General features: G+C 41.5%; 3 protein-coding genes across 5 annotated transcripts; 2 read left to right on the top strand and 1 right to left on the bottom strand.

Annotated features, from left to right (window-relative positions):
• Window positions 1-49,896: 49,896 nt before the first annotated feature.
• Window positions 49,897-203,841, bottom strand: KIF16B (kinesin family member 16B). 3 transcript variants are annotated; one of them, XM_086745326.1, is made up of 27 exons: window positions 203,690-203,841; window positions 183,858-183,927; window positions 182,721-182,834; window positions 176,286-176,402; window positions 171,797-171,894; window positions 171,195-171,304; window positions 170,422-170,564; window positions 168,870-169,038; window positions 168,540-168,671; window positions 165,698-165,873; window positions 163,658-163,723; window positions 158,650-158,709; window positions 129,865-129,984; window positions 129,274-129,325; window positions 126,773-126,910; window positions 120,898-120,980; window positions 120,614-120,702; window positions 112,683-112,715; window positions 112,272-112,325; window positions 109,347-110,702; window positions 106,236-106,394; window positions 105,318-105,423; window positions 104,726-104,776; window positions 97,404-97,526; window positions 92,485-92,574; window positions 71,090-71,173; window positions 49,897-50,863 (listed from the first exon to the last, which is right to left on the bottom strand). In XM_086745326.1, exons 1-27 carry the CDS (start codon window positions 203,734-203,736, stop codon window positions 50,705-50,707), a joined length of 3,999 nt encoding a protein of 1,332 aa, XP_086601452.1. In that variant the 5' UTR covers window positions 203,737-203,841; the 3' UTR covers window positions 49,897-50,704. The 3 variants fall into 3 exon arrangements, with proteins under 3 accessions (XP_086601452.1, XP_086601454.1, XP_086601455.1); XM_086745328.1 differs by lacking the exon at window positions 112,683-112,715 and having other exon boundaries at window positions 106,236-106,406; XM_086745329.1 differs by lacking the exon at window positions 112,683-112,715.
• A 33,619-nt stretch (window positions 203,842-237,460) lies between these two features.
• SNRPB2 (small nuclear ribonucleoprotein polypeptide B2) lies at window positions 237,461-245,542 on the top strand. Its single transcript, XM_086745268.1, has 7 exons — window positions 237,461-237,534; window positions 237,820-237,907; window positions 239,745-239,917; window positions 241,642-241,782; window positions 242,929-242,982; window positions 244,552-244,640; window positions 245,165-245,542. Exons 2-7 carry the CDS (start codon window positions 237,844-237,846, stop codon window positions 245,322-245,324), a joined length of 681 nt encoding a protein of 226 aa, XP_086601394.1. The 5' UTR covers window positions 237,461-237,534; window positions 237,820-237,843; the 3' UTR covers window positions 245,325-245,542.
• A 3,040-nt stretch (window positions 245,543-248,582) lies between these two features.
• OTOR (otoraplin) lies at window positions 248,583-253,024 on the top strand. Its single transcript, XM_010120959.2, has 4 exons — window positions 248,583-248,700; window positions 249,157-249,296; window positions 249,863-249,973; window positions 252,942-253,024. The coding sequence occupies exons 1-4, from the start codon at window positions 248,583-248,585 to the stop codon at window positions 252,963-252,965; spliced, it is 393 nt and encodes a 130-aa protein (XP_010119261.1). The 3' UTR covers window positions 252,966-253,024.
• The last annotated feature ends 35,334 nt before the right edge of the window (window positions 253,025-288,358 follow it).

The raw sequence follows: 288,358 nt of genomic DNA, 5'->3' as shown, positions 1-288,358 counted from the left end.
GCAGCGGGTCCGCCCTAGGCCTGGCCAAGTCCACTGGACAAAGGGGAGCGACTTCTAGCAGTTTCCTACAGAAGCTACCACCTTAGGCCCCCCCTCACTAACAAAACCAGAACAGAGAGGAACGGCTGCAGATGCCAAGGTCAGTGAAGAAGGAGGGGGAGGAGTAATGCGGCTCCTGGTCAAGATTCCCCTGCAGCCTGTGGTGACGACCATGGTGGAGCAGGTTGTCCCCCTGCAGCCCATGGAGGTCCACAGAGGAGCAGAAATCCACTTGGAGCCCGTGAACGACCCCGTACCGGGGGAGGTGGATGCCTGAAGGCATCTGTGGCCTGTGGAGGGCCCGCTGGGACAGCCATTCCGGAAAGACTACACTCCGTGGAAGAGATGACCCACGCCAGAGCAGTTTCACGAAGGACTGTGGCGTATGGGTGGGACCCCACAACAGAGCAGGGGAGGAATGTGAGGAGTTCTTCCCCCGACCATGAAGCAGCGGCGTAAAACAATGTATGATGAACTGACCGCGACCCCCCATTCCCTTTTCCCCTCTGTGCCGCTCGGGGCGGGGGGAAGGTAGTAGAGATAATGTTAAGCTTGGGAAGAGGGAGGGGTGGAGGGAGGTTATCTTGTTCTCTGTTTCATTATCCTACTGTTTGTAGTAATAAATGAATAGTTTTCCCCAAGTCGAGTCTGTTTTGCCCGTAACGGTAACTTTAAGGATTTCTCCCTGTCCTTATCTTAAACCTCGAGCCGTTTTTCTTATATTATCTCTCCCTATTCTCTCAGAGGGTGGGGGGAGTGAGAGAGAGACTGTGTAGTCTGGTCCCGATCGGGGCTGAACTACGACAACAGACCACTCAGTGGATAAGGAATTGGTTGGATGGCCACACTCAGAGAGGGGTGGTCAATGGCTCACTGTCCAAGTGGAGACTGGTGATGAGTGACGTTCCTCAGGGATCCGTGTTGAGTCCAGCCCTGTTCAATATCTTTGTCAGCGACATGGACAGTGGGATAGAGTGTACCCTCAGCAAGTTCGCCAATGACACCAAGCTTTGTGGTGCTGTAGACACGCTGGAGGGGAGGAATGCCATCCAGCGGGACCCTGACAGGCTGGAGAGGTGGGCCTGTGCAAACCTCATGAAGTTCAACCAGGCCAAGTGCAAGGTCCTGCACATGGGTCGGGGCAATCCCAGGCACAAATATAGGCTGGGCAGAGAATAGATCAAGACCAGCTCTGAGGAGAAAGTCTTGGGAGTGCTGGTAGATGGGAAGCTCAACATGAGCCGGCAATGCACCCTTGTCAACCACATTCTGGGCTGCATCAAGGGGAGCGTGGCCAGCAGATTGAGGGAGGTGATTCTGCCTCTCTACTCTGCTCTGGTGAGACCCCACCTGGAGTACTGTGTCCAGTTCTGGAGCCCTCAACATAAGAAGGACATGGACCAGTTGGAGCGGGTCCAGAGGAGGGCCATGAAGATTATAAGAAGGCTGGAGCACCTATCCTATGAGGACAGGCTGAGGGAGTTGGGGCTGTTCAGCCTGGAGAAGAGGAGGCTCTGGGGAGGCCTTATAATGGTCTTCCAGTACCTAAAGGGGGCCTACAGGAAAGACAGGGAGAGACTCTTCAGCAGGATCTGTTGTGACAGGACAAGGGGTAATGGTTTTAAATAGAGGGAGGTAGATTTAGATTAGATATTAGGAAAAAAAATTTTACAATGAGGGTGGTAGAACAGTGGAAAAGGTTGCCCAGAGAGGTGGTGGATGCCCCATCCCTGGAAACATTCAAGGCCAGGTTGGATGAGGATCTGAGCAACCTGACCTGGTTGGAAATATCCCTGCTCCTTGCAGGGGTGTTGGACTAGATGACCTTTGAAGGTCCCTTCCAACCCAAACCATTTTATGATTCTATGATTCTATGATCATGGCTTCAGGAAAAGGCATATATGGAACCATTCAGGAATTTGCATTGTGTGGATACAAAAGCAAAATTATATAGCTGAAGGAGGAGACAGCTTCTAGGAAACCCTTGCTTTCCTCGTGAAACTCATTCGTGAAACTCTACATGATTACCCAAGCCCTTAAACAGAAAAACAGACTGTCAAGCACCACGATGCTTGGCTTTAGCTGGGCACCAGGAGCTCACCATCAGCAGGGCAGCCTTCCCTTGCCAAGTATCATACCCTAGCAGTAAATTATTTTTGCCTTCTAGGACATCACTATGGCCTGGTCATCTGAAGCACTGTGAAAGAGTTTGATCTGATATCTTATGAGGACAGTAGCCTTGCCACTATTAGTTCAGTGCCACAGCTACTCCAACATCTGGCTTTCTTGATATGAGCTTGAGTTCATGAACAGATGACCCAGAAATGGTAAGTGCTAAATGCAATGCACATTTAGTAGATGTCCTGGTTTCAGCTGGGATGTCAGTAGCTGAAATGTTTTGTATTTCATATGTGAAGAATGTTGATAAACACACTGATGTTGTGACATCAAAGACACTGTCTGCCTTTCCAGATCTCGCTAATGTGCAGGTGCAGGAAGCTGGGAGGGATATAGCCAGAACAGTTGTCCCAAACTGGCCAAAGAGATATCATGCTCAGTATATAAGTGGGGGTTGCCTGGGGAGGTATCTCTCTCACACTCGTTTGTATGCTGCTCAGCTTTGTTTTCGTGATCCCTGCTCAGGATGGGCTATATCAGTCATTGGGATGTCAGGTGGTGAAAAATTGTGCATTGTTCATTTTGTATATTTTAGTATCCCTACATTTTGTTATTATTGTCATTTTCCTTTGCTATTCTAGTAAACGGCCTTCATCTCAACCCACAAGTTTTCCTTTCTTATCAATTCTCTCCCCCATCTCACAGGGGAGAGGGAGAGTGAGCAAGCAACTGTGTGGTGACTAGTGCTAAACCACAACAGTAGATGAGACCTACTATATTATAGCTTTATTACATCAAATCCATAGCTTCACGAGCAGAATGGCTGCCATTTAAGAAAAATACTACTTTTCTTAGCCAAAAATACCTCTTCTCTCCAAACTCTCAATCAGATCACAACCATGACATCTTGACTCAAACTATGAACCCCTAATCAACACCTCTATGCACTTTCTAGCCAAGGGTACAACCTGATTATACACTCATTCATGCATCAATCTTCTCCTTTTGTTATACTTGTTGCTTTGAGGTCCTCTGGGTGAAGGCCAGGGTCAGATGAGGTCTGTGTTGAGTTTTGAACACGATCCATACATTCTGATTTCCCAGAAGAGGCGCTCACCCAGCAGACCTGCTACTGGAGACACCTTTCTGCAGTTCAACAAGATGATGCCATCCCTCCCACCCTGGATTTGGGTCTAGAGAGGGTGAATTCCTTGGGCACCATGGAAGCTGTGGACCAGCTTTCTTCAAAGATTAAATTCAAGACCCTGCACTGCAGTAGGAGCAGCGCTGAGCACGGGCCCCTCACCTGATGTATTTTCAGACCATCTCTGCTCCTTCAGCTGCTCACAAACATGGCATGAACCAACCACAGTGGGCTTTGGGCAGAAGTCTAAGGAAAATGTCCCTGTAAGGGTAATGCAGTAGTGGAGAGCCTGGAGCTGTGTCCATACCCAATATCCCCTCAAGAGACACAGAGACACTACTGTGTGCTGCAGGTGCAGCTGCTCCTGCGGGCACATAACTCTTAGTGAGCAGGAATGAATCAACTGCCTCTGAGGTTTCACTTCATTTTGCTGTTGAACAGCCAACCCCACCAGATCCTGGTAATCAGATTTTTTACTAGCTCTTCCATACATTCCTTTTTTCTTCTCTCTCAGGTTTGTTAAACACCAGACAGTTGCCACTTATCCATGTGCATCTTGCTGGTGCATGCTGTGACATCTGTTTAATGTGATGCCGAGGAAGGATGGGGAGTGAAACAAGCCAAACAATGTATAATTGGTTATTAGTTTTTGAGGAACTAAAGGCTCTTTCTGGCATTTCAATGACAGAAGGAGAAAGCTCTGTTCTTCTTCAGTGGGACTTATAAATATGGATTTGAGGAAAACTTGAGCAACAAGAGGTGAGGAGAAGTGAACGGGCTGGGTCTGACCTCAGGGCAGGCACTTGTTCGCCTTCCTGGGTTTATTAAATCTGTAAATAAATGTACATAACCAGGGCAAGGCTTTTTCTTCTTGTGTTTGCTTTTTAAAACTATGAGTAGACAAACCAAATTATCCTCCCGACTCCTTAGAAAGAGATTTGCACATTAAAATCTCTTATCTCTGCAGCAAAATTTGGTTGTAGCTCTTCCACTAACATCTCTGGGCAAAGCTGGGTGCAGCCCTTGGGCACCAAGTAACAGATGAAGATTTGACAATGCCATGTCCATCCACAGAGGGATACTGAGTGGCAGGGAGTGCAGAAACCTCCTGTCCCCTGAGGCAAAAGAGCAGGCAGGCACACAGATTAACTTAAAGAAATTAATAGTTAGCTCGCTGAAAGACCTAAAGGCAGCGCTTATTACACACAGGGAGAAGCCCATGCTGGGGAACGTTAATTAAACTAAGCAGCTTGCAGAATAATGTTGCAAAAAACTGGATAAAAAATGTGCAATAGCAACGAGTTATTACCATAAACCCCCCACCTGACATTTCACCAGGGACGTCCTCCTTTCCCCACCATTGCAGAAGGCCAAGCTCCTAATCCCCCTAAACAGACGATTTAGGATGCTGAAGAGATCCCATGCCAGCTGAGGGATGAGCAAGAGGGTTGCCAGAAGGGATCCCTGCTCAGGTCTGGGAGAGGAAGCACAGCATGGCCAAGCGGCTAGCTTTCTTCTCATTACTCCAGCACTGGCTGACAGCCAGGGCTCTCGGCGCTGTCTTGCCCCTGCCTGGGAGCAAGGAGCCAGAATCACTCCATCTTGCATTTTGATACTTGCAGAAATGGATGTATATTTCTTAGACCACCTCCTTTCAAACAGCACAGCTCAGCTCTCTCCAGATTGTATAATTTTGTCCCTGGGTTTTTCTGGGCAACATTAAGGGCTGGAGCACCTCTCCTATGAGGACAGGCTGAGAGTCGGGGCTGTTCAGTCTGGAGAACAGACTATAAGGGGAGACCTTATAGTGGCCTTCCAGTACCTGAAGGGGGCCTACAAAAAACCCGGGGAGGGAATTTTGACAAGGGCATGTAGTGATAGGAAAGGGATAATGCCTTTAAACCAGAAGAGGGTAGATTTAGATTTAGACATATGGAAGAAATTCTTCAATGTAAGTGTGGTGAGGCAATGGAAGAGGTTACCCAGAGAAGTTGTGGATGCCCCATCCCTGGAAGTGTTCCAGGGCAGGTTGGATGGGGCTTTGAGCGACCTGCTCTAATGGAAAGTGTCCCTGCCCAGGGCAGGGGGGTTGAAACTAGATGATCTTTAAGGTCCCTTCCAACACAAACCATGATTCTATTATTTGCTTGGCATCAGCATTTCTGCTGCCCTTTCTTTGCTGGCACTCTGAAGATGAGTACTCTTGCTCTGATCCAGTTTGGAGCCCCAGTTTGAAAAATGTAGGCGCAGCTTTGTTGTTATTTCATTATGTTATATCGTTACCGCTGAAAAACAGATCTTTATTTGGAAGCTGCCTCCTCCAGTTATCTAAGGGGGAAGGGAAAACTTCACAAATCTTACAAATAAAACCTCACTATCTAAAATAAACACAGACATTCACATGTGATTCCTCTTTAGTACATGGTAGCTATAATTTAGCAGTGAACTCAGTGCTTTACACTACAGCACACTGCAGCTCCTGAGTGAGCCTGTGGATTACACAATTCCTCATGGGTAGGACTGGACACATGAATGTTTGAGACAAGCCTAAAAAAAAAAAAACGATGAGTGGATCAATGCAAGTGAATATCTGACATAGTCACAAAGCATCACCCACCCCTGTTCATGGTGCTCTGCCTGCTGAGGAGGGGGATGGAGGCAGAAATGTCTGGAGAGAGGATTTGAGGAGAGGGTTCAAAACTCATTTCTGGGTTGTTTTCACTGGTCATGATGGTCACAGGTGGGTAAGTTCAAACACAGCTGGTTCAGAGTCATCATGCAAATAGAGCCACTTTCCCCAGCTCTGCCCCACAGCAGGCAGCAGGATTGACACATCATGCTTTTTGGGGTTGAATTGCTCCATTGCACCAGTAAGCAGATAGTGAAACTCTGGCAGCAGTGTTTCCTGGCCCATGAAAGCACTCATGAAAGAGATGCCAAACATCAAAACCATCTCCTCTATTAGGCACTGCTGCACCAGGTCTAGAGGCAGAGAGCCCGAAGGACACAGGTCACGCTGCTGAAACTCCTTGGTGTTGGGCGTTATGATGTGCACGGTGAGGTTTCTTCCACTGGCACGAAGACCTACACGGCAATACATGTCGGAGGTTGCTTTGACTGCAATGAGGCACGTGGGGATGCCAGGAGACAATGCTGGGCGCCTGCCCTAGTGCTGCTCGCCTCTGCGTGGTCTGTGCTCTGAATGTTGCCAATGCATGGGAACTTTTAAATAATCAATGTTTGAGAGAGGGAAAATTACTAGCTTTTAGCTTGCGGACTGATATCAACACTATCAAAGAAGCTTAAATGCATGCTCCCTTTTCTGAGGAATTACCACCCTTTGGCTCATATTGATCCACCTGTAGCGAATTATGCTCAGCTATTGACAGATAAGACTGAAAATATGAAACAGCCCCCTCAAAGTGCTGGTACCATACAAAGCCTTTATTGAATAGCAATCTAAACATTCAGGCTGCTCCTCTCAGATAACCTAATCTTTTCCTGCATTAACACCTCCACACAGAAAGGAATTGATTATGTTTATCATTCCATATAGATTGGGTACTGCGTTTTTGGAAGCTTAGCCTTGTTCCTTCATTATTGGGTGATCAATAAATCCTTTCAGTAGAATCATTTCACGGTTACGTAATGAAAAACTTCATACGAGTTTGGCTTGTTCTTTTTGGAGGGGTTGGATTTTGTTTGTTTGTTTGTTTTATGACCATGAATTAATTACATAAAGTAGTCCTGAAACAGAAATCAAATCTACCCTTTCACAAACCAGGCATTCTTTTTTGCTGCTTATAAGGAAAAAAAAAAAAGAAAAGTAGCAATAACAAAACACGTCAGCCGTAAATATCTCCTGTTTTCATTTTCCCTGAATTAACTGTTACTCTTCCCGTATTAATAAGCTACAGAAGAATTGTCATAGCAACAGAAGCAGCTTATTGAGGAAACTACAAGCAAAATGTAACCTTGACCGTGCAGAGGTGGCTGCAGCAGTGGCCTATGCAGGTGGGACCGGAGCAATGGTCCAGACAGGCTCCATGAAAGGCTGTGCACACTGGCAGCCCAAGAAAAAAGGTGTCAGCAAGCTAATTACACGAGTGTTTGGGGCAGTGGATGCTGCTCCTTGTTATCCTGGGACTTCCTACTTTGCTCTCCTTTTCTTCAGAGAGATCTGTCACTGTCACTGCCTCTTATTCTATGCCCCTGCAAAGCTTCTCCAGCATTGAGCTGCAAAAAAAAAGGTCAAGAAGACAGTAAATTTAAGCAAGAACCTTCAATAACACATCTCATGTGGCAGTAAAAACACGGACTCCATGGATAGTGTTCCAGAGACCTTTATTGTTAGTCAGCATTAGTCTTTTATAGTCTATCTAAGTTTCACGCAAAGTGCACACACTTAATAATTTAATTTGATTGGTAGCAATATACTGTTCATGTAGCAATATACTGTTCATGGTTGGACTATTTTTCATACCTTGTGGAAATACTGTCCAGTGATATCACTGATTGGATTCTCCCATATTGATTGAAGGTACAGAAAATGCGACTCGTGGAGCATCCTCAGCATGTAAAGGCATAGTGAAAAAAACCAATCTTTTAAATGAGTAATGATAATATTCCAATCTCGAGGTATCATTGAAGGAGATGGTAACCCCTGTTGCAAAGGTCCCATATCCTTACTTACCGAATTTACTGCCCTTAAGTCCTGTAAGGGTTGCCATGTACCTGATTTTTTCTGTATTACAAATACAGGTATATTCCAGAGACTGTCTGTTGGCTGTATGTGTCCAAGCTGTAATTACTCATCAACTAATTCATTCAAATGTTGCAGCTTTTCTCTTGCTAAAGACCACTGGTCGACTCAGACGGGAGTATCTGTTAACCATGTCAGCTTTTGGGTAAGCTGCCCCTGCCCCGCCGGATGGGGGCGGTGCCTGACTGCGGCAGCGGCCCCGGGCAAATAAGAGGGAAAAAAACAAAACAAAACAAAACACCAAACCAAAATCTGAGGTTTAAGACAAGAACAGGGACGGATCCCTAAAGCCACCACTATAGGCAAAACAGACCTGACCTGGGGAAAACCACTCAACCATCACTATAACCAAAGCAGGATAATGAGAAAGGGAACAAAATAACCTCCCCCACCCCTCCCTCTGCCCGGGCTTAACACCATCTCCACCTCCTTCCCCCGCCTCCTGAGGGGGACAGGGTAGGGGGGGTGGGAAGAAGGAATGGGGGCCACGGTCAGCCAATGACATGTTGCCTTACACTGCAGTTTACTAAGAGGAAACCTACAATAACAACAAAATATAAGAACATTAATATATACAAAATGAACAATGTACAGTTTCTCACTACCCGATGTCCAAATGACCGATACTCTGTCTGCCTTTGGCCCGGCTTCCTGCACCTGCACGTTAACGACACTTGGAAGGCCAGACAGTGTCCTTGGTCTCATTAACAACAACTCTGATCATCAGAGCTCTTATCAACATTCTTCATATACAAAACCCAAAGCTACTGAGAGGAAAATTAACTCCACCCCTCCTAAAACCAAGACAGTATTCACCCCTTATTTCATACCATTTACTTCATGCCTGTCCGTTTCCACTTCCATCTTATAACTTAACGCTGCGCCTTGCACGCAACAATATCAACCTGGATGTATCACTTGTACTAACGGGGTCAGCCTGTGACACCGCACACACCAGAACACTAAACTACAGTACAAATAGAAATCAGCTGGAATAAGCTTACATCCACAGCAGCAACACCGAACAGTAACAAAAATATGATACCATTGACATAAAGGACACACAAACACACACAAAAACGGTATGACTCCGTCGGCACAAAGGACACACACAAACACGCCACCTCTATAACGAGGAAGCTCCAAAGACTGAAGGCTCCTTTTCTGGATCTATGGGACCTGGATCAAAGGGATTTTCCGACTCGCTGTTAGTCTTTGTTTCCACGGACTGAGGAGCGGACGGGGTAATGGGTGCTGTCGGATCCCCCTTCTGCGTGTGATTCTTTAAGGCTTCAAACATTGCATGCCATGCCGGTAATAACTTTTGAACAGCAGGGTCACCCCGCGTTACACAGTCCCATAGTCTAATACCTATGGTCTCCCTGGTGCCCACTGTATATGTATTAGAGATGTTAGCATCTGATACGTGAACGGACACCCAAATCAACAAGCTTTTCAGGTCAGTGTTATTAATAGCACAGTTCTGTTCCTCTAACACTTTTGTTAGAATCATTAAAACTGATTTATGTTCCTTTGAAGCAGTGCTTCTCATTGTTCCTAGCAGCAGACACAGCTGCATCTCATTGTACTTTAACCCACAACTCCCGAGGATTTTGACAAAAATTCTAACAATAAATTTATCTTCAGCTGACATTGAAGACCCCATCTCCCCTGGCTGCTAACCTGTCCGTTGCACAGATTTAGGTCTCAGGGACCATGGCTCTTTTCTCCCCTGCTTTATTCTTGGTCTCGGGGACCGTGGCTCTTGTCTCCGCCGCTTTATTCTTGGTCTGGGGGACCGTGGCTCTATTACCCGCTGCTTTATTCTTGGTCTCGGGGACCACGGCTCTATTACCTGTCACTTTATTCTTGGTCTCTGAGACTGCGGCTCTATTACCCATCACTTTATTCTTGGTCTCGGGGACGACGGCTCTATTACCCATTGCTTTATTCTTGGTCTTGGGGACCGCGTCTCTATCCTCCGCCGCTTTATTTTTGGTCTCGGGAACCGCAGCTCTTACCTCTGCCGCTTGCAGCTCTTGTCTTTGCTGCTTTTTCATCCAGCCAGGGGCTGCCACCAGTCGCTCTCTTTCCGCAAGTTAAGGTCCCTGTTTGGGCACCATATGTGGCAGTAAAAACACGGACTCTGTGGATGGTGTTCCAGAGACCTTTATTGTTAGTCAGCATTAGTCTTTTATAGTCTATCTAAGTTTCACGCAAAGTGCACACACTTAATAATTTAATTTGATTGGTAGCAATATACTGTTCACACGCCTTATGCTTCATTTGGATTGGTTATAGTTTTTTGGTTGTCTTTACTATTTTTGCCTTTGGTATTTCCTTATCTTGTTCTAGTTGCTGTTTTTTGTTATTGAGCAAGTGGTGTTCAAGGACATAGCCTAAATTCGTCAATGTCAAGCAGCTGTGCTGCACTCTCTGCCTCCACAATCTCATTTTAAAAAATCATTGGAGAGGAAGTTTCCAGATGCCCCAGAGAATTTGCCATATTTCCCCAAGGTCAGCATGAGACAAGCTGTTTTTTTTTTTTCTTTTAAGCCGAAATATGTCGGAACATGGTATGGGCTTATCTAGTTTTCAGAATGGTGTTCTCAGCTTATGAAAAACCTTTGTATGTGAGGGAAAATTGCACCTTAAGTTTGGATAAAAATTCAGCATTCCCCAGTGAAAATGTATTTGAAAACAAATTACTGGGTGTTTTTATGGCATGTTTTTTCACAAATATTTTCTGCTGAAGAAAAGTCTACCCAGTTCTATATGGGTTGCTTTTACATTGGGTCCAAAGAGTACTGCCAATCCCAAATGCACACAAAAACCCATGAGTCAGACATTGAAGCCATCATAAGATGAGGTAAAAGAGGGTTAAAAAATAATAATAATAGTAAAAAGGCAACAGGCACCAGGACTGCCACGTGGTTTCTGACTTTTAGGATTTCAGTCATGTTTCCAAAATTTTCTCTGCAAGCATGAAGGGTGCAGACCTGGAAGGTGCAGGAGATGTGGGCCATTCTTTTTTGGTGGCCAGATGTACATGATGGCCAGGCTTTTGTGGGGCAAGCTAGCAACTGTTTTCTAGCAGTTTGAAGACATTTCTCTACCACGCTTCTTTCAGTCGATAACCTCTATTAGAAGGGCTGTAAAATTTGGGATGTTTTCCAGACCAGTTTTTCACATAAGTGAGATGCTCAGTGACGGTAACATCGAATCCATGCCCTCTGCCTGCAGCAAGGCCACCAGCAGCACCGAGGCTGCCCTTTAAATGCTTGCTGAAGAGGGGCCAGCTCAGGTGCTGTGAAGAGAAGCCATTTATTTTTCCAAAGCTTTTCTCAATTTCAGATAAGCCAAGGGACTATCTGCAGGCCTGCAGAAAGTAGCCTGCAGAAAGCATCCTATTTGGAACGACACTTCAGCTGGCGATCCGTGTTCCTGCTCAGTGTTCATTTACAAGGTGAGATCCAGTGGGGGCAGAATACCCTCAGCTCCCATTTCACCCGGTTTGGCTGCTTTAGGTTTCCATTTGGTGGCAGGTAAAAGGTGTACTTTGTAAAAGTTTCCATTGGCTCTTGCAGTACGACTGCTCAGCGCTACACTCATGCGCACGTCTCGGCATCTTGCTAATTGTTTGCTTGCTCCCAGCTTATTTAAGATTTAAAAACCACCTTGCCTCTCCTCAGAGCCTGGAAACAGAGGACCTCATTTGGCTTTTCAAGTGTATCTGAGAGTGCTTTCAGGCTTTGTCTTCTGAAAAAAAAGGCTGTGAACAACTGGATGCACAAAGCTGTTGTTGCCAGCAACGTGCCCATTCATCATAAGATGACAGTGGTTGCATGCAGATGAACATCAAGGTGTACAACAGCTATGTGAAAGGATGACTAGCAGATGAACACATGCAGCCATAATAATTACATCACACTAAAGAAAATGTCAGGGAGACTCGATGAAGTGTTAAAGAAAATGTTTTTTCCAGTCTTTACTGCACTAAAACAAAACAAAACAAAAAACAACAAAAAAAAGAACATGTGTCCCAGGAGTCATCCATGCAATAAAAACTTTGCAGTTCTCTTGGAGAGCCTTAGAGAACGGCTCTGGAAAGGACTCCAGGTCCCCAAGCTTCTCAACAGGTGGTGGCAGAGTGCTCTAAATCCTACTAATGGGAAACCTGAGGCACTCGTGCGCCAAGTCAGTAACTGATATTAATATTATATGTGCACTATTTGGAAACACCACAATGGAGCTTGAATTGAAGGCTGGGAAAAAGTTGTGTTTTCCATAACGCCTTCCATGGCAGGCCACGCACAGTGGCAGGCTGTGCTTGCGATAACATGACTGCAGCCAGTCATGTTTTCCAGGGAGGGTGAAACCGCCATGTGATGCTCTTGGGCAACTAGATTTGCAAATATATAATATATAGAATAGAAAATAACAGAACAGAATATTTTCAGTCAGAAGTGACCTACAATGATCATCTAGTCCAACTGCCTGACCACAAGTTAAAGTATGTTATTAAGGGCACTGTCCAAATGCTTCAAACACTGACAGGCTTGGGGCATCAACTCCCTCTCTAGGAAGCCTGTTACAGTGTCTGACCACTCTCTCAGTAAAAAATGCTTCCTCATGTCCAGTCTCAACCTCTCCAGTTTATGCCTACCACTCCGTGGCACTCAGGATCCCTCTTTGCTAATGAAAGGAGTACTCACGTATGCCTGGAGGTGTCTTCAACATCTTCCAGACACCAACATGCAAAAGAGAAGCTTCACCAGGAAGAGAGGACCTGAATCTGGAGATAAATAAAGGTATATCTGAAACACAGCAACAATCCTGAAGAAGCAACTGAATTCCACGATATAAATGGAAGTGAGGAGCCCACAGTCAGGGTTCCTCTCTGCAGTATACCATGGGGCCATGGAGTGAAATGGGTATTGTGGGACACCTCAGGGCCACAGGGGAGATCCCAAGTAATAGCGCAAGCTGGGCTTGGATTGTTTTCCTAGTTTTCTTCCGTACAGGTTTTCCAAATACATAATCAAATGCCCAACACTTTACTTAAAGCAAATAAACTTAATGAACTTCTGTAATTATAAGAGCTGCTTGCAGAGGGATCTGAGACACTCTAGGAGCATCTGCCCCTGACCTAGATGGGGACATCCCTCAAGCACCTGGCCAACAGGGATTTTCAGCAGAGCATGATTTCTTAATTTTTTTAAAATGGTTTACATATCTTCCAGCAAGCCATGCTGCAAGTGAAAGAGCCAGTGATGAGAAGTGCCATGTCAGTGGAGAAAAATCTCCTTTGGCATAGAGAAGCAGGGCCTTAATTTTGCAGGTAGTCAAGGGAGAGAAACACGGACCTCAGAGGAACAGGCTGTCATCTTTAGGTGAAATGCCTAAATTAGGCTTTCCCTCTACACATCTTCAAAACACCAAGGTGTCTCTCCAACAGCCACTTCAAATAGCAAGTTAGATGCCTAAATTAGACGCAGCTCATGGTATTTCTCCCCATCAACTCCAGTACGTTTATCAACCTCCACTTTTCTACTGTTCATGATATAACTACTGCTAAATAATTAACTACATAGTTATGGGATAAGCTAAATAGATACACATATAAAATACAAGTATTTTACAATATATACTAAAATACAAGTGTTATGCAATGGATTATTATATAGGTACTAACAACATGCTGGGCACAAACTAAAACTATATGGTGGGTTTCTGTGCAGTTCTGCAAGATACATTGAATCCTGCACTGATCATTGAATTGCCCATCAGTACAGGGCGGTTTGGTGCTTTTTGCCCCGAACAGGGTAATCATTTGGCTAATTTGCTTGTTACAGCTGATTAACTGTGGCGTATAATACCAACAAACCATTAGCCTTATGTAAAGCACTTACAAATGCACTCATCCAGTAATTTGTGACCACTTTGTTGGAGAAAACTCCACCATGTCCACACTATGAGCACTTCTAAGATGCATATTTAAAACTCATAAATATTTGAGTGCTGAATTTTTCTCCTTCCTAAACTTGATTGCTCTAATATTCATGGTAAGTGAACTCCAAAAGACTGGAAACAAATTTATTTTTACTTTTAGGCAAAGACAGAATTTCAGCTGTATTCACCTAACTCTCTAAGAAAAGGTCCTTCTCCCTCAAGCCTTGTTCACGGGAAGTGTGCCGTCCGAGGGGTTCCTCTCAAGGAATACTATCCTTTAAACCCTTGCCTCTGCAATCCACTCTAAGGCTGTGTATGTGTACAATAAGGAAAATAATTAATAGTGACCTAATATGTGCAATTGTTTCTGCAAAGTAGATTACAAGTACTGAATTCATTTAAAAAAAATAATAAAATAGAGGAACTGGTTATACTGCTGCAATATTTGTCCAGAAACCCTCGGTCACAAACAAGCCTGACCCCATAATAGCCCAAAGTATTTCTTAGTGCATGGGAAACTCAAGCATTGACTGAGCAAGGGTTATAGCTCTTGTTACCATTGATGTAAACTTGTCAAAGGGGAAGGGCTAAATCAAATTATTAAACAAGTCAACAAGCTGAAAATTTACCTTTTCCCCTAACACTTCTGGCAATGGCTAAATGAACTACTAAATCAAACATATCATAGCAAATTACCAAAGTATGTTACAGTAAAAATGAAGTTTAACCACACATGGCAATTGCCAAGATTTTTAATCAATTCTTTGCGGCCTGCATCCTTAAATGTTTAACAATGGAGGCATAATATAAAAAAAGATTAGCTCAGAACACAAAACAAAATTCCCTAGTGAAGTTAGCAACATGAAAGGATTTTTTTTTTCCCCCCTTCAGGACTATCTGTACAATGCTACTGCATTTTCACACTAATTTCAAATTGAGTTTCAGTACTGCTTAAATTAAACCACCAAAACAAAACATAACTGCAAATGAACAAGTCACTCGCATTCCCCTACATCTTCAAAGGTATGAAATGGAAAACAGGAAAATTACTAGGAGACAATCAAATTATGGGCTCCCCTTTCACACCACTTGGGCTCTTCTTTGGAAGAAAAACAACATATTGTGAAGTTCCTAAAACTGCCACAGCTGTTTGAAAGTTTTACATACTTTTTTATATCTCAATTGAATATATAATTTCTTTAAGATGTAGTATGTTTTTTTTCCAGAAAAATATTGACTTTTCTGAACCATTGGGGTTCTTCAGTAAAACAAAAGGGTTTTCTGGTGCAAGTTTGGCCCATCTGGAGCCATCAAACACCAAGGTAGACTTGAAGGGCGCAGAGGCCAGATAACTTACCAGTTTTTAAAAGCTGTATTCAGTACACTTAAGGTCCTTGGTCTTACTATATGCTGCTATATAGCAGAAGATGTTAAAGGTGTCTCCAGCAATTAATAGAGTTACAGTGGTGGGAGTAAAATTAAAGTGCTAAAACAACTGCAGAGAAATTAGAGAGGTATAGGGCTGGGGGCAGAGGTATTTGTGACAAATTGGACAAAGGAGAGAAATGATGAGAGGAAACATATTTGCAAGGATGGAAATGTAGAGATGACTGTCATGACTACTGCTGAATGTCTAAAGACAAAGGCATCCCTCATAAGTGAGAAAGGGCTGCCAGGGCACACCTTCTGCCCCTGCTAAACTTTACAATCCCCCTGAAAAGTAAAAATTATTAAATTGTCTATATGATCAAAAGCTGCTATGCAAAACAAAAACACAGGATAAAAATTGGTTGTTAGCTTACATTATGTAGCTCCTTTAAGATCATGATAACATCAACATTTGTCATGTCACTAACATTTGTCACTTGCTTGTTCCTCCCTGGATTCATTCTGGCAGATTTGTGTTCATTTCCATGCACTTGTGGCTCTGTGCTGATGACAGAGGTGAGCCAAAGACCTGCCTTGTGTCCAGGGAGCAGAGGGTAGGATATTTGGGGGGGCTGCCGCTCTGGTGTAAGCTCACACTACAGCCCCAGGCCAGTGCCAGAGGTAGTGTTAGCTCCTCTGCAGATGAGCATTGCCCATGTAGTGTCAGGTATTCAAGCTGTGCATCTCAGACACTGTGATAGGCCCTGGTGTGTCCCCAGACCGCTGAGGTCCCTATGAGGACCTTGTGCGCACACTGGCTGAGGTATGAATATTGCATATTCGGCTTTACAATCAGAACCAGCGATTTTCTGGTGGTAAGGCAACCCTGCCAACACACGAGCCTGCCTATTGCGTTTCTCCCTCAGCCTTTTCTTTTTATGGCTTATTTAAACAATTCCACATAATTATTCCACAGGAAACACAGTTGCAGTTGTACTTTTGAGAGGAAGGAGAGACAGAAGTGTCATTACCACTGAGATGAGGGATTTCCAACGGCAGAGCAGCCCTCAGGCAATAGGGACACCTTGTTAGCAGCTTTCATCAAAGAATAAAACTCATTTTTGACTCCTGTCAGTGATCCTATGCCAATGGATATGGATCTGAAATGCTTTTATTTACTCATTATAAAGAACACATATGTCTGCAATGACCCTAAAATAATCACCTGCCCCAAAGGATATGGCCTTCAAGAATGCTGCCTGAGAGATGAGGCCCAGCTGCTGTACACGGGCATCACACCCCTGTTTTCGGGAGACAAGTCTACTTTCAGCTCTCTTAGCATGCCCAAAGACTACCAAGGATGCTCTATTAGCTTAAGGAGTAGACACAAAGGGATTTGTTCCAGTGATGCATCTAGGTAAATTCACGGCCATAACTCTCATTTTACAAAGGTGCTAATGAACTCTGAAACAAGCTAAAAAACCTGTTCCTGTAGCTATAAACAACAAATGAAGTGCCAATTATTGCTCCAGTTTTCCATGCAAACACAGCCACCTTGTGGGGTTTCAGTGAAGCTATGCTAATTTTTCTTTTTACATTGTTTTTTTTTCAGGACTCAAGTGACAACAACTCCAAAGACGACTCCTGGCACACTTGCAAATATTTGGTTTTTTTCCTGCAAATATCTCCTGGTTGCCCTGTTTGGTGGAGGCAACTGTTCTTTGCCTGAAAAAGGCTTGCAGGAGAGATGGGAGCTCAGATGCAGACGTGCACATGGGTCCTCTCTTCTAGGCTCCACTGGGATGTCCCATGATGGGGACACCTGAAGTCCTTGGAGGTGAGGACTCAAACAGGGCTTTCCCAAAGGAACACTCGATGGTGAGGTTACTCCCAGGCTAATGGGCACCTGTTTACAGGCTCACACCTCCAAACGCATTTGCTTTGGAAGCCCCCATACCCAGGGGGCTGTCTGTCCTCTTTGTGCACTCAAAAGCTGCACAGTGCCCAGGGCCTCACCTGCAGCCCCTAAGGGACCCCATGTCATGCTGAGCCTGGGCACAAGCCACCCACGACGGACCCACCTGCACATGAGGACCAAGGGAGCAGCCACGTGGGATGGGTTTGCAGAAGCTGCTATTCCTGCAAGAAACCAATAACAGCCTTTACTGCCAAGAGTGAAATGAAATCATTGCTCGAGATACACAGGAGATGAGACTGTGGGATCACCCCAAGGCCAATAAACCTCCACAGACATGCAGCTGCATGCCATCCCTCTCCTACACACAGCCTCGAAGCAAGGCCTGGGGCAGAGTTTGAGAGTGGCATTTCAGAGTCAAAAATCATTCCCCCTCTCCAGCCAAATGCTGGCAGAGATTAGAGAAGCAAGAGAGATGTTGCTTTGCTGCAAATGGAAACTACTAATAGCTGTGCGCTCTTTGAGGTTCATGAGGGGCAGATGAAGTGCATCAGAAAAAAAAAAAAAAGAAAAAAAAGGTAGTCCACATTGCTTAACTCCCTGCCATTCCCACAATAAATATGAAATAATTCATATTCCAGTCATACATGCATAAAGATGTAAATTGTAGCTTGTTATTTGGCATTTCAGCCTGCTGTACAAGCACCTGTGAATTTGAATTAGAGAATCTCCATGAATTGCCAGGCAGGAATTGAGGAGAAAAACCTGAATATCTGGTTTTAACTCATAGAAAGGAAAAAATATATTGTCACACTTTGTACAATGCTACTTTCTCCTCATAAAAGGCAAACATTTTCAATCACCCTAAATACTAAGTCTCAACCAGAGGGATGCACATAAGAGTATTGGGTGTATGCACACACATCTTGTCCTGGTGCTCATACCAGGGAAAAAAAGTTTATTCCGTTCTCAGATATCAAACTGGATTCATCCTTGTTAATGGAAGAGGGATCAATTAACCTTTGAATAAATTAAAGATTTGAGGCGTAACTTAGGGTATGGCTGTGAGAAGTAGCACTGCATCAGACAAGTGGCTTCCATGTCACCCAGAGATACCTGCAACTATCACTGCTGCATACACTGGGCAGAAATCTCGAGCTCCCATTTTCCCCTGAAAGTGCTCGAGTACCTTAAAATTATAATCTGCATCGCTCCAGCTAACAAGTATTGGATAATAGAGAAGGATTCTGGTAGCAAAGCCAAGCGCTGTGTGATGTGATGAGGGCAGAATCGGGGTTACCTGCATGTGCCCCCCTTTCCCGAGGGGCTGGATGGAGTAGCTCTGGGAAGAGAAGAAAATAGGACCAGCACATAAGACTGAGACAGCAAGGGAAAGCAGTACTTCTATAGGGCAAGCCTAGTCCTAGGTTTATCTAGTAATTGCGCTTCTCTTTTATTCTAGCTGTTCAGCCTTTCATTCATATTGAGAAAAGATTTCTGTCAAACAGTTTGCAGAATTTTTTTTCTCTCTTTTTGATAAATGAGTTCAAAGAAAACTTAATCTTTTAAAAGACGGTTAATTCCCTAATTAAGCATTCATCTCCCTCTCTCATCAGTAACACCGAAAACAAATCAAGACAAATTACCCATACACAGATGCCTGGCAATGGCAGCTTTTCTTCCTAAATCTCCTGGACAAACCCAGTTAACTGCAGCATGAACTATGAGAGATAACACCTGAGCTCCCTCCTGACTTGCAGCAGGGAGCAGAGATGTCTGTTCTCTTTGCAAAGTTTTCCATCTGCTCCCTTTGATCACAGAGAGAAGACAGAGAGAAATATGTAGTGGAGATGAACTGTAACTTACATCCTTGCACGAGGTTTCACTTCCAAATTAGGGGAAAAAAGGAGGGAAAAAAAAAGGGCCGCACACCAGAGGTAGAGTTTGGAGCAGTGAGCAGATGCACTGATGAGGTGCATGGATGCGGGTCAGCCTGAGTGCTCAGTGGTTTGGTGCTGGAAGAGGGAAGAGCTTGGGTGGTTTGAGTTTTGCCTTGCCTCAGTTTCAGTTTATATTGGGTAGGGGTTGCTCTTGCCTTGTGTACCAGACTGGGAGAATAAATGAGGCTGAATCCCTGCATAAGATATCAGCATTGTTGTAGGTCACAGGCTACCTAAGAAATCCAACACTTGTTTAATTTTGCTGCATAGTTGATTTGATTGAGACGTTTCATACAGCCAGAAATAAGTCATTTGCTTTTAAGGCTTCAAGAAACATCATGAAAAATATTCATCAGAACTGGGAGCCTGATGTTTTCATTTAAAGGCTCCCATCGAATGTCTCCCAGCTGGCCATTCCCAGGTCATTACTCAATGAAGGTGAAGGGAGAAGCTGCTGCCCAGACACAACCAGGGTTTGGGGTTTCTCCAGCAAGGCAAGCGCTTAGCCCCACGGAGGCTCTTTCTGCTCCTCCTAGCCCTCAAGTGGTCCCTCCAATACCTTACAGTGCCCAGAGAAGGCTGGGCACCCCAAATGCCCCAGCCTCACTTGCCACATCAGGGCAACGTGCTTGCCTTGCTGTCACAAAGCTGAGTGCAGTGCATGGGGAGAAGGTCCTGGATTGCCAAGGAAACATGCTTTCATCACCCTGTATAGCCTTCCCAGCAATACTTTTATATCCCAAGCCATGTTTTTATTTAGCACCAAGAAAGAACTCCCCTCCAAGTGACCTTTCCCCACTGCAGAAGCCAAAGTTCAGCCAAAGGGTCACGAGATATAGATACACAACAGAGGAAACAACACAAAGCAGCATGTTTGAGCAACACGATAGTTGGTGAATACTTCCTAATTATGCCGACAAAAGAGACAAAAAGCACATACCAGCTGACACTTGGCTTCATCTCCACTGTGCTAACTGGCTGCAATTAATGAGACAGCGGCACTGAAGCTAGAAAGAATTCAAGCCAGAAAGAAACCTCACTGATTAATTAAAATTTAAGCGAGACCTAGAAGAAAATATCCCTCCACTCCTTCCACTCTGGAGCCAGCCTTGGAAAAGCTTGCTAGGAGAGGGGCAGAAGAAATCTAAAAGGAAATTAAGCCCCAAAATTCAGAGTGATGCCAGAGAATCTGCAGGTTGTCCATCAACCTCATATAAATAACAAAATCCAGTGGCAGGTGGTCAGTGACGGCCTGAAAATGAATAACACATCTGCGTTGTTACCATCATAGAAGACAACTTGCATAGATTTATGCTCTGCTAATGTTCGTAAGGTGTTGCAAAGTAGTGAGGATGATCTACGTGCTGGAGCAAGGTGGGACCTGTGCCAAGAGTAGGAAGGATCAATAAGGGAGAAATGGCACACAGCCAGTGTAGCTTCCCTGCTTCAGCAAAACCTTATCCTGCAAGAAGCAAACCCTTGGTCTGGAGCGGGGATACAGAGCAGGAAGAGTAGCCTTAGCTCAGCTCTGGTCCTTATCAGGTCCTTTAGTGAATGAAATGCAAAAAGAACCACAAACCAGAAAGGAATATGACATAAATGAGATTGGACTGCCACACAAAGTGTCGCCAAGAAAATATTAGGGCCTAATCCAAGGCTCAACAGTCAGTGGTCATCTTTTCACTATTTCTAACAGCTTTTGGATCTGATCACTGTATAAGACATCTTTTCCATTTCTTGCCAACATAGAAAGCTATAAAAAAGCCAAGAGAAATCCATTAGTTTTAAACAACAATAGGGCAATAATGCTTACTGACTTTCACAGCTGTTGTGGAGAGCAGTAGTATTTTCAGTGCATGAAAAAGACACAAATCTTGTTTTAACTTTAACAAAGTACTATTAGTAAAAATACTTGGACATGAGAAATAACTTGTATTTGTATTACTCTAACCTCTTTCAGCTCAAATATTAAGGTCCCAACCTCCTTAGCATGTCAGATTCATACAGGAGTCATATATATATATATGTATATATATGTATCAAATATGCATATTACAAAAGAAACTAAAATCCTAATCAACTTGTCAAAGCTTTTTTGTATTAAAAGACAATGGCTTGATTTCCTCCTCAATTTGCACTAGTACAAATGCAGTTACTAATCACCCACTCACTGAGTGAGCCCTGATTGCATATTCAGTGTATATCTCATTGCCTGTCCTGGAATACTCATGTCATACAAATTTAGGTGCATGTGTGTGCACCTGGGGGCAGGAAGGCATCCAGATGGGAGCAGAACTAAACAATGGTTTCATCTCCTCTTTCACAGTGTTGGCAGTGCCACACAGCCTCACAGCTCTATGCTCTGTCCCTGTCAGCCTTGGGAAGATGAAGCAGAGCAGTTTGGGGTGCAGCAGGAACACAAGTAGGGTAACCACCTATCACTGGGTCACTTCAGCTCATGCAGTGATTGCCACACACAAAGAGGCTCTGCAAGGGGGATATAAGCTGTGTGCACTGGTTGATGTACACCTCAGATAGGTAAAACTAAAGTGTCACTAAGGTAAGCATTAACACACCTATTGCACTCAGTAAGATGCCCTGCAAACTTTTTACAGTGGGAGATCTCCAGGCGGGCAGCCGATCTGAGGCATGGCACTACTGACTCCCTTGACCTACAGCCTACAGTGCAAGAGCTGTGGTCACCACAGAAATGATGGACCAGTATCTTTTTTCCTCATACTTGGGCCGGAAAAAAGCAAATTCTGACAATAGCATTCATTTTCTCATTACTCAAAATTAATCCCCTTTATGGTCTGACTATGCAGTCCACTTTCACCCAGCTTATCCCACCTATTTTATTATCAGAATTAGTATCAAGATTTACACAATCTGTAGAAGACTTTCTGCCATAAACTTAATTTGCCTTCTGTGTCACTCATGGGAAATCAAGGACTGAGATCATCAATGAAGTTCACAGGAGTTCCTGAATCAATAAAAGTCTTGAGAGGACAGAGTTTCTGTGTCAGGATGCACTTAGGTGTTAATTCAGGCAAATACATTATTTTCTTCAACCATGCTAACCCACACACTCGGTGATAATAGCCTTCATGTCAGATTGGTTTGACCCATCACGACTGCTCCAGTATTTGGAGAATGATAGATTCCAGTCTTGGCTTCTTGCCACATCAAATAAAATGAAAAAGCAATTTATGCAGCCTCTTGCAGGAAAATGACAGTGCTCAAAGGAAAGGTGCTCAAGATATAATTTTATTTAGATGTGATGAGTTTCAGACATCTCTCCTGGGTAAGTCAGTCAATGAAGTTTCCATCTCATCTATTAGAAGGGTTAGACTATTTTAAACCTTTTTTTTTTTAACTCTTAAGAGCAAGCCAGGAGATAAGGTCAAAGATATTAAAAAAGATGGTTAAAACAATGTAACACTTAAAGAAATTGTGAGGTACCATCAGCCTAGGGTACATTCAGAGGGAATCTGTACCAGAGACCAACTGAGATTTCTGAAGGGAGCTGGAGATGGGCTCCTTCACTATCCCCAGGATCTGCTCCCCTTTTGCTGACTCTCTACTGGACTCCACTTCATGCTTTCGTAGCCTTCACTAGCTTGGTGCAGCCCTGTCTTACATAACTATGGGATCTGAAAGCAGATATGCACAGTTGGCATGTCAGGAACAAGCCAGAGTTGTACAAGAAAGTATCTGAAGCCGTATTCATATACAATGCAAAGATATTGCTGTCAGCTGCAGGCTTTTATATACCAAAGCACTTCTGGTAGGCACATGGACAGTGGCCAACTCTGTGAACAGGAGAAAAGACACAAAATGCATAGGGCAAAACAACAACAGACACCATTAACATATCTTTCTTCAGAGTTAGGGCAGTAGAATATACATAAAATACATTTTGTTTGTATTTAGGTCTCCATCTACTATTCCTGCTTCCTCCTGCTGGCCCCTCCAACATGAATGCTGCCATTCCTCAGTGTGAAGTTCAGGTACATAGCTGTATGCTTACAGGGACCAGTGCCTTAACATGAGGGAGAAAAAAGCATCCCAGCAAAGCCCACTTGTGATTACTGCTGCCAGAGGAGGCCAATGTAAAATGTTTGCCCAGCTAATAAATCTTTCCCTGCAACAAAATGCCTTGAGAGAGCAGAAGCAGAACAGCAGTTTGACCCTGTCAAGTTTCTCTGTGGCAGTAGGACACAGTAAAATATGAGATGCTACCTCATTCTTTACCTCTCCTTCACCCACAGGGGACTCTGCAGCTTCCCTGTACCTTGGGATGTCAAGCCGAAGATAAGGTCTGCCTGAGCAGAATGAATAATTAACAATAAGTGCTTAGTGCAAACATTTCCGTGCAGCTCTTGCATTGGGCATTAATCAGTCAGCTCCCTGATCTCTAATTGCCATAATGGCTGGGGTTTTCCCTCTTTGTACAAATACAAGGCTGATGTCACTCTGGTCCCTGCTTATTGTGTTTTTACAGCTGGAATCAAAAGAAACCCAACCTGCCCAGTGCAGATGAACTCAAGAGGAGAAAAGTATGCAGCAAGGTTAGCTACTGTCAGCTTATGTGTGAAGGAGAGAAAGAAGAAAGCTTGCAGGGGGAAAAAGAGGGATGTTATCCAACAAGATTCAGGAAAAAGAGAGTAACAGGAGGAACACAAAATGAGAAACCACTTCTTCGAGTAGGAGGAAAATGGTAACATCACCAAAGTACCAGGAGTGCCTAGGAAAGCAGCCTCCCTGTAGCTAAAAAATGCCATTTTGAAAAAGTCACTTGGAGGATCAGAAAAACAGGCAGGGTACATAAAGCCTCTGCTGCAAAAGCATACTTGGGAAATCTGAGCATATGCTACGCAGTGATAAACATCCCTCAGCATGCAGCGAATTAACTGAGGAGCAAACTGTGCCCAGACGCTTAATTAACCAAACTCTGAACAAGCCACTTAAGGTGGAAAATAAAGCAGCCTAAATACAGCAGTAACCAACAGAGCATCTTGCTACAAGAGGGAGGTCACCAGACGTCACGGGTCACTGCTAGGCTGGGGCAGGAGGCTCTCTGCCACAGGACACGTGTAGGGTCACTCTTCACCGTGGGTTGGAAGGTAGCAGGACGGGCAGGTGAAAAGGAGAAGGTGCTTGGGTGGTTTCTGCCCTGGATGCTGCACTGACAAAGAGTAGAAAAGCTTGCACCTCGTTTTGAAAGCAAGTGATAAAGGCTTTCCAATGCTGTGCGTAATCAGAGCCCAAACTAGAGCTAGGTAAGTCTAGAGACTGCTGACCAGTGTCGCTTCAAGATGAGACACAGGTCAATAGGTAAAGGTCTGAAAGCACTTTCCTACGCCTCTGCTGGCACAAACGTGCTTTTCACCTCATCTCACTTGGTCTCCAGCAACTTCTAGGTCTTCCAGTTGTATCTTTAAGATAGCCTTTGCATTTTCAGCCACTGGCAAGGGCTGAAGGTTGAGCAGTTTCTCAGGCTGGTGCATGCCACACTGGGAAACTCAAACATAGTAAACAAACAGGACTTGAAGACTCTTAACAAACAAAAACTTGTATTCCCTGTTTGAATTTCAGGGCCATTATCTGACTGAATCAAATTGTGATGCAGTTTGGCTAAGTAATTAATTTCTTCACACACACACAAAATAAGAAAGAAAACACGGCTGATATCCTGGGTTTCAGGAGACTTGAGGTATTTGCCTGTTCTCCACATCATTGGTTGGTGTTCAATGCTTCAGCCATGAGCTAGGCTACCTCCACGCTCTGGGAAAGTGTTACATTCTCATATACACAATTTTTCCTATTTATATTCTCAGGAACAATCTAAAATTCTAAGAAGCTGATTTGCCGAGTGTCCAGAGGGACAACAAGCGCCTGCCTAGAGGTTTGCAGCATTCCTCAAAGACTGTGGTAATTTCCCATGAGATAGTAACTAAACAAATTTGGCCTTTCATCTACATCCTCTGCAGTTAAATTGCCTTCAACGTATAAACTTGGGAAAGCAGCCTGTAGTCTTATCTTCCTTGTTTTTCCACAGCAGGCTCAGCTACACAGCAGAACAAAGCCCTCTTTCAGAAGTATCTGTCTTAAACCAAGAACTTGGTTCAAAGCCTCCATATTTCTGCAAGAGAGAAGATTTTGACCATGTTGGCTTTGGAGTTAGGTCAACTTCCTGGAAGATTCATCTTCAGCTTCCAGGCTTACCTGCACTTAATGCTGCAATCACTTTAAGGTGTAACAAGGACAAGATTTGGGTCAAACCCTTAAGCTCCTAACTGAAAGTCATTTAGGACCTCATAATAAACTCCTGGAGAGAATCTCTAATTTTAAAAGAATTTTAAAGAAAAACCTCATAGGCTAATTAAGCCTCCCCTCCTGAGCTCTCTGACTTCTAATTTTTATCAGTCCCCATGCTGGATTCCTCACTATTTGTGTTAATGGTCTGCTCGCAGAAGTGTGGTTAATTCTCTTGACACTAATTCTAAAGCATTGTTTTTGAGTTAAATGTGCATACTACAATAATAATATGATGAAATAAATTTTTAAAAACAAAGCAATCTAAAAAAAAGCCTAGCTGATACAACAGGACAGGAGAAAATATAAAAATCTGTAATGGTTTCTGATCTTGGCAGTGTGAATGCTGCTGTAGTGATTCACAGTCCTGCTGTATGGAGCAAGGACACAGTTACATTTCTGGAGGTGAGCAATGCTCATAGCACACCCATGAAAAATCCTGGCTCTTGATCATAGTACAAAGAAGGGATTCAGAGCATCTCAATAAACCTAAGTCAGGTTTCCAACCAAATCATTAGGAAATATTAAATGGAACGCATTTGCCTTTCTCTGCATGCCTCTCAGCACCAAGGCTAGAGTGATGAGGTGGACACTGACCACTGTGCTTTGGTTCTGGCAGGACGGCAAAACCTTTTACCACCATTGTTCATAGCACTGATCTGGCATTCACACTGCCTGCACAGACAGATCCCTTCTCCTGTTCTTGCCTCAAAATCATTTGCATGGGCTTTTCAAGCACCAGCTTCACTTAGTTTGCACGTCCTCCTAATTGTGCTTTTCGGTGAAAGGCTTGGCTGCTCTGTCAATCATGTCTTCATTCATGTGGTCCCAGCAAGGGAAATATGCTGCATTTTAATAGGTTCAGGTAAATCTTCTAAAGTCTGAGGATTTTATCAGCTTCTGTGCTTCCTCTGCTCACTGATCTCATCCTTTCATCTCATCCCATTCATTCACTGGGAGGAGAACTGCAGCCTTCAAAACTCTCCTGCTCCCATCTTTCCCACAGCTCTGCCCCTCGCTCTACTGTTTTCTCTATCATCTGATTTAGTTAGTGGTATTGTTCACGTTGGATTTGCGGGCAAATCACAGCTTAATCTCAGCAGACAAACGCAGGTTTGCCCAGCTCCCGTCATCTCTGCCTTGCACTTTTATCCAGGAGAAGGTGCAGAGAGGTGGTAATCAGAGTTCTCTCCCAAGCTGATTTTGCAGACTGAATTTGCTTTAATTATCCTCGCACATGAATTAAGTATCACCCCTACCCCCAAGCACATTCTGGGCTCTGTTTGCCAGGTGGGTGTGGGGAGCAAGGGCAGCCATGACTCACAGTCAGCTGCAAAGGGAACCGCCTCGCGCTCCTGCAAAACCTTTGTACGCAACTGTCTTTTGCATGAATGCACAGTTACCAACGGGTTGGCACTTACATGGTGGAGCACACATACAGGCACACACTTGAACCAAGCCCTGGCAGCATAAGTAATGTATTCACACATACAAGCTTGTTGTGCTTTGTTTATTAAATGCATGTTCTCATAAATCAGGTTGTTATTTTCATATACTCTGAGGTGGGTTGACTCTAAGCATAATCCTAAACCTGACAAATATACTTCATACTTCTCAAACACATGCTCAAAGCATCGCTGCATAAATCCCCCGGCAGCTCCCCAGTGCGTATTTCCCTCATCCTCTCCCCAATGCCTTTATCTGGGACACTTGAGGGATGGGTGGAGGCAACAGCGTTTGCTCAGCAGAAGTAACATCCATAAGGAAGTAAGACATGCATGGCAAATCAGAGGCTTTACCAATATAGAGATGGATCATAGCATTAGACAGGAAGAACTAGAAAACCTCGAGGGGCTGGGAAAAATTGAAGTGGAATTAAGTTCATTCAATATTGCAGAGAGAGGTCACTCATTTGGGCATTACTGAAACATTTACTCTGCTAGGGGTGCACAAGGCGAGTGCATGTTGGGGGGTGGTAATGCAAAGCAAAAGAAGACAAGATTTTGTTAAAGCTGAACCACCATCAGCTCATGCCTATGGAAGAGGGAAATTTCCTTCTCAATGGTAGTACAAAAAAAATATTTACAGTGAAGCCAGAGATGCCAGTATCAGCGTACAAGAAATTGATGTTTACCATATAGTAGTGAGATTTCTGGGGTGTACTGCTTAGCTCTTACTGCTGCTGTGAACTTGTCTGCCTTATAAATTATGTCTCAGTGGAAAATTATGCTTGTTATTTCTGAGCAAGTGAGGAAAGGAGAGCTACATGGTGAGATGCTAAGAGAGTCTCTCTAGGGGTTCAGCTGCGAAGTTGAGTTTGCTCACTTCAAAGCCATCCTGAGCCAGCTGACACACAGTGACCACCCCAACCTGCCCTAACAGATGCGAACATGGAAGCTCTCTTTAGAGTTTACACAGAAAAAGACAGGAAAAAAAAAAGGAAAAAAGAAAAAAAGGAGAGGGTTGTGCAATTTGATTTAGTCCAGCCCAATCAAGACAAGAGGTGAGTTCTGGGGGCTTCCAGCCAAAATGCTTTGAGGTACAGAGAAAGCACTGCTAATCCATACCAACACATCTGCCAAAAGAAGGCAGAGCCTTTTATCAACACCAACTGCTTTTGCAGTCACTGGTCCTTTGAATGTCCTTTGACTGCAGAGCCTCCCCCTCACCTCCATGCACAGGGAAAGCTCACGGCCAAGATAAAGACAACCCTGTGTCCTACATCACCATCTGCCATCTACTGCCAGAATGTCCCCAAATTGCTCTTGCAAATAACATTTTATTCTTATATATATTTACCTTGAAGCAGCACAGCATTACTCAAACAAAGACCATTTTTTAAATTTAGCAGAAGAAATGTGAGCACTCTGTTTTCCTACCAAGGAGGGTATATTCGCAAAGACCAGTGAGCTAATTCATCTGGGGAATACATGGAGCTGCTCTGCTTTGCTGCAGAAACATGGCTTCCTGGGGGATTTCCTTGCTAGGTATTCTTAATATCACCTATCTGGTGTCAGTTCTTTTCTGTACACATGCCCTTCTCCAGATTAACTTGCGGGCAGGTGAAGTCCCCAGCCAGATAATTTTATGGTGAAATCACTGGATGTTGCAGGCTTCTATAGATCCCAGTGAGAGCAACACGTGTGTACAGCCCATCACTCACAGAACAGTGAGACAGAACTAAGAAAAATCACCACAGAAAAATGAGACCGAATTAGTCGAAATGCACAGTAACAATCTATCACAAGCATATATCACAAGGGACAGAGTTTCACATGTGAAAGGGCTTTTCAATCCACATCTGAAAGGTAGTATATAAATGCTACAGGTTATTTAAGTCGACCTTTCAAATAGTATAAATTGGTGAGTCAGCCCCAATATTAATCGTGAGATAAATGTTAGGTTAACTTGAGTTCTTTTGTTGGGTTTTGGAGCCTGCAGGGTCACATTTGTTATCATTTTTCTTTAGTAATGAGGAGTAAAGAAAAAAATGAAATGCTTTTTTGATGAAAGCTGATATTCACACAGAACTGAAGAACTCCCCACGCTGGGGTGTTTTGTAACCCCTAACACCATGAGACACACAGCAGGAGCTCACAACACCGAAACAGCTACAAGGCTGCATCTCCACTCACAGGGAGAGCCTTGGACTGCTTCTTCCAGAAATGCTCTTCTGCAAGATCTCACATCGTTCCCTTTGCATGCTCACTAGTCAACATTAGGTTGCGTGGCATACCATGATAACTAAATACAGTGATTTTTTTTTTTTTTCTCCCCAGAAAGCAACTTTTTAACAAGAGCATAATAAATTATTTACAAGACAGAACAAAGCAAATTCATTATTAGAGACAGACTCAAACATATAGAAAAAGAAATCTTTGAGCGTAACCAATGTTGGTGCAAATTATCCTTCTCTCCAGTCATTTAACTACTCTAGGATTAGGAGTGCATAAACGATGGTCTGAACTTTTATTAATGAAAATGAGGAGCAGTGGAACACCTGGAGGCCTTCTGCAGCTAAGCCCTTTATGTCCGCACCCAGGCTTAGGAAAAATGTGCCCTCAAACACCTTTGGATTGTGACAGATCTACTAGTGAGCCTGGTCTAATCATAAAGCAACTTTGAAATACTAGACTTTTTTTTTTAAAAAAAGTCCTGCAGGAAACTGGCTTTGGGCATATTTGAGTGATAAGGGTGAATGTGTTTTGATGAGAAACAGCACTTTGCAGTTGCTCCCAACTGGATAATGAATGATTAAAAGAACAAATTTGTTAAGCCAAGTAAAATACATAGGTGTGCCCACAGCACCCTTCATCGGAGCACACTGGCTTTGAAATACTATTTCAAACTGGAGGAAGCATCTTCATGCAAAGAAGTGCTATATACCAGATCTGCACAGCACCTGACTGCTGACACTGGTCAAAAAGCCCATGTCAGCTTGCAGCCAAAAAGCTGCACTGCCTTGACAACCTCAATACGAGATGGATGGCATGCATCAGATACATAGGCCCAGGTTAGGAGCTCGATCGTGTTTGGTTAGGTAAAAGGCACCTAAAGACTCATCTCAGCCTTGTGGGTGACACATGGGAAGTATCACGACGTCTAGTACATAAACACTTGCCTACTGGAAGAAAAGCAAGTGTTTAGCCCAAGCCCTTCTCCTGTCCCTCAACACCAAGGCATGCTTATCCAGGCAGTGCTGCAGAGCAGCAAATCGGCAAGCTCTCTGGTCCCTGATTTAATTGCTCTGTTAATTCTCATTTCCCTTGCAAGGCTGTCACCAATATGGTAATTGCTGTTGCATCCTTTTTTCAGGCAGTGCATCATGCACACAGCTCCGTGCCTGCATGATGGCAGTGCTGGGAAGGCTTCTGGGCTTCTCTTTCCACTCCACACAGGCAGGGCAAAACCATAGCTCAATCCCCTTGGGCCAGTCAAGGAAGGGATTTTAACTTGGGAAAACCTCCCTGAGTTACACAGCCCCTGATGGAGCAATCTATGCAGTACCCTGAACAGATATTAATCACACAGACCGACACTGCTCTGACATATGAGCTTTTCCTTTTTAAAATCAAGAGGATTGCAGGAAAAAAAAAAATAAAGAAAAAAAAACCCCTAAACTGAGGATAGAAATGGTAAATAATGTCTGCTGAGCCCCTCTGAGCTGTGTGGATGACAGCTAAGAGATTTCTGAGTCATCTGCAGGAACACCACCTGAGAGAAAAGCACAGGAAGGAACCTAAAGCAAAGATGTTTAGCCCAAGAGGAATTAGCTACACGTACTCCAATCTGAAAAGCATCCTTTTAGAAAGGATACTGATGGCTAAATCCTGTATTTTCAATTTGACACCCCAACTTCCACGTGAGAGCGCATCCAGAAAAACACCACACTGAACTTATAGCAATGGAGGAACTGCACAAGCCCACAACATCCATTTTTTAGCTATGGACATTAATGTGCAACTGCGCACAGCAGCAGGGGAGGTATAAAGAGATGGCATAATACTTGTTTGCAGAACTTTTATTGCTAATTGACATTTCTGCAGAGGTCCCCAGTCACAGGCAGCACTGGTTGGCCAGGCCATGGAAAGCAGTCCAACACTGCATCCTGCACAGTACCCAAATGGGGGCCGTATTTCTGACAGAGACTCCAGCAAAGAAGTAATGGGTATAAACATACCTAAATGTGCTATATCTCAGCAAAAGCACTTGCAGCCAATCGTTGTTCAAACAATATGATTATCTTACAAACTGCATATTTCCTTTAACTTCCACATTTGCTGTGAGATAAGCTAAATCCCTCAGGGACCATCAAAGCACTTCATTTAAGAAATATCAACATATACAAAAGAAAGCTTTCCTTTCAGCCAGCAAGAATGGTTGCCCATGAAGGGGTTTTTCTTGTTTGGTTATTCTCTGTGTTTAGCTCATCCATCTAGGGAAGTAACAAGGTGTGAAGACAAACGTTGCAGTTGCAGAGGAACATTGTAAATGATTTTCCTTTCAACTGCTTGCTCAGCTTTACCTTTGCTAGAAAGGATTACCTGTTGCTGACAAAAGGTGTCATCTCCACTCAGATTAATTGCACTCAGATTAATTACTGGCATTGACTAAGGCTGACTATGTGTAACATTATTTCAACACATTAAGTCTAACAAGCTTTAGGTAGAGCTTGCTTTAATGGGACAGCACATGGTTCTACCAGTTAGATACAGAACTGCTGACCCAGTTATTGACAACCAAATAATCCTTTTAGTGTGACTCAAACCATGATGGTCTGATTTTCAAGTCTTTTCTCTCCCATTACTTCTTCTCCCTTTAGGTCTGCTTTTCCTCCCTTCCATCATGATACATCACGGCATGTTGCCCCGAGCTTTATTAGGTAACTCGTGACAGCCCATTTCCCAGTTAAGAGCCCTGCAGAAGCAACACTCTGCTCTGCTGAAATTGCAGCCCCTAAAATACACTGCTTTCAGGACTGTATTTCCCCACAGTGAGTGCCTCAGACTGTATAAAACATCATAGTGCTGCTGATTTTGACTGAGCCCCAGCAGCAGGCAAGAGTTGAGGATCTGAGCCAGCCTCAACAGTCCTGTTGAAGCTTTTGCCAACGCAATACAACAACTGTATCCAGCTACCACAGGGTCCAAGCAAATTTGTGTATGCTGTTCTGGCTCAGCCAACACACATAAGCCCATCCTCCATGAGCTGGCGCCACACCAGGAAGAAGGCAACCACAATTTGGTCTCTGAGGTTTCCTAACGCTGGAGTTGGGGTTAGCACTGACTGCAGCATTAGTAAATTTATACTTAGTTCAGCACCTAAATAATTAGCTATGAAAGAAGATGACAAGTGGAGATGATAAGAAATCTAAGAGAACCTGTACCTTAAACATTTCACTCTCCCTGTAGCCAAACTCAACACTGCAGCAATGTTGCAAGAGTTCATTTGCCACCAGCTCAAGGGAGCGTGTTCAGTCAAAGCCCTGCAGGAGATACTCCCTTCCCAGCAATGTTCAACTCAGAGATCAGAGGAACAGTGATTAGGAATCTGCTTTCCTCACCTCCAGCTGCACTCTTTGAGAGGCAGAGCACCACTGAGCCTGGCCAGAGCTCTTTACAGGCTAAACCAGCAGTCCTAAGCCTAAGAGTAATGCTCACAAAGGGGTTTAAAAGGTCTTTTTCCAATAGAGCTGAGCTTAGTGCTTGGTAGACAAAAACAAGAGCTGAGTTCACAGCAAGCATAAGAGTATCCTGCAAATAGGGAGCTTGTAAACTTAAATGATTTCTAATATAGCCACAGGGCAAGACACGGGGATTAGACCAAACAGCTTGGCATTTTCTCGCCTCATCTCTTTCTGTCTTAACAACTCATTAACTTGCAGTGCCAAAAGTACAGCTAGCCTTTGTCAGACACCCTGCGGGGACCCTGCGTCTGGTGGCATCCAGGCCAGCCTCCCCATCGGGATCTGAGCATCACAGGGCGGCGTGGCTGCTCTGCAGAGCCACAGACTCTAAACACAACCAGGGGGGACTCACACTCATTATACCCACTCAGATACACAGCTCATCCTCTCCAGGCACCAGTCCTGGAGACTAGTTAATAAATCAAAGAGTCAAGCCTGCCATCTTCAGGCAGGGCTTACTAAGGCAAGCTCTCTTACAGATGATCCTCCGAATATACCGTGTGTGATGAATAGTCTGGGTCATCTCACAAGTACGACCCACCATAACCCTCCAGAAGACATCTGTGGGGCTGAAGAAAGCTGCTAAGATTTGCTCTGCACCCTCCATGATCCCACACAAGCTTGAATCCCACACCACTCCCTTGGACTGCCACCAGGAGCCCAAAAAAAACCCCAAACCCCACACCTAACCCAGCATAACTCAGCTACTTCACGATGTCAATGTATCCCTGTTATGAAGGGTTTTGTCAATATGCTGGTAAGCTGCAAGAAGGTTAAATTTGTTGAGTTCATACATATTTAAATACCGTGACCTGCATTATCAAGCTCAGGCTCAAAATATTTGTAATGGCACAATTAGCCTCAGGCACATTATCTCACTAGTATCAGAAACTGTATGTATTTATTTATAAATGACACAGAGGGGAATTAAATGTTGCCATTGCTGCTGTCAGGGAAACAATCTACCTCTAAATTTTTAATATTTTAATTTAAAATGTTGTCTTCTAAGCAGGGATAGTCATTAAAATTGTATGAAGAAAAGGAAAAAAAAAAAACCTGGTGTATCTACCTATGGTGGAATTGATGTACACTGTAATTACACCAGGTTATGGAAGGAAAAAATGTAGCTTTCATGTGAGACCATGGTTATGAGTGCTTCTGCACATTACGTATGGTTACTGTTGCTTAAGAAAGAGAAAATAATTTATTCTGCATGTGTAAATCCTCGGCAAAAATTGCAGATTGGAATATATAATTTACCTTGTGTACAGCAATTTTAATGTAAATACTAGGATCATCACCATAAAAATGGTTGCTTAGTAGAGACTGATTTATAATTATATAAATGGTAATTTGTGTAGTCAAATTTAATAACTAATATCCTAATTTAGTGCTTTTACAGAATTGGTGGTACTGGGAACACACTCTCCTTGAGCAAATATCTTCTAAAGCCTCCACAGTAAAGATCTGCCAGGAAAATTGCTGCAATATCTAGTCAAGGCATTTATGTAGAAGAAAAACCAGGGGATGGTAAGAGGAAAAGAGCATATTTTGAATAACATAAGGCAAGACTACCAGTCTCCAGCCTTACAGACCTTAGAATTTCTTGTAATCAGTGTTTCACCAAGAAACAAACAATGCATGTAAATCTTTTTTTCAGTCCGCTCCTCCAAAAACCTGAATGTCCAAAGATTTACTATTCTCTGCAAATTCAAACTCACTCCTCCATTCCCTATCCTCCCCTGCCCATCTCCCTATTACATCACATTCACATTTTGCTTTTTAAATGCCTGTGTTATTTGCGTGGCCAGAAAATGACGCTGCATTCTGTTTGTACTCAAGTGGTGCAAGGAATGAGCCAAATTGCTGTACAGAGCTGGGAGCAGGGGCAGGCAGCACTTGTTGCTGGGATGCCTGCACTGTTGGGGTCCTCTTCGCTGTCTGGCCACAGGTCTCATTCCCACCCCACGTATCGCGGGGAAGGAGCATTTGGTGATTGAATCAGATGGAAAGCTCAATTTTTTGCTCCATAGCCTATTCACATTACCTGAGCTAATAGCTGGCAAGGAGGGGCTCTCTGGGGTAATCCCACGTGTCTGCAGAAATCCTGGCTTTGATTTCTCAAACATGAAATCCATCTGTCAGTACGTCCAGCTCTGGGAGCAGGGGCAGCAGGATGCCTTGGAGCCCTCCTCTGCTCTTGTGTCCTGGCATGGCCCTCTGGAGTGTTCACATGCCCTCACTGAGAGCAGCGGCTGTGCTTGTCCCAGTGGTCCCATGTACATGTGGTCACGCAGCTGGACTGGCTGTTGGGATGGAAATGTGCCTGGAGCTGGGAGATTTGCAGGACAGCTCGGCCAAACCCAAGAGCCCTCCCACAGACAGCCACTCTAGTCCAGTTTGCACAGTCTGCTCCAGCCCCTGCAGTGCCATAGGTATCACATGCACCATTCCACCACAGCTGCACGGAGATTAGAAATCCAGAGGAATTTTTTATAATTAACAGTTGGTTTTGCCTGGAGGTCTGTTAACATAGGACACATCTCTCTTGAATTACTGCTGGTTTCTTCTCCCAGGCCCTTTATTTGTTTTCCTTTACAGCTGTGAAGTTGTCTGGTTTTCTCTCAAGTCTATTCCCAAATAACACGTGCTCTTGGATATTTTTGTGGCGGGGTTAGTAAATCACAATGCTAGCTGTGATTCTGTAGATTAAAGCTGAGGACATTAAATAGCAGCTAATGGGTTAACCTGTCGGAGTGGGGGACGGACCCGGAGTAACGACGCGATCTCAATATGAGTATGATCGTTCTCCTTTATTTCACGTGGTTACATGTCTTATATAGAAGATAACTGAGAGCACGCGCTCCTAGCTAAAATATGATTCGTTAAGTCTCTATGTTCACGTGCACGGCTCTCTCCACCTGCACCCTGCTTCATGTTCAGCCCCCAGTCACATATGCCAGCTGTTTTCCTTCTTCTCAAGGTTGCTTCGTTTACTTTCTCACAGAAAGCTTCATTACTTTCTCACAGGTGGCTTCAGTACTTTCTCACAGGTGGCTTCAGTACTTTCTCACAAGCAGCTTCAGTGATGTCCTTGAGGCCTGCTGCTCACAAACATAACAATTCCATTCGGTCTGGATTGTTCACTAAGTGCCCCTGGTACTCCAGGTATCCAACAAATCCCCCTTTTTGTTTTGAACAATCCAGACCCAGTTTCATCATAAGTTCCATAGCTTTCACAAAGCATTTTAAAATATACCCCAAAATCATCAGTGTCAACAGCAAACCCATCAATAATACCAACCCATAAACTATCAAATCTTTTAGCCAGCCTGTGACCCCCAAGGATTTCAACCAGTCTGTTAACCTGCTTTCCACTTGTATTGCATGCATGTTGCATCATAACTCTGCCAACTGATAGCGTATCGACTTAGAGTGATCAGAAACATTCATGCAACACATACCTTCAAAATCTTCACATCCATGTCCATGCGCTAATAACAAAAAATCAATGGCTGCTAGATTCTGCAAAAATATCATGACGCATGCTATCCATGTCTTCTAATAATCCTGATAACATGCTAGAGGTTAAATTCATTTGCTTTTGTGCCCAACAAGCTAATTTATTTAAGTTAGCTAAAGCTTTTGCAGTTGCTGCCCAAGGAACAAATAAAGATAATGCTATATGCTCAGCTGTACCCAACAGGGTTAAATTGCCGTCACAGTTGGGAGCTAATACTTTTAGTGATCTCCTTGCTCGAGTACGATTTCGCAATACTTTCATAGATGGAGCAAACATTATCAATTTTCCAAAATAACACGGTCCTCCTATAGCCCTTTTTGGTACTCCTGACCTTATTTTACTACAATATCAACTAGGTTCATGGTTGCTTGGGTTTTGTTTTTTGGTTGTTGTTTTTTTTTTTTTTTTTTTTAGCCAGATTGTCTGTATTGAGTTGTTAATCATTTTTTGCAAGCATGGTATGTTAATGATTATGCCTAGTATCACAATTCTGATTTTAACCAAGGACAGCAACCACCCAATTATGCCACACACAAGCTTAGTTAATAAAATTACTGATCACACATTATACATATTCATTATTACGAAGCAAGGCTAAGTTTCACTACCTTCTAGTAATTTTCTACTATAACATTCTTCTACTATTATAGATATAACAACTCCAGTAACTTTCTTATCTATAAGAGCAATTACTAGTTTTCTGCAGGCCTCTGTTGAAACAAGCCATAAATTCTGCTAACAATGTTTTGTATCTTAAAGCTTCCCTTCTCATTCCATGGCTTTCTTCCTGAGAGCATGATTGCATTCCTCCCCCAAGGTCGGTGTGCTTTCACTGACACCGTACTGGCTCAGCAAAATACCACATCTCCCCCTTCTTTGTTTATGAGAAGAGGCTTGTTTCAACGCTTTATCTGTTAAAGTCTGCACACATTTTAAGACACAGAATATAGATCAAAATACATATATAAAAGGAATGAATAAGCATCCTACAACTATTAGTAACAAGCTTATATCAAGTCACCAAAAGATTTCGGAATATATCAAAACCATCACTTTGTTGCTGTTTTTGTACTCCTTTTTGCAAGTTTTGAATACTTTTGTGAATGGATTCCGAATGATCAGACAGATTCATGCAGCAAAGCCCATCAAAATCCTGACAATCATGATTTTGTGCTAATAATAAAAAAAAAATCTATTGCTGATCTATTCTGTTACTAACCCAACTATGCGAAAGACACCGCAGAGCAAGAGGATGGTTATCAGCCGGGTCAGAGCAGAGAAGGGAGACAGGCGCAGCACCTTCAGGGCATCCCCTGTTGTAAATAAAGTGTGCTCTGGGTCCGTCCTCTCCCCTTCGCTCTGAGCCACCCCTGTTTATACCCTCAGCAGATTCAGTGAATGAGTATTGACTAGGTGTTGCTGCATGCGTGGCCAGCGCATACAACAAGGCCTGACCAGACGTTGCTGCATGTGTGGCCAGCACATGCAACAAAGCCTGTCAAAATATGTGCTCTGCAGGCTAACAGCGGTTCTGTTTTGTAAAGTAGCATAGTATATAGAATCTACATCAGTTAACAGCGTTAATAGTGCTGATGCAGTTGTATTTATTTGCTTAGCAAGCCAACAGTCCAATTTATTTAGCGTAGTTAACGCCTAGGCACTTGCCACACCAGGTGTAAAGACTGAAGCAGCAATAATTTTACTTAGTTTCCAAATCTCTGTATTGTCTTGGCAATCAGATTCAATGCTATGTATGCTTCATTTAGGTCTTTTATGCTGTCTGGATTTTGATATGTGCTCGCATGATTACGTCAAGCTGTGTCGTTGCAATGTATAGATCTTAAAGCATTTACAATCATTACCCCTCTAGAAACATTAGCTCTTGAATAGTTAAAAATAGACAGAAGTCCATCTTTACTGATCCCAAAAAGTTCCATCTTTTGTAGTTTTAGCACTCAGCACTCGTGGCTGCTGCTGTTTTACACAGAGTTGCTGTCCTACCGGTATCTGGCAGGTCAATCAAACATGTTCTGAAATACCCGCAGACGATACAGGCAGGGATCCACTTGTTTACTGCTCCTGTAAAGACATAAGTGTATCCCTTCCCCCATGTTATAAGAGGGAACGGTCCTTCCACTTATACAAAGCTCGACTCAGACAGGAGTATCTGTTAACCATGTCAGGGGCGGGGGGGTGGGGGCGCCTGGCGGCGGCTGTGGCCCCGGGCATATAGGAGGAAAGAAAACGAAAACCCGAGGTTTAAGACAAGAATAGGGAGGGATCCTTAAAGCCACTGCTACAAGCAAAACAGACCATCACTAAAACCAAAGCAGGACAATGAAAAAAGGAACAAGACAACCTCCCCCCACCCCTCCCTCTTCCCGGGCTTAACACCATCTCCACCTCCCTCCCCTGCCCCCTGAGCGGGACAGGGATGGGGGGCAGGAAGAGGGAATGGGGGTTACAGACAGTTAATCATGCACTGCTTTATTGATATCAACGGTTTAACGGCTGCACCTACAGCAGCAACCATGACCGGAGCCTTTTCTTGTTCTAACATTCGCTTGACAGCTTCCAGCAGTTGCCCTGTACTAGATCCTTTTGGCAGCACACTAAGGGCTCTTTTAGTTTTTTGGGTTTGTTTTTTTGGTTTGTTTTTTTTTTTTTTTATCATTAGCATTATTAAAGGCAAGCATACCTAAGAACTTTTCTTTCATGTCATCATCCAAATCAGGGTGAGCCATAATTGCAGTGTGCAACCGATCAATAAATTTCCCACATGGTTCTGTGGGACCTTGCCTTACTGACGTAAAGGCAGGTCTGGACTTTTCATTGTACACCCTAGCAAGCGCTCTATAAGCCAAATCTTGGCCCAGTTGTAACACTTCGGTAGCAAATTGCGCTTGCCAATCAGATCGTGTGTAGGGTCCCGCTCCCATCAGCATTTGAGTTTGCACCCCAAATAATGGATCACCCTGTTGTCAAGGAGTTGCAGTCTGCCAGTCTGCTGAAAAAACTGCAGCTGCTGCGACGGTAGCAAAAGCATCGGGACAATCGTTCTAATATCATAAGGAGTTAACAACTGTGACAAAAAAATATGCTGCAACACAGATTGAGTATATGATGATTTTAGCCCATACTGAGTAACTGCACTTTTAGCTTCCTTCAATATTTTCCAGTCTAATGCTTGCCACACACTTCTCCCAGTATTATCGGTCACAACTGGAAATGCCATGGGCAAAGGCTCTCCTTCTATCAAAGCACCTCGAATCACCTCTTTCCACTGCACTATCGGATTCAAAACCCCGGCCCCTCCCGCCAGCGTCCCTTGCAAAGGTGCAAAAAGACTGATCTCACCCGATGTTCCATTTGGAACGAATAGGTTGGACGCTGGCAGGTCTCGATGTGGCACAGGCGAAGGAGTTTACAAGTTTCCCAGCGACGCTTCTAGGCGAACCTCTAGGGCTTCTAGCCTTTTTAGTGTCTCTTGCAGCTGTGCATCCTTCAAGCCGGATGAATGTTCATTCCCCTCTTCCTCATGCCGTGGTGGCAGGGAAGAAGGTGGTAATGGGGGATAAACCAGAGCTGTTGGTGCCGGCGAAAAGGCTCGTGACTCTGAGACTGCACTGGCGCAGTGTGGCGGGGTGCCTGGCAGTGGTACATCTGATGGTGGTGAAAGGCTTTCGGCAGTTTTTCCTTCTGGTGCTTGTATATCTATAGTTATAGGGGCTGTGGCTGCATTTCCTGGAGTCCTTGCTGGGACTCGAACCCCCCCACCCTCAGCACGAGCCGGGGCGGCGGCAGGGCTCGTTAAACCCGAGAACAGCATGCTAGCAGCGGAGGTGGACCCTTTGGCTGGAGTTAAGGCCGCAAGAGCAGATGTGGCAACTGAACACTCGGCTTTCATGCTTATAAATGTTTCGTTAATTAGCCTCCACACGGTGGAGAGTTTCCTCACCTCCTTTGATACTTTAGTTATTTCATCCCACAGCTCTTTTCCTATCTTTTCCCATGTCGGGAGTTCAAAAGCATCATCAACTGTGGAGATTAATTCCCTTTTCTTTGCCCACTGCAGCAAAGCTTCTAGGACGGCCGAGTCATAACTCAGTCCTCTCAAAGAGAGCATATGTTGGAGGAGCTTAACCACTGCTGACTCCTCTTTGGTCAGTGTGGACCCCATCTCCTCCCCGGCCGCTCGCCATTCCACAACCGAAAATATCAGATGGCTATTGGAAAAATGACCCCAAGTCTGTCCCAGTTTAATCAGACGGACTATCTGTTTCACCGGTGCTTCTATCCCTCTCTTAGAGAGGATCCCGGCGAGTAACTTTGCAGCTGCTTCCAGCTCCATCGCTGCTTCTGAGAGGTGGGGAGCGACCCCACACCGGTGTATGCCCCGCTTTCGCTCAGGACATCACGTCCCTCAGCCGTTGTTTCCCCACTCCCCTCCTCTTGCTGCTTACCGCAGGCTCGGAGAAATCGGTCTCGCTGCTCCTTAGTCGAGCCGAACCATCCTCTGCTACCAGATGTCGGAGTGGGGGACGGACCCGGAGTAACGACGCGATCTCAATATGAGTATGATCGTTCTCCTTTATTTCACGTAGTTACATGTCTTATATAGAAGATAACTGAGAGCACGCGCTCCTAGCTAAAATATGATTCGTTAAGTCTCTATGTTCGCGCGCACGGCTCTCTCCACCTGCACCCTGCTTCATGTTCAGCCCCCAGTCACATATGCCAGCTGTTTTCCTTCTTCTCAAGGTTGCTTCGTTTACTTTCTCACAGGAAGCTTCATTACTTTCTCACAGGTGGCTTCAGTACTTTCTCACAGGCAGGTTCAGTACTTTCTCACAAGCAGCTTCAGTGATGTCCTTGAGGCCTGCTGCTCACAAACATAACAATTCCATTCGGTCTGGATTGTTCACTAAGTGCCCCTGGTACTCCAGGTATCCAACATTAACCCTTTGGTCTCAATAGGTTCCTAGCTTCAGTGATTTTCATTTGATAGAGTTGGAAAATCCTTGACATTTCACACCAAGGGGTTAATTTGGAAAGAGTTTAGTTTCAGTTACAAGCTTAGGCTTAATAATAAGGGAATGAAAAAATTAGGTTACCTGGAGACCAACCAGAGTGTAAAATTGTCCTTGAAGGTGCATTCCTATGTGAAGGTGAAAACAGGGGGGTTGAACATCATAAAGCTGGAGGAACAGAGGAAATACAAAACCAAATGGATACTTCAGCTTTCTTTTTTTTCCCCCTCACATCTCTGGCAATATCTAAGGGGACGGTAAACAAATTACACCAAGGGAGTGAAAATGCATTTAATCTCCAAAACAACTGCAACTAAAACATTATTTACTTTAAAAAGGGCTTGGGCAAAGGAACCAGAGGAACTAAACGTCATTGGAAATCCACAGAGAAACCACAGAGCAGCTCCTTCGACACCATTTGTGGGAAGTTGTAGGAAGTAATCAGTGCTGAGCTTCATCAGGCAGGTTAAACTGGGGAAGGGGTGTTAGACTTGGCTCTTCAGGTGCCCAAGTGGCACCAGCACCTTTCTTGGACCTTTTCTGCCTCTACCCTCCTGCCACTGATAGTTTCTTGCATTTGAATGGGCACCTACCACAGTAAGGAAAAAGTTTCCACCTGAACAGGCTGAAGTACAAACAAATCACAGGCTCACCAAACAAATTAGTTATTGTATCTTCAGGGAGAGATATATTGACAACAAAATTTTCAGCAGAGACTCTGGAGTGCCTCTGGAAAGCCTCAGGAAAACCACAGCCCAACCCCTCCTACCTAGACAATAAATCACCCAACCCAAGAAGGTCCTGTTCTCACTGATTTGCCGTTACATCATCTAGGCAGTCTCACTTACCAGCCTAGTCAAATTCTTGCTGGAAAGGTATTACAACAGCCTGTGTAATGGTTTTGCATGTCTTTTGTCCTGCAAGGTGCAGGACACCAGATGGGTATTAATAAAGCAGCCAAAACTTGCCCTGTAAAATCTAACCCTGCATGTAAAAGCCAGACTACTCAGTATTACTTTCAAATGCCAAACTTAATTTAGTTCACACAGAATAAAATACATTGTTGCCAATACATCCTACCAGAGTGTCAGTTAGGATAGGAAAGCTTGCAGCATTTCTCACTGACACACTAAAACCGTGCTCCACCACTACAAGAGAACGGGGGAAGTTAAATCCTCTTGCATATGAGATGAGCTGTGCGGAATGTAAATGTAAAGCTCATTTGCTTTACATTTGAGCAATCCTGGTTCTACTCAGTAGATAATGCTATGCAAATGTTATTGTTATCACAGATTTCTTAATCTGTGATATATGTTTTTGGAACAAGCACTTGGCTTTGGTTTGTTTTTTTTTAATTTTCTTGCAATTTTTTTTTTTGCATACTTCCATCCTCCATTTGCCTTTCCTAACAACACCCAGAGAAAGCCAAAGTCTGGCATATAATTAAGATGTTAAGAGGTAACTTCATCTGGACACACAAACCTGAGCACCTGCTTATGAAATCAGGTGCCAGAATCAATACGCTCAGGCAGCTTGGAAGCTTGTCCAAGAGTCTGATTTCACACACTGTTGAGCAACCTTTTTGTGTCAGAGCACAGAAGGTGTCTGCTGTACCTCCTGGAAGCACTGCTTCCCAGACTGGCAATTCCTTTTATCCACACTGCGCTAATGAACACTCTCAAGCTCAAAACTGGACAGATTTGAGTACAGGACAAACTGAGATATGTATCTAATTGCTCACACAGTCTTAAGCTAAACTTGCAGAGAGCTGTATTGCTCCTACCTTGCCTAGCACTCTTCCCCTGTTGCTCAGCTGCTAAAATGATGAGAATTAGAGATGGTTATGGACAGAAATGTGCCATGGCTTGTTTTTTTCAGGAGCAGTATATTACCTTGTCTCCTGTTGAACTCGATGATTTGATACACAGATGGTTTCAGTTTCAGAATAAAAGACAATCGAGATGCAGAAGTCCTGAAAACACACTGAATTTCCCAGGTCACACTATAATATTTTTTCCATCCCCTTCTCATTTTTTAGATACTAATTTCTGATGTAATTCCCAATATAAAAAAAGCCAAAACATTTATTTTTGCAGAATGTGTCTAAAATCTGGTTTTAATCTGTGCTCTTCAATCTGTATCTTAAAGGAAAGAAAGAAACAGATTACAACAGAGGCAATCTCTGTCTCAAGACAACATTAAAACAGGTTAACATAAAGAAAATACATTGTTGGGCAAGGATGGTGACAAAAGGCAGAGTCCTACAAAGATCTCCCAATCTAAACAAGGAGGTATCATTAAATAGAAGGCTCTCTCTCCTCGAACACATTGTTTGAAGAAAGGCTCATGTCAAATGTTAATTACAATTGAAAAGACTATAGGAATGATTATGAAAAAGTACAATAATGCCGCAAAAAGCTGTAGCATGCGAGACCTTTGAAGACTCAGAAGTTCAAAATATGTAAAAAGATCAAAAACTCATGTTCCATTTTGCTAGATCAGAAGATGATGAGATAACTGTTTTCAAATAACAAAGGGTTTTATTTTTCTTCAACTCTTCCCAGCATATTCTCTAAACTGTCTGTAAAACAAAAAAAAAAACAGAAATAATTGAAAACTTACGATGAATGAGACCAAGCCATTCTGACAAAACTGTTATGAGCAGATAGAAGAAGCTATCAAAAGAAACTGAGACGATTTTGAAAAAGTCTGTAGACTTTTTTCTTAGACATATTTCTTTTTTTAAGACCAAATTCTTAAAAACAGCAACAAAAATACTGCCGGAACTCTCTGTGAGAGGGGAGCTGACCCTTCAGGGGTCAGCATGACAATGGAGGAAAATGTCAGTGTTTATAAAGAAAATAAAATTATACAGAAGAAAATAGAAACAGGGCTTCCCATGCTGCTACTAGCATTTTTTTGCTGAGACACAGGTCTAAAGCCTCTAGTCCAAAATCTTGCCTCCATTTTATCAAACATTAATGTCATCCCTTAATAAGGCTTGCCCATACACCTGGTCCTTTAAAAACTATTTAAAAACTCAATCTCAAGAAGACAAAAGAACAATATCTTTTGTGATCTGGTATTCTTGTCCAGTTGGACAAGTTCTTTTACTATTTAACTGCAGCAGACAGGATGGTATCATGGAAGTTTACATATTTCCTACAAAAAAATAACAAAAAAAAAACCCCAAAACATATTCAGGTCACTGCTCACTTTCCCTATTAGTTTTTGTTTTCGTTTCTTTTCAGATCAAGTTTGTGATCATTGTTTTGACAAAAGTGCATCCACAATAGCATTCTGGTCTGCAACCAATTATAACAAAACACTCTCTTAAAATAAGAAAAGAACAATTTTTAAAAAATTGGCAGGATCCAGTATAGCAAAAATTCACATCATAGCTCTGCCAAGAAAATATATTTGAACTTCAATCCTTTAACTGGATCTCAAGGCCTATGCAACTCCATAGATCTTAATTGCTCATGAAGACTACCTTGCAAAGGAGTATCTTAAATTTCCTATTTGTTGTAGTTCAGCCCCGATCGGGACCGGATTACGCAGTCTCTCTCTCTCACTCCCCCCACCCTCCAAGAGAATAGGGGGAGATGATGTAAGAAAAACAGCTTGAGGTTTGAGATAAGGACAGGGAGAAATACTTAAAGTTACCGTCACGGGCAAAACAGCCTTAACTTGGGGAAAACTATTCAATTTATTTCTAAAACTAGCAGGAGAATGAGACAGGGAACAAGATAACTTCCCCCCACCCCACCCTCTTCCCGGCCTTAACATTATCTCTACTACCTTTCCCCACCCCAAGCGGCACAAGGGGGAAAGAGGGAATGGGGGTTGCGGTCAGTTCATCACGTGTTGTTTTATGCTGCTATTTTGTTGCTGGGGGAAGAACTCCTCACATTCCTCCTCTGCTCCACTGTGGGGTCCCTCCCACAGGCCACAGTCCTTCCTGAAACTTCTCCAGCATGGGTCATCTCTTCCACGGTGTCCAGTCTCTCCAGAACAGCTGCCCCAGCAGGCCCTCCATGGGCCACAGCCTCCTTCAGGCCTCCACCTGCTCCGGCGTGTGGTCCTCCACGGGCTGCAGGTGGATCTCTGCCCCTCCGTGGACCTCCATGGGCTGCAGGGGGACAACCTGCTCCACCATGGTCATCACCACAGGCTGCAGGGGAATCTTGGTCAGGAGCCGCGTTACTCCTCCCCCTCCTTCTTCACTGACCTTGGCATCTGCAGCTGTTCCTCACAAGAAAAATTCTTCACAACAGGCTGGCAGACGCCTCTCAGGATCTTTTTACATCTCATTCACATGTCATCTCCTCTCCACTTCTTGCAGTTGGGCTGGGCTGAGTCGGGCCCAGACGGCTGCCTGGCAGGAGGCCAGAGGGTGAGGCCTGCAAGGCCCACAAGGCTCGCGCCTCCCCCTCTCTGCCCCCGCTCAGCTCCTTCACATTTTCTCTACTTTTTTTTTTGTTTGTTTGTTTTCCTCTTCTTAAATACGTTATCACAGAGGCGTTATCAGGGAACATTCTGCTATCAGTTGGCTCGGCCTTGGCCAGCAGCAGGTCTGCCCTAGGCCCGGCCGAGTTCACTGAACAAAGGGGAGCAACTTCTAGCAGTTTCCTATAGAAGCTGCCACCTTAGCCCCGCCCTCCCCCTCCCCTCCCCCCAAACAGAACCAGAACACTATTATGGAAAGAAAAAGAATTTTTGCTCTTCAGCTTATCAAACCTCCCTCTCTCGCCCCCAGGGTCTAATAAAACACTGAGAAAACAAATCCAGGAGTGGACATAAGAATCTTGCTAAGTTAAAAATAATTAATTTCTTCCAATTTCAGAGCTTCAGTGAACCAGCAGCATATAAAATGTCAAGCTTTATCACAGTCTAGTACAAATGTATTTCTTATTCTCATATACAGAGTCAGTTTCACGGGCAGCCCAGAAGGCCAACAGCATTCAGGGCTGCATCAAAAGGAGTGTAGCCAGCAGGTCGAGGGACATTCTCCCTCTTTACTCCACTCTTGTGAGCCCCCACCTGCAGCACTGTGTCCAGTTGTGGAGCCTCCAACATAAGAAGGACATGGACCAGTTGGAGTGAGTCCAGAGGAGGACCACGAAGATGATCAGAGGGCTGGAGCACCTCCCCTGTGAGGACAGGCTGAGAGAGTTGGGGCTGTTCAGCCTCCACAAGGCTCCGTGCAGATCTTATAGCAGCCTTTCAGTACCTAAAGGGGGCCTACAAATAAACTAGGGTGGGACTTCTGACAAGGGCATGTAGGGGTAATGGCTTTAAACTGAAAGAGTAGATTTAGATTAGACATAAGGAAGAAATTTTTTACAGTGAGGTTAGTGAAATACTAGAACAGGTTGCCCAGAGTAGTTGTGGATGATCCATCCCTGGAAGTGTTCAAGACCAGGTTGGATGGGGCTTTGAGCACCCTGGTCTAGTGGAAGGTATGGGGTCGGAACTAGATGATTTTTAAGGTCCCTCCCAATCCAAACCATTCTATGATTACATGATATGATTCTATGACAGTAAATAGGAAATTCTGCATAGTTTTTAAAGGATCACTGATTAAACTGGAAAGACTGAATCTGATTGTCTGGAGCAACACATTTAGTGTCCCACTTTTTAAATTTATGTATTTCAGTTCCTCATTTTATCTGCAACAACTGCAAAAACTTGAAGTAGCCAGTCAAGCTGTACATAGATTATTTTCTTCCCTCACATTTTTAGGACAATTCTGAAGACCCTAATATCACCTCCAACAGTGGCAGTTCAGCATTGGTTTTAGGACTGACCCTGTGGGCTCTCTAAGAAAGGGTTGCTTGTGGAGCAAGGGGACTGCCATGAGGTATTTAGCAGCAGGGCTTTGGGGGCTGCTCTATCTCTTTCTTATGAAAAGTAGCATATTCAGAGGAAAAGCACTTCCAGTTAAAGGAGTGAGGAGTCAAGACCAACAAGAAGGCTTTGCTCAGAGGTTCTTTGCATCTTGACCAAGCTATCATGCAGAAAAATAGCCCAGCACAATCTCCTGTATGGCTTTTGGCCTTTTCTGTGCATTCCTATTGATGAAAAATTGCTGTAGGGTCAGCAAGGATACAAGGCAAGTGGTTTGGTGACTAAAATGGAGTCACAACTTCAGTCACATGAGTAGGAAATGGCCCCAGTTCAGTAACGCACTTAAATACTCACTTCACTTGAAATATAAATAGTCCTAATACAGAAGTTAAGGTTTCACTTAAGTACTTTGCTGATACAAAGTCCACAGGGCCAATTACAGACGCACTTTGAAAAAAAAAAAACAAAAACCAAAAACTCTATGAGCCCTGGAGATTATTTTCACTGTGCTTTTGAAAATGTCAATGTTTTAAAAGTAAAATTCATGGAGAATTTTAGAGCCTGAGGATATCTTTACAAAAATGCCATTTGAAAGTCTTGAAAATAGCTAATAATTTCTACATGCTTCTCAGCTTCTATTGAAAATGTCTTATGAAGTCTAGGTTTAAAGACTGTAGGTTATAAAGAGCCAAAATATTTTTACTGATGAAATTATTAAAAGATGTGTCTTAGTCTAGCCTAAGCTTGCAGTCATTGATTAAACTCTGGATACCACTGAAGGATACATAAGAATGTGGGAAAAGCTAGTAGCCTGGGGTTGTGGTCCTAAATGCATGCTTACACTTGCATTTCTGCAGCTTTTAACTCGAAGACGTTTTAAATGGACCGATTAATCGGCCTTTAGTTTGTTATATGCAATGTACACATTTAATGCTTCAGGCCAGATAAACCAGCCAACATAAATAAGCCACCTTATTGGCAGGTTTATACCACTAGACCATCTGGCCCTCCCTGGATTAATTTGTACCGTAGACAGGAACTGAGTACAAGTCTTCTTTTAAATTCATGTGAAAAATACGAATATTCATATTTTTGACTCGACTTAACTCTCTGTCTAGTTGTGTTTTTCATAAACAGATTCTCCAAATCCAAAGTGACACGAAGCATAGGACTTACCTCCAGGAGTCCTGCATGGTCAACCCTTTTCGCAGACTAGCATTTGCCATGCAGCACAACGGAGTTTCACTCATTAGGCTCTGTGCTGCTTGCCATGGGAAAGCACTTGGCACTACTGGGTTTTTTTTAGGTAGGCAATCTGCAGAAACTAGCCCTGTGCAGCAGATAAAGCAGCTTGCCATTTCTTGGCCTGCCAGGCTCTTTCATAGAATTAGCACACAGGAAATAATGCTCTACAATTATGTAAAATTTGTTTTTTAAAAATCTTAAGCATTAATTCTCTATCATATTGGATTGAAATGAGGCAGGAGGGGGTGTAGGGCAAGGAAGCAGAAACAGAAAAGACTTTCTGGTTTTAAAGTGAGATTTAGGGTCAAAGTTCCCTTTCACAGGCCACTGTGAAAACCAGCAACACTACGCCCAATTTCTGCCTCTGAAGCATTCATATGGGTCACAAGGCTAAATACAGCCAAGTGAAGTTACCAATCTTCCATTAATGTGTATAGCAACTTTAAACTCCAGTTACTCAGCTCACCGTAGGAACCCAGCAAGCATCCATCCTCCACCTTCTGATTCAAGAAGCACAAGCAAAGCCAAACAGGGGAGTGAAGAAGTGAGGGAGGACACAGCCTCCTGGCCAGGGGGATGATACATGCACAGAAAGACCCTGAGAGAGATCAGAGAGGTGCAATAGGCACAGGGCATGGTACAGATCACAAGGTCGGGTCACTGTCAGTGATGAAGCGCAGGTGAAGTTAGTGCTGCAGTGCAGAAGTGCACGAAGGAGACTGGAAACAACTGCAAAACCAGTTTGGGAATCAATAGGTTTGATTGGAATGCCTAATTGAAGTTATTACGATGCTTAACTCATAGAGTCAGATACAGTCAAGACATATTCAAAGACATTAAAGTCTACCCTACTGATAATAGGGCTCCAGTGGCGTAGAAGTATTGCCCTAACTTTTGTTTCCACCGAAATGAATAAAAATAATAAAAATACTCTCAATATTTAAGTGATCTATTCTAATAATATTTTTTTTAAATTAGAAATGCTTATTGTAGCAGACTAGGTTTAGTAATGGAACCCAATTATCTTTATATATCATATTAAACATAAAACATTACTGTTCATATAATTTAGGTCATGAAATAAAAATGTCACCAGTGTTGTTACTTCAGGTTTTAATAATCATTTTCCACAACATGAAATAGTTTGATTACCAAGACCTACTGGTAGTTAGTGATGGCAACTCACAAATAATGCTTCACACTCCTAACAAATGGCACACAAAACTTACCTTTCATTATGTGTTTTAATAACTGTAAGTTGTTTGATTTTTATTTTTATACAGCCAATTAAATATTAACATATACATGTACTCAATTCCAGTCACAGTGTGTATATATTTTTGGATCCACAGCAATATAAAGTGACTTCTGTGTGTATATACATGTGCAAATCTGAATGAGTCCTGAGTAATTTTAAAGCACTATTAGTTAAATTCTGTAAATTTTAACTGATGCAAATAAAACTCAGGTTTTACAGTGTTATCCTATTGTGAAGAAGCTATTAAAAAAAAAATAAATATAGCACTTTGCATTAGCTTTATGCATAGCTATGAACTCTGTACAGTACACAGAATCCACTTACAGTCTGGGTAATTAGAAAATCTGAAAAGATGCTGACTGTATTCTTCGGTAACTATTGCTGCCTCTGCTTCTTAATTAATGGTGAGTGATTTGTTCTGCTTCAAAACAACCAAGTGTGGAAGACTTATACAGGGTTTAAATTACATTCTTTCTGCTGCACATATTTTTTGTAAACATTCAAGTTACCCAGGCCCTTTAATTCTTCTGAGGAAAACTATACAATTATACAGTCAAATAGTTAAAATATGTCTCTAGGAGGGAAAAAACTCAAAATAATAGCGGAGTATGAGCATTACCTTAAACGCCACAGTATGCTGTAAGAAAACAAAAGATGAAGTGTTCTTTAAGGAACAGCTTGGACAGAAACTAAAAGGCTGCTCAGAAACTCTCTGTCAGCATGACACACGGCCACGGTAAACAGGAGGTGCTCTCACACCACCAGAACAAATTGTCTGAGCAAATGGAAAGGAAGCACTCCCGCTAAGGAGCGGATCCAAAGACATCACGAGAGTCAGAACCTTTATACAGTATTAACAGAGCAACTTACACAAAAATGTCTGTATAACCCATGCCAGGAAAATGCAGGCACTAATATAAAAACTGGCAAAGGCCAAAGGCTAGTGTTGAGGCATAGCTGGAGTAATTTTTTCCTTTGTCCCATTTCTCTTGCATCGCAAAAGTGAAGGCACCACTCTGACTGTGCTCCTTTGGCAGAACAGTCCTGGTCCAAAAGTTAGCTGGTCCCGTGGCTGCTATAGTCAAAAACACCTTTCCTGAAGAAGGGAGAGAACTCACAGATGGTGTGTTTCGACAGAGTTAGTCCCACTTTGTCAACGTGCAGTGGAGATGATGGAGACTCCAGCATTGCTGAGAAAAAGCTCCTGAGGTATTTCTGTGGAATGAAATGCAAAATGTCATAAGGTTTACTTGATGAAATTGATGATGACCACTTTGAAGAATTAAATGAACAGTGGTTTAAAAAAAAAAAAAAAAAAAAGAAAGAAACAAGATCTCCACGGACTGTGAAAAGTCTTTTTAATAACCATCAGAATTTAAATCCATCCATAAAATGGATCTACTGAAATGGTTGTATTAAGCTCAGGAAAAGCAGACAAGTATTTTCCACTTTCTTCCCCTGCCAAGCTTAGTGACTCTTTTATTCTGTGCTTGTGTGATGCTTTCTGGTTTATTCTCTAGTCATGTAATGCTTTCTGCTAATCATGACCTGCTAACACTGTCATCTAGCAATACCAAACACTATAGCAGGTGCAAATCTCAAATCCATTCTGTAGGAATTTCACTATATATGGACACAAAAAGGCCTTCCAAAATCTTTCCATCATCAAGCCTCCACAATCTTTGCATCAAAAAGGATTTGTTTTGATCAAGGCCATCTGCACAAAGATTGCGTAACTTCCACATTATTTCAGAACCTACCAGGCATCTTTTCACAGAGCTGCCCTCTAAATTTCACGGTTTTTTTAAGTCTTACATGTAAGAAACATTCTCCTTCCCAAAAGTTAATATTCACCTACCACTGTGCGACTTGCATCCATTTGTACCTACAGAAATTGTGACAGATGTACATTAACACAAAGTTAGTTTTCACAAGCCTGATGGGGTTTCCTTCACATATGGGCTGAATTAGTACAATAATTTAGCGTGATTTAATAGCGCATATTTATAACTTTTGGATGAAACACAGTAGGTAAAACGTTGATCAGACAGGTGCTAAAAAATTGCTCATTGTCACCCAAATAGTCGTAAAGCAAATTTCATACGGAGCACAGGGATAAACTCCTTTGCTCTGCTACAGACTGACCACACAAAAAGATAACTCAAGAAATTATTCACTGATCTTGGATGCAATGGGAAATATATCTGCAAGACAGAACAGCACAATCATGAAGACTATAAGGTTTAGTTATTTGAATGCAAAAGCACTGGGGTCATGGAAGTGGTTCCATGTTTGGGAAGCTGTCCTTATTATTCTCACTCTCCTCAAGGAGAATTCCTCCATACTGTAACAACCTTTTATCTACTTAAGTGCCTTGGAAAGCAGCTGTATTAATATCACAGAAAGTAGGATAACAAAAAAAAACAACAACAAAAAAAAAATCAGCTGGCACATAAGCTATTCTCTTGACAGGACTGGGGGACTTTCTTTTTTATTCAGATCTCCCACAGGTTGTATTAATGTTCATGAAAAAAAATTTCATTACAAAAATGCCTTCAAGATGAATTCCAACTGACTAAGAGGTAATTTAAAGTGAGCAACAGATGTCATATCAACATTTGTCATAATGAGTTCACAAAGTAGGGCCCTTTAAAAAAAGTCCCAATCCAGTAATGCCTGAAGGATGAATGTGGTAGAAAATAAAATGTAGAACATGGCATCCCGTTAGATTTTTAGCACTGTGCTAAAAAGTTACTGCAGTAATTCCAGTTTACAGCTACTGAAGGCTCAAAGGTACTGAAATTTCTCACCAGAGATATTATAAGACCTATTATGTTCACCTTGGTAGGTATGGCCAGATAATTGACTGTCATGCCTTTCCTGTTGAGCCACTATTCATTGCTTTGGAATAATAGCTCTAATGGCAGAGTAAAAAAAAAAAAAAAATCCCTCTGCTAGAAGTATATACTTATTTGACAAAGAAACACGAGGAAAAGCAGGTATAATTATTTTCCCAGATCTCTGCACAGGAGTCACTCGGTAAGTATCATAGGTTCTCTGAATGTGAAAGAAAAAGATCCTTGAAAAAGATCCTTGGGAAAATGGCAACAAGCAGAACCTACCAGATTATGATAGAATTCATTTTGTATTAAGGTTTCCAGCCATATGGCTTGGCATTATGTGCCTTCAAACAACCACCTCTGAGCAAATTAGCTCTCTTATAAATCCCATATCTGCATTTGTCCTTGTTTGCAATGCTGATGCGTTAGTGTAGGACAGAGCTGCTGTGCTCTTGACACAAAGAAGCTGTTACCTCAGTGAAATTAAGGCAGCTCTGCCCAGATATGCTGGCTAAGAGTTAAGTCTCATAGTGAGGGAAACAGCAATATGCATATGCCTCGATTAAAGAGCTGTGGCTAGGCAGTAAGGGGTAAGGTTGCTCTGTCCTGTTAGCTGCAATGCAGATGACGAAGTGGAAGAAAGTGGTAGGAGAAAAGGAAGAATGCTCCTTATCTGTATGTAGAAAGATGCTTCCCAAATTCAGATGGGACAGGGAGAGGATGAGGGTCACAACAAGCTGGGAGAGGGGAAGGAGCACATCAACAGCAAGTACCAGAGATGACAGAAAGAAAACTTTCTTAGAGATCCAAAATGAACTTGGCATGGGGTTTGTCGCAACCCAGGAAGCCACTGCAAGCTGCTGGAGTGGGAGCAAAGCTAGATGAAAGGATCTTCTCTGTCAGGACTCGGTGAGCAGGGGGAGAGTTATTTTCAAAGCTTTTATATTATATCCACTTCCAGCAGCAGATATGTTTTTTCTCTATTAGAGAATAATGACATTTGTGCTGAATTAAAACTAGATGGGAAGCACTCTTGATATCTTTTGATGTGCTCCCTTGAAAAAAAAAAATAATTCTTAGCAGGCACTGGCAAGCTCAGGGTGCCTTCATAGAAACATGTCCAAATTTTATACATATTCGTACTGTGACTTCCTACCAGCATTTCAACAATAGTCTCTAAAGCATTGTCCCTAGCATGCAAACTCTACAGTATAGCAATTCTACTTTTGCTAGGTTTTTGCTTGGAAAGAAAAAAAAAATAGATAACTGCTACAAATATTCCAAAAGGCTTGTTTTTATCACACGTTTTCTTTTGTTAGCCTTTCAAAACTCTAGCCATTTGTTCTGGATTATTTAGTTCGATAATCAGTGTTCTTCCAAATGCACTTAGGAGTTTCCTTTCACTGATAGTGTTCAGCCTGCTACGTTGCTAGTTTGCTGGAAAATATTCTAATTATAAATTCATAAACACCTCAATTTGAGGGCACAGGACCCTGGCACTATAATAGGGATGTAAAATCGGTAACTTGCACATCAATTGTGTTGGTTGCTCGGTCTAAATACACATTCAGGAACACTAGTTTAGAGAATAGAAATACTCTTTGCATGTACAAAAGACTTAAAGATAGAAAGCTAGGTTTAAAAAAAAAAAATCTAAAATAGGAAAAGCAGTGGTTTTGCCCTCTTGGCACACTTTACGGTCTTCGTGGCCTTTAACTTAAAATTTATGACAGCTGTATCTGCAAGTTTTAACTCTGCATTCCAAGTATTTGCAAATGAAACAAGACTGGAGAAAGTGGTGTGAGACTCAAAGGTTTTTCTTTACTTACTAGTCTGAGTAGCTTTCCCTCCCTTTTAATTATGTGAATAGCAAAATGGCAACCATTTTAAAAGCTTAGTAAAAATAATTTTAATATGGTTCACCTTCTTAGCAGTAGGCCAGCATTCATCTTGTGCTCAATCCATCAGCACAGCAAAGTCATTCTAATGATTTTTGCACTACTTCATGATATGGAGACCTCATAATTTTAGACATTTTAATATAAATCCATAACTTAATTTAAAGTTATTAAAGTTATTACAATCAAAAAGCTTTCTGGAATGTGAAAGGGTTCTTATCATCCTTTCAATTGTGGCATACTAAAAGAGGAACTCAGTTCAATGACATTGTTCTCATAATCTATTACAAACAGTGACAGCCCCAGAGACTAATAGCAGAGCTTAGCAAGAACTAGATTTTTTTCATTAAATTTTGGTGTGTTTAAAAACTCATCAACCCTGGTACTTCCAGAAAGTGAAGAAACTTTGAGCTTTCTCTCTCCTACTGCTGTTTCTAGCAATTACATCAAAAAGGTCAGTGGTTTAAATTCTTTAAATATAACACTTTACAATTAGCATTATAAATATCACGTGCTAATATTTGACAGAGCTGAAAGCACCACAGACTTTGATAAGATAAACCTTATGAGGTTTTGGGGCTTTTTGAAACAATAGGTTATTTTCCTTGAAAAAATACCACCCTTTTAACACCTACACATCAATGCAACAGTCAAAAGCTTTACCATAAAGTCGCAGAAGGTCATTGGTGTCAGAGGCAGGACTAATTAACTTGCTCATCTAACTTCTAGTATTGGCTCCTCTCTCCATTTAATATAAATGCTAGTTTCTCCCAGCACCAATCACATAATTATTCTGTTGACTAGTGTTAAGTGCTGCAAGCTTTAAATCAAAACTTCATTTAATTTATTCATAGAGTAAAGCATACGCAGGTAGCAACAGCTGTTTTCTGTAGGATAGGAATCTGATTACAAAAAAAAAAAAAAGACAGATTGAAGCATATTCCCTGACTTGGAAAAACCACATCATGCTGCCATAAGGTATTTGCAAAGTGAGATCTTCCTGAGGAAGACTTTAGCCCAAAACAAGCAGACAGGATCATGCTTTGCTTCCAATCTGTGATCACAAAAATAAGGATCTGCTTAGAAGACAATGCATGCAAAGGGGGCCTGCTGTAATGCAGAAATGGGAGTGCATCTCCTGCCTTTGCCTCCTGGAAAGAAAATGTCAGGCATACACAAAGGAAAATGAGCATTTGGAGATCCTTTCCCAAATTAACCAACTTATTTTTGGACCTTTTCACTGGTATCTTGAAGAGAAAAAAAAAAATACTTCCAGCATGGTTTTTAAAATACAAAACACTGCAGAAATTCCAGCTACCATCACTAACTACAGTCTCTAGTGAAAAAAAAAAAAAAAGCTCAGCTTAAATGGCACTGACAGGCAATGGTGTCCCACAGAGACTTCAGGCTGGGAAAGTGCCCTATCTGGGAGGATGCTATATACAGAATCTGAAGAGAAAATATTGTACCTCTTCCCAACAAAAATAGGATTCAAACTTCTCATTGGATCTGCTTCTTCCTTGTGTTTTTTTTTTAAATAGTGGCAAAAGTCAGAGGGAAATAACATGCTGTATGGGGAGGTAAGCTGGGGTTGTAGCCTGTGATACAGGCAGAAGACATGAACCCTTAGGAAAGGGCTGCAAACTAAGCCAGCTCTGCCTCATCGAGGACACACATCACATCTCAAACATCATACAGGACTGGATTGTCTGAGTCAGGTGTGGAGGATAAGAAAAGCCATTAGCCACAACATAGCAAGTTTCATTATGAATTGAGTTCCAAGGGATCAGGTTTTAAAACAGAGGGAGGTAGATTTAGATTAGATATTAGGAAAATTTTTTTTACACTGAGGGCTGTAGAACACTGGAACAGGTTGCCCAGAGAGGTGGTGGATGCCCCATCCCTGGAAATGTTCAAGGCCAGGCTGGATGAAGCTCTGAGCAACCTGATCCAGTTGGGGATGTCCCTGCTCCTTGCAGGGGGGTTGGACTAGATGACCTTTGAAGGTCCCTTCCAACCCTAACCATTCTATGATTCTAAGTTCTCTTGTGCCAAATATCGCAGCATTACACAGTAACGGGTATTCAAGCTGTCCAAACCAAGAGGTTTTGTCCAGGCAGTGGTCCCAGCAGACACCTCTTGTGGTCTTGTGGTCTGCAAGGATAGCTCAGCCCTCCATGTCATAATTTGGTTCACCACAGTTTAGCTTCTTCCCTGTGCCTGCCACTAAAACCATCTCCCCTTCCCTTGGGGACCACCTGGGGCTAAACTGGCTAATTATGAGTGAGTAATTGCCAGCTTAATGCTCTGATAGCTCTCTAAAAGTAGTTTCAGATCCATTTCTTGATTTATTAAATTCAAGCAGGCAGGGAAAGAACTGGCAGATAACAAGAATATAAAATACGAGGTGGCATTGTTCTAGAGTATGACTAATATCTTCACTTCCAGTCCATTCAAGATTAGGATCAACTCTTTGCTCACCAGATATAACTAGCTCAGAAACATTTTGGTCTTCTGTGGGGTGTTCTTTTTCTTTTTTTCTTTTTTTTTTTTTTTTAATAAAGAAAACATGAGGCTTCAATTCCTCAACACCTCAACATATATTGCAAGATACCATAAAGCAGTTCTGTGTAAAATATGTGAGCAGGACAGCCTGTGATATTCAATATATCAAGTGATATTTCAGGCCCTTCAGGAAGTACCTAGTGTCACCTCTGGATTCATACACATTTATCTCCTGCACACACCCTTAAGTTATTATGCACGGCTATTATTTCATAGTCAGGAGAAAAAGACTTACCACCTGGGAGACTACCTGGTGCCTGAAGGATCTTATTTCTGTGAAAAATTCGGAGAGAAAGCTTCTAAAATTATGACATGATCACCTGGGCTGATATCTTTTGCAGGGAGATCCTGCAGTATTAGACACTGTCAAAGTTGTGCAAAGTTTCCTTGAGGAGTCAGAGGTAACAAATGCCTCCAGAACATATCTATCCCATAGGTACCAGAGACCTTGCTCTAATTGCACACGACTTGTATAGAGCGATTTTTCAAGAGGCTAAAGACAGACTCACACGTGTTTGAAAATGACAAGTCATCATCACCTTAGTCATAATATTAAAGGGGGTGCATTATTTGCTTCAGACTGGCAGTCATTAATTAGGCTCAGGGCTCGATTAACTGGCTTCACATTACACAAGCCAAGAATAAAGGTTTGACTCATTTTAATCAAACCCTTTCTGTTCACTTTGATTAGGTCTAATCAGAAGCAAGGCTATTTACAGATAATGCCTAGCAGTCACTGAAAAAAAAAAAAAGTTAAAAAGCCCGAGAACTTCCCAATCACTATCACCCTACAAGACATGCAGTCTTGTGTTTGTATGTCTTACACCTCTACATACAACTCCTCCCCATGCACCAAAGATTTCCATCCAAAACAAATTCTACATACAGATTCTATATGTATTCTGTACATAGCCATGCACAATGCACCTCACCAGCTCTCCCGAAGCACACCTGTGTTAAACTTCCAGCTGTCTTACTGACAGACTTTGCCTGCACAAATGTCCTCTTACCATGAAGGAAAGCATTGCAGGAACCAGTACTGCTAGGGGTGCAGCAGCCAGACACAGATTCGGGATGAGCAGAGCATTTGCTGCTGTGCCATAGGCTGGTGACATTTAGGATTTCTTAGCATGAGAATGAGAAATTAGGTTAGGTTGTTTGGTGTTTTTTTTAATTGATACATGCATGGAAACTCTTAACTTCTTAGACAAAACTTGTTTGCTAAGGAGCTGAAGAGGAAGAGATTAAATTGAAAGCTCCTACCAAAAATGTAATATAGCTCTTTCAGTAATGAACAGATTTACCTACATTATGATACATGCATGGAAACTCTTAACTTCTTAGACAAAACTTGTTTGCTAAGGAGCTGAAGAGGAAGAGATTAAATTGAAAGCTCCTACCAAAAATGTAATATAGCTCTTTCAGTAATGAACAGATTTACCTACATAGTTCCTAAATATTAACATGGCTGTAAATGCTGGATCTATAAAACCAGAATTGCACTTTGATAGCAAATAATTTAACCTTTGCTTTTGCTGGAGCTACAAAACTGAACTATGGAGACTTGTGTTCTTAGCACTGCAGCAGTCTGTGTTGGTGGTGGACTTAACCCAAAGCAGCAACAATGCCATACACACCACTCCTTTGGACATGTTTACAGGTACCTAAATGACTTTAGCGCTAAGCAGGTAAGAATCAAGCTCTTTAAGCAGCTGAATTACATTAAAAAAAAACCCCAGAACTTGCATTTTCAGTCCCTGGAGACACTCTCCCTATATTTTTATGCACAGCGTAATGCAGATTCCTTGAATCAGGGTTAGTTTTCTCCACAGCTATACAGGTGAAAGCAGATTTTACCACTACATCTCCAGAAGTGTTTGAGTGCCACTAAAATTTAATTTTACCCAGCGTGGTACTGGAATTTATTTGAATTCATACACCTTTTTGAATTTTCGTAATGTACAAGCATTCTGAGAGATGCCAGTTATGATTCAAGGTGAAATTACTCTCCTAGGTTTTCAAAATCCAAACTATTCATTAAAGCTATTTAGAGCATTTTTCTGTGCAAGTCTAATGGCATGAGCACATTATGTTGAATTACTATTAAGCCGCAACAATTGACTTAACTTCTTAAGTCACTCTACATCCCAAATTATAATATTATTCTGCCTGAAATTCGTTTAAAATCTACAGGACTTAATACTTCTTACAATGCCTGCATGATAAAAGCTTATAGTCGTCGGCTTTAAGTTGCTCTAATGAAAACGGAATCGTAGGCTGGCAGGGGAAAAAAAAAAAAAAAAAAGGCAGCAAGGGCTCAACAGGTGCTCTATCAGTGTGAGTCTTCTTCTGGATGTGAATGGCCATATTAAAAAAAATCAAAACAGACCTGACTAGTGAAGAAAACCAATCTTTTCTTTGGAGCACAAGTCAAAACAAGTCCTGTCAAAATCTATTCAGAAAGAACAACAAGATTCAGTTTTCCACACATCCCTGGACCAGCAGTGACAGCATGTCATCTGCTGGAGTGGCCTTGGCAAACAGCTACCAGCGCACTAGACATACATCACCCTTGACTTCCTGTGGTGAAATCAGATGCTGGAGGATGACTGATATGCTTGCTTTGAAAAGAGATAGCACCAAGTTCAACGCAGCCTCCTTGGTCAAGCGCGCTCTTTGTTCATCTGCTCATATCTGAATGTGGAGAGCTATTGTTGGCGACAGATAAAGGTACACAACTTCAAAACTTGATTTGTAGAGGATGTTGAGAAATTTATTCTGAACTGACAACAAAACACATTATGATGTGGAGCTAAACTAGAGTTCAAACAACATGCTGTCACATATTCTGAACTTACTAAACTATAATAAACATACCTCCTTATTTTCTGATACTCTGAAATCTCTAAGAAGGAAAGAAAAAACATCTCTGAATTGCACATCCTATTTAATTCTTTGGTTGTAATGGATATAAATATTTTATCACAAAAGATCCAGGTTTTGAGGTAGAGATCTGAAATTATATATGTAAAGAAACACCAAAATTATTGTAAAGGAGTATGTATATTATGTACAGTTACCTCTAGCAAACTCTGCAAAACAGGGTTTCAGACCTGATCTTGAACAAGGCACTGAGTTTGAGCAATTGAGACCAAGGGGCTGCTTACGCTCACTGTTCCTTTTGCACCCAGTAGCCTGTTGTAACGGAGCTTCATCCAGAAAATAACACCAGGCTTTCACTCCTTTTGAACTACCATCTTTCTCTTCTATTGCTATTGTAATAATAATGTCTTGCATTTGCTGTGGGCCTGGCTGAGAGTCTACAGTATTTAATCAAAGTAACATTTTATTGGTATAGGATCAACTGCTGACATACACAAAGTCCTAATTTCAACTTACTTTTATCTAGTGACTGTAATCAATAATTAAAATTAATTTTATTTATTCACTTTTTGAAACCAACATGCCTCGCACAAGAAGCAGCACCACCCAAATAAAGATGAAATGCTTCACTGCTGAGAGCTGCTACAACTCCTTTTTGACAGCTGCTGCTTCAAAGAAGAAAAGCCAGGTGTCTTGGGCAGCCCCGATGATGCACTGAAGGCTGGGAACCTGATGTGTGAAATTGCTCTCAGGTAGATAACTGCAAAATTTTACTGTTTTCAGGCAAGGCAAGACTTTAGTGTTGTTCCTGAAAATCAGTTACTTTTGTTTTTAAAATTTCTAAACAGTTACTGAAAGTCATGAAGGGCACTTGGTGCAAACTAACTGTACCTAATCTATAAAATTATCCTTTACATGGATTTTATGTAATTGATATTCACAATATGGCCCAACCATATATGCTCTTTTCTTGTCTTTGTGGATGCATCTATGCTCTTTCCTCCCATGCTCCCATTGCATCCCTATTCTTCTAGTGGGAAATTAATACCATCACTCCAAGATGTTGCACTCAGTAGTTCAGACTATGGATATGAAACAATATTCTCTAGGATTATCAAACACTGACATTTTCAGCAGTTTGATTTTGCACTAGCAGTCATATGTGGTGTGCATTCATGTCTGTAACAAGAGGAAAAGCTTCCTTTGATCTTTCAATGATTTTCAAATGTATTCTGAATGCTTTCTGAAGTCCATCTCACTGAGATGCTTCTAAGAACAGTATTTACAACAACACTGTCAGAGGCAAACATTCAATCTGCAAGAGCCAGGCTGGTGAGCAGCTGGCTTTAAAGCTTTTCTTAAAAAGCATTGATGTTAGGGATGTTGTTGTAAGATGATACTGGAGTCTAATAATTTCCTTTTAATAATTTCGAACTGACACATAATCAGTAGCTTTGAAAGGTCTTTGTGACTGGCATCAGAGTCAGGAAATATAAAATAGAAATGGTAACTCTTACCCCACTTGACAGGTTTTTTGCAATAGAATCATCGATTCACCTGTGACTAGCATGAAGTAGGTTGTCTCAGTTGAACAGATTAAGAGATAGGGCTGTGAAACAAAGGCCTGTGGGATGTATTCATGAAGTCCATACTGAATATTCAAATAATGAATCATCTAAAATCTCATTAAAATGTTTCTGCCCTGATAAAGGAAAACTTCAGAAAATTAGGTCTTAGACTCAAATATTCTGTTTGTCCAAATTTGTTGACAAATATTTTGAGATATTTTTTTCCTCTCAGATAGTTCTTTTGCTGATTGTCATCAAGGTGTTAATTCTGAAACAAATAATACATTTAAATAACAAGAATGAATTCAAGTTCAAGGAAAGGTGCTATTTCCATTATTTCATGTTTTCCTTAAGAACCAGATTCTTGGAGCTATGCAAAACCAGCAGAATCTCACTTCTAAAGGGGAAAGTTGGAGTGGCTAGCTTTAGAGCCCTATAGGAAAAAAAAAAACAACCTAGAAATTATCACATCCAAAGGAACTCAAGTAAGAATACAAACTAGAAAAAAAAAACCCAAAGCATTTGGCTTCTAAGTTAAAGAATCTTATTTTGGAAGTTTAATTTTGACTGTAGGTAACAGCAATATTTCAGTCAGTTCAGTGTCTACGATGACATCCAGTTCTGCAGACTTGAGAGCATAATTGAATTATGCAGTTCATACAAGATTTATTTCTGCCTCTTGCATTAACACCTGTCATTGAAAACCTCATCAGATGACATCAGGAAGTGAGGAGGTTACGGACTATTGTATTATTAATGTTAAATAAATTGAGCGTGTCTATCTTTTAAAGAGGTTCAAATTACCAGGAAGAGACAGGCTGAGGCTTAGGGGAGTTTCTGTTTTCCTTTAAGCAACTATCTGTTGGGATTTTGTCAGCATAACAATTTTTTCTTTTCCTAAGCACACTGGTGACAGCATGAGAAGAAAAGAAAGCCTAGTGGGTCCATGGCTACAAGGCTTCTGACTAAGGAGTTAAGAAGTATGACTCAATCCGCTATGTCAGCTTATACAGTTACTTCTGCCTGCTTTTTCTGGCTGCACAATGGGAAAATGGGGCTAATAATAATCTTCATTACTACAATAAAGCATGAGTCTAAGAGAAGAATAAAAATAAGGAAGGTATGACATGATAAAAAAAAATGCAGTATCCAAAGAAGCTGGGATTTCAGGAAAACTTCCTTTGACTGGCATCCACAGATCTAGCAACTCACCAAGGAATAAAAGAAATATTGCAGTTAAAACAGGAACATATACATTCACTGAATCACGTATCTCTCATGTCATGTGTTTCCTCTACAAAGTTTTTCTTAAAAAATGAAAAAAGGCATATACATCATCTGATCTTGTTTAAAAAAAGGATCCTATACTCTTATGTACTGATTTCTAATTGCATTAAAGTATAGGTACACACTAATTTCTATTCATTAACTTTAATCAAAAGAATCCTTGGTTGTTTCATTTAAGGTGGATTTAATCAAGTAAGGTTGGCTCTGAAATGAAATTACAGTCTTTAGACTGCAGAACAATTAATTTAGAGTTTTTCCCTGCAATAGGTCCCTGATGAAATAGTAAATTAATAGAATGTGTTGTGTTTTTTTTTAGTGAGGGGGGGCCTAAGGTGGCAGCTTCTGTAGGAAACTGCTAGAAGTTGCTCCCCTTTGTTCAGTGGACTTGGCCGGGCCTAGGGCAGACCCGCTGCTGGCCAAGTCCGAGCCAACTGGTAGCAGAATGTTCCGTGATATTATATTCCTTATATTATCTCCCCCTATTCTCTCAGAGGGTGGGGGGAGTGAGAGAGAGACTGCGAAGTCTGGTCCCGATCGCGGCTGAACTACGACAGAATGCAATAGGACATTTTGGATCGGTAATTTTAAATACAATTTAGATATTTTCTCTTAAGATGTATAAGCAAAACCATTGTGCACAAGCTTGCATGTTATTTTTCCAAACCTCTATGGAAATGTAAGATATTGCTCTAAAGATTTTATACTATACCAACAAACATCAAAGCAAAAATGTTTACATTGCAACTATGTATCACATTAGAGAGCAAAGACTTCTCAGGTTCACTTCACACAAAAATAGTACACATAATGTATATCCTAACAAGAAGGTATTGTGAAGCTTTTGGTTATTAAGCATTTGTACCAGCTAGGATAAATAAAATAACTTAATGTTTTCTATAAGCTTTGCATTTATTGTGATTTTAATCACAGAATCATAGAATGGTTAGAGTTGGAAGGGACCTTCAAAGGTCATCTAGTCCAACCCCCCTGCAAGGAGCAGGGACATCCCCAACTAGATCAGGTTGCTCAGAGCCTCATCCAGCCTGGCCTTGAACGTTTCCAGGGATGGGGCATCCACCACCTTTCTGGGCAACCTGTGCCAGTGTTCTATAACTTGCATCGTAAAAAATTTTTTTCCTAATTTCCAATCTAAATCTACCCCCCTCTACTTTAAAACCATTACCCCTCGTCCTATCACAAGAAGCCCTACTGAACAGCCTCTCCCCATCTTTCCTGTAGGCCCCCGTGAGGTACTGGAAGACCGCTATCAGGTCTCCCCGGAGCCTCCTCTTCTCCAGGCTGAACAGCCCCAACTCTCTCAGCCTGTCCTCATAAGAGAGGTGCTCCAGCCCTTTTATCACCTTTGTGGCCCTCCTCTGGGCCCTCTCCAACTGGTCCATGTCCTTCTTGTGTTGGGGGCTCCAGAACTGGACACAGTACTCCAGGTGGGGTCTCACCAGGGCAGAGTAGAGGGGGAGAATCACCTCCCTCGATCTGCTGGCCATGCTTCTTTTGATGCAGCCCAGGATGCGGTTGGCCTTCTGGGCCGCGAGGGCGCATTGCCTGCTCATGTTAAGCTTCTCGTCCACCAGCACTCCCAAGTCCTTCTCCTCAGGGCTGCTCTCAATCCATTCCCCGCCCAGCCTGTATTTGTGCCTGGGATTGCCACGACCCAGGTGCAGGACCTTGCACTTGGCCTGGCTGAACTTCATGAAGCTGGCACGGGCCCACCTCTCCAGCCTGTCCAGGTCCCTCTGGATGGCATCCCTCCCTTCCAGCGTGTCGACGGCATCACACAGCTTGGTGTCATTGGCGAACCTGCTGAGGGTGCACTCTATCCCACTGTCCATGTCGCCGACAAAGATGTTGAACAGGGCCGGGCCCAATACTGACCCCTGAGGGACGCCACTCGTGACTGGTCTCCACATGGACATTGAGCCGTTGACCACCACTCTCTGAGTGCAGCCATCCAGCCAACTCCTTATCCACCGAGTGGTCCATCCATCAAACCCATGCCTCTCTAGTTTAGAGAGAAGGATGTCATGCGGGACAGTGTCAAAAGCTTTGCACAAGTCCAGGTAGATGATGTCAGTTGCTCGTCCCTTGTCTACTGATGCCGTCACCCCGTCAGAGAAGGTCACCAAATTGGTCAGGCACGATCTGCCCTTGGTGAAGCCATGTTGGCTGTCACCAACCACCTCCTTGCTCTCCATGTGCCTTAGCATGGTTTCCAGGAGAATCTGCTCCATGACCTTGCCAGGCACAGAGGTGAGGCTGAACGGCCTGTAGTTACCCGGGTCTTCCTTATTCCCCTTTTTAAAAATTGGGGTTATGTTTCCTCCTTCCAGTCATCAGGGACTTCACCAGACTGCCACGACTTCTCAAATACGATAGCCAGTGGCTTGGCAACTTCATCCGCCAGTTCCCTCAGGACCCACGGATGGATCTCATCAGGTCCCATGGACTTGTGCACCTTCAGGTTCCTCAGATGATCCCGAACCTGCTCTTCGAGTACAATGGGCGGTTCTTCATCCTCGCAGTCCCTGCTTGCATCTTCTACAGCTTGGGTGATGGGACAAGAGCTCTTGTCAGTGAAGACTGAGGCAAAAAAGTCATTGAGTACCTCAGCCTTCTCCATGTCCTGGGTAACCATGACACCAGTTCCCTTCCGGAGGGGGCCTACATTTTCCCTGGACTTTCTTTTGTCCCCTACGTACCTATAAAAGCTCTTCTTGTTGCATTTTATATCCCTGGCCAGATTCAGTTCTGCCAGGGCTTTGGCCTTCCTTACCTTATCCCTGGCCACTCGCACAGCCTCTTTGTAGACCTCCCAGGCTACCTGTCTCCGTTTCCACCCTCTATAGGCCTCCTTTTTTACTTTCAGTTGGTCCAGGAGCTCCTTGCTCATCCACACAGGCCTCCTGGCCTTTTTGCCCGACTTGTTCTTCATCGGGATGCACCTCTGCTGAGCTTGGAGAAGGTGCTCCTTGAATATAGACCAACTTTCCTGGGCCCCTCTTCCCTCCAGGGCCGCCTCCCATGGCACTTGGCCCATCAGGTCCCTGAAGAGGCCGAAGTTTGCCTTCCTGAAGTCTAGGGCAGAGAGCTTGCCATGTAGTTTCCTTGCTGCCCCGTGGATCTTGAACTCCACCATGTCATGGTCGCGGCAGTCAAGGCTGTCCTTGAGTTTCACATCCCCCACCAGCCCCTCCCTGTTGGTGAGCACAAGGTCAAGCATGGCACCCCTCCTTGTCGGCTCCTCTATTGCCTGCAGGAAGAAGTTGTCGTCCATGCATTCCAGGAACCTCTTGGACTGCCTGTGCCCTGTGTTGTCTCTCCAACAGATGTCAGGGTGGTTGAAGTCCCCCATGAGGACCAGGGCCTGTGACCGTGAGGCTGCTCCTGTCTGCCTAGAGAGCGCTTCGTCTGTTCTGTCTTCCTGGCCAGGCGGCCTGTAACAGACACCCACCGTAACGTCCCCTGTCCGTCCCCATCCTCTAACCTTGACCCATAAGCTCTCTGTCAGCTCCTCCTCCATCCCCAGGCAGAGCTCCACACACTCCAGCCGGTTGCTGACATAGAGAGCGACACCCCCTCCTCGTCTCCCCTTCCTGTCCTTTCTAAAAAGCCTATACCCCTCCATGTTGACGCTCCAGTCGTATGTGTCATCCCACCACGTCTCCGTGATGCCAACGAGGTCGTAGCCCTGCTCGTGTGCACGCATCTCCAGTTCTTCCTGTTTATTCCCCATGCTGCGTGCATTGGTATACAGACACTTCAGCTGGGCCCCCGACAACGCCGACTTGCTGGCTGGAGTGACAGGGGTGCTATTGGCTTGCAGTTTAGGTTCATTTGCACTTATCTGTGATCCTTCCTTAGCTTCTGGACCCTTGATGCTGGCACTGGCACCATGCTGACAGCAGTGGGCTGAACTGTGCTCCCCCTCCCCCAGCAACACTAGTTTAAAGCCCTCCGGACGAGCCTGGCAAGTCTTCGTCCAAGCACACTCTTCCCCTTCTTGGTTAGGTGCATGCCATCCGCCCCTAGCAGCCCGGGCTTCTAAAAACACGCCCCGTGATCTAGACACCCAAAGCCCTGGCTGTAGCACCACTCCCTGAGCCACGAGTTGACTTGCCAGACACGTCTGGCCCTTTCAGGTTCCTGCCCTTTGACCAGGAGGATTGATGAGAATACCATCTGCGCCCCAGAGCCTTTGACTGTTGAACCCAGAGCCCTGAAATCCCTTTTGATGTTTCTCAAACTGCTGCCATCTGTGTCGCTGGCCCCCACATGAAACACCAGCAGTGGATAATAGTCTGTGGGCCGTATGAGGCTAGGTAGTCTCTCGGTGACATCCCTGATACGAGCCCCCGGGAGACAGCATACCTCCCGAGAGACCGCATTGGGGCGGCAGATGGGTGCCTCCGTAACTGTCAAGAGGGAGTCACCCACTAAACCACATTAAACCACAGTCTCCATAATTTGGGGCTCTCTGGAATCTTTTACTTCAAGTAATTTTATCTCCCTTATGATGAAATGTGCCCACTTCTAATCTCAAGCTGAAATAAGGTAACTCTACATGACAATCTTAAAGTAAACGCTACAGTCAGCCTTTCTGATTCTACTTGCCTTGGAAGGGTACCACAAACTCCCCTGCTGTCCTCAGCACTTCTCCTACAAAAACCTCAAACTCTTCCTACACTGTCCCACAGAGGATGTTTTGGACAAATCTTTTTATCATTAGGCACAAGGAAAATTTCCTTGACTAAAGCCAAAGTGAGTCAAATAAAATAACAGTTTAGATATCTGCACTAGAACCAGCTCTCTGTTGTACATTTAGTTAACTGGAAGAGTAGTTTTGCTCCTACAATGATTCCCAGTTCATCTGTTTGATTTTCCCCGATTGAACTGAAAGCTGCAATTTAGTTTTGATGTAAAGAAAATAGCCTGCAAGGCCATTTCAGTAACCAGCTGGTAATTCCAGCAAATACTCGAGTCAGGCTGTTTGACTGAAACAACAGCTTAAGTGATCTTATCCCTCACACAGGTGTACATTGGGGTTTGAATGTTAATTTGTTATGTGCACACTTAAAAAAAAAAACAACAAACTCCTCTAAATTAAAAAAAGAAACTGCTGTTGCTTAGAGATAACCTGTTGAAAGCACTGGACTATGCAAAGCTGTACTATCCCGCTTTAACCCAGAAAGCTCAGGAAAAATTACATGAAGTCATAGCCTATTCAAGATGTATAAATATGTAATGTAAAAACTCGAAGAGCAGAGTAATTTCTTCGTCATCCACCACTGGGATGACAGCTGTACTAATGATCTTAAAAACCAGAATATTTGTTCAGAACACTTATCAGACTGATATTTGTCAGGCTGTCATCTATTTTTACTCAAAGTCAGCTCAGACATTGGATAAGAATATATATTTGTGTTGGCCTGGAAGTTGTGCTTTGCTTTTTCTAAAATTGCCATATTAGCTCATTAGCTAACCATGCAGAACAATCAAATAAGCGTTTATACCATACTACAGCTATAACAACACATCACCTCTGAGTCTTAAAAGAGATTGCAAAGGGTTTTCAGTAAATCAAGGTACAGGATCAGGTATGAAAGCCAACTGAATGCAAGCCATGTTTCTGATTGTTACCAAATTCTAATGTCCTCACCTTTTACCTGATCAAATTTCCACATGAGAAATGTAATATGGTCAAAAGGCCAAGAAATGACATCCCTTACAGAGGCAATCCATGCATTTACTACTTTCTAGTTAGTCCACTGAAGCATGCTCAAGGTTCATACTAGATTGAAAGCCACGAGGCAGTAACAGCCAGTATTTTAAATAGAAGTGGTGCCTGTATCACCTTCCACTATTGCACTTTCTCTGCCTGCCAAATACTTCCCAGTATAACTCAATATGTGCTTTGAGCCTTCAAAGCATTATGTGACTTTGGAAACCATCACTACTTAGGTGGCTTCCCCTACTCAAGGAGGCTGTAGCTACATTAACGGAAACTCTCCAGCCATTGGCAAAGCCAGAGCAAACCGTTGCAAAATATATAATGAAAAGAAAATACCACGATTAGAGATCCAGACTTAAAGGGGTGTAAGGGTCGGTCAGAAAACCAGTATTGTCTCAACCTTGTCATCGAGGACTTCCGGGTGGACTATGGACTTGATCTGGCCTAAAAGTTAGGCTCACAACTTGACATGAGTTGCTGCAAGCAGCTTGCCTGAGATGCAGTTGTTTTTCTTCTCCCGGGAACAGAACGGAACTGTTATGGACAAGGCAGACTCTGGCCTAACAACAAAATGTGCAACATCCTTGAAACGGCAGACAGAGTGGTGTGGAGGTGCCATGGCTCATCCCTGTTGTCAAAACTGGCAGAGATAACCATGCAGCTGCTATCGAGGAGGATGAATCACAACTGCTGTCTCAAAAACAACGGTGAGAAAGTGCCCTTTAACGGAACTTTGCTAATTATAATGTACAAAAACCACACTTCTATCCTAAGGGCCGAGAACAGGCCGAGATCCCCGAAGTAAGGAGGAGCAAGGTTTGCCACTTGGCATAAAAGGTCGACCGCTGACAACGAGACCCCTGAAGAGCTCTCCCCACCAAGGATCGACATCGACATCGATCGTGAGGACCAGCGGGATGCTGCCTGGATCTGGGACCATAGGGACGCCTTGGACCCGTGGTGGTAGCTACTATTTTCTTTTTTCCCTTCCCTATCTTTACTTTTCCTTTTCACTCCCTTTCACCTATTGCATGCCGCTTTATGGGCAAAATAATAAAGTTTGTGCTGTTTGATTGAAACCAACCCCTTTGGCGTGTTCACCGTAATTTTGCACTTCGAGATCGCATTAAAAGAACCATCACGAGTCCTAAGTGGGCCGTTACACGGGGTTTTGACCAGCTTGTTGCATCAAATTCCTCATGGCAAGGATAGTAACATTTGCTTGGCTCCTTGTCCTCTTTATCTAACTTTCCCTTAAACACAGGGGATCTTTAGTTTCTCCAAAACTGAGTCATTTGTCAGGATTATTGAGTGGCAGGACCAAGCGCACTATTTGGCACATGGCAAAACATATTCATGTGAACAGTGGTCATATATTATTATTATTAGTTTTGCAAAATATATAGGTAACAAGTTTTAATGACTTAATTTTGTTAAAATAGAAACAATTTAACTTTCAGCTAAAAACTGGCTATATAGAGAGCTGTAAGTACTATATGACCATGATCAGAGCATCACTATGCACAGCAGTTTTAACATTTAGAAACATTACAATAAAACATGTTAGTAAATCAATGAAAGGTCAGAAAGATTAAGGAATTAAATTTGTTACTGGTATAAAATATGCAAATTGAGTACTAGACTGGAATGTGGCTATGCCTTTATGCCCTCTATAGAGGACATGAAATAAAACAGATTACATTTTGTGCCAGATATAAGACAGTCTCACATCAAAAGTCAGTGGGAAGATGTTTTGTCTGTAGATCAAAGAAAAAAGTGAAGTACATAGAAAAAAATTAAAAATATACAAGAAAATATTCCAGTTGGAAACAATCTACTTTTATATTAATTTCTCTAAAGTTCTACTTAATGGTGCTTTAGCTCTACAAAGAATATAATTCTTAATGACTTGCACGATCAGGTAATCCCCATGTGGCTACAATAGAGTTGTGGGGTGTATGGTTTAGTCTTTTTCACACCTCTTCTTTCCCAAAACCCCACCTCCTGCCCCTGAGCTGCAATAAGACATGCATTAACACAGAAATATAAAGACCTAATGTGTGATAGTAGTCAAAATTATGCCATCGACACAACACTGCAGAAAATACAAAGAAACCCAGACCCTCAAACTCAGCAATCTTGTCCACAATAAAATTAATTTTTAAAACTAACTGAAATTTAAAAATATATTCAGAAAGATGAGTTATAAAATAAAGCTCAAAGTTGCCTAAATATTCCTTTCCTTCTGTTATGAGATATTTGGATATAGTAACTATGATAAAATAATAAATCTTCAGCTAACAAATTGCATTTAAAGTAGCAATATTTTTTTCAGTCTTGTCTTGCAGAGACCATCTGTCTACAGTGAACACTTACCTCACCCACAACCTTTCCCCCTTAAATAAACATATCTCCTATGAATATCTCTAAAGAGATCCTTTTTTTCCTAGACCAAGATTAATTTTTTTTTTAAGGCATGTTTCATTACTTTGCAATCTACTGCTGCCATCTCCTGTGTTAAATGAGGCAGCAAGTAACTTTATACTTACAAGCAGGCTATTTAACTTTGACCATATGGGAACGGTTTCTGCTGGTCAAGCAGAGAGTACTCCACCTAAATACACCACAGAAGCCTGTTTAGAAGTTTGCATTACCTCTAAGTGACTCCGTCGCTCTGCAATCACTCGCTCATCCTTGTTTCCAAAGAGCTTCTTTGGAGGGAATTCTAAAGTGGCAAGCTGGAAGACATTAAAGGATGAATCAGCATCAGAAGTAATAAGCTCAAATGAGAAAATTCTCTTTAAACTATGAAGCACCTGGGAAGAAGAAAATGCCAAATATTCATGAGCTACACTACATGCTATTAGCAAATATCACATTACAGATTTCTACCAACATTACTATGATCTGCTCTGCAGTGTTGCTAAGATAACAACGTATTTTGTCATAAATGAGCAACAGAATACAAATTTAGGAATCAGACTGCCATCATTTGCCCACATAAAGATTACAAAGTTGCAAACATTCTGATGTGATAGCACCAAGTAAGAATTAAGAAAGATCTGTTCAGGAATTCTGTGTATCTTAAAAGACAGCATTCACTCTCTTAAAAACTGTGGTCTCCAACTGTACTGTCATGTAATTTGTCTTATGCTGTATCGTAAATGTAAGATCATTGGATCTAAGAATTATCATTGAAGTGGAAGATGGCATTGCTGGACTCCAGCTGACACCTGAGCTGGACTTGAGGGACCTTTCATTGTGCCTTGAACTATGACATCTTCCTTCACAGCAGGGGCAGGCTAAAAACATGGACATATGCTGTGATGGCAGCTAAGATGATGGGAAGTAGGGTTTCCTGAGCTGCAATTCAACTGTAACTCAATCACATTCAAATGTGTGTCCATGCTGGAAGCCAATAGCTTTAATTTCTGAAGAGAATCCACATAAGCAGGCAAAATCCCATTTATCACACTGAAAATGAAAAGAAGGCAGCAGCAGAATTCCTAAAAATGACTGTTCACATCTGTTCTTTTAGGAGTTCTTCCACAGAACATAGTGTTCAAAGCTATCTTCTCATTTATTTTTCATCCTGTAGGAACTGTAGCAAGCCATACTGGTAAGAGAGAGAGCAAGGAAACTGACTTCCTTTCTTGTACACCAACAAATAAAATACTTGAACAAATTCCAGCCAGCTGTATCTGGAAAACATACAAAAGATTCAAGAGTTGGTAACTAGTTCTCCTGATTCCAGCTGGGATGAAGCTGATTTTCTCCTCAGAAAATGAACTTGGTCTGCTAAGCCACCACTGCTGGGAACCATGCACAAAAAAGCAAGTCCTCTCCACATAATTTGTGTTTGCACTTGAAGGCACATGAAAAAGAATTTCTTCCTAGCTCTCTCTGTATGATACAGAAATACGCAACCTCCTCACATTGGTACTGTTGGAGCTGTTTTGCAGGTGAAAGCCCAGTGTAAAAACGCCTCCTGCATGAATTCCCTTGGCTATTTGATGATATTGAAGTAATAAACAAGATGCATCATTTTCTAGTATATCAGCACATAGAGGACTGTAGAGAATTTATGCCTGGGTACAAGGAGCAGAAATATACCGATTTAAATTAGGAGCTTCATTATTAACATTGAATGTAAGCATCTTTACAGAGGAATTCTGCAACGCAAGTAAGTTATTCCCATTCTCTGGTTCAAGTCCAACTTGGATAATTTTAAAGAAATGCCTAGACATCTTCATATGAGCAACATATGGGGTGATAGGGGGCACCAGAGGAGACAGAAGAGATGTCTGCTCTGCATCAGTCTTGCCAGCACACCCCAATTATATTACTTAAATTTCTCCAATCATAATCTTCTCAGTGTGCCTGCTTCTTCCCATTGGCAGGACAAGCAGTACACAACCAGAGCAGCCATAATTACGTCCTTGGGACTTATTTTCATTGCATTATTCACTCCTTAACCTATACAGGATTATAAATGCTAATATCTTCAAGGATTTCAAAATCCCATCCATGCAGAAATTATGTTTTATTAAACAGGACTTCATCATGCAACTGCCAGAAAAAAGCAAGGTAAAACAACTGGCACCACAATCCCGTCCTGGCCCTAGGGAAATTGTTTTTATCTTTATTTGCTAATAAATACTTTCATTATGGAATTTTAAAAGTGTCTGTTAAGAAACAATTTGCACAAATAGAAAAAAACTACTGCTACAATGTCCTTGGATATACTCTGCATAGTCAAAGCAAGGTATTACAGCTAAAATCATGTAAGATTACTTTATCTAAATTAAGTTTGATTTTAACAGGCATTTGGGGACTGATTTCACAAAACTTAAGATTGGCAAGTTATTTTTCCAAAATGTTAGCTTTCTGGATGCATTTTAGGAGAAAACCAGTTGCACTTTCTAAAGCCAGTAAGTTTTGCTAAACTCATTCAAACCAAAGTAGCTACTCACATAGTTTTAACATTTCTTAACTCCCAAATCACTACAATGCACAAATCTTTGAAACCAAGCCAACAAAAGTCCATTATTACAGTCATAAATTTAATATGAAAGAGAAAGGCCTCAGTCAGTAAACTTGGCTCCAAAATGTTCAGTGTCACAACAAGTACCTAAATGAAAATAATGATTTAATTGCTGGTCAAGACCTGAATCTAAATACTTTGGACTTCGAGAACTACAAATAACAAAAACCTCCATCCAGATCAGAATGCCAATGGGTGGAACCATACTTGTCACATGTATCCATATCACTTATGTTTGTAATATACATATATGTATAGAGAATATACCTATCCATGCATCCATGTACTTGGAACAATTTTGCTTCTTGCAGATGATATATTATGAAGCACTGATAAGGTACTGCAGTCACCATCTCTACAGGACTGGAACAAGGCGGTGCACAACCTTGGGCCTGCTGGAACATTTGTGTTCCACTCTTTGCTGTTATCCTTCCCAAGGATCTTCTGGCTCCTCTTTTAGACAAATAATTGGCAGATGTCCATCTCACAAATAAAAAATGGAGACCATTTCTGTCACACAACAGATGACCACCCAACTATATGACAGAAAAACCTCTAGCCATTAATTTATCATCACTTCAGCAAATCTTGGAAATCCTGAATTATTCCAACATATTCTACCTCACTACATGCCAAGAGTCTAATCCCCATCAAAACGAAAAAGAGACATTCAAAACTCTCCAGGCTTGAGTTTCAGGCTGTCCAAACACTTATGCAGACATGACAGCACCAGTTTCCAACCAGTCTGAAAATTACCTTTGCAACATAAGAACTAGAATGATTCATGCAGCAACGTGAATTATGCAGTCCTCTATGTGACCGTGTAATTTCACTGTAATAGGAACGTGGTCCATTGTAGTATATTTATATAAAAATACAATATTAGTATATTTACCAGAGATAATGTGCTTATATATATATACACCATTGATCTCTGTCACACTGACTGACAAAGTTACTCCGTTAGCATAGAGAAAAATACATTGGTGCAAGAGTTCCACAAATATGCAGAGTGATGATAAAATGTTCTCATCTCATCATCATTTTGGTTTATTAAAAAATAAAAGAAAAAAAGCCCAGCAATACAAATATTCTCAAGTAATGATAAATGTTATGATAATTGTCTATAAAGACCCTCTGTCCTGAGGTATCATTTGATATACAGACTCTGAACGTAACTGTGTGCAATTCAGAAATGCAACAACTCAAGAGAATTTTGAGTTTTATTTAAGATCTCTTACTAATTTAAGCCAAACTGCAGTAGCAAATATTTCAATAAATTAAAATTTTGTTATTAGTAGTGCTACAATGCCTTTAAGAAACTGCACAGTAACTTCAGATGAGATTACCACTGCTACAGGTGGTAGCAGATTACCACTGCTACAGGTACACAGCACAGTATGTGTCTGAGCCACATTTGTTCTATCACTTAGATACATAAGAAATCTGCAGCTGTAGATTTTGCATGAACATGTTTGCCTTGGCTCAAACACTGTAAGAGAATTGCACACTATCCAGATTCAGGAGTATAACTTATTCTTTTAGAATTAAATGGCCATGTACACTCTGGCTCCAATTAATTCTTCAAGGGTCACATTTTGACTACGAGAGGAATGTTTTTGCAGCAATACAAAGCATAACAGTTCTCTACAGGTAGCAAGGTAAATTAGTCTACTTTCCTGAAATTTCTGAAGCATGCCACTCTGCTCCCTGTCCCCCTTGCTGCAGTGGCAATAAAAGCATTTGGCAGTCATCTTTTTTGGTAGGGATGTTTTGTCACTTTCTAGGGTTGCTGATGAGGTGGTATGTTTTCTGTCAGGGGAAATTAAGAGGCATATTCCCCAGCCTGACAGGAAGAGTGAGCTGGAACGGTCTCCTGAAAAGCTTCTGCATGTAGTGTGCAAGATTTCTAATTTTTATTTTGGCTGCAGAAGCACTTCCCTACTATACATAATTATAGCATCACTGTAATATACATTTCATTATATACATACAAGTGTGCACGTGCATGCACACACATACCATGGGCATACCAGGGACTACTCTTAGACCTAAAATGTAAAGCCAGGTAGTATTTTAAAATAGTACAGAGGCACCTCAAGACTGCATATCAGCACTCCTAACGTCTTTTAGACATTAAACTTTTTACAGTTAATGATGTTTATCCTATCTGCCAATTGTTGCTAGGCAGTAGCAGTCTTAAAGAGAGGCAAACAGTCATTTGCAATTTACTCTCTAATTTCTTTATAATAAATAAAGGCTGTGTTTTATTTCTGGGTCTTGTATTAACTTGGGGGCATGTTATTTGCCTGTGTCTCAGGAATCTTATATGTAAAAAATTATACTTATCTACCACATTTGTGGTATTTGTGAGATTAGTATGATCAAGTTTAGACAGTACTAGGTCTAGTCCTCAAGTGGAAGGGGCTTCATAGCTAGCAAGTGTTTTTCTAGTAAATGTTAAACAGCTTAATGGATTTCTATACTTCTGTCACATTTCAGCCAGGAGACGAGTTTTAACAAGGTTATTGGCAGGTGTTTTACTTTGGTAAGAGCAGATGGCAGAACAGCCAGTGACCCTTTTTTCAGTCACCTGTTTTAGATTAATTTACTTCTGGAAATAGCATATACCTAACAATATATATATGGAAGCACACTCTTTTAAAGTGAAATCATAACGTCTTCATAGCCTTCAACTACTGAGCCCCAGGAAGAGATGTAAATTTGGAGACTGGCCTTCTGGAAACCAAGAGAGTGTAAATGAAGGCTCCAATACCACAAAAGGCTCTGCCTCTCATTTCAGGATCTTTAGAAAACAAAGCCATCAGCATTTGAAGGCTATCCTTTGATTTCTATTATGTTCAGCTGGAGACTTCACTGACTTTAGTTGAAGTTTGCTAGGGACCTGCTGGATTTAATTCAGTTCAGGGGTTTTATGGTACAGTGGAACACAACATGTTAATAAAGTCCTGTACAGTACTTTGCAGATGATATTTCAATATATAGTGGACCAAAGTAAAATACCACATAATACAGTCATATAGACGTGTCACTTCTGAAGCGTGAAATTCTTCAAAGTGGTATACTCCCTAAACATTTTAAAAGTGGCATTTTCCAACATCAAGCCAAAACCTACAGGATTTGAAACATCTCATTATTTCTGGTGGGTAACATCTATGTTTTAGTGCCTACAACATCGTAAAAGATTTTTTTTTAAGAAGAAAAACAGGCAGACATTGATGGAGGCTGAGTTATCTTTAATCTTTCATCCCGAATTCTCTTTGTACTTCCATGTTTTGATATATTTAAATAGGGGGGGGAAGGGAAAAAAATGAAAATTAAGGAAATGCTAACTATTAAATTAAAAAGGTCAGTCTTCTTTAACTCTCATGTTACTTTTACAACTCTGAATTTTCTCATTTTTCAAAGGGTATGTCTGACTTTTTCATCCTTTGTACCAGAAATCTCTCTCACAGATGAGAAAAAATCAAAGAGAAGAATGTGGCACGGTTTTGCAGCCAGTGTGGCTGCACCTGACTTGATTTTGCAGTGAGTAATGAAAGAAAAAACTGTCCTACTTTTAGTTTTTGAAGTTTAAACAAAGTAACTTAGCCTCAGCTTCTCAAGATGTACTAAGACTCTCAGACTCTAAAGAAATTGGAAAAAGCTGTATTCTTAACTAGGAATTTGCACTAAATATTTTGGAATTTCATAATAATGTAAAAAAAAAAAGCCTAACTTCTATATTTTTACTAGTATTTTGTCTGAAATACACCACCTATTCTACACAATTTCCTTAGGCAAAGGAAAAAAGTTAACACTTAATGAACAGATTCAAGGCTACTCTATAAATTCTGCAATGTTTGAAGTTCAAATGATGTTTTCCCAAACATGAGTGAATAAAACTCCAAACTTATTTTCCTTCAAAAAAAAAACCAAACAACTTTGTCCTCCATCTTCCATTATGTAAACCCTATAGTGCTTCCCTGATGCCCTTAGAGGACAGAAAGATTAAAGACAGTATTTTCCATTATCAACTAATCAAGGAGAGGGGATATCCAGGGGATTATTTTCTTGATATTCAGTTTGTCACCTACTTTTCCTCTTCCTTTTCTAATATTCTTTCTTTACTTCTAGTTCCATTTCTTCCAACGTATTCTCCCCTACTTTCCAGTTTCTCATCTTCTCTCTATTTTACTGCTATACTTTTTTCCTCCCCTCATGACCTACCTGATCTTTTTCTTACTCCACTTGCCATATAAAATTTCCTGTTCCCACACCATCCTCCCTACTATCTGCCAGAAAGGGAGAGCAATTTGATCTTCTCAGAGGCAGTATATCCAAGCAACTAAGGATCAGCCAGCGCTCTGAAGTGGACCCACATCAACCTTCTAATGTAGTAAACTCCTTGGAGAAGACCAAACAGCTTTTAAATGACAACAAAAGCCACAATGTATTATAACAAACAAACAAGGAAACAAAACTGCAAAAAGGTTGTACACAACCTTCCTCCTACACACAGGGTCCCTGCAGAGAAGTTGGGACAGAAGGTCCCCAATACCAGGCTAACACGGTCAGTCCTTCACTAGTAGCTTTGAGGGAAGTGGACTCTGCTCCAGTCCTTCTGCTCCCCAGGTCTTTGCAGTGTTTCTGAAACCTGAGGAGTGGCTCATCCCTGCTGTCTCTCAGCTCCTCCAACAGAGCTGCAGGCTTCCAGCTTTCTGTTGTTGTCTCTCCTTGCTGCTACAGGCTGCAGTGCCTGGATCTCCCTCCCTCCTCGAGGCAGTCTGCTCAGAGAAATCCTAAATAAATCAATCAGCAAATATCTATCTCCTTTCTGACAAATACGGGACAGATCATATTGCAGAGTGATGTACTGGAGTTTTGCTTTTTGTGGTTTTTGGTTTTGTTTGTTGTTTTTTTTCTGGTCTCTCCTAACTACAATTTATGCCACAAGGTGGTGTCCCGTCCCTTTACAGAACAGCCTTTTCTCAAAGAAGCAGCTGTTTTGCCCTACACACCTAAGAATAGTCTTTTCTTCCAAAGGTTTACCTGCCCACAGAACTGGCTTAACCTTCACATTTCTGGCTGGCAGGAGCAAATCTTGGTTTGCATGTTGCTTTTTCCCTGGCCCCTAGTGCAGGCAGCCCCGTGACCCAAGTCTAGTTTATCCCCTCCAGAATATATCCCATTGTACTGGAGACCCTGCTAGGGTTAACCTGTCAGGCAAGAAATTCTGCAGCTTCCCCATTGTACTCAGACAGGCTACAATTCCTTGCCTTTTTCCTACTTATCTCTCTGGAGCATCACCCATATATATACCTATTTAGGTACCTCCTCTACATCACTCCCCTGCAATTCTGGCACTAAGACATGCCAATAAGCACAAGCATGTGCACAAGCATCTCCTCCCATAAACATACTCAGTTCCATTGTGAGATCCCTCAAAGTCTGGATGCTGTGACTAACCTCCATAGATAATTTTCTCTGGATTCACCAATACATAAGCATCTTCTCAAGATGCACAAGTTCTCACAGCTCTGCTGTCTGGGTAACTCTGAGCTTTTAAGATGTTCCTGGCATGCTTGCCAGTTACCTTCCTGAAAAACAGGCCTAAATGTTTCTCCTAAGAACATTTCAACTTCACCTGTCACTGAAGAGGGATAAGAACACGAAAAAGAAATTCACCTCTTGTGAATCCCCCTGAAACCTTCCTCTGCAAAATTACCAAGTAGAACTGGACACCGAAGAAGTCTCTCTTTTATTTCATTAACTGAGTCTCACTGTCTCTGAATCATGCCCATTTGCCTATCAAACAATCATCTGTAATTATAAAAAAGATTTGAGAATTCTTATATCCAAGTTTCTCCTTTAAAGAAGCAGGCTGACCTTGACTGAACATGCATTTTTGGAGCTATGGTGCGCTGCGGAGGCTGCTGTTTATCGCATTATTTTAACTCCATTTAGTTTGCCTTCTGCTATTGAGAAAAATCAAATTAACTGCAGCCAAAGAAGTTACCTTGCATTACAGGGGTGTTTTTCTTTTCCTTAAAGCAATTTCCAGACTAGTTAAAATGATGACATACAGAAATTGAGCCATAAATGATGGTGGATATAATATTTGACAAATTACTTCATCGTTTTGTTCATTATAAGCAGTAAGATAGTGTTTAAATACAGAATACCTAGAAAAATGAGTGATAGGATGTATCAAAGTTCATGCAAACCTTTCACAGTTCTATAAAATTATGTAGCTTTGGGATTTCATTCTCTTTTATGAAAACCAGAAACTAATATAGCTAGGCATCTTTCTAAACATAAACCGCTACCAACATAGCTCAGGATTATCAACCAAGGAAAGAGAGACAAAAATAGGAAATAGCAAAGAAAATATATTAAGTTCTCTATGCAGGCTGTAGAAAGGTAGAATAAGATGGTGTAGAAACAGCACATACCAACCCAAAGGATATAATTATCTCACATGTAAAACAGTCAAAAAGAAATAAAAAATAATTAAATATCATTTGTAGATATGTTTGGAAAATAAGCATGAAAAAATTGCATGTCCTTGCAACCTTGTTTGTAAAACCTTCTTTGTCTATCCCTTGCCCCAAGATACAAGTCTCTGGGGCAAAAAATTCCAGTACTGCATGACAGACCATGGTCTAAGACAAGAGTAAGTGTTGACCTAGACTGTTTATGGACAAGTTTAACACATACTCTCTACGCTTTTAACTCATGATTTTGCAAATTAAATATTAACTTTTATAATGCAATATCATGTCATAGTGCTTGGTTATTTCTTTTTAAAAAATGGCAACAACTGCTGGGTTTGCAAGGTTATGTCTTCAAAACTCAACACATTGATCAATCTTCATCAACATGTAGCTCAAATCCCACTTATCAAAAAGAAGGGAAAAAAAAGATTTTTTTTTTCTGGTGCTCTATATAGGGTTTATTTTCCTTTCAAAGGTGATTTGGAATTTCATTCATTATCTTCACAATCAGATTTCTAGCAAGGTTAAGGAAGTGTCCCTACAATAGTACAAGGTGGGCCACGCAGCATATACCATCTTCTCTGTGCCTGTGTACAGCCTTGCTCCACTCCACACCACATTCCTGCCAATGCCACGCTGGCCATCGAGTCACTTGTGCTACACATCAAGTTGTCACAATATGATTTGACTTAAGCAACAGAAATAGGTTCCAAGAGGAGAATTCACCATAGCAGTTTTAACAGCTCTTCCCAAAAAGATTTGCTTGTTGCATATAAGCTCATCTCAGTGACATCTGGCAGCATTTATAAAACATCCCAATCTCATGTGGCCAACTGATGCCATAAATTTCAGTCAACCTTGCCTTTGAGAAATGCTAATAAAGAAAACTCATCAAAGAGCAGCAATAATTTCTACTGCTGACTAGATGTATGCCTTTCTGACTACTGAAAATTAATGGTAGATCTCCGGGTCTTAAAGAACAGCTGTCACAGAGAAATACACCTACAAACAAATGTGCTGTATGCCTCTAAGTTTGATTTGTTACAGATATAAAGCAGCAACTCTCACAACAAACAGATTACAAGGAGAAGTTAGCTTGCCTTCTGCGTCATTTAATACAACAAAAGCAGAGAAAACACAGTGCAAATACGCATTGAGGAAGCTTAAAAGGAACTTAGTCCCTGCTCCAACAGTAAGTGTGATTTACAGTCACATAGGTTATACATAAATTTTAACTTATATCTAGTCTTACAGACAGTATAGAACTAGCTGCTTTATCACAGGATTAAAAAGTAGCTATAAACCTCATACAAATTGGGATCACCCCCCCAACTACCAAATGACAGATAACTAACTAAATGCAATAGGTATGATAGAAAAGAATAGATTCAATTCAGAAGAAACTAGCCAAACAGAACGGTAGCTTTGATTCCTTTCATCATTCACAGCATCATAACCATTTATAGAGAGCTATTAATTAATTCAGTGTTTTAATACAGGTTCCCAATGTTTTGCACCCATCAAAAGTGTGCTTTTTCATCTCGCTGGCACTCACATCACTGACATGCCTACAATGGATTTTTTGTTTCAGACATTGCCAGACAGTTCACACTCTGCCTGTTACTTCTGGCTTTGGTTCTGAAATACGCCCTGCAGTAAACTGGACAATATCCTCTACTTTCAGTCTTCTCCTCTTGACATTTTCCATTCTACACCTGCAGCGCAATATTTTTCTTGTGAGCCACTGCTTCTTTACGTTTATTTTCATATTAAACCACAAGAGATTGTATTTTATTGATTTTTGTCATGTAGGGATGTCTAATAAATTTTACTGCTTGAGCTTTCTTGCTTTGGGCTCTGTAGTGGGATAGACAATTCTTTCTAGTAAGATGGAGCCTTCTGGATGTCTGTGTTGCAGAGATAGATGGTAAAAGACCCTTCCAGATTTTTTTTTAATGTATTTACATTACAGGAGTCAAGAAAATATCCTAAGAGTCTTACAGGAAGATCTCATTGTGAATACAAAACCAAATGCTTTCAGAACCTTATTCAGAAACTATACTATCAGCTGCACAGGTCTAAGAATTTTTTTTCTTCCTTTCTTCTAAAGTCAACCTGCTTTAATGAAGAAACAGAATATTACTTTCACTACATCAAATCTGAAACCTCATTAACAGGAACATGATAAACTAACATTTCTAAAAGACCCTTAGATAAAGAGTGTCTCTTGTAGATTATAACAATAATACCCACAAGGGGTGGGGTGGGGAGGGTGTTGAGTTTTTTTAAGTAAATTCACCATTTAACTGATCTAACTTATACTTAAAAAGGGGATACTTAAAATAGAACACTGCAGCTACAATTAGCGTCTCTTTATGTTTCACTAATAATTGGCCCCTCTTGAATGGACCCTGGACCTGACTTGTCACCTCACCTTGAGGGCTGATCCCTGACTGTCAACAGGAGCAGTTACTATTGCTGTCCTGGCCCAGCTCAGGTTCTGCTGGACTATGACCTGGCCACTGAGGTCCCTGCTGCATTCTGTGCTGCAGCCACCCTCAGCTCCCAGCTTGTCTCCCCTTGTGGAAGGACCCTGATCCTGCTGCTCCCTGGCAGCTGTGTAGGATCCTCCAGCAGGAAGTTCAGGGCAGGAGATTCACCATGGATGCTTTGAAATGGCACATGAAGGCACTGATAGTGAACAGAAATGGGGCTACAGAGACAAAGAGCTGTGCTTCAATTTCACCTTTACACTCCAACAACTGTTGTCAAATACAGAGGCAGAAAACTGTTTTTCAGGAGCTTTTCTTTCTTGCAGACTACATCAACCTTATCTGACTGGGGTCTCCATCAGTTAACAGTCATCTGTATCTCAATCTTGTTTAAATTAGAAGTCACTAATTTGCTTAATACAGCAATGCCAAAACAAACAGCTAAATATTCTCACTGTGCTGCAAAATCTGCAACCTGTATTTTCCTGTTCATTCTTCCAGTGGTTCCAAATTAACAGAGAGAGGACAACCGTGCTCAAAAGCTGCCACATGAAGCTCAAAAGAAACTTAGTATAATCCTTCAAATTAGGCAGTGAATGAAGTTTATCATAATAGCTTCACATCTGCAGTTGTGTCAGTAATACCATCTATATGTGTAAGGAAAAAATATAATGGTTGGAACTAAGCAGTAAGCAGTTTTTGCTACTATCTACACTATTTGTTCAAAATTAATCTAGGTATTTTCACAAAAATTAAAGATACAGCTAGGTCATGGTATCCTAAGTCAACCAAAACTAAAGGATTCTACTGTAAAAGTCTACTTAATGTAGCAGCATATCCTAAACCAACACAGTAAGAACAAGTTGTTCTTCACAAAACCCTTAGAAGATAGCAAGACTGTCAATAACAACCGATGATTAATGGAGCCCAAGTCTTAAAGTCCTCCTAAGCAAGGCAATAATTAAAAAAAGCAAGAAACACCAAAAAACTCCAGTGCTCTCCTCTGCCTTTCACTAAGCAGGAAGAACATAGAGACATAGGGTTGTAGCCTAAGGCATTCCCCAAGCCTACAGACAGTCAGGAGCAGCTAAGAAACAGCTGAATCTCAGTGAGCACCCAAACCTCAAGTTACGTTGTCCAGGATTTTTTCTTCTCAGAGGCATTCCACTCACAGATAGCTGTTATCCATCTGAAACTGTTTTACTGATAAAAACACATTAGTATCTTTATATCATCCAAATTCATTAGATAATTGAGCAGAGCCTTGAAAATCCAATTATCAAATAATCAAAGTAATTATTCTGTCACATGGTTCGTGAATTATGAGATGAAGAACTCACTCCACACCAAATGCTTCTTTTTTTTCAATTTCTACATTACTACTGTATAAGACTTTCACACAGCACAATCAATGAAACCTGGCATTTCACGTCATCCTGCTGGTTAATCTTGTCTCATGCTGAATTTATCAGAAGCCCTATAAAGCTACTGGTATTTTCCTAGAGAATTGTTTGGAAACTCATAGCTTTCATTAGCTACTCAGGACAGACTGAAAAAAAAAAAAACCAAAAAAAACCAAAAACAGATCTCATCCTTGACCAAAACACAAGAGGCAGGAAATGGAAGCAGGAGGGATAGAAACTGTATTTCTCCAGAATTGCCCATACCAAGCCAAGAAAACTTTGCCACAAAAATCTAGCCCACAAAACAACAGTAACCAGAAATTAATCCCAAAGTTGGGACTTCACAAGGGTCTAAAACATTCAGATTCAGTTTCACAACAAGAAATTCACACACTGAATTCATTTTCCCACTAGAAATAGAGTGGGAATTGACCATTATGCTGCAAGAAAATACACTGTGGTTTGCTGTGTCTCAGATGTTCCAGTCCCGGTTAGCAACGATGAATTCAGAGGGACCACATGGAATAAATACATGTCCCCGTAATCAAACTTGTGCTGAACTACATGATACAGCTAGCCACAATGGTTTTCACACGTTACTAAGGGATGAAGCTCTCGTGTTTGTATACATTTGTAGATTGATGTACTGAGATAAGTCCTAAAATTTGTTTTTAAAATATCAGCTGATAAAAGTCTCATGGTGCAGAAAGAAAGGTCAGATGAAGCATTTAGGGATCTACTCCTTAAATCACTTTGAACTTAATATAATTAGGAATGGGAGCTGGAAACATTCCTGTCTATGTACTTCCCAGATGCTATAGGTGACAGGAATATGAAAGTTAAAAGCTAAAATTATCTATATTATAATTACTGTAATTTGTACTGAATAAAGGTGAAGGCTATAATCACGCTTGTAAAATAGTATTATAACATTTACACACAGATAGGGATTATAAAAAATTACTTTCCTTCAATATTTATGGAAAGATACATAACTAAGGCTAGAAACTAAAATTAAGGTCTGCCATTAGTTTAGAATCTGTATTTCAAAAACTATTTTCTACATGCTTTCCTATATACTTATAATTCTGCTAGAGGTATTATTTTAATACACATCATGGCATTTGCTATTTATACGCACATCCATGTTGTAAACAATTTTTATTCAAATCTGTGCTCAACTATACAGTTTACTGAAAAAAAAAATCTTTTAGACTGTTTATAGAATCATAGAATAGTTAGGGTTGGAAAGGACCTTTAAAAGTCATCTAGTCCAACCCCCTGCAAGGAGCAGGGACATCTCCAACCAGGTAAGGTTGCTCAGAGCCCCAGCCAACCTGGCCTTGAATGTTTCCAGGGATGGGGCATCCACCACCTCTCTGGGCAACCTGTGCCAGTGTTCTACCACACTCATTGTAAAAAATTTCTTCCTTATGTTTAGTCTAAATCTACTCTCTTTTAGTTTAAAACCATTACCCCTCATTCTTTCAGCCTGGCTGAAGAGTTTCTCCCTGTCTTTCCTGTAGGCTCCCTTTAGGTACTGGAAGGCCACTATAAGGTCTCCCCAGAGCCTTCTCTTCTCCAGGCTGAACAGCCCCAACTCTCTCAGCCTGTCCTCATAAGAGAGGTGCTCCAGCCCTCTGATCATCTTTGTGGCCCTCCCCTGGACTCACTCTGACTGGTCCATGTCCTTCTTATGTTGAGGGCTCCAGAGCTGGACACAGTACTCCAGGGGGGGTCTCCCCAGGGCAGAGTACAGGGGCAGAATCACCTCCCTCGACCTGCTGGCCACGCTTCTTTTGATGCAGCCCAGAACTTCTGGGCCGCAAGCGCACACTGTCGGCTCATGTTGAGCTTCCCGTCCACTCACACACCCAAGTCCTTCTCCTCAGGGCTGCTCTCAATCCATTCTCTGCCCAGCCTACATTTGTGCCTGGAATTGCCACGACCCATGTGCAGGACCTTGCACTTGGCCTAGTTGAACTTCATGAGGTTCACACAGGCCAGCCTCTCCAGCCTGTCAAGGTCCCTTTCCCTCCAGCGTGTCGACGGCACCACACAGCTTGGTATCATTGATGAACTTCCTGAGGGTGCACTCTATCCCACTGTCCATGTCGCTGACAAACATGTTAAACAGGGCCGGGCCCAATACTGACCCCTGAGGAATGTCACTCGTCACCGGTCCCCACCTGGACATTAAGCCTTTGACCACCCCTCTCTGAGTGTGGCCATCCAGCCAACTCCTTATCCACTGAGTGGCCTGTCCATCAAACCCATGCCTCTCCAGTTTAGAGAGAAGGATGTCATGCAAGACAGTGTCAAATGACTTGCTTCTAAACATTGATCGGAACAATCATTGAACTAGTAAATGGATGGGGACTTCAGTCACCTCAGGATCAAGGCTTTGGCATAAGCACTGAAGGTTTCAGAACAAACTCGTCTTAGAAGTTTTTAGTTCCAGTTCCAGTTATTTACTGTTATAGTGCTTTACACTACCTACAACTGAACACTAGAAGCATCCAAATGTCCAGAAGTTTGCATTCAATGTGAGCATACTACCTAAATCTTATATATTAATGAAATATACAGTTACTGATGTCAGTAAATGAGAAAATCCAGCAGTAAAAGTACCAGAGCTTCAAGCTGGCCAGCTCTGAGGCAATAAGCTTTCGATTTCTGCTGCCAAAGCAGCTCCTAAGCTCCAGGAGCTTACTAGTTACATGGCAAATGACTTGCCAGCCCTGCAACCCAAGTACCTTAAAGTTATTGCTTCTTCATCTTTTTCTCTTGCAAAGTAATCCCAGGAGATTAACACAAATTTTACATTTAATGAAACGCTACAGTTGCACAGTTAAACCAGAATCGGAGCAGTCAGACAGCAAGATCCCATCCGAATTGCTGCCTTAAATGTTCTGCATGAGTCTCCTGTGTCACGGCTCTGTTCCTGGTTTAATTTCTCTATTTGTATTCTTCCTTAGGAGGGAGAACTCTGCATCTCTAATAAGACTTTAAAAAATAATTTAATAATTACATAAAGACATAGGAATAACATAATTACCCTTGAGACTAACAGAGGGGAAGAATAAAAATCCCCAAACTCCCACAAACCATGTCTTGAAAGTTAGTAAAAAGTTGCATTTCTCTGTCAGTGATCCTGGACAGTGATCCTAGACAGAATCTCTTCCAGAATCCAAGGATGCTGTCCTAAAAATAATGGCTTCATCTCAAATTCATCCCCTCACCGTTATCTGTGCCAGCATTTTCATGTTGAAGATTTCTTCCAGGTATTACTTATCAAAAGCACCAGATGTACAGACTACTTATAAAGAAAAGATCCTTCCCTGGATCCAAAAGAGGAGCATGGAGGCAAAAGGAAAGGACAGCGAGATCTGTCAGTGGTAGTTAAATGAACAGTTCTTGTCTCTTCATCCATCATCACAGGGCAGAATTAGCCCTAAATAGTCAGTGGGTCTAGACAAGAATCTAAAAAGAAGGATTACAAAACTGGTGTCTGTTACATTTTAATAGCAAACATATACATAAAGTTGGGTGATCATGGGCAGCACGGCTGGATGAAATGGGAACTAGCTTCATTGAGATACATTTGCTCTGAGGTGCAAAATGCTTACAGTTAAAAATGGGTAGACTACTTTGAGTTTTGAAAGATCTGATTTATTAAGAAATATTTTTAAAATAAGCTTGCTGCAAGCATTTTGAATGCAATATATATTTTCAAAAACTTTCACACACTATTTCTGAAAAACTTGAGAAATATTTTCTGCTCTTTGAGTTTCATGCAATTCTTACAGGTATGCAACACAAAGAGCAGTCTGTTAACTGCTCCCATTGACAAAATCCTAAAATTCACTCAAACAGAATGATATTCTGTCAAACAAAGATCCCTGATATAGCAGAGGATATTATCTTCAGAAATAAATGGAAGGAATATATAACACTTACTGATACTACTGATGAGATCCTTTCCTTTCTAATACTACACACAAAAAAAAAAAAAAAAAAGGAAACCAGACAGCATTTTTTTCCTAACAGTTACAAAATACAATCTTTACTGTCCAATACTTAATGTACCTGAAAAACCCTGTCATCCAAGGAACAGTCTCTAATCCTAACCTCTGAGATTCGTGATATGGATAAGTTGCTGCAATATATTGTGCACACACTTTTCCCTGGTGGGAATAGCATATTGGGGTAGAAGCAGATCATCTGGTAACTTTGTCTTGAAGATTTAAGTTTTCATATATGTTCTTAATATGGATATTATGCATCCATTCAGTCATGTAAGACAACAAAAATCAGATCAGCAGAACAGGTTACAACCTGTTACAACCTAAAATTCTTTAATAATTATAAACAGTCCTTTCGTGCTTTAGACTGCAAAAGACACAAATATGTATTTATATACAGAACCCATATATCAAATACAAATACACAAATTATTACATTCTGTTAAATAGAAGTCAATAGCTTTAGCATTTCTGCACAAGTCTTGCCTATACAAATATGTCTTTATCTTTATTAATTAATCTATAAGTATACCTTTTAGCTTCTCTTTGGTAGCTCTCTATGGATTTACTAATATTTTAAGTCAAGAATCACTATTAGTAATAAAAATGCCTCAATAGTAGGTGCTTCCTTTAACATTTAATAGATATTTTTATGTACAAAGAAAGAGGTTTCAAGAAGACTGATTGAACCAACTCCATAAGCAGAGCCTACGGTGAAAGCCCCACAAAATGTGGCCTAGATATCTGGATGTAAGTAGGAATTAAGGACATCCACGTGGATGAGGGACTTTATAAAGTTTGGATTCAGGCAGGGAAAGACAAATAGACAACTGTTCCTCTGCTCTCCTTTGAAAGAGGTAGGAAGTGGTAAGAAGAGGAGAGCAGTGGCCATCACAATAGTGCATCACTCAGATTTGCTGAACTAACGGAGATGCAAGAGCAAATTTTCCCTCACAGCAAGACAGTGATCAGGAAAGGAAGGCTATTCAGCAGAAACCAGCACCCTAGTAATATTTCAAAATCATGAACTGATAGGAAAAGATTAAGAAGGAAGAAAAAAAAGGAGAATCCTACTCCGAAAGTTCTCACTTCTCTATTAAAGAGTCCATTTGCTTCTGTTTCTGACTGCTGACAAACAAAAAGTATATTCATTACAGAGACTACTGCAACTAAAGTCAAGTATGGTCTTAATTAAAATTAAAAAAAAAAAAAGAGAGTCATTAACAATCTGAAGCTGGGCAAATGACAACGATGCAGACCTAAAAAAAAATAGCACTGTTAAAATGCTGGAACTTATCTGCCTCAGGCACAGTCTCATCCTGGTGCAGCTTCTTTTCAGTCTTTCAAATTTTGCGTGTGACACATTTCAATTAGATATCTAGTTGTTGGCAGACACTTAATTACATTAGAAGAAATGTGCAGGTATATAAAATATATGGCATATTGTAAAACTGGAAGACATTAGACAGTTTCTGCTTCTGAAAAGACACTTCTTTTAAAAAATCTTCCTAATAAATCCATTTGCCAATACATTCCTTTGGGAATTCAGCAGCAGCAACACAAAATGCAAGATCAGCAAATTATTAAAATACTGATGTAGTTACTCAGAGCTGAGCAACTAATGAGCTATAAAGTTCACTTCTAAAAGCAGGACTCTCATACATTAAACACATTCACAGTATTTTCGCTGTTCATTATAAATATTAATTTAGAGTTGGAAGGTGGACTACACAAAATAAAATTCAACTCTGATGGATTCTGGTAATATTGCTTTTAAGAATTAAGTTTCTTTGGAATAGTATACAGTAAGTAAGGACACAATTATCCTGGTTTCGGCAGGGAAGGAGTTAATTTTCTTCTCAGTAGCCAGTGTGTCTTGGATTTCTTATGTGAAGAATTTTGATAAAACGCACTGGTGATATGAATTGTTGTTAATGAGACCAAGGACACTGCCTAGCTTTCCAAGTTTCACTAATGTACAGATTCAGGAAGCTGGGTGAAAGACAGACAGAATAATTGACCCAAACTGGCCAAAGAGAGTATTCCATGCCATAAATGTCATGCTCAGTATATAAGTGGAGGTTGCCCATGAGAGGGGGCATCCGTTGCATCCATATTCCAACTTCTTCTCTCTCTTGCTTACTGGCATTAATATCCTTATATATCCTGTAGTTTTCCGTTGCTATTCTAGTAAACTGTCTTTATCTCGATCCATGAGTTTTCCTTTCTTCCCAATTTCTCTCCCCTATCCCACTGGGGACGGTGAGCAAGAAACTGTGTGGTGACTTGGGCACAACCACAACAACAACTTTGACAAGTTTGGTATTAAAATGCATGTTAGCATCATGGTGAATCCCAAACCAGGTCAATGACAGATGAGCAGAAGCAGACAGATTATTTTCAATTTACCAAACTGAACTCCTACTCACGTTGCAAAACTAATCCAAAATTACCCTAAGTTAAAGGTATTTTAAATGAAGGTAAAAATATGGGAAGCCATCGATCATTCACATATGTGACACTGATAATGGAATTCATTCAAAGAAAACAAACACCAAATCTTTACTAGAGTGCATAATATTATGCATTTCATCCATCACAATGTGCTCTTCCCCTCTGATAAACAAGGACATGGTAGTCGGTAGAAATGCTGATGAGTAGAAGAAATCAACTGCATATTAGCTAGGTTTCTTCTGCCCACAAACATGCCATTTTGTTGTAGTACCTTAAGTTTCAAAGTAGGATTGGACACAATACAACAGATTGTACTATGTAAAATAGAGAAGACAACATCAGTGCTGCAAGGGTTTCCAAAACAGGTACTTAGGTGACAGTACCTATCTGAAAGCAGTAGATGACATGATTAAATGCTTATCTCGCTTCTCCTGAACTTTAGTGTGCTTTGTACTTAGCAAAGATAGACATACGTGAATCTCACTGATAATTTATTGAAGGTTGTTGTGAAGTGGAGGCTTGATAAAGGCTAGAAGATATTACTAGAGCTATAGATCTATTGTTTTAGAAAGTAACATGATGAAATATTTATTTCAAGTATACTAGAAGCCAAAACACATTACAATAACTTTCGCTAAAATATGGTACTCTTTGGAGAAGCATATTGGTAAACTTTTAAGTTTGGTATTTGCCCCAGCTTACCAAAATTGTTGAGAAGGGAACAGATAACTTAATAAAACATACTATAATGTGTTTCCTATGTGGAAATTAGGAATTTAATAATCTGCATAGTTAAATCAATAATTCCTTAATGTACTAGAAGTTAAGCTCAGTAAGCTTACCTAGGACATAGATATATGGCAACATAGAAGTGCCAATAAGAAACAAACTGGCACATTAAACTAGAGAATATATTGACCTTGCCAGTATGACCACAAAGAGAGGGAAGAAGCTAAAAAGAAAAACAATCAATTTCCTACATAAAATTTCTATGAAGTCAGTAGTGTAGAGAATGGAAAATCTATATAAGACACGCAGGAAAAATGTTACTGTAATTAATAGTTCATTATTAATAACAACTTCAGCTGTTGGAAGACTCCAAGATGAAGAAAACTATGTATCTTTGATCTAGGCTGGGATTTTTTCCTCAGTTGTATGATCTTGGATGCTAGACTTTATTTTGATCTAGTAATACAACTCTCATATTCTCATGGTTCATCAAAATAAAAAACCAAAAACAAACAAACAAAACCAAAAAACACCAAAAAAACAACAACAACAAAAAAAATGGAAACCAAACAGAAACCCACTCCATCCTGTAACACCAAAAAAGTCTGAATCTGTACTGTGAATCACAAATACTTGCTTCAAAACAGTGACATTAATACACTGCAGCATATGGGACATTTTAATAAAGTGGCTTTAAGAACACCAGATTCCTCCTGCATCTGATGACTACATACAGGAAAGAAGTTGATCGCCCTCTGACATAAATAGAAAAGCCAAGTTCAATTTTTCCTCAATGTACTGTCAGGACTGATAACAGACCTTGAAAAAGACAACTCAAACATGTTTTCCTAAAAAGGGGAAGATCAGTCTGCAGAGATTCAGGTGGTGCTTTTCTATTTCAACTGGACAACTGACTAGCTGTTTTTTTCAAGAGTTAAATGCAATTAAGATATTCCTGTGGACAGACTATAATTCTAACATCCAAGAGGAAATGGCACTTCATTTGAATAAAAAATACGATACTGATGTTCATTCACAAGTAATACTTCTAAAAGCATTTGTGGAAAGAGAACATTTCAGTTTTCCATTCAAAACTAATTTTTACCTTTAAAAATTTTCTGACAATCTGAAAAGATGACCTTTTTTTTTTCTTTTGTCTCTCTCTTTTTTTTTTTTTTTTTTTTTGAGCTTTTCCTTAGATACTTGGTGCATGGTAGTTTCAATTTCTGGGTCTCATACTATTTTGGAATGGGAATGATCTTAAGTTCCAGAATCTCCACAAAACACGGATCTACGCATTTTACTCTTTAAAACTCAATGTCTTTCCATTTTTTCCACAAAAAAAAAACCCCTTCAAGTCTCTACTTCCATTCTTTTCTGCAAAACAAGTTTTACCAAAACTTACCTCTGGGTACTTCAGTTTTAAAGTTTTATGCATTTCCCGAAAACGACTGTAGCGCCTGAAGACTGTCCACGTCTCATCCAGGACTGTTATCTGTATCAGACCATATGAAAAGAAGAAACAGAAGTAAAACCACACAACGAATAAGACTAAAAACCATGCAGTATACAAGGATATAGGATTAAACCAGGCAATTCTTAGTTCTCTTAAACTCATAAGCTTGTATAGGTTTACTTAATTTTTCTTTCATTACAGTGACAGAATTGTATTTAATAAGGAAGACAGATTGTAAAGCAAAAAAACTAAATGCATTTATTCCTTATTTCAGAGTGGTTTGACAAGGCTGTAAACACATTAAAATATCCCCAGTCACTCCTTAGTGCAGCTCTGTAGCTCACGGCATTACAATCAGTGGGTGTTCCATTAATGAATGAATAACACCCAACACAAGCATAGTGTAGCCTCTCCACACATCCAAAGAAATGTATATATTCTCATATACACACACTGTGTTGGTTTTGTTTAGTGAGGGGGAGCTACAGTGGCAGCTTCTGTAAGAGGCTGCTAGAAGTTTTCCCTTTGATCAGTGGACTTGGCTGGGCCTAGAGCGGACCCGCTGCTGGCCAAGGCTGAGCCAATTGGTGGCGCCAATGTTCCCTGATAACGCCTCTGTGATAACGTATTTAAGAAGGGGGGGGGTGTGGAATTAAAAAGAAGATATGAAGAAGTTGAAGCAGGGGGCAGAGAGGGGGAGGCATGAGCCTTGTGGGCCTTGCAGCTCTCACCCTCTGGCCTCCTGCCAGGTGGCCCACTGGGCCCAACTCAGCCAGGTCCAGCTGCAAGAAGTGGAGAGGAGATGAGATGTGAAAAGAACCTGAGAGGCGTCTGCCTGAGCCAATTGTGAAGAATTTCCTGTGAGAGGAACAGCTGCAGATGCCAAGGTCAGGGAAGAAGGAGGGGGAGGAGTAATGCTGCTCCTGACCAAGATTCCCCTGCAGCCTGTGGTGAGGACCATGGTGGAGCAGGTTGTCCCCCTGCAGTCCATGGATGTCCATGGAGGAGCAGAGATCCACCTCTAGCCTGTGGAGGACCCCACACTGGGGCAAGTGGAGGCCTGAAGGAGGCTGTGGCTTGTGGAGGGCCTGCTGGGGCAGCCGTTCTGGAGGGACTGCACCCTGTGGAAGAGATGACCCACGCCGGAGCAGTTTCACAAAGGACTGTAGCCAGTGGGAGGGACTCCACGCTGGAGCAGGGGAGGAATGTAAGGAGTTCTTCCCCTCTTTCCAGAGGATCCCTCGCAGGGCCGCGCTTGATTCCAGGTTCTGCTTCCATCACCTGCTCTCAGGAGACCCTGTGTGCCTTGACGTGAGCTGGAGTTTCCCCTTCCCTGCTGCCTCACTGCTCCTTCTGCCATCCATAGGTATTGTCTGCAACCACAGGCACCGTGTGTAACAAATGCCAATGGTCTTATCTTTCCACATGCTATTTCTAGTACAGCCTTCTCTGAATATTCTGCATATCACAACAACATGAAAGGAAGAGGAGAATACAAGAACAGTTTTCTGGCTCTAACATAAATGTATTTAGACCTAATTAAGTTATTACTGTTCCATCATATCTTTAAAGACATTTAAAACTGTCACTCAAATTGAAGTTTTTGGGAAATTTATCTATTCATACTGAATACTTAATAGCAGACCAGTACAAACAGCTCTGTGACATCTCTTGCTGCAAAAGGAGAAGATGGTATCTTAAGTCTAATAAAGTATGGTTTTGTTTCTATTTTGAACTCTCTCCAATAGGTTCTCAATGGAGTCACTCCACATCCTAAAGTAGGATCAGTATCCAGTGGAAGACCCTGAGCAGACACAGTATCTTGGCTGGCCCATTCCCAAATGCTATATGTGTGAAGATGGACAAGATGCTGAACCTGCACTAAAAGAAAATATTTTTGGACGATATTAGGGTTGAAAGACTTATGAACAGACCGTGATGCTGCCAAGAAAAGTGAAACTCTCTCTCTCTCGGCATATAAAGAAAATAACCTTTACTATTGCATGTCACAAGAAGAAATTTATATATTTCTATATATAGAAATCTGTTTTACTTGTTCCTCTATTCAGCAATATGCCAGGATTTCACTACAACCATAATGTCTAGAAAAGTCTGCTGAAGAAAATACTTCTGAGACATCTAGGATTCAAAAGTTTACAATTCAACTCAATCATTCCTTGGCCCTTTGTCAGATTTTGAAGTGCTGTTACATGCAAATAGGTGAGCTACTCATTTTCCCAAGAGCAAGAGTAACTTTGGTGAAGAAAGCTTATTTGGGAGCTGGCAAAGGAAATGAGATTAAAAATGCCCTGGCCCTTATCCAAGACTGACATATATTTTGGTATGAGATCACCTGAAAATAAACTTGAACAAAGGAAAGTAAGGTGGACATAAGGAATTATTTAAACAACTGACATTGTATCCTGATCCATCAAAAAGGGATGAAATAAACAGGTACACATTCTCTTCTCCCTGCCCTGTCTTCCTACTTTCCTGATTTTTAAGGCAAAAAAATCACTATATCATGTATTCTGATTTCCCATTGAATAAATTAACAGCAGATGAAGATTAATACAGATCAAATTGAAGATTAATACAGATCCAGTGGTGACACGCTGGAGGGGAGGGATGCCATCCAGAGGGACCTCGACAGGCTGGAGAGGTGGGCCCAGGCAAACCTCACGCAGTTCAACCAGGCCAAGTGCAAGGTCCTCCATGTGGGTCGGGGCAATCCCAGGCACAAATACAGGCTGGGCAGAGAATGGATCAAGACGAGCCCTGAGAAGAAAGTCTTGGGAGTGATGGTAGATGAGAAGCTCAACATGAGCAGGCAATGCGCCCTTGCGGCCCACAAGGCCAGCTGCATCCTGGGCTGCATCAAGAGGAGTACGGCCAGCAGGTCGAGGGAAGTGATTCTCCCCCTCTACTCTGCCTGGCAAGACCCCACCTGGAGTACTGTGTCCAGTTCTGGAGCCCCCAACACAAGAAGGACATGGACCAGTTGGAGAAGGTCCAGAGGAGGGCCATGAAAATAAGAAGGCTGGAGAACCTCTCCTATGAGGACAGGCTGAGAGAGTTGGGGCTGTTCAGTCTGGAGAAGAGGAGGCTCCGGGGAGACCTTATAGTGGTCTTCCAGTACCTAAAGGGGGGCCTACAGGAAAGATGGGGAGAGGCTGTTTAGTAGGGCCTGTTGCGACAGGACTAGGAGTAATGGTTTTAAAATAGAGGGAGGTAGATTTAGATTGGATATTAGGAAAAAATTTTTACAATGAGTGTGGTAGAACACTGGCACAGGTTGCCCAGAGAGCTGGTGGATGCCCCATCCCTGGAAACGTTCAAGGCCAGGTTGGATGTGGTTCTGAGCAACCTGATCTAGTTGGGGATGTCCCGGCTCCTTGCAGGGGAGTTGGACTAGAAGACCTTTGAAGGTCCCTTCCAACCCTAACCATTCTATGAAATTAGCACTAGGAGCTCTGCACAGGAAAAGTTTAAAATATAAAAGTTAGTGGAAGGTCTGTAGATTGTAACTTGGAGCAAAATCCTGACTACAGCAAAAGCAGCCCACTGTGACATACAGAGACCTGGAGGCAAAGGAACAAGCATAAACAGTTGATCGATTCGTGTAAGGGAATGAATGTAAGAAACACCCCAAAGACAGCCAAACTAAGGTCCATAGGAGCTTCAATGAAAATATTTAGTGCTCTAAGTCAGTTGACATCAATGGAATACAACTATTGAAGTGAGAACCCATTTCCTACTCCACGTCATCCACTTCTTTGCTTTCAACTTCATCAAAGTAGCTATTTAAGCAGCAGTTTCTTTTAGAGGCAGCCTAGAAATGGCACAGTAGAGAGAGAAAAGATGGTACTGACAAGTATGACAGAAGAGAACAGCCATTCAATATACACCACTCTTAGCCAGAGCATCACTCATTCCATGCCATTACTGAGGTCAGGTTGCAAGCCTTGCTTCTCACAGAAACAAAATACAAGCAACAGAACTGCTGGAGCCTAGTTTCATATGCATTGGTATCTCTCCTTGATACCATTCTCCTCCCATTCTTTCCTAGTTACAAATCCCACCCCTTTCCAATTTTTTTCTTCTATTACATTTCCTTCCAGGTGAGTCCACATCTTCCTGCACATACTCTTTAACTGTCCCTTCATCCTAAGATATTTCAGCTGTTTACATGGGTTTTAGGGATGAAGGGAGAATATTTGGAAAAGAAATCCACCAGCTTACTAAAAAGAGAAAGTATCTTTTTACCCTATTTACCTTCACTAACTATTACCCAGTTTAGTAAATCCTGTGTGCTGAAAGTAGCTGGCAGCTGGAAGAGTCCTTGGGGAAGTTTTATATGCACTTACTCTTTTCTCAGCATCTCTTTGGCTCTGGGCTTTTGCTTGCCCCAGGAAATTCAAAAGGCAAAAGTAAGTATTCCATGCACAAATCGTGCAGTATCTTTCAAGATGAAAATTTAATTAGCTCAAACAGAGCTGAGATTGCCCATCTTTCTTAGTAAAAGCCTCTGCAACAGAGAATGTGAGCAGAGTTCAAAAATGGTCCTGCATACTATGAGGGCAGGTCACTCCTCCAACTTACACCAGCTAACAAAGCATCTGGCAGCACATTCTGGAATCTGAAGATATTCAGGTGCATTTCAAGTTGCTATTTCCATCTTTGCTAACTGTGATGCTGTCTCGGTGAAAACTGATGACTGGACAGAGCAAACTATGAACTATTTGATTTTTTTATAAAAGGCATTTTTTCTATTATTATTGCTACTATGATGCTACTGTTGTACAAATGCAAGCAATATGCGTACAGAGAACCCAAACATTAAGGAGAAGCAACTGAAAAGCACATACCTTTATTTCAAACTCGTAGTGTTCATCCTTTCCCTGCCCACACAGGACATAGCGTGGAATACTAATTTTAATTGGGTCCTTTAGGTCATCTGGATTTGCTCCCAGAGAACGACAGACCATCCGCTTTCATGTGCATACCAAATAGGGAGAACAAAGGAAAACCAAAATCACTACATAAGGAAAAAAAAAAAAAAACTTCACTAAAAATGAGAAAATATTCTTGGCCAGAAGAGCAGGGAAAGAGAGCATTGAGGAGGCAGAAATTATTTCAAAAATTAAGGAATTACTTGAAAACAAAGTGGACCTCCTTTTATAAGCAAGCTATGGCATTTTGTTATGCATGAAAAAAAAATGTAGATGAAGTGTCTTCAAAAATACTGCTTATTCCTTGAAAATACATTTTCAGCTTAGATACTAAAAACAAGGGAAAGTAGAAAACTTTGTATTAACCTTCTTTGAAAAAAATAAATATATTAATCAAGCCCTCACACCCAGCTATATTTTTTATATGTCTTTATATAACAAACCTGTTTACAGTATTATGCAAAGCCGCAGGGGTTCAAGGCAATTCAGAAATTGCCTAGATCTTAGACTTTTAAATTCAAACTCATTTTATAATTAAATATGGTAGAGATAACACAGGAATCCACTGTCAAAACAATTTCCTACTATTTTATTTAAATTGTATTTAATTAACAGAAAACTCAACTATAATACATTTTCATGGTCTTGACAAAAAGTCTAAAAAGGTATTTGTAATGAAGACGCATTCTTCTGACCAACTGCCAGATGGAATCTGTAATTATGGAATTATGTAAAAAAAAAAATTTGCAGCTGAAAAGATTAATGCTTTGCAGTGAGTGTGTACAAAAGTAGTACAAGCATTTACAATGAATAAGTACAGAAATTGCCTTTTAGGAAGTCCTTGGCTTTCTCAATTGTTTGCATTTGGTCTGAAAAGCTCAATGTACTTGTACTTAAAAAATAACAGCACCACAAAAAATGTAAGTCAGTGATAACAAAAAAGATTGAAAAACTATCACTTTAAAGCTATTACCATGTTATATATTTGTATTTAGTGATGCTATCCATCACTTACTGTATTCTCAACATTCATTTGCAATCCCTTAGCATGAGACATGTTGCTTGATCAAAACTCTTCAGTCTTGACCAACACTACTTCAACATGTGAATATGGCTCATGCTTCTGTTCACAGACACTTGGTCTCTCTGTAGCAACTCTGGGTGACTCCCAGCACATGTGATACTGTGTAGGAGCTGGAGAAAAGTTTGAAACTCATTCATAGACATCTCACCAAATGTTTGTTACAGACAGCTTTTTGGCATCCTCACCAGGCTGTTATTTAATTACTAGACAATTATAAATGCCAAAGTAATTTCCTTTAACATTAGCATTAAGAGTAGTGAAAAAGAAAACACAAAGAAAGTAAATTTTAGTTCCAATTAACTGACTTTATCTAAAAGGTGTTTTCCACAAACTTCTTTTATTAGTCAAAATACAAAAAAAAAAGTTTGCATTGGAATGTAAAAATATTTTTAGTCACTTTTGTTTACTTAACAAATATTTTGTCTTTTCCATCCTGCCCTTCTTTCGCTTCTCCCCAGGTTACTGGCTTTTCAACTAAAACTCATTTCTGGAGCATAGAAATGTAAGCAACCCTTTCCTTGGGGGAAAGAGGAGTTCATTGCCTTGACAACAATATAATCTGTTTTAAAACAACAATAAAACTATAAAGTCACTCTTAAAGCCACCTCTGTCAATATGTAATTTATTGGCAGTAATTTTCAGGGAACTATTACAAACAGCTAATAGAGAAGAAAACAATCTCAAACACAAAGTACTGTGAAAAACACACCCTAATACATTAAATAATGCTTTGATAGTCATAAACATTGATTATTATATTATGTTTCATTTACAGTAGAACAAAAGATACTGCCGTGAAGTCATTTTTTTCATAAAAGTGGAGAATATACATCGAGTTAGATTTGAGAACAAACACAAAAGAGGAAAACCATGTTATCTGGAACACAACATGCACAAACATTTAACTTGGAATTATTTGCAGAAAGTGCTGTCATTTAACAGCCCTGATTAATAGAGTCCTCCCAGATAATGCCACTCGAAGTTAACTTTCAGCAAGGCTCAGAAGAAATACCTTACTGGTGTCAATGAGGGAGCCACTCTTGAACTGGACTGACATGAGGTTACACTCTGTTACGCCATGTTCTGTGAGATTCTTGTGTATACTTTATTCGGAAAAAAAAAAAAACCATACCTCAAAAAAAATTATACATTTTGCTTATCTCTGGACCTCCTTGAGGTAGTAGAAAGTTTTGTTATGATAAAAAAAACCCCCTTAATTCTCTATCCAAACCAGCATTCATTCTTTCAGAAACAACTTCCCCATCCAGTGCAAGTTATTTCTTTTTAAATCCCATGTGAATTACATTTCCTGTCTTAACGTATGGTAAGAACAAATGGGAAATGTGCTTATAAGAAAGACTGAAGTCTAACTCCATCTAACAGAAGATTGCAGCTCTACTAGCAATATGCTTACAGAATTTAGAATTTCAGATTAAATACCACTGTTTTTTCTGCCAAGGACCATCTTCCTCAAACAAGGCAGACGGCACATTCAAGCAACAGGATGCAAAGGTATTAAGCTCCATTTACAAGGGAAGAAATGAAAGATGGGAGACAACAGCTTATTTATTATTTGAACATCTGACAGGAGTAACAGGTAAAGAATAACCTTCTATGAAGCTAAAGGGAAGCCTCAACTAATGGAAATCTTTTACTTATGTTCAATAGTTCCATTTGTTCTTGCAATATAAAAGAGACTGTTAGAGATGCAATCTCACAGCATCAATAATCCTGTTAGTAAGCAAGCAGAAAAGGAAAGTCTGGCCAGGCACATTACATGGAGAGAACTCTAGAATTAAACTTACTCCATCCTTCAGGCAGGATCCCTAGTTGCTAACTATCCATTAAACAGCATAAGGAACATGTACACAGATCACAAAGCACAAAATGTTTGTCTTACCACAGGTATAGTAGCATGACCAAAGGTCAAAACACTATTTAAAGCACAACCAACATCTGTTTACATTCTTTAACCAGGTTCATTTTCACATCACATTCTCTTTAAATGCTCACATCAAGGGAATATAAAGACTTACTGTACTGCAGGGGAGTACAAGTTAACTACTTTGACAAAATAAACAGGAATGACTTAAAGCCATACATTGCTTCCCTTGCAAGAAAACAAGGGGAGGGAGAAATCTAAAAAGAGTATTGGATGCTCTTTGCATTTTTTTGTTCTGTTTCACTGCCTCCACCTAGCCTTCACCTTCTTAGCTCTAGGCAAAGAAGTTAAACCCAGGAGAAGAGAGATATGGTAAATCCATCAGTTCCAGTATGTCAGCCGACACAACTTAGAATAAACCAAATATAACCCCTTTTGCTCGTGTGGTGAACTTTAATGTATGAGTGCAATAATCCTTAATGCAAAACTCCAAAGCAGAACAGAATTGTCAATGCTATTCTTCTCAAAATTGTAAGTATAAAAGCTATAAATATCCTTAATATTAAAAGCATACAGTGAATGTACCATAGGAACCTAAATACACCTTACAGTTCGGACAAAAAAAATATTGCAGACATTTTGAAATATTGTCATCAAGGGCATAAAACAGATGAGAAGCATGTAAAACAAAGATACTGACAGATTAAGGAAAAGGCAATCAACAAAGACTGGAGAAGACATTAATGAAGACGGATAGGAGGAGGAGGCAGCTGGAAACAACAGCCAAAATGGAAATCAGAAGACACAGCTGTAACTATTGTTTTGATCTACCTACCACATAAGATAGAACCATTTGATTTCCTAACTGTCCCAAGTAGATGTATGTAGAGCATATTAGAGACTCACAAAAAGTAAGCACTCAAGTAATAACAATTTTTGCCAAGATACATCTACAAGCCCTACAGTATTCCCTTAGAGGCAGAAAGGACTCTTCTGCTTACTGATATCAGGTAAAAAAAAAAAAGAAAAAAAAAAGAAAAAAAAAAGATTTATTAATATTCATTAGCCTCTTATTTTGAATGTATCATCTAAAGGTATTTGGATTTCAGAACCTAGTCAGATGCATAATTAGCCAAATGGCTTCTTCACTTGAACTGAATGTTAATTTCCAGATTTCCGAAGGCATATGCAAACTGCTTTGAAGAATCGATGGGATGACCATCAGCTGAGTATTTATTTCTTTTTCACAGTATTTAGAAAAACCGACTCCTGAATCAGATCCAACCTTACTCCTTCTAGAAAATACAAGCTCAATTTTTGTGAAATTCTCTTTGTCTGGCAAAACTACACATCGGATATCGTTCAAACTGTATAACTGAAGGCTGTCAAATTGTGGTTGCTGGCATGAAGCCTTCAAAAAGTTAGTTGTAGAATAAAAGATTTTATTTTCCCTTAAGAGAGCTATATGTGTAGTTGTAAGAACAAGAGCTCTATACACAGTCTGCTTAACAAAGTCTACTTTCACTGAAGTATACAGCAACACATGAATGTCACCTAATGAAGGTTTAATATTTCCCATATTTTCATGGAGTAAGTAAACCAGATCAGCTAATTCAGTTCTAAATTTACAGGACAATCGTACTCCACTTGAAAAAATTAAGTCATTTACTTCTGATGTCCAGTCAAGTGAAATCTGCATCAAATCATCTTTCAAGAGCTGGTGATTTAAATAAACAGTATTATCCATTGTAGAAATCAAAACACTCATTATGTCATGGCAAATTCTTTGAGTGAAGTGTTTGTTATAGGTAAATATTGTGAGTAAACCATCTTCAGCAGAACACAGAAGACTAATATTCTGTCCAGCAAAGCCAACTTGAATCTCCTTTATTGTGACGGTGGGAACTTCATGAAACATTGCCAAGGAACTCTGGCAGATGTCTTGTTCAACTGATGAAACAACAACATATAGAATAGAGTTGAACAAAAGCAAGCAAGCAGGTTCTGGACCAGGTATTTTGCAATTGCCAACAGCAAGCCAATATATACCTTTCAACTTCTCCATTCTAATACAAATTTGAGGTAAGGCACTGGTCAAAAATTCCATCACTTTTTCCAGAGAATAGACCTGAAGTTTCAAAAAGACATCAGGAAAATGTACAAATTTCTGTCTTAACACAAGACTGGTTTCCAGCTCTTCGTTTTTACAGCAGCATCCAAATCCTTCAGAGGGCTTTCTCACACAGACATCAGAGAATTCTGTGCTTGTGCACATTGTGATAGCCTCTTGAAGAGGGGACTCAGGCTGAACAACATTTTCAGTATGAGCTTTGGCTTCATCAGTAGAGCAGGACATGTCTTGATTCATATCTGACTCAAAGAATATATTTACTTGCAAGTTTCGTATAAATGGCAGATTTTTTATTAATGATACCACTTGTGCGCATCTCTCGCTTCTGTCACATAAACTTCCCAACTCCTTAATTTGTTTAGAAACCACCATACTGTTGAGCAACTGACTACTGGTATCTTTGTAAAGGCAGGAAAGCTTACTGAAAAGATAACGCAAACCATAGACGTGCTCTGAGCTCACAGAAAAACATGAAGCTATTGACTTAAAAGAAATAAAATCTGAGGGTTTTTGAGTTGGAAGCTGAGAATTACTAGACTGGTCTTCGATCGTTGAGTGCACTGTCTTAAGTTGGCTGTTTTCTTTACAAGTTATTATTTCAGAATGCACATTAGACTGAGAAAAGAGAAGGCATGATATGCTGTTAAAGCCAGCCTGCTCATTAGCACCCATTAAGGATCCTCCAGGAGACAGCTGTTTCAAGTGGGAACAATCAGATTCAGTTCTTGAGCTGTCACAATTCAGAGAAGTAATTATTTTATCCTCAAAATTATTGAAATTTTCAACCTTGCAAAGTGAATAAGCCATATTATTTAAGTCATGACTCTGTAAAGAAGTAGATAAAACATTCTCATAAGAAACATTCTTACTCTTTAAAGTATTAATATTTTTAGAGACAATTAAACCACTTTCAGTGTCACAATGTGCAAAGCTCTTCTGGTCAAAATTCCTTCTTTCATTCTCAAATGCCTTCTCTGATGTAAAATGGGAGGAGATTCTTGCAGAACTGGAAAATAAATCCCACATTTCTGTATATTCCTTCTGTCTTTTATGGTTTCTTACTCCCGTGTTTTTTCCACACAACTCAGAAGCACAATTGACATCTTTAGACATAAATGGAAAGCCATAATGTGGCTGCCACTGTTGACTTTTCTGTTAAAAATTTCAGAAGAAGAAAACAGAAGTGTCTTTATAAAACCTTCTGATTTGAACATTTCTTAAACTGAGGATTGATTTTGATTAGGTTTGTACAATCATTCAAAATTGGTACAATTATTGTATAATCTCTCAAAATTAGAGAGAGAAAATCCAACAGAAGTGATCAAGGTCTGATTCAGGAATGGTTGATCTTCCCAGCCCACCACTGCTTTTCCTTGTACAGTATCCATTTCACTAGATTTATACTTGCTTTACTCAAAACCCACAAGAAAGTCAAAGGGTGATGCAGAAATTTATAAGCCCTTTATTATTTTTCCACACATTTACAAAAAGGTAATTCTATACTATACAAGACAGTGAAGTCCAACATAGTTTAAAAATAACAGTATAAAAGTAAAAAAATGTCCAAATTAGAGGTGTTGCAGCCCTCCCACTATTAAGGTTTAAATCCATAAAAGTATTTAGGATTTACTCATCAAGACAAGTAATTAACAACAGTTCATGCAAAAGTCAGGCAATCAAATGGGGAGGAGTCTCAAACTCAGTTTAAAAATATCTGTATGAATCCTTCATGACATAAGCAAATTTGCCTGATGCCGCTTGCTGGTATTACAGACAGCCTTACAGAGTTCACTGTGAGTCAAAAATGTGAAGTGGTATTCTGAATCCAGACAATCTCTCTTCACTAAATGCCTTTATCCTCTAAAAATCAGAAAGGGATACTGTTCCAAATTAAAAATCATGTCCAAACAAGGAAGAAACATCCACAATAACATCACACCTTTCAAATAAAGAAAAAGTTATGCCCAATCTGAAAAAAAATCACTTTAATTCCAGCTGGCAAAATACATTGCTGTCCCTATTAGTCATTAATCTTGCTGTGAATTCAAAATTCTAATTATGCAGCTAAACATTAAAAAAATTAATTACAGGGCATGCGATAATTCAAGACAACCATTTCATTCTGACAAATTATGACCTACCTCATACTTCAGTTTGCGTTGAACAGTGCTATTATTAAGCCTCTCATTATCCTAAGAACAAAAAAGGTACAAGTGATTATTAAAAAGAGTGCCTTTCCTGTGTGAGTTAATTTAAAAGTATTTGTAGGAAGAGACATTCTTTTTAATAGGTAAAAATAACTATTTTCTTACTGATGTTTTTTAAGCACTGGCTTAGAAGTCAATCAACTGAGTCTTTGGATGAATTAGATCACCTGTTTTTAAAATGAGCACTTGTTTGCATGTATAAAGAATTACCATTCTTCTGGATGGACTTTTATCAATATATTCTACAGACATAAAATGAAGATTTTTATTTCATCTGCAAGCTTCCTATTGCCATTTACACTTCCCCGCAAAAAAAAAAAAAAAAAAAAAAAAAAAACCAACATAAAACAGCCACTGGGAAAAAAAAGATGAGCAAAATCTAAAACTGATAATTCTGATTTACTATTTACTTTTTTGGTAAATTAAGTAAACTTAGGAAAACATGAAAATTACTGAACAACAGAACTACATGAGTGGTTACATATGGTGCACTGAAGGTCAGGATTTCCTACCCATCTCTGCTCACCTTTAAACTTTCTGCAGACCAGGACAGGCTAACATCATTATCCTCAGCTTTATTATGAAAATTCTGGAGCCTTCTCTGCACTTCTTGTTCAATAAAGGCATTTATCCTTCAAGACACAGAAAAGTTTTAAACAAGTATACTCTTAGATAAAAATCAAGGCAGGCAAAAGGGCTCTTCGAAACACCTAGGAACTACAACTACTGCACAACTCTTAATTGTCAGGCTTAATGTTAGACCAGTTTTATCCCTTCTTAAGGAACATGGACTTTTGAGCAAGTGTTCATTTAACAAGCAAAGGTTAATGATTTGTTATCACATTTAGACAATTTAATGGGCCACGGGTTAAGGCACTGCTATGCAATACCATATGCAGAGTACACAGCACTACATACAAGTGGCACTGAGGGCAAGAGAGATGAATAAGAAATAGAAGGCTGGGGTTGCATCTTTAGTTACTTAATGGATTGCTTTTATCACTTTTGCAAAATCTGCAACTTGAGCTAACAAAGGTTTGGTCTTCAAACAGAAGGAATGTTCCAAGAGTTGATACTAACAACTGCATGTGTAAGTACAAAAAAGAACAGAGAGTAAATAGATTTTAAGTGACACCAGGCAGTTGCCCTACTAAAAAAGTTACTATAAAAAGCGACACCATGTAGACAAGTGACTGTAAACATAAAACCAATTTAAATTCATTTAAGTCCACAGCGTCACAAAACTGCACAGGAGCAAAATATTAGCCTGTTGGTTTTTCAAAGTGAAATACAGCAAATTAATTTTATTTCCAGACTAGTCTTTAGTACAATTACACTATTTAATTACAATCCAACCCTGGTAGAACAATCTTTCAATACATTTCTTTTCTAATGCTATTGTTTGCATTCATATAAAAATACTGCATAAATGCAGGTTACCTACCTATCATCAACTACTGGAGTAGCGGGTGGGTGTGTCTTTATTGAGCTGGTAGGGGAAATGGTATGGGAGAGTCTCTCTTCTAATGTTCCATGATTTCCTTTCTGACCACCATCACCTTCATATATTTTTTGCTTCAGCTGCTGAATTTCCTGGTCCAGGCTATAAAGAGATCTTAAAATGTAATTTGCTTTGTTTTAGAGTTGATTCTCACAGTTCTTATGGGAAAAACTGTACTTACAGTGGTATACATATGTGTAAGATTGTAGTATATTAATATTTATGAAGATATAAAAATCGTGATTGTTCTTTAAGCACATTTAGATAGGAAAATAGAAACAGATCAAAATCACATTACAGCCGCAGTATTAAGTTACATAAGACAACTTCAATAACTTCCAAAGCAAAAGGTATCTAACTCTGTACATTAAATGTTAATTCATAAGAATTAACCTATTAGGATCACTTGAATAAGTCTTCCTCATTTTGGAACTCTATCAATGACCTCAGTTATTAGCTTCCAGTCTGAAGTAAATTAATAAATGGGGAGAAAAAAAAATTAAAAACTCAAAATATAGCAGTAATCCAAAAAAACAAAGACAACCTAAACCAATGATGTGGCAAAACATATCTATAAGAAAAATCTTTAAATTGTGTACTATATGTATAAATCTTAATTTTCCAGTTTTTCCTTATATATATTTTTAAAAAATTTGCTTACAAAATAACTATATAGTATTTATTTTAAATATACCTATATATAAAGTGTATATATATACCTATATATAAAGTATATATTTTAAATATATCATCTTTTGAAATAGAAACCTCCTCTTTCTTTAACAAATAAATTTCATACTAGCCAGATTTATGCACAAAATAGAATATGTAAAATTTGATACTGTATTTTTGCCTAAAAATGCCTGAGACGTCTATTATAAAATAAGAAGCACTTCTTGCAATATTTATCACTTAGTCAAATTAAACTATAACAAAGTAATCTACAGAACACACTTCTCACTTGTAATGTAGCTGAGATTAGATTAGTAACAAAGTAATAATCTTCCCCATTTCCATTTATTTTGTCTCTAAAGGTAATTGTTTTTCTAGAGGTTACTTGAAAATTAAAGAATAAAAGAAAATAAGTTTCTGTAAAAACAGGGAAAATCATGCAAACTTGGGATTCTACCACTTATACTACAATTGCATATCTCCAAATTGAAGTACAATGCTACAACTACTTTATTCCATCCTGGAGGTTAAAACAAAAAATTGAAGAGGTGACGAATTTCGAGGCTTAGGCTGGAGGAAAGCCAGCTGAATTGTTACTTCATTTTTAGAATAATTTTTGCAGCACTGCCAGAAGCCATCTGTTTCTTTTGATTAGCAGCAAAACAATCTCACACCCTATGGGAAACTGGACGGGAGATGGCTGATGGATATAGGAGAGTGTTTGCATCAACAGAAAACAAATTTAACCACAAAAATCAGAATTACATTAAAGGAACACAGCTTATTCCTTGATTTGTAAATATCTACTATTAAAAGATACCACTCCCTATAGCTATAAACTTATCCAGCCGTGTGATGGATCCACCAGGAAGTACACTAAACCGCACCTTGCCACTTGAGAGCGATACATCCCATGATTTTAAGGTTATTCATGTTCATTCTACTGCCACAAAACTCTGGCAGTAAAGACAAAATGCGTACGCATTATTCCTGTGTAAGTTAACTTCAAATTATTGTTTTGGTGGTCATCCCTGTAGGCGAATCAATATTATGTTAGCTCAAATTCTAACTGGAAAAAAAAAAAAAACATTTTATCCAGTTACAATGGTCTTATGCTTATAGAGCATTTCAAACAAATATTGCATTTAAACATTTTCAAAGAGTTAACATTGATCTGAACCAGAGCACATCATAATATAATGGTATCTAGATAAACAATAAGAAACGTAAACAGTTCATATGCTTACCATAGTGCTCAAGACATTGAGTACTGTGAAGTGTAAACTCAAACACAAGAGCAATATGTAGCCTGAAATATTTAACATACTATCACATATCTTAAGATTTTCTTCTGTCTCAACATTCATAAAAACATTCTGAACTGAATTTTTCATGCCCCCGGGTGATTCACTGAAATACTTCCAATTCTTTTTTAGTTTGCACAAGAGGACTTTAAAGTAAACAATAAAAAAAAAACAAGAAGAAAAGAGACCTTTCCACTTCCTTGGTATCTTTTCCAAACCTTATTCTTCTAGCTGACAACATATTTTTTCACTTATCACACAACTCAGCAATCTCTTGAGGGCTAACTCAGCTGCCTATTTTTGTGGAATCTCCAGTTGTTTATAGCTGACTTCAGTCAAGCGAGATGCTTAGTGGAGAAAATGAAATTTTATGTTCAAGACAATAATGAAAAATAATGGAAATATTCACAACAAAATGATAAATAAGTATTGAAAATGCTTAACTAAAATCTACACAATGTGGCTCTAAACATTGAAAAAGTGACCTTTATATGTGGTATAGAAAGGAACTATTCTCTTCTGATAATGGTTTAAAAGGAAAAGGATACAGAAGAGCTCTTCAATTTGGCCATAGGCAAGTTTCTTTTTTCAGTTGTTTTTTCTAACCAAGCATCTATTAGAAGCTTATGAAATAAAAGTCAGGTAATTAGTGGAATAATAAAAATCAAATGACAAATACTACCTCAAGAAAAAACACTTCATCGTTTCACCAATAATCACAGGTTTTAAAGCTCTAGTATTACCAATCAGACAACACAATTAAAAATGGCAATTCTGCCCTTTGCCATACTGCATGGACTAAATGCATTAATCCCAGTGGATTTTTGCTCAGGCCAAAAATAACAGATTTCTTCCTCTTCTTCCACATAGAAAGATCATTCCTTACCTGAATCACTTTTCTCTGAGTCTCCCATACTTAGGCTAAATGTTATGCTACCAGAGATCATGCTTCTGTACCTAAAAGGGTTTGTCATCACTCAAATACTGGGGCACAGGACAAGCTGCTCTCTCAACATCTAAGATATAAAATTAGTTATTTTTTGTGTATAGGTTCTAATAAATGGAAACCAACACTTACCGTTCTCGGTCTTGTTCAAGGGCTTTCTGCTCAGCTTCTAGACTGGCCTGCAGACCTGCCTGTTCGCTGCAGCTGTTGTTTAAAGTGGCAAGCTTCTGTTTCTGCTCTTCAATTTCAAAGTCTATTGTTGAACGGCGTTGCAAAGCAGAGTGTCTCCTTTCTAACTTAGCGACAGCTTGCTCCAGTGCCTCTCTCTGCTGTTTTTCTCTTGATTCAAGGATTTCTTTTTCCTTTTTCCGAACCTTTTCTTCCTGACGAGCTACATTGGTTGTGAATTCAAAGGTTTCTTGAAGCTGCTGCAGCTGATTTGTGCTAGCTCTATAGTGGGCAAGCTGCTCTTCTTTTTCTTCTATTTCTTTCTCTATTTGATAAAGAGTATTATCTAACCCTAATAAGCCCCTATCAAGGACTTCCAAAGCTCTTTTTTTTTCTTCCAGCAGAGCTGGCAAATGATTACTCTTCAGGTACTCAAGCTGGCGTACTTTAGATTGGAGCCGGTACTCTGCTGGCTTTATCTTATCAACTTCTTCAGCCTTGAGTAGGGTATCCACAAAGTTTTCATCATCTCTCTTGAAATTTATATGTTCTTCATATGCAAATTTTAAGTGTTCCAGAGCTCTTTTTTCATCTGCTATTTCCTTCTCTAGGTGATCCATCTGTTGAACTAAATCTTTTTCCAAAATAGTCAACTGTTCCAGCTGTTTCCTTTTAAAGTCTATAAAATCACACTGTGCTTTTTCTAACTCTTCATGGTTTTCATCACCTTCAGATCGGGCTTCTTTGACTTTCAAAAGAGATTCTCTAATATCTTCGAGATCTCTTTTTTCTTCTTCAACTCTTTGTACATCTCCTCTCTTCAGGAGCTCTATCATGACCTGCTTCTCTCGAAGCTGTTTTTCTAGATGAGCCACCAGCATCACCTGATCCCTTTCTTGTTCTTCAAGTCTCTTTTTTTCTGATTCCAGCTTAATATACTGTTCATCCTTTTCCTTTTTAAGTTTTTCTAGTTCACGGAAAATCTGCATTTTCTCTGCTTTTTCATTATGATTAAGTTCTTGTAGTCGCTGCAACTCCTCTTTGACTCGGGCAAAAATTTCTTCCTGCTGCTTTTTCTTTTGAAGTTCTATCTCCTGTTGTTCCCGTAATCTCTCTTCTTCAAATTTTTCCTTCTCAGCCAGCAAATCCTTTAATCTGCTCTCAATGTGAACACTTCTCCGTTTCAGACTCTCTTCCTGTTTTCGAATTTGCAGCTGTACAATTTCTGTCTCTTTACGTTGTGACTCTACCTCTTGCTGCATTCTTACAAGTTCTGCTTTGTCAGATCTTTGTTTTTCTTCCATCTCTTCTATTTGTTTCCTACAGTAAAACATTTACATGCAATATTTCAAACTTTTTTTCCAAAAGACAACATATGCCTTAGAAGATAAAAAAAGTTTGGACAAGGATTTTTCAATATATATAATGGCTTCTTTTTTAATGGTTTTTTTTTGCCACAGGTTAAGATCTTATATTGCTTGGAAGTGACTCAATGCATGAGATAAATGGTAAAGAGATTCATATAGTGTATTTCAACAAAAAAAGTTGTGGATATATGAAGTTATAGGAAGATATGTTATATAGCACTTAAGTTAGTAGAAACTTAGGTCTGTCAAATCCAATAAAAATATTGATAGAACACATCTATGCACACAGTGAAGAGTAAATATATATATATTTTATATAGACATACATTCTGATATCCACAAACTGGTATAAAATGACTTGATTAGAAATTTGCCACACCAAATTTAAGCCAACACATGAATTAAAACAATGTCTTCTCTTCAGGTGAAATCAACGGAATGATTGATAAACAGGATTATAAGATTAGGAACAGATGTATTTGAGAGAGAAATTACTTTAAGACAAATTACATCCTGCACAATCTCTCTTTCAAAGGTTCTAGTGCACTCCAAATGAGGACAGACTGAGACTTGAAGGTCACCATTATCCCCATAATACAACTGCCTGAGTATATGTAGAGACAACCTGCAAGTTGGTTAGTTATTTTGCAAGAAGTTAAAGTCGGATAAACTAAAGCACAAGCAAAGCAACTTCAACGTAATCTGAAGTCAAATCCTGTCAAAATAACAAAGAGGATAAATATCAGTGAATCTGTTGCATTATTTTCTTAATAACATCTTCTAATGCTTCAGAGTTTCAAGGTTTTTCTGAGTTTACTTAATTTAGTCCAACAATATAAAAAACTCTTTCAAAATGTAGCAAGCCATCTAAAGCTGAGATGGCAGAAAGTGTCTTTCAGCTTATAAATCTAATCAATGCTGTGATGTGCCTTAAGGTAAGAGCTATCATTTCTAAAAATCTTAGCAAGTATGATGATCTAGAACAGTCAGCTCAGTTTGCCAGCTGACAATACTTTATTTTGTACTTCAAACTGATTTCAAAATGATGTTCGAATAAATATGAACAGTAAGCCCATACCAGTACTAGAGTTTCGTCTAAGAGAAGCAGAGTTTATAAAGTGAGTTTTTCCAACTGAGATTCAAAGACTACTACACCATAAGAGATATGAATAAAGAATGTAATTTGGCATTTTTAAAAATAATTCCATGAAAATTAACAGTGAGGGTCATATATTACATTTGTACAATCTACCGTCCTCATATCTTTGTGTTTGGTATTTCCTTTGCTAAAGATCACATTTAGCTACAATTCAGTTTGCCTATCTGTTACTAATCAATAAGAATGAACAGTTCAAGAAAATAAGCAAAATCTTCACAGAAGACAAAATAAAATGAGGTTACTTATATCAGGATCCTCTGCTTGCTGATTAACACCATGATTCCAAACTAATGATTTAAATGAGTCTACAATGTGTGTATATATATACACACACACATATGTAAAGATCACAGAGGATGTTACCTTTTACTCTCTAATTTTTCAAGTTCCTCTCGTTGTTGTCTCTCAAATTCTAGCCTGGTTTGAAAAAAAAAAAAAAAAAACAAAACCACAGTTAAAAGGTTATTATTTCCTGAATATCATAAAAAATAGGAAGATATAATGCAATTCAGTGTCTACTTAGAAGATTATAAAAATGGTACAAATCAAAAGTTTTATAAACTACTTTCTACTATAACAGAAAATATCCCCTTCATTAGGGTTACAAATTAGATATCATGCTGTCTGACATGAGTACAAACAGAAAAGTAAATGTATTTCTGGTGAAAAAAATCCAAACTATCTAAAAGGTAAACAAGACAGATAAATGATCAGCATAGCCTCTACAAGTTAACTACATGCGGCAATCAATACAAATAAATTGAATTTCTCTACCTTAGACAGATCGGTCCTTTTACAGGGAAAAGACTGCCATGGGAGGCAGGGGGAAACAGAGCGATCAATAAAGAAAGGAATTGATAGAAAAAAATACATTAGCGGTACAGAATATTTTAAAGTCAATAACAGTTTGTTTTATTAGAGGTTAAATAGGTTAGATTCACAGAACATTCATCACATTACTATTCCAAAGTAAAATTTAAATATTTGTTCTTTCTAAACAAGTTTTTCAAATGCCAATGATAGTTAATCGATGCTCATCATCCTATGGTTTATTAACTTGACCACTTCTGAGAAGGGAAAGAGCTAAGAATCTAAGGTACAGTATGCTCGTAGTTGTTCCTCCTTTTCCTGCTAAGAAGAAAATCCATATTACTATGATGTAACCTGTGGGGTTGAAAAAAAATCAAATTCCTGGAAACATTCAAGTACAGAAGAGAATTCAAACTCATTTATCTAAAATATTTTGAGATTTTAAATTACTTAGTTTGATAAGGTATAATTATTGGAGAGTATTTTATGTCATTTTTACTATCAGCTCTTATTACAGTTGTACAGAACTTATTTTAACTTCCTTTGAAAGACTTATGATTTTTAAGGAAGTTTTTCAAAATAAATATTCCTTCTATTTTGTTAAAGCATAAAGAACCTATATATGGCCTGAAATACTCAAACAAATAGACAAATATCCAGTTATTTCAGACCTGCTACAGCTTAAGGAGTTTGCAGGTTAGTGAGGTAGTTCATAAACACTGAAAAAAATGCAAGACTGCACCACAAAATTAACTTCAAGTATGTGACGAACTGCAGTTTAAGATGTCACGACCACAATTACATAGACAGGTTTTTTGAACAATAAGGTATACATAATATTTTTTTTTTCTAAAATCATACCAATGTCTATGACAGAAAGGAATTGCCCTTGGAAATGTGTAACAAAAAACACCAATAATCTAATGTTTATAAAGTAGTTTAAATGAACTGATTCCTATATACTCAAGAAGCATCTTTCTAACCACTGTAATACTGAAGAAAGACTAGTTTAACAAATTCCACTTTTCCCTATTCCTCACAAATTCATTTTAAAAAATACTTTTTACAATGCCTAAGAGATTAGTAAATGTTGATTTTTATACACAGCTTCAGCAATCTGGAACTGTCATGTAAATGTCTTACTAAGAGCTCCTTCACATTTGCACTGAGACTGTCTAGGATGGGCACTATCTCAACATTACAGCACCAGAAGAGATGACAAAAATTTAGTATTTTAATTTTATCATAATTTCTGTAGCAGCAATGCAAAATATGAAGTTATGCAAAGAGAAAAAAAAGCAATGTTAAGGGACCTTCAGAAAGCAAAAGCTTAATTTAATGGTTATCATGTGTGCTTTTTCTCCCCTCCCCCCATTTTTTTGTTTGGTTTTTTTTTTGTTTTTTTTTTTTTTAAGCTATACCTCAATAGCCCTCGCTTTGGCTGTGGTCTGCCTCTGGAATTCATAGTTGTTAGCTATCACTTCTTACATAGGTCTTGGCTGACAAATGTCACTATATTCATGATTACTTCAGTCCAAAATAATATAGATCATGTGAAATATAGCTCTAGTCTGTGGAAATGCAGATGTCCATTGGGTGCTGTTAGATGTTGGCCATCTTTGCTTAGATAGCTGGCAAAGAAGATTAACAGGTATTCCCATGCTTGATTAAACCATAATGAAGTAAAATGTTTCAGATCAGCTAACATAATTTGCAAAACACAGAGCAAAAAAATCTTTTGCTATTTTGACTGTCCTATAAAACACAAAATTGGCAAATATATTTTACATATGCATAAAAACAGTAACTAGCTTTTGACTGAGCTCTGATACAAGGAAAATGAGCCATCATAGCAATCAGACTGATATAAAAATAGGTGAGGGGTGAAAACTCTGATTTTTCTCTTTGAAGAAGTGTCTCAAATATCTTCAATACTGGTGTCACGACAATCAGTTTTACCTTACACTGAAGTGAAGCTGGCTGTGCTTAAAAGGTTTTTCAGGAAGGAGAAACTAACTATGCAGAAGTGGTTCTTTCTTCAGTGAAAATGGCTGTTTCCCAAAGCCAAACATGGATCACCATCAACACCCCAACAAATAGCTTCTAAATGCTACATTTAGCTGGTTTTAAATCGCACATTTAATGCATTTTAGACAAATAAATACTCCTATGAAGTGAAGGGCTAATGCAGCCTGGTGTTTTGCTGCTATGTAGATTCTGTGGTGCCTAAGAGGGTCTGAGCTCCACTGAAGGCTCTCCTGCCTTGGGGTTATTCACAGTACCTCTATTTTCCATCAAAGGCACTCACACTGCAGCTTCTGTTTTTGCTGGGGTAATAATGATGCCTGTCTTCCTCAGCTGCCTATTTTCTCAATATATTTAGGAATTTACCACTTCTGAGATCATTCCTCAGCAGTATTTGCTTCAAACTGATTATGAGTTCAAAGTTATTTCAAGACAGGAGAGAAGATGAGAAGGCAATACAGGCTGTCAATGGTTGCAGAAACCTTGTTTCTTTAAGAAGCTAGTCAAAAAAAAAAAAAAAAAATCTCAGGTTCACCAAAAAAAATCACTTGCTATAATACATCACTGCCAGTTTTACAAAGCACAGATGCAAGACTGATGTTTTCCGGCTTAGTCTATCTGTAATAAAAATCTTTTTCACATAACCTCTACTCTCTTTATTAATGTGAGCACTACTGTGAATAGAAAAAAAAATTAGCTGGAAATTAAAAAGTAAGAAACATACAGATACTAACAACTAGAATCTACTCTCTCTTCTTTTGTAGATCTACCACAAAGAAACTGAATCTGATCAGTGTTGAATGAAATAGTCACCATTTTCCTGGAATACGTGGCATATCTAGTGATGACAGCAGTGTACATAAGCTGTAGAGAAAGGAAGTCAGTTCTACTAGCACAGTACCACAATAGCTTAATTTACACAGCACAAAAGTGCTATCTGGTACTACATCTGTTAGGAAAGACTGAGTATTAGCAGGACTACAAAGACATTACAATGCCACTCCGTAGCCCAATTTATGAGATTCATTTTACAAAAACAAAAAAAACCTCATGCTAAATCCATGACAAGACCAAGGTTTCTCATAAGTGGTTTTAGAGTTACAGTACAATATAACTTACAAAAAGTCCCCAAATGAAATCTTCAGTACCAGTCTCTGTGCAAAATTCTATTTTATCCAAAGCTCATTATCTGAAGCAGTGTTTCATGACACAAGATTAAAGACAAAGACTAGGATAAAGTAGAACAAAGTATTTTGCATGGTAAGCCAAAATTTTATGCAACTGTCTCCAACATGTGTGTTGTGGTTTTGTTTAGTGAGGGGGAGACCTAAGGTGGTAGCTTCTGTAAGGAAACTGCTAGAAGTTGCTCCCCTTTGTTCAGTGGACTTGTCCAGGCCTAGGGTGGACCTGCTGCTGGCCAAGGCCGAGCCGATTGGCAGCAGAATGTTCCATGATAACACCTCTGCGATAACGTAGTTAAGAAAGGGAAAACAGAAAAAAAAAAGAGAGAAGAGAAGATGTGAAGAAGCTGAGCGGGGGCAGAGGTGCATAGAGGGAGGCGTAGGCCTCATAGGCCTTGCAGGCCTCACCCTCTGGCCTCTCGCCAGGTGGCCGACTAGGCCCAGCTCGGCCCGGCCTGGCTGTAAGAAGTGGAGAGGAGATGAGATGGATGATGTGAAGAGATTCTGAGAGGCATCTGCCAGCCTGTTGAGAAGAACTTGTCTTGTGAGAGGAACAGCTGCAGATGCCAAGGTCAGTGAAGAAGGAGGGGGAGGAGTAATGCGGCTCCTGGCCAAGATTCCCCTGCAGCCTGTGGTGACGACCATGGTGGAGCAGGTTGTCCCCCTGCAGCCCATGGAGGTCCACGGAGGAGCAGAGATCCACTTGGAGCCCGTGAAGGACCCCACACCGGGGGAGGTGGATGCCTGACGGCAGCTGTGGCCCCAGGAGGGCCCACTGGGACAGCCGTTCTGGAGGGACTGCACTCCGTGGAAGAGATGACCCACGCTGGAGCAGTTTCAGGAAGGACTGTAGCGTATGGGTGGGACCCCCACAATGAAGCAGGAGAGGAATGTGAGGAGTTCTTCCCCCAACCATGAAGCAGTGGCATAAAACAACGCGTGATGAACTGACCGCAACCCCCATTCCCTCTTCCCCCCTGTGCTGCTCGGAGGGGAAGGTAGTAGAGATAATGTTAAGCTTGGGAAGAGGGAGGTTATCTTGTTCTCTGTCTCATTATCCTGCTGTTTGTAGTAATAAATGAATAGTTTTCCCCAAGTCGAGTCTGTTTTGCCCATAATGGTAACTTTAAGGATTTTCTCCCTGTCCTTATCTCAAACCTCGAGCCGTTTTTCCTTATATTATCTCTCCCTATTCTCTCAGAGGGTGGGGGGAGTGAGAGAGAGACTGTGTAGTCTGGTCCTGATCGGGGCTGAACTACGGCAATATGAGAAATCAACAGCCGAACAAAAACCACATACATAACAAAAGGCACACACAAAGACAATCCATCTGAAAATACAATTAAAGATAGCACTGATTTTCACATGGGAAAGATACAGGTACAGTAAGCAAGAGTCATCATTCGTCTGCCTTCACAACTGAAGGTAATAGCCCACAGGCTCTTCTGCCATTGATTGCTAAAGATACTAGATCTTACAAGGCGTTTATTGCAGCCTACGGAAATCGCAAATTTAGCTGTCAGCCTTGAGGTTATCAGTACCAAAACCGGAAGAAAAGGTGGTCTTGAAAGTGCTAAATTAACAATAGGTAGTATGCTAGTCAGCTATAGAAGTCACACAAAAAAAACTCAGAAGGCCAGCTACTGAAACTAGATCTACACTGATGGTGGGTAGTATACCATTACGTTATGAGAAATTGATCTATTGTAATAGAGGGTCAATACCAAAAGATCACATCCTACATTGTTCCTGATGAAAAACAAAAAGAAAAAAAAATCCAAACCAAATTTAGAGTAGGATATTCTTTTCCATCTGCACTTTTGCAGGAAGCAAGATGCTTGCCCCCCCGCTAGTGCCTTCAGTACAATTACCCAGCTATCAGATTTATTGAATGTTTTACCCAGGCTGAACACAGTCACTACTCAGAATAATAACCACTGCAGCACTGTACTTGCTAAGCAGCATTCCCAGCTGGAAGTATAGAGCTCAAGCATTCTGCAAGTTGTCCAACTCTTTAAGAATATGATGTCATTGGCTTTGAATTATTACTAGGTCCTAAATGCTTGGGCTCTGCTTTATTCAAAATGTATTCTTTTCTTTAACTTGCATTTACCCTAGCCATCTGTTCCCTTTAAAGTAATACTTTCTGCATAATTACCTCTGTGGGACAAGCTCACCACATGATCAGAAAAACCCCAGCGCTGTCACAAAGCAGGAGACAGAAAGAAAAGTGTTTGTATCAACATAAATAAATTTAAAATTGTCATGGAATCTCAGTCTAAGCTGAAAAGCTGCTGTTGCCAAATTGCTGTCCGTATGCATCAATTATGGAAGATGCTTTCTTCTACTGATTTGTAAGACCAGGAATCAGTTAAACTACAGTGCCAACTTCAGAGTCTACCTTCTCTTTGCAGCAGTCATAAAAGCAGTAAAAAATCATATTTGAGGGGGTATGGGGGTTTGCGATTTGTTTTTTGGGTTTTTTTTAAATCGCTGATCTATTAGGACAACACTTACCTCTGCACTGCGTGGGCAATGTGTATTGTTAGATATGGCACCTATTTTTAAAACAGGTAGGTGTAAGAGTTTAAATTACAAATACGCAACCATGAGCTTTCCTCGCTTAGAAAAACATATATACATAACAGTGACTATAGAATAGGTTTTATTGCTCAAAAACAAGCAACAGTCAGGCAGACCTGCACTATCCCGGTAATCCAAGCCTTAAGCATAGTCCTTTCTTGTGTTTACAAATTAAGCAGGACAAAATATCCATTCCTGCAAGCCAGTTCACAAAGATTAATTGAATGCAGACTAGCAGGAGAATATCAATAATTAACCCTCTGCTCATAGCTTATATTCTAATAAAACACAAGCATGAAAGCTTTCAGGAATATGGAGAGTATTTCACCTAATCTTACCCTTAATTTCAACAGCAATAGCGCTCTCATAATCACACCGAAGGAAGGAAAATAAAAGTTACAAGAAGTGTTAGATGTGAAAAATGGCAGTGTTTCTAAAAATTGTTGCATACATTGATAACTTAATTATATTATTCATACCGTCTGATTTCCAGGAAAGCAATGCAAGATGTTTGAAGAACTGACAAGGAAAAAAAGCTATATTCCACAAAATACATTAGGGGAAAAAGAATTTGCTGCAATCCATCATAGAGATGATAAGTAACACGCAAGCCTTTTTTTTTTTTTTTTTAATAAGGGTCACAGGAAAAAAAAAATCTCTCTCTAAGACACAATTTGCCATTATCTGAAGACAGTATGAACTCCTTGGGCAGGGAATCATTCTTAAGCCTACCTTCAACTGGGCCTTGCCCATGCCATTGTATTTTGCTGCAAATCTGAAAGACTGCAAGTGAGGCAATGTTGAAATAATCTCTCCTATTCTATGCTGACTGCAAAGTCAAGGTCAGTACTGTGCAGTATAATGCAATTATTCATAACAGTATTGTTACAGAATAACATTATTAGTTGGGGAAAGGCCCATGACAGCTGATCAATAACCAGAGGTAACAAAGAACACCCAGGCACCCTCCCCAGCCCACTGAAAATATAATACTAACAACTGTCACTAGAAGTTTTTAGATCAAACTATCTGAAAAGCTATAGAAAAACATACATATACTTTTTTGACCTTCTATTTAATCTCTGAAAAAAAAGATGTAATTTATGAGCAACCAGCGCACTATCTTGAGATCTCTGTAGGTAGCTCAATAGCAAAAGAGAAACAGTCACATTTGAAGCAATGTTACTACACATATTCACTGTATTTAAGACATTGTTTAACTTGCAGTTATTATTACCTGTTCAATTTTCCGAAGTTCTAATGGATAAAGAGCAACCCCACAGTAAAACTCAGGTATAAAGCTGCACTATCTGAAAGCCTGTAATTCAATTTACAGTCCATTTTTCAAAAGCACACAGGTGGTTAAAGTGCCTCATCTAACACTTAATTCAAAACATAGGCACTAGCTATCGGGGAAAAAAATAGAACAAAACACTATGAATTCTCTGTAAGTCACTTTAAGAACATTAAAAATAGCTTCTCTACAATAAGCAGTCTATGTCATTGTAACTGTCTGATAAAACTGTTTTCCACATCCTAACTTAGCCACCTACTAGGAGGTATATAGGTGAGAACATGGAGACATTAATTTCCTAGCTTTTTAATGCTTGTATTGATATTATATGAACTCAAAAAACCTTAATTTTCAGTTTACAATGCATTTTTTCTCAGGAAAAATAGTTAACCTGTAATTCTCAAGAAAGCATGAACGTCATTATTATGTCATTATGCTGAACTGCCTTCATTTATAAATGCAAATGCTGTCCCCCAGACTTCAGGTACTACAACTTTCTTTGTGTTAGATCTATCAGTGTGGTTATTTGCTGGTGCAATTACTCTTCTTGCATTTACATAAAAAAATCCCAGGTAAAAGCACGTGTTAAGCAAGATGGAAAGTTCATCAGTGTCCCTTCATTCCATTTTATAGCATATACTAGTTCAAAATACATTTCTCAAAAGTTCTGGCTTCATTCAGAAGCTTGTTATTTAACAAGCATGTACTATGAATCTGAAAACAAAATATTTTATATTACCGCCATTTGGAACATTCAAACCACTAAAATGAAGAACTGTTGCAATTTTAATATACTTTTAGAATATACTCACCCTGGATTATAAAGCATAACCGCTGACAAGTTCTCACAAGATTTTGAAAGGTCTGTCATAGACAAGCTGAAGGAAGATAGCAGTCCACTCTAACAACAGACCATAAAATAAATGTATTAGACAAAAAAACAATGTGCTTACAAACTCTTGTTTCACTTGATGAAATAACTAATGTCTGTGAAGCAAATAAAAAAAAAAACATTCTACAACAACCGAGGTATGTCTATATTAACAAGAAAATTGTGAAAAGGTTTACATTTCCCCAAACACTGATTTAATATCACCTTTCTTTTTTCCCTTAGCTTAGCAGCTTCCTTTGGGTGGTTAAAGCGAAACATATTGGTTCTTCCAAGTAATATAACAGCACCTGATGAGAAAAAACACACACCATTCACTTACAACATACTGTACCTGAAAATACCAAGTAATTTTTCAGACATAGAATATGTAAGCAAAGACTTCCATTAATCAAGAACAAAATGAAAATGCATTTTGATAATTCAAGTGTATAAGGATGCACAGTCACAGCTACATTAACTGATGCATACAGTTTATTCCTTCCTCTTCCTAATTAAAAAAAAAAAAGTCACACATGTTCACACACACAAAGGTCAAACTTGTCATGTAGTTCAGTTAAAGAATATATAGGTAGAGGAAGCAGTGGAAGCAGCTGCCTCAATCTGATCTACACACTCTTCAACAGCGCTACTTTGGAAGCCACCAGTAGGTACTGATATAATAGGAACATCCATAAGAACAAACTTGTCCATCCACTACTGATTGCAGTCAGGTTTGAATCCACCTATGCTGAAAGCTCCAGATTTCCATCATTTGTACTCTCAGTTATCTTTTTCTTCTCTCTACAGAACAACACTGAAGTTTATTGTCACTCAAAACGAGACTATTAGACTTTTATACCCAATAGCTATTTTCTGAAGGAAGAAACTTGAATAATTCATATTGCTCAATGCACATCCATTATTGTATTTAATCAGTTAAGGTAGAGGTCACAAATAATGAGATGCACCAAGATGAATACTTTCCTACTAAGAAGTAGTATATTGTCAGTGATGTCTCACTACTGTCATAACATGGAAGTCTTCCAAGTTAACCACCACAGAATCAAGCATTTATCTGTCTGTTGGTATGAGGCATTTTTAAAAAATAAGAAAAAGGACTCCATTACACTCACAGTATGAAAAAACTGCACTTAGACTGTCCACTGCAAACAAATTCTTACCTTCTGAGAATGACATGCCATCCTTAATAAGGAATGCTCCTCTTAAAATTTGCTTAATTAGGAATATCAACCCATATAAGGTCATCCAGTCTTGGCAAATAAACGGCAGAAAGAACTATACTCACGACACCACTTCTTCCTGTCTACACAACACCTCAATTTTGGACCATATAAATCGTTTACCTCAATCTAATCTTAAAAAGAGCTACCTTTCATAAATCTGTACTTAAGTTTGATTGCAAAGTCATTTTGATATCACCTCTAATTTATATGATGACCTTTCCTTTGAGAAGTGTGCTGGGCATATTTTTAATGTAAGTATATTAAAAGGGATCCCTGACAGCCATGACTGCTGTAATGAAAGGGCTAAAACTGTTTTCTCTCTATCACTGCTTCATATGCTTACAGTTGTACCAAACATTTATCTGTTCCACTCATGCTGGCTACCTGGAGGGGGACAGCGAGGACTTCTATGAAATTCCTTCAGTTACTTTCAAATGAATATAAAAATAATGCATTGTAAACATTTTTGACCACTTTACTAGGTGGAAGCACCTTAAATAAATTATTTAAAATTTCAGAATGAATATAGTTACAGATGTATCTTCCTAACTTCATGAATTTAAAAGAGAAAAGGAGACAGAGCCTTAACAGCAAGCACATGACAGTCAAACCCAGACCACAGATCATATGAACAACTCTAGGTTTCTCTTCCCTGAATCCTACGATCATTTTTGTATTGTTCTATTATTAAGGAGAAACTCTACAGTCTTAATCCACATTTAAGAGAACCTAGATAAGCATCAACATCAAAGCCTCTTTAGGCTTTAAGTCTGGACAAAATCATGCAGTCAAATATTTCCTAAGTACTAGGTTTGATTGTCTGCTATTGTACAATGCAGCTCTCCATCAGAATGCAAGTATACAAAGTGCAGCATAAATGTTGTCATGGAAATGTAACAGGATTTGCTATGGGGTTTGCTTTCAATTTATTTACTACAAGCAACAATTCTTATTCTCCCTAAACATTACATGGCAAAGAAAAAAACTTTTGTCAAATATATTGACAGTACTAAGAACAACAACACAAAAACTAAGCAAAAATGTCTTTATCATTTGTGAAGCTCTGATCTTGCAATTTACCAGTTGACTCCAACATAAAAGTGACCAGAAAGCATAGGGGAAAAAAAAAAAAAAAAAATATATATATAAAACATCTATATATATGTGTGTGTGTATATTTATCACTTATATAACACATAACATACAAAAACATGTATCACGTGATATACGAGATAACATAAAACATATGATATAACACATACATAACAACATATATGATATAACACAACATACATATACATAACATATATGATATAACACAAAAGTGTTCTGGCATGTGGGTTTTCCTAGTTTCTTCCACAGTGAATATAAATTTATTCTCTGAAAAGGCCTTCTGCTCTCTGTAGTGCTTCTTTTATACCCTGATCATTGATCAGCCCTACAGACTCTCTGATGAGCTTCTTGATGTGTTTGAAGAAGAGTTTAGTGCTGTTTTAGAACCTTTTAGCAGCTTGTTTGGGTTTTGGTTTTTTTTATCATTTATTTTTATATGTTATCAGCCAGGATTTATGAGTTTTTCTATTTTCTTGGTTGCCCAGAGAGATGGTGGATGCCCCATCCCTGGAAATGTTCAAAGCCAGGTTGGATGAGGCTCTGAGCAACCTGATCTGGTTGGAGATGTCCCTGCTCCTTGCAGGGGGGTTGGACTAGATGACCTTTGAAGGACCCTTCCAACCCTAACCATTCTATGATTCTATATATATAGGAAGAACATCTGTTGAACGTCATCAAGCATCTCTGATCTACACAGAGCAATCTTTTGGAACTATGGAAACAAATGTATTGATAATTAAGATCTTACCAACTTCTAAAAGTTATTTTTTATTAATGAACTATGAAAAAAACTGCAGTGGGAGGTTATGTTAACTACAGAAGGGTTGGCACTTTGGCCTAAAAACTGGAAAACATGGTTCAAGTTGAAGATAAATTTAGAATCATAGAATCATTTAGTTTGGAAAAGACCTTTAAGATCATCAAGTCCAACCGTAAACCTAGCACTGCCAAGTCCACCACTAAAACATGTCCCTAAGCACCACATCAACACATCTTTTAAATACCTCCAGGGATGGTGACTCCACCACTTTCCTGGGCAGCCTGTTCCAATGCTTGACAAGCCTTTTGGTGAATAATTTTTTCCTAGTATCCAATCTAAGTCTCCTCTGATGCAACTTGAGGTCATTTCCTCTCGTCGTATCACTTGCTACTTGCGAGAAGAGATCGACTCACCTCGCAACAGCCTCCTTTCAGGTAGTTGCCGAGAGTGGTAAGGTCTCCCCTCAGCCTCCTTTTCTCCAGACTAAACAACCCCAGTTCCCTCAGCCGCTCCTCTTAAGACTTGTGCTCCAGACCCCTCACGAGCTTTGTTGCACTTCTCTGGACATGCTCTAGCAACTCAATGTCTTTCTGGTACTGAGGGGCCCAAAACTGAACACAGTATTCGAGGTGAGGCCTCATTTGTGCAGAGTACAAAGGGACAACAACTTCCCTACTCCCGCTGGCCACACTGTTCCTGATACAAGCCACCTGGGCACACTGCTGTCTCATATTCGGCCAGCTGTTCACCAATACTCCCAGGTCCTTTTCCAACCGGGCAGCTTTCCAGTCACTCTTCCCCAAGCCTGTAGTGTGGCATGGGGTTGTTGTTACCAAGTGCAAGATCAAGCACTAAGCTTTGCTGAATCTCATACAATTGGCCTCGGATCATCAATTCAGCCTGTCCGGATCCCTCTGTAGAGCGTTTCTATCCTCAAGAAGATCAACGCTCCTGTCCAACTTGGTGTTATCCGCAAACTTACTGAGGGTGCACTCAATCTCCTCATCCAGATCACTGATAAAGATATTAAACAGAACTGGCCCCAATACTGAGCCCTCAGGAATACAACTTAAGACAGTTGCCAACTGGATTTAACTCCATTCACCACAACTCTTTGGGAGTTTAAGGTAAAGGACAAATTCTAATTCTCAATACTAATTCAATTGCCTATAGAAACCCTAACATATGTTCTCAAGAAGGAAAAAATATTGTAGTAAGTTACATGTACACAAAAAGGCCACATTAGCCAGAATTCAAAAATGCTGGAAGTAATCTGTAGAAGGAAGTAGTAATTAATATGCCTCTTTTTTTAAACTCCCTGACAGTCTAAAAACTTAACGTATTTTCAAATGAACAGTTATTAACGATGAACGGAAACATTTAAATATAACATCAATTAATCAGTGTTACCTAAACTGGATATTTAAGAAGGCTGGCATTTCATGCTGTGAGACTAAATGCTAACACAGATAGGATACACAGATTGTGCACGAGTCGTTAAGTGACTTATTTCATCAGCTTTGCTCACCTGATGTCATAGTGGCTGTCTTTCTGTCACACACTGTCTGGTTACACAGGCGACAAGTCAGCTTATATAGCTTTTTTTCCCCACAATTTAGTAACTCAAAGCAACCCTTTCCCCTTTCTTGTTAGTTGCAAATTTATTTAGACAGACAGAAATTTCGGAGAAAAAAAGAGTCATGTTTCCACTGTTCACAGTACAAAAACCAAGTTTTTACATACACCTGGAAGAAGGAAATAGCATCCAAACTCCTACTTTCTTCTGAGGCACACCAAATCTTTACTGCCTTTGAAACGTAGCAGGATAAAGATGAGTCATTGCAACTGCAATTCTTATTGTTCACAGTGGGTTTTGCCATAAATGTCAATGCTTCTATTGCTCACAATTTATCAATGGGATTTACCCAAATATAAGACAAAGGGGCCTGGGCTTTTTTTTTTCCCTTCCAATATCTGTAAGAGAAACAAGTGCATACGTCTCATTTTGCATGAAGAAACAGACGCTTTACAAAATCAATGTCGCCTCTCTTCACCAAAACTCTTTATTTTCTGAAAGCAGACTTTTGAAGCACTTGTTTGAGTTCAGAAAAAGATGCAAGACTCTCCTTGTTCAACATTGCATTCTTCCTTTGTCAGAATAAGCTTACTCTAAAAGCTTCTTTCCAGGAATCTAAAGTGACAGTGCTTTTCACCAGCTGAGCTGTGTCACAACCTCACTCCTAAACAGGTCCTTCAGCTCACTGATAATAGGAAGATATTCTGGGTGCTCCTGGAAAACAAAACAACCTGAATCTCTGCTGCAGCACTCACCAACTTACTTGCTAGCCAGTCCTTTCCAGGCCAACACAATACATCTTTGTTCCCAGCTGTCCCAGCTGCATTTTCATTTCCAAATTTTAAAGCTTTTATACTAAAATGATAATTCTCTAAACTTCCTCCTTAAGTTTCACCCTCCCCCTTTGGTCATTTCCCTACAGCTGCAGTGAACAGATACTCCAGTTGAATCTCCTGCTGTACAAGAGTATTTGGCAATAGTGTTAAGTCCTGGCCTGAAGCTCGGGGACAGGGGAGTATTTTAGTCCTACAGAGACCAATGTTCTTTTTCTTAATATCACAGCAATCTAAGCAATCTGGCATGGAGTTCACTTTATGTATAGACTTTGAACTAAATCAAATAGTAACTATCAATTCATACTCAAGATTATGAAGTGGCTTAAATTAGAAAAGAATTCTCTTTCTTTTCACCACATGGTAATTCTTAGACAGAACAGAACCTCCATGGCTCTCCTGATTGTTTTTGGAAGAAATTGAATTAGAAATTAATTAATTAAACAATAGAATTAATTAAACAATTAGAATTAATTAAACAATAACATCTTTATACACACACACATTTTTTCAGTGCTGTTGCAAGAAAGAAATAAATGCGCTGCATCAAAAAAGACAGTACGGTCAGTAATACCTTGGTTTAGGTGTGTGGCCTCTGTAATCTGAATACCATTCACAGAACACTGCGCTCCATTCAGTGGTATTAGGTTCACAGTACCGTTGAGATTTTCAAAGATGCAATGCTCACTTTCCAAATCAAGGCCATGAAGAACTGCACACAAAAAAATAAAATAACATAATTAGTCTCTTAACAACTAGGAAGATTAAAATGCTGATATTAATTTTTTTTAAGGACACATTACATTACATATTTGGGAGTATCTTTTCTCTTTATTCTGGACAATGGTTTTTTCCTTCCTTCATTACATCCTGCATGCCTTAAATGTTGATCCTGTTTATTGTTTTATGGTAGTGAAAAGAGAAGTGTGCTAAGTCGTTTGGGCTTCTTTTGGTGTAATGTTTTTACTAATCTTAGAATCATAGAGTCATAGAATGGTTAGGGTTGGAAGGGACCTTCAAAGGTCTTGCAGTCCAACCCCCCTGCAAGGAGCAGGGACATCCCCAACTAGATCAGGTTGCTCAGGGCCTCATCCAGCCTGGCCTTGAACGTTTCCAGGGATGGGGCCTCCACCACCTTTCTGGGCAACCTGTGCCAGTGTTCTGTAACTCACATCATAAAAAATTTTTTCCTAATTTCCAATCTAAATCTACCCCCCTCTATTTTAAAACCATTACCCCTCGTCCTATCGCAACAGGCCCTACTGAACAGCCTCTCCCCATCTTTGTTGTAGGCCCCCGTGAGGTACTGGAAGACCGCTATCAGGTCTCCCCGGAGCCTCCTCTTCTCCAGGCTGAACAGCCCCAACTCTCTCAGCCTGTCCTCATAAAAGAGGTGCTCCAGCCCTTTTATCATCTTCGTGGCCCTCCTCTGGACCCTCTCCAGCTGGTCCATGTCCTTCTTGTGTTGGGAGCTCCAGAACTGGACACGGTACTCCAGGTGGGGTCTCACCAGGGCAGAGTAGAGGGGCAGAATCACCTCCCTCGACCTGCTGGCCACGCTTCTCTTCATGCAGCCCAGGATGTGGTTGGCCTTCTAGGCCGCAAGGGCGCATTGCCTGCTCATGTTAAGCTTCTCATCCACCAGCACTCCCAAGTCCTTCTCCTCAGGGCTGCTCTCAATCCATTCTCCGCCCAGCCTGTATTTGTGCCTGGGATTGCCATGACCCAGGTGCAGGACCTTGCACTTGGCCTGGTTGAACTTCATGAGGTTGGCACGGGCCCACCTCTCCAGCCTGTCAAGGTCCCTCTGGATGGCATCCCTCCCTTCCAGCGTGTCAACGGCACCACACAGCTTGGTGTCATTGGCAAACTTGCTGAGGGTGCACTCTATCCCACTGTCCATGTCGCCGACAAAGATGTTGAACAGGGCCGGGCCCAGCACGGACCCCTGAGGGACACCACTCATGACCGGTCTCCACATGGACATTGAGCCGTTGACCACCACTCTCTGAGTGCGGCCATCCAGCCAACTCCTTATCCACCGAGTGGTCCGTCCATCAAACGGACCAATCTGGTGCTAACACACAGAAGCAAATGCTTCTTTCCTCCTAAGAGCAAGCAGGAAAGTAAAATTTACATATTTGTAGAGACAAGGAGGTTTTGACCACTTTCTGTGAAATAACAAAAGTTTCTTGACCTTAAAGTAAGCATGCTTAAATCTGAAAAGACAGGATATAATCTGTTATTGTAGACTAAAAAGGATGGCTGAAATAAGGTTCTTATGTTCCATTATATTCAGACCTTTTATCAATCAGTTATGCTACTTTCTGTCTCTTCTTCATCTAATTATGATTATCTCTACCTGTATCGTTTAACACTGCAAAACAACGCAAGTTCACTAGTTTCATGAAATTTCTATTAAAATTTTAATCTAGGCATCCTTTGACCTATAAAAATATGCCAAACTAAGTTATTTGACTCTCAGTCTCTCACTTGAGAATTAAAGGATGCAGTTTATTTAATGAAACAGCCTTCAAGGAACATAAGTGACAGGGCAGTCCAGGTCTGGTTAGTTACTTTGATAAGAAGTGAATAAGAAAATCAGTCCAAGAAGTCTATCTAAGTTGTTGGTAACAACTTCCAGAATTTTCTTCAACTCAAATCTGAAGTCCAAAGACTGCTTTAGGTATGACAATATAACAATAGTGTCATTATACAAACATTAAGAGAATGACTGCGCAGTAATTGTGACAGGTGCTGTACTAAAAAGGATGGTATTTTTACAGGGTGCTATTTCAAGAGAAACAAGAAATAAATTAGTAACAAGTACATGAATATGAATAAATTTTAAGCCCACAAGCTATTCTAGAAGTCATGCTCTTTGAAGCAAATCCCATAATTCATGATCACATAATTCAGCTCTTAAATCTTCTAAAATCTAAAATAGGCAAGAACATAAAGACAACAAATTGAAAAAGGGGAAAAAATTATGAAGCTTTGTCCATATATTGAGATGTCAGAAGAAGGAAAAAGAACTGAAGAAAGAATGTAAAAAAAAAAAGCCATTTTCCATACCAATATCCTGTTCTGTCACAGCATCTTCTCTACCAACATATGTTTGGCCTTCCTAATTAAGAGAGAAACACACGTTATTTTCAGTTGAAATTTCCCTTCCTCCACCACAAAGATATGTTATCCTTCCACTTTCTCAGAGTAACCTGAACAAAATATATGTTTAAACATACATGAAAAAAATCAGGTAGCATTTTTTAGAATGCTTTCACAGTTATTATTATACAATATTATTAGCAAATACATATTTCAACTATCCTATGTAGAACCAGCTTTTTAGTTTTGAGTCAATTAAGCTAGATTTGGTTTTCAAGTCAAGCTTTTCAGTGAGATGAATGAAAAACCAATATAGATAAGTAGGAATATTAAACATCTATCTCTGGTCAACCAGTTGACCCTCAGGGATAACTCTAATCAGTCAATTAACAGATATTTTAATTGAATCAGTTGCAACCTCATAAAAGCATTTCTTACTATAGTGGAGAAATGTGATGAGCACTATATATAGATAGCACATTAATACTACAATTTGTCTACTGAAAAAAAAAAATCACAAGGCATATAAAGGCTATGGAATCACAGCTGTGTGTTTACCTTCAAGTGGTACAAGATGATACCAGTACTGAGTAGATCATCATCAATGCCAATGAGATGAGGCAGTTCAGAATCTAACACAACACCTATCCCTTCTTTCCTCAGAGCCAAAGTTTGTTCCTGTAAAGGAGAAAAGTCTTTTTATTAGGATATGCAAGAAATATCACTCTTTCTAAACCATGTTTAAATGTAACTTATTCTCTGTAATACTACCAAAAAAGCAGGTTCTATTTTTTTTTTTTCCACATTTTCAATGCAACTGCTGTATTTCCATTGAGCATTCCAAGTTTGCTGTTCAGGAAATCTGTGAAGGTGTTATTTGAAAGAAACCAGACACACAGCTGAATTTTACCAGATAAAGAAGATCAATCAAGAGCATAACAAAACAATGTTGTCTAAAAGTAAGCTATGTACCACCTTGCATAATGGCAAAGAGAATTTAAAACTCCTCATAATTCAGTATGGCTAAGGAATAGAAAACTCGAAACTCTTTGGCAATCCATTAAATAAATGAAACTTTGTAGAATAAAAACCCCAGACATCTGAAAACTCAATAAGCCTAAGCAGTTAAAACATCATCCGGTGTAAGGGAAGCACTAACGGTAAATAAATGTAGGAAATATCTGCAGCATATAATTTCAGTTCTTCAAAATTCCTTTGGGCCACATTGTACAGCCACCTGTAGGATGAAGCATCCTTCAGCACAATCACAAGTGGGAGACTTCACCCTTGGAAAAAATACTATGTGATGTAGTACTGATCAGACAGTCTATGCAACAAATAAGATATTAATTATAGCTTTGAAATAAGTTTTAGTATTTATAAAGTTTATTTTTAAGTTTAAACAAAATCCTATTGGCTTCTAGGTCTGGAAGATAATGGCAAGAGAGACTGTGAATGTGTACACACACTGCCTTTCAAAATGGACACGTTTTTCTGTGTAAAACAGCTAAGCCCCTATGAGTCAAGGAAGACTGACAACGCAGGAAGGGGAGGCAATGTCAGCAAATATAACTTCTGGGTATTATAAGGCACACACTTTTCTTCTGGTGCTAGTAAACACAGAAAATAGGTTTTCTGACAGCAGCGTGATTACTCCTTTTCCCAGTCGTCAGTATGCCTTCTCCAGAGCCAACCAACACAACATACTGTTTATAAGAAAAAACAGAGTTGTTACATGTACTTTTCCAAGTAACAGCAACTTGACAAATCTGACAGAAGAAAACAGATGCAATATCTCATTGCCCTGCACAGTACAAAACACCGTCAATATTGATACTGTTTAAAAAATTCTAAAAATGGATACACCTGGGCAAGATGAGATGATGACACAACACACACAAAGATGATGACGCTCCAAAACACAACTGGGAAATCCCACTCTGGTCATGGATGAATTAAAAAGTTCTCCAGCATTCAGGAAGAAAGAAAAAAGCTGTGATTCATGTTTCCCTGCAGCTCTCTGATGTTCAAAATGCACCCAGCTATTTCTTGATATTATAAAAGTGTCACCTCATAAAACTGAAAAATACAGCTTAAATCATCATTTGACTTAAAAAGTAACTTCAGTCAAAAATACCTATCATATACTAAATATTTATTGAGTGGCATCTACTGTTACACATAATTTATAATGTTCCCATATGATGAGGTTGAAGACTTAAAACACTGAGGACTGGTAGCCATTTACACAACTGCTGGCACCTTCAATGGAACTGATAAAATATTAAGAGTTGAACATTTTTTCCCCAGCATAACAAAGCATTTGCCAACATACCTGAGTGAGGGAAAGACAGACATCCCAGGATCCAAAGAAATTATCGCTGGGTGAGAAAAATATCTCACAAATAATTTAGAAAAAAAAGAATAAACTATTCTTAGTTTTATAGTCTTTAAATATTTAACGCATTTTTACTATATTCAAAAATAAAGCATGTGTAATTGTGATTAATTAAATAGATGTGTTGCTTATTTATTCAGATCTAAAATTAAAGAACACAAATGAATTGAATTTCTAAACTCTTATTTTGTAAATGACTATCATTCACACACAGAATGCATCCTGTTGATGGAAGCATTATAATAAATGCAGCAGACAGTAGCTGTGATTAACTATAATTTATTTTTATTTAATACTTGCTGTAAATTAGCTTTTATATTCTGATACAATTTAATAAAAATCCTGAGTCTTAATCAAGTATCTGGAGTAACCGCTAAACTTTAATCGATTTGCTTAAAATTTAATTCCAGATTCAAAAGCTTCTGCAAGGAAGCCTCCAAATGCCGAACTGTGCCCTTTTGCCCCAAACCAAAATCACAGAAACCTGATCAACAATAGATTTTTATTATACTGTTCTCCCACATTGAGAGAAAGAGAAGAAAAAGGCCAGAAAGTAGTAGCCAAATTGTCCCTCTTTCATCCTCAATGGCACAAGAAGGATGTTTCTAAAGGAGGACAGGCCTCTCTTGAAATAAATTGAAGGTCTGTAAGCTATTATAGAGCAGAAAAATTATTAGGTTTCAGCCATGATTTTATTCACTTTCATATGTGCAACACAATTTTAAGAAGCAGTGAATCCGTAACTCAAATGCAAGAGCAGGAAAGGTCACTGTACCTATTAAAAACACTAATTCAGAAAACGTATGAAAGCTTCAAGGTACTGTTTAAGAAAGCAGAATGTACTGCATGTATCTTAACTTTAATTGTCCTTAAATGGAAAAATGCACACACACTCCCTCAGTATTTAAGATGCATTCATAAGCTGTGGAAAATAAAGCAAGTCAAGTATTATCCACAAAGGTACACTCCAGTTAATACAAATGGCTCCTGTGTGAGGCGGGTGGGAGAATTAAAAAAAAAAAAAAGGTTTTCTTCTTCAGGAGCCATTAGATCTAATGGGCTTAGCTGAAGAGTAGAAACTCAGAAAATAATTGTGAGTCAGTCCATAAGAAAATACCTTCTTGAGTCAAAGTTAAAATAAGGGAATTATATTGTATACTTAAATGATGGTCTCTTTGAATTCAGCTCTGACTGAGCAGTCATTAATGAGTAAACTCATTAATACCTCTATGAGACATATAAGAGCTACTGTGAGACTTCATTCCTTCTGCACTGATGTATTAATAGCTGCTGACCACTGTTTTTGAAAAGTCGTGGCGGTCTGGTGAGGTCCTTGATGACTGGAAGAGAGGGAACATAACCCCCATTTTTAAAAATGGGAACAAGGAGGACCCAGGCAACTACAAGCCGGTCAGCCTCACCTCTGTGCCTGGCAAGATCATGGAGCAGATTCTCCTGGAAACCATGCTAAGGCACATGGAGAGCAAGGAGGTGGTTGGTGACAGCCAACATGACTTCACAAACAGCAGATCATGCCTGACCAATTTGGTGGCTTTCTATGATGGGGTTACAGCATCAGTGGACAAGGGACGAAAAACTGACATCATCTACCTGGACTTAAGCAAGGCATTTGACACTGTCCCGCACGACATCCCTCTCTCTAAACTAGAGAGACGTGGGTTTGATGGACGGACCACTCGGTGGATAAGGAATTGGCTGGATGACCGCACTCAGAGATGGGTGGTCAACAGCTCAATGTCCATGTGGAGACCAGTGACAAGTAGGGTCGCTCAGGGGTCTGTGCTGGGCCTGGCCCTGTTTAACATCTTTGTGAGGACAGTGGGATAGAGTGCACCCTCAGGAAGTTCACCGACGACATCAAGCTGAGTGGTGCCGTCAACATGCTGGAAGGGAGGGATGCCATCCAGAGGGACCTGGACAGGCTGGAGAGGTGGGCCCGTGCCAACCTCATGCAGTTCAACTAGGCCAAGTGCAAGGTCCTGCATGTGGGTCAGGACAATCCCAGGCACAAATACAGGCTGGGCGGGGAATGGATTGAGAGCAGCCCTGAGGAAAGCGACTTGGGAGTGATGGTGGACGAGAAGCTCAACATGAGCAGGCAATGCACCCTTGCGGCCCAGAAGGCCAACCGCATCCTGGGCTGCATCAAGAGGAGCATGGCCAGCAGGTCAAGGGAGGTGATTCTGCCTCTCTATTCTGCCCTGGTGAGACCCCACCTGGAGTACCGTGTCCAGTTCTGGAGCCCCCCAACATAAGAAGGACATGGACCAGTTGGAGAGGGTCCAGAGGAGGGCCACAAAGATGATCAGAGGGCTGGAGCACCTCTCTTATGAAGACAGGCTGAGAGAGTTGGGGCTGTTCAGCCTGGAGAAGAGAAGATTCTGGGGAGACCTGATAGCGGTCTTCCAGTACCTCAAGGGGGCCTACAGGAAAGATGGGGAGAGACTGTTCAGTAGGGCCTGTTGCAAGAGTACTAGGGGGTAACACTTTTAAAATAGAGGGAGGCAGATTCAGATTAGATATTAGGAAAAAATTTTTTACAATGAGGGTGGTAGAACACTGGAACAGGTTGCCCAGAGAGGTGGTAGATGCCCCATACATGGAAATGTTCAAGGCCAGGTTGGATGAGGCTCTGAGCAACCTGATCCAGTTGGGGATGTCCCTGCTTCTTGCAGGGCGGTTGGACTAGATGACCTTTGAATGTCCCTTCCAACCGTAACCATTCTGTGATTCTGTGATTAATTTTCCTGTATTAACCGATATGGGGACATCTCCAAACTTGCAGCTAAGATATGTTCTGGTAGTTCAGGAACAAGAGCTTTGTGTAAAGTACTTAGTTGAGCTGTAGAGTTAATCTTCACCATATACAACTGCTCGTGATAAAGGACACCTCTAAGATTGTCGTAGTTCAGCCCCGATCAGACCAGACTACGCAGTCTCTTTCTCACTCCCCCCACCCTCTGAGAGAATAGGGAGAGATGATATAGGGAAAAATGGCTCAAGGTTTGCGATAAGGACGGGGATAAATCCTTAAAGTTACTGTCACGGGCAAAACATACTCGACTTGGGGAAAACTATTAAATTTACTTCTAAAACTAGCAGTAGAATGAGACAGGGAACAAGATAACCTCCCCCCACCCTTCCCTCTTCCCGGGCTTAACATTATCTCTGCTACCTCCCCCACGCCGAGCGGCACAGGGGGGAAGAGGGAATGGGGGTTGCAGTCAGTTCATCACATGTGTTTCACACCACTGCTTCATCATCGGGGGAAGAACTCCTCACATTCCTCCCCTGCTCCTTCGTAGGGTCACACCCACGCACCACAGTCCTTTGTGAAAGTGCTCCAGCGTGGGTCATCTCTTCCACGGGGTGCAGTCTCTCCAGAACAGCTGCCCCAGCAGGCCCTCCATGGGCCACAGCCTCCTTCAGGCCTCCAACTGCTCCGGTGTGGGGTCCTTCACGGGCTGCAGGTGAATCTCTGCCCCTCCATGGACCTCCATGGGCTGCAGGGGGACAACCTGCTCCACCATGGTCATCACCACAGGCTGTAGGGGAATCTTGGCCAGGAGCAACATTACTCCTCCCCCTCCTTCTTCACTGACCTTGGTGTCTGCAGCCGTTTTTCACAACAGGCTGGCAACGCCTCACAGGATCCTTTTTACATCTTATTCAATTCAACTGCTCATCTCCTCTCCACTTCTTGCAGCTAGGCCAGGCTGAGTTGGGCCCAGTCGGCTGCCTGGCAGGAGGCCAGAGGGTGAGGCCTGCAAGGCCCACAAGGCTCGCACCTCCCCCTCTCTGCCCCGACTCAGCTCCTTCACATCTTCTTCCTCTTTTTTTCCTGTTTTCCCCTTCTTAAATACATTATCGCAGAGGCATTATCACGGGACATTCTGCTACCAGTTGGCTCAGCCTTGGCCAGCAGCAGGTCCGCCCTAGGCCCGGCCAAGTCCACTGAACAAAGGGGAGCAACTTCTAGCAGTTTCCTACAGAAGCTACCAGCTTAGCCCCCACCCCTCCCCCCACTAAACAAAACCAGAACACATAGGATTTCTTTAAATGTATTCCTTTAAATGCACACACAAAAATGGAATCAAACAGGTCTACTTTCTTAACCAATAGCATATTGAATTAAATTGAAAAAGAAAATAAGATCATAAGACATTTCTAACATTCCTTAACCAATCTGCCAGTAGTGTGAAACATACACTGGTCCAGCATGTATTAAAGAGGACACCTAATTAGTACACTGCCCTTTTAATCAACAGAACCTCTTGGAAGAGTTCAATTTCTGTTACACATTCCAATGCAAAACCTCAATTCTTTTATTTAAATATTGAACAGTTAGCTGCTGGCACAGCCCTGAGAATGCACTGTGCACACACTTTCAGTAAAACATAACATTATACCAGCCAAGTAAATTGTCCAGATGTCTATATTTAAATTATGTAAAAACACGTAATACCAAGTTAAAGAAATTAAGGGTAAAAATGTGCAACTGCAAAAGTCTTTGCATTAATATTTAACCAGACAATACCAGAGCAGATTCTTATGCTGACAGGTACTTTTGGTGCATTTTATTTCGTTGAAAATATGCTATTATATCCTGAGTTCACAAAAATGTCTGAAGATACTTGGTGGCCCAGCACTAACATTAAGCTCTCTATAAAATATATAGATGTAAACTGTACACAAGGGAAATTCTTAATTCTTATTTGGTTTTCCTCCAGTTATGCATTCAGTACACTTTGCATTCCCTTTAAATCACTGGAAACAAATGTTTCATACCTACAGAAAAAAATATTCCGTGCTGCTTGCTTAGAATTCAGAGACATTTGAAAATGCTGATTTCCAAACCCAGTAGATTCATGGCATTAAAGATGCTATACAAACAGAGAGAGTAAGAAATACCGATGAAGCAGCCTCAGCTGGTCCCTCCATAATCAAGGTGGGTGAAAAACCCAGGACTTCACTCACTGAAGACAGAAATGTATATATTCTCTATCCCAGAATGGCAAAAGATAAGTGACTTAAAAATATAGTTCTATCACAGAGGTTTTGGACAAATCCAGGAAACTGAGGGTTATACTACTGAATTACAACAAAAAAGATATGCCTTTACCAGGCCAAGACAGTTCATGTATGTTTGCTTTAAGAGGGCTAACGTTGCTTGTTTCCAGAGTGAGTGCAAGAATTTCCAGACAAGCAGTGCTCATTTGCTGTTTCTTATACGAGGAAGTAGAAAAGAAAATTACTCAGGAGTTCAAAACCAAAAAGCAACCCCTTGTTAAACTAAAGGACACTGAGAACATCAATAATTCACATAGATGCAAGAAATGAACTGGAGAAATGGTGAGAAAAGGAAAGAAGGTACTCCTGTACAAAGGCACAGGGTATCCATCACATGTGGTTCCATAACTTTAAGAACTGCAGACAGAGAAAGCATGGGAAGTTTTCTAAGGAAGGATTGCTATCTGCTTGCCCTGTTTTACGTTCCAAAATCAAGTCCTGTTGAATAAACTCTTCTTCACCTACAGGGGTATTTAATCTGAGCCAGTATAATTTTTTGTTAAATGGCACAAAGGACAAGAATTTTTAAGCTGTTTTTTTAAGTGTGATTTACAATCTTCTAGTGTCTTAATGTATATTATCAGTAAACACACCTTAGAAATTTGTGTTATCAATACAAATTCTGAATCTCTTTTGACTCCTGCTGATTTTTTTACTCTAAAAAAATTCCCCAAGCAATGAGTTTTTTAACTACTATGCATAAGAATTACATAAGAAAACACTTCTTATTCACATTTGCTGCTTTTTTGATACAATGAAGTGGTTTTATCCTGTCTTCTGAAGGAGTAAGAAAGACCTTACTTTAAACTCAAATATCTAGTAAGAAAAAAAATATATATATAAATAAATAAATAGATAGATAGATAGATAGATAGATTCATTATGCAGTGTTTTCTGCTTTTGGTGAGCTACCTTCCAAGAGATCTGTCTGGAGAAGGGGCAAACATGGAAACAGCACTTCGGACGGGAAACAGCTCCTTTACTGGCCAATTCCCCAACTTTTCAATTTGTGAAACCTTCCATAATTCCTTACATTTTTGAGAAAAGAAGAGGAAAAACTCTTCGGTGGGTTATAGTTATCATCTGTCTTTACCTAGCCCTTTCTTTTTCTTAGCTTCTATAAGGTCAAGCCCAACAACACTATACACGTTGCTTTTTCATTCAGATCATAGCCCTTTTAATAACGTGGCTTTCTGATTCTTTGCATAAACAAAGCACAGTAATGCTACCAGTGTTATCTACATACATAGCTTTATATTTTAATAACAATATGCACTGCATGCCTTATTAGGAAAAATTCATGACATTTAATCTGCATTACGTAGTAAAAACCTGTGTAGATCCACTCACAATCCTAACAACTAAAGAAACTAAACTCCAATTTACTAGCACAAACAATGTTTCACTTAAACATTCACTTAACCTGTAAATCCTTTGTACACTTAGCTACAGGTTGTCATTGCATTATAAAGCCAAACAAGTTAAATTATAGATCATTGAGGTTTTATAGAATAAAACTCAGGAACAGTTTAGCTGAATAAATTACTAAAACATCCATCAAACAATTGGAGTACACTAGCTAAATTATTCTGCAATTTTCCATATTAATATATTGCTTTGACATCATAACTAAATTATCCTACAATTAGGAACTCAGATCAACAAAATATTATCTTATTATTGTATGCATCATCTTTGCATTCCACAAAAGTCTAAGTTATCTTTAGAGTTACAAAGTTTGCCAGATGTTACTGGGATATGTGATGCTTTTATCACCCTCCATACATTCATGCATTTATCTATGTTAATTAAAAACTCTTGAGAAATATGAAAGCTTTAAGTGCAAATGAAAAAATACTGTTTATCATCACGTTTCCCCCTTGCTTCTTTTTCTTTTTAACAGGAGAGTATTTTGCCTACTTAGATAAAGACAGACGATCCTCCAGCATGCAATTCCCTTCTTCTGTAAGGTTTGAAAATGTTGTTTGCAAATACATTGAATTCCATATAGCATTGGTAAACAATAACTGCCCTTCATGAAAATGCCTAACTTTGGCCTTAGACTTCAATTTACATGCAATTATGCATGACTCATAATCCCTAAGGCCTCAAGTCTGATACAAAACTCATGAAGCATTTCTATTGTGTGTTCTATGGTGTCTGAACAAATGATTGCAGAACACCAACCTGTTATCAAGTCAAAAGTCTATCTAAGAGGTCTGACAAAAGCCAGTCTTCAACTACGCAACAGGATCACTACCCTTGTACAAAACAGCTGTAGATCATGGCCCAATTCCATCACTACATTATTTCTTTTCCCTTCCAAATACAAGCTTTCTAACTGTTGTTTTCCACTCAAAGCTTATTCCCATTATTTGGATGAGGTAGTTGTAATGTTTGGAGATGTTTTTAAAGGATTAAAAATAGTAAGATTTAAGTGGAATACACTGCAGATAGACTTCTGTTTCTATTTACAGAAATTATCTGAATAATTCTAGATTTAATTCTTCTGAAACAGAAGTGTTACATAAACAGAGAGACGACTACTCTGAATTTTCACTGCACTGCATGCTAATTATTACATTTAAAAGCAAGACACAGTCAACTACTGAAGTTGTACTCACTATATTGAGATGAGCCTACTAAAAATTTAGTAAAGTTGCCAGTAAGTCCTACAAAACAAAAGAAAGTCTACCTGATTAGTTCTGTAATTGAAGCAAAATTTCAGGAATTTTACCTCTGCTTAAAACATCAGCAACGTTTCTCCTGCTTGAGGGGAAAGAACTGAAAGTGACATCCTATGTTACAACTACAGTTCCCAAATACCATAATAAATAATTTTATAATGGATGAGAACCTGAGTGTAATTTATATAATGCAAATTGTTTTCAAATATTTGGTCTGTACTTACTAATAGTCAGTTCATACTCATGGATTGTGTATCACTATTGATATTCAGATGAAATCATTATTTTCCTTCTCCGGCATTTATTCATTGATGTAGTTGCTGACAGCAGTCATATTCACTCTCCTTACTGTGGTTATACCAGGCCAAACTCCAAGCATCGCCTTTCATACAACCAGGCTCACCATACTCTGGTGTTTAACGCATCCTCTCTCAAGGTCATCTTACTTGACCTTGATGAAATACATGCCATGTTCTCAGTGTACATGCTATTTTGCTAGCACCATGTACAACAACACCCCTATTTTCCATTCACTGCACAAAAAATATCTATTTGATCATTCCAAGATTTCATTTGATGCAGGCGTACTATCTCATGACAGTAAAGTCTCATGCCGTCCTCCCCTTCCATGGTGTTTAAAGTTATTAGTCCCAGTGCTTTTGCACCGAAAACCATTTACCGTCAATCACCCTTCTACTGTTCTAATCCTTAGTCACCTCACCCTCTGTGAGATGCTCTGCTAGACAACAGCTTTAATATCAGCAAACTTCACCAGTTAACACACCTAAAGAAATTGTTAAACATGATCAAACCTAAAAAGGAGCTCCAACAGCACCTCAAAAAACAAAAATAAAAACCCAAAAAAAACCCACCAAAAAAATCCAAAACAACAACAAAAAAACCCACAAAAACAAACAGACAAAAAAACACAAAACCCCAAAAACCCACCCCACCACCAGCAAGGAGGCTGCACAACAAGCTCTCCGCTCTGGACTGCAGGAGGGCAGACTTCAGCCTCTTCAGGGACCTGATGGGCAAAGTGCCATGGGAGGCGGCCCTGGAGGGAAGAGGGGCCCAGGAAAGCTGGTCCATATTCAAGGAGCACCTCCTCCAAGCTCAGCAGAGGTGCATCCCAATGAAAAGCAAGTCAGGCAAAAATGCCAGGAGGTCCGCATGGATAAGCAAGGGGCTCCTGGACCAACTGAAAGTAAAGAAGGAAGCCTACAGAGCGTGGAAGCAGAGACAGGTAGCCTGGGAGGATTACAGAGAGGCTGTGCGAGTGGCCAGGGATCAGAAGAGGAATGCTAAAGCCCTGATGGAACTGAATCTGGCCCAGGATGTCAAGGGCAACAAGAAAAGCTTCTATAGGTACGTCGGGGACAAAAGGAAGTCCAAGGAGAATGTAGGCCCCCTCCGGAAGGAAACGGGTGACCTGGTTACCTGGGACATGGAGAAGGCTGAGGTGCTTAAAAACTTTTTTGCCTCAGTCTTCACCGATAAGGGCTCTTGTTGCACCACCCAAGCTGTGGAAGGCAATTCCATTGTAGCAGAAGAGCAAGTTCAGGAACATCTGAGGAACCTGAAGGTGCACAAGTCCATGGGACCTGATGAGATGCATCCACAGGTCCTGAGGGAACTGGCGGATGAAGTTGCCAAGCTGCTGGCAATCGTATTTGAGAAATCGAGGTGGTCTGGTGAGGTCCTCGATGACCGGAAGAGGGGTAACATAACCCCCATTTTTTAAAAAGGGGAACTACAGGCTGGTCAGCCACAGCTCTGTACCTGGCAAGGTCATGGAACAGATTCTCCTGGAAACCATGCTAAGGCACATGGAGAGCAAGGAGGTGGTTGGTGACAGCCAACATGACTTCACAAACAGCAGATCATGCCTGACCAAATTGGTGGCCTTCTATGATGGGGTTACAGCATTGGTGGACAAGGGACGAGCAACTGATGCCATCTACCTGGACTTGTGCAAAGCTTTTGACACTGTCCCGCACGACATCCTTCTCTCTAAACTGGAGAGGCATGGGTTTGATGGACGGACCACTCGGTGGATAAGGAATTGGCTGGATGACTGCAGAGAGTGGTGGTCAACAGCTCAATGTCCAAGTGGAGACCGGTGATGAGTGGCGTCCCGCAGGGGTCCATATTGGACCTGGCCCTGTTTAACATCTTTATCGGCGACACAGACAGTGCGATAGAGTGTGCCCTCAGCACATGTGCCAACGACACCAAGTTGTGTGGTGCTGTCAACACGCTGGAGGGGAGGGATGCCATCCAGAGGGACCTTGACAGGCTGGAGAGGTGGGCCCGTGCCAACCTCATGAAGTTCAACCAGGCCAAGTGCAAGGTCCTACATGTGGGTCGTGGCAATCCCAGGCACAAATACAGGCTGGGCGGAGAATGGATCAAGATCAGCTCTGAGGAGAAGGACTTGGGTGTGCTGGTGGATGAAAAGCTCAACATGAGCCGACAATGTGTGCTTGCAGCCCGGAAAGCCAACTACATCCTGGGCTGCATCAAGAGGAGCATGGCCAGCAGGTTGAGGGAGGTGATTCTGCTCCTCTACTCTGCCTTGGTGAGACCCCACCTGGAGTATTGCATCCAGTTCTGGAGCCCCCAACATAAGAAGGACGTAGACCAGTTGGAGGGAGTCCAGAGGAGGGCCACAAAGATGGTAAGAGGGCTGGAGCACCTCTGCTATGAGGCCAGGTTGAGAGAGTTCAGACTATTTAAACTGGAGAAGAGAAGGCTCTGTGGAGACCTTATAGTGGCCTTCCAGTACCTAAAGGGCGCCTACAGGAAAGACAGGGAGAAACTCTTCAGCAGGGTGTGTTGCTTAAGAGACGTGATGGTTTCAAAATAGAAGGAGATAGATTCAGATTGGATATTAGGAAAAAAAATTTTACAGTGAGGGTTGTGGAACACTGGCACAGGTTGTCCAGAGAGATGGTAGATGCCCCATCCCCGGAAACATTCAAGGCCAGGTTGGATGAGGCTCTGAGCAATCTGATCTACTTGGAGATGTCCCTGCTACTTGCAGGGCGGTTGGACGAGATGACCTTTGAATGTCCCTTCCAACTCTAACCATTCTATGATTCTATCCTAAAATCTCCTTTGCCTTTCTGCCATGCTCCCTATATATGACCCTAACTCTGAAACCAATCAAGGTCCATCAGACCACAGACTCCTTCCTTCCATACCTCAGAACTCTGAGTTGGATTTTTCAGCCATATCTCCATCAACTAAAAGTAGATAAAGAAATAATGAGAGACCACAATGTGATTAAAGACTGTGTAAGCAGAGGTAAATGGCAGGGAGATTTCTGTAATTCAGCTGGGCATTCAGCTACATTTCAGCTGCCCAAAAGTATAACTTAATATTTGCCACATTATCAGTTGCATTTTTCAGCAGAAAAAGCTTTCCTTGCAAACATTAAGCACTCAGTATATGTAAGCAAAAAAGACAAATTGATCTGTGCTTTCCCATAGGGGCTAATTAACTATTCAAATGAACATCAGAAAACTGAAACTATATGCTCCTTTTCTTTAACATAGATAATTCTTGGTTATGTAATAGTCTTTCTGTAAGTTTATTCCATCTGTAAATAAGATCTATTGTTTTTCCCAAAATTCAGAGTATCTCTGCAGAGCAATTGCCATTTCAATATTCCAAATTCTGGTTTTCTAGAGTTTGTACCAAAAAGCCGTCACCATAGCAGATGCAGAAACTCAAATGACAGGTGGATCCCACTGGGAGACAAAAACACAAAACAAAACCACAACCAACAAACAACAACCCAAAACTACATAACTAACATGTCATTCCTTCAGGCAAAACATAATCCACAATTAGGTATCCTGATTTTTTTAAAAAGCTTCTGGACAATCTATCTTGCTCCTTAGAGCAATCAAGCTTCCCATGATGACTACTGTACGGGATTTTTAATTGTTTCCCTTGACTAGAAATTCTTCTTCAAAATAAACATCCCCACATTCAACTGCAAGACCAGAAGAGATCAGTCATTGCTTTTTCCGAAGATTCAGATACGGTATTTTCTTTGTCATGTCATGCTGCTGCCTTCTTGGCCTGCCATCACCTTGTCAAAGCATGGCTCACCATGCCACTATCCAATCGAAATTAGAAGTCTGATACTGCAGCTTGAGCTCAGGAATGGAAATGAAGGAGGATGGTAAATGAAGCTTCTAAGAGGAGGTAATAAATCAATTTCACTCCTTATGGCATCAGACTGCTTCTTCACATAATTAAGGTCTGAGCACCTTTGGACTGCTACAAAATATAAGAAGTTGAAACATTATTCTTCATGTTTTGAAATATAACCTATCTCCAGACTTTTTTCGTTATGCTGTGTGAACAGTGACAAAATGAGAACATAAGGAAAATGAAAAGGAGTTGAAAACAAAAATAAACCTCCAATCTTTGACAATCAAAGATTTAGAGAAGTGCTTATGCAGAAATTTGCCATACAGAAAATCCAAAAATTGAATGAAACACATTTAGAACAAATCCTTCCGCAACAGTTTGCCCAGATGCTGCAAACCAGACTTTAAATTAAATGTAAATATTTAACAAAAAGCTCTACAGAAGTTGACATTTTGAAGATTAATAAGTCCTTAACTGGTCTGTTGTGGATTAGTCATTCTTAATTATGTCTTCTGGATTTACCTAAGGGTAAAAACTCCAGATGTAGAAATGGTGATAGTCATGAATGAACTATTACCAGGTCAGAAACTGTCCAAAATCACAAATCTTTTGCTGAAAAAGCTCCTGCAAAACAATGAGACTTCTTTCACAGAGAAGGAAGTTGTGCTGGGGAAAAGAAAAAAAATTAACTACCCCATACCAACCCTGTGGTTTTAATGTATTCATACAGCCAGATCCAACTGAAAACAAATGGGAATTAGGCACTTAAAATACTTTCAAGCACTGACTGATGTTTCAATACCTACAATAGGTACAATCGGAAACACTAGCACATAACCCTCCAACAAATAAAACTGAACCTGCACTCTCTTTAACAAGACTCTATTAGATGAGTCAATTGCTGCTGACAAGATTTTTTATTTGCTTCTGGGAAGACTGGACTGGAAAGAGAAGGATATTAAGTTATATTAGATTGTCAGGGCTGGGTGTTCTCTATACTATGTGTCTCAATAACATATTTAGAAGAGAAAAAATATAAGTGTACCAAAAAAAAATATTCTGCATAATAATGCAATCTTGCTATGGACCAACTGGAAAAACCTACAACAGTGTCAGAAAAATTATTTGGAAACAACAGAGATATGTTCACAGAGCTTTTCATGTTTGCGTTGATGGGTTAAACTATCCAGACTACATGCTGAAGAGACGGAACAGACCCACTCCTTATTTTTGAACGCTGCATTGCCTCCTGGAAAACAGGCAGACATTTCATCAACAGTTTTCCTGACAACTAGCATCTACATAGTCATTCTGCCACTATTACAAAATACTGGAAATGTATGCCAGGAAATACTAGAAATGCCATTAGTAAAGTTATTGATACAATGATTTAAAATGTAAAAAGATTTTTCAAAGCATAATATTACTCAAGGAACTAAAAGAGACAAGGAACTTCCACTGCAAAACATGACAAAATGTTTACTGTCAACATGACCATATGGATGAGAGGAACAAGAAGTAGGAGAAGAGAAAGAGGAAAAAAAAAAAAAGGGTTTCAAAAGATTGTGAAATCTGGTTTGGGCTTACTAGTAATAATTACTTAAAAGATGAAGGGACAAGCACAGCCGAGTATTTAGCTTATTAGGTTTTGAGGGGGAATTGGTTACATGGACACCCTTCTTGCTGTGCAGGCTGGCTGCCTTACAAAAGACTTATCACAAAGATATCAGCCAAAACAGAACGTTGAGCAGCAGCTGAAAGAAATTTGACTGTGTCTAATTGTGACTGACAAGACAGTTCCAGGGTAAAAAAACAAAATTCTGTTCCAAGAAAACAACTTCAAAATATTTGAGATTTCCATTGAAGTGACAGTCTACACATTAACTAGGAAAAGTTTTTTTGTTCCATATTTCCATCAGTGGATGTCTGTTAAACAGGGTTTTTTTTTGTATTCTATAAAGCTGTATATACAATATCAAATTTCTCACCTGTGTTTTACTATGTTCAGCTTGACACATATATGATTTCAGGAATAACAAAATCAGTTTTGAATCACCTGCCACAGAAGTAGTAGGTGCTATTCAAGAGGTAAGGGGAAGAGAAGAGGAAATACGGAACACACTATCAGTGACAAGGTGTACACTTTAGAGTCTTTGGACATGCCAAAGCTACATTCTGTACTGTCCTAGGACTTTGATAAAATGCTTTTGAAAATTAAAGAATATGCCCTTCCTTTATAAGCAATAAATTAATTGTTTATCAATTATTAATTATTTATTATCATAGAATCATTAGGATTGGAAGGGACCTTTAAAGATCATCTAGTCCAGCCCTGGACACCATCTATTATAATCATCTATTATGAAAAGTGATATTGATTCCCTTATGCATATGTACATTAAATAAGGAAAAAATTCCTACTATGTCTTCTCCTTCTAGTCAATGGGACAAAGAAATAACAGCATCTCTCTGGTTGTCAGAGTCAGTTTCAATACAATTAAAACTAAAAGTTTAGCACAGTTAAGACACTTGAGTCTTCCAAGAGGAAGAAACTTCTACCACCCAAAGGCACAAAGAAAACCTCAACTGAGAAGAAACTTCCCAATCAGAATTTTCACTATCTCCTAGAGCTTTAGACCACCCTCATCAATCAAGAAAAGCCATTAAACAGTCTGCAACCACCAAGATCAGAAAACAATGGTTTTGTTGTGAACGGCTTACTGTGAAAGTGCAGGTGCTGTGGCAGCAGCCCACACAGGCATCAATAGCTCTCTGAAATGAATGTAAATTAAAAAGGCAGATTTAGAATGCAGAACTGCTCAGATGAGGAACTGCTAAGATAGTGAAGCTAAAATGATGGAAAACTAATGATGCTATTCCTTTAAAGAATAACGGAATTACAGGTGCAGTTCTTAGTCTCATAAGGTCAGCTCACCTTTTCAATTTTTTATTGTTTTGCTTTTTCTCTCAAAACCAATTGCCACATACTCACTGCTGACATGCAGCTGTCTATTAATAGACAGAAACTCTATTATTGCAGTGGTACTCCAAAGCACCTCTGTAGTTAACATGGTGCAAGTATTTCCACTAAAAGTTTTGGTAGATTCAAAGTAATTTTTCAGGAAATTTGGCCTTCAATCCTGGAATTACAAAGACAAACTTAACAATTTGCAGTACATGCTCCTTGACACTTTAGATCCTGTACTGACAGAACCACTACTGACATCTGAGAAAAATTCCCTGAAGAGAACTGCAGGATTTGGCTAATTGTAAGTAGAGGTGCCTGTTTGGCAGCTGAAGCTTCCTGGACTCTAGTTGTAAAATCCTGTTTTCCAGTGTCTTATAAAAAGTAAGCCATCAAAGCTGCCATTTTCCATGCTGGAGCATCTGCTGCAGGCTGTCTTCTGCCCCCACCAGCTTGGGTTTAGGGGAAAACTATTCTTCTCTTTCAAAAAATGAGGCACACAGAGCATTTTGCCATGTCTCAGGTGGGGCAGGTTTCACCTCTTCACAGCTTCCTATGTGTGACCACACTGAGCATACATTAGTCTCAAAGGAAAAACGAGTCTACATATTTCAGTGCTGACACTCAGGGCAGAGAACAATACTTTCACTGCCATTAGTGATCCTTCCCACCAGGAGGTACTATACCTTCCAGCTAAGAGACAGCAACTCTGCCCTCAATATTCTTCATGCTGGAATCTAAAAGTGGAAAAGGGCCTGAGTGGAAGACAAGGAAATAGGCTATTTTATTTCATCCTCTCCTCCCATATGCATTACAATACAGTCTTTAATTACATGATCATATATTTTCTACAGGACCTGTGAATAATTCATTCCATAGACCGTACTCTGGGAATGAATCAAGAGAATGCTATGAACTAGACTATTATCTACAGGACTCCTACCTCATTTGTTGCTAAAGCTGGATGATGAATGATCATGGAATTGTAGAGGAAAAAAAAACTAGTTTCATAGCTAATACATTTAATTTTTTAAAAACTATTTTGTTTTTCGTCTGTTTCTTGGGGGATGTGAGAATTAAGAAGTGTTTCACTTATCTGGAATTCTGTTTTGTTTATTATTTACTTAGAAATTCATCTCTGCTTCTGTAGAGATGAATCTAAAGTAACAGATTACTTTAAATCTATTAGACCCTTCCTCAGGGCCAAAATGTAAACCTCACTATTGAAAGAAATTGACGAAAGGAGTAGGACTATGCATACTAGTAAGCAACAACTACCAAGGAGAAAAAACAGTGCAATAGCGAAGTCTTTTGCAGAGAATGATACATAGGCTTAGTTGCTGTCACGTTCTTGTCCCTCACAGCCCAGTTACTGAGGTATAGAGTGGCTGAACCTGAAGAAACACATGGCAGTCAAACTGGACCTGCCCTCTCGTTTTTTTCAGGAATATAGCCTGATTGCAACAGCAGCAGATTTGTGCTGCCATCTGTGTTCAAGACATCTCTTAGTGGATTTCATTAAAAATATCACCCCTGTAGTTGGGAAGAACAAAGAACAAGCGCATCACTCCAGCAGCACTTCTACCGCAGTATGGCTGTATGCATCAAGGCTCAGTTGCCAATTAAGGCATTGTCAAGTGTACTACTGTACCAGGTACTCAAAGCTATCAGAATCACATAGTAATAAACTCCTAAATATACTGCTAAAAACGTCAGCAGAATAAAATGGTTCTAGTATTTCATATCCAGTACACATTGCCATCAGAACAGTTCCTTTGTGAGAACATCAATATAAATATACGTTTTTCATCTAAAACACTGATGCTGGAATGCTTCTTTACCTTTCCATAACCAAGTCCAATGAGGAATTTACATTGTCTTTTCTCCTCACTACATGTCTGCTGATCCTTTAGAAGAAACAGCTTTCAGTGTATATATTTCTTCTTCTTCTTCATACAGGCTACATCAGGAGCTTCCACTGCTTTCAATTTAGCTCCCCTTCCTGCCACAAGAAAATTGATAGACAAGCAGACCAAATGCCCAGGAGGAATCGTTGAACAAGTGCCATCTGAGCTGCAGAAAGGATTTCAAAAGCAACTCACTGTCTGACTCTCTCTCACTTGAAAACCACCTACAAGCCCTAGGGATGGATTAGAGCCAAGCATAGCCTGGATAATCCACAAGTCCATGGCCCCAGTTGTAAGGAGGATGGCCGTGAAATATTTGGGAGTATGGTTATTCCTAAAAACTGAAGGGTCTCTTTTGGAATGCACAGCCTGGATCAACCAAACTATTGACCTTGACAGGCTGGAGAGGTGGGCCCATGCCAACCTCATGAAGTTCAACCAGGCCAAGTGCAAGGTCCTGCACCTGGGTCATGGCAATCCCAGGCACAAATACAGGCTGGGCGGGGAATGGATTGAGAGCAGCCCTAAGGAGAAGGACTTGGGTGTGCTGGTGGATGAAAAGCTCAACATGAGCCGGCAATGCGCCCTTGCGGCCCACAAGGCCAACCGCATCCTGGGCTGCATCAAGAGGAGCGTGGCCAGCAGGTCAAGGGAGGTGATTCTGCCCCTCTACTCTGCCCTGGTGAGACCCCACCTGGAGTACTGTGTCCAGTTCTGGAGCCCCCAACACAGGAAGGACACGGACCAGTTGGAGAAGGTCCAGAGGAGGGCCACGAAGATGATAAAAGGGCTGGAGCACCTCTTTTACGAGGACAGGCTGAGAGAGTTGGGGCTGTTCAGCCTGGAGAAGAGGAGGCTCCGGCGAGACCTTATAGCGGTCTTCCAGTACCTGAAGGGGGCCTACAAGAAAGATGGGGAAAGGCTGTTCAGTAGGGCCTGTTGTGATAGGACGAGGGGTAATGGTTTTAAAATAGAGGGGGGTAGATTTAGATTGGAAATTAGGAAAAAATTTTTTACGATGCGAGTTACAGAACACTGGCACAGGTTGCCCAGAAAGGTGGTGGAGGCCCCATCCCTGGAAACGTTCAAGGCCAGGCTGGATGAGTCTCTGAGCAACCTGATCTAGTTGGGGATGTCCCTGCTCCTTGCAGGGGGGTTGGACTAGATGACCTTTGAAGGTCCCTTCCAACCCTAACCATTCTATGATTCTACGATTCTATGATTCAACCCTGCCTTAATTCATGGCTGGTGAGCTCAGAAAACGGCAGCCCCCAACCATGCTTCTCTGATGGTCCAGATGGTTTCAAGTGGGAAAATGGTTTAAAACTGAAATATAAAATAACCAGTACTATTAGGCATCTCTTGATTGCGGCTTTCCAGTAGAAACCGAAAGTTAAAAGTGATCAGACCACCGCAGAGGCATTGCAAGCAGCTAAAGAGGCTGCAACAGAGAAAGGAGGTTTCTCAATAAGATGAACACAGGTGGCAGAGACAGACTTGAAATCAAACATCTATTTCTTTTGAAATCTACTTTTGACTCTTGCACTCTGCTTTCCCCAGGTGGCTGGGACCCTTTCAATAGTGTTTCTGTTCGGAAAAAAGCTACAGTCGATCAGTAACACCAGTTCCCAATTTAGTACTTTTTCTTGCTCTGACAACAGCAAGCCAATGCTGAGAGTGGACAAAGCACAGAAAGAAATCATTGGTGAGTGAAGAGCAATGAGAGCTGCTCTCCTGAAAAAAAAAGCAATGTGTATCTCAGAACAACCATATAACCCCTTAAAAAGTTTCTGTTTGTTTGCTTTCATAGAAAATTCTCTCCACCGTATTTTCTTTCTTCTCAGTCTACATTGACCTAGGCATACTTACCAGACTGAAGCAAGGGGGTTAAGGTAATAATCATCATTTAATAATAATATCTATTCCGTAATACAGTATGAAAAAAACATCTATTTAAGGTAAACCAAATCATATTTGGATGATCTCTGCCCAATAGCTGGCCAATAGCATAAAGATCCTTGGATTTAAATATATTCATTTTATCTTAATGACAAAAAAAAAAAAAAAAAAAAGCGGGGGAGGAGGGCAGGGGAGGCCAATCTAATGTTGTGTTTTCATGTCCCTGATTCTGAACCAACCCCCAAAGAACAAAAAGTCCATCTGTAAAGGCTTTGGAGGAAGGAAGCTGCATGACATTTAGTAGTGGCAATTTATCCCAACTTTAAAGCTTGTGACCAGAATAGACGATTTTATGGACTACAGCTGCTGCCAGTAACTGCTACACTTGGGAAATAAATAAATAATGCACAAGGCCAGGTATAAGAAAACAAATGCTAATAAAACTGAGAGCTAAACTAGATATTACTTGCCATCATTCAGGAGGCAGGAGTTATGGGTAAATACTGTACAAGGATTGAGAATTGTAAACATTCCCCTGTTGTCAGACAACTTTCTCAAAAAAAAAAAAAAAAGTGAAAAAAGCAATAAACTTATTAAATTTTAATGTACTGAAATTCAACTATAAATCTACTGAAGTGATTAATGAAGAGAAAAATGTTAAAAGAAACAGTTACAAATAGAAGCTGCATATCATTGTCACTGTCTTGTCAACTGCAAGATCCATTAAAAGAGAAAGTAAATAGCAGAAGGGGCCTGGTGAAACATCTGTATGTCCAAGAGCCTGTTTGCTTTCTCAGCTATATTATCTGGTCAAATAAAAGATACAACCTCTCCCAGAAACTGTTCTTTTATTTCCCTGAAATATCAGAGCTACAACAAAGCGAAGAAAATAAATGTGTTTTAAACATTTTAGCTAAAGTAATTTGTCTAACATTCTAGATACAGTCATTTGAAGAAGAGAGTTGAAAAATGTACTGACAAGTAATTGCAATAATTTTGAATGCATATAATCACTTTACAGCCCATCTCACCTGTGAATTGTTGTTCAGAAGCATTTCTGTCAAAATAGTTACTCAGTTTCTTCAGGACTTGCTTCTAAACCAATGTTTTGGCATACTCAAACTTATTTTAGTAGATCCAAACAGCAATGAAAGTCAAGATAGTGCAAATCATTTTGCCTTAAAATATCTAAATTAAATCTGAATTAAGCATGCAGAAGAACCTGGTTTCTGTATCTACAGTGACATCTAGTGCAAGAAACCAAAACCACATTTAAATAGGCTTCTAGGGAAAGAGACGCTATTATCATTTATTGTGTGATTTCTGATTGAGATGAACAAGAATAATTAACATCAGCCTTTTAAAACTTTTAGTATCTTGTCTTCTGCACAACATTCACAAGTCAGATGAAGGGAATCCTACTAAGCATGATATGTTAACAAGAGACTATTTAATGCAAATGTGCATTTTTCCTTTCCATACATATTCAGTTTGATGTATGTACGTATATTACAGAATTGCTGGAGGGCAAACAATTGTTGAGAAAGCAAACATTCCTAGGAACAAAGCTGTTGTTCTAATTAGTCTATCAACTTTTCTAAAAGAAAACAAATTAAGCACTAACATCTGACTTAAATTCTTTCTGCCAGCTCCAGAAATATACAATCCTATTTTAATTTTGCAGTGATTTTTAAATATCTTGCTTAAGAATTCCAGCAGAAGACATAGCTTGTAGAAAGGAAACAAAAACTGGAAGCACACAATGAGTGTTGTCTAATACATGATGACAAATAGAAGAAGTTACAAAATAACAAATAAAATTTGTTCAAATTAAAGTACAGATTTAAGTCTGTTAAGTTAAAAGTATACAGTTACGCTTCAAACACAGTCAACAGACATTCTATCAAAAATGCAACACCAACATGTCTAACTAGCAACGATTTTACAAAAATGGTTCACTTACTAAAATGTGGAAAAAAAATATCTTAGAAACAAGTGTTATTCCTGTCAAAACATACAAATAAACACATATGCCAAACCTGGAAATGAACAGTTTAAATGCAGTATCACACATACATAGTTTTGTATATAAATGTACACCGTTCCTGTAACTCACTTTTTTTCATTCAACCTGTAAATACAACCATTTTAGGACCTGTGTTCCAAAGGCATGCATCCAGAAATCTTAAAACGTGACATGTACTTTTTAAAGCAGGATTAAAGGCTATATTGGTACCTTTTGTAAAAACTTCATAATATGCAATTTTCCAATACACAATTTACGTAATGGTAAAATTATTACGTTGGTACAAGTAATTACAAATATCAAGATGTATTTTTTGTTCATGAGATAATTTTATATAATTTATACATTTCTAATTTTTTTAAAAAAGCTATTCATTAGTGATCCAGGACAACTACACTATGCATTAGGTTTCTAATGTCGTAGTAATCTTACTATGGAATAGCCACAAAACCCACAAGATATTGTTGGTTACTGAAGGCATTGAATGGGGAACTGTCACGAGTACTGGTTTTTGAACAAGAAGCACATGCCATGGTTAATGGACTATGATCATTGCTAGTAACACAATAAGTACTTTTAAGAAGTTCTACAGTTTGCTCCTCAGAAGTCCAAGAGCCTGCACTACTTCTCCACTCTACAGCCACCAAAAAGCAGATTTAGTAGATACAAGAAGTTTATGTGAAAGTAGCAGGTGTTAATTGAGAGCACTTTTCACCTGAGGATTGAGGTTGTTAAAACAAAGACATGAAAGAATGAAGAAAAAATGCTCATCGAAGGGCAAGGTACTGAAGTAGAACACAAAACAAGTGAGAACAGGAAAAGGAGACAAGGCAATCGAGGTTAACAGGAAGTAACAAAAAGGCATAAAACAGGAAAATTGTGATATATGCTCAGCCTTAAGGGCAGAAGAATTGAGATAAAGGTGTTTAAATACCATTCAGCAACTATGGTTTAAAAATTATCTAAAAATGCAAATAAACACAGAGTAATGCAGCATTTATATAGAACACAACAAACTGCTCTTGACAGAGTTCGCTATGAAATAGAAGCCAGCATGGAAAGGAAACTATTAAAATCAAAATCTATTAGCTTCTGCCACCCTAATCAGCACCTTATAAAAAGCAACATAATTACTTTGAGTTTTGGTTTCCTAGTGTCTTTGCTGGGTATAGTCAAGACTCCTAAAGAAAGAAAATTCCCCTGTTTAGATAAGCATGCCTACCAAAATAATCTTTTGGTATTAGTCTGTATTTATTCATCATGACAAGTTAAGAGTATTTCATGAATGATTGAAAAAAAAAAGTTAGTGCTTGAAGATAGACATAGTTTAATTCCCTGGGTAGGAATAATTGTTGTGAAGCCATAAAAATGTACTATTAACCAGTACTCAACCAAAGGGCACAAAAAAAAAAAAAAGAAAAAGATCAAATAAACAGTATTCAATAACATATTTACACAACATGTGTTAAAAGTGCTGCAGTAGAATTCATATTATTGACGAAAGTGAGGCCATGTCACTAAATCCAACAGGACAAAGCCAGTTAAAGCAGCTACTAGTTAAACTACCGATCACGAGAATTAGACACACATACACAAAAAGACTCTGTCCTTCCTGTGTGAACACAGATCTCTACATCTTTTAACATCAGTAGTGCTCTGCCACACAAAGCTAATGACATGATTAGAATCAAGAGGATAACAAAATAAAAGGTAATTCCAAATCTACTTAAAGCTAAAAAAAAAAAAAAAAAAAAAAAGAGCATCTAAATATCTTAACGCTAGGTACAAACGACAAATCTAAAGTGCAAAAGCTAAAAGTCTACACAAACAGCAAAGGGGAGAAGAAATTTAAAACAAAGTTAGGAAGAACAAACAGCAAAGATTTATATAAAGTACACATTTTTAAAAGATGAATATAAAAGCTGCTAAAAGTCAAAGAAATTAGAACATGCACAAAAGATGACAAAAATAAGATGCCAGTAAAAGAAAAAAAAGATCTCTAGGAGAACAACACCACATGCAGCCAAATATAGCAGCCACATCAAAAGAAGTTTCATATCAATTAAAGTCTCAAAGAAAGAAAAAAATCAAGTCTCAGATAGGTTACCCTAACACCTCAGAAAGCATCCAAAGAAATCTCTGATCCCAAGATAGATCTTTAACAGAACAATACAAAAAGGACTAAACTAAGGAAAAGGGCAAACGGGTTTTTTTCCCCTCTTCCTCCTCCTATTTTGGGGATGTGTACGGAAGAACATTAACAGAGGGAAAAAAAAAATCCATAGAAAGATTCAATGAGAGTGAGATGAAAGTAAAATCCTAGCATTAAGTAAGTGCTGAGGTTGCAAGACACTTGAAGATAGAGAAGCAATGTAAAGCAGTGCTGTAAAGTTCAATTCTTTTGACAGCTGGTGACATTTGAGGAAATAACCCAAAACTCATACACTTCGAATCAAACACTATCGCTTTGGTTTTCAATGCAGTATTTTACCCAATGCCAAAGCATCATTCCACATATTTATTAAGTTTATTAAGCACTAAAATATCCTCCTTTTAATTAAAAAGAGGGACAAGGGACAGATTGTAGTAATAAGTTAGTAAGGTTAGTGTGTCATAGTGAGGAGGCCAAGGATGAAAAACATCACCACTGGAAGCTTGTCACTTCAGACAGATTAACAACGTCAAGAAGCTGCCACAGTACGCAATAAAGAATACTTCACATGGAGACAGCACAAATTTAAGACTCCAATATGGGCAGTGTCCTAATCTTTGCATAATGAAAACAGGGGGATCTGGGCTTTGGGTGTGAGGTGACAACAATTCAGACTCCAGAGAAACCCAGACAGTCACCCTGCAAAAGGGCTTCTTCCAGATGCATGAAAGAGAGAGCACTATCAATACTACCATCATCAGTCCAAGATATGTCCAATCTGACAACAGCATATATGAAGGATTATACAAGATGTTCACACCTGGTAAGGACATTCAGCCATACAGACTCTGCACCAAATCCAGAACCGACAACATTTAAAGATAGGAATGTCCAACATACTCAGTCAACAAACTCAGGTGCACACTGTGATGGAAAACCATAACTTCAGGTGAACTACATAGGGATAAACGTCAAACGGGATAAAAGCAACAAGCAGAAATGAGGAAGAATACCGGGATGTACATGTCAGCTGCACACATGGCATTGTGTCAACTGAAATAATTGACATTTAAGCTGCCAAATACTTTTTATCAAAAACCTGCCTTCACACAGGATTCTCTCTTCCTCGGTATTTTCTAGCTGGATAGTATCTTCCATTCTCTGTGAATTATTTTCAAAGTAACATTTAGATGTTGCTGGTCTAATTTAAAACAAGGTTCAAAATAACTGGCAAGGGTGAACAAGTCTGAGGATCTTTTTCCCTGCAAAACAGTATGCATCACTTCTTTGTCAAACCTGATGAAAGCACTGTATTCAGTAAAAGCCAGGTAATTTTTTCAGTAACATCTGTGGATCTAGTAGAAGACATCAGCATGCCCTATGAACTTTGCTTCCTGTATTTTACACAGCTTGTGCAAAATCCTTTCAATTATTTTAGATTTAAATATTAACAGATTTTGACATCAGTCTGTGAGAACAATTCAAAACCATATGAACTCTGATATTCAGCACCTAGTATGAAAATGCGTAACTACATATAGTAGAGTAGGAAATCCCATTCAGCTACTGCTAAGTGCATTTGCAGGCATAAATGAATAGGTAATAGGTAGCTGTTTAGATGAATTTTCAAAATCAACTGCCAGATTAGAGCAAAAGGTGTTAGGAACTGAAAAGTAAAAGGCTTTTAATTCTCCAAGTCCAATGCAGCATAGGAACTGAAAGGCAGCAACTATCTCAGAAGTGCAAGCCCAGAGGGAGGCAAAGGGAGGCAGGTTTTAAACATAAATACTAATGTGAAGTTCTAAGTACCTTGATGAAGAATGTTCTGAAAGTTACTGGATTATGGCATGGAAAAAGCTGCAGTTGTGACTGCAGTAAGGTGAACATACAAAGACAGTCTCATTTCTGAAAGGGTGCTAAGACATTTCAGTTGTACAAATGCACAACAGGTATAGGAGTCCATTACAAGAAACACATATTACCACAAAGTAGTTTAAAATCTGCTTTCCAGCAACTCAGCCTAGCAAACTTCTAAAAAGCCCTTTTCCACTCATATGTTGGCAGTGATTTCAGGAATCATTAAACAAGAAGTGAATAAAAATATGGATAGCTTCAGTAAAATGGTGTAAAATCAAACAGTATAACCAACAAATCTTTTGCAGATTTTCAGTTTTTTGGGACCAAGAAGGTTTTATCAACTGCCTTTAACCCAAAAGTGAAATACAAGCTATGCTCATGTATTCAAATATCAGCATATAAAAGTCCAGAATATAGAAGTTGTATGAATGAAACTAACAAAAGCTCAACATCAGAAAGCTTACAGCTTTTGTGTGTAAGTCCTTTATACTCAGCTATTTAATAAACACAGCTCTCTTGTTTATATTAATTGTTCAGATAACACCTCCTACAATTCTCTAATTTCAGTGCAAGAATCAGTGTATTAACAACATAAAGGCTTTTAAAACTTCCCATCATGTTCACTTTCACAATTGACCAAAATTCACAAATTCTCCACGTGACAACAAACTCCCCAATCCAGACATGAGTAAAGAGAGGATTAATAAAGTTCTATGTACATATAGACACTTCAAAGGAACAAAATAACACAGAAATAATGTAAACTTGAACCCAAAATATCTCTGAGGAATATACAAATGGTAATTCTCAGTTCAGTATCTGGACAGACATTAAACAGTTCGTTCTGTCATGCCATCTGCTAAGCAGTTACCAACCCTGCTCTGTTCTCTATATCATTTTTGTTTTGTCTTTATTTTTAAGCATGGAGTCATTCAACTTATCTGGAAGTCAGATAAAAGACATAGGGGTGAACTTAAAAAAAAAATAAAAAAAGTGATACCCGCAAAAAAAAATCAACTACAAAAATCAAGTTTCAGATTAGTGATAAGGAGAATTTCAAAATTAGTTCTAAATGCTTGCTTGAACTGCACTGCAAACAAGTTTATGTTCAGATACACAGCAAGAAATGAAAGTTTAAGTTTTATTTTCAATTTTTTATTTAACAGAACAGTTTTTAAATTTGGCAAAAAAAATTGTTAGTCTAGATTATGGAAAAGAAACTGTGAGAATTATTACTCTGTGTGTATGTGCACACACATGCGTGCGTGTATGGAATCATAAAGTATCCCATTAAAATAGTTCACCTCAGACACCTTAATCACAAGACAAATGCCAACACAAAATTTTACCAGTAAAACTGGACAGCAGGAAAGCAAAGGTGCATGTGGAGAACATCAAAGTCTCAGTCTAAATCATGCAAAAAACACAACATGGAAATCATCAAGTTGCCCTCTTGGATCTGTACTAAACCTACAAAATGCCACAAGAGCACTGTGTGGATTTATCTGCTCCAGAAGTAGTGTGGAGTCATATAAAGACTGCAACACAGGACAGCTTATGTGAATCAGCTGCAAAAATCTCTGTGCTTGGTACTCCAGAGCATGCCTAGTTCAGATCCATCTGTTTGGTTTGATGAACACCTACTGGAGGAGCTTCAACTGCAGAAATACCATTGAAAGTTGTATTTCAAATTTACAAGCCATTTCTTCTGAATCAGAAGGCCCATGCAAAAAATCTGTATCCACTATAGACCACTTTCACTTGAGATACTCAATGTAACATAAAAGGTGATTATTTACAGGTCTTAGATACAACACAAACACCAAGGGGATGAGGGATCCACTTGTCCTTGCCCCAGGTTTCCTTTGTTTGCAACTCAATAAAAACATCCAGTATTTTAAAGACTTGTAAGAGATAAGCTATTTTCCAGTAAGGTCACTTTGGTGAAGAAAAGAAAGAGCTGTGCTCATTTTTATTAATAATTATTTAAAATTTATTCAAAAATACCAGCATGCCTGAATATTTACTCTTAAAAATTCTCAAAAACTAATTACTTGGAATAAGTCAGACTGAGAAAATTTTGTGTTATTAAAAAAAGCCAAAGAAGGTGACTTAGAATAGGAACTTTTTTTTTTAAGGGAAAATCCTAAGGCTAGTTTAAATGCCAAGGTGAAAATTTGTTAATTTTCCTTACTTTCAGGATATCTTGAGTTTCATTCCACTTGTTAGTCCACTCTTTGGTCAGTTCTTGTACCTATAAAAGAAAACAAATATCAGAAAAAAAACCCACATATTCTAAAGTCCTTGATAATGTATTTTCAGAGAAGTACTAAATATTTGTGCAATTCTTCACGAAGCTTAATACTTAAACATGTAGAAGAGCACTGTTTCTCCTGCAATAAGTGGCCATACCTAAAATTTCTCTGTCTCAAAAAGGGAAATGGCAGAATTTTTATTTATAGTGTAAAATGAAACAAGGGACAGTGATAGCCATGTCAAATAATGGTAGGCATCTTCAAATAAATTGAATTCCATAAAGTGCTTAATTCAGTCCTACGAAGTCTACTGACACAGATTCATTCCTTAACTGTAACAAGACAACAGCTCCTTTCCTACCATGCAAGACAGGCATGTTCAGGTTAAAATACCCTCCAGAAATTGCAGAGGATGGCATGCAGAGGAAGAAGCAAACAGGCAACCTTGAGGAGAAAATCAGAGCAAAGTTTGCTGCAACTCAGAAATCACACACTTGGCTGAAATCAGCACAGAAGTGAGACGCTGCTTGCAAAGGCATTACACACAGAGACAGAGCTGTGTATGAACACTTAGGTTTTGTCCTGCCTTTCCTACTCATCTAGTTGTCCATCTCCTAAGTTAACTTTTACAGCTTCCATATCATAGAATCATAGAATGGTTAGGGTTGGAAGGGACCTTCAAAGGTCATCTAGTCCAACCCCCCTGCAAGGAGCAGGGACATCCCCAACTAGATCAGGTTGCTCAGGGCCTCATCCAGCCTGGCCTTGAACGTTTCCAGGGATGGGGCATCCACCACCACTCTGGGCAACCTGTGCCAGTGTTCTATAACTCGCATTCTAAAAAATTTTTTCCTAATTTCCAATCTAAATCTACCCCCCTCTATTTTAAAACCATTACTCCTTGTCCTATCGCAACAGGCCCTACTGAACAGCCTTTCCCCATCTTTCTTGTAGGCCCCCTTCAGGTACTGGAAGACCGCTATCAGGTCTCCCCGGAGCCTCCTCTTCTCCAGGCTGAACAGCCCCAACTCTCTCAGCCTGTCCTCATAAGAGAGGTGCTCCAGCCCTTTTATCATCTTCGTGGGCCTCCTCTGGACCTTCTCCAACTGGTCCGTGTCCTTCTTGTGTTGGGGGCTCCAGAACTGGACACAGTACTCCAGGTGGGGTCTCATCAGGGCAGAGCAGAGGGGCAGAATCACCTCCCTTGACCTGCTGGCCACACTTCTCTTGATGCAGCCCAGGATGCGGTTGGCCTTGTGGGCCGCAAGGGCATATTGCCGGCTCATGTTAAGCTTCTCATCCACAAGCACTCCCAAGTGCTTCACCTTAGGGCTGCTCTCAATCCATTCCCCGCCCAGCCTGTATTTGTGCCTGGGATTGCCATGACCCAGGTGCAGGACCTTGCACTTGGCCTGGTTGAACTTCATGAGGTTGGCACGGGCCCACCTCTCCAGCCTGTCAAGGTCCCTCTGGACGGCATCCCTCCCTTCCAGCGTGTCGACGGAACCACACAACTTGGTGTCGTCGGCGAACTTGCTGAGGGTGCACTCTATCCCACTGTCCATATCGCCATATCAGTAAAGGGTCTTTTCATTTGAGTCTTTCAGACTTTTTAGAAAGCAGTGCACAGAGTGTGCTTCAGGCAGATCCACCTCTAAGCTCTGGTTGACTTGGAATCATAATCATATTAAATATTTTAATTAATTTATTTATTTATATGTGCACACAAGCATACAAACACACACACTCTCTTTTATTTTTGACACCACCAGATTTCTGTGCAGGGATTAAACACAGGCCTTTAAAAACATACACAATATTTTATTATTTGAATTCACTTCATCTGCAGAAACCTGGGAAAAAACCAAGCCATTTCTCTTCATTACTTTACATATAAAAACACTGTAGAAAACAAAAGGTGTTCCTTTAACACAGTTCCACCAAACACCTCCACATTTGCCACTTGCAGACTACCCTCCTAGCTGTCTTTGCAGATCAGCTGCAAATTAATTAATGAGAACTAAAGAAACTTCTCTCATCTCTACCTGTATCTCAGTATTTCAATAAGAAAAGTAAGTACACTTTTCAATGCATCATTATCATTCCTAGTGCTGTTAACGGGAATGTTAAAACAAAGATATAATTGAGAATATTAAAGAAAAATATTAAGAAGGTCTATCGTAAGTCTGTTCATAGCAGAACAACTTTTATTCTTTAGAAATAATTTTTAAATTGTTGTTCTACCAGGACAAATCAACTCATTAAAGAAAGCCACAATATATATGTCAGATAATTTAAATATGGCAATAAAGTCTTTAGATCTGTATAAACAAATTAATTATTGCACTCATTCAATTATAAAAAAGATATAGCAACTGCAATATCTCAGTAAGTTTGCAGATGACACCAAGTTGGGTGGCGGTGTTGATCTGCCTGAGGGTAGGGAGGCCCTTCAGAGGGATCTGGATAGGCTGGATCGCTGGGCTGAGCTGAATGGCATGAGGTTCAACAAGGCCAAGTGTCGGGTCCTGCACTTTGGCCACAATAACCCCATGCAGCGCTATAGGCTCGGAGCTGAGTGGCTGGAGGACTGTGAAGAGGAAAGGGACCTGGGGGTGTTGGTTGATGCTCAGCTGAACATGAGCCGACAGTGTGCCCAGGTGGCCAAGAGGGCCAACGGCATCCTGGCCTGCATTAGAAATAGTGTGGCCAGCAGGAGCAGGGAGGTAATCATCCCCCTGTATTCGGCACTGGTGAGGCCGCACCTTGAGTATTGTGTTCAGTTTTGGGCCCCTCACTACAAGAAAGACATTGAAGCCCTGGAACGTGTCCAGAGAAGGGCAACAAAGCTGGTGAGGGGTCTGGAGCACAAGTCTTATGAGGAGCGGCTCAGAGAGTTGGGATTGTTTAGTCTGGAGAAGAGGAGGCTCAGGGGAGACCTCATTGCACTCTATAGCTTCCTGAAGGCAGGTTGTGATGAACAGGGGTTTGGCCTCTTCTTCCAGGCAACAAGCAGGACCCGAGGAAATGGCCACAAGTTGTACCAGAGGAGGTTTAGATTGGACTTGAGGAAAAACTTTTTCTCTCAAAGAGTGGTCAGGCACTGGAACGGCCTGCCCAGGGAGGTGGTGGAGTCTCCGTCCCTGGCAGTGTTCAAGAGGCGGCTTGATGAGAAGCTACAGGATATGGTTTAGTAGCTGTGGCAGCAATGGTAGTGGGAAGACGGTTGGACTAGATGATCTTATAGGTCCCATCCAACCATGTGATTCTATGATTCTATGATTCTATGATCTACTGAAAATTTTCAGTAATTACATCTATTGTAGTTATCATGAATAGTAATCACATAACCTTTTAATGAGGTTGACGAAAGATAATAAAATATGCTCAATGTACTCCCCACACAGAGGGTCCAACAATCCTGAGCAGGACAAGCAGTGATTACTATCAGAGCATGAATAACATACTCTAATTAGCATATTGTCAGTAGTTTATATTACTCACCTACTCTTAGATAAAGGCTTTACATTTGTGCACAAAAATAAAAGCATACTACACATACTAACAATACTATCATTCATTTCTGATTCAGCTAAGAACTTTTCAAAACCTAGTAGGAATATGAAGAAAAATGCTTTTAAACTCAAGGCTTACACTGTGGTTATGCAGATCCTACTTTAATTAATCGAATACAACACAGTAACGATTCCTGCATATACTACAGAGTTATAAAATGCATTCCTAGCAGAAACGTCGCTTATGGAGAAGCCTAGATTCTACTTTGCAGCTATGGTTCATACTAATACATTTATTTAATCCATTTTTGTCATGAAGTTTATTTTTCAAGTATAATTTAATTGAAAAGTATTTCAACATGTCTTTAAAAATGGTATTACCAACAGGAATCCTGAAAAGCGCAGATACCGTACCAATTAATTAAGTCAAAACAGAATTCCCAAAGCAATGCATTAATTCGCTATTTGTAAAGGTTTAAGCAGCACTAGTGTAAACCATACAATTCAAACCAGCTAAGAAGGTCCTATTTTTTAAAGGCATCATATCTACATTCAATTGGCATCTTGTCGACAATATTCAGTAATAAGTATTTGCTGGCATGTAGCTGAATGATTCCAAATACTTTCCTCTCTCCTCTTCCAAAGTCTGAGTAATACCTTTTTTTCCAAAACAGTTCACAGTAGCTTTAAAAACAGACAAGTATATAGAAAAGAATTAAAATAGAATAATAGAATAAAGAATGAAAGATTGCAATTTAGAGAAATGAGACTACCATTCTATTTTGGACTCTCCGAGTATATCTAAACTGTCTGGGAATTCTTCCCAGGCTCTACACTGGGCTGGATTATTAGAACAACTTGTTGTGAGGCACACTATGAAGTACACCCAGATCTTAGACCCTAAAAAGGCAGCTAAATAGGCACTGAAAATATTTGTACATACCAGATTTTAAAACGGTCATTTTCTGAAAACCTACCCCACAACACAAGTTATTGATTACTTGAAAATACAAAAGAGATTACGATTTTCCCCATAAATCTTTCACTGTATTTTCTACACAGTGAATGTTTGTTACTGTGATTACTGATTACACTGATTTAGTGGCTTTTCCCTATTATTCTATCTACAAACATAGTTTCTTAGCAAGGCTAGCTGGCCTGGGAACAAATATTTTCATTAAATAGAACTGCCATAGAAATATCAAAGATATACTTTGTTCTTAGTTACAATGCTATCTTGCATTAGTAAGATAATAAAGTTACAAGCTCAAATGTACGAGTTAAAAAAAAAAAAAAGCACCAAGACAATGCTGTTTGGTGGGAGAAAATTTAGCTGTGTATCAAAACAAAAGTCCTGAAAATTACCAACACACTTGCATCCAAACCCTCTGCTCTCCTTTTTAAAAAAAAAATTTATGAAATTATAACTCACCCTTGCTTCATTCTGTTGAAGCTTTTCTTCCATACTTAAAGCTGTTGGAGAATCCAAGAGTGCAATCTAAAATTGTAAAAAGTAAACATCGTCAAGTTAAAAAATAGGATGAAAAAAAGGAAAAATTTCTAGTGGAATCAAATGATAGAAATGCAATTGTTCAACTTTGATTATTTAGATTAAGTATGTTAAACTCCAATATACATCATTTTACCTTGAAATACTGTAAACAGAATAATCAAAATCAGGTCAAAGCAGATATTTCAAATACAAATAACCAGTTTGAGACTATTTTCATTCACTATGTATACATGTGGTCACACACACACGCAGACACTGAAACTGTACACAAGTTTTTAACGGGTAATACCCAATACATGTATCTTTATATTTCTATTAAACATCAAAATGCATTTTGCATCAATAGTTAACCATTTTGCTCTAATGTATACATATATTGGTTATCTTTAATAAATACACATTGAGGTAACTGGCCTTAGAAAATTAAAACTAGTCTACAACACCCAAACACACAAATAATACTCATTGTTATGTGACCTTCTACACTGAATCCAGCACTATATTTTGGTAATCAGTATCTTCAATGATCTTAATGATCTACAGAAGCATTTGCAATACAGTATTCTGGGAATATAAAGGAAAACCACAAAAGAAATTACACAGAGATTTATATTCTACTGTGCATATATAATACCATCTGCTGTTTTACCAGTCATCACAAATTCAGTTAACTGAAGTAAGTTCTCTGTTGTCTCCTACACAGCCATCTATCACATCCTGCAACTGAATTAGATTTATTTTGTAATATCCGCTGTTTTACAGCTTGGAACTAGGTCAAAGCTTTAGATCTTCAAAGAGGTCCAAGTTACATCTACTTTGCTAACCCTAAATCAAACCATACTTTGAAAATAAATTAATTTTCCCCTCCTAGAGAATATGGGAGAAATACAAGTATAATAGAGTGATTCAGCCTCATAAGGAGTTTTCTAATTGTTTGAAGCAGAGAGCTCTGCTTTGTTGCAATCATCTACAATACCTACTACTGCTTCCAACTGTGGCCCCATCTCCTTTTTCAGCAAATGTTTTATAGCATGAAATCCAGCTGAAGTACTAGCCTTCCATTAAAAAAATCTGTGCTGAACCAACATTTCATATTGCACAGCCCATCTAAAATAAAAATAGATAGTTCTAGAAATAAATCTGCAGTATCATTTCAGATATTCCAAAATCATATTTGCCCAAGCATAAAATCTAGCAGTCCTGAGTGACATTATTTAGAAGAGATGACTGGTCTGAGCCAATTGCTTATTGTTAGCTGGGTTTCACCATCGTGGAAATAGAGGAGAAATTAAGCCTAAATGAACTTGTGCAGTAAATGCTTATAGTGGCTAATACCTACAGAAGAACAATAAATAAAATTGTGAAGAAGGGAAGTATAGTGTGATACATGTTTTCTTACACCACCACAGAAAATACTTTAACACATTCAGCATGTTACATGCTTTCTAGTGAACTGTACAGTCAAACACAAATAAAATGTATTGTTCAAACCCATTTATACTCCTGAATTTTTCTATTAATGCATATATATATTTATATTTATGCATATTCATATATTTTTATATTTATGCATATATTTATACTTTACGTTTTCTACTTCTTTTAAGATACTAGATGAAGTACCTCTTCAGTCTGTCAGGCTAGACCCAGGAAATGTGTTACTGCTCAGTATCCTTATGCTGTGGTGACTACCTGTTCCACAGCACACTGCAATCAAGCTCTGATTCTATTAAGAGAGAGCTAAAAGCTTTGAGATGACAATTTTTCCACCCTTATGCCAAAAGAGGCAATCTACTGGCCATATGGAAACTGATTCAATCAGGAAAATAATATTCATTCATAGCCTCATAGAGCTTGTTTACTCAAATCAATATAATGAAAGATAATTATCTCGTTACATTCTAGAAATATATGTTATAACTCAAGGAAAATTACATACAAATTTCAAGTAAAGCTAACCTGATTCCCTTGAGCAAGTAAGGCTTTTAATCGGGCTATTTCAGCTCTCAGCTCACGGATCAGTTTGACGTTAGGATCCTCATTAATAGTAGGCTTATTGATGATGTTTTTGGCTCTATTTGCATAGCGAAGTGTACTTAAAGTTTCTCCATAATTGACATCAGCAGGTGAAATAGCTAAGGAGATGAAATCAGAAACAGTTTATCCAGCACCATATGTTTCATTTAGTAGAGTTAGCTTATATTTTAAGAGTCAGATAAACTTGATGTGGATGAAGAGACAGAAATATATGACTAACCAGCATGGCTACAAGTTGTTCCAGTTCTTCACCTAGCTCCACTGCTTTCACGTCACTATAACTTTGTTTAAGTAAACACTGTATTAGAATAGTGTATAAGAATAACCAAGTCCAACAATCAAGCGTTTTAAAGAAATCTTGCTGTTAATCTACTTAACATTTACATTTCTCTGGTAAGCATAAACATCCTATATGAATACTTTACTGGCTTTCTTGAAAAGCTTTTTCAAGAACAGTGGGAAAAACAGTGAGTATTTTTTCAGTATTGATGTAATCACTGAATGGAAAAGTCATTTCAGGTGAAAACACAGTAGGTTCAGTCCAAGTTTTGAAGGGAAATTAAACAGCATTCAAACAAAAAGCAGACATGAAAAACAAAACAAGAGAAGAGCTTCTATAATTTACAAACGTAGTTGTTCTGCTGAGCTCCAGGTATTTGGCAGCAGACAGACCTGTTACTTATCTGATGATTCAAGAGAAACCAGTATTATTTTACAAGCAACTTAACCAGGAAAAACAATGGAGTTTGAATGAAAGTGCTAATGCTATTCTTCACTTAAATTTTTTAACAATATACAAGATGTTCCAAATTCAAAACATAATTACTGCATCTAAGTAGATGAGAAAAAACACAGAAGATAACACTATACAGAAATAATAAGGGACCAGAAATCTTAATAATCAAACTGAACAAGAGACTCAGAGAATCAGACAGTGAAAACATCTGAAAAAATAATCAATAACCAAAATATTCTGCCCTTCCTCATTCTCTCAATAGTAAAATATATTCTTTTTGTGGTAGAGACTGCCTGAATTAGGGGAAATGCACTTGGCAACAGACTACACTTCCCCCAGCTCAGACTATCACTTCTGACTTTACCTACTGTCTCCTCTCCTCTACTCAAGTATTCTCTTTCTGGAAGGATGTTACAATATGTTATAGAAATGTGACAAATCAGAATTGGATACATTTTTATACCAGACTTTCCTACAGTTTGAAGTTATCTTCTTGCTTTTTTTGTATTTAGTTACAGAAAAGCCAGGCGAAATGTATCCATAGAGCTTGTCAGGCTCTGTTAGACAATTCAGCCACCTTACCTGTAGAGTTACTGTTGCAGAAAAGATCAACCATCAGGGCTCTGCCTAGCAGAAGCATTGTTAATAGACAAGGAAGTAGCTGAAAAAGCAGCTGGGCACTGTAATCATTAGTACAGGCACTGAAAACTCACTGCATTTTTAAAACTTCTCTTTCCAATCTTTTGGTATTTAAAAAAAAAACAAAACAAAACAAAAACAACAACCAAAAAAAAAACCCAGCCACCAAAAACCAAGTTACTCAACTACGTAACTGAAAGAAAGCACTGAGAGAAAGGATGCCAGCACAGTGTTACTTAAACAAAAGAGTGAGAGAAATTTCAGAGCTTCTCTTCTCTTTACACCTTACATCTCCAACATCCAAAATCCTCCCCTCTCCACTAAACATCCTCCTGGCTTTACCTGGATTTTTTGGGAAGGGAAATCCCCATTTCAATTTGTTGAACAACCTGCAATATATATGCCATAGGTAGGTTTTTAAACAGAGTGATTCTTACAGAGCTTCCTATAAGTAAAAACAAAACTCGAAGAAAGGAGACAAGATAAAAAGGAAACTGAATCATAAATAATTAAATTTAGACAAAAGTTAAAATGCTGTGTGCCTTCAAAAAGTAGGTTAAATAAAAATGACAGCCTTACCCACTGACTGTCAAAAGAGACCAGGTTGTTTCTGCTACTAATGCAACAAAAAACACTACAGTTTTGCAAAAGCAAACCTATTCACGCATCAGTATTGATTAGATGTACAAAGCTGGATTTTTTTTTTTTTTACGGGGGATCAAAGTCTGCAGCCTGGGGAGGAGAGGCGTAAAGAGAGAAAAGTACAAGACTTTATCGAGGTCCAGGTTTGAGCACTTACCATGAGCAACAGAGCTGTCTGGAATGCAAATGAACCTCAAGAATAACCAGGAACTATTACTTGAAGTTTAACTGGTGAGATCAGATAATCATTACATTGTGCATGTGTCAAAGAAACACAGCAGTGAGGTAGACGTCAGAGTAAACACAAGCAATTAGGCACATACATTTGGATGATCTTTACTTATGCAAACAAACGTCGAACAACTGTATGTACACAATCTGGATGCCTTGTTACACTTCTAACCAAATACTCAGCCAGTAATATATGCAATCAAACAGATAATCTGCAGATGAAAATTAAGCTTTCAAATTCAGGAGGTATACCTGCTATTGTTCATTATGTTAATAAACAACTAGACTGTTCCCATATACACAATGAGACCCTATATAGTACTGCTGCTGGAAGAGATGTTTTGCAGAATATAGGTAAAGGCAGAGTCTTACTAGAAAACTCAGAAAGAAAATAAATCATAAATACAGGTAAACAATCTTCTGCCTTAACAAAGCATATGGAATCTACATATTTACAGCCACCTCTATTAAGTATGAACTGTTCAGGATGCATAAAACTAATTTAAAAACACTTACTGGCAATCATTATAGTTTTAGAGTTTCCTCCTAGGCTATCTTTTAATAGCCAAGTCAACACAGAGTCTCTGTAAGGCACAAATACTTGTTTCTTCTTTGAAAGAGGATGTGTTGCATCCTGAGATAAATCAGCTGTGATGCGGAAGTAGAGGGGAGAAAAAAAAAAAAAAGCAATTACGCATTTTCATTCATTTTCAAAAACGGTATGTGTTAGGCCACTATTTGTGTAAATAAAATAAACAGAAGTGGAATTAAATAAACAGAAAGGAATTTAATGACTTAAAAAAAAAAAACCAAACAAACAGATAAGCATGAAAACCGGAGGCTTACCTAAGGCAGAAATTACATTTCCCAGAGTAACTAGAGATTTGTTAATATTCCCTCCTTCCTTTAATCTAACCCCTGTGGCACCAGTGGCATCTGCTCTCTCACTTCCAGCAAGATCTACCAAATGAATCTTGCTAACAGTTTCACAAGGCATTTCAGAATCAAATTTAGCCTAGAGAAAAAAATAACAAAAAAAAAACAAAAAAAAAAAACACCACAGCACAACAAAGAAGAGCATGTGAATCCAAGTTAGTGGCCTTTTTCATGTCATGATTGAACTTGTTTACAATAGCAGAGCTTCAGAAGACAGGTGTATTAGAGGTGCATTTGAACATTAATTGCAGTATAACTTCCATACAAATACCTACTTCTTTAAATAGTAATATTTGCAACTTTCTAGCCACTTACGCAGATGTACTGACGACTATCAATTGGTATTTACAGTGAACATGTGCTGCATCCATTTTATTAAGCTTTCAACATTTAAATTATATTTATATTTAGCTTTCAACAAGTTATAGCACACACAGACAAGTTCAAGTAAGTAGCAACTGCAATTTTATTCTTCAATTTTAACTGAGGCTTCCTCTCAATTTTTATCTTAATTCACATAAATCAACTCAGATTGCCCTGTTTCAAACTTCCTTCTACTTTTACAGCACAACAAAATCTTTTGCTGCCTGCCTCTCCATCCTCTTCTGAAAGCTTTGCAATGAAAAATTCATCATCGGTGAACAGCTGGTGCATGGCATTTTGTGTGTGTGTGTGTGTGTGCGTGTGTGTGTGTGTGTGTGTTTTGAGGAGAAGACATATAAAGTCCTGACAGGAGAGTAAACCACCTCTATGCTACCTTCTCTTCATCTAGCAGGTTATCGGTGGACTGTCTAAAGAGCCTCCCCAAAACTACGATGAAGAGCAGGATTCATTAGAGCATTCTAATGAAGAGTACTCCTTCATTAGAAAAGGAGTTTACTACATATAAACAAAAGATCACTATGCTCTGAGAAAAGGTTTTAAATGTCTCCACTATTCCATCAGTAAATCAAGGAATACAAGTAGATTTCCAATAAAAACCAGAGGAAAAGTCAGCAAGAAAACACTCAGAAAGCTTTCTACACTCTACAGTGTGGGCCACAGAGTCAGTTTTTTTCATAAACCTTGGATAACATCAGAGTGTAAAAGGTAGTCCATGTTCAGCTCTGGTTGAATTCTCACACAACATGCTCCTCACTCACTTCTCCTGTCACAGCAGCATCATGAAACACATTGGCACTAGTCATTGTTATTCAGCCTGAACTCCCAATAATCATCTCCTCGAAATCTATTAAGCATAATTTTAAGTAATCACATTGCACTGTAAATTTTAAAGATTTAATCACTGATAAACATTTATAATTCTCAAAACAGTATTTTCACACTTTTAACTTTCCCTGTCATAAGACAACAACAGAGTCATTATCTACCCATACTTGCTTATTTGACAACCTTGTTTTTAATTGTCATATGAATTATTGAATGTAAACAGATATCAAGACAAGGGAGTTTGTTTTGTTACCTGAGTGAAGTTGATTGTGAAAATGGCGTGCGACCTGCTACTGACATCATTCATTCCAGTTGCAGCCGTCGTTCTATTTATATTTCCTGCATCCATAAGTTCCTCTACATCACTATAATTTTGCACTAAATGTTTAGACAAATCTAAAGAAAAGCAGAGTGTTACAGTACACTCCTCCATACACTTGATTTTCTTTACAAAATAATTCAAATTACTGTCACTACTGCAAAGTATTGCTGCAATTAGTGTTTATTGTCATACTCATTTATCACTGAAGGAAAGGAATGAGGCCTCATGCAAACAATGGAGAATTTACACATTCACAGTAAACTAAGAAAAAAGAAAATGCACTCTTACTAAAGTATTTAGTGCAATAACATAAGCATAATCCCTTAAGAGACACGAATCTTCCCTGGTAGAGGATAGATTAAGACAATTAGATCTTAATAGGTTCTTTCCGTCTAAACAATAAAAAACTATAAATTACAGTCAACAAATTCTTGAAACCAATGGCGTCTCATAACATTACTTAAAAATGTGTTATAAATTTACAGATAAAACCTGTGTACATATAATAATGTTTGAATTGTGAAAGTGAGTGAGGATACAAAATGAGAAGCTATTTTCCTTTAATGCGTTTATGTCAAAGGAAAGCACTGTATTTATCATCATTTATATGTTAAAAGATAAAAATACCCTTTGCAATTACACATGACATTTTAGAATACATAAAGGTAATAAAATATCCAGTGCAAAACACAAAGTGTTTTTACCCTCAACATACGGCCCTTCTTTTGGATGTTCACGTATTCTTAAATTATTAGTTTTTGATGACTTCCGTCTGAGAAGATCTCTCACACGTTCATTATAAATTTCCAGATAACTGAAAAAAAAGATTAGAAAACCAATGACTGATTCAAGTGTCTTCAAAAAAAAGAAAGCTGTGCTAATACTGTGTTTGAAAAGCAAGATGCCTAGAGAAGCAAATAGGTTCAAAGTTGGCTTAATATAGTAATGACTAGAGCATACCATAACAAAAAAAGCAAGAAGCAAGTAGAAAGGAAGTACATATTAGCAAGATCAAGATCTCCTAATGTCAGTCTGAAATAAAGAGTAAAAATAAGGAAGACGCTACCCAGTGGCAAAGGCATTCTCACTATCATTTAAATAAAGCAAAATGCTCAGCTGTTGGATTGAAGTTAGAAATACTGTTCATTTTGACTACGACTGCCAACAAAAATCAATTATAGGACTGAGGCCAAGCATGGAAAGTAATTTGAAAACCACACATTTTTCTCAGAGATAAAGTGAAACAGTGTGGCTGTAACTGAAACAAGTTAGATTATCAGCAAACTATTAACACACCAAGACCTACCTGACTTCCGTTCGAAAGGATGCCTCATTCCGCTTTGTTTTTTCACTTATTTTGCTAAATAATCCTTCACAAATTCGAGGTATTAAACCTGCATCACCCTGCAAAAACAACGATACTTATTTCCAAGGCTATATAAGCATCCACAATGTATTTTGAAAAATAAAACGCAAGATGACTAGTTGAGAGTTCCAACATCCAGAAAAAGGGGAAAAAAATCAAAACTTTTCAGCAAATACTCTCTTGCCCTTTATTTAACTGTAGTCACCTTGCCACTGTAATCCTTGCGTGTGTGTTGGAAGATATATACTAGCTCAAATTCTTTGCAATTGGAATATATTTTGCCTCTCTCATTTAGTTCGAATAACCCCAACTGCTTAAGGTAGAAACGGGCTTCTCAGAGCAACATATGAACTGCGTTATCTCAATGCTATCTTTTCTAATTTCTATTTCATCTAACTATGGAGTTGGCAACATCTACAGAGAACAGGACAAGAGCCATATACATGCATCCATGAGCCATTCACATTCAAACCCCCAATCCCCAGCTCACAATCCTTTCTAATTCTAATTCTGTGCACTGCTGAGGCAAGAAATATTCTTGCTTAGAGTTAGGGGTCTTGTAATCAAGCAGGATGCAACTTAGGACAAACCAGAGCGAATATCCAATGTAAGCATAGCCCAGGCATCTCAGGCACCCAAGTGAGTTTTTCTGGTGGGATTCTACAGAAATCTGCCAGCAGGAAAACACAAAGACAGAGGACTACGCTGCACCAGACTCCGGCAGGGCAAGTGCTCCACAGGCAAAGATTTCTCTTCTGCTTGGACCCCCACATAAAATCTGACCCTTTTTGCCAAAGCCCACTCTAGTCTGCCTCTGTGCTGGTTCCCTCTGTCCTGATTCTTGAGCTTCCTGCGGTATTCTCTGCCCCAGCAATCTTCTTCCAGGTGCCAACTCTGAGCTTCTCTTCCTATTTCCTTTGCCCAAATATAATTCCCAATTCATCATCCCATCTCATTTTTTAATCATATTCTATCCCTCCATTTTGCACTTTTCCAGCTTCTTCTTCCTCCTCTTAATCAGAGCCTCTCTGTCCTTCTCAAACTAGTCTTCATTCATTGAAATAATAATCTATTGTCTACTTCTATCATACCTAGCTCTTCACCTGATTGCTCCTTGGTTAAAAAAAAAAAAAGTAAATAACCCCTAGATATGTATCAAATAACTGGAGATAAAGAGTTTTCAGGGTTCAGTGTTGGAATTTCCCCCACACTTTTTTTTTTTAAAAGAAAAAAACTACACCCCGATACATCAGAAGGAAAAAGTAAGACTTTTCTTTCATCTCATGCTTGGAAACACCTGAACAGTTTTAACTAAAGCTTAAGGAAAAAAACATGAAAGATCTATCACAAAGTTTTTGCCACATCATTAGTGTCTGACATAACTTAGCAACTGCAAAGAGAGTCTTCATATAGGAAATATTATCTCTAATTGAGTAACTCCAACCATAGCAACATAGCGACGAGAAAGGAAGAACACACAGCTCCCAGTATACTTCATCTGTAAAATATACATCTTACAGAATGTACACTCTTTATTAAAAACTGTATTCAAACATTTTCTTCCTTTTCACTCCCTACAGCTCTATGGCAGGATCAACTACATCTTTGACAAGTTTTTTCTGGGTTACAGAATTTCCAGTCATGGAAATCTACAAAACCTAAATAGGTAGTTCACTTCAGACCTGAATTTTCTCATTAAAAGCCTGTTTTCCTTCTATGCTATCTAACCAGCAAACTACTTATTGCAATTCAAATGCACTGTTTCTTACTCATCTACTTTGGACATGGGGGACAAATCATTTCCTTCCTTCCTGCAGCAGCTTCACATCTTGGAAAACTTTTGTTCCTTTCTTTGCATACACAAGTTTGACTTTCCTGATAGATCATTTCAGTATCTCTGCTCAAGATTTATTCTAACTGATCCACACATTTCTTGAAATGATTGCTGCACACAGTACTGCAAAAGCAGCCTTCCAGAGCCAAGAACAGCAGATATTGAAAGCAAAATGAGAATAGAGTTCATACTTTTTAAGGAGGAGTAGGGAAAAATTTTATTTCCAATTCAAGTTTTTTTTACAGCACTGTAGTCTCTCTGACAGAGCCATCAATTTTAAAGCATTTAACTTGGCAGTGGTGTATATTTTATACATGCTCTGTACAAAGCCAGATTAAAGTATTTATATAATATGGCAAGAAGATTAGACCTTTATTATTGAATAGTGTCAAACAAACTTCAGCACCTATTCATTTGCAAAATGTCTTGATGATCACGGTCATTACATATAGTAAGGCTGTCTCAAAAATGTCACTTTTATAAATTTCTGAAATAGAAATCCACATCTAGGTCATAAGATCTTTTTTGCTTACAAAAGTCTATTCTGCTTACCATATTGAGGTGAAATACAAAGCTACTTATTCTGTGACACCTGAAAGAAAAAGATTTACTAATCTACTGATTTACTCTCCTAAGCTAAAGGAGGTGCAAAGTGACCAGTCTTACTACATTTCAAAAGAGTGATCTATCTAAGGAAGGACAAGTGGCAACATTCTCCTTTTCAGTTCAGCTGAGAGAAGACAGGATGCATTTTTTCCCCAAGGATTAAAGAATGAAACCTGTAGAGGTTGCCTGGCAAACAGGCTTCACCAGTCGGCCCCTTTAAACTGCTCCACTCCCAACAGTTTGGTTGGGTTTTTTCTGTCTTTGGACAGTCATGGAGACAACTGCAAGAAACTACTCCTTTACTCACGAACTGCCAAATACTCCTATCACACCTTCCTCTTCCAGGGTCTACTGTTGAGCAGTTAAGGAGTTAATCCTTAAAATTACAGTTACTATATCAAGTCACAACGGTTTGCTGAAACTTACATTTAGCTACTCTCATCCCCAGCTTCTACTACTCACTTGAGCCTTCTCTAAAATAGGTCCTTGACCTCTGTTTAATCTTCTGACCCTTCAAAAGAGGCCTGAAAAACAAATCTCTTCAGAAAGAGCTGATTATTCATGTTGCTGTAGTTCAGCCCCGATCGGGACCAGACTACGCAGTCTCTTTCTCACTCCCCCTACCCTCCGAGAGAACAGGGAGAGATAAAATAAGAAAAACAGCTCAAGGTTTGAGATGAGGACAGGGAGAAATCCTTAAAGTTACCGTCACGGGCAAAACAGACTCGACTTGGGGAAAAACACTCATTTATTTCTAAAACTAGCAGGAGAATGAGACAGGGAACAAGATAACCTCCCTCCACTCCTCACTCTTCTCGGGCTTAACATTATCTCTACTACCTCCCCTCCCGAGCGGCAGGGGTGGGGGAAGGGAATGGGGGTCACGGTCAGTTCATCACGCGTTGTTTTACGCCGCTGTATCATCGTCGGGGGAAGAACTCCTGGCATTCCTCCTCTGCTCCTGCGTGGGGTGCCTCCCACGGGCCACAGTCCTTCGTGGAACTGCTCCGGCATGGGTCATCTCTTCCACCGGGTGCAGTCCCTCTAGAACAGCTGCCCCAGCGGGCCCTCCACGGGCTACAGCCTCCTTCAGGCCTCCACCTGCCCTGGCATGGGGTCCTCCACAGGCTGCAGGTGAATCTTTGCCCCTCCGTGGACCTCCATGGGCTGCAGGGGGACAACCTGCTCCACCATGGTCGTCACCACGAGCTGCAGAGGAATCTTGGCCAGAAGCCGCGTTACTCCTCCCCCTCCTTCTTCACTGACCTTGGTGTCTGCAGCTGTTTCTCACAACAGGCTGGCAGACTTCTCTCAGGATCCTTTTTACATCTTGTTCACTTCTCATCTCCTCTCCACTTCTTGCAGCCAGGCTGGGCCGAGTTGGGCCCAGTCGGCTGCCCGGCAGAAAGCCAGAGGGTGAGGCCTGCAAGGCCCACAAGGCCCGCGCCTCCCCCTCTCTGCCCCTTGCTCAGCTGCTTCACATCTTCTCTCCTTTTTTTTTTTCCTGTTTTCCCCTACTTAAATACGTTATCACAGAGGCGTTATCATGGGACATTCTGCTACCAATTGGCTCGGCCTTGGCCAGCAGCGGGTCCGCCCTAGGCCTGGCCGAGTCCACTGGACAAAGGGGAGCGACTTCTAGCAGTTTCCTACAGAAGCTACCACCTTAGGCCCCCGCCTCACTAACAAAACCAGAACAGTCTCCAGTTGGGCACAGGAAATCAGCAGTAACATTTGAAGTTTTGGGGTTTTTTTACTGAACAATTATTGCTTTTTGTCCAACTTAAGAGTATCACTGAAAGAAACTTCTTTCAACTGTAAAGCAGCTTCTAAAACCTCTGATTACTACTAGAAGGTATAATACATGGGGAGTCAGTAGCATACAGACAGGATCAGCAATAATAACTCCATTAAAACATGCTCTTGCAATGGCATAATCTCAAAGCATTGCTACAGAACAAAAACACACATTTGCAAAATAAAACATACCACATTTCCCATCATGGTGTAGGACTTCCCAGATCCAGTCTGTCCATATGCAAAAACACAAGCATTATAACCTTCAAAAGCAGATTTAAGTACATCTGTGCCAAGATCTTTGAAAACCTGAAAACAAAGAAAGTTCTTTTAAGACAACAGAAGCTTGGGGGAAAAAAAAAACTGGCATCAGTCATCAGTCCAGCATGGCAAATATTAAACAATAAACTACCACAACATAACATATTGGCATCAACTGATATTTACTGTAGGACAGGAAATTAGTACTTCAAATAAAATACTAAATTTTACTACCGTATTAAGTTTACAGCACTGCAATAGCGTATTTTCTAGTTCTTTTTGTGTCAGAGATCTAATTGACATGCAGAAGTACAAAACAAAAAAACTGCTCCCTTCTTTCTATACCTCGAGTTTCTTTCAGTTTATCTCAGATACTTCATTTATTCTTCCTTATTGTTAGTATCTACTGACTTTTTGTATCTTTCCCAACTCTCCATGTTTTGCAAATATCGAGCCCCTTCACAAAAGTAAATGTTTCAGTGACCCTGTCAGTTCCTTAGTTTGTGTTTTTGGAGGGTTTTGTTTGGTTGGTTTTGTTTTTTTGCTTTAACCAAGTGTAATAAAATGAACCATTATTTTCTTCGTATTTCCTCCCTAAGTGGCTTTTACATACAGATAGTTTTTAGGCTGGCAAACATGGAAACATTCTCTGTATGGTAAGTGATCCTCTTGCATCAGCTAGCCCCTTCTCATTTGCCCTCAACATTTACAAACTGGTAACAATCCCTCCTTCCACATTCTATAATATGGGAGTCTGTTCTCACCTAATAACTTCAGCTCTCACCAGATGCCTTCAGCACCTTCCTCTGTGTCGTGGTTTTGTTAGTGAGGGGGGGCCTAAGGTGGTAGCTTCTGTAGGAAACTGCTAGAAGTCGCTCCCCTTTGTTCAGTGGACTCGGCCGGGCCTAGGGCGGACCTGCTGCTGGCCAAGGCCGAGCCAATTGGTAGCAGAATGTCCCATGATAACGCCTCTGCGATAACGTATTTAAGAATGGGAAAACAGAAAAAAAAAAAAGAGAGAAGAGAAGATATGAAGAAGCTGAGCGGGGGCAGAGGTGCAGAGGGGGAGGCGCAGGCCTCATGGGCCTTGCAGGCCTCACCCTCTGGCCTCTCGCCAGGCAGCCAACTGGGCCCAACTCGGTCCAACCCGACTGCAAGAAGTGGAAAGGAGATGAGAAGTTAATAAGATGTAAAAAAAGATCCTGAGAGACATCTACCAGCCTGTTGTGAGGAACGGCTGCAGACGCCAAGGTCAGTGAAGAAGGAGGGGGAGGAGTAATATGGCTCCTGGCCAAGATTCCCCTGCAGCCTGTGGTGACGACCATGGTGGAGCAGGTTGTCCCCCTGCAGCCCATGGAGGTCCACGGAGGAGCAGAGATCCACTTGGAGCCTGTGAAGGACCCCGTACCGGGGGAGGTGGATGCCTGAAGGCAGCTGTGGCCCGTGGAGGGCCCGCTGGGGCAGCTGTTCTAGAGGGACTGCACCCGTGGAAGAGATGACCACGCCGGAGCAGTTCCACAAAGGACTGTGGCCCATGGGAGGGACCCCACGCTGGAGCAGGGGAGGAATGTGAGGAGTTCTTCCCCCGACCATGAAGCAGCGGCGTGAAACAACGTATGATGAACTGACTGCAACCCCCATTCCCTCTTCCCCCCTGTGCCGCTCGGGAGGGGAAGGTAGTAGAGATAATGTTAAGCTTGGGAAGAGGGAGGGGTGGATGGAGGTTATCTTGTTCTCTGTCTCATTATCCTGCTATTTGTAGTAATAAATGAATAGTTTTCCCCAAGAGGAGTCTGTTTTGCCCGTGACGGTAACTTTAAGGATTTCTCCCTGTCCTTATCTCAAACCTCGAGCCGTTTTTCTTATATTTTCTCTCCCTGTTCTCTCGGAGGGTGGGGGGAGTGAGAGAGAGACTGCGTAGTCTGGTCCTGATCGGGGCTGAACTACAACACTCTGCAATACTGGTTCCAGCATCCTTCCCATGATTCCTGCCTTTTCATTATCATTATCCCTCATTTCCATCCATACCTCCACCAGCCCACTGGGCAAGGACTAACACTCAGTGCAGCATTTCTCTCAATGAAAATATTCATCTGTGTCTCCCAATCCAGACATGATTTTCAAAAATCTCATAGATGCTTGGCTACTAGTCTGCAGTATATGGGTTTAAATTAACCAAGGTGTACAAGTCATTATTAATAACAAATGGCACATGCGCATTATAATCATGCCACTTCTCCCTTGAAGGAGTACTAGGTAATTTCTTTAATCATTAATGCTCAGTTGTAAGTACACCTTTGGAATACTTAACTTGACCTTCCCTTCAGCAAAGGAGTTACAATGCTATAATCAAAGAGGAGGAGTATAAAGATCAGCCAAAGCACAATTTCCCTTTCACTTGTAATTTGAAAAGTAGCATCTTAGTTGAATTCTCCCTCCCGAGTAATTGCTTCTTTATTTTTTCCTGTTTTTTTACCTTTCTCTACATCCAAGTTTTTACCTCACCATCTGGACCACGTCTTTATGCACTACTGTTTCAACTGCATTTTCCCTTTTAATAATTTGTATATACCTTGCAAAGTGATTTGAGGTAGTACTTAGGATAGTTACAGTCAGTATTGTCTGAATACAGAGACTTAGCACATAGGTTTTTAAAAAAGACATTGTTAGGATGGGACTTTGTCAGAATCAAATGGCTGGGACACTGGTTTGTCACAAAAGTGCAGTAAACATCAAAATTCTATTTGTTGCTCTTCCAGGAATACAAACTAAGTAGCTTGACAGTAAACTGCCACTCCCACTCTAATTTTTGAATACTAAAGCATATTTTGCATCTACAAGGCATATTAAAGGGGCACATTGAAGACAGACTTCAATTTATTATCTTTTTGCCTTTCAAATGGAAAAATATAACAATCATGAACAAAGTACACTAGGCAACCACATTACCAACAATGAAGATCAATTTTATTCCATAACAAGACATATGTGAATGAAAGATGGCCTTCTTCTATGCCAGTGGTGCAGTAAACTGGAAATTCTGCAGCAGCTTGATAAGAGCTTAACTACAAAGTCTTCCAACTAAAGACTAAATTAATAACACAAGTAAAACAATAGCTTGTGCAGCATTTGTTTAGAAATTGTACTCCCACAGTTTGAAACCATCTTTTGCTTTCAGTGCGCTGCACACACTGTAATTAAAACAACACTTGGCACGGGGACAACAATATTTTTGCAGCTAAGCAAAAGAAGTTAGCATTCTTGCTAGTAAGGACGAAGGAGGCAGTCTGGGGTTGTGGGACTCACTGTCAGAGCAGAATATTGAACATGGACATCTAAGCCATGTTTAGGATTTATTGTTAGCGTCCTGTTACTGCAAACCATAAAGCTCACAGCTTTAAAAAAAATCATTGCTCAAGGCTGTTCAGCAATCCCTATATAGACATTTAACTTTTTTTTTTCCCCTATAAGCTCCTGACATGGGCAAGTTATATTGATTTTGCCTTAACCTGACCCGCTCTGAAACAGAGGTAAAATGGCACTAATAAGGGAAAACTTAAAATAAAGAAAACTTAATTTATCACTTATTTATAGAACTTGGACACCAATATAGGACATCACTTGGTTATCCATTTATATTAAATCAAGTTTCCTTTGCAAGTGTTTCATCAAGAATTAACTTTATTATTTCACAGCACATTCAGATTCCGAAAAAAACCTGCATTGTAACAGCAAGAGTCTAACAACACAACAGACTCTCTTCCTTGGATTGTTCTAACAAGGTCTTGTTGTTGGAGATTAAAATAAGTTTACTTATAGAATGTTAGAATTAATTGTGTGGTTGCTTAGAGGTAAGTGTGGGTGACTTGTAGCTCACTCATAGCTTAGCATGAGTAGGCCTTATTTAAAACTGAGCATAAGTGAACTTTAAGCGAACTCCATTTGTTAGCCCAGATAGCTATGTAGAGGAGGTAACAAAGGAGAATGGGACATTCTAATCTACAAGATAAGGGGGACCAAATAACTTAAAGGAAAATAAAACTTCCAAGCAGATAGCAGATAATGAACAAGTCGTTGGTAACTTTTACCTAGAGGTAAAAGGGCCCTAGAGGCCGGTTTAAGCCAGAAAATAAAGAAACTAATGACCAGCTGCAAACTTTGAAGATAAGGAGATGGCCTACCTAGAGACAAGGAGGGGACTCAATGAGGAGCAAGAAAACCCCAGCCCTGAAATACCATTGGACTAACTTATGTGTGGACAGTGCATGAAGGCAACATGGAGTGTGAAAACTTGGATTGTGAAGGGTGTGATTGTCCAGGGGTTTCTTTGTTCAGGGTTCCTCATGGGAGGGACTCAGCTTGAGCTGTAATAAATCCACTCTGTGACAGAAGCTAGGGTCCAAACTCTTCATCACAGTCAGGGCTAAGTCTGGATCCAACTGCATGTACACTCCTTCCTGGAAGGAGTTCAGAAAGCAAGGGAGTCCAGTTTGAATCCCGCAACTCAATGCAAGGGTCCTCCTGAACTCTCCTTAACCACTTGTCTAACATAGCTTTCCAGTAGTATCTAAAGTCAGGTATAGAAACAGCTACCTAAAGGATCCAAGAACTAAATATCCATAAACCTAAGCCACAATTAGTGCTTAAGAAGAATTTCTGTAACTACTTTTATAGAACATTTTGCAGACTTTTCCAAATATGCACTGATACATCATTAATACTGTTTTATGGAGATATACTGATCTCTATCAGGAAGAACTGAGAATACGGTAATCAGTTATCACTGAGAATTACATGTATTTTCACAAAACTAAGTAATATTAAACAGAGACCCTAACCAATTTGTATGAGCAAACTTAAGGCAAATATTTGTTGGGTCTGCAGAACCACAAGCAAAATTTCAAGCTTCAGCTAGAACTGGAGCAGAAAATACCCAATTAAAGCTGCTTTAATTAAAATAAATAAATAACTCTCTCCATGCTCAACTTAAAGCATTTACTGAAGTTCTAGTAAAGCCACATGGCCTGAACCACCTGTTTAAAAACATCCACTAGAAACCAGTGTTCCAGTCACTGCGCTCAAATACAGTAGTTCTTGAATTTGCGACAGTTGTAATTAGGGTATTTCTACTTCAATGTCCACAGAAATGTATCCCTGATATTTCAGAGAAGATAATACTTCAGAGATATTTCAGCAAAAACTGTGTTACTTACAAGAATATTCTCAAGAAACAACAATCCAGGAAGTTTAAGACTATACATGATCAAATGTTTGGATTAAACGCTAATAACTCAGTGAAATAAAGAAAGAAGCTTTCAGGGAAAAAAAAAAAAAAAAAAAAAAAAAAAAAAAAAAAAAAAAAAGAGGACTTACCACTTAGACTGATGATTAAATAGAAATTTCAAGTATAAATTCCCTATCAAACAATTACAGTCATTATATAAGATGGCAAAGCTTGTCCTTCTCACAGATATTTAAAATTGGCTTCAACTTACTGTTTCTTACTATCAGTTTTAATTCTGAGGCTTTTTAGGATTAATCATACCAGTATCCCTGATTTGAGGGGTTACAGAACAGATGAGGTACATATGAAAAAGGTATGTATCCAACTGGCTTACAGGATGTTTGGCAAACCCTTGCACTGTTTTAAGAGGAAATAACTCTCACTTTGAGCTTACAGCATCCCAAGTTCCACAAAACCAAAAGAGAAGATAGTAATCACAAAACACTTGAATTTTACTTAATAAATTGATTTGGGAATGTGAAATAGGAAAAAGGTTAAATGTTCACACGAAATGCGAGGTCAGGGAGGGTCTATTTGTTCATCTAAATAATGAGATAATAGCTAAATAATAGCTCTGAGTCTGATTTTCTGTTCTGAGTGTGCAGGAAGAAAGGCAATTTTGTCCTTCCTAAGCTGAATACTCAAGAGAGGAGAAAGAAGAATCTTCTTCAATGTGTACCAAGACTTTTAGACAAAAAAAAAAAAAGTCACTTCAACCAGATAAGAAGAATGTTTCTGTCTAAGTGAATTAAAGATACATGCTTGTTTCTTAAAAGTTTTTTTTTCTCAAAAAACCTTTTCGAAAACAAATTTAGTGCTCAGAAGTTTTCTAACTTGATCTTACAAGACAAATCAGACAAGAGAACTAGAAAGGCATTTAGTCTGCTGTATTAGAACACACAGCACTTAACAATGTTAGATAATTTTTAAAAAATAAAACAAAATTCAAAATCTCAGGTACCTAGGGAATTTCTAAATTACACAAGAAGCACTTTCAATGGAAAGCAGCTTGAAAGCATGCTTTCAAGCCAAAGAAACAGGAAAGGAAAAAAAAATCAATTATTAACATTCAGAAATCCTACCATTTCTTGACAAACAAAGCTGGGGCTTTTACTCTCTGCTGAGAAATAGGAAAAATCATAGGTAAATGTCTTAGTTCTTTCTCGTCCTGTGTCTCCAGTACCACCCTCTGGTACCTATTAAAAAAAACAAACAAACAAACAAACAAACTGGTACAATACATTCCAATGAAGTAATTTAAAACATTTTACTATAAGTAATCAGAATTCAAATTTAACAAAAGGCTATACACATTTAGAAATTTACAACAGGTTATCCTACTATTACAACAACAGTAGAAAAAATTAGCAAGAGATATACCCTTCAGCAAGAAGGACAGTCATGTTACAAGACAGCATGGCAGGAATTATTTGGATTTTAGCTTACTGCTCCTGACACCACACTACATTTTTGTCACAATACTTACATTCAGTTAAATCATTCCTGTATATGAAATTCAGATTACAAGGGATCATCCTACACACATGATTAATAGAGGTCAGAGAGACCTTTGCATTGTGAACAGCATTTCAATGTAGAGTCATAATTATAATGGTGTTACATACCTGCTGCTTAGGGCTAGCATCATGCTCAAGACACAACAGCTAGCACTATACTTCAGCAACATTCACTGCTATCTGAAGATAAAGAAAGAAACTACACTAAAGAAACTACACACTGAAATTCCTTTTTCATATATTTGTCATTGGAAATGAGCTTGCAAAAAATCTGTTTGCTGTGCATGATTTCTCTTGCTGAGAGAAATGTTAAAATATACCATCAAGATATTGGGCAAGTGATGGGTACTTTGGGTTTAGCTCATTTTCATGGGAATTCCAGAAGACTACTTCTACAAATGAAGCAAGGATTTAATAGCTACCAGGTACATACCTCTCTTCTATCATTGGCTTTCATCTTCCAGCTAAGTAATGAGTGATAAACCCAGAAAAACCTATGAGATACAGCCTATAGAGTGGTTTTCAGAAAACTGTGGTGCAGCGAGAGAACAGCTCAACCTGTTTCTCCAACAGGTTACTTCAACACGGTATGTTAAAAACTAAGGGCTCTTCTCCACAGTGCAGTGAGCACCACTGTTTTGTCCAGTCATATTTTGGCAGCTATTCAGACAGGACTTCCTTTTTAAAATTGCGTTTACTCACCTTTAAGTTTGTGATTGTTGTTTTATTTTTTTCCATTGAAATAATAAACTTTGCATTAAGGTCTTTCTCCCTGAAAGAAAAAAAGAGACTTGAGCATGTTAAATAAAACATATCATAATAATCCAGAGCCATATTCCCACTTAATAGGTTGCTTGCCACAGTCAATTATCAATCGAACTAATTTTTATTTCATTTTTAATTGCTGTGATCAATGTTTATTTATTGCTATGGGATATAGCTGAAATCATAGAATCATAGAATGGTTAGAGTTGGAATGGACCTTCAAAGGTCATCTAGTCCAACCCCCCTGCAAGGAGCAGGGACATACCCAACTAGATCAGGTTGCTCAGGGCCTCATCCAGCCTGGCCTTGAACATTTCCAGGGACGGGGCATCTACCACCACTCTGGGCAACCTGTTCCAGTGTTCTATAACTCGCATTCTAAAAAATTTTTTCCTAATATCCAATCTAAATCTACCTCCCTCTATTTTAAAACCATTACCCCTCGTCCTATCACAACAGGCCCTACTGAACAGCCTTTCCCCATCTTTCTTGTAGGCCCCCTTGAGGTACTGGAAGACCGCTATAAGGTCTCGCCGGAGCCTCCTCTTCTCCAAGCTGAACAGCCCCAACTCTCTCAGCCTGTCCTCATAGGAAAGGTGCTCCAGCCCAAATCCCTTCAACTAGAAATAGAGCAGTACCCTGGGGAAACCTGCTGCAGTAGTTTAATTCTGCAAGTCAATTAAGTGGTTTAGTCTTAATTTGAAGTATTCTAATCCAAAGCCCAGTGAAGTCAATTATGTGGCTCTAAGGACGTGCGAAACAGAGTGTTACAAGATAAACCCCAGCCTCTTACCACTGTCCTAGTAGCAGCAGTCCCTATTTACCGATATGGCATAGGTAACAGGGACTAAATATTTAAAACATAAGGTCTCAGTATCTTAAAACTCTCTTCAAAACGAGGCACCCAACATATTTTTTGAGCTGTGATGCATCATGGCAGCACAGGAGAGAGGCTCTGATACTAAGGGAGTGTTACACAGGTTTGTTGTTTCCCAGAGCACAACAATTCCGGGAAGAAAAAACGTCCAGTTCTGCAGCAGTGCACCCACACCTATTTCACATCAGTTTTTTCTTTTCAAAACTATCATAAAAAAAAAAGTTAGCTTCATGTCTAAAACAAGCATGTATCAACCTGCTTGCTAGAGATGGGATTTCATTATAGTTAGTCACAAGAGTAACACAGGCTGCTCTTGAATGACAACCTTGAGCAGAACATCTCCTGTGTTACTAAAAATATGCACATGAAATAAAGAGCAAGAAAAGGAAGACTGCTATATACACCACACAAAACTTCCCTCCCCAAATGCTAACAGACATGCCTGCTCCAAAACCATCTGCTAAGTCATCTGACAAACTGGTGTGCCCAACTGGTGCAAAGGAAAGTAGAGGGCTTTAAAGTAACAAAGCGCTGCTTTACCATATTGCAGAGAATCTCAGTGATTACCAGATACCCGCTTGCACCAACCAAAACTGAAAGAGAGAACGTCTTCCTACTAACAGGAAACCCAATTTCAAGATTCTGCTGTGACCTTTTCTTCCTCATGGTGCACTGCACCTCCCAACTCTATGTTCCTCAGCTGGCTGTGCAGCTACCATCTACTCACATTCAGTTTTCCAGCAGAAACTCTAAAGACAAGAAAAATCCATTTTAAAATCTACATTAATGAATAAAGATTAGGCAAATCAAAGAATCATAGAATGGTTAGACTTCGAAGGGACCTTCAAAGGTCATCTAGTCCAACCCCCCTGCAAGGAGCATGGACATCCCCAACTAGATCAGGTTGCTCAGAGACTCATCCAGCCTGGCCTTGAATGTTTCCAGGGATGGGACACCAACCACCTCTCTGGGCAACCTGTGCCAGTGTTCTATAACTTGCATTGTAAAAAATTTTTTCCTAATATCCAATCTAAATCTACCTCCCTCTATTTTAAAACCATTACCCCTCGTCCTATCGCAACAGGCCCTACTGAACAGCCTTTCCCCATCTTTCCTGTAGACCCCTGTGAGGTACTGGAAGACCTCTATAAGGTCTCCCCAGAACCTCCTCTTCTCCAGGCTGAACAGCCCCAACTCTCTCAGCCTGGCCTCATAAGAGAGGTGCTCCAGCCCTTTTATCATCTTCGTGGCCCTCCTCTGGACCTTCTCTAACTGGTCCATGTCCTTCCTGTGTTGGGGGCTCCAGAACTGGACACAGTACTCCAGGTGGGGTCTCACCAGGGCAGAGTAGAGGGGGAGAATCACCTCCCTTGACCTGCTGGCCACACTCCTCTTGATGCAGCCCAGGATGCGGTTGGCCTTCTGGGCCGCAAGGGCGCATTGCCTGCTCATGTTAAGCTTCTCGTCCACCAGCACTCTCAAGTCCTTCTCCTCAGGGCTGCTCTCAATCCATTCCCCGCCCAGCCTGTATTTGTGCCTGGGATTGCCATGACCCAGGTGCAGGACCTTGCACTTGGCCTGGTTGAACTTCATGAGGTTGGCACGAGCCCACCTCTCCAGCCTGTCAAGGTCCCTCTGGATAGCTTCCCTCCCTTCCAGCGTGTCGATGGCACCACACAGCTTGGTGTCATCGGCGAACTTGCTGAGGGTGCACTCTATCCCACTGTCCATGTCACCAACAAAGATGTTGAACAGGGCCTGGCACAACACAGACCCCCGAGGGACACCACTCGTGACTGGTCTCCACTTGGACATTGAGCCATTAGCCACCACTCTCTGAGTGTGGCCATCCAGCCAACTCCTTATCCACCAAGTCGTCTGTCCATCAAACCCATGTCTCTCTAGTTTAGAGAGAAGGATGTCATGCGGGACAGTGTCAAAAGCTTTGCACAAGTCCAGGTAGATGCTCGTCCCTTGTTCACCAATGCTGTCACCCCATCAGAGAAGGCCACCAAATTGGTCAGGCACGATCTGCCCTTGGTGAAGCCATGTTGGCTTGTCACCAACCACCTCCTTGCTCTCCATGTGCCTTTGCATGGTTTCCAGGAGAATCTGCTCCATGACCTTGCCAGGCACAGAGGTGAGGCTGAACGGCCTGTAGTTGCCCGGGTCCTCCTTCCTCCCCTTTTTAAAAATGGGGATTATGTTCCCTCTCTTCCAGTCATCGGGGACCTCACCACACCGCCACGCTTTCTCAAATACGATGGCCAGTGGCTTGGCAACTTCATCCGCCAGTTCCCTCAGGACCCACGGATGGATCTCATCAGGTCCCATGGACTTGTGCACCTTCAGGTTCCTCAGATGATCCCGAACCTGCTCTTCGAGTACAGTGCGCGGTTCTTCATCCTCGTAGTCCCTGCTTGCACCTTCCACAGCTTGGGTAGTGAGACAAGAGCCCTTATCAGTGAAGACTGAGGGAAAAAAAGTCATTGAGTACCTCAGCCTTCTCCATGTCCCAGGTAACCAGAACAACTGTTTCCTTCTGGAGGGGGCCTACATTCTCCTTGGACTTTCTTTTGTCCCCTACATACCTACAGAAGCTTTTCTTGTTGCTTTTTATATCCCTGGCCAGATTCAGTTCTGTCAGGGCTTTAGCCTTCCTCACCTGATCCCTGGCCACTCGCACAGCCTCTTTGTAGACCTCCCAGGCTACCTGTCTCCGCTTCCACCCTCTATAGGCTTTCCTCTTCATTTTCACTTGGTCCAGGAGCTCCTTGCTCATCCACACAGGCCTCCTGGCCTTTTTGCCTGACTTGTTCTTCATCAAGATGCGCCTCTCCTGAGCTTGGAGGAGGTGCTCCTTGAATGTGGACCAAATTTCCCGAGCCCCTCTTCCCTCCAGGGCCGCCTCCCATGGCACTTTGCCCATCAGGTCCCTGAAGAGGCTGAAGTCTGCCCTCTTGAAGTCTAGGGCAGAGAGCTTGCCATGTAGTTTCCTTGCTGCCTCGTGGATCTTGAACTCCACCATGTCATGGTCGCTGCAGCCAAGGCTGTCCTTTAGTTTCACACCCCTCACCAGTCCCTCCCTGTTGGTGAGCACAAGGTCAAGCATGGCACCCCTCCTTGTCGGCTCCTCTATCTCCTGCAGGAGGAAGTAATCGTCCACACATTCCAGGAACCTCCTGGACTGCCTGTGCCCTGCCGTGTTGTCTCTCCAACAGATGTCAGGGTGGTTGAAGTCCCCCATGAGGACCAGGGCTTGTGACCGTGAGGCTGCTCCTATCTGCCTATAGAGCGCCTCATCCACTTTGTTCTCCTGGCCAGGTGGCCTGTAACAGACCCCCATCATAATGTCCCCTGTCCCTCCCTGTCCTCTAATCCTGACCCATAAGCTCTCTGTCAGCTCCTCCTCCATCCCCAGGCAGAGCTCCACACACTCCAGCCGGTTGCTGACATAGAGAGCGACACCCCCTCCTCGTCTTCCCTTCCTGTCCTTCCTAAAAAGCCTATACCCCTCCATGTTGACACTCCAGTCATACGAGTCGTCCCACCATGTCTCCGTGATGCCAACAAGGTCATAGCCCTGCTTGTGTGCATGCATCTCCAGCTCTTCCTGCTTATTTCCCCCTCTCTGTGCATTGGTATACAGACACTTCAGCTGGGCCCCGAGCAAAGCAGACTTGCTGGCTGGAGCAACAGGGGTTCTATTGGACCACAGTTTAAGTTCATTTGCACATACCTGCGATCCTTCCTCGGCTTCTGGACACTCGGTGCTGGCACTGGCGCCATGCTGACAGCAGTGGGCTGAACTGTGCTCCCCCTGCCCCAGCAACACTAGTTTAAAGCCCTCTGGACAAGTCCGGCAAGTCTTCGTCCAAGCACACTCTTCCCCTTCTTGGTTAGGTGCATGCCATCCGCCCCTAGCAGCCCGGGCTTCTCAAAGCACACCTCATGGTCTAGATACCCAAAGCCCTGGCTGTAGCACCACTCCCTGAGCCACGAGTTAACCTGCCAGGTATGTCTGGCCCTTTCAGGTCCCTGCCCTTCGACCAGGAGGATTGATGAGAATACCACCTGTGCCCCAGAATCTTTGACTGTTGAACCCAGGGCTCTGAAATCCCTTCTGATGTTTCTCAGGCTGCTGCCGGCTGTGTCACTGGCCCCCACATGAAACACCAGTAGCGGATAATAGTCTGTGGGCCATATGAGGCTAGGTATTCTCTCGGCGACATCCCTGATACGAGCCCCCGGGAGACAGCTTACCTCCCGAGAGAGCGCATCGGGTCAGCAGATGGGTGCCTCCGTACCTCTCAGGAGGGAGTCACCCACTACTACCACTTGTCTCTTTTTCTTTCGCTAGTTATCACGCGAGCCGGTCAGGCTCCCTTGCACAGCTCCCTTGCATGGGCTCCCTTGCACATAAAAGTGCCTGTTTAAATATCAACACATTAAGTTATTTTCTAAGCTAATAGAATATATAATTGCAATAATTACAGCATTAATTATACAACTGAATTTAGATCTACTATAGAAAAACATTAGAGGCACGCCTTAAGAGATGCCTCTTAGACATTTCTGTATCATTATGAGTAGCTTCTACTAGGTCTGTACTTAAAAGACTGAAATACTAAAATACAGCTATGGATAATAAACAGTGAAATAAAGAAGTTTCCAAAGGTATTTTCAGTAGGAAATAGATTTTAGAATCACAGTAATGCAGCCTGTGGATGGCTACCATTCATCCTGCTCCCTCAATACTCTCTACCTGTCTGTAACCATTTGCTCAGCAAAGGTGTAATAAGTAATGTGGCCCAACTAAATTATCTATCTCACTATTAAAATTTGTTTCAAATATAATTTGTAACCTACTTCCAGTAGGAATTTTGGAAGGACTCTAGACAGAAAGAAGTTTAGGCCAGAATTATTGCTTTTTTTGTCTGGATTTCTTAATGTTTGAGGTGTACAAGGGTAAATAATAAAATATGTTGGTGCTTTCCTTCCCAGACCTTAGCCAGCTCCCCATATTACAAAATCTAAAATGATTTAATAATGGAAAACTGATACAAAATGTTTAAAGTCTAACACCCATAAATGAACTACATAAAATTCTGAGAAGCCTACAGTCACTAATTTTTGTGATAACATTGGTAATAATATTACTGAACATCATTAAAGAATGAGGATTTCAAAGTGAAAAAAAAAGGCCTTATAAAGCACTAGCTAATAAAAAAAAAATCATAAATAGAATTTTGCATTTTTGTAGAGGAAGGGATAGGGAGAAGACAACCTGAAACAGGAATATTATGATCAGAATCAATAAGCCAACCAGAGGGAACGGAAAAGAATTAACGGGAATCAAATGCTAAAGCTTCATTTTAACATGAGACAGCCAAGAATAATTTATTGTACACACAAAGAGTTTGACAGGATCCCCTAAAAGACAATTGCTTGTTTGATGCCAGTTACTTCCACTCATTTAATGCAGTTCAGCTAGAACTGAGTCCCTTTCAAGAAGTTTTGATTGCAAGTTCCACCTTAAGTAAAGCTTCAGGCTGTAAACAGTTGTACTGCAGTGCTGGGTACCCTTCTGAGAACCTTCAGGGCTAGGAGAACCCTACTGCAACCAGCTGCTTCTCTACTATCCATAGGAACCACCAGCCCTAGGTCAGCCCAGAGACAAACCCCAGCCACTACCTAAAAACTCTGCCCTCACAAATTCCACTCCCCTCATCACAAAGTAATGTAAAAGAGCCAGCTACAAAAACTAGTTTACAATTAGCACTTTGATGATTTAAGAAAGCTTGTCCCACCCCAAGCTCAACCTGTTCACATAGCTGTGTTTAGGGCCAGCCTCCAAGCTGTTCTCACTGATGTTTCATACACCACGAGGAGTTCCAGGATCACAAGAGAAGGGAACTTACAACCCATGATCCTGTGGCCCCTAACCAAAGCAATCAAGCAGGCAAGTTTCTTGGCACAGACACCAGGAAATAATCAGCCCAATGCTGTTATTAACCCTCTACTATTGCTAAATTCAGTTAGTCATCTAGCATGTAATTGCAAGAGGAGAGGGGAAAGAAAAAAAAAAAAAAAAAGGAAAAAAAATCTGAAAAACTACTTCAAATAATACTGGCACTTCAATATAAACAATATCAATATTAGTACCAAGATACACTTAAAAGAACTAGTGTACTTGTCTTGTAATTGGATAACTTGATAAATGGCTTACTTGGACAAAGTTTTAATAATTTCTCTTCATCACAAGGAGCATGTGGGTTATGAAGAACTGCTCCAAACTGAAGATGATTCAGCAGCTATATCAAAACACGGCAGCTTCATGAAAAAAACTCCAATGTAGATATCTTTATGTCAAGTTTCTTTCCTTCCCTTATATTCCCTGCTTATTTTCAGAGCAGAGCAGTTTTTGCACCTCCCTGGGCATCTAGTCAAAATCCTACTACAGACAGACAGATGTTAGCAGTATCTCCAGATTTCAAGGCAACTTTCAATGACCCAGGTTCATTATGTCACTTACCCCGTCCTCCACAAGACTTTCTGAAGATCCTCCCAAAGATAGAAGGGAAAAGTGCATGGAAAAGCATTGTTACCTCAAATATAAATCAACAAGGGAAGCTTTAGAAAAATTCTACTACAAACCTGCAAAATATCCTCAATGTTTTTCCAAGTTCATCTTTAAGTTCCTTCCATTAAGGTCCTTCAATGGAAGGTTCAGTTATTTAAACAGTGGCTTTTTATTAATCCATTCTGACATGTGAGCATTTATTATAGCTTCTCTCATTACAAAATAATAATATTATGTTTTCCATTGACACTATGGGAATCAGTTGTGACTACCATAACACCTGTCGGACATGACTCCAAGAAAAAAATAGAAAAAAACCAGATACATTTCATCTTGGGGGGTGGAAGGGGAAAACCAAAAAGGACAGGACAGAAAGTACAATCAGTTTTCCCAAATAAGTGTTTCAAAAGACCACTTCAGTAAACCTCCAAGGCTGCACAAACAAGGACATCAGCACTACCTGACACCTCTATGTCAAAACAGAAAGAGGGTCTGTAAAATCTACTCTTGAAAATTCACTTAACTGTAGACATCTAAAGGAATATCTATTGGAAAAGGATTATACTGAAGAGTAGATATGTTATTTTGGTTTTCAACTACTCAGAAACATAGCCTGAGCACTTGTAAAAGCAACTTAACCACACTCAATGGTTTTTCTTTTCAGCAAAGTGCTGGCTACTTCTTATGTTCACATTTTAGGCACAAGGTTATGGATTTCCTGTTTTATCACTCAGCTTGTTCACTACCTAGGTATATTTCTGGGTTCACAAAGTGAAAGCATGAGAGTTGCTTAACGACCAGGAGAATTCAAGGCAGATTTAACTGAAAAACAAGTACAAAGTGTGTCACAGAAAGAACTTGGCTTTTTCTCGTAACTTGGTAACATATTAACTGTACATTTACCCTGATGTCCCATTGAATTACACAGACCAAGAGCACTTTCCTTTGTCTGAGTAACTCTTAAAATGGGAGCATTCAATTCAACCATATTAAAAAGTCAAACACAAGAAATTCTTTGTTATTGTCTGTAACTATAGCAAAAGTAAAGTTAGTGCAATCTGAAATATCACACAATTTCTCTTTCCTATCCAGAGGTTTTTGTTTGGTTTTGTGGTTTTGTTTTTATAACTTCTTCTTCCATGCTTATTGAATAATTTTGTAGAAAGTACTTTTTTTCTGTTTAATGCGATTCCATATCTAGGTGCAGTTAAAAACAAATCTTGTGGTCTGTATATAAAACATCTTCATTACCCTTTGGGTTAAAGTATTTTTTTTCCATCAATAACATCAATAACAAGTAGTTTCAATATAATGTTGGATGAGACCTAAAACCAGAACAAATCAACAATCTGATTTAATCACAAGATACAAGATTTTGGGAATCCACTGTGACTTGAGTCACCAATGATTACACTGTATAAAAATCACAATTGCCTCCATAGCAGGGCAATAGCCCAGCATATCCTGAGCACAAAGCGACCCCATGCTGTTGACTGATATAGCTACAAGCCCATAAATAAATGACTGAAGCCATCTTTACACTAATACAGTCTAAAAGTTAACAACTACGCATTGCACATCAAGTCTCATTACTGCAACCAGATGTCCTTCAGACTCTATTTGAGGGGAGGTTCCTAGGCAGCGCCTCTGATAGCTGGTAAGGGCTGCAGCCTTCCCCTCATTCAGAAGCGCTCTGCAGACTCTTTTACAGCCACCCATTTTCTCTGAACAACACATCTTCATTATCTTTGAGACCTCTACCAAGCTGACAAATTGGCTGATATCAGCCAACAGATTCAAAAGCTGCTAAATGGGACTGGACTGGCTGACAGACAGGCTGCGCCATGTCTCAGGTTTTACATCAAGAAGTCAGACAAGGAAACAGCAGAAAAAAGTGCTGGGGATTGAAGTTAAAAGAAACAGCTTTCTATGGAGACGATTGCGATTGTGTCTCAGTAAGGGAAAGAAACTGTGCATATACTTGGTACTTTAAAAGGGAGTTTGGCTATAAAGCACATTTTGTGTAAGCATAAGGTTTTCTGTGATCAACATAACCTTAATAATTTGCTAGTGCAGACACTCAGGTTCCCTTTTGTGATACCAGTTTTGTAAAAGCATTGGCAAACTTTGCAAATAGTTAAATTGGAGAGTTCTGCTACTCCCAGAACTAACTTCACAGTACAGCTGAAACCAGAATAATAAACCCAGGAACAGAGAACGCTGAAACAGGAGAAATCTTGTACATATCATGAAATAGAAATATTCCTTTAACTTATATACTGGTATACACATATCACCTCTTGTATGAAGGACAACGTAGATTAAATGCCTTTACTCATAAGAATAAATCTTCCCAACAATACCGAAGGCAGTAGTTTAACCTACAGCAGTAAGGCTCTCCTGTAAAAAGGAATGTACAGGTGTCCTTGTGCTGTCTTCTGTCAAATGATATCTAGGTTTTATTCAAGGAAACTATGCACACTCATAGTAACGCATACAGACTGATCAGTACATTAAATCAAGTACTTGACCTGCTTTTTAAATTTGTGTTTTTAATAGCATTAAAGGCAGACCTCACCTCCCAGAAACTCAGATCAGGTCTAGTGGGCAGTCACATAAGCAAATTTCTAAATCATCATCAACAGCTAGCTTTAAAAAAAAAAAAAAAAAAAAAAAGTTACTCTATCCACATGTGCCATGGGCAACAATTACATAATAACCTGAATAATATTTAAGCTTCAATCAGCAGACTACCTCAATAGCGACTTTTGTGCTTTGCTTGCATCAATGGAGTGTCAGACCAAGTTCAGTAATGGTTTTACTAGTAGAAACTAGTTCTGCATAAATAAGTTTTAAGACATCCACACCTGAAAGCCCTCTTACACATTTCTGATGTCAAGCTTTAAGACAATGTCGCAAGTGCTCATCTTTGGCAGAGGCAACATGAAATATAACCTCAGACACAAACTGATTTGAATGGCATCCAGGAATTTTTTTGTAACTATTATGACTCCAGGAAGTTTCTCTAGGACTCTTGGATTTTAGTCCAAACAATATTTAGCTTTTAATATCTTATTTCTTCTGATTTGTTCTTTTACTCCAAGTCATAAAGACAGTACTGACTTAACATCTTGTGTATGGTAAAGCACAACTCAAAGAAATTACATTGTTTCCCTGCAGTGCCCTTATCTTTTGGGCCAGGAGGTCCTCAGATTAGAAACTCAGAAAAAAAAAAATTGTACCTGACCTCACAGATCTATTAGCCCCTCAAGTAACACATAAGGCTGTTCTTCTGTCACTCTTTTCCTCAACTGAGAGGCATCCAAGCAATCTGAATTGAACAACAAATTACTTAAGTTATTAAGTACAAATACCTTTCAAATGTGCAAGCATACTGAAAAACGACAGATGTACTCCAGGTTCTGTATCTCTGTTGCTTTGTATTTACAATATAAACTCTTTGGAAAAGAATCTTCATAAAGCCAATATTTGAAATGTCTGAGTCTTCAATAACAAGAACTTCAGCCAATTAAGATGCCAAATACCATGTACGCCCTGCTTCTATTCGATAACTCTGAAAAACCCTCTCTCAATAAATAACTCTGGCTTTGTATTCATAGCTACTGCAAATAAAGGACTTCAGTCTTCAATTCAGTCAGCTGTTCTTACCAACAATACCTGCCTTTCACTCAGACTTCTGAAAGCCTTCAAGTCCAAGAGCTCAGTAAGGTTAAAACAGATGAATGCTAATCCCACTTATTTCAAAACTGGTCTCAATTTCAAATAAAAAAAAAAGTCTGAGAAACCAACAGAGTCACCTTTCTCTCATTTCCTTTCATCAGGAAAGCTACAATACAGAGACTCATTATGTTTTTCTCTGCTGGTCTCAGGGAGCTCTCAACAAAAAGCAGAGTTTGAAAGTATTTTATTGTTCATCATTTCAGTGATATAACGTGTAGATTCTAAAACTGGGTGTTTTTAAGATCATAAAGTTTTGGGGATTAAAAACTGTAAACGAGGCCAGTTTAAATACATTTACCCAACACGAGCCCACATGGCCGCTGTGCTCCGACCCAGCTAGCACTGGAAGGTCTTTGTTTGTCAAAGCTAGGGAGGGGGACAGATGAAACAAGGTAGCAATTGTAACAAATCTCATAAGCTTGAAAAACTTTTGAAGCATTTGCATTAAAGCACCAAAAAGGACAGAAAAATAAGCACACGTAAACAGAGGCTATATGTAGGCTTCCCAAACTCCCAAGTGTACAAGCTTAACTGTTAGTCCAAGCCATTAACTTTTCAGTTAATGGGAACCCAGTATTTTGCTGAAACTCTTTAGAGCTCCTTCCGCAGCAGTCAAGTCTGCTCTAGTTTTGCTGCTCACCAACAGAAGGATAAAACCCTGCACTTGGGACTCTCCTTCCCTGATAAATCTTGTTTGTCACAAGAAAATGGCAAGATCCCGTTGTTAAGAGTACACAGGACAGAGAATAAACTGGCTATGCATAAAGTCAAGCAAAAACCACCGCAGAGGAAGCTGGAGGCAGAACAGCAAGCACAGGGGCTACTTAAAAGTCACCCAGGTCTAGTCACACCTTCATATTCAAGAAAGATCATTTCCTGTAATGACTTTCTTCAAAGGAATCAGCTCTTCCCAACTGCCTGGGCTTTCATTCCCCTCAGGAGACTCTTCCACAGCCTGTACTATCTCATCAGCAGTAATGTCTAATATATACTTTAAGCTGATCCATTATTAGCTGCATTCCATTACTCCCAAGATATTATGAAGGAGCCATAAGTAAATATTAATTACCCTTTTCAACATTTAAGCCCTGCAAATATTTCTAGATTTGCATCTCCTAATCTATGTCAGTAGCTATAACACATGGAGGACACATTTGGCTTGATATTTTTTGAATCTATGATTCCTGTCATTTTTGTTGATCTTTTCTAACATACTTCAGCTAGTGAGGTTCCAGAAACAAGACTTTAAGAGACAGTGACCGAGGGGCTTGCTGGGGGAAGAACTGACTACAGCTTCAGTGTTTGGCTCTTCAATATATTTGCAAGCAAGAACTGCACTGTGATTGTACGACACTCCTAAACTCAAATTGATTTGTTCTAAGCAGAAAAACTTCAAAGATTAACCACAAAGAGCATAGAAAGAAGAGGAAAACAAGCCACTGATGTTCAAAGACCATGTACTTTAGCACAGGTGAGAAACTCTAGAGAAACAAATGACCAGAGAGTGCTGCCGTTCTCTATTGTTTGTACCCCTAAGTTTCAGCTTGCTTCAGCACTGCTGACATTTGCCATTGTGGAAAAGCCTATGGAAAGTCCAACAAGTTTTTCTAGACTATCCTGATTTGTGGCATCCAAATTCCCAACCAACTATCATTCTTAGAGTTGGCTTCTCTATTTGGCTTTAACTTCTCACTTTAGCAAAGGCCATACTCCCATTAGACCCCGCTCCTTAACACAGCTGTCCAATACTGCATTTTACCACCCCTTAGGAAACATACGGCCAGATTATTTGAAATTTAAATTTTTCAGGAGAGTGACTGTTCTGCTTTAAATCTGCAATGTTCTCCTTAAACTACTGAGTAAAATAACCTTGGTTTCCCCCCACCTTGTGGCTGCTGCTTCTTCCATTCCTACATAACCAGGCCTGAACTATTTATCTACAACTTATTGTCCTTATGCCAAAAAGAAACCCTTAAATCTTAAAAACCAACCATCTCCTATGCTACTATATTGATTATAAGACTTCCATCACCTCTTACTTATTCTTGCTACTGACAACCAAGACTTTTCTGTAAGCCCACTATGCTCTTCTTTATTTTTTTTTTCCTAGTTCTTACATGTTTGAGTCAACACTCTGCTGTGGACAAGCTGTAATTTCCATTTGATTTGCTTCAACAGCAAGTTTTCCAGCCTTTCCTCAATTTTCAAATGGCCTGCTTGCAGCCTTATAACACAGCTTTCTACATCCCTTTCTCAAACATACGATCCTCAGAGATTCCATTTAAAGGAGCCTCACAATACGCAGCACCTATGTTTCCCAACAAACACTGCTAGCTCAATTGGATATTCATTACAAAACTACAGATGGCAGTAACAACAGCCAAAAACTGCCATCACTGAGACTTTTATCACCTTTGAGGGTATTTTTATATAATTACAAACGTTTACATCACAATTTATTGTTAGTATCTGTGCCCGAAGAACACACGTTCAACGCATGTAACAAGTGGAGCCCTCCCTAGCACTAGTTAGATACCATCAAAACCAGGGACTAACAGCCTCTTCAGAATAGGCCTACCTATGTGTCCTACCCACCTCTCCTTTCCTCTCTCTCAAAGTCCTACACCTTAAACAACCAGGTAACATGGCTATACAACAATCATTTCACCTATAGGGAAACACAGATCATATTCTACACTTCTTTCTCACAACTGAATGAGTACCAGATTTTTGTGCTTTTTCACGATTGGCAGCCTCACTGTGCTGAGCTGCCAAGGCTAAATGAACGAAGCAGCCCGCTGCTCTTAACCTCACTTGAGAACCTGGCCATACTCACTGGGTATCATCAAGCCATTGCCAACCATAACGCATCCATTAAGCACACCTTCACTCAGGTCAGTTAAAAAGTAGTGATTATTAAGGAGAGACGACGATTTGTACATTCTCATGCTGATGCTCACCCCTCTTGTCCTCCCCGTATTAAGGGACCTGTCCTGAGGAGGTAAGCATGACCATGTGGAAGAACAAAAACTGTTACTACTGTTTGCTTCTCTTGAAGAAGTGAGAGATAATAAATAGAAAATAAAACTGTTTCTTCACCTACCTTACAAAACCAAACATACTTTTAATTTCAGACTTCAAGTTCTCTTAGTATCAACTTCACATGATCCAAGAACTCAGATCAGAGCCTACATCTTTATATGCTGGTCCAACGCTAACAACAAAAGTAGTACGCTGCTGCTGAAGGTAATTTTATATATATATATATACACACACACACACACATACAGATGCACAGGTTACTTTCAGGGAGAGAAGTCTACCTACTCCGAACACTTTCCCAAATGAAAAATCTGACGGAGGTCATTAAGTGGGTTCAAGGTTTTGGACACAAAATACAGTAAGGTGAAAAAGCCACATTCGTAACAGTAAGTTTATCTTGCCAACTCAACATCAAAGTAGATCTTTATTGAATTTGGACTCACCCACAAATAAAGACAGAAGCAAGAGAGAAGCACACTCACCTAGGCACACTAGAGCTTAACCTATCCTTACAGGTCTTTCAACTTATTTTTATAGTAGAGAAATAGTAGAGGATTGTAAATCAAATCACAAGCACTATTATTAAAATGGAAGTTCAAAGACCACATAAGAAATAACAAACTCAGCTTGCTGATAAATGGCTTATCCTGACTGGTACTGTAATTTAAAAAGGGACAGCATTGCAACACTTGGACATACTTAAGCCTCAGTTATGCTTCTGCTATCACTCTGGATCCTCTCAAGAGCAACAACCAACAACAAGTGCTCAGAAACAGATGCAGCAAAAATTTCACCATGCACTTCAAGGACAAATATAATATTTAACTACGGGAGTTCTTGCTTGTAATCACTCCATCTTTTCTCACTCTACCTATGTTATGTTGATGTTATACATATTTTGTCAAAACGCTCCATCTTTATAAATTCATGAAAGTGAAAACCATACACTGTAACCTATATTTTAGACACAGCAGTTCATCACAAAACACCAATTCATTCCCCTCTTCCCTGCACTGGAAATTATATAATATATTCTCCATGTATTTATTTTCCTTCTCTTCTCAATTCTAAAAAACATAGATAGTTAATTATAACTGTCGTACTCCCAGTAAGCTCCTATCTACCTGTAGGTAGGTAAACATTCAGAATCAAGATTAAGATTTCAGCTGGCTCTTCCCTGTTTACTTGTTTGTCTCTTTTTGCTGCTACAAAAAAAACAACTCTAGTCAGATATTCCTTGTAAAATGAAACAAGACTTACAAGCATAACTGAGAGGTGTACTAATGTAAAACCAAGAGGGCCAGCCTTACATCTAATGAATAATTGCGCAGAATGTATCTCTGGATTAAAGTATCAACTGGGCATAGCTTTTAATCCAAACAAATCTCAGAGTCACACAAAAGCCTTCTTTAAGCCATGAAACATATTTTCTCTATCTCCCCACTATTAAACATAAAAGCTGTTAATCTTCATGCAGTAATTGCAAATGAGTGCATAATCACATAGAGCACACTACAGGCACTAACTGGCATTTCTGCCACCCCCATCAGTCACTTCTGTTTGGAGAGCAAATCTAAGGAGTGTGTGCATGCAGGGTTAAAAATTGATCATTTAAAAATTAAATTAAATTTCTATTTCATCATATTAGAAATAAGAACAAAGCTGTGGGAAAGCCTACACAGCTCATTTAAACAGACATTTTAAAACACTGAGACCACTGGATAAGCACAGGGAAGAAGAACTTACAGTAGTGCAAAGCCACATTCTGATGTCAGCTGCATCTTCTGCAGGTAAAGACAGTATATGACCCTTGTTTGGTTTGTTCAACCACTTAAATACAATAATTAGTTTATATAAACGAAATAAAGATATTAAAATGGTTAAAAATCAGAAAAGCTTGTTTTCTTCCATTGCTTCATTACTTAAATGCCAAACTGAGCTATCAGGCATAGAATTGAGAAGCACAAGAATTAGTGACAGTATCTGAAAGAATCAAGTTGATATTTCCTTTATTCAATATCAAGACATTTTTTCTTATTTAGCATACTTTAGATGGTTTTATTTAACTGACCAAAAAAGTATAAAAGTGGTTTCCCTGAATATTAACTTAATTCCAGTTTTCATGCAGAGAAAATGTGACATAAAATCAAAGTAAGAAAAGATTACTCCCTCATTCTTCTTTTAAGACTCCAAACAGACATAAAGCAAAGTATATATTTAAACGTGCAGATGCCATACATAATACAAAACAGACAGTCAGAATTAGGTTAGGCTTAACAGGATCCCAGATATCTCACTATGCAGAAGACAGTGACTAGTAACCAGTAACCCAAAGTTAGTTCAGTAAGTGAACAGAAAAGTGCCTTGAAGCCTATTACACTTCTCTATAATCCCATACATTTGCCCTTTCTGAGAAACAACAGGATCTTGATGAGAAACTGCATTTTGTGGGACCAAATACAGGATTCTCCAGTTAAGTCCTCCAAATATAAGACAATAAATGAATGCTTCTAGTGACTATTTTGGAAAATGAACCTTAGAAATAATGGTGACCAAAACCATTAACTTGCCAGAGCAAAATACATCAACTACTCAAACTCACCTCCCTGCAGATTTCTACTCACTGAAAAAAAAACCTAGTCTTCTGCCAGCTGGCAGGTTCTTAGCCACTTTACAGAAACATTAAAATACAAGCACAGACTGAAAGGCTGTCATTACAATTCAGTACTGAATGAGGGAAAGCAAAGGATAGATGGAGACTCACCAAGTAACTGAACTTTTTAAGAACACCCTCACAACTGGTTTCAAAGCAGTAACTGTAAAGCCATTAGACATCATTTTTATTACATTATCCAGAGTTATAGCCAAAAACCTCTAGTGTAACCTCTGTGTAACAGAATTTGAGATGTTACCTACTTCAAGAAGAATAGTAAAGGACTTTGACAAGGTCCCTGAAATGAACAAATTCCTTCCAGGTCAAGCCAGAGAATGAGAAGACTAAAAATAAATCACAGCAGAAGGAAAAAAAAAGACTGAAGTTTGCCATCTAAGCAATGGAACATCATGTAATCCTTAAACAATAACCCCCTCCCTATCACATGATGCATTCCAAGATCCATGTTCATGATTTATTACACAATTAGCAGTGCTATGACACCACACAGTGCAACCGCTCCATAATGCGCGAATCTTCACAACAGCCATTCATTAACTCTGTCTTCTCTAATTAAAAATGACTCATGAAATAAAACTGCATTATATGATTTAGCTTTGAACAAACCAAAGTAAATCTAGAGGCACACACAAAATTAAGTTTAACTCTATATGGTATCATGTTAAAGATTTTGAAGATAAGTGCCACAGAATGAACACTTGATTGGGAAAGTTCCTTTGAACTGGCAGAAAGGCCCTTCATCCCCAAAACACTGCAGCAACCCATAAAGGGGAAGGGAGTACAGCTGAGAGAAGACACATACAGGGGAAACAAATACAAGCAAAATATGATTAGTACTCCTGGCTTATGGTTTGCCATGCCTTCACTATAGCAATAAGAAAAGCCATTGAATCCTCTAAGGCTTAGGATCTCAGTTTTACAGCACACAAGTCCAGCAGTGACTGAAGAAAAGGAGCACCACCAACCCCAGCACTGCTCCCAGGCAGCAGTACTGGGTGCCACAGGGAACAGGAGCCATGCCTCTGAAAAATCAAGACTTAGAAGCAACATCCCATGACACTGACTCCAGCTTCTTGATAATGTTTTATAAACTTCAAGCACCATCCCATAAATAGCAAGGTTTTAACTGCTTGAACTGGATGGCTCTTCACAGTTTTCTTATTTCCATAGTCAGACCCTAGTTTTCAAAATAAGTGTCTATCCACAGCCTACTCATTGCCACTCAGTACACAGTGTCAAAGACGATGTTGATCACACTAGGCCTCTGCCTGCCCTGCTCTCAGGCTCTTTCTTTTCCATCATACTACAATTTTCACCATTTTCTAGTATGCTCTGATCCAGCCCCATACAAGTTACCTTCCCATGTGCATTCTAGACACAAGGTCCAGCGTCATTGTCTGTAATATTCTTTTGCCACCACACTTGCAAACTTTTATGCACACTTTTTCAGTTGGTGTTTCCACTGCCTACCATAATTACCAGCCCTTTTCCCTTCTGCCATATGATTTCCTTTTCCCTCTTTTGTCTCTTAGCAGATCACGATTCTAGTCCACAAACAAGACATCTCTGTGCTACTAAAACACTACAAATCACAAGTCTTATCAAGACTTTAAAGACCTATGCTACCTGTTGTCAGAGATTCTCAAAGGAAAAGTGAAGTGTATATATAGAATTATTTTTAAAATTTCTAAGAACCATATGGTTAAACATGTAGGATGTAGTACATAGTGGGGGGAAGCAGGAGGGTGTGACAAGATTATTCACTAACCCTGACCTCTAACCACTCAGCTCCATCAAACTGCCTAAACTAAATTACCTGAAACCTGCAATATTTTCCCCTTCCAACCTGCATCAACTTTATTTTCACAGGGTTTGTTTTTCCTTCACTGAAAATGACAAGATATTGACTGACTTTCAGAACTCAGCAAATTATTTTTTCTAAATATCTGAATCAGATCAAGTGAGAGGAAGGCTGGGAGCCTGATTGGCTGCCTATGCTTTTAAAACCTTTCTTTTTAACTAGCTACATCATTTCAGAACAAGGGAAGAAGTAAGAGCACTGTCAGTAGAATCTGATAATTTTCTACATATGGATCTTAAATTATATCATTAAAAATTAACTCCAACGTGCATATTACTAACTTAGTTCACCAAAGAAAACAGTGTTTATTTTCTTGACACATGTCAAGAAGTGAGTGATAAACTTTTCTCGATATAGTAAATGGGGCAGACTGCCGATTGCCTCTTTTATTCTTTGAACTTAAGTAGCCAACTAATATGTTTTACAATAATGGCTCCTCCACAAAAGCTGATGTTACAAATTAACTAGGCAAGAATCTCTCAAGTAGGTAGAACAGGTTGCAGTTTGTAGATGAAACAAAGAAGTAGCTTTCTTTCACATTTTAGAAGCCTGGTTGTACACCCTTGGTAAGCCCTTGCCTTTCAATAGTTTCCCATCTTCACCAAAATAACCTTTTTCTCATTATAAAAGGATCAGACAAACCTTACGCTTAACAGTAGGACAGAGTGAACTTCCCAGGACAGGCCCCACACCTTCCAGCACAAGGGGGAAACTCCCTCCCAGCTGGCTGGGAAGGAGGGCCGCACCTGCCGGGCAGAGCCGCTCAGCCGGGCGCCACGCAACCCCTGAAACAGAGGTCCCCCACAGCCCCCACCGCAGGAACGGCTGTCACCGCCCGCACAGGCGGGACACGAAGTTTCACGCACCCTCTGCGTCAGCTCCGCGACTGGCGGCGGCTCAGGGGCTGCATCGCCGCGCCCGGGGCCGCACTGCCCCTCAGGAGCGAGGCGCGGGAAAGGCCGGAGCGACCCTGCCGCCGGACCGCACTCACCTGCGGTTCATGGGCCGCACTCGCACGGCCACCTTCACCGAAGCCATGGCTCATCGCCGCTGGGGCCTGGGCCTGGGCCTGGGCCTGCTCCAGCCGCCGTCGGCTTGACTCAGCCCCGCCCAACCTGACCCTCGCCGCCGACCCGCGCCCCGCCCGCCCGCCGGGGCCGAGCGCAGGCCGCCCTGCAGGCCTAGGCCACGTCGCTATGGCAACCCCCGCGGCACCCTTCCCCAGCGGGCGGCTATGGGGGCAGTGCAGGGACAAACAACGTCGCAAGGCGTTGCTCCTCCGGCCGCGGCGCGGCGAGGAGGGGGAAGAAGAGAAGAAGGGCAGGGGGAGGAGGTGTACGGGGACAGCGACAGTTACCGTGGGTGGGTGTCTGTGGGTTTCACAGGGCCGTTCCACGCGGTATGTATATATATTTTTATATTTATAGGGAGGTGTGTGTATATGCCTATATATACATATATACAATATATATACATACACCCCTCTATAAATACATATCACCTCATTATATATAGGGAGAAACAGAGAGACAGTTGTAGATAGAGGTGTCTATCTACCTATATATATACACCATACATACTCTCCATATATATCTCTCCCTACATACACACTTCTACATATATATACACCTATATATACCTATATATGGGGGGACAGAGATAGATATATAGATATATAGATATATGTATTTCCATACATATCTACATGTATCTACATATATCCATATATAATGGCTTTAAACTGGAAGAGGGTAGATTTATAGAATCAGAATCATAGAATCATTAGGGTTGGAAGGGACCTTTCAAGGTGATCCAGTCCAACCCCCCTGCAAGAAGCAGGGACATCTCCAACGAGATCAGGTTGCTCAGAGCTTCATCCAACCTGACCTTGAATGTTCCCAGGGATGGGGCATCCACCACCTCTCTGGAACCTTACAGTGAAGGTTCCACCACCTTCACTGTAAAAAAATATTTCCTTACGTCCAGCCTGAATCTACCCATCTTTATTTTAAAATCATTACTCTTCATCCTATCGCAACAGGCCCTGCTGAAGAGTTTCTCCCTGTCTTTCTTTTAGGCCCCCTTTAGGTACTAGAAGATCACTATAAGGTCTTCCCGGAGCCTCCTCTTCTCCAGGCTGAACAGCCCCAACTCTCTCAGCCTGTCCTCACAGGAGAGGTGGTCCAGCCCTCTGGTCATCTTTGCGGCCCTCCTCTGGACCCGCTCCAAGTGGTCCACGTCCTTCTTATTTAGATTAGACATAAGGAAGAAGTGATGAGGCACCAGCACAAGTTGCCCAGAGAAGTTGTTGATGCCCTACCCCTGGAAACATTCAAGACCAGGTTGGATGGGGCTCTGAGTGACCAGGTCTAGTGGAAGGTGTCTCTGCAGGGAGGCTGGAACTAGATGACCTTCAAGGTCCCTTCCAACTCAAACCATTCCATGAGTCTACTGCTTATAACAGGGTCTACAGCAGCTCTCCCAATAGGTGTCAGCACTGACTCCATCTTTTGCATGTAACAAGAAAATGCTGATTGTGGTCAGTTTGGAGAAAAGCAGAAGAAAAAAGAAGTGTAAATTCAAATGTACATTAAGGTGTGGTGTATGATGGAGAGCCATGCCTTCATCTGTGTTTGCAGAAACTCAGTCTGGGTGTCTATATGGCACGCCCAAGATGTTGCGAGGCCAGACAGCATGGGTGAGCCTCTGTCCCAGGAGGGGACCCGTCCCGTCCCAGGATGCAGTCCTCCCATCCTGCACCAGGAGCTGGAAACCTCGCACCAAACCTACACCAAAGCTGGCAGCAGAGCTCCCACAGGAAACGCTGCCATCTCCACTGCCTTCAGAGAAACAGCTGGAGCCTGGACAAGCCTGAGGCCATGCTTAAGTAATGAAAAACCCTAACAAGGTCTCAGAAATGGCCACAGTGCTGGTGCCACGGCATGGGATAACCACTCCACCGGCACCAGCTGGGCATGTCCTCCACTGGGGAGCAACCAGCCACAGCAGGGCATCTGGCTTGTGAGAAGTAAATGTGAAGAAGACAACATAAAAAAAAAAAAAACCAGGATAAGTAATATTATTGTAAATAATAAATATTTTTAGGTTTTTTTGAGTTTTCAGTGCCTGGAAACCACATCCAGGATGGAGACACTACTTAAAATGCTATACAAACACAGTTGCGTTCAAGTCATTAGGACGTTACCAGCTCGACAAGTCAAAAAAACAGTTGCCAAAACACAGCAGAAGGTCTCAGACCTTTTCAGACCTCATCCTTAGCAGTGACTCCTACTAACAATGGATTGTCTCCAAAAAGGGAAAGGAATGAGGAAGGGGGACTGACAGTAAAAACATCAGCTGATGAGTGATGATAGCATCAGTGGCAACTGAGATCATGTAGATGAATGAAGTGACCCAGGCAAAGGAGAAGAGCGAAGAAGGGAAAGTAAGAGACAGAAGGATGCCACATTTGCACCCCAAAGGTGTAGGGAAGCACTAGGAGGAGTGTCAGAGGAACACAGCAAGCCAGGACAGAAGACTGCTGACTGCTGGAGGATGACTGACTGCTGGAGGCAGTCAAAGGAGATGGGGTGGAAGCCCACCAGACATGGAAACACAGCTGAGAACCAAGGCAAAAAGAGATGCCATAGGGTGGAGAAAGGAAAGGATCAAGAAAGAATCCACAAAAGTTATGTCCCCAGCAGTGCATCAGATCAACTGAGAGAGGAGGTGATGTCTGAAGAGAGAGATCAGGTCCATGGAGTGGCTCTATAGCAAAAGAGAAACTATTATGGGTTTGATTTGCTCAAGGAAGAGAAGAGGAGGGATGAGAACAAGAGGGGCTCTGGGGCAAAGGGTTAGAAAATCATTGGTGCAGCAGCTTAAAAAAGAAGAAGGGACAAAGAAATATAGGGCTGGTAATAGGAAAGAAGGAGGAAGGAACAATATACAGACAGAGAGAGAGAAGAGCACATTGCTGGAGATTCAGAAGCCTTTCAACAGCCAGACAGGACCTCTGGACTGAGAGTTAGAAATCAAAAACTATACTGAAGGTTTGGAAATGGAAAAGAAAGTAGTGGATTCATAAGAAGGCTTTTTCCTGAAATTTTCAGTGATGTGAGAGGACAAGCAAAGGGGAAAGAGTGCAAGGAGGGAGATAGAGTTTGTGATGCTAAGACAAACCCCAAGGGTAAGAGAAAAGAGCTGGGAGAAGTTTCTGCAAAAACTATCATGGACTGGAGGTCACAGGAAAGTGGGATAAATTAGTCCGTTCAGTAAAACTAAGCAGGACTTGGTTAAATATTGCTCAAGTTAGACACACTCAGCATCAGCACTATTTGCCTGGCTTTAACACAGATCCATAGGCAGCAGAGGTGCCTTTGACCCATTTCTGCCTCCAGGTACCTCTCTATTCTGCCCTTTGGTTCAGCAATGAGTTAATATTTTGCTTGAAATTCTTATCGGTTCAGCCACATCAATTTATCACACACCACATGTAAGATCTCCTGCAATTTCAGTAAGGAACAAGCAAGTTTTACAAGAGGAGGATCCAGGAGGAAGGTTGCTTTCTTAGGGCTGAGTCCTGTAATTAAGTTGCTCAGCAGATGTTTGAAGAATTGAGGCTGTAGGGAAGTCACTCTGTTCTCAGCCCAACTTCTACAAGATTTGTCAGAAAGGGATATTTTTGAGACTTCCATACATAGGTCACAGGTTGTAGATATCAATCTAAAAAAAGCAAATATAAAGGTCTGTAAATATACATACCCACACCAAGCGCCTCAACCCCCTTTCCTTAAAAAATCTGCTGGAAACTACAGCTGTCAGTTTCTAAACACTAAATATTTTAAATTCAGAAACACCCAGCAAAGTTTGTAAACCCAAATCCAAACCAAACCCAAAGAACATGCATCCCCAAATACTCCTCTACTCTTTTGGTATAAGTGTCTAATAAACACACAATCCAGATACGGTTAACGAAGCATTTCCAAGGTTTTTCCTTGCTTTATGACAAAGAGCCTCCCTGCTACACTTCACTCAGAGCTGGGAAACCCAGTTCCACCTGCAGTAGAAATAACACTCGAACTCAGAAGTGGCATCTCTGGACTTTCTGTGAGTCTCTGGCTTGCTGGTAAGCAGATAAGTGGTGCTGCACCTGACTCACTCCTGACCACCGTCTGCTGCACTTCCTTCTTGCTCCTAATTAATCTCTTGCAATGGACCTGCTCGGTCAGAAATGCCTTCAGGCACATAGCCTTGTTTCCTGGACTTGCAAAACAGGTCCCAAGCCCCGGAGATGACAGGCTGGACCTTACTAACAATGAGGGGTGCAGTGTCTTTCATTCAGGTCCTTTTAATACACACTTCCCTGTAAGGATGACTGGTTGCCATTCTTTGTGTTCATACCCAAACAGCTTGTCAGGGCAGGAATCAGTGACTCGGCCAATGGTTACATCTTACCTGCTATCATCCTCTTTTCCCATCGCGGTTTTGAAATATGAGACATGGACGAGGACCTCTACCTGAGCGTGCTGAGATACTCTTCCAGTTGGCAGACAACGGAGGGGACAGATGAACGGGCATCTCCCCATCCCATGGAACTTGCTGTCGGGCCAGAGCTCGCCATCAGCCCTGGTTCAGTTTGCTAATTAGCAAATCAGTTTTTGCTAATTTGATGCAGAAAGCTCAACACTTGCTGCTGCAGAGATTAAGGGGGTCCTCCATGGCCAATATTTGGGAGAAGGTATTATCTTGTCATGGATCAATCAATCAGGAAAGTTATCCTTCTCTTCACTCCTGGGAATCCTTTGGGGAAAATGCTTGCTGATGTGCCATGCAGAGTCAGATGTCATTTCTGCTGTCTCCACCAAGACGTGTTGTGAACTCCTTTATCTCAGACACGAGAATTGTCCTCCTCGCAGGGCTGCTCCAATTTCCAATCTGTCAAAATCACAAAGAATAAATAGCATTGCTCATTCCCAGGCCTCTGCAGCACACAAACATGGTCCTTTAAATCCATATACACAATTTGCTTTCCTGAGCTCATTCCCAGGCCAAGTTTCGGGTCTATATTCATACCCACTTTGCACAAAATGCAGCTGTACATCTCCAGTTTGAACTCACACTTGTATTCAGATGGAGGAGCTTGCTGTTGATAACTTCTCAAAGAGGATGAGTGCCTCTCCACTATCCCCAGTGAGTGGCAAGGCTTCACTATAGATTCCCAATGGAAGGTCCAGAGATGCCTGAGGGCTGAAAAATGAAAGATTTCACTCTATTAAGAATTAAACGAAGTGCTGTGTGAATCCACACTAAACAAGGAGAATTATCCCTTTTCCAGCAGGTCTTAGCATGCAGTTTCAAGTAAATAAGCATCAAGCTGTCAGCTTGAAGATCTCCCTGGGAGCTGTGTGGTTTTAATGAGCTACCACCAGTGCCAGGCTTCAGTGTTTCCCCCTTTACCTTTTTCTTTTTAATGAAATGCCATGGACATGTAGCCAGTCCCCCTGCCAGGGTGCTGCCAGTGGTTCAGGGTGGGAGTAATGAATTTTGGCCAGCCCAGGAGGGTCACCTGGAGCTGGCACTGCCAGCACCATCCTCAGCAGTGGCTTCAGGAAAGCAGCAGCAGTAATTGCAGAAGACATGGCAAGACTCAGTGCCTCTGGCAGTAGTGGCAGTGATCACTGCTGTGCCAGGCTGTGTGCCAGCACTGTGCTTGCCGCAATCTGGGAAATTAGCTTAAACTAAATGTCAGCAGGACCATTTTCATCTGCATCCAGCCCTCTTGTCAACCTTCACAGTTATAATGGTGATAATATAAACAAGAATGTGACCATTCCTCCGGCGCTTGGCCGATGAACGTTGGCAGCTGGATGTTGTAGTTGATGAACGCTGCCCATCTTTCGAGGCACATCCCTTCCCGGCAAGCCCTGTGCCCATCACAAATGTTTGGAAGCTGCATCACAAGAGGTTTGTATAGGAGATGGTGGAGGTGGAGCCAGTTTATAGTGCAGACAGCAGATGTGCTGGGATTCTCCAAATTCCTGGTCAGAGGATATAGGGAGATGGCTAGCTGGGTTGCAGGGTGTCCTGACTGGCATCCACTTACACAGATCTTCATCTGAGCCACGAGGGTGAAAAGCGTTTATAGCAATAGCAGCTCTCACATTGGGAAGGGGAAGCAGATACAGCTCCTTGCCCCACCGCAGAGGGACCTGAGAAGCTGTCGCGGTGCAGCTGTGGCAAGATGAGGAAACACCAAAGTCCACACTAAAAGCTTCCTGTCATTTGCTGGACCACACAAAAGAAGCAACAGTTTGTAAATAGCCCTTGAGTTTGATCATCTGGGGGCATTAATCAAGCAAAGATTCAAATCACTGGGTACACATGATCATTTTCAAGTTGTTGTGTCAGGCTTGATCCAGAACTGAACCAGAACAGCTTTACCCAAAGCTTAGTTAGAACTGAACCACATAGTCACCAGCCTGACTCTCTGCTGCTTTGATTTACTGCTAAGTGCTTAATTAATTCTTCTGCAACCTGATTTTCTTTTTTTCTGTGCTTTCCACCTCTACTCAGTTTCAAAGCATTTTAAACATACTTCATGTGGGAATAAGCAAATAAGGTCTGTAACAACAGAGAAACAAATGCACTGCTTATATTTGCTTATATTATATAGGAGATGACTTTCTCCTTTGACACACGATTGTCACCTTGAACTTTATCCATGAAAACACAGCCACTTAATTTCTATTTTAAAATATAAATGGGAGATGGCTTTGCACAGTAGAAGTTTGGCCTACACAGAAACTTTTCTCATTACGAAGAGCACTCATGAGTTTCACAGAGTATGCTCTAGCATTTTAAACATGTTGTTGGCTTCTTAGGTTGGTTTTGTCCCTCCTCCTGCTTCACTTTCAGTTAAGGAGCCTGACAAGGAAAAGTATGGTACAGAGAAGTGGAAATGAAGAATAAGTGGCTGTAGTTGATATTTAATTTCTGCACAGTTGTAAAGAGAAATGAGATCATCTATTGTTCAACTTATTATTTTTCACAACCATCCAAAAATGTAGCAATTTGTTGTTTCTTTATTAAATATAATAGGGAGATGTTCTGATATTTTTTCCTTATCGAGTTCTTATTATTTACAATTCACGGACAATGGCAGCCTCTGAGATCGCTCATTTGCTCTGTTTTTTTGGTGTATATTCAATTAACACAGAGGCGATCTGTTATGTCCAAAAGGTAATATGACAGGGCTTGATAAGCAAGCAAGCAAGCTGCTTGCTAATAATGTTTAATGAATTAGTGCAGTGCCGTGTTTGGAGATGTTCTCTCAACAGCACCCTGGGATTTACACAACACATCAGCATGTCACTACTTGGGATCAAGAATAGCCATATAGTTTGAGGCTCTGTCAGGGCCAAGTTCTTGGGTATGTGTCATAGTTTAGCCCCACTCACGACCAAGCTACAAAGTCTCTCTCTCACTCCCCCCGCCCTCTGAGGGAACAGGCAGAGATAATTTAAGAAACAAAAGCCTCAAGATTTGAGATAAGAACAGGGAGAGATCCTTAAAGTTACCGTTATGGGCAAACAGACTCGACTTGAGGAAAACTATTTCTTTATTATTAAAACCAAAGCAGGATAACGAGAAAGAGAACAAAGTAACTTCCCCCCACCCTTCCCTCTTCCCAGGCTTAACTTTATGTTCAATTATCTCTACCTCCTTCCCCTCTCCAAGCGGCACAGGGGGGAAGAGGGAATGGAGGTTACAGTCAGCTCATCACACGTTGCTTTATGCCGCTCCTTCCTCCTCCAGGGAAGAACTCCTCGCATTCCTCCTCTGCTCCAGCATGCGGTCCTTCCCACAGGCTGCAGTCCTTCATGAACTGCTCTAGTACGGGTTGTTTTCCCATGGGATGCAGTCCCTCTGGAACAGCTGCCCCAGCGCAGGTCCTCCACGGGCCACAGCCTCCTTCAGGATCCCAGCATGGGGTCCTCCACGGGCCGCAGGTGGATCTCTGCTCCTCCATGGACCTCCATGGGCTGCAGGGGGACAGCCTGCTCCACCATGGTCCTCACCACAGGCTGCAGGGGAATCTTGGCCAGGAGCCACATTACTCCTCCCCCTCCTTCTTCACTGACCTTGGCGTCTGCAGCCATTCCTCCCACAAGAAATTCTTCACAATCAGCTCAGGCAGATGCCTCTCAGGTTCTCTTTGCATCTCATCTCCTCTCCACTTCTTGCAGCCGGGCTGGGACGAGTTGGGCCTAGTCGGCCACCTGGCAGGAGGCCAGAGGGTGAGAGCTGCAAGGCCCACAAGGCTTGCGTCTCCCCCTCTCTGCCCCCACTTCAGCTTCTTCACATCTTCTTCCTTTCTTTTTTTTTACTGTCTTCCCCCTTCTTAAATATGTTATCGCAGAGGCATTATCAGGGAACATTCTGCTACCAATTGGCTTGGCCTCGGCCAGCAGCGGGTCCGCTCTGGGCCCAGCTGAGTCCACTGAACAAAGCAGAACAACAACTAGCAGCTTCTTACAGAAGCTGCCACCGTAGCCCCCCATCATTAAAGAAAACCAGCATGGTATGCCAGTAGTATGTAGTTTTATCCACGAGGCCAATGAAATTCCTTGTGTACAGCACTGCCATTTACTCCAGGATTTTTAAAACACAGGCAGTTCCCCCTTACTCCTTACTCCTGGACCCCTTTTATCACCTTTATTGGCATTAAAGATGAAGGAGGTTTAGGGCTTCCAGAGAAGTCTCTTTTTCAGACTTTCCAGTGAGACACAAGATTGAGCACCTACCTGTTGCCATATCTCATCCCCAGCCATGCCATACCTTAACAAGTGTCCTGGTTTTGGCAGGGATGGAGTTAATTTTTCCTCTCAGTAGCTGGTATGTTTTGGATTTTGTGTGTGAAGAATGTTCATAAACACCCTGATGATACCAGTTGTTGTGAATGAGACCAAGGACACCGTCCTGCTTTCCAAGTCTCGCTAATTTGCAGATGCAGGAGGCTGGGAGAAAGACAGACAGCATAATTGATCCAAACTGGCCAAAGAGAGTCTTCCATGCCATAAATGTCATGCTCAGTATATAAGTGGGGGCAGGCGAGGGTGGGTATCTGCCTTCCTGGCATCCATCCTTCCTGCTTGTTTTTGCTGGCATTGTTCCCCCTACCTTGCTGGCTCCCTTTTGCTCCTTTGCTTGCTGCTCGGTTTTGTTTCCGTGATCGCTGCTCGGGACGGGCTGTATTGGTCATTGGGACATCGGGTGGTGAGAAAACACATATTGTTCACTTTGTATATTTTTTAATATCCTTATATTCTGTTATTATTGTAGTTTTCCCTTTTATTTGAGTAAATTGTCTTCATCTCAACCAACGAGTTCTCCTTCCTTCCCAATTCTCTCCCCCATCCCCCTGGGGAGGGGGAGAGTGAGCGAGAAACTGTGTGGTGATTTGGGCTAAACCATCACAACAAGCCACAGTGCTGGAGGGACCAAAGAGTTCATCAGTAAGAACTGCTTCTTGATTCTGTATCTAGAGAAGTAAAACAGATTATGCTGATGCTGACATCCTCACCAAGCAAGAGATAAAGGCTGTGAAGGGCATCTGTCTGGCATGTTAAACCCAGGAATTCAGCTACGGTTGCTGTCAGAATATTTAGGTTTAAGACAGGAAAGTGTCCTTCAGGTATACACCTTGGAGGACATCAGGCTGCATAGTGAGGCCATGAGTTGCGTGTAAGAAATTAAAACGCATGAGAAGCTTTCCTGAAGGTCAGAGAAGGTTTGGTTGATGGCATATAAGAAAAGAATAATAATTAACCTTTCTTTCTGTATTTCCAATATTATTTCTGTTCCTTCTTGTGACAGAAAGCCCCTTTTCCTTTGCCTAGAGAGGTTCAGGCTGGGAATTAGTGAGCAATTTATACTGTGGGTTTAGGGCACCTCATAATGAATGACCACTTGAGGCTGGACACTGGAAAGTTGTCAGCACAAAAAGTATTACTGCATGTATTTTACACTCCGTTTGATCCCTGATTTTTAGCAGTTATTGCATTTCCAATTGAAATGAAGGTTAGTGTTGTAGCCAAGCTTGGAACAAAATAAGAAGAGCCTGGGAAAACAAAGCCAAAGGTAAAACACTGAAAATCATTGAGAAATCCTTTACTGACTTCAGCGCAATTTGATCAAGATCTACAGGGAAAAGCAGACAAATATATTTTTGGAATAATATTCCCTGAGAAAACACAGGATTTGGACAAGCCAAATTTGGAGAGAAATAAAGACATTACTCTGCATTAGTACAGAGCACATTTATGTCCTAATACACTGCTTCTATGTGAAATCTTGTTGTATTTAACATTAAGATTAGTATCAGTGGAAAAACAGACTGGAGTATGGGTCAGCCTTCTTAATAAGATAAGGCTTTATCTGCAGTCCCCAGGGAAAGAGACGGTGTAGGTCTGAGCCACTGAATATGGTAATATCCATAAGAAAACTATTTTAAGAGGTACTTGAAAGGTGACATACACGTCTTCAAAGGATCTACAGATTCCTCTCGACTGGAATGAAATATTTAGTCAGTCTGGAAAGTCATTTTTCTGATAGTCACTCATGAAAATAAACATAACCTTCTTTCTAATCAGGCTAGTAAGCCAAGTCTACCACCCAGCGTGCTAGTGAATTTCAAAGGGCAAGCGAGACAGCGAGAAAAGAAATAGCAAACAAGCAAAGGTGCGATAAGAGCTTGCTACCTGGGGCTAGGGAGGGCAGGCGGGCTCCTGCTGAATAAAGGAGCCCATGGGAAGCACTGATGCAAGAAGAATAACTGACTGGTGAATACAAGCTGTGTTTCTGCACAGCTTGGTGGACAAGGGAGGATTCAGTCCATTGGGGGAACATCACAAGAAGCCCACTGCTTACATCCCTCCCTGCAATTCCTGTCCATTCCCTGGAGAGCTATTGAACTGACTCCACTTTTGTTGTCCAAAAGATAAAATAAGCTTCCTCATCGGCTTCAAAGGCCCATTTTGCCTGAATAATGAATAAGAACTGCAGGATTTGGCCTCTTTTGAAAGGCAGCTGGACGGGTAGAGTTGGTCTGCTCTCCAAAATCCCCATCAGTGTTGTTCCACCTGCAGAGCATTCTCGACGAAGAGGACATCCCTTCACGGCATGCCAGGGTACTAAGCCGGTGACACACACTCAAAACACGGCTCTTAGCAGGCAGCTTTAGATGACTCCATTCAGGGATGCAAAAAATATTTGATACACTGTTCATGAGCAGAAGAGATGTTCAGACAAGGTCGTTGAACAGCCCACTCAAAAAAAAATCCCAGATTTGGATAGTGGTGTATATTTTAAAAAGTGTTTTGGGGAGAATTTAGCAAGAAACTAAACACCATCAGAAAAATTTTTTTCTTCCAACTTGCCAGTGTTACCTAGTCCTAGTTCCTTTCAGAAACAACCCTTAGTAATAAGAAATTACTTGTTTATTATTAAGTCATCTTTCAACTTGCAACATTATTTCTTTTTTAATAATATCCACAAAGGGCATTAGGCAATGCTCGCTTCAATTTACACTCAAATCAAGCCAAGTGAAGTATTTTAATAAAACTACCGCTTCTCATTCTTACTTCATTGTGTTTCTTCAGTGAGATAAAAGTAGATTAAGATCACACAAACCAGAACAAGAAAAACAGGTTTTATGTGTCAGTAACTGAATACATCTATAAAAAGCATGCATGTCCCAAACAAATTCGTAACCTATTATCCCTCTAGTGGCCACTATTTCTCCTTAAAAAAAAAAAAAAACAAAAAAAAACAAAAAACAAACCCAAAAAACAAACCCAGGCATGGAGATAAATTGTACCATGATGGAAAAGAAGAGTGAAGAAGACCTGAAACTGCTTTTCATTTCAAGTGTCTACTTTTCTGCTTAGCAATGTCTCACTAACAGATCTAATGTTGCTGGTCAAAGGCAGCACGCTGAGATCGTGCACGTCCTCCTGCACGAGCTACAGGGAGGAGAATCATCTGTTTTAAAACCACAGTTGAAAGGACTTCCTTGGAGAGGGGCCAGTTGAGTTTCAATTGCTGAATTACTGATCCAGAAAAAAAAAGCACCAAAAACACTGCTGATCTGCCATATAATGATTACATTAAAAAGTCGCTGCTCTTCGCTAGAATTCAAAATAGAAGAAAAACTAAGATACAACTGCATTTTTGCTAAGTATTTCAACTGATACAGTTTCCCATATTTGATATGAGGTATAACCAGTATTACAATTATTTAGAGTACTGTCACTTTCTCATTGGCACAAAATTGTGAGTATAAACACATAAAACACTAATACAGTATTTCACTGATACTTGACTGCATTTAAAAAAACCTGATAGCATTTACGTTGCCTGTGAGAAGCATTATTGCTGCTATAATGATGATGGCATATTTAGAAAATTTACATGAGATATTGTTGTACACATACTGTCAGATGATAAGCATTGCTGGAGAGAATTTATGTTTCCCCTCCTTGCCTTGGGATAAATATGGCAATATTATTATTGGCAATAACAATTTATATTGCTATAGAAAATGTCTGGAATACCCATTCAGTCAAGCTAGAAAGCCTGTGGTAGCAGATATACTGTAGTGTAGCTCTTTCCGTGCCAGGAATTTGCAGCCTGAATAGGGAAGATAGGTAAAAGAGGATGGGGAAAAGGAGGGAAAGGAGATGCACATGGTCACACAATAAGTCAATAAGCATGTAAGAACAGAGGATTTAAGAACAAAGGTTTTATGAACCATATGCTCACAGCCCAACACCTGGGTCACATGGACGTGATGGAAGGAGCACAGTCAGAGCTCAGTGTATGTCACATTAGAAAACCAAGGAACAGCCCCCTCCATCGCCTCATTTAATCCTTCCACTGCTTAAAGAGGAGCAAAAGTCTAACAAGATAATGTCATGCATGCGTTTTATCTCATATACCAGCCAAATCTGGCACGCCACAGAGAAATGGGCCCTGCCTCTAAACAAAACCCAACCTGCTCATGTATGAAATTGAGTATAGTAAATCAACAAAGCCCTGAAATTTAAGTCAGTGCAATTTTAAGGTGTATTTATTGTTCAACGGCTGAAATGAAACACCTCATAACAGCATATAGTCAGAAGACAAGTTGTTAATCCTATATGGAAAAGCAGTGGTAATCAGTGTATTCCTGCACACTGATAGCAAAGGAGAAACAGCCCTGGACAGTGAGGGTTCTTGCAGGCCAAACACAGATCATAATTTTCAGCCACTACGTTTGTAATGTAGCCCTACATCATCTGTCAACTAACAGAATCCCAGATGACATCTCTTTGACTAAGGGTACCTTGCTTGGTTGCTCCATCATGGACATCTTCCAGGTGTCTACCCACCACCAAGCCAGTGCAAGCTCAGAGTTCATCTTGTTCAGGAAAGGCATTGTGGGAACAGAGAGTGCAGCACAGCTGTCTGATATTGAAGAATTTGAGCTATGTCCTTGAACACCACTTGCTCAATAACAAAAAAAAAAAAAACCCAACAATTAGAACAAGATAAGTAAATACCAAAGGCAAAAATAGTCAAGATAACTACAAATCTATAACCAATCCAAATGAAGTTTAAGGTGCGTGTACAGTATATTGCTACCAATTGAATTAGATGATTAAGCGCGTGCATTCCGCGTGTAACTGAGAAAAGATATAAAAGACTTAGGCTCACGGACAATAAAGGTCTTCGGTACACCATCCACGGAGTCCGTGTCCTTATTGCAACAAGGCATCTTCCTAAAAGCAGGTCAATAGGCACTTGCCATTAGAGAGAAGCAGTTGGATCCATTACATCTTGTTTCACAGGGCTGTAGGTCTTCCAGGGAACCATCTCATATCTCTCTTTCTCACTGAATCCATTCAGAGGAGGCCTTTAACACAAAGGCAAACAGAGTGCTTCGGGGCTCTCTTGTTCTGCTTTGTCCTCTCTCAGAAGCTCCCCTCAGATGAACGAGCTCTGCCTCTTTAATCTCCCCATTTTCACATCCCATCAGCTGGAAATGTTGAAAAGATAGGTGCATTTACCAAGGCTCCTTCCTTTATAAGTCAGGTAATATCTTTCACAAGATTGTTTTTGCTTCTCTCAAGAGATATATTTACCAGAGGTTAGTGCACTTTTTTCCTTTGGAGAAGATTGCTATCAGCACTGGAAGAGCTTCCCAAGATTGCTAAAAGGAAATGTCATATCACAGTATCTAATTTCCAAAGCGATTGTACAAAACAGCTTCTCCACATGTGACCCTAGAGCAGTGCTCAGGAGTTCTGCATCACTTTCCATCATGGGAAGTTTTGACTATTACGATGAATTGAAACATTTCTCAAGAAGTGCTATTTTAATAATTAAGAAAAAGATACAGGTTTGCTGCTTTCAGGATGATTGCAATTGAAGACACATAAATGGCAATCTGGCTACTGGAAGACAAGCAAGCTTTCCGAGGTGATGGGCACTGTTAATGGAAAGGAGACGTGCAGCCTACATCCTCATCCTAATGTTGTTTCAGCTGAGCTATACTTTCCACTGAGCATTTATAAGACACATATGGAGTCATTTTAGAACAGCCATATACACTAAGATAGCTTTTCTTGAAGATTAAAGAACAGAAGGACTAAAAGCAGGCTCGGACTTTCATTATCATCAGGCCCCTGATGTGCAAGAAGTCTCTTGTATGAGAGACCAGCAGTGCTCAAGGGCACTGAGATTTCCCTCGCTTTTCCCCATCTTAGAAATTTCTGTCTAATTACAAGTGATCAGTCAGAGTGAAAAATAGCTGTTGCTTAAAAAAAAAATTAAAAATCTCTCAACTTCTCTGAAGTCTTTGCTATATTTCACTATATTCCTATTTAAACACATATTTGAACAAATTATTCTGAAGGAATGGCAAAAACCAAAGAAATAGAATCATAAAACTTTACAAGATTTTATTAGCCGTACTAGGAACTGATGCTAATACCTCAAAAGTCAGCAGGACAACATAAAGTGTCCTATATAGGACAAACCATTAAAAAACTCCTCCAGTTTTTGAATGCACAAATATGAATCATATGTCTTTCCTACTGAGTGAATACTAGGAAATATTGCACGCAATAAACAAAAAATAAAAGCCCTCAAATTCAGGTAAAATCCTGACCACTGCATCCTCACCCTTGGGACTTAGCAAAGGTCTGCTCTTAATTCTGCTCACAGGCAAGTCTATCTAGAAAACCCCCATCTTAATTTACCAGGTTTGTTCTTTGCTTTTTTCAGTAAAAATATGAGCATCTCTCCACTTATTAGCTAATGATAAAAACTGATGTTCCCTGATCCTCACAGAGATGAGTTATCTTAGTTATATCCTCCTTACCTAAAAAGCACAAACACTTTATGCACAAGTATAATATTGCATAAAACTGTATTCTATGGGGTAGAGGATGTTCTTCAGAGCTCTAACGTGACGCTGTTGTTAGCTTAAGCTTTTCTAACATTTTGCATTTCTACAAAACCACTAGTGAAACGACCTTCCGAAATTTCTGCCAGCCTGTGCAGGCATTAATGTTTGCAAACAATAGAGATCTCATGTCTGCAAAGCATGAGATTAATGCTGCCACTCTGCATCCCTATCATCAAGCTGGCATCCCTATATTTTTATTACCGTTTCCTGGCAACAAAGTGCCAAAGCACCTTCATGAATGCTATCAATCCATATTTATCCCGCCAGCAGAGCTTTCCAGAGAGCCTTGCTGAAATGAATGAGCTGATCAGTGGTATCAGCTCCTGCAATATCAGACTCAAACACAAAATATTTTTTTTTCTGCATGGGGGAAACATTATTAACATGATTTTTTATCTAAAAAACACTTCTATTTTTCTTTCTAGGCATTTTTATTTTAATTATGCCATATTATTTCACCCCAAAATATAAAAATCTCCTTTCTGTTCATATTGTGTAGAACAAGCCTGTTTTATCAGTTTGGTTTTATCAGCTGGGCAGTTTGATGGCTGGGGTTTTTTTTCCCGTTCACAGGATCAATGTGTGATAATGTGACAAATCTAATACAAGATATAAATATATATATGTATTTTAAAAAGGAAAATAATTAGTGTTTTCATTTTTAAGCAGAAAGGTTGTTTCATTAATATCAAGACCAAAAGACAAAGAGCCACGTCATGACGATGTCATGCTTTCTCCTATTTGACTGGTACTAGTGTTGAGCCTTCTCAGGGTAAAGTAAGACAGAAGCAACCAACAGCAGAAAAGCAGCTGGAGATGCTTCTTACACAATTGTGAATGCACAAGGAGAGAGGATTGCCTCCTCCAAGAGCAAGTTATTCTTGATGTTCAAGCAGGCAAGCAGTGAGAAAGGCAATGAAGAAAGAGCGACTCTCACAAGTGTTTTCAAATAAAAAATATTTCACCTTCTTTTCCCCTCCTCCCCATAGTCAGATGCTGGCTGGTGGCTCTGAACTGAATCAAAATCTTTACAGCCTATATGGGAAGAATGGGAAGGGGCAGGATCCTCCCACACCCGTGCAATGGTAATCTGGGGGGTTGCACACCATGCTCCTGCCTCTCTGCTGTGCTGGGGACTTTGCTGTCCTCCAGCAGCTTTTCTCAGTTGTACTGGTCATCTGAAATGGTACCCACTAGCAAGCATCTTTTTCAGTCTAGAGAAAACCTGAACTGTTTAAAAACCCATCAAATAACCAAAAATACTTTGCTGAATTAGGATTAGAACAGGTTTTGAAGTATATCGAAAGAGAAAGGAAAAGACTATTATTCCCTGTTCTTGGTCACAGAGAACTTCCACTGGTATTTTGATATCAGAAGGCATCTCTCATTTCCATTATGCCAGCTATATTAGACTATGGATGGTATCAACAGCCCTCTGATTAATATTTAATTTGACCCTCACTTCTTACAGCCTCCCTTCCCAGCACCAGTGAGGCTTTAGTTAATGTGTGGGGCTTTTTTAACAAATGAACGGACTTTTATGCACTCTGCTTGCTTTCCCCAGGGGCTTGCTCCTGCCAAAATGCTGTCAGCTTCACAGCAGACAGAGGAGATACATTGCATGGTCTTATCATCAAGAAAAAAACCACTTTATTGACACAGAATCAATACTCAGGTTTGTACCAATGCCGCCAATATTGTTAATACTTTCATGTCCTATGGCAAAATTTGTCTGACTTGAAAAAAGATCTTAGCGTACCCTGGAACAGTTAATTTCCTGTGCTTTTCCCTCTAGCAGCTGGCTCTGATTTGAAGTCAGGGTAAAGAAACCTTCTGGATCATTAACACTGCTCTATGACTGTCTGCATAGCGAGATTTTTCCTCCCAACAATTGTTTTCTTGGATAAAACTGTCCAGGTAGTGAGAAAGTGAGTAATGTGTTTCAATCACACTTAGCAGATCTAAAGGGTTAGCTGCCCCTTTCTGTAATATACGGGTCTGGCTGTGTTAGCCTAAAATGAGTTTAAGATGGACTCCCTGAAGAAATGGTTCATGGCATATAATCTCGCTGCTGAGCCAGATTATACATTTTCGAAGGACTCACTGAAGTAGGTAAAGACAACCCCTGGCATACAAGCTGTGACACCATCCACAACTGCAGTCATTTATACACATATGTAGTCTCAGTAAGCAGGGGCAAGAGGTGACACCATTATGGCCATAATGGACCAGGGAAAGTCACACAGGGTGCAGCGACGAGAGGATCAAGCACCGGGGAACAATATTCATCCTCTCCTCATTGACAGACCCACTTACGCTAAAGGACAGGCTACTCCCACCCCAGAATATGGATTTCTCCCTTCGAGTGTCACCTGAAATTGAGTTCAAAGTTTTCTGAGGTCCAAAAGGGCAATGTCAGTCCCAAGCCTTGCTCACTGCTTAGCTATAAAAAGCAGGCATGGATACAGCATGATAAAGTCCAAATGCAATTGATTAGCTGACTCTCCCTCAGACACGTTTTGGATGCCAGCTTCCACTCACAGTCCCCATTTGCAGATTAGAGGCCGATTTGCCAGCACTGAGAAGCTTCAGGCTGTCCCTCGCAGGGCTGTTTGCAGATCAGCAGCTAGTGCCTGGAGGGAGACTGGGGCAGAGGGAACCCAATCACAGCACAGGAGAATGGGATTAGAAGTATGTAAGGACCTTCATTTGATATTAATAACATCGCATAGGACAAACCATAGAAATTTCCTCTCTTTCACAGAAAATGCATTTTCAACAACCAACTGTATGTGAAATTATTACCTTTCAGGCTGAAAACAGGAAATTTTTATTTGATTTAGGATGTTGACTGCTTAATGTTGTATAGCCTTACATTGTCATCAGAAGCACGGTGGAAAGGGTTGTCTTAATCCAACTGTGCACTTCATTCTAAGCCAGCCAATATATACATTCATATATCCAAGCACCTGTTCTCATTTCACTCTTTGGAGGTGGGAAATTTATTCATTTGGTGGTAAGAGCTCATCTCACAGAGCTGAGATTTATTTTTACATTACTGACATCAAGATGGTGTAAATCACAGTTGGAATGGAGTATTTTAGAAAGCCAACACACATGCAGAGCTGCTCCACGATGGAATTCTGATGGAGAGGAGATTGAAGCTGCGTTTGATGTTGCTCTTCACCTACACTATTTGTTGATGTAGGAGTTTTTTTTTTAAGGGGATGGCACAGGAGAACCCTAACACTTGGAAGGGGCTCTACCACACTAAGGCCAAGTGAGAAATAGGCACAGAAAGGCTCTCTGATTCTCAGCACATCTGTAAACATAAGGCAGCACAACATATGTAGTTTTTTTCCACAGCCAGCCAACCTTTAGGAGCACAAAAAGAATTTATAGCCAACTCGAGTCTACCAGCTACGGTAAATTTACAGCCAAGTCAAGTACCAGAGATGGTATGATTTACCATCAGCTCCCCAGTGTCTGCTATGACTGAGGACTAAGTGATTTCAACCAATAAATATTTGAAGGAATGAGACAATCAAAATAACTCATGAGCTTTCTTAGTATCCATACGGGGAACTGGCAGAGCTTCAATGCAAGCCCAGGCAGAACTTGTTAGAGGGGTTTACTACTGCTGTTTACCCAAACTGCAGTAATTATTAACCATAAGACTAGGCATAAACAAGCTTATTTATGGCTTCATAGCTTGATGCTGGCATGGGTCTAAGCAATTTCAAGACTGAGCTGGCTTGAGAAAGAAGCGTTTGGAAATCTAAGAGCCCATTTATAGGATCTTACTGTTCACGGAGCCCTACATGTGATGTGGATGGTGCTCTGCCAGTAAGCGCTGTGGAAACCCTCAGCAGGGCAGATCTCCCTCCTCAGGCAGAGTTGGCATAACCAGCTCTCTGCTTTTGAGGTCCTCCTTCCGGGCAAACCAGTCTCTGTTTCCAACAATCTGTGTTTTCAAAGGGAGGTTTGCCGTTCCATCCAGGACATACTCCATTCCCTCCCTATCTGGGGAAGGGGTTCCTCAGTTCCACAGTGGTTTCACCAGCTATTTGAGACCACTATGCCCACCCACTGCCCTGGCTTCCAGCCCAGCAATGCTGCTTAAAGCAGCTTCCTACTCACCTCTGCCACAGTTTATCTGGGCTGTTGTAAACGTCACTTCTAGCCTCCCATTTCCCAACTGCTTCAAGCTCAGAGATACCAGTAACATTCCCAGCACCCATCTCCACCTTCAGCAGTCCTTCAGGTGTCTGTAGCTGGCATCAGGGCCCCTAGCCCATCCCTCCCAGGTGTCTGCCTGCCCCCCTGTCTCCATTTCCCCGTTAATAGACAGTGATGCCTTCTCCAGCTGTTTTACCAAATGCTGTTGGCTTCACAGAACCACCCAGGCTTGTTCCTCTAGCAGGTCATACCCCACAGCCCATTCCCAGTTTCCTAGCTTGGCTCCAAACAGGACTTCATGCCCTGTGAGAGCCCATCCTTCTTGCACTCAGTGTCCCCTGTGAACACATTGCACAGAACATAGCTCCTCTTCTTGGTTTTGCAGCCAGGACACCCCTGATGTGCTGAGAACACGTGCACCAGGGAAATGCTTGATGCTGGCACAGGTCTTAGCAATTTCAAGGCTGAGCTGGCTTAAGAAAGAAGCGTTTGGTAATCTAACAGCTTCTGGTTTGTGTTGATGTGGGTGAAGACGTTCACAGGGAGTAACTGTGGTTTGTGAGATGAGACCCCACCTGGAGTACTGTGTCCAGCTCTGGGGTCCTCAGCACAGGGAAGACATGGACCTGTTGGAGCGGGTCCAGAGGAGGGCCACAAAAATTATGAGGCCTGGAGCACCTCTCCTATGAAGACAGGCTGAGAGAGTTGGGGTTGTTGCACAATAATAATATTCCAACAATAATGTTGGAATTCTTGCACAATAATAAATCAAACTAGTGCACTGCTATTCTTTCCAGCAAAGTTACAGTGTGGACAGATGGCACTGCCACCAATTATTACTACCTTAACACCCTGCACTTATTTGGAACCATGTGTGTGAAATTAAAAGCGCCACCCACATTTCACCTTTTTCAGTATATCAGCACACCGAAACAAATTGGGAATCACCATAAAGATAAATATAGCAAATATGAGGGATTCTCTGTTAAGAGAGGTGTTCAGCACACTCGCAATTTCACATGATCTTTTGCCCCAGGAGATTAAGTAGCAGTGTAAATTAAGAGACACAAGGCCCTAAAAATGTCAGTGATAGCAACTGGTCTGAGAGGGAAGAAGCTCCCCCATAATAGATGGGCCAGTCTAGAATCATAGATGACCACAGGGGAAACTGAAATCAGGGGTCTTCTAAGGGTTTGGCGTGTTCTCTGGGGAGCAGACTCTTTCCTTCTGGGGTTTGGGTTTTTTTGGGGGGACAGTGAGGTGGTCTGTTACTGGCTTCCAAAAGCCTTGATATTAATTGAAACTTTTAGGTATTAATAGAGCAGTGATACTTGCTGTCATTTGGTGAGCCCTAAAATTGAAGAAACCCAGCTGAGACGGGAAAGCGAGCCATTCACTACTGAACTCAGATGGCTTCTATTGAACAACTTTATTGTGTGACCTGTGGAGTCCCCCTCCAAATTCTATTGATTTTTTTTTCCCTACCATGCTTGATAAACACAAAGATGAAATATACTCATTTCACAGTTTATGCTGGATATAACTAATTAACTATGAATGTCAAGTACCTAAAATTTAATTCTGGTTCACTTAACAATGGAAATTTTTTTAAAACAATGCAATTGTTTTCTTTGACATAAACTAGAAGCACGTCCAAAGAAATAAAGTGCTGTGCTGTTTTCTTCCTGTGGACTTCGTAAGGGAGGAAGGTAACTTGGTGAAGAGAACAAGCAAAGAGCTGTATTAATCGAGATAGAATTATTTTATTTGGAAAAAGTGGTAATAAATAATTGGTTGTGATGGTGTACCCTTCTGTTCTGGTTTTGTTTAGTGAGGGGGGGGCAAGGTTGCAGCTTCTGTAGGAAACTGCTAGAAGTTGCTCCCCTTGTTCAGTGGACTCGGCCAGGCCTAGAGCGGACCTGCTGCTGGCCAAGGCTGAGCCAATTGGTAGCAGAATGTTCTGTGATAATGCCTCTGCGATAACATATTTAAAAAGAGGAAAACAGAAAAAAAAGAGAGATGTGAAGCAGCTGAGTGGGGGCAGAGAGGGGGAGGCGTGAGCCTCGTGGGCCTTGCAGGCCTCACCCTCTGGCCTCCCGTCAGGCGGCCGACTGGGCCCAACTCGGCCTGGCCCGGCTGCAAGAAATGGAGAGGAGATGAAAAGTGAATGAGATGTAAAAAGATTGCAAGAGGCGTCTGCCAGCCTTTTGAGAAGAATTTTTCTTGTGAGAGGAATGGCTGCAGACACCAAGGTCAGACCTAGGGTGGAGGTAGTCAGTATCTGAGGGCTGCCTGCACTGCCCATTCAATTAGGTGGCAGTGGGAGTGGAGGCTGTGTCTTGTATCAGCATGGGTGAGTGCTCTTGTCTTTTCTCAGGTAACTTGCTCTCCGGTTGACAGGCCCCGACACCAACACTTCAAACATGGTCCTCACCAGGAAACGGGCTTCCCACGCGAAGACTGTGGCAACCCAGACAGAGGGTCTGCTCCATAATGTGGCAGTTCAGGTTTCTGGCTGCCAGGAGTGCCTCAGACTGCTGCTGCTAGGGGAGGATGGGAAGGATGTGACTTGCGTGCGGTGTGAGCAGCTAGACGAGCTGCTCAGCCTTGTGGTGGAGCTTAGGGAGGAGGTAGATAGATTGCGGACCATCAGAGAATGCAAGCGGGAGATTGACTGGTGGAGTGACTCTCTGCGAGAAAGGTGCAGAGATTGCACTTCCCAGACTGAGGGAGTATTGGGAGTAATGGCCCCTCTCTCTCACCATAGTCAAGCAGGGAGAGACAGCTCGAGAGGAGAGGAGGAATGGCAGCAGGTCTCAGTCCGGCGTCGCAGGCAACCCCCATCCCGACCTACCTCGGTTCCCCTGGTCCCTCTCTGTAACAGGTATGAAGCCCTGAAACCACAGGGAGAGGTGAGTGATGATGACATGGGAGCGCTGCCGCCAAGCTTGCCCAAGGTGAGGCGGACGGCTCCACGTTTGAAGACTGCCTCCTCCAAGAAAGAAAGGAGGGTGATAGTTGTGGGCGACTCTCTTCTGAGAGGAACAGAGGGTCCAATATGTCGGTCTGACCCTACCCACAGGGAGGTGTGCTGCCTTCCCGCGGCCCGGGTCAGGGATATTTCTAGAAAACTCCCCAGCCTTATCCGCCCCTCTGATTATTACCCTTTATTGATAGTTCAGGCTGGCAGCGATGGGATTGCTGATAGAAGCCTGAGGATTATAGAACATGATTTTAGGAGGCTGGTGAAGTTAGTTGATGGAGCGGGCATACAAGTAGTGTTTGCCAGTATTCCTTTGGTGGCAGGGACAAACACTGAGATAAGCAGAAAAAGCCATCTTATAAATGCATGGCTGAGAGGCTGGTGCAAACGCAAAAATTTTGGATTCTTTGATCACGGGGCGGTCTACTCGGCACCTGGCCTGAGGTCGGCTGATGGGAATTGCCTGTCTCCAAAAGGGAAACGGATATTTGCCCAGGAGCTGGCGGGACTTATAGAGAGAGCTTTAAACTAGATAGGAAGGGGGAAGGGGATAAAGCCAGGCCTGCTAGAGATCGGCCTGGGGAAGTGGTATTGGGATTAGGAGAGAGGCGAGGGGCTCAGCTGAGGTGCGTCTACACTAATGCATGCAGCATGGGGAACAAGCAAGAAGAGTTGAAAGCCATAGTGCGGCAGGCAAACTATGACCTAGTTGCCATAACAGAAACGTGGTGGGATTGCTCCCATGACTGGAGCGCTGCAATGGATGGCTACAAACTCTTCAGGAGGGACAGGCAAGGAAGGAGGGGTGGTGGTGTGGCTCTCTACGTTAGGGAATCCTTTTCTGCTACTGAGATTGTGACTGGGGATGATAACATTGAATCCCTATGGGTAAAGATCAGAGGAAGGGCTGACAAGGCAGACATCCTGGTGGGCGTCTGTTATAGACCGCCAAACCAGGATGGAGAGACAGATGAGGTATTCTACAAGCAGCTGGCACGAGCTGCACAGTCGTCAGCCCTTGTCCTCATGGGGGACTTCAACTTCCCTGACATATGCTGGGAGTACAGCACAGCACAGAAGAAGCAGTCTAGGTTTTTGGAGTGCATAGAGGATGCCTTCCTAATGCAGTTGGTCAGAGAGCCCACGAGAGGAACTGCCCCGCTAGACCTGCTGTTTGCAAACAGGGAAGGTCTGGTGGGAGATGTGGAGGTTGGGGGCTGCCTTGGACAGAGTGACCATAAAATGATAAATTTCTCAATTCATGGTGGAGCTTGGAGGGGGAATAGTAAAACTGCTACCTTGGACTTCCGGAGGGCGGACTTTGAATTGTTCAAGAGACTAGTAGGGGGAGTCCCCTGGCATTCAGTCTTAGCGAACAAAGGGGCCCAAGAGAGCTGGTTGCTCTTCAAGAAGGGAGTCTTAAGGGCGCAGGAGCAGGCGGTCCCCCTGAGCCGCAAAATGAGCCGGCGGGGAAGAAGACCGGCGTGGATGAATAGGGAGCTATTCTTGAGGCTCCGGGAGAAAAAGAGAATCTACCGCCTGTGGAAGGAGGGACGGGCAACTGAGAATGAATACAAGGAAGTCGTTAGGATGTGTAGAGGTGAAATCAGAAAGGCAAAAGCCCAGCTTGAATTTAACCTGGCCACTGGGGTGAAAAGGAATAAGAAACTCTTTTATAAATACATTAACAGTAAGAGGAGGACAAAGGAGAATATCCACTCTTTGCTGGATGAGGCTGGGAATGTGACCACTGAGGATAAGGAAAAGGCGGAGGTTCTGAATGCCTTCTTTATGTCTGTCTTTAAAGGTCAGACCAGTTATCCTCAGGGTACTCCTCTCTCTGACCTGGTAGTCTCGGCTGGGGAGCACGCTAACCCCCCTGTGATTCTGGAAGAAACGGTCAGAGACTTACTACTCCAAGTGGACTGCCACAAGTCCATGGGGCTGGATGAGATCCACCCAAGAGTGCTGAGGGAACTGGCGGAGGTGATAGCCGAGCCGCTTTCCATCATCTATCAGCGCTCCTTGTTGACTGGTGAGGTCCCGGAAGACTGGAGGATTGCCAACGTGACTCCCATTTACAAGAAAGGTTGTAAGGAGGATCCGGGGAACTACAGGCCTGTTAGCCTGACCTCGGTTACAGGGAAGGTTATGGAACAGATAGTCTTGAGGGAGATCATGCGGCATGTGCAGGATGGCCGGGGGATCAGGCCTAGCCAGCATGGGTTCCTGAAGGTCAGGTCCTGTCTGACCAACCTGATCTCCTTTTATGATCAAGTGACCCATCTGCTGGATGAGGGAAAGGCAGTTGATGTGGTCTACCTAGACTTCGGCAAAGCCTTTGACACTGTCTCCCACGGTATTCTCCTGCAGAAGCTGGCAGCCCATGGCTTGGATGGGTACACTCTTGGCTGGGTAAGGAGCTGGCTGGAGGGCCGGGCTCAGAGAGTGGTGGTGAATGGAGTTAAATCCAGCTGGTTACCGGTCACAAGTGGTGTTCCCCAGGGTTTGGTGCTGGGGCCTGTCCTCTTCAATATCTTTATTGATGATCTGGATGAGGGCATTGAGTGCACCCTCAGTAAGTTCGCAGATGACACTAAATTGGCTGGGAGTGTGGATCTGCCTGGGGGTAGCGAGGCCCTCCAGAGGGATCTGGACAGGCTGGAGAGCTGGGCTGAAGCCAATGGGATGAGGTTCAACAAGACCAAATGCCGAGTCCTGCACTTCGGCCACAACAACCCCAGGCAGCGCTATAGGCTTGGGGCAGAGTGGCTGGAGGACTGTGTGGAGGAAACAGACCTGGGGGTACTGATTGATGCTTGGCTGAGCATGAGCCGACAGCGTGCCCGGGTGGCCAAGAAGGCCAACGGCATCCTGGCTTGCATCAAAAACAGTGTTACTAGCAGGAACAGGGAGGTAATTGTCCCCCTGTACTCGGCACTGGTGAGGCCGCACCTCGAGTACTGTGTTCAGTTTTGGGCCCCTCACTGCAAGAAAGACATTGAGGCCCTGGAACGCGTTCAGAGGAGGGCTACGAAGCTGGTGAGGGGTCTGGAGCACAGGCCTTATGAGGAGCGGCTGAGGGAGCTGGGATTGTTCAGTCTGGAGAAGAGGAGGCTCAGGGGAGACCTTATAGCTCTCTATAACTTCCTGAAGGGAGGTTGTAGTGAGCTAGGGGTCAGCCTTTTCTCTCGTGTAGACAGTGATAGAACTAGAGGCAATGGTTTCAAGCTGTGCCAGGGGAGATTCAGGCTGGACATTAGGAAATATTACTTCTCGGAAAGGGTAGTCAGGCACTGGAATGCACTGCCCAGCGAGGTGGTGGAGTCACCGACCATGGGGGTGTTCAGGAAACGTTTGGATGTTGTGTTGAGGGATATGATTTAGCTGAGAAGTATTGGTGATGGTTGGACTGGATGATCTTTTAGGTCTTTTATAATCTTGATAATAATTCCGTAATTCTGATTCTGTGAAGAAGGAGGGGGAGCAGTAATGCGGCTCCTGGCCAAGATTCCCCTGCAGCCTGTGGTGATGACCATGGTGGAGCAGGCTGTGCCCCTGCAGCCCATGGAGGTCCACGGAGGGGCAGAGATTCACTTGCAGCCCGTGGAGGACCCCACACTGGGGCAGGTGGAGGCCTGAAGGTGGCTGTGGCCCATGGAGGGCCCGCTGGGGCAGCTGTTCTAGAGGGACTGCACCCCCTGGAAGAAATGACCCACACCGGAGCAGTTTCACGAAGGACTGTGGCCCATGGGAGGGACCCCATGCTGGAGCAGAGGAGGAATGCGAGTTCCTCCCCCGACAACGAAGTAGCGGTGTAAAACAACGCATGATGAACTGACCGTGACCGCCATTCCCTCTTCCCCGCTGTGCTGCTCGGGGGGGAAGGTAGCAGAGATAATGTTAAGCTTGGGAAGAGGGAGGGGTAGGGGGAGATTATCTTGTTCCCTCTCTCAATCACCTGCTAGTTTTACAAATAAATGAATAGTTTTCCCCAAGCCAAGTCTGTTTTGCCCATGACGGTAACTTTAAGGATTTCTGCCCATCCTTCTCAAACCTCGAGCCGTTTTCTCTTATATTATCTCTCCCTATTCTCTTGGACAGTGGGGGGAGTGACAGAGACACTGCGTAGTCGGGTCCCGATCAGGGCTGAACTACGAACCTTCCCCTGGTGAATGCTGGTGAAGCTCCCTTGACTAAATTACATCCTCTACCTGACAGGTCTGTCAGGCAGCACATTTAATAATTAGAAGTATAAACTGTCAGATTGATATAGAATCATAGAAGGTTAGGGTTGGAAGGGACCTTCAAAGGTCATCTAGTCCAACCCCCCTGCAAGGAGCAGGGACATCCCCAACTAGATCAGGTTGCTCAGAGACTCATCCAGCCTGGCCTTGAACGTTTCCAGGGATGGGGCATCCACCACCTCTCTGGGCAACCTGTGCCAGTGATCTATAACTCACATTGTAAAAAATTTTTTTCTCATATCCAATCTAAATCTACCCCCCTCTATTTTAAAACCATTACTCCTTGTCCTATCGCAACAGGCCCTACTGAACAGCCTCTCCCCACCTTTCCTGTAGGCCCCCGTGAGGTACTGGAAGACCGCTATAAGGTCTCCCCGGAGCCTCCTCTTCTCCAGGCTGAACAGCCCCGACTCTCTCAGCCTGTCCTCATAAGAGAGGTGCTCCAGCCCTTTTATCATCTTTGTGGCCCTCCTCTGGACCTTCTCCAACTGGTCCATGTCCTTCTTGTGTTGGGGACTCCAGAACTGGACACAGTACTCCAGGTGGGGTCTCACCAGGGCAGAGTAGGGGGGGGAGAATCACCTCCCTTGACCTGCTGGCCACGCTTCTCTTCATGCAGCCCAGGCTGCGGTTGGCCTTCTGGGCCGCAAGGGCGCATTGCCGGCTCATGTTGAACTTCTTATCCACCAGCACTCTCAAGTCCTCAGGGCTGCTCTCAATCCATTCCCCGCCCAGCCTGTATTTGTGCCTGGGATTGCCATGACCCAGGTGCAGGACCTTGCACTTGGCCTGGTTGAACTTCATGAGGTTGGCACGGGCCCACCTCTCCAGCCTGTCAAGATCCCTCTGGATGGCATCCCTCCCTTCCACACAGCTTGGTGTCATTGGTGAACTTGCTGAGGGTGCACTCTATCCCACTGTCCATGTCACCGACAGTGCCAGGCCCAACACGGACCCTTGAGGGACGCCACTCATGACCGGTCTCCACATGGACATTGAGCTGTTAACCACCACTCTCTGAGTGTGGCCATCCAGCCAACTCCTTATCCACCAAGTCGTCTGTCCATCAAACCCATGTCTCTCTAGTTTAGAGAGAAGAATGTCATGCGGGACCGTGTCAAAAGCTTTGTACAAGTCCAGGTAGATGATATCCGTTGCTCGTCCCTTGTCCACCGATGCTGTCACCCCGTCATAGAAGGCCACCAAATTGGTCAAGCATGATCTGCCCTTGGTGAAGCCATGTTGGCTGTCACCAACCACCTCCTTGCTCTCCATGTGCCTTTGCATGGTTTCCAGGAGAATCTGCTCCATGACCTTGCCAGGCACAGAGGTGAGGCTGACCGGCCTGTAGTTACCCGGGTCTTCCTTGTTCCCCTTTTTAAAAATTGGGGTTATGTTCCCTGTCTTCCAGTCATCGGGGACCTCACCACACCGCCATGATTTCTCAAATATGATGGCCAGTGGCTTGGCAACTTCGTCCGCCAGTTCCCTCAGGAGTCACTGATGGATCTCATCAGGTCCCATGGACTTGTGCACCTTTAAGTTCCTTAGATGATCCCGAACCTGCTCTTTGAGTACAGTGGGCGGTTCTTCATCCTCGCAGTCCCTGCTTGAGCCTTCTACAGCTTGGGTGGTGGGACAAGAGCTCTTATCGGTGAAGACTGAGGCAAAAAAAGTCATTGAGCAGCCTTCTCCATGTCCTGGGTAACCATGACACCAGTTCCCTTCCGGAGGGGGCCTACATTCTCCTTGGACTTTCTTTTTGTCTCCTACATACCTACAGAAGCTCTTGTTGCATTTTATATCCCTGGCCAGATTCAGTTCTGTCAGGGCCTTCCTCACCTGATCCCTGGCCACTCGCACCGCCTCTTTGTAGACCTCCCAGGCTACCTGGGAGGTAGCCATCTCCGTTTCCACCCTCTACAGGCTTCCTTCTTTACTTTCAGTTGGTCCAGGAGCTCCTTGCTCATCCACACGGGCCTCCTGGCCTTTTTGCCTGACTTGTTCTTCATCGGGATGCACCTCTGCTGAGCTTGGAGGAGGTGCTCCTTGAATATGGACCAACTTTCCTGGGCCCCTCTTCCCTCCAGGGCCGCCTCCCATGGCAAATCAGGTCCCTGAAGAGGCCGAAGTCCGCCCTCTTGAAGTCTAGGGCAGAGAGCTTGCCATGTAGTTTCCTTGCTGCCCCGTGGATCTTCAACTCCACCGTGTCATGGTCGCTACAGCCAAGGCTGTCCTTGAGTTTCACATCCCCCACCAGCCCCTCCCTGTTGGTGAGCACAAGGTCAAGCATGGCACCCCTCCTTGTCGGCTCCTCTATTGCCTGCAGGAGGTTCCTTTCTTTTAGATCAAGCAGTAATACAGTCAAGATCTTTTTAGTGAGTATGAAACAGCCTGATTAAAAGAACTGCAATACATTTTTCCCCTTCTGTACTGTGTTTCTGTTTGCCTCTCTCCCTACCACTGAGTGTTCTATTGTCCCCCAAGGAGGTCAGCTGGGTCCTCTTCCTGAGTTAATTCAGGTGGTTCAAATGCTGCTTTTCCAAGTGCTTTGCCAGGCATTTGTCAATACTAAATTGTTGGATACCTGGAGTATCAGGGGCACTTAGTGAACAATCCAGACCAAATGGAATTGTTATGTTTGTGAGCAGCAGGCCTCAAGGACATGGCTGAACCTGCCTGTAAGAAAGTACTGAAGCCACCTGTGAGAAAATAATGAGGCCTCCTGTGAGAAAGTAATGAAGCTTCCTGTGAGAAAGTAAACAAAGAAACCTTGAGAAGAAGGAAAACAGCTGGCATACGTGACGGTGGGGGCTGAACATGAAGCAGGGTGCAGGTGGAGAGAACTGTGCACGTGAACAAAGAGACTTAACGAATCATATTTTAGCTAAGAGCGCGTGCATGATATAGTTAGCCAATTAGTAGAGAGCTTGTGCATGATACGGAACTAGAAGGGCTACATTAACCGGGATGTATCAACAATAAATCGGCAGTTGCTTGATCATATTGGTCGTGTGCAGTGTCCATGACTTCCGCATCAGCACTAAATTTCTCCTGCCATCATGTTGCCCATTCACTTTGCTTTGTTAGCTTTCAGAGATCGTGTATCCTGAGCCTGTGAACAATGATCTGTAAATCACCGCAGTCTCCTCAGCTCCTTTTGGCAATTTACCCCAGTGGCTGGCTGACTGGCTGGCAGTCAGTACAACTGCCCAGCAACCACTGATTTATAGGACACAACTCCTTCTCTTTTGCACCTTCCAATTAAACATAGATCCACAAGTTGTTCACCCTTCGAAGAACCTTTTCTGTCTTAAACGTGACGTTTCATGCATATTGACTTTGCAAGTGCTCACAGTACCGCTGTTTGTACTTGCTAGGGAATTTCCATATTTCCTGTAATTTTGGTCATTGTCTTTGTCCATGTTCCAATGTTTAGTGATGTGTTGTATTATCACACTCCCTGACGCAGCAGAACACACAAAAGGTAGAACCAAAATACTGAAGACTGATCTAGCCATATCACAAAGCATTCACACTCGTGTTTCTTTCTAGCATGCAATTTGATTACACACTTAGGTGAGATTAAAATATTTCTATATTGATAACTTAAAGTAACTTTACTTATCCCACGATCTTTATACAGGAAGACAACAACTGAAAAGTGTGAAGCATCGTTCTCTGTATGTGGACCAAACCAAAACTGTGAGGATTACACAATATTGTAAAGCTTCCACTATATGCAGCTCTTGGTTATTGTCCTGTTTTAGTTCAGAATTGCACTGAATTTAGAAAAGGAAGATGAAGGAAAAAAAAAAAACACCTTGATTTTGATTACAGGTTTCTTAACAAACAACAGCAATAATAATAAAATGCTAGGTTTCCTTGACCTTGAGCAAATGACAGGAAGAAGAGCAGTCAGTGGCTACAAAGGCATTTCCAAGAACCCCGTGGTCTCCACTTTGCTTCTCCAACACTGTTTGATGAACTCTGCTATCTGTTCAAGCTGGAAGTATGTTTGCAGCCCATTATGTTGATGATGAATTATAATTGCTTACTAAGTTGATATGGGCATTCTTGCCAAGAAACTGAAGAGGAGATTTAGAAGAATAAAACACTAATCGGAATAATAAAATTATTAAATATATATCCTAGCAGGAACCCTGCCTAACAATATAATTCTCATATGAAAATATAAACTACTAACCCTGAGAGAAAGAACAGCAGAGTCACAAGGATGCTTTAGCAGGAGCTAAGATAAGTTAGATGGAAACATCCTGAGGGGGTACAAACACACTGGCTGAAACCAAGATAAGGGGGCTTGAGGAGTTTAGGAGCAACTGATAGGATGCACAGACACAGTGGCTGAAACCAAGATAAAGGGACTTAAGAAGTTTAGAACCAACTGATAGGGTGAAATAACCAAGGAAATTTGGAACCAGCAAAGATAAGTCAGCAAGAAACCACCCTGGCAGCAAGAACAAAGCAGGACAAAGGTCTGAATCCACGCAGCTGGACACAGTGATAAGGAGGAGAGAACGACCACCAGAGAGACTATGACTCCTGAGAACAGACACGAGATGGACACAGAGACTGGCGAATAACCTATCGTGGGAGGAAACTTATGATAATGATTTCTCAGAAACCTAATTAATATATAACCAAGTCTGCGGGAATTCTATGAATATGTATGTCTATGATGCATAAATACTGTACCTGTTCCTTAACACATTGCACACGTTTGGAGGAGTGATCCCCCGTGTGCCCAGCGCTGTAATAAGGAATACCTGCTTAATAGTTACATGGACTATTAAGTTTCTTTTATTTTAGCTTTTTTGGCTTCAAAACTTAAAATATTTTTTACAATACTTCAAGCTTTCAGGGACTTTTAAACAAATGACTGTTTTAGCAAGTATGAAAGCACTGTACTTCTCTGTTTGGGGATTAAGAAAACACAAGTAATCCAAATAAACCCTGGGGAAGGAGGCAGGAAAGCCAGCTTGAGGAATGAATGTCATTTCTATTGAACTGGCAGGCAGACTGTGAAATCCCACCTGAGGAGCAGGAATGACGCAGCTTTTCCATTTTATTGCCTTCAAATTCTGCAAAAATAAATCAGCTGTGCTTAAAGGGACTCTGAGAAAGTATGAATGTGGCATAGTGCACTGGAAGAATTACAGAAGCCATGAATTCTTCCTTACTTTGTGTCAGGTTGAGGTTTTTCATGTGTTTGTTTTCTTTAGAGCACCTCCTCTATGAAGAGTTAAGGACTTTATTTTAAAAATAATTTCTAATAGGTCAATATTTTTTATTCTATAACATAAATTCCCTTAGCTATGTTGATTCAATAAGTAGTTTTGAACATTGTTACTAAATTATTAAGTTACATGGACTATACTGCTGATCAGTGCACAAAGTCGCATAGCCATTTGGCAGTTAGCCTTTCTGAAAAATAATGCCTTAACATATTGTTCCTGCCTGGATTTCAAAGTTATGCTTTATCTTAACAACTACTTTTAAGGCAACAAACAAACAAAAAAAAAAGGACCCTAAAAACTGACTAGAACTGCTGCCTATAATCTTTTGAATTTGTGGCATGTATACATTGCACATGGTGTTGTACTGGCACACCATTTCCCATACCATGCAATGCTATATATAACTGAAGAACACACTGTGCTCTTCCACCAATAAATAACATCTCAATCAACAGCTTTTCTTTTCTCTTTTATAGTCAACTTGCTTTAATCCATGTTGTTCTTTATAGTCTTCCTAAATACCAGATTTTCTTTTTACTCAAAAATCTGGAAACAATGTTGTTTTTTTCCTGAAATGTAACTGAATCAAGAACTTTCTGCCCACATTCCTGTCCCTTTACAGAGAGATGGCCTGTTCAAACATATAGGTTAAGCAAGAATTATCTTACCAATTGTATTCCCCTCCCCCCCATAACTTTTTGATATGTAATCATGTTAAACCTTGGCAACTTGTTTCTGAAAAAGCCTCCATAACTATTCATAGAAATTAAGGTATGCAGCCTGCAAAATTATTCCAAAAATTCAAAGGCTGCAACCTCAATCTCTGCTGTTTTTTTTTTATCCTGAGCTACCTAGTGGGATTTTCAAAGTTTATTTATCCTGAGCTACCATAGCGATTTTCAAAGTACCTTCAAAAAATTACATGCTCATATACATTTTCTTTTCAGTATCAAACCTAAAACCAAGTGTTAGTTAATGAATGGCTACAGCCATTTTTAAGCTACTGCTTCTCTTCATTCTCCACAAGTTGCTGTTATCAGGTTTTAACTGGGAAGACACAAAAATCGCAGCTTTTTTTTTTTTTTTATGGTATTGGCATAGAGCAGAGCTAAAACCTGGGGCAAGAAACCCCCTTTCAGTCAGCCTCGAGCCTTGCTGATTTCCGTGGAGCCCCGACTACAACCCTCTCTCACCCCGGCGCTGACCCACAAACAGCCCAAGCTCCCCGAGGTGTTAACTGCGGGCTTCCCCAAACCGCGGAGAGGACAGGATCCGTCTCCATCCAGGCCCGCCGGGACTGGAGGAGTTCGGGACTCAGGACACTAAGGCCGCCACAGGACCAGCCCTGCCTGCAAATTCCTTTGCCTCTACAGCGAGGGCTGAGAACAAGCAACTGATATAGCCTGCTAACCCGGATTATTTAAATCGAGCTGCTTTATGGCCCGTTTCCCCTTTCATTTCGCTGCTCTTAGCAGCCCACCGAACGTAGTGCCTGAACAACAACCCCTTCACCAGGCGGCAAACAGCACTGCGCATGCTCGGCATCCAGGCGTCGGTGCTTGACATATCGGTTGCTGCGGGAGCGGCTCTGTCGCCTGCGCTGCGTCCCCGAGCGTGCGGGGTGGGACGAGCCGGCAGCCATTTCAGCGGAAGGAGGTGAGGCGAGTGGTTGGTGGTGGCGCTGGGCTTGGGCAGCAGGCGGGAGAGCGGGATAATGGGCTGCTCGGGGCTGCCTTCTGCGAGCGCCCGTCCCGTCGTCCTTGGGACACCCCCGCGCGGGGAGAGTAGGAGTGAGGCATGCGTGCGGCCTGTGGGAGGGCGGGCCAGGGCCTGTCCCAGGTCGGTCGGCGCACGCTGCCTGTGCTGGGGAGTGTCAGCTCCCCTCCCCGGGGGCTCGGGCCGAGCCTTGGCTAAGGGCTCCCGCATGTGCTCTGCCCGCAGGCAGGTCTGCAGCCGCCGCAGAAGATGGACATCAGGCCGAACCACACCATCTATATCAACAACATCAATGACAAGATTAAGAAAGAAGGTATTGATGTTGGGGACTCACCTTTAGGAAACGGACCTTGTCACATCGGGCTGGCTCTCACACAGCACTTGGTATTTCGGCAGTGCCGTGGCGTCTGGGGCTGCCAGGGCTCACTGAAGTGGTATGTGTGGTAGTCACAAGCCAGGCTTTCGACAACTGGGTGTTCGTAATGAAGCAACAGTTAAAAAGCAACAAATGTAGCACAATTTTTTTCTAAGATAAGGCTCTTGTTTCTGAGGAAACTTCTCATTGCTCCTCTGCTGTAGTTCTGTAGCTAACTGCATACATTAGGCTTGCTTATCCTCTAACAATAGGAGTAATGAGAATATCTGATAGATTCTAACAGGCATATTGCCATACATTTTTAGTGGTCAGCAGTCCCCTCTCACTGAAATGTGGGAATACCTGTGTGCTCCTCATTTGTTTTAGTGCCATGCAAAAGCAGTGAGCATGGCATGAGCTAACCTGCTTTGCATCATTGCGTTAGAGACGTTGCCTTGCAGTTACTGCAGCCGTCTCCAGAGAGAGATGACTTCAACTTCGTGCTGGGAAACTTTAGCTCCTCACAGTGTGCTAAAAAAGAAAATCTCTTGCCCTTATCTGTCTGTATATTCAATGTCTGTGCAGAACCATCCGCTTATGACTCATGCTTGGCTTGTAATCTAAAGTGATCAAGGTAATTTATTTGCTGTTGTTTGAGAACTGGATGGCTGGATCAGCCTAGCGCTACTTACATGTTTCTTCAGGGTGCTTCAGAGAGAGATCTGGAAGTGGAAACGGCTTTGCTGAGAAATTACTTATTAACTTGTCAAGATAATTCTATTGAATTAAGTCTAACTTGAGGCTTTGCTTGTAAGCATGTTAAGTGCCCTGTAAACTACTAAGTCTCCATTATGAAGTGATGTGATTATTATTTTTATATGTGGGATTTCAAATTACTTGTAAAGCTTACAAATGTGGGGGTTTTTTTTTAATACAGTTTTTGAAGTTATTTTTGAGGAAACAGTTTTGATAAGATTTTTTTTTAATAGTATTGTGTTTGGTCAGGAGCAGCTGGAGAAAGTGACAGTGGGCTGGTATTAACAAGTCTCAACAGCAATAAACAAGAGGCAGTGCTCTTATGTTGCTGAAATATTTCAAATGTAAGATTTGTGAGTTAGAATAATCACACAAATACAGAGGATTTATTTAGCTTGATTGGATAAGATCAAAGTTTAATTTGGCATGTAGTCAGGTGATTATAAATAATGAAAATTAATCCATTGCAAGAGTAAGGTACAGTGTGATCATACGAAAACACACTTGGATCCAGAATATGAAAAAATATTTAATGTGCGTCAGAGTATTGATGAAACAGTTACAAACGAAATCTGCAAATTTAATTAGCCTTTAAGTAGTTACTGTTTTCCTGTGTTCTTGTTTTAAGTCATACCTTTTTACTATTGTGTGTTACAGTATGGATGTTCTGATCTTTGATGACTGTCATACATCATACTTGGATATGTGAGAGTGTGTGTAGGTGTTTTTCATTTGTACATGAAAAAAAATGTATATACACGTCCTTTTGTAATTTTTACTCTCTTAGAATGGTAGAATGGATGGTGGCACAGCTTTTTCACTATATGAATACTCAAGGTGTGAAACCAAGCATTATACACCAGCTTAGAAAAACTGGGCAAATAAACTTGTACTCATGCAGCAGTTTTGTCTAAACTCGTAACATCATTGTGTGAGCTAAAGCTGGCAAAAAAATACTGTCCTTGAAGGTCCACAAACTCTGTAGAAGTGGACATTTGCATATAATCTGTTATAATCTATTTTTTTGTATTGTTAACAGAACTGAAGAGGTCCTTGTATGCATTATTCTCACAGTTTGGTCATGTGGTTGACATTGTGGCTTTAAAGACTATGAAGATGAGAGGACAGGCTTTTGTTATATTTAAAGAACTTGGATCATCTACCAATGCTTTGAGACAACTACAAGGCTTTCCGTTTTATGGGAAACCAATGGTAAGTTATTTCATTAGCTTTTTAAATGGAAAAAAAAAAAGTTGCTATGGTATGATACAGAGTTTTGGTACGTGCACCTTGTGAATTAACTATCACATGTACTGTTATTCAGTCGCGTCACATCGTGATGAATACGAGTATTTGTGCAAGCTAGAGGTATGCCAGAGAAACTGTAGTTGAAACGTACATGGAAGTTGAACTTGGCATTTAGGTTTCCTCAGGGATGGCTTTGTGTTTTTCTATGCTGAATTAAAGTTTTTAAGATCTTGAATATTTCCTTTTTACTCATCATGTCTTCTGTTGAACCAATTAAACTCATTCTGCAATATTACTGAAATTAGGTGCTTTCATTTAATTTATCTAGAGTAACCTTAATTAGTATTATATTTGTAGTAAATAGCTAGAGTATGATGCTTCCTTTTTGAGGTAATAGTGAGTAGAGTGAAGATCTCTGCAGTTTTACTTTCCAGAAATCAACAGACGTGCCCAGTGATTTGTTTTTTTTTTTTAAATTGATGGCTCATTCTGCTTGTGCATGCATCAGATCACCAAACCAAATAACTGAATTTCAGTATAACTTCAGTGAAGCAAATACACTGCTGTTTGATAGAAGGTTATTTAGTAATGTACTTGGTAATGTGCAGAATAGCACAACAATTGACACACTTTTGTTACTGCCTGCATAACTAGGCATCTCTTAATTCTGCAACTATTTTTGAGGCGTAACAATACATGCAAATTGCCCACTTGATTTCAGTGGTGGATGGGTATATTAACGCTCTTTGAGCATTAAGCACAGAGAGTTCTTGCGCTGCTGATCCTTGAGTTTTTTTTCATTAAGACTCAGATTCCCAAATGAAATCTTTAACAAGGAATCCTGCAAGCTCAGTTCTGTTGTTTACCATTAAAAGATTTTTCTGCTCAATAAAACTCAATAGGAAATAAAAAGATTAGGGTTTCATAAGCTTTCAGGTGTACTTCCCTCTTTGAATATTGCCTGAGGCATGCGTACTCTAACCACTAAACAAAAGCATGAGGACAAAAATCTTAAACTGCTGTGTAATTCTCTATTGAGGTAGTCTCTGATGGTAAAAGCAATAGGATTATGTGCATATGTAATGTTCCACACCAGTATACTCATAGCTGAATCTACTCACCCCCAAACTAGTGCATTGGGCAGCCTCTCTCAGAAAACCAGCACCATTGTGCTGCTGACACAATTTATGCAATCCAGTTTGGATTAAGGCAGTTTGGATTAAATTATTTCTATTTAAGAACTCAATTTTCTGCAGAGATCAGAGAAATCACTGTAAAATTTTAACTCCCCTTAAAATGGGGTCAAAAAACCTCTCAGTTTTTTTAATAGAAGCTAGTGCCAGTTTTGTCAAATGACCTTGTATTGCTTTGTACGTCTGTTACCTTGACAGATCTTTAAAAAGATGCTGTTAGATGAACAGAGCTCCAGTTTCAATAAGTTAAAATAGGTAATTTCTATCTTAGGTGTTACTTTTTTCAGAGTTAGGTAGTTATGCTCAGAATTCATTATGAGAATTAGATACTCTGTAAACATGCCTACCAGTTCATAACAATATTTTTAATATAAGAAGTTCCTGGAAAAAAAATGTGTAAATGCACAGTAGAATGCAGTTAATGAAAGTGATGCAAAATGTTCAGTATTATTAACTGCAAAATGTACTGGTTTGGTTTTTTTTCTTTTAAAAAAGCGTATTCAGTATGCAAAAACAGACTCTGATATCATCTCTAAAATGCGTGGTACTTTTGCTGATAAGGAAAAAAGGAAGGAAAAGAAGAAGGCCAAATCTCTGGAGCAGTCAGCAAATGCAGCAAATAAAAAGGTTATCCAGGTAAGCTGCTTCTCTGTTTACAAAAGAAAAATCAAACGCAAAAGCTATTTTAAATTTTTTTTTTTTTTTTTTTTATTTTTTTTTAGACTAAGTATTGCCTTTTTGGTACTTTTGCGATTCCCAAAGTTCTTGTCTATTGAGATCTAGTGGTCTTGAACACTCACTTGAAGTTGAAGGAGAGAGGGCTGATTATATAGTCCTTGCTGTTCCTTTTCTTTTTTTTTTTTCCCTCCTTTCATATTACCAGGTGAAATTAAAGATGTAGGGCAAAAGTACAAGCAACCAAAGTAGAAATGGAAAAAAAAGGAGGAGTGTGTGCTTATGTTTCAATGTCAGCTTCAAGTGCTCAACCAGCTTTTCCCTTCTGTGTTTTAATGCTCTATTTGCTCTGTAAACACTGAAGAATGGTAAATGGGAACAAGATAATTCATTTACAGTTAGATGACAAGGAGTTGGCTTGTCATGTATCCCCACTAAGGGTTGGCCTGGCCTAAACTAACATCATCTAGTAATTTATGTGCTGAAGTATAGGTGAAAACCTCAAAGCACAGTGTTTGAATATTGTGTTATTTAACAACACTTCCTGCTAAGGCAGCAATGGGTACCAAGAAGAGATAAGAATATTCATAGAAAGCAACATTTTCTAGGTAGGATATTCGCATTTCTCAGAATTTAATAAAAAATCAATCGTATACAAATCTCTTAAGAAGAAATAATTGCTACTAGCTATAATGGTAATAGCTTTAGTTATCCTTGCAAACCTGGAGTCTTCAGTGGAAACACCTATTTTTCTCCTATTAGCTATGTCCTGTCTAGGCCTTCTTTTTCAAAACTACTTCCTTCCTGTCTATTAAACCCAAATTTATCATGTGAATAAATACTGATTTGCTGTATCTGCTGACTCAGCCATTAGTCAGATCAGATATTACAGATGGTTTTTCTTTGATTGCCTGGTTTTGGAGTCCAGCAAAATTCACGTGCTTTGTTTCTCTTTAGGGAGGTGTCTCATAAGCAACAAATGTTCCTTGGATTGTAGCTTAAAAAAAACCTTAACATACTTCTTGAGTTGTGAAGTAACATGCTGATGTGTGCTTATGTATTTCTAACAAAACACCTTTGTAAAACTCCTTTATACTTATTTACTAGGGAGCAACACAAAATTCAGCCACTGCCCCAGGGACTGCAGCACAGAATCAGCAGGTAATGCTTTTTGTTTCTGACTAAAAGCACTACTGTTTAAAATTATTCTCTATGAATAATGGTTTGTTACACATGGAAATGTGAGGATATATTTTACAGCTTCCTTTTTGTTTTGTGAGACGTTTGTCTAACAGCTAAATCACAGTAAACACACAAGATATCCCACTTTTACTATATCTAGTTGATATGAAATGAAAATCTGCAGTTTCTCAATATTTTACAGAAAACTGCACTATTAACAAATCCCACTTGATTCTTAAATTTGGACTGTGATTTGTATCAGTTGGAGAATTCTTACATTTTTTTCATTGTTAATAAATTCCCTTTAACTCATTTTGTTCTAGTAATAGAAAAGGAGAAGGAAGACTACACAGGGTGCCAAAGTATCTGCCTAAAAGCTTCCTTTCAGGAACTTGGGAGTCACCTGCTCACTTTTTCTTTTTTTTTTTTTTCTCCTAAGTGTTTTACTTTCCAAACGATTGTGTGGGGATGTAGCAACAAGTCCCTACACTTCATGTGCATTAGAAGTGGAGGTACTAAAGAGCGGGGATTTGTGGGAGGGCAAATACAGGGTAGGCAAAGATATTTTTCTGTAGTATGTCTTAAGTAGTATCATTGAGAATTGCAAATATAATCCGCAGGGGAAATTTTCTTGCTTCTGGTCTGGGTTTTTGTTCAGATATCATTGGTAACAAAACGCACGATATGTATGTGTCAGTTTGCATCGAAGCACAACACTGAGCATTTAGGTATTTGTTTGGACCTTGGAGGTTTATTTTCTAATGACATTGCTTGTAATATTTCCATCAGCTGAAGGAAATTGTTCTGCCGAGGTATTAACTTACTTGGCACCATTATTACAATGTTTGAAGTTGTGGTGTCCAGTTCCTTTTTATTTTTATAATTTCCTTGATGACTTAGGAAATTTCCAACCTTTCAGTCCAGTGTTAGCAAACTGACTACTCAGCCTTGCAGATTGCTACAAATTCATATTAGCAGGCAAATCTGTTCAATAAAGACTCTAAAGCTTAAAATCTAATGGTGTGTCGAATTAATGAATTTAAGTAGAACACTGTGGTAAAACCATGTGTATTTTGTGGGTTTCAGTTGCCCAGAGATACTCAGTATTTTGGTACTACTGCAGATGTACAGGGTGTTGATCTTGGCCTCCAACTGCTCTTCCAGAAGGATACGAGTCTTTCATAGGTTCCTCCACTGCCACACAGTTGTCTTGGACAGACAGTGGTTAGGCACATGTGTCCCACCCCTGGCAGTGCTGAGTGTACTGCAGTATCAGCTGTTCAGTTGTCAAGTTTAAATATCACATCTAAGACAATATGTTACTGTGACTTCTGTGGAAATAAGAGCCTCTCCAAATTAATATATTTGTGTAAAAGAACCAAGGGGCTCTGTCTGCATATTGCATGAAGGTATACTGAAGTCCAGCCATAGTGTTACGAGCAAAATTAAGGATGTGTGAGTCTTGGTTCAGATAATCATGCAGACAGATGCAGAAGAACAGATAAACAGTGTATAATCTTCTGAGCTTTGATCTTATTATTGTTGCAGGTGCCTGATAACCCACCAAACTATATCCTTTTCCTTAATAACTTGCCTGAGGAAACAAATGAGATGATGCTGTCCATGTTATTCAATCAGTAAGTTTTGAGTAGAAGGGACTTCTCCTTTGAATTCTTCTGTTATGTATGTGCTTTTTCTCAGTTGGCAGGCTGACTTTATAGAAATCACAGTTTCTTCTGAAGGTCTTTCAGTTCTTTGTATTACTGCCAAGATTAGAGATGTCAGTTCTGATGACTTGGTGCAGAAAGCAAATACGATTTTTTTTTTTTTTTTTTTTGCCTATTTTGATTGTGTAAGTTACCTACTATCAATCTGCACCAGATTTAAGCTGGTGACTGTAATATTAAACCGTTCATGACAGCAGGGAGCAGTTTTAAAACTAGCTTTGTTGCTTCAATATGTGCGCAAGACTAATAAATTGCTTCCATGTAATGATCTTTAATTGAGGCTTGGTTCTAAGGACTGGATGTATAAAACCCTTCAATTTAAATCTTTCACTAGGAGTAAATATTATAGTGTTAGATGCTTATGATAAGGTCTTACAGCTCCTGAAGAGAGATACATAGGAAAGATTATCTGACCCTTTCACCTTATTTTGAAGGTTTCCTGGATTCAAAGAAGTACGCTTAGTGCCTGGACGCCATGACATTGCATTTGTGGAGTTTGAAAATGAGAATCAAGCAGGAGCTGCTCGGGATGCTCTTCAAGGATTCAAAATTACTCCATCTCATGCCATGAAAATTACTTATGCAAAGAAATAATGCTCCTATAAAGGACTTCTGTGGATAGTTGGTTTTTTAATATGATGATACTTTCATCAGCTAGCATGCTTTCTGTTCTCTGCAGAAAATTTAAGACTCGTGTAAAAGTGCCACAATGGCCAGGACAGATGTAGGATTTCCACAGATCTACTGGATAGTAAATTTTTGTGTTGAAATACTAATTTTTATAAAATAAATTCAGTTTATGCTGTTTTCAAGCCGTGTTTTCCTTTGAATTTGTCATATTGTTGATCTGTCTATCTTGCAGGGTTTAACTACTTTTAAGGTGATGCTCATTTCTCAGAAGTGAGTGCTGGAAAAATAGCTATCTTTGCAGAGCAAAAAGCATGAGCAGGAATGCTAAACATCAGCATGTGGAGAATAAATGCAACACTCAATCTTCAGTCTCATTATCAAGGGGACAGCTGCTTTTCAGCAAGAATGATTTTGTCACTTAGGAAAAACAACTGATAATTAGTGGAATTTTTTTTCCAGGTATGGGTAGAAATTTATTACAATTTGACAGCCATTGTTGTTCAACTTGGTTTTGTCTTTATAATGATAGCAAGTAGTAGAAGCAGGTCCACAGAAGAAACAGATAAAATTTTATCTGTTATCTTCTCTTCTGCTCTTTTCAGCCCTATTACCAGTGATTTTAGTAAATGATTTAGGAAGAGCTTTCTTTTTACAAAGAAAATGCAGATGAGTCTGATGATCTGTTTTAGGCATAATTTTTGTGGTTGGTTTTTGCTTAGGGTTTTTTTCCAATTTGTGAAAAACCTTTACAGGTTTTGTGTGACATGAAATACACTGAATGCAATTCAGTAATCAGATGTTGTATTGTGAGTTGTAACTGTTCTAAATATTTGGGTGCAAAAATAGCTTCAAGAGCTGAAGTGTTTTGTTCAGATGATGGAAGACCTAGAAAGATATTTTAGGTTAAGGGAATAATGAAATTTACTTAAAATATTATTGTATTTCTGGTGAATCTTGCAGTAGCTGTTGCATATTGTTGGCTAGGAGAATTGCAATCAAAGCCTTGAAGATTAATGTTTGAGAGGAAGCAGTTGCACAGTGCTTGTCATGTTGCACCATTCCTCGCTTCTTGAACATTCTGCGAGGCCATGAACTATCAGATAAAGAAGTAGTGGGGTAGAGTTAGCGTGATTTCCTTTAGAAGTAGTTCAGGCAAGTATTAAGAGTAGCTGATGTTCAGGCAAGAAACTACAGCAAAGTATGCTATAAGCATTCAAATACAAATGCAAAACATTGTAGCTACACTGCAAGTGTTGAGGTTTTTTTCTGTTTCCAAAGTAATTTGGTCAATGGCAGTGGGAGGAAGAATGCTGGAGGCTGTAGCCTTTCCTCTATGACTGTGGCTTGGTGCAGTCCCTTCCTGTGTTGCGTGAGCTCAGCTGTAGGTGTACAGCATCTGTTTCCCCTAGCTTGTGTTCTGAAACAATTGAGATTTGACTTAAAACTTCTCTTTGGAGAAGTGCTGCACCTTCAGGGAAGCATGATTGCTTTTTATAAAATCTTGGTATGCTTCATAGTTCTGGCATGTCCGCTCAGTTTCTGAGCAAGTGCTATGTTATCTGTAAGCATAAAACTAGGTACAGAAACCACCTTTTTCATACAAGAGCTGAAAAATCTTTCATCTTCTGCTCCCAGAGTACATTGCAAGATGATGTCCCATCCACAGTCATCTCAATTAGTGTACTGTCTCCATATATGTATTTTTTCGTACTTTTTAGTGATTTTTTGCGTATGGTGTGATTTCACAAGTATTCTAATACTTGCGAGTGAAAATTGTTTCAATGTACCTGTAAAGGAGCAAAAGTTACTATATTATTTCATCATGAACTTTACGTTTTTCCTTCTGTAGTCATAACTTTGTAGGTATTAATTATGCTGTCCTTGCATCCCACTAGTCTGTCTACATGAGACTACCATTGCATTCCACTGCTGTTCGCCTATGTGCACTTAGAAGGGTTTGTGTGGAGCTGTCTGCAAAGGACGTTAGACGTTACATATGGGACGTTGGAGGAAAGAGTAATGAACTGGAAGATTAGTGGAGAATATGGTGAAGTCAGCTGAAATAGGAAGGTGATACTAGAAAATGTAAGATACTCTTTCTTTAAAAGAGAGTGTGGAATTTTTGATGACAGGTGACAGCTTCCTCTGTTCTGCTTGTACTGAAAGCTCGTATAGCCAGCAGCTCTTCAGGCCTCCTCGTGAATCAGGAAGCACTGGTTCTCTGGAGTGGCGTTTTGGGAATTCCCAAGCTTCCTTGTGGTCATTTTTAAGGACTGATCCAGACCAGCCTTCTGTACCCTCACAGCTGTGATGTGAATCACTTGGTGCAGTACCTCGGGTGGTTGTTCCTTTTGTGCGTGTGTGCGCATCTATTTTAATTAAAATACTCCCTACAAGTCTTACGTCATGTACGCTAGGACAAGATTTTGGGACGTTAGGGGAATTCTAGGTGTCCTCTCCAAGGCGTAAAGAGGGTGTTTTAAGTCAGCCTGTGGCACTAGATGTTGTTCAGCATCATGCATCTGCAAACTCTTAACAGAGTTCAGCTATGTAAATAAAAGTGAAATGGTTGCTGTCCTGGCATAACCTGTGTGTTTTGCTTTCAATTACATCTCCCTGTGGAAGGGTTGTTGCCTACACAAGTATGCAATGCTTGAACTCTTAGGTATCAGATTTAAATTGCTGAACTGCAAAGCCTTTTTACTGAATTTCAAGTCCCTAATGGTTTGTTTACATTTGCGTCCATGTGTTAGGGTCCTAGTGCATCCTTTCTGTAGACTGTGAGAGGAGTCTCTGCCACTGAGGGCTTATGGTCCAGTGAAGATTATGCTTGTCAGTGAGCATCTGTGAAAATGAAGAACTTGAGGATTTGGAAGGATGTAATTTCCTTTGCTGCTTACCAGGGTCTGACTTAATTTTCATTCTCAAACTTTGCTTGAAGTAAGATTAAGACTGTGGACAACTACAGGAAGGCTTAAAAAGTTCAAATAATACAGTTACTGATTGAAATGTTAATGCAGAATGGCTTTGGGACGGGATTTGGTTTCATGAGTGGACCCTGATGTCTTCGTCTTGCCTGCGGCTCCTCTGGTGGGGTGGAATGTCACCCCAACCCCTTCCCATTGGCCCAGTGTGTTTGTCCAGGTGTCTGCCTCTTCCATAAAAGACAGGGATCGCTGGACCTAATACGCATTCGGCAAGCGCTGCAGCAAAGAAAAAAAAATGACACGACATTTAGTTGTTTTACTTTTGTGTTTCGGATTAATGTGTCCTCTTGTAACTGGAATTTTTATGGACAAGCTTGCCAGCAAGAAGCTGTGTGCTGATGACAACTGTGTCTGTAAGTAATTTTGTTTTAGTTTAATCTCAAAAATGACTACAGGATTTGTATGCTGTAGTGTGAGTGAAAATTACTCTGCTATTTAGCTCTGTTACATTTGTATTGGCTTGTCAAGGAGTCAGGGAGTTTATGTGGAATGCCACATGCAATTTTACTGCAAAAAGGGTTTCATAAGGGACATTTTTCACTCAAGTGAAAGGTAAGTGTAGAGAGAAGGATTGTAACTACCACTATGATGAAATGGCACATTCCTAAGCCATTGTTTTGCTTACTGGAGAACAGAAAAATGAGCAGGACGAATTCTTGGACTTTTAATTTCAGGATAACCTACTTTTGTCTGTAGAAATAGTTTTACATGCATTCATACACGCACATATATTTATATTTCTCTATATAAAGGTACCTATGTATTTAAATTCATCTACCTCGTTCTTGGTTTGTTTTTTTTTTCCCTAGACACCATTTCCCTTGCCAGAGCAGAAGAGGATTATAATGCTCCAGACTGCAGATTCATTAATATTAAAAAAGGGCAGTTGATTTATGTTTACTCAAAACTAGTGAAAGAAAAAGACTCTGGAGAATTCTGGGCTGGAAGTGTAAGAGGAGATTCTTGTGTATATGAGCAAACCAGAAGTAGATTAACACGCATTTCTGTCAAGAAATGGATGATAACGCTGAGCTATTTGGGGGTTTTAAAGCAGGAACTTAGTTTTCAAAGTGAATGTATAAACTTAAACTGATTGAGGAGTCTTGAGGGTTTGTTTTTTTTTTTATGAAACATCTTTAGTAACTATATGGTAATTATGAAATGAACCTTAACAGAAGGGCTCAACAATTCTTTTCTGTGGCTGTTTGCTGAAAACTTTTATCACATTTGGTCATAAAACTTGTAAATATAAGGGAAGCAAAGATAAATGTTAGCTGCATTTATAAAAATTTCCAGATAAACTACAGGTGGTATTCATTTACTCCAAAAAAAAAGTATGCCTGTATCAGAATTTGTGTTAATGGTTTGTTTCATGTGCCAGCTAATTGGAAACTAGGAAATCTAAAACCGGAATAAGAAACATTATTAGTAACTGCTTTTGAATAAATTATAAACTAGCTCAAACCAGATGAGGACTGTTTTAAGGTACCTAATTATACATCTCCTTGCTTGAAGGTTTATGGAGAACAGTATGAGGACCATATGGGGACAGTTGGTTATTTCCCTAGCAGTTTAGTCTCAGAACAACATGTCTATCAAGAAGCAAATAAGACTGTTCCTACAATGGTAAGGAATTTGCAAAAGCCCAGCTGGCTATATAATTATAAGAAGCTGTGTAATGCTAATTTGCTGTAAAAACAGATCATAATTGTGGCAGTTGATCATAGCATATCACAGATGCTTAGGGATCTAATCTTTGCGCCTTTATACAGGCAAACATAATAAGCTCTGATACTGCAGGCATTACAAGTTCTGCATTACAGGCTTGATCCTATGAGAGTTCCTATTTATTTGAATAGCATTCCTTCAAGGCCACATAAGTTTTACCCAAATCATTTGCCATATGTTGCAAGAGTCTGGATATTGTGCTGTGTACTTTAGGAACACATACAAGCACACCCTCTTTGAATTGTATATATAAATGTATGTTGTCATAGAGAACTTCTGATTTACTCTCTTCTTTTTATGAGAAAGCAAGCATGCTTTCAAAGTTATCGGTACATCTCAAAAAGCTGAATTTAAAAGCTATTGGAAACATGCTAGTGTTCTGTAAGTAGGCTGTATTTCTGAAAGGGCAATTGTCCATGATTATGTACAGTAGTGCGTTACGCAACAGACAACTCTTAATTTTACTGAAGATCTGAAACACTTCACAGAGTAAAGGATGGTCCTTTCTCAGAGCCTGGTACGGTTTGCTTTACAACTAACACTTACTGGTAGCTTATTTCTATGCTTAAAACAAATTGAGTCGTGTGTTTCCAGTTATTAGCTTCATCAATATTGAATATTTAGCTATATGACATTTTGAAGTATACAGCAAAATACAACAATTAGTGCTTCAATCTTGAAATTGTATATGGCGTTTTTAATCCCAGGTCCAGATTACTAGATGGGATTCATTAATGCAAAAGAAATAAGCAAAAGGAAGATTTTTGTTTCATGTTAATTGTTGCTAGTATTTGTGTTATAATGTGTCAGACATGCTTTACTTGAGGAAATGCAAATATTGGATTAGTGACTGCTTTTCTTGATGCTGCATTAGGTTATTTTGAATTTGACCCAGAAGCATTGCAGCAATTAATTAGTCACAGAACATGAAAGAACAACCCTGCTCCTTGCAGGGGGGTTGGACTAGATGACCTTTGAAGGTCCCTTCCAACCCTAACCATTCTATGATTCTATGATTCTATAAAATACATTTCTAAGCTCTTTTCTCAACAATATGACAGCCAGCCTGCTGCATGGCAAGCTGAACTGGAAGCAGAGGTAGGTTAAAGTGATGTCTCAGCCTGCAGGCTGACTCGAGGTCCAGAATGGCTTGCTGTCATTGCAATACAGAACTTAAATTGGAAAGTAATTTTCTTTCACAGAACTACTGACACAGACTTTCATGGTCGTTTCACCCTTACTTCACATTCTCACTATGCAGGAACTTTGCAACAAAAACGAAGGGTGATACAGTTACATTCTTTTCCTTCTACTGCTCTCAGTTGAATGTTACAAACATGAACTTAAGGATCTGACTGTAAGTTCACATTTAAACAGTCTATAGCTCAGCTTAACTAATCTGTATATGGGCATGCTGCTTGCTCCAGAAATATCCCTTAAAAGTGCTGGTTTATACAAAGCCAGTGTTGCACACCACCATAGATGCTTCTAATGCCACCAGCCTTCCATCTGCAAATCAGAAGCCAATCTCTTGCTCACCCAAGCCACTGACAACGTTTTTGCCTTGCTTTCCTGGCCTTGCACCAATATTGGTGTTATGACAGGTTCTCTTGGGAAGGGGTTGCCATTTATTTTAGGGAACTTGATGATGCTGAAAGCTTAATGATTAAGCAGCGTGCAGCACCTGCCCCCTGATCAAAGCATGGAGTGGCACACAAATGGCTGTGCATGACGGAACTGCTGACAGGGAACTTGGTGGGAAAAAGTTTTATGGGGGGCACCTGCTGCACTGGAGAGAAGCCTGAAAGAGGACATCTGCCTGGGGGCTTCTGGTTCTCTGACTCTCCTTTTATTTTATTTCTTTTTCCCCTCAAAGTAACTTCACTGTTGGAGTGAATGTATGCCATTGGCTACAGACCCTGCTAATGTTTCTGCCTGTGAACTACTTGTCTCAGCATCCTTTTGTGCAGCACTGGGTAATCCATGCCTGTTGGTTGCTGTTTGAGCAACAAATCTGAGGAGATTCCTTCCTCCCCCCCCGCACCCCCCCCAGCTGCTACTTCTGAAATGTTGAATCACACTAAATACAATAGACTCAACACAACAGAGTGTGTGTACTACAAAGCACTGTTGGATTGCCTGCCTTCCCTCAATCACTTAAAATTGGCCATTTGCTGGCTAAGATGAGAGTACTTTCATTACCAGTAAGCATCTGTTCTGAAACAGCTCCCTGTCTTGTGCTTCAAGTGGACAGGTATATGTGATACGATGGTCTAATGTAGATATCATACAGTTTGAGCACCACAGTGTGATAATTCCCTACAGCAGATTTGAGATCAACATAGCCATATAACAGCAGGAAGCTAGATTAAAGCAATATGCTGTGGAAGTCTATCCAGTGCTGGATGTTTTCAGGCAAAATATTGACATTTATTTTCTAGTTATGTATCTCCATAGCAAGTGTATTGCATAGCCTCAGTGTGTTAAGGCATCCTTTTCAGGTGTGGTTAGGAACTGTTTAAGGATAAAGGTGGGAATACAAAACAAAAAAAAAAGGGAGGTAAGAGTCATTTGAAATGAGACAAGAAGGTGGTACTGCCTAATTCACTGTAAAAATTTATGACAGAAACAAATCATACCAGCCATGCAAAAGGAGTCAAAACACAAATGACCTTTTTCTTTTCCAGAGTTCTGTGAAGTTAGTTTATTTACAGAGAACATACTTTCAGTATATTATGGTGTACCTTGAGTATACTGCAGTGTATTTAGTGTTTGCATCTACTGATGCACCTTTAGTGGGGGTGATAAAGGAGCATTAATCCTTCAGTAATCTCCAAACATCTTTCCTTTTAACTCTCTTTTTCAGGACATTGATTTCTTCTGTGAATAGCACTGAAAGCAGTCAGATAATCTCTCGGCTACTACAGGGGAAAGCTGACAGGAGGAAACCTGGACACCGTCCCTGAGCACACAGCCCTTCCTGTAATAGATGTTTGTGAAACAAGTAATCCTTCTTTTAAACAAGAAAGTTTTCATTTAAAAAGAGTTATTTGGGATGGGGAAATAGTCCCACACAGGATTTGTTCTTTAGAAATTTTTTACCTCTGTATACTTTGATACTTGTTAATAAAGCTAATAGACTTTTAATTGCTCTAAGTCTATGTGGTATACACATGCCATGTATGGGATTAGATGTGCATGTTCCTGCCGTAACCTTACACTATCTATTAGATATTAAAAATACTTTCCTTGAATAAGCCTTCTGTGACTCGCTGGAATAAATCATTTTTGTTGCAAGAGCTATCCAACAACTGAGAAATCACCAGTAACTAAATATGGGCTTCAGCAATGTGCTGAAAAGAATTATCTTACCCATTATCTGTGCTGCTACAGGACATGTTCAAGCTGAAACTGTGGCTCAGAGCCACGGGCTGAAACAGGAGGATGGAGTAAGGCTAAGGATGGTGCCCTGCTGTTCCCCTGATAAATGTTCAAAGTGAGACTTGGAGGGGGTATTCTGCTGATCCGTCTCTGCCTCTAACACTCGTGCTGCCTGTGCTGGGATGCCTGCTATGTCGTGAGGAGCCTCACTCATGCAATCGGATGAAGAAGTAGAAAATCTGTTTAATTTTTCACGAGCAAGCACGTTTCTAAAGCCACAGAACAGAGGTGGGTACTCCGCCTCAAAAACTAAAACCTAAACGCGGCTCCGAGTGCCCTCTTGTGGCATCCCGGCACCGGGTGAAGCTCCCTCTTCCCTCAGCGCCTCAGCCGGCTGAGAACCTTCCCGAAGAGGCGGGGGGACGAGAACCCGCCAGCTTGGCAGCCAGTTGGCATCGGGCCTTTTCTGCCTCCAAGGCGCCGCTCGCTCGCGGATCGGGGTGGCAGAAATGGCCGCGTGAGGCGTCATGGCCGTTAGGGCGGCTGTCCCAGGCAGGTCATGGCCAGCTCAGCCCTCCACTGCCTTCACCTGGGATGAGGGGGCCACATGGGGAGCCATTGGGCTAAGCCTCCTGCCCCCCCAGAGCAGGAGGTTGTGTTATTCAATGTTAAACATACCCGTGGCGGAAAACAGTGGTGGTGTTCAGCCTCCATGCTGCCTGTTTGGACTCCAAAAGCGAGTTCTCTAGGTAAAATGTCCTTATTTTGTGGAGGTTGAATGACAAAACACTTTAGGACTAGCAGTACTTGCATTTGTCAAAGACTTCTGGCAGGGTTGTCTGAGAACAGTTACTTTTAAACTAACCAAGTGTAATTTTATCATAGAAGCATAGAACAGTTTGGGTTGGAAGGGACCTTTAAAGCCCATTCAGTCCAACCTCCCTGCAAGGAGCAGGGACATCTCCAAACAGATCAGGTTGCTCAGAGCCTCATCCAGCCTGGCCTTGAATGTTTTCAGGGATGGGGCATCCACCACCTCTCCGGGCAACCTGTGCCAGTATTCCACCAACCTCATGGTAAAGAATTTTTTCCTTATATCAAGTCTGAATCTACCTCCTTCTAGTTTGAAACCATTACCCCCTCATTTTCAGCTGGATCGTTCCCACTCAGCTTTCCAACATGAAGTGTTTGCAATTGCCTGCATTCATTTTAGATAGACTTGATGGAAGTGTAACCGGGTCTCAGGTTAAAAGCTGTGGGTACCACAAGAATATGCATAGCAGTAGGTGTTTGCGAACAACACACAAAATAGATTAAAATGTGCTGTGGCTATCATGAATGAAAATTGTGAGTGAGGTTTAGCACTTGCTATTGGAAAATATGAGTTTTTCCTCAAATCATCATTTCAACTAATTGCTTACAGTTATTAATGTACCCAGTTCAAGATGGATGTTTAAGAGGCAGATATAAAAAGCTTTATATGCATTTCTGCACAAAGATACTGTCCTTTCCTCTTCATTTACAGTGCAGTAGCTCCAGGCCAGGAGAAGTGAACTTTCTGTGGTATGAAGCAAGATGTGTTTTTAGTCCTTGACATTGCGCTTAATCCTTAACCCATGTCCTCATAAAGAAAAGCTTGTAGACATAACTAGTTTCAGCTCCTGCTTGCTCCTTACCCAGCTTGTGTGAGCTGTGGATACTTCAAGACAATAAAACAACAACTGAGAATACTTTCAGTGCAGGATGCATAGAGCAGGGAGTAGGTATACATATACTGTTCTTTTTGAGCTTGCACAAAGGGCACCATTTAGAGCATTGGTAAAAAAAAACCAGCCTGCTATGACTTCTTTGGCAGTTACAGCAAGTCTGGGGCCATCATGGCAGAATGTGAGCAGTATGCATTTATTTCTCTGTGCCTTTTCCCTGGCTGCCATCAGAGGCCCTGTTCTGTGGTGATCTCTTCTGAGCAGAAAATAACTCAGCAGGCTTTCAAGGGGCATCAAAGTCTGTCTTTGCTACTTGAAAATCTAATTTTGGGGAAAACAAGATAAAGATTCACGCTGTGGAATTCATAAAGCATCTGGCTGTGAAGAAGCATTGTATTGGCAAAGCTACTTGTCTACTGAATTCAGTCTCTAATGTGCAACTGTTGGATGGTTTCCAATCTAATGAAGCTTTAGAGCACCTTTCGTCTGCACAATGTCATAGGTACTTGTTTTATACATCCACATTGTGTAAAACTGTCATCTCACAAGCACTGGTGACCTATGCTACAATCTGAACTCTGGTATGATAGACTAGATAAACTTATAGCTTCATTATGTGACTTATTGGCAGGATCTTTTTTTAGTGGTCCAAATGAGAATTGTGACTTCATTCATTAGTCACCAGGGACGTGATACAACAAATGCAGCAATTCCTGATCTTTATGGCCATTGCTTCTCTAAGGGCAATCTCTTCACTGTAAATGTGTCGTAGTTCAGCCCCAACAGGGACCAGACTACGCAGTCTCTCTCTCACTCCCCCCCCACTCTCCAAGAGAATAGGAGGAGATTTGACAAACAAGAGAAAACCAGGAAAAAAAAAAAACAAACACGCGGGTTGAGATTGAACAAAAAGTAAATTTAACAGTAATGACAGAAGAAAACAATAGAGTGATGGAACACAAATACAGTATAATAGCTCACAACAGATCTCCACATCCAGTCTCTTCCAAGTAGCAGGGGGCCTCCCTTCAGCACCCTCCTCACTTATATACTGAGCATGATGTCAGATGGGATGGAATAGCCCTTTGGCTAATTTGGGTAAATTAACCCCAGCTGTTAGCTAATTAGTTAACTATCCCAGCCATAGGGGCTACCAGCTTCAGTTCTCCACCCAGCTCAGGTAAATATTAACTCTATCCTGGCCAGAACCAGGACAAAATGGTACACCCAAAAGGCACATTGGGAAGATTCACTCTGCAAGGGATGGTGTGCGTGCTCAGAAGAGTGGAGATGTTGCAGTCTGACATGGTCTTGTCGCTCTAGAGAAGATGCAAAATATGCCTCAATTGTCATTCATGCACTTGAATCAAATCAGGGCTTGGTTTTCTTTTCAGTATGCCAATTTTCATTATTTTATCACAAGTTTCACAATGTTTGATTAACTTAAAATTCCCATTGCTAAGGCCTGATTATTACAAGAGAAAACCAAGACAATATCCTGGTGTTAGAGGACAGTCTTATGTTTCTACCCTTTAAAAATGTAGGGAAGCATAACAACCTTAATCGTAACAGCAGTAAAGGTAAACAAAATGATCCCAGACTTGTGCAATGAAATCTAGGGGAAGTGGGGAAGGAAGAAATGGCAGGGGAGCACAGGATGTCTGTAGAAAACTTTTGAGTGCTTGCAGATAGTAGCACTATTAATGTGAAGTTGAGAGTTAAAGATCAATAGTTTTGATACGGACCACAGATCTGCTTTCTGCATTTCACATTCTTAGGTGAAGCTCATTTTAGAACAACACAGCTTGCCTTTCAGACCTGTAAGTGTTCATGCTGTAGAGTACCTAGCTGAAATAAACAGGAACTGACTTTCAGAAGGAGAGGAGAATCAATATTATGCTACCAGGCAGTGGAGGATGCTTTTGATTTTCTAGTTTCTTTCTTTTTACTTTAGAGTGGTTATTGTCCTTGCAGCTTCTTTATAGAAATCACAGCAGTTTCACCATTACCATTTTAGTACACAGTATCTTACATGCAGTGTGTGCTATTTATATGACAATATCTTACAGTCGGTTTCTGTTCATTTTATCCCAGCGTAGGGGAAATATACACACAGCTTGATGTGTATGTTGTTTTTGTGTTTAAGCAAGGCTGTGTAGGAGACTTGATGTGGCCTCAAACAACTCTTAAATTGCCATCTTGTTGTACCTATTTGTCTGAAGTTTTCAACCTTAGGTAGGGATCCAGAAGCTGTTTTAAACTAAGCCGTTGTGTATTTTTCAGCAAGGTTATCTTTGAAGAAGTGTAATACTCCTAAATCGTTTCCTGAAGTAAAAAGCTTGTAATTAAGAAAGCCTTCACGCTGCAATGGGGTTTTATCCACCAGTTGGTGGTGGGAGCAGCGTTGTTGGGTGAGTGCAGGGTGACATCCAGCGGCTGGCTTCTGCCTGGCTGCAGGTTGGTAGCATCACAGGGACACCAGCCAGGGATGCCCTCGGGGGTCTCCTGCCCAAAGCAGGGTCATGCTGAATCCACATCACAATGCTCACGGATTTGCAGAGTCTTGAAAACCTCCAAGGACTCTGGGTAACTGGTTCCTTAATTATTCTCATAATAAAAATTACTTTCTTTATCTAAAACTTGCTTTTTTCAATTTATGTCCATTGTCCCTTTTCCTCCCAGAGCACCTCAATAAAGACCCTGGATCCATCTTCTCAATAACTCTCTTGTAGTTACTAGGGGGCTGGTTTTGTATCCTCTTGAAGCCGTTTCTTCCACAAGCTGAACAAGTCCAGCTCCCACAGCTTCTCCTCTCAGTGCTGGTGGCCCCCTGCCCATCCCACTGTCTCTCTACAGAACGTACTCAAATTGTACAGCAGCAGGCCAGTTTCTGATTTGGCTTGTGGGTAATAGTGAGGATGACTGAATAGATGAAGGATTCACACATGCTTATCTAATTCTTATTTGTGATGGTGCTAACATTTTACACAGTGGTGCCCTCTGCTTTCCTATTCTCTGTCACCCAGAGTACTTTATTTGAGCTGGCTGTTGCAGGAAAAAGATACCTTTCTGATACTAATCTGAAGCCTTTCATGACCTTGAGATTTAGGAACCTTTGGTATGGAATAGCCAGGTAAGGAAAAGAATAATGAGAATATTATTGCTAATCTTGGTTCTGATTCTTAAAATAGTGCTTGCTATTAAACTATTCCTGTTTTATGTTTATTTACTGGAAATACTTGATTTAAGATGAAAGATAGCTTGTCTGTCTTGCCTTTTGTCTGGCAAAGGAGATGCTTTATCTTCTGTTGGCTGACACTGACCTGTTTGTAGGGGTTTTTTTCCCTTACAGCCTCCCACCCCCGCTTGGTTTTCTTGAACTGTTGTGGTATGGTTGTGCCACCAGCCCTCAGAGGTGACTGATGGGTTCGTGGAACAAAATGGCTTTGAGGTTTAAAAATGGCTGATTTTTTTTTTTCAGAGGTGGGTGGAAAAAAACTCCTTTGGATGGATGAATAGTGTTATGTCAATCCAAATCACCAGGAACCAGTGTGAGGCTGATTATTCTTTCTCCTCAGACTGAAATTACACTGCAAGCCCATGAAAAGCAAGAGCTCAAAATACATGCTATTAGGTAAAACTGCATGAGTATTTAGTAAATAGCACTGAATATATACATACACATAATACTTGAGTTTTTCAGCATTGGTTAAACACAGATGTGAATGCCTTTGAAGAATGTAAAATGCAAAAGAACAAATACACAAACTGTAAAGCTTGTCTTACATTGCAATATAGACAGGAGAGCTATCTTTAAGCTGCTGTGAAAATGCAGCTTAAAGATAGCTTTCCTGTCTATATTGCAATGCTTGTTTTCGAATATGCTTTAGCAAAGCACTGCCCATGGTCAAGCACTGGAACAGTGGCACTGATGTTAAGAGGGTTTCACCAAAGACTTTTTTTCAGATGGGAGGGAATTTCTATAAAAAGAGATTGGGCTCCACAGCTGTATTTTTTTTTGCACAAGAGTGTGTAAAATTGCCTAAAGGGCAGACTATGTTTAGGTATATGGTACCAAGCTCTACTGAGATTAGATTATTTTTTTTTTCCCACTCACATATGGCATACCCTTTGAACAGCAGCATGGAAGAGAAAAGCTGCTAGACCATCTGCTAGTGACTGTGTTGGAGTATAGCCTGCATTAGTCGGTATTTTGTTATGAATCTACAAGTTCAAGTGATGTTTTATTGGCTGAAGGTTGCCTAAGTCCCAGGCAGACTTTCTGGAAGTCAGAGATGGAGAAACCTCTCAGCATGCATAATAACCCATGTGACTGGACACTCAGCTATAATATAGGGAAATCCTATTTCCAATTCCTGGTGGCTGAAACTCTGACTAACTGTGTCCTATTTCTCATAATTTCTGAAGGTTACTAGGGTGGTTATTGGTAACAGAAGGGGATGGTTCCTAGTTCTGGTACAGAATAGAGAAATTCTGTTGTGGTTTTGTTTAGTGAGGAGGGGCCTAAGGTGGTAGCTTCTGTAGGAAACTCCTAGAAGTCGCTCCCCTTTGTTTAGTGGACTCAGCTGGGCCTAGAGTAGACCTGCTGCTGGCCAAGACCGAGCCAATTGGTAGAAGAATGTTCCCTGATAACAGAAAAAAAAAAAAAAATGTGCAGAAGCTGAGTGGGGGCAGAGAGGGGGAGGCGTGGGCCTCATGGGCCTTGCAGGCCTCACCCTCTGGTCTCTTGCCCAGGGGCCAACTGGGCCTGACTTGACCTAGCCCAACTGCAAGAAGTGGAGAGGAGATGAGATGTGAAGAGATTCTGAGAGGCGTCTGCCAGCCTGTTGAGAAGAATTTTTCTTGTGAGAGGAATGGCTGCAGACACCAAGGTCAGTGAAGAAGGAGGGGGAGCAGTAATGCAGCTCCTGGCCAAGATTCCCCTGCAGCCTGTGGTGACGACCATGGTGGAGCAGGTTGTCCCCCTGCAGCCCATGGAGGTCCACGGAGGGGCAGAGATCCACCTGCAGCCCGTGGAGGACCCCACGCTGGGACAGTCAGATGCCTGAAGGCGGCTGTGGCCCATGGAGGGCCCACTGGGACAGCCGTTCTGGAGAGACTGCACCCCGTGGAAGAGATGACCCACGCTGGAGCACTTTCACAAAGGACTGTGGTGCGTGGGTGTGACCCTATGAAGGAGCAAGGGAGGAATGTGAGGAGTTCTTCCCCCGATGATGAAGCAGTGGCGTGAAACAACATGTGATGAACTGACTGCAACCCCCATTCCCTCTTCCCCCCTGTGCCACTCGGGGTGGGGGAGGTAGTAGAGATAATGTTAAGCCTGGGAAGAGGGCGGGGGTGGGGAGGATGTCTTGTTTCCTGTCTCATTTTCCTGCTAGTTTTAGTTATAAATGAATAGTTTTCCCCAAGCTGAGTCTGTTTTGCCCATAACGGTGATTTTAAGGATTTCTCCCCATCTTTATCTCAAACCTTGAGCCATTTTTTCTTATATTATCTCTCCCTATTCTCTTGGAGGGTGGGGGGAGTGAGACAGAGAGAGACTACGTAGTCTGGTCCTGATTTGGGCTGAACTACGACAAATTCCTCAGTCAGAAAGTTTCACAGGAGAAAAACTCCTACTTCCTTCTGAGTTCTAGTGGATTTTGAAAGTCTGTGTTGAGTGAAATGTGTTTTAGCTGTTCCAGTCTTGCTTGCTCTTCTCTCTGGCAAACAGTGGCACAGCTTTGTGTAAACTAAATGCTTGTTGCCTGAGTTCTTCTTTAGGCAGCCTCTAGCACTTTGACCTGCAAAGGGTAAAATTGCTAGCACTGGTCTGATGTAGACTCAGGCTAATTCAATATACTGTGCAGCATGTATTGATCATGATGCTAGCCAAAGCTTTACACTTCTTTGTATCTTCTTTGACAAGCAAATGGCTCTCTACAATATTCCACACAATGTGCCTTGAAATATCTAGAAGGATGTGTAATAGAGAAATTATAAGCTAGATGCTTTAAGGACATTTGTAAATATCCTCATCATTTTATATTACCCTTTAAAAACAATAATTGCCAGTGATTCAAAAGGCAAGGCAGTTCTGAGAAGACAGATGAAGTAATAACTCCGGGGGAAACTTGACAATAAAGGATTGCAGTATGCAAAATAATAGGAAAAGCAGAAGATGCAAAATTACTATGAGGTCTTCAATGTGTCATCCCACTACATTGTACAATGAAGAACTGTATAGAGCAGGGAAAACGTCTTCATTTAGGCTGTAGCTCCTTCTCAAGACTGCAAATAGAGAGGTTAAGCAATGCCTGGAGGACTAGACCTTACCCAAGTAGCTGAGATCTGTAATTGTTTTACAGTTCTGCTACAGACCTGTTACTCATGTCTTTCACTGTATAGTTAACCTGGCCCTTTCATGGCCCTGATCATGTTGCCCTTTCGCCCTGGCATCTAACTCATCTTAGAATCATAGAATGGTTAGGGTTGGAAGGGACCTTCAAAGGTCATCTAGTCCAACCCCCCTGCAAGGAGCAGGGACATACCCAACTAGATCAGGTTGCTCAGAGCCTCATCCAGCCTGGCCTTGAACGTTTCCAGGGATGGGGCATCCACCACCTCTCTGGGCAACCTGTGCCAGTGTTCTATAACTTGCATTGTAAAAATTTTTTTCCTAATATCCAATTTAAATCTACCCCCCTCTATTTTAAAACCATTACTCCTTGTCCTATCGCAACAGGCCCTACTGAACAGCCTTTCCCCATCTTTCTTGTAGGCCCCCGTGAGGTACTGGAAGACCGCTATCAGGTCTCCCCAGAGCCTCCTCTTCTCCAGGCTGAACAGCCCCGACTCTCTCAGCCTGTCCTCATAAGAGAGGTGCTCCAGCCCTTTTATCATCTTTGTGGCCCTCCTCTGGACCTTCTCCAACTGGTCCATGTCCTTCTTGTGTTGGGGGCTCCAGAACTGGACACAGTACTCCAGGTGGGGTCTCACCAGGGCAGAGTAGGGGGGGAGAATCACCTCCCTCGACCACACTTCTCTTGATGAAATGCAGGATGCGGTTGGCCTTCTGGGTCTCAAGGGTGCATTGCCTGCTCATGTTGAGCTTCTTATCCACCAGCACTCCCAAGTCCTTCTCCTTAGGGCTGCTCTCAATCCATTCTCCGCCCAGCCTGTATTTGTGCCTGGGATTGCCATGACCCAGGTGCAGGACCTTGCACTTGGCCTGGTTGAACTTCATGAGGTTGGCACGGGCCCACCTCTCCAGCCTGTCAAGGTCCCTCTGGATGGCATCCCTCCCTTCCAGTGTGTCGAAGGCACCACACAACTTGGTGTCATCGGCAAACTTGCTGAGGATGCACTCTATCCCACTGTCCATGTCACCAACAAAGATGTTGAACAGGGCCGGGCCCAACACGGACCCTTGAGGGACGCCACTCATGACCGGTCTCCACATGGACATTGAGCCGTTAACCACCACTCTCTGAGTGTGGCCATCCAGCCAACTCCTTATCCACCAAGTCGTCTGTCCATCAAACCCATGTCTCTCTAGTTTAGAGAGAAGAATGTCATGTGGGACAGTGCCAAAAGCTTTGTACAAGTCCAGGTAGATGATATCCGTTGCTCGTCCCTTGTCCACCGATGCTGTCACCCCATCAGAGAAGGCCACCAAATTGGTCAAGCACGATCTGCCCTTGGTGAAGCCATGTTGGCTGTCACCAACCACCTCCTTGCTCTCCATGTGCCTTTGCATGGTTTCCAGGAGAATCTGCTCCATGACCTTGCCAGGCACAGAGGTGAGGCTGACCGGCCTGTAGTTACCCAGGTCTTCCTTATTCCCCTTTTTAAAAATTGGGGTTATGTTCCCTGTCTTCCAGTCATCAAGGACCTCACCACACCGCCATGATTTCTCAAATATGATGGCCAGTGGCTTGGCAACTTCATCCGCCAGTTCCCTCAGGAGTCGCTGATGGATCTCATCAGGACCCATGGACTTGTGCACCTTTAAGTTCCTCAGATGATCCTGAACCTGCTCTTTGAGTACAGTGGGCGGTTCTTCATCCTTGCAGTCCCTGCTTGCGCCTTCTACAGCTTGGGTGGTGGGACAAGAGCTCTTATCGGTGAAGACTGAGGCAAAAAAGTCATTGAGTACCTCAGCCTTCTCCATGTCCCGGGTAACCATGACACCAGTTCCCTTCCGGAGGGGGCCTACATTCTCCTTGGACTTTCTTTTGTCCCCTACATACCTACAGAAGCTCTTCTTGTTGCATTTTATATCCCTGGCCAGATTCAGTTCTGCCAGGGCTTTAGCCTTCCTCACCTGATCCTCGGCCACTCGCACCACCTCTTTGTAGTCCTCCCAGGCTACCTGTCTCCGCTTCCACCCTCTATAGGCTTCCTTCCTGTCGTAGTTCAGCCCCGATCGGGACCAGACTACGCAGTCTCTCTCTCACTCCCCCCACCCTCCGAGAGAATATGGGAAGATGATATAAGAAAAACGGCTCAAGGTTCGAGATAAGGACGGGGAGAAATCCTTAAAGTTACCGTCACGGGCAAAACAGACTCGACTTGAGGAGAACTATTCATTTATTTCTAAAATTAGCAGGAGAATGAGACAGGGAACAAGATAACCTCCCCCCACCCCTCCCTCTTCCCGGGCTTAACATTATCTCTACTACCTTCCCCTCCCGAGCGGCACGGGGGGGAAAAGGGAATGGGGGTCGCGGTCAGTTCATCACGCGTTGTTTTACGCCGCTGTATCATCGTCGGGGGAAGAACTCCTCGCATTCCTCCTCTGCTCCAGCGTGGGCTCCCTCCCACGGGCCACAGTCCTTCGTGAAACTGCTCCGGCGTGGGTCATCTCTTCCACGGGGTGCAGTCCCTCTAGAACAGCTGTCCCAGCGGGCCCTCCACGGGCCACAGCCTCCTTCAGGCCTCCACCTGCTCCGGCGTGGGGTCCTCCACGGGCTGCAGGTGGATCTCTGCCCCTCCGTGGACCTCCATGGGCTGCAGGGGGACAACCCGCTCCACCATGGTCTTCACCACGAGTTGCAGAGGAATCTTGGCCAGGAGCCATATTACTCCTCCCCCTCCTTCTTCACTGACCTTGGCGTCTGCAGCCGTTCCTCACAACACGCTGGCAGACGCCTCTCAGGATCCTTTTTACATCTTATTCACTTCTCAACTCCTCTCCACTTCTTGCAGCCAGGCCGGGCCGAGTTGGGCCCAGTCGGCTGCCCGGCGGGAGGCCAGAGGGTGAGGCCTGCAAGGCCCATGAGGCTCGTGCCTCCCCCTCTCTGACCCCCGCTCAGCTGCTTCACATCTTCTCCTCCTTTTTTTCCTGTTTTCCCCTACTTAAATACGTTATCGCAGAGGCGTTATCACGGGACATTCTGCTACCAATTGGCTTGGCCTTGGCCAGCAGCGGGTCCGCCCTAGGCCCGGCCGAGTCCACTGAACAAAGGGGAGCAACTTCTAGCAGTTTCCTACAGAAGCTACCACCTTAGGCCCCCCCTCACTAACAAAACCAGAACACTTCCTTACTTTCACTTGGTCCAGGAGCTCCTTGCTCATCCACGCAGGCCTCCTGGCCTTTTTGCCCGACTTGTTCTTCATCGGGATGCACCTCTGCTGAGCTTGGAGGAGGTGCTCCTTGAATGTGGACCAAATTTCCTGGGCCCCTCTTCCCTCCAGGGCCGCCTCCCATCGCACTTTGCCCATCAGGTCCCTGAAGAGGCCGAAGTCTGCCCTCTTGAAGTCTAGGGTAGAGAGCTTGCCATGTAGTTTCCTTGCTGCCCCGTGGATCTTCAACTCCACCATGTCATGGTCGCTGCAGCCAAGGCTGTCCTTGAGTTTCACATCCCCCACCAGTCCCTCCCTGTTGGTGAGCACAAGGTCGAGCATGGCACCCCTCCTTGTCGGCTCCTCTATCTCCTGCAGGAGGAAGTAATCGTCCACACATTCCAGGAACCTCCTGGACTGCCTGTGCCCTGCCATGTTGTCTCTCCAAGAGATGTCAGGATGATTGAAATCCCCCATGAGGACCAGGGCCTGTGACCGTGAGGCTGACCATGGCCTGTGACCATGAGGCTGGAATCTTGCTAGAATTAGAACTTTAGCCTGGGTTTTGTGGGAGGAGACAGTCATTATTAGAACCTGGGCTCACTTCTCAGGGAGCATGGGACATTTGGCTGCAAAGGTACAATAGTAAATGTTTTAAATAATTCACAGTCATGAGGGGTACTGTATTCACCATGGTCAGGGTCTGAGAAAAGCTCTCCGTGAGATCACGGCTGTAACTCAAAGCAAGAACAGTATTGTAAGTGTACGTTAGTATACTAGTGTATACTAACATATATGTATACTAACATATATATATATATACACTAACATATATATATACTAACAAGAAAGTCTCCTGCCTCAAATGATACCAATGGGAGTGAAAGAACTGTGGGCTGAAAGGAAACAGGGAGAGACTGGGTAGAGGACTGGGGCAGAGAGAGGCCTGGAACCTCAAAAGACCTGAGAGAGGCAGACTTGACATGGGAGATGGCCCCAGCAAGGAGGGGAAAAGCACAGATATTGCAGCTTGTGCATTCAAGAATGTAGCCATCCTGTGTCAGATGACATATTTGTCTCCACACTCCCTGAACCAGAGGTGATGTCTTTGCATTTAGTAACTCTGGACGGATTCTGCTTTCATAAGTTTGCTTGATTGTTTCGCGAAGCTCATCCCAGTAACTGCAGCTTAATATACTTAGCATTACTGCCCCATTCCACTTTCTGTCTTGCAAGAATACTCAATGTGCGCTAGGCTTAGTTACAACTTCACAATTGTTCCAAGCTATGGATGTGGCTCTTGAAAGCTGCTTGGCCATCTGAGCGAGACATTGTACCTGGTGTAAATTAGCCCTGTCTTTCAACTCGGTAAATAGCTTTTGCAGTGCACCACAGTCACAGTGTTCATAGAATCACAGAATAGTTTGGGCAGTAAGGGACCTTTAAAGGTCATCTGCTCCAACTCCTCTGCAAGGAGCAGGGACATCTTCAACCAGATCAGGTTGCTCAGGGCCACATCCAACCTGGCCTTGAATATTTCCAGGGATCCACCACCTCTCTGGGCAACCTGTGCCAGTCTTTCACTACTCTCATTGTAAAGAACTTCTTCCTTATGTCTAGTTTAAATCTACCTTCTTTTAGTTTAAAACCATTACCCCTTGTCCTATTGCAACAGGCCCTGCTGAACAGTCTCTCCCTGTCTTTCTTATAAGCCCCCTTTAGGTACTGGAAGGCTGCTATAACGTCTCCCCAGAGCCTTCTCTTCTCCAGGCTGAATGGCCCCAACTCTCTCAGCCTGTCTTCGTATGAGAGGTGCTCCAGCCCTCATAATTTTGGTGGCCCTCCTCTGGACCCACTCCAACTGGTCTTTCCTGTGCTGAGGGGTCCGGAGCTGGATGCAGTGTTCCAGGTGGGGTCTCACTGGAGCAGAATAGAGGGGCAGAACCACTTCCCTTGACCTGCTGGCCAGGCTGCTTTTGATGCAGCCCAGGATGCGGTTGGCTTTCTGGGCTGCAAGCACACATTGATGGCTTGTGTCCAGCTTTTCATCCACCAGTACCCCCAAGTCTTTCTTGGCAGGGCTCCACTTAATCCCTTTGTCTCCCAGCCCGTATTGATACTGGGCGTTGCCCCGACCCATGTGCAGGACCTTGCATTTGGCCTTGTTGAACCTCATGAGATTTGCATGGGCCCACTTCTTGAGCTTGTCCAGATCCCTCTTGATGGCATCCTGTCCCTCAGGCGTGTTGACAGCACCACTCAGCTTGCTATTATCTGCAAACTTGCTGAGGGTGCACTCGATCCCACTGTCCATGTCATTGATGAAGATGTTAAACAGTACTGGTCCCAGTACAGACCCTTGAGGGACACCACTTGTCACTGACCTCCATCTGGACATTGAGCCATTGACCACTACCCCTCTGGATGTGACCATCCAACCAATTCCTCATCCACTGAACAGTCCACCCATCAAATCCATATCTCTCCAGTTTAGAGAGAAGGCTGTTGTGGGGGACCATGTCAAAGGCTGTACAGAAGTCCAGGTAAACAACATCCATAGCTCTTCCCTTATCCATTGATGTAGTCACTCCATCATAGAGGGCCACTAGGTTGTTTAGGCAGGACTTGGCCTTGGTGAAAACCATGCTGGCTGTCTCAAACCACCTCCCTGTCTTCCATGTGCCTCAGCATAGCTTCTAGCAAGATCAGTTCCTTGATCTTCCCAGGCACAGAGGTGAGGATGACAGGTCAGTAGTTTCCAGGATCTTTCTTTTTATCCTTTTTAAAAATCAGTGCAATGTTTCCCTTTTTCCAGTCAGCAAGGACTTCACCTGACTGGCATGACTTTTAAATTACATGGAGAGTGGCTTGGCAACTACATCAGCCAGTTCCCTCAGGACTCTGGGATGCATCTTGTCAGGTCCCATTGTCTTATGGATATTCAGGTTCCTCAGGTGGTCATGAACCTGATCTTCTCTTACAGTGGGAGGGACTTTGCTTCCCCATTCCATGTCTTGCAGTCCATCCACTCAAGAGGTGTGGGAAGAGGGGTTACAAGTGAAGACTGAGGCAAAAAAAAAGCTGTTGAGTACCTCAGCCTTGTCCTCATCTGTTGTTAACAGTTCACTAGTCTTGCACATCAAGGAGGATACACTTTCTTTGGCCTTCCTTTTTTGTTTGACATAATTGTAGAAGCCCTTCTTATAGTGCTCACAGCTCATTTGTAGCTAGCTCAAAGCTCTCCTCCTTATGCTGCTTTTTGCAGCATAGACAGACTTGTGGATCTTGCTGTTAACTTTGAAGAAAAGGTCACAGTGCTGTGGCCCAAGTACTGTGCTTTTCAATCGGAAAAGCTGCATGTAGAGAAAAAGCCTTATGTCATTAAACCTGATCAATGGAGGGAAGACAGCAAAATCTCTGTCCCTAAGGCATTGCCAGCACCTCCTTCCCTGGGGGAAATACGGTTTTCTGCCAGAACAAGTTCAATATGCTTTCACTAGCTTGTGGTTTCTTTGCACTGTAGAATTGTAAGCAGATGCTACTTGTTCTTAAGAGTTTGAACCACCACCTTTTGTTTCAATTACAGAGCTCTGTTCAAAACTCTGTGCTGTTTTTTTTTTTTTCTTTTGTTTTAAGAGTGAGAGGAAAGTGCAGAAGGAAGTAGCTATTCAAGGATACTCAGAACAGTGGTTCAGGCTGTTGTCCTTTTCTATTTGCAGTACATGGTGATGGTTTAGCCCAAATCACCACACAGTTTTCTCGCTCACTCTCCCCCTCCCCAGGGGGATGGGGGAGAGAATTGGGAAGGAAGGAGAACTCGTGGGTTGAGATGAAGACAATTTACTCAAATAAAAGGGAAAACTACAATAATAACAGAATATAAGGATATTAAAAATATACAAAGTGAACAATATGTGTTTTCTCACCACCCGATGTCCCAATGACCAATACAGCCCGTCCCGAGCAGCGATCACAGAAACAAAACCGAGCAGCAAGCAAAGGAGCAAAAGGGAGCCAGCAAGGTAGGGGGAACGATGCCAGCAAAAACAAGCAGGAAGGATGGATGCCAGGAAGGCAGATACCCACCCTCGCCTGCCCCCACTTATATACTGAGCATGACGTTTATGAAATTGTTATAGTTTATCTGCCCTCTTTGTCCAATTAACTGACAGAGATTGGCCAATTAAAAATTTGGTTTATTAAAGCAAGCGACCAGTAAGCAAAACAGCGCTGGGCGGCCGGGGAGTCTCCTGCTCCGCCAACGGCGCGCGCCGAGATAGCAAACCGCCCCATTCTTATACAGTAAAAACAATAAATATTTCGTTGATGCTTATACATATTCATTACCTAAACCCACCTACTCTCGCTTCGTATGTTAATTAGCTTATCAATCCTTTGCGCTTGCGCAAATTCTCCCAGGAATTGTGGGCGAGGGTCTTCGGGGGTCTTTTGGGAGGAAGGCCGTAGGTCTTCTTCACGGTGTACTTTTCACCTTTGCCTGGAATGTGCTGTTCCCACAAGTTGGCAGTGTCCTTATCGGTCTGAGCCGATTCGTGTCCTTCTTGAACAAGGAGATTTATGTGATGGGTGCCATCCTGTTTTCGAATCCTTGCTCCTTTTAATCACTCCCTCATTCCCTCGAGATAATGTGAGACTGTTTCTTGCTCCAAACCAGACTTCCCCCTCCCACTAATTGCTTCTTCAAACTATATGGTTAGAAAGTTACTGGTTTTATACCCTTCATCTTTATGAGCCCCCCCCAGCTCCCTCCTTTCGCAGTCCTGCATGCTGTTTTTACATAGCCAGGTGCCTGTGGCTGACCTTGTGTATTTAATGTAACTTTCTTGTGGCTGACTTTGTGTATTTCATATAACTCTCCATTGTTCTGACAAGGTTTGATGAACAAACAGCTCACAGTTTATTACAGCATGGAAGACTCTCTTTGGCCAGTTTGGATCAATTATGCTGTCTGTCTTCCTCCCAGCTTCCTGCATCTGCAAATTAGCGAGACTTGGAAAGCAGGATGGTGTCCTTGGTCTCATTCACAACAACTGGTATCATCAGGGTGTTTATGAACATTCTTCACACACAAAATCCAAAACATACCAGCTACTGACAGGAAAAATTAACTCCATCCCTGTCAAAACCAGGACAGTATCCACCCCTTATTCCATACCATCTACGTCATGCGTACACACAGATGTAACTCCTTCAGTCTATGGGCTATCCCTCCAAAGTCTGTTGAGTTCATTTAGTCCATGACTTTGGGTTCCATCTGTCATACAGTCTTTCAGGACAAGAGAGATGGTATGTAGTATGGGACTGTTGCATGCTGCATCTGGAACTCGCAGTTGGTACATCTGGCGTGGCTGGTGTATCATGTCCATGGTCTGCAAGTTGAAGATGTTGATCTTGAGGAAATTGTTGGGCGCCAGTTCCTGTTCCATCATCGTTGCATCTCTCTTGGTTTTATTGAAGCTCATTCTTCACTGATCAGGGTGTTCCTTGCTGCAATACCTTTGATGTGACATATAAGAACTATGGAAATTATTATATACAGTTCAAATTATTGGCTGTTCTCACCTAAAAGCAGATCTCCTTGAGGTACACATCGGACTTCCCCATCCTCCCACATCACCCACCAAGTACATCCAGGTCCTTGAGCAAAAGCAATCCCACGGGTGGGTTTGCCTTTGCCCAGGGGAGGAATAACCCAGACCGTCTTTCCTAACATATTCCTTAGATGCACTGCAGGGACTTTATCACCCTCTACAATATGTAACAGTTCTGACTGGGCAGGGCCAGCTCGATTGGTGGGTCCCCGAGTGTTAACTAACCAGGTAGCTTTTGCTAAATGTTTATCCCAATTTTTGAAGGTCCCACCACCCATTGCTTTCAGTGTAGTTTTCAGCAGTCCATTGTACCATTCAATCTTTCCAGAGGCTGGTGCATGATAGGAGATGTGATATACCCACTCAATGCCGTGCTCTTTGGCCCAGGTATCTATGAGATTGTTTCGGAAATGAGTCCCGTTGTCTGACTCAATTCTTTCTGGAGTACCATGTCGCCAGAGAACTTGCTTCTCAAGGCCCAAGATGGTGTTTCGGGCAGTGGCATGGGGTACAGGATAGGTCTCTAGCCACCCAGTGGTGGCTTCCACCATTGTAAGCACATGGCGCTTACCTTGACGGGTTTGTGGGAGTGTGATGTAATCAATTTGCCAGGCCTCTCCATACTTATACTTCAGCCATCGTTCCCCATACCAAAGAGGTTTTAACCGCTTGGCCTGCTTAATTGCAGCACATGTTTCACATTGACTACCTGTGCAATGGTATCCATGGTCAAGTCCACCCCTCGATCACGAGCCCATTTGTATGTTGCATCTCTTCCTTGATGGCCCGAGGTGTCATGAGCCCACCGAGCTAAAAATAGTTGACTTCTGTGTTGCCAGTCTAGGTCCACTTGGGAAACTTTAATCTTAGCAGCCTGATCCACCCTTTGGTTATTTTGGTGTTCTTCTGTGGCTCGACTCTTGGGTACGTGGGCATCTATGTGACGTACTTTTACAACGAAATTCTCTAACCGGGCAGCAATATCTTGCCACAGTGCGGCAGCCCAGATGTGCTTGCCTCTGCGCTGCCAGTTGCTCTGCTTCCATTGCTTTAACCACCCCCACAGAGCATTTGCCACCATTCACGAGTCAGTGTAGAGATAGAGTTTTGGCCATTTTTCCCGTTCAGCGATGTCCAAAGCCAACTGGATGGCCTTCACCTCTGCAAACTGACTCGATTCACCTTGGCCATCAGTAGCTTCTGCAACTTGTCGTGTAGGACTCCACACAGCAGCTTTCCACTTCCGATGTTTTCCTACAATACGACAGGACCCATCAGTGAACAGGGCATATCTCTTCTCATCTTCTGGTAAATTATTATATGGTGGGGCTTCTTCAGCATGTGTCACCTCTTCCTCTGGTGGCATTCCAAAATCTTTGCCTTCTGGCCAATCTGTGATCACTTTTAAGATTCCTGGGCGATTGGGGTTTCCTATTCGGGCTCGCTGTGTGATCAGTGCGACCCATTTACTCCACGTGGCATCAGTTGCATGATATGTAGAGGGGACCTTCCCTTTGAACATCCAGCCCAGCACTGGCAGTCAGGGTGCCAGGAGAAGCTGTGCTTCAGTACCAGTCACTTCTGAAGCAGCTCGAACTCCTTCGTATGCTGCCAGTATCTCTTTTTCAGTTGGAGTATAGCAGGCCTCAGATCCTCTATATCCCCGGCTCCAAAAGCCTAGGGGTCAACCTCGTGTCTCCCCTGGTGTTCTCTGCCAAAGACTCCAGGTAGGGCCATTCTCCCCGGCTGCGGTGTAGAGGATGTTTTTAACATCTTGTCCTGTCCGGACTGGCCCAAGGGCTACTGCATGAACAATCTCCTGTTTAATTTGTTCAAAGGCTTGTCATTGTTCAGGGCCCCATTTAAAATCATTCCTCTTTCGAGTCACTTCATAGAGAGGGCTTACAATCATACTGTAATTTGGAATATGCATTCTCCAGAAACCCACAACGCCGAAGAAAGCCTGTGTTTCCTTTTTGTTAGTCGGTGGAGCCATAGCTGTTATTTTGTTGACCACATCCATTGGAATGTGACGATGTCCATCTTGCCATTTTACTCCTAAAAACTGGATCTCTTGTGTAGGCCCTTTGACCTTGCTTTGTTTTATTGCAAAACCGGCTTTCAGAAGGATTTGGATTATTTTCTCTCCTTTTTGAAAAACTTCTGCTGCTGTGTTGCCCCATACGATGATGTCATCAATGTATTGCAGGTGCTCTGGAGCTCCACCCTTTTCTAGTACAGTCTGGATCAGTTCATGGCAAATGGTGGGGCTGTGTTTCCACCCCTGGGGCAATCGATTCCAGGTATACTGGACACCCCTCCAAGTGAAAGCAAACTGTGGCCTGCATTCTGGTGCCAAAGAGATGGAGAAGAACGCATTGGCAATGTCGATGGTGGCATACCACTTGGCTGCTTTTGACTCCAGTTCATACTGAAGTTCTAGCATGTCCGGCACGGCAACACTCATTGGTGGTGTTACCTCATTCAGGCCACGATAGTCCACTGTTAGTCTCCATTCTCCGTTAGATTTTCTCACTGGCCGTATGGAACTGTTAAAGGGTGAGCGGGACTTGCTGATCACTCCCTGGCTCTCCAGTCGACGAATCAGCTTGAGGATGGGGATTGTGGAGTCTCAGTTGGTGCGGTATTGCCGCCGGTGCACTGTGGTGGTAGCAATTGGTACCTGTTGTTCCTCAACCTTCAGTAATCCCACAACAGAAGGGTCCTTTGAGAGCTTGGGCAAGGTGGCCAGCTGTTTATTCTCCTCCGTCTCCACAGTGGCTATACCAAAAGCCCACCGGTACCCTCTTGGGTCTTTGAAATACCCACTCCTGAGGTAATCTATACCAAGAATGCATGGAGCATCTGGGCCAGTCACTATGGGGTGCTTTTGCCTCTCATTTCCAGTCAAACTTACTTCAGCCTCCAATACAGTCAGTTCTTGGGATCCTCCTGTCACTCCAGAAATACAAATGGGTTGTGCCCCTTTATAGCTTGATGGCATTAGGGTACACTGTGCACTAGTGTCTACTAGAGCCTTATACTCTCGTGGGTCTGATGTGCCAGGCCATTTAATCCATACAGTCCAATAAACTCTGTTGTCCCTCTCCTCTGCCTGGCTGGAGGCAGGGCCCCTCTAATCCTGTTCATAATATTCATCGCTCACTTCCTGTGAATGTGAATCAGAATTCCCTTCCATAGGATCATAAGTAAGATCAGCCCTTCTGTTCCGTCTGGGGAACTGTCCACTGGAGACCGGAGCAGCAGTTTTCCGGGGAGAACCTCTATTTGCAAATGTTTTTCCCCGCAGCTCACGTACCCGTGCCTCTAGGTCTGAGGTAGGTTTCCCATCCCACTTTCTCATGTCCTCTCCTTGGTCACGCAAGGTAAACCATAGGATACCTCGCCGTGTGTACCGTCTCTCTTGAGCAGGGAAACGTTTACTCCTAATAGCTGAAATACTGCTCTGTATGGGCGGGGAGTAGGACCTATCCTCTTTTAACTGCTGGACCTCCCGAGACAGTTTCTCCACAGCTGAGACGAGGGAAGAAGAGAGAGTGTCTTCATATTGCCGGAGCTGAGTAGCCAATTCATCTATTGTCGGTCCCTCTCCCTCTTTCCAGAGCGTAATTGCCAATGAATTGGCATACGATGATGGTACACTCCGTAGAAACTTCCGCCACATGAGCCGTGTGCACTGGACTTCATCTGGATCTTGGGGTGACTCCTCACTGTCTAGGTCACTATAAATGGCTTCCAGCACAGCTAATTCCCTTAGGTACTGGATACCTCTCTCTATAGTGGTCCACTTGCCTGGATGATAAGTAATATCTTCCTTGAAGGGATATCTTTCCTTCATATTTGACAGGAGTCGCCTCCAGAGGCCGAGAGCTTGTGCACCTCTTCCAATCACTTTGTCAATGCCTGCTTCCCTAGAAAGGGATCCCAGCTGTTTAGCTTCCTTACCTTCTAATTCCAGGCTACTGGCCCCATTATCCCAGCATCGAAGCAGCCAGGTGAGAAAGTGCTCACCTGGACAGTGGCCAAAATCTTTTCATATGTCTCGCAACTCATTCAGGGATAAGGATCGGGTGGTTTCAGTCTCATTTATGAGTTCCTCTCTTATGAGTTCCTCTTCTTCCTCCTCTGTTCGTGATGGTCCTGGTTTTCCCTCATCCCTTACTAAACGAGCTGACTTTCGCTTCCAAGATTTCTTCTTCTGTACAGGGGCGACTGATACTGACACAGGTTGGTTCTCTGATTCGGCTGCAGTGCCAGTAGCTAGAGTTGGAGTAGCCGCAGTGCCTGTCATTGGGGCTGGAGTAGCCACAGGGCCGGCAGCTGGGGCTGGAGTAACCACAGGGCCGGTAGCTGGGGCTGGAGCAGCTGCAGTGCCGGTAGCCGGGGCTGGAGTAGCCGCAGGGCCGGTAGCCGGGGCTGGAGTAGCTGCGGTGCCGGTAGCTGGGGCTGGAGTAGCCATGGTATCGGTCGGTTGATTTTTTCTCCTTTCTTCCTGAGGGTGCTGCACGTTAAGCAGTGTTTGGTAGATACTAGCCAGTGCCCAGCACAAAGCGGTAAGCTTTGCCTCTTTAGAATATCTATGGCATTTTTCTTTCAAATATTCGATCACTTCATCTGGATTCTGTAGTTGTTCGGGAGTGAAGTTCCAGACCATTGGAGGTGAGAAGTTCTCTAGGTACCTGCCTGTCTTCTCCCACATACCGTAACATAAGGGTAACTGCAGATTTCCCAGGAGATATGCTGGGAAGAGCTGCGATAGAAAGGCCTGCAGCTGCATCACAGAACTGTGTGGGTAATCTGAATCTCACAGTGATTTGTTGATATATGCAGCTTAAATTCTCTTCCTGGAAGCTTCTGAATAACTTGCTTCCCACTAGGCTTATATAGTTCCTATAAGCGGATGATCGCCGCCACACGTGAGGTGGCTGCACTCGACGCTTTCGCGGCTCACATCTCGCGCTTTCCCGCACAGCTCCGGGGATCCGGACGAGGAGGCTCTCTGCCTTCGCTGCACAGCTTGAACTTGAAAGCCGCAATGATCTTTGTCCAAGCTGCGCAGAAGAAACAAGGCACTAAAACGGCAAATGTCTGGTCAATCTCCCACCTGAAAAGGCTCAGCACGGAAAGCTCTTGCTGCTCTTCTCAAAGACAAGGAGGTACCGAAGTTAAAGGGAAATTGGTTAGGTAATGTAATCATTGGTGGCCTCTATAGAAACTGGAGAATGACGTGAAATGTCCTTAGGAGGGAGGACTGTTATATTATGATACTCTCCTGCAACTATTGTTTTTCCTAAGAAGGGAAGGAAATAGGATGAAGTATCATATGCAGCCATGTTTTTTTTTTGTCCTTCGGGAGAAACCTGAATGGCAGAGAGACTGCGGATTAGTACGCCCTCGGCATCCTATGGTACTAGCCCTAGAAAGAGAAGATAGGAGAGAGCTTAAAGGAAAGTTGTTCGGCATGTAGTATTGCACAAAAAATGTTCTAAACTAAGAGGAACAAGAGCCTGAGTTAGGTGATTTATTCAACCCATCTTATGGGATAGGGAGACAGGGCTCTGCCGGGGCTCCCAATCCACCCTCGGATGAACGGGACATCCCACAAACTCTTTCTAAAGGTCAAATGCCTGCCTCCACACAAGGAAACACAAGAGCCCCCCGCTACGGCTCCAAGTAGCCCAGTGTCTTCACGCACTGGACGGAAGACTGTCTTACAGGCACCGCTCCGAGAAGCTGTAAATCCGGACGGAGGACCCATGAAGATAAAAATCCCATTCACGGGCGCCGATCTGAAAGAATGGAAAGAGGTTGCCCGAGAATACCGAAATGATCCGATAAATACGGCACAAAATTTTAAATTTATAGTGAAACAACACAATCCCAACTGGCGTGACATACAAGTGTTATTGGATTGCCTGACTGAAACTGAGAAACAACTAATTATAAAAACAGCAGGAGAGCTTGCAAAGGAACACTATGATATAAAGGGAGGTAATTATAGAGAATGGTTTCCCTTGTTAGAGCCGACATGGGATCTAAACCGCTCTGCTGATATGGAAAGGTTACAGCCATACCAGGAATGGATATTCAGAGGGATGGAAAAAGCAATTCCCAGAACAATAAATTGGGCAATGTTATATGTGGTCAGACAGGGTCCTTCTGAAACGCCGGTCGAGTTCCTAGCCTGACTAAGAGATGCGCTGCGCCGGCACACACCTCTAGATCCGAATTCAGAGGTAGGTGCACAGCAACTAATATCCCTCTTTTTGGGACAATTACAAGGGGATATTAGGCGCAAATTGCAAAAACGAAGACCTCCTGAAAATAGAGCCTTAGAAAGGTTATTAGAAGAAGCACGGAGAATATTTAGCAATTGAGAGGAAAGTTACAGGCGAGACCAGAAGAAAATACTAGCTGTGGGAAGAGAAAAATGAAAATCAGAAATTTAAAGTTAAACCAATGCGTGGGCTGACGCCTCTGGGTAGGAATCAATGTGCGCTATATAAAAAGACCGGACCCTGGAAGAACGAGTGCCCTGAGCGCCAAAGGAACGCTAGATGGCGCAAGAATCAAGGGAAAACGGTAGCTCACGTGGATGAAGAAAATTGACTAGCCGCCCTCTTAGTAAAAATAAAGTTGGGGAAGAACAAATAGAAATCAAATTTTTAGTCGACACGGGAGCGACTTATTCTGTTCTGAATCAAGCTTTGATGCCTCTGGAAAAGGATTATATTACAGTGAAAGGTGCGACAGGCCAGACTGAAGAGGCTTACTTTTGCAGACCCTTAAAATACAAATTGGGGAAGCAAGTGGGGATCCATAAATTTCTGTATATGCCAAATTCTCCAAAGGCCCTTCTTGGTAGGGATTTATTAGAACAACTAGAAGCAACAATCAAATTTAAGCAAGGGGAAGTTACTCTGGAGGTAAATGATCACCAATACGTTCAAATTATGAGTCTATCCTTGGTCAGTACCCCTGCAACAGGAGAAATTGGTGCAAGAATTGTTGACCAAGTATATCCCGGAGTCTGGGCAACAGATATAGCGGGACAAGCAAAGAACACACCACCAATAATAGTAAAACTAAAGGAGGGACAGAGTGCCGTAAGGATCAAACAATACTCACTGAAAAGGGAAGATAGGGAAGGCATTTGTCCAGTCATAGAGCGGTTCATAGAACTAAAAGAATGTGAGTCAGAATTCAATACACCTATCCTTCCAGTTAAGAAACCTGATGGGTCCTATAGGATAGTTCAAGACTTAAGAGCCATCAACAAAATAACAGAGGACCTGTGGTAGCTAACCCCTATACCCTATTAACCATGCTAAAACCTGATTTAGCTTGGTTTACTGTCCTAGATTTAAAAGATGCTTTCTTTTGCCTCCCTCTCCATGAAGCCAGCCAGAAAATTTTTGCTTTCGAATGGGAAAATCCCAAAAGTGGTCGAAAGACCCAGCTCACATGGACGGTGTTGCCTCAGGGGTTTAAAAATAGCCCCACAATTTTGGGGAATCAGCTAGCAAAGGACTTGGAATCATGGGAACCACCATCAGAAGAAGGGAAGGTGTTACAATATGTAGACGACCTTCTTATTGCAACCAGAACCAAAGAATCCTGTGTCATTTGGACCGTGAGTCTGTTAAATTTCCTGGGACTACAGGGATATCAAGTTTCTAAGAAAAAGGCACAGGTGTTGTTACAACCCCAGGTCACGTACCTGGGGTACGAGATCAGTGCCGGACAACGGATCCTAGGACAAGCCCGGAAAGAGGCCATATGCCAAAGCCCCCGCCCACAAACTATAAAGGAACTACGGACATTCTTAGGAATGACGGGGTGGTGCTGACTTTGGCTATGTGATTATGGTCTGCTTGTTAAGCCACTATATTCCCTGATAGCAGCTAACCAAAAGGATCTCCAGTGGGATGCTGAGTCAGATCGAGCCTTCCATCAGCTGAGGAAAGCCCTGATGTCGGCACCAGCATTGGGACTTCCTGATGTGAGTAAGCCGTTTTTTCTATTTTCCCACGAAAAACAAGGAATGGCACTAGGAATATTGGCACAAGATTTGGGACCATACAGATGGGCGGTAGCATACTTCTCCAAACAGCTGGATGCCGCTGCGAAAGGGTGGCTGTTCTGGTTTTGTTAGTTGGGGGGGGCCTAAGGTGGTAGCTTCTGTAGGAAACTGCTAGAAGTTGCTCCCCTTTGTTCAGTGGACTTGGCCGGGCCTAGGGCGGACCCGCTGCTGGCCAAGGCCGAGCCAACTGGTAGCAGAATGTTCCGTGATAACGCCTCTGCGATATCTGTATTTACGCCTCTGTATTTAAATAGGGGAAAACAGAAAAAAAAAAAAAAGGGAGAGATGTGAAGCAGCTGAGTGGGGGGCAGAGAGGGGGAGGCACAAGCCTTGTGGGCCTTGCAGGCCTCACCCTCTGGCCTCCCGCCGGGCAGCAGACTGGGCCCAACTCGGCCCAGCCTGGCCACAAGAAGTGGAGAGGAGTTGAGCAGTTGAAGTGAATAAGATGTAGAAAGGATCCTGAGAGGCGTCTGCCAGCCTGTTGTGAGGAACGGCTGCAGACGCCAAGGTCAGTGAAGGAGGAGGGGGAGGAGTAACGCGGCTCCTGGCCAAGATTCCCCTGCAACTCGTGGTGACGACCATGGTGGAGCAGGTTGTCCCCCTGCAGCCCATGGAGGTCCACGGAGAGGCAGAGATCCACCTGCAGCCCGTGGAGGACCCCGCGCCGGAACAGGTAGAGGCCTGTGGGAGGGACCCCATGCTGGAGCAGAGGAGGAATGCAAGGAGTTCTTCCCCCGACGATGACACAGAGGCGTAAAACAACGCGTGATGAACTGACTGCGACCCCCATTCCCCACCCCCCGCCCCCGACCCCCCCCTCCATGCCGCTCGGGAGGGGAAGGTAGTAGAGATAATGTTAAGCCCGGGAAGAGGGAGGGGTGGGGGGAGGTTATCTTGTTCCCTGTCTCATTCTCCTGCTAGTTTTAGAAATAAATGAGTGTTTTTCCCAAGTCGAGTCTGTTTTGCCTGTCACGGTAACTTTAAAAATTTCTCCCTGTCCTTATCTCAAACCTTGAGCCGTTTTTCTTATATAATCTCCTCCTATTCTCTCGGAGGGTGGGGGGAGCGAGAGAGAGACTGTGTAGTCTGGTCCTGATCGGGGCTGAACTACGACAGTGGCCCAGCTGTCTGAGAGCAGTAGCAGCTGTCATTCTAAACATTCAAGAAGCCCGAAAGTTCACTCTAGGCCAGAAAATGACTGTCCTAGTTTCCCAGACTGTATCTGCGGTCCTTGAGGCAAAAGGAGGGCATTGGCTTTCCCCACAAAGGTTCCTGAAATATCAAGCTATAATGGTTGAACAGGATGATGTTGAAATTGTGACCACAAACATCATCAATCCGGCCTCATTCCTTGATGGGAACATCGGGGAGCCGGTGAGTCATGACTGCTTGGAAACAATTGAAACCATGTATTCTAGTCGAACGGATCTTAAAGATGTCCCTGTCGATGGAGCCGAACATTGGTTCACCGATGGAAGCAGCTATATGTTAAATGGAAGGCGACATTCCCGATATGCTGTTACCACTTTTGAAAAGGTGATAGAGTCCAGGCCACTATCAGCTGACGTCTCAGCCCAAAAGGCTGAGATCATAGCCCTTACCCGAGCCCTGGAGAGAGCCCAGGGAAGGACTGTAAACATTTGGACTGACTCTAAATATGCCTTTGGGGTGGTACATGCCCATGGAGCAATATGGAAGGAAAGAGGACTGTTAAATTCTCTTGGAAAAACCATCAAACACGCAGAAGAGATTTTGAAAATCCTGAATGCAGTCCAACTTCCCAAAAAGGTGGCAATTATGCATATTAAAGCACACCAGAAAGTGAGCACAGAATTGGAAAGAGGAAATGAGCTGGCAGATAGGGAAGCAAAACAAGCAGCTAGAGAAACAATCAAGGTAGAGGGTGTGCTAATACCTGATGGACAGGTATTTCTAGAAGGTAAACCAGAATACACAAAGGAAGATGGCAAACTTATTAATGATCTAAAGGGATCATATAATGAGGAAGGGTGGGCCAATTACTACCCCTCACACGGGAGGGTAGTAATTCCCTCTGTCATGCTCCGATTTCGGGTGGGAGGAAGGCCCCCTTGCATTCTAGCCGACCTCAGACGAGTCTGGGAGGCTAGGGGCGGCTAGACCAACCTCACACACACCGGAGCGTGGTTTTGTTCGTATTTCTCGGGAACAGAATTAAGACTCAAAACGGAGTCAAGCGCCAGGTAACTTTATTAACCCGACAAGAAGTTCGCAAATGCAAGAGAAAGGAGAGAAAGAAAGGAAAGAGGGAAAAGCGTTTCAGTTGCAATAGCTACCACCACGGAGCTGCGGCGTCCCGACAGTCCAGTTGACTCGGTGGGGGAAACGTTCCGTCCGATGTTGGTCATTTCTGTCCTTTTATCGTTCGTCTTATCCACGTCACATATTCCAAGAGCGGGTTTGCTTGGCCGCACCCCTCACCTGGCGGTGATACGCATGCCCAATACCGTCTCTGGGCCCCTCTGTTTTTCTGGCCTGGCTCTGGGTGCATACGTAGGGGTAAGGCTAAATTTTGCAGAATCAGCTCTGCATTCAGGTTTGTGGGAAAATAGGAGGAAAAACCAGGAAGCTTCCAGTCCTGTGGCTTGACTGGCTTGCAAGATAAGGGAATCATCTTGCAGGAAAAAACAGGAAGACTCCAGTCCCTATGGTTTGACTGATGTACCATTGTTTAGGTGATGGTTTGACGCTTCGACAATGTTGAGACAAACATTCGACACAGTCTCTCACACCCTCCTACATGATATGGTCAGTAGTCCAAGAAGAACATAGAAAAAGACACTGGGGGGGAGGGCGGGGCAGAAGCCCTATATAAAGATCTCATCAGGAACATAATAGTGTGAAACTTATACACTACTGTTAGACAAGTAACTCAACAATGTGATCTTTGTCTCCAGACTAATCCTAAAGTTGTAAAAGGGCCGAAACTTGAAAAAATCGGAAAGGGGAATGGTCCGGGACAACGTTGGCAGATTGATTTCTCAGAACTCCCTAGAAAAGGGGGGTATCGATACTTATTAGTACTTACGGATACCTTTTCAGGCTGGCCAGAAGCTTTCCCGTGCAGAACTGCTAAAGCCTGGGAAGTAACCAAAATACTGCTCCAGGAAATAGTACCTAGGTTTGGAGTCCCAGCAGTAATGTCCTCGGATAGAGGACCACATTTTGTGTCCAGAATAGTACAAGCAATTAGCCACCATCTAGGGATAGAGTGGCAATTACATACCTCTTACCGACCACAATCAAGTGGCCAGGTGGAGAAAATGAATCACCTAATCAAACAACAGATTGTCAAGTTGGGTCAGGAAACTAATCTAACTTTACCATTAGCTCTTATACGAATACGAACCAGACCAAGAGCAAGAGAAGGGCTTAGTCCATTCGAAATTCGATATGGACGACCCTATGGGGTACAAAAGGGAACGTCTTCACAAACTGGTGAAGAAATAATGACCTCCTATATGGTGGCACTAAACAAACAATTAAAAAGAATTGAAAAACATGTAATGGGAACACGTAGTAGGGGTCTGGATGGGCCTGTTCATGATATACAACCAGGGGACTATGTATATATTAAGTCTCTTACAGAAAAAACTCTGGAACCACAGTGGGCCGGACCTTTTCAAGTCCTCCTCACCACCTACACGGCAATTAAGGTAAAGGGACAGAACTCCTGGATACACCATACTCGGATCAAGAGAGCCTCTGCAACCTTGTGGAAAGTAATCCAGACAACAACGAAGACTTGAGACTTAAACGCGTTTGAACAGATAAGGGCGGGAACAATGTGGGTAACAAGTAAGTGAGCCAAAAGCAGTAGTGAACCGGAGGGACACCACAGCAAACGATACTGGTCAAAGAAACCGGGACCGGCCAGTAACTAATCTCGCCCAAATCTGTCGTCGGTGCAGTTCATATCTTATTTGTCATTTTATTATAGGAAATATAAAACCCATTTTAGCAGGTCACCGAAGGCAGTACATTATCTACAGAAGTAGCTGTACTAATCCACTAGACCAACTAAATCCTAAAATGACCTATTGTTTAATTGGAATTGTGATTGGGCTTACAATATTTTCCTGCATCTTACCACTAACTTGTAATCAAAAGGACACCAAATGGCCGTGGTCTCACGCCTCCCTTGGGTTTACAGGAAGCATGGGACCACCTTTTAAACGGTCGGGCTTAAACTTGGCCACTGTGGTTATGCACAAAATGGAAATGTACTCAGGGCATGAGTGGGGCTGGGACAGAGGCAACAGGGATCCTTAATACTATGGTGCACCCCGTTGTGATCTTATTGATTAGCTTAGGAATTTTATTAATATTAACTATTGTGCTGTACCTATGGGTTTGGAGAATGTTTAAGAAAGTAACACTGTCGTAGTTCAGCCCCGATCGCGACCAGACTACGCAGTCTCTCTCTCTCACTTCCCCCACCCTCCGAGAGAACAGGGGGAGATAATATAAGGAAAAACGGCTCGAGGTTTGAGATAAGGACAGGGAGAAATCCTTAAAGTTACCATCACGGGCAAAACAGACTCCTCTTGGGGAAAACTATTCATTTATTACTACAAACAGCAAGATAATGAGACAGAGAACAAGACAACCTCCCTCCACCCCTCCCTCTTCCCAAGCTTAATATTATCTCTACTACCTTCTCCCCCGAGCGGCACAGGGGGGAAGAGGGAATGGGGATTGCGGTCAGTTCATCACACGTTGTTTTATGCTGCTGCTTCATGGTTGGGGGAAGAACTCCTCACATTCCTCCCCTGCTCTGTTGTGGGGTCCCATCCATACGCCACAGTCCTTCCTGAAACTGCTCCGGCATGGGTCATCTCTTCCATGGGGTGCAGTCTCTCCAGAAAGGCTGTCCCAGCGGGCCCTCCACGGGCCACAGCTGCCTTCAGGCATCCACCTCCCCCGGTACGGGATCCTTCATGGGCTCCAAGTGGATCTCTGCTCCTCCGTGGACCTCCATGGGCTGCAGGGGGACAACCTGCTCCACCATGGTCATCACCACAGGCTGCAGGGGAATCTTGGCCAGGAGCCACATTACTCCTCCCCCTCCTTCTGAACTGACCTTGGCATCTGCAGCCGTTCCTCACAACAGGCTGGCAGATGTCTCTCAGGATCCTTTTTACATCTTATTCACTTTTCATCTCCTCTCCACTTCTTGCAGCTGGGCCGGACCAATTCGGGCCCAGTCAGCCTCCTGGCGAGAGGCCAGAGGGTGAGGCCTGCAAGGCCGATGAGGCCTGCGCCTCCCCCTCTGTGCCTCTGCCCCCGCTCAGCTTCTTCACATCTTCTCTTCTCTTTTTTTTTTTCTGTTTTCCCCTTCTTAAATATGTTATCGCAGAGGCGTTATCATGGGACATTCTGCTACCAATCGGCTCGGCCTTGGCCAGCGGCGGGTCCGCCCTAGGCCCGGCTGAGTCCACTGAACAAAGGGGAGCGACTTCTAGCAGTTTCCTACAGAAGCTACCACCTTAGGCCCCCCCTCACTAAACAAAACCATGTATGATGCTTCATATCATTCAGGGAAACTGTTTAAGTAAAAGAATTTACTTAGTGTGATAAAAAGGGGGGATTGATACAGGAGACCACGTAGAAATGGGGACAATAAGTTAATCACAACTATATATGTATGCACTCAAAGAATTGTTGTAGTTCAGCCCCGATCGGGACCAGACTACGCAGTCTCTCTCTCACTCCCCCCCCCACCCTCCAAGAGAACAGGGGGACAATTGGTAAACAAAAGAAAACTCTTGCTCTGAAAACCCCTCAGTGGCTCTTGCCACTCCTCAACGACTATGGCCACCGCATCATAGTTCCTCAAAAATCGGAGCTGCGGGCTTTCCTAGAAGAATAGGACTCCGATGTTCACCAGCATGTGCACCCGGCTGCCCAGGAGCAGCAAGAGCTTTCAGAGATGGCACTTCCGGTGTGTGATCTATCGTCTGACCTTAGTGATTTATACAGATTTTGGCTCACTGGGCGGCCGGGTCTACATGGTGGCGAACGTGGCAGTCCTGGTGGTCTAGGAAAGCCCGTAGCCCAGTGTTTATCTGCATGTAAATGATGTCACCGTAGATAATGAGGAGCAGCAAGAGCTTTCATAGCTGCCAATTCTGCTGTTGGAGCAATCGTCTGACGTTCAGAATTTTTTAGATTTATACTCACAGTGCTGCCATGTTGAATTAGTCAGAGTTAGCAAATGTCAGAGTCATGGTCGTCCAGGAAAGCCTGGAGCCCCGGTGTTCGTGGGCCTGTAGATGCGTTGACAAGAGCCGGTGACATTTACCACCACCTACAGCTGGCCGCCCAGGCATCAAAAATCTTGAGAGTGAGACATGAGACGACTGCTTCTACACTACAAGTGTCAGTTCTGAAAGCTCTTGCTGCTCCTAACTGGCTCTTTCCGCCGCATTCTACATCGCCACAAACAATGGGGTAGTAGGCTTTTATGCACCACCAGGACTCCGGCATTTACAATCACTTAGAGCTTGCCACCCAGTGACCAAAAATCTTTAAAATCATGACTGTTGGACGATAGATCCCACTGCAGAATTGGCAGCTCTGAAAGCTCTTGCTGCTCCTTACCGGCTCTTGCCAACGCATCTACAGGCCTGCAAACACAGGGCTCTGTGCTTTCATAGACCACCAGGACCGAATGTTTACCATCACCTAGAGCTGGCCGCCCAGTGAGAAAAAAATCTTTAAAATCACAAAGGTCGGACGACAAATCCCACACCAGAACTGCCAGCTCTGAAAGATCTTGCTACTCCTCACAGGGTCTTCCCATTTCATTTACATGCCTAGAAACAATGAGGATTCAGTCTTTCCTAGACCGCTAGGACCACAATGTTTATTATCACCTAGAGCTGGCTGCTGAGACAGAAAAAAAAAATCTTTAAAATCACAAACGTCCGACGATGGCTCCAACACCAGAAGTGGCAGCTCTAACAGATCTTGCTGCTCCTCGCTGCCTCTTCCACCGCATCTCCAGGCCGAGAAACATTGGTACTCCGGGATTTTGTAGACCATAAGGACTCTGCTGTTTGCCACCACCTCAACACGGCAGCCCTCTGAGAATAAACCTTAAAAATCCCAAACACAATACAATATGAGATACAGTTTTTGGGGATAAAATGGCAAGATGGGCGTTGTCAGATTCCAATAGATACAGTCCACAAAATAACAGCTATGGCTGCACCGACTGACAAAAAGGAAACGCAAGCTTTCCTGGGCGTTGTGGGTTTCTGGAGGATGCATATTCCAAATTATAGTATGATTGTAAGCCCTCTGTATAAAGTCACCTGAAAGAAGAATGATTTTAAATGAGGCCCTGAACAACAGCAGGCTTTAGAACAAATTAAACAAGAAATTGTTCATGCGGTGGCTCTTGGGCCAGTCCGGACAGGGCAAGAGGTAAGAAATGTGCTCTACACCACAGCTGGGGAGAATGGCCCTACCTGGAGTCTCTGGCAGAAAGCACCAGGGGAAACCCGTGGTCGACCCCTTGGGTTTTGGAGCCGGGGATATAAAGGATCTGAAGCCTGCTATACTCCCACCGAAAAAGAAATCCTGTCAGCATACGAAGGAGTTCGAGCTGCTTCAGAAGTGATTGGTACTGAAGCACAGCTCATCTTGGCACCCCGACTGCCAGTGCTGGGCTGGATGTTCAAAGGAAGGGTCCCCTCTGCGCATCATGCAACGGATGCTACATGGAGCAAGTGGGTTGCACGGCTCACACAGTGGGCCCGAATAGGAAACCCCAATCACGAACGTCGGACGATTGCTCCCACACCGAAAGTGCCAGCAACTCAAGCTCTTGCTGCTCCTCAGTGGCCATTGGCAGCGCATCTACAGCACCACAGACATTGGGGCTCCAGGTTTTCCCTGACGAAAAGGGCTTCGACGTTTACCACCAGCTGCACCTGGGCGCCCACTGGAAAAAAACCCCGAAAAAATCACTGAATCACAGAATTATCAAGATTGGAAAAGACCTAAAAGATCATCCAGTCCAACCATCACCAATACTTCTCAGCTAAATCATATCCCTCAACACAACATCCAAACGTTTCTTGAACACCCCCATGGTCGGTGACTCCACCACCTCCCTGAGCAGTGCATTCCAGTGCCTGACTACCCTTTCCAAGAAGTAATATTTCCTAATGTCCAGCCTGGCGCAGCTTGAAACCATTGCCTCTAGTTCTATCACTGTCTACACGAGAGAAAAGGCTGACCCCTAGCTCACTACAACCTCACTTCAGGAAGTTATAGAGAGCTATAAGGTCTTCCCTGAGCCTCCTCTTCTCCAGACTGAACAATCCCAGCTCCCTCAGCCGCTCCTCATAAGGCCTGTGCTCCAGACCCCTCACCAGCTTCGTAGCCCTCCTCTGAACGCGTTCCAGGGCCTCAATGTCTTTCTTGCAGTGAGGGGCCCAAAACTGAACACAGTACTCGAGGTGCGGCCTCACCAGTGCCGAGTACAGGGGGACAATTACCTCCCTGTTCCTGCTAGTAACACTGTTTTTGATGCAAGCCAGGATGCCGTTGGCCTTCTTGGCCACCCGGGCACACTGTCAGCTCATGCTCAGCCAAGCATCAATCAGTACCCCCAGATCCATTTCCTCCACACAGTCCTCCAGCCACTCCGCCCCAAGCCTATAGCACTGCCTGGGGTTGTTGTGGCCGAAGTGCAGGACTTGGCATTTGGTCTTGTTGAACCTCATCCCATTGGCTTCAGCCCAGCTCTCCAGCCTGTCCAGATCCCTCTGGAGGGCCTCGCTACCCCCAGGCAGATCCACACTCCCAGCCAATTTGGTGTGATCTGCCAACTTACTGAGGGTGCGCTCAATGCCCTCATCCAGATCATCAATAAGGATATTGAAGAGGACAGGCCCCAGCACCAAACCCTGGGGAACACCACTTGTGACCGGTAGCCAGCTGGATTTAACTCCATTCACAACCACTCTCTGAGCCCAGCCCTCCAGCCAGCTCCTTACCCAGCCAAGAGTGTACCCATCCAAGCCATGGGCTGCCAGCTTCTGCAGGAGAATACCGTGGGAGACAGTGTCAAAGGCTTTGCCGAAGTCTAGGTAGACCACATCAACAGCCTTTCCCTCATCCAGCAGATGGGTCACTTGATCATAAAAGGAGATCAGGTTGGTCAGACAGGACCTGACCTTCAGGAACCCATGCTGGCTAGGCCTGATCCCCCAGCCATCCCGCACATGCCGCATGATCTCCCTCAAGACTATCTGTTCCATAACCTTCCCTGTAACCGAGGTCAGGCTAACAGGCCTGTAGTTCCCCGGATCCTCCTTACAACCTTTCTTGTAAATGGGAGTCACGTTGGCAATCCTCCAGTCTTTCGGGACCTCACCAGTCAACAAGGAGCGCTGATAGATGATGGAAAGCAGCTCGGCTGTCACCTCCGCCAGTTCCCTCAGCACTCTTGGGTGGATCTCATCCGACCCCATGGACTTGTGGCAGTCCACTTGGAGTAGTAAGTCTCTGACCGTTTCTTCCAGAATCACAGGGGGGTTAGCGTGCTCCCCAGCCGAGACAACCAGGTCAGAGAGAGGAGAACCCTGAGGATAACTGGTCTGACATTTAAAGACAGACGTAAAGAAGGCATTCAGAAGGTCGAACGATTGCTCCCACACAGAAAGTGCCAGCAACTCAGGCTCTGGCTGCTCCTCACCGGCCGTTGGCAGCACATCTACAGCACCACAGACATCGGGGCTCCGGGCTTTCCCTGACGAACAGGGCTTCGACGTTTACCACCAGCTGCACCTGGGCGCCGAAAGGAAAAAAACTCCGAAAAATCACGAACTTCGGACGATTGCTCCCACACCAAAAGAGC

The sequence above is a fragment of the Chlamydotis macqueenii genome, chromosome 3 (genome assembly GCF_036417535.1).
Source record: "Chlamydotis macqueenii isolate bChlMac1 chromosome 3, bChlMac1.mat, whole genome shotgun sequence".
Taxonomy (NCBI): Eukaryota; Metazoa; Chordata; class Aves; order Otidiformes; family Otididae; genus Chlamydotis; species Chlamydotis macqueenii.
This window is presented reverse-complemented; position numbering and strand designations above follow the sequence as displayed.

Bases quoted from the DNA above. Each gene is read 5' to 3' on its own strand.
- KIF16B (XM_086745326.1), bottom strand. From the start codon at position 203,736: ATGGCTTCGGTGAAGGTGGCCGTGCGAGTGCGGCCCATGAACCGCAG. The intron at 169,039-170,421 runs GTAACAAAACAA...TTTTTTCTCTAG, and splicing joins TCACAATCAACTTCACTCAG to GCTAAATTTGATTCTGAAAT. The intron at 97,527-104,725 runs GTAGGTCATAAT...TGCACATGAAAG, and splicing joins AACGCAAACTGAAGTATGAG to CGGATGGTCTGTCGTTCTCT.
- SNRPB2 (XM_086745268.1), top strand. From the start codon at position 237,844: ATGGACATCAGGCCGAACCACACCATCTATATCAACAACATCAATGAC. The intron at 239,918-241,641 runs GTAAGTTATTTC...CTTTTAAAAAAG, and splicing joins CGTTTTATGGGAAACCAATG to CGTATTCAGTATGCAAAAAC. The intron at 241,783-242,928 runs GTAAGCTGCTTC...CTTATTTACTAG, and splicing joins CAAATAAAAAGGTTATCCAG to GGAGCAACACAAAATTCAGC.
- OTOR (XM_010120959.2), top strand. From the start codon at position 248,583: ATGACACGACATTTAGTTGTTTTACTTTTGTGTTTCGGATTAATGTGT. The intron at 248,701-249,156 runs GTAAGTAATTTT...TTTTTTCCCTAG, and splicing joins TGCTGATGACAACTGTGTCT to ACACCATTTCCCTTGCCAGA. The intron at 249,974-252,941 runs GTAAGGAATTTG...TCTCTTTTTCAG, and splicing joins ATAAGACTGTTCCTACAATG to GACATTGATTTCTTCTGTGA.